We start from the raw sequence: 262,645 nt of genomic DNA, 5'->3' as shown, positions 1-262,645 counted from the left end.
TAAGATTCTCCAAAATAAAATCAAACAAAAGTGAATCTGCCTCTTAACATTTTTAAGTTAAACTCAGTTTAAGGTGTTCTGCCCTTTTGGTATTATGCCCTTCATTAGAGTATAAAAATGAGGTAATATTCCTTTGTCAACCTCCACTGGGAAAAGGCAAAGAATTAGCAAACGAAAAGATACAAATGGTTGCTGACAGGAAATGGTACATAAAAAATAGCACAAAAAACCCATACGCTACCATTCAAAAGTTTGGGGTCACTCATGTTTTTGAAAGAAAAGCTAATTTCTTGTCCATTAAAATAACAAAATTAGTCAGAAATAAAGTGTAGACATTGTATTGTAAATAACTATTGTAGCTGGAAACGGCAGATTTCTTATGGAATATCTACAGAGGTCCATTATCAGCAACAATCACTCCTGTGTTCCAATGACACGTTGTGTTAGCTATTTCTGATCAATTTTACTGTTAACAGTAACCGCAGCTAGGGGCGCAACTTTGGTGGGGGGGGAATCTATTTTATTTTTTTAGTCAGATAAACACTCCAAACAGCCTAACCTAATTGGAGGCATTCACATGGTCCTAAAGCACACCATTGCCTTGTTTTGTGTCACATTCCAATGATAAAACTGGGGGGGATGCATTTTCAGAATGTGGAGCGGATCCCTCCGGTCCCGAGTGAAAGTTGTGCCCCTCACCACAGCTTAAGAGTCAAACAAGTTATTGCAAAAAGGGTCCATGCAGATAGTTAAATAGTTAACCAATAGCTATCCAGACTAACTATTTAGCAGTCTTATGGCTTGTGGGTAGAAGCTGTTCAGGGCAGAGAGAACAGTCTATGACTTGGGTGGCTGAAGTCTTATGTCTCTGCATACAGTATGAAGGAAGTTAGAGGTAGATTCGGGGCGAGACAATTCTAACTAGCGTGGTATCTATTAGCACGAGACGTAAAAATGGTATCCACGAGTTTATCTGACTCTGGGGAAGTAGATAAAGGGCCTCATTGCCAAAATCCTGAAGTATCCCTTTAAAGTCTACGGCATCATAAACAACCAAGTACCAGGACATTTTATCCGGATACCTCTCCCAGGAGGCTGAAACATGGCCGCAAGTGGATCTTCCAGCAAGACAATAACACCAAGCGACCATCAAAATCTACAAAGAAATGCTTAATTGACCACAAAATCAACCTATTGCAATGGCCATCTCAGTCTCTGGACCTGAACTCCATTGAAAACCTGTGGTTTTAATTGAAGAGGTCAGTCCATATGTGCAGGCGGAAGGATATCAAGGATCTGGAAAGATTCTGTATGGAGGAATGGTCTATAATCACTCCCAATGTGTTCTCCAATCTTATAAAACATTTTGGAAAAAGGCTCAGCGCCGTTATCCTCGCAAGGGGAAGGAGTATTGAAAACAGGGGTTCCAATCATTTTTAAACCTAACTTTTAGAGAGAAAAAAATATATATATAATTTGTTAAACAAAATACTTTTCTCTGAGGAATTCTATTAGTTTAAAATAATGTATTATTTTGAGCATATAATATATTTACATTTACATTTAAGTCATTTAGCAGACGCTCTTATCCAGAGCGACTTACAAATTGGTGCGTTCACCTTAAGACATCCAGTGGAACAGCCACTTTACAATAGTGCATCTAAATCTTTTAAGGGGGGAGGGGGTGAGAAGGATTACTTTATCCTATCCTAGGTATTCCTGAAAGAGGTGGGGTTTCAGGTGTCTCCGGAAGGTGGTGATTGACTCCGCTGTCCTGGCGTCGTGAGGGAGTTTGTTCCACCATTGGGGGGCCAGAGCAGCGAACAGTTTTGACTGGGCTGCGCGGGAACTGTACTTCCTCAGTGGTAGGGAGGCGAGCAGGCCAGAGGTGGATGAACGCAGTGCCCTTGTTTGGGTGTAGGGCCTGATCAGAGCCTGGAGGTACTGAGGTGCCGTTCCCCTCACAGCTCCGTAGGCAAGCACCATGGTCTTGTAGCGGATGCGAGCTTCAACTGGAAGCCAGTGGAGAGAGCGGAGGAGCGGGGTGACGTGAGAGAACTTGGGAAGGTTGAACACCAGACGGGCTGCGGCGTTCTGGATGAGTTGTAGGGGTTTAATGGCACAGGCAGGGAGCCCAGCCAACAGCGAGTTGCAGTAATCCAGACGGGAGATGACAAGTGCCTGGATTAGGACCTGCGCTGCTTCCTGTGTGAGGCAGGGTCGTACTCTACGGATGTTGTAGAGCATGAACCTACAAGAACGGGCCACCGCCTTGATGTTAGTTGAGAACGACAGGGTGTTGTCCAGGATCACGCCAAGGTTCTTAGCGCTCTGGGAGGAGGACACAATGGAGTTGTCAACCGTGATGGCGAGATCATGGAACGGGCAGTCCTTCCCCGGGAGGAAGAGCAGCTCTGTCTTGCCGAGGTTCAGCTTGAGGTGGTGAGCCGTCATCCACACTGATATGTCTGCCAGACATGCAGAGATGCGATTCGCCACCTGGTCATCAGAAGGGGGAAAGGAGAAGATTAATTGTGTGTCGTCTGCATAGCAATGATAGGAGAGACCATGTGAGGTTATGACAGAGCCAAGTGACTTGGTGTATAGCGAGAATAGGAGAGGGCCTAGAACAGAGCCCTGGGGGACGCCAGTGGTGAGAGCGCGTGGTGAGGAGACAGATTCTCGCCACGCCACCTGGTAGGAGCGACCTGTCAGGTAGGACGCAATCCAAGCGTGGGCCGCGCCGGAGATGCCCAACTCGGAGAGGGTGGAGAGGAGGATCTGATGGTTCACAGTATCGAAGGCAGCCGATAGGTCTAGAAGGTAGAGAGCAGAGGAGAGAGAGTTAGCTTTAGCAGTGCGGAGGGCCTCCGTGATACAGAGAAGAGCAGTCTCAGTTGAATGACTAGTCTTGAAACCTGACTGATTTGGATCAAGAAGGTCATTCTGAGAGAGATAGCGGGAGAGCTGGCCAAGGACGGCACGTTCAAGAGTTTTGGAGAGAAAAGAAAGAAGGGATACTGGTCTGTAGTTGTTGACATCGGAGGGATCGAGTGTAGGTTTTTTCAGAAGGGGTGCAACTCTCGCTCTCTTGAAGACAGAAGGGACGTAGCCAGCGGTCAGGGATGAGTTGATGAGCGAGGTGAGGTAAGGGAGAAGGTCTCCGGAAATGGTCTGGAGAAGAGAGGAGGGAATAGGGTCAAGCGGGCAGGTTGTTGGGTGGCCGGCCGTCACAAGACGCGAGATTTCATCTGGAGAGAGAGGGGAGAAAGAGGTCAGAGCACAGGGTAGGGCAGTGTGAGCAGAACCAGCGGTGTCGTTTGACTTAGCAAACGAGGATCGGATGTCGTCGACCTTCTTTTCAAAATGGTTGACGAAGTCATCTGCAGAGAGGGAGGAGGATTCAGGAGGGAGGAGAAGGTGGCAAAGAGCTTCCTAGGGTTAGAGGCAGATGCTTGGAACACAACCTGGGATTGAACCCAGGTCTGAACTACAAAGCAGTGTCTTAGACCACTGCACCACTCGGGAGGCCCTAGATATGAGAAACATTTTTAATCTACCATGGTCTGTGTTCACCGTGTTCCTCGTGACACTTGAGTTAAACTTGAAAAAATAACCTGATTATGGAGGGATAGTATCCTCACCAACAATATCCTAATGCCAGTGATTCAGATAACGCATGTTCTCAAACAGACTTGGTGAGTGTGTGCCACTGGCAAACCACACATCCCCGTAGCCGCTGCCCACGATAGCATATGGATATCCCATAAGCCATGGCAAAAAAAACATTCAATTACATGAAATAAGCAAAATTGGAATTAGCTGTAAAACTGCTAAATCTTCTCTCAGCCATATCAACATTTACTCTCTGTTTCATGGCAAAATGTGTAGAATTGCAGGAAATCAGCTATAAAACTGCACATTCTTCTTTTGTCCGCATGGCAAAAAATGTAGAATAGTAGGCAGTTAGCTGTTTTCCCCAAAGAAATATCCCCCCAAGAAATATCTTGTGCATGTTCCAGATTTTTTTAAATCATGTTTTAATTTTTTAAATTTATTTAACCTTTATTTAACCAGATAGTCTAGCTGAGAACAAGTTCTCATTTACAACTGCGACCTGGTCAAGATAAAGCAAAACAGTGCGACAGAAACAACAACACAGAGTTACACATGGAATAAACAAACATACAGTCAATAATACAATAGAAAAAGTCTATATACAGTGTGTGCAAATGAGGTAGGATAAGGGAGGTAAGGCAATAAAGAGGCCATATTGGTGAAATAATTACAATATAGCAATTAAACACTGGAGTGATAGATGTGCAGAAGATGAGTGTACAAGTAGAGATACTGGGGTGCAAAGGAGCAAAATAAATTAAATAAATAACAATATGAGGATGAGGTAGTTGGATGGGCTAATTACAGATGGGCTGTGTACAGGTGCAGTGATCTGTTAGCTGCTCTGACAGCTGGTGCTTAAAGTTAGTGAGGGAGATATGAGTCTCCAGCTTCAGTTATTTTTGCAGTTCGTTCCAGTCATTGGCAGTAGAGAACTGGAAGGAAAGGCGGCCAAATGAGGAATTGGCTTTGGGGGTGACCAGTGAAATATACTGTACCTGCTGGAGCGCATGCTACGAGTGGGTGCTGCTATGGTGACCAGTGATCTGAGATAAGGTGGGGCTTTACCTAGCAAAAACTTATAGATGACCTGGAGCCAGTGAGTTTGGCGACGAATATGAAGCGAGTATGAAGCATACAGGTCGCAGTGGTGGGTAGTATATGGGGCTTTGGTGACAAAACGGATGGCACTGTGATAGGCTGCATCCAATTTGCTGAGTAGAGTGTTGGAGGCTAAATGACATGGCCGAAGTCAAGGATCAGTAGGATAGTCAGTTTTATGAGGGTATGTTTGGCAGCATGAGTGAAGGATGCTTTGTTGCGAAATAGGAAGCCGATTCTAGATGTAATTTTGGAATGGAGATGCTTAATGCGAGTCTGGAAGGAGAGTTTACAGTCTAATCAGACACCTAGGTATTTGTAGTTGTCCACATATTCTAAGTCAGAACCATCCAGAGTAGTGATGCTGGATGGGCGGCAGGTGTGGGCAACGATCGGTTGAAGAGCATGCATTTAGTTTTACTTGCATTTAAGAGCAGTTCGAGGCCACAGAAGGAGAGTTGTATGGCATTGAAGCTCGTCTGGAGGTTAGTTAACACAGTGTCCAAAGAAGGGCCAGAAGTATACAGAATGGTGTCGTCTGCGTAGAGGTGGATCAGAAATATATAATGGGCAGGGTTTTGGTCTTGCACCAAAGTATATCAAGTACACAAGCAACAGCAAAAACAAGTGGATGAATAATGTTCACTTCATGGCTATAGTGTCAGAATTAACATAACTGTATGATATAGGTTACAGTATGAGTTTGAGTAAAAATACTGAGGTCGTTATATTCTAAGATTTCATAGCCATAGCTGGTTCCTTTCCTAAAGTAATCAGGCCTATGACCACAAACAAAAAATTAGTTTAAGCTGCGTCAGAACACTGTGGCTTTACAGCCCCGTCACTAATACAGCCAGGGATCAGTTAAATGCCAATATTTGCCAAGTTGCTGATTGAACCCTTCATGGTTCAGAGGAAGTTCATTAGTATGCTATCAAGAAAATTGTGTTTGAAAACTGAGTAAGCAAAGCTTGAGGCAGTCATATTTTCTAATTGGTATGACCATAAAAAAAATACTCATCATCTGAGGAGACCTACATACTGTTACAGTCCTTTCGGGAAAGTATTGAGACCCCTTGATTATTTCCACATTTTGTTACGTTACAGCCTTATTCTAAAATTTATTAAATCGTTTTTCCCCCTCAATCTACACACAATACCCCACAATGACGAAGCAAAAACAGGTGCTTAGATATTTTTTATAAAAAATAAAACATAACATTTACATAAATATTCAGACTCTTTACTCAGTACTTTCTTGAAGCACCTTTGGCAGTGATTATAGCCTTGAGTCTTCTTGGTTATCACGCTACAAGCCTGGAATTGCTGTATTTGGGGAGTTTCTCTCATTCTTCTCTGCAGATCCTCTCAAGCTCTGTCAGGTTAGACAGGGAGCATTGCTACACAGCTATTTTCAAATCAAATGTATTTATATAGCCCTTCGTACATCAGCTGATACCTCAAAGTGCTGTACAGAAACCCAGCCTAAAACCCCAAACAGCAAGCAATGCAGCTGTAGAAGCACAGTGGCTAGGAAGAAACCAGGCTATGAGGGGTGGCCAGTACTCTTCTGGCTGTGCCGGGTGGAGATTATAACAGAACATGGCCAAGATGTTCAAATGTTCATAAATGACCAGCATGGTCAAATAATAATAATCACAGTAGTTGTCGAGGGTGCAGCAAGTCAGCACCTCAGGAGTAAATGTCAGTTGGCTATTCATAGCCGATCATTAAGAGTATCTCTACCGCTCTTGCTGTCTCTAGAGAGTTGAAAACAGCAGGTCTGGGACAGGTAGCATGTCCGGTGAACAGGTCAAGAATCCATAGCCGCAGTCAGTGCAGTTGAAACTGGAGCAGCAGCATGGCCAGGTGGACTGGGGACAGCAAGGAGTCATCATGCCAGGTAGTCCTGAGGCATGGTCCTAGGGCTCAGGTCCTCCGAGAGAGAGAAAGAAAGAGAGAATTAGAGAGAGCATACTTAAATTCACACAGGACACCAGATAAGACAGGAGAAGTACTCCAGATATAACAAACTGACCCTAGCCCCCCAACACATAAACTTACTGCAGCATAAATACTGGAGGCTGAGACAGGAGGGATATTTTTATTTTACTAGGCAAGTCAGTTAAGAACAAATTCTTATTTTCAATGACGGCCTAGGAACAGTGGGTTAACTGCCTGTTCAGGGGGAGAACAACAGATTTGTACCTTGTCAGCTCGGGGATTTGAACTTGCAACCTTTTGGTTACTAGTCCAACACTCTAACCACTAGGCTACCCTGCCGGGTAGGGAGACACTGTGGCCCCATCAGATGATACCCCCGGACAGGGCCAAACAGGAAGGATATAACCCCACCCACTTTGCCAAAGCACCGCCCCCACACCACTAGAGGGATATCTTCAACCACCAACTTACCATCCTGAGACAAGGCAGAGTATAGCCCACAAAGACCTCTGCCACGGCACAACCCAAGGGGGGGCCAACCCAGACAGGAAGATCACAACAGTGACTCATCCCACTCAAGTGACGCACCCCTCCTAGGGACGGCATGAAAGAGCACCAGTAAGCCAGTGACTCAGCCCCTGTAATAGGGTTAGAGGCAGAGAATCCCAGTGGAAAGAGGGGAACCGGCCAGGCAGAGACAGCCAGGGCGGTTCGTTGCTCCAGAGCCTTTCCGTTCACCTTCACAGTCCTGGGCCAGACTACACTCAATCATATGAAGAGATGAGTCTTCAGTAAAGACTTAAAGGTTGAGACCGAGTCTGCGTCTCTCACATGGGTAGGCAGACCATTCCATAAAAATGGAGCTCTATAGGAGAAAGCCCTGCCTCCAGCTGTTTGCTTAGAAATTCTAGGGACAATTAGGAGGCCTGCGTCTTGTGACCGTAGCGTACGTGTAGGTATGTACGGCAGGACCAAATCAGAGAGATAGGTAGGAGCAAGCCCATGTAATGCTTTGTAGGTTAGCAGTAAAACCTTGAAATTAGCCCTTGCCTTAACAGGAAGCCAGTGTAGGGAGGCTAGCACTGGAGTAATATGATCACATTTTTTGGTTCTAGTCAGGATTCTAGCAGCCGTATTTAGCACTAACTGAAGTAAATTTAGTGCTTTATCCGGGTAGCCGGAAAGTAGAGCATTACAGTAGTCTAACCTAGAAGCATGGATTAATTTTTCTGCATCATTTTTGGACAGAAAGTTTCAGATTTTTGCAATGTTAAGTAGATGGAAAAAAGCTGTCCTTGAAACAGTCTTGATATGTTCGTCAAAAGAGAGATCAGGGTCCAGAGTAAAAGTGGGGCGGGTTGGCGACCCCCCTTGGGTTGTGCTGTGGCGGAGATCTTTGTGGGCTATACTCAGCCAGGAAAACCTCAAAACCACTGGTGCATGAGGGGATTCGATGGGCAGGAACTGCATAGACTCGCTGTGATTACCCGACACTCTCAGTTTAATGGGACATGTAGTGTGGGTAACTCTGCCAATAGAGTGCCATTCCAATGCTCTGACGTTCATGGGAATGGAGAGGGGATGTGTGGGGATTCCCAGCTCTGACACCAGGGTATTGTCCATAAAGCTCTCTTCAGCCTCAGAGTCTATGAGCACCCGGAGAGATTTGGAAATCGGTCACCCCACAACAGGGTAGCATGGAGAGGGCTACGAGAAATAAAAAATGGGAAACTCCCCGTACGGCTCACCAGCGTACAAGTACCTACTTGATGAGCCTGGTTCTTTAATGGGCAGGTAGATAAAAATGGCCATTAGCTCCGCAATACAGAAAACTCTGGGTGTTAAATCTGTGTAAGCGCTCAGCTGGACACAATCTAGCCTTGCGCAGTTGCATGTGCTACGGAGGAGACGACTCGATAGCACTCTGTGACTGCCGACAGTAATCGGGTGACATCAGATTCACTCGGAAATGTGGGCTTTGAGGATTTCCGGGGTTACTCAGAGGCGAGGTGGAAATTGAGGACGAGCGTCGGCGAAAGGGAAAAGAGTCCCTCCTACGTTCAACTTTAATCGCCTCCAATAAATTATTAATTACACTGTGGATGGTGTATCAATACACCCAGTTACTACATAGCTACAGGTCTCCTTCCTAACTCAGTTGCCAGAGAGGAAGGAAACCACTCAGGGATGTCACCATGATGCAAATGGGGACTTTAAAACAGTTACAGAGTTTATTGGCTAAGATAGGAGAAAACAGGATGGATCAACAATATTGTAGTTGCTCCACAACCCTAGCCTAATTGACAGAGTGAAAAGAAGGAATCTCGTAAAGAATAAAAATACACATCCTGTTTGCAGTAAATTAATGCTGCAAGCAATGTGGAAAAAGCAATTCATATTTTGTCCTGAATACATAGTGTTACGTTTGGGGACAAATATCAGGTATGAAGGTAAGATGTCGATAACAATGAATTAAAAATGATTTAATAATCCAACAGGAGCAGGCAATAGTCAGGTCAAGGCAGGCAGGGGTAAGTAAACCAGAGGTGGGGCAATGCTACAGGTCGGCAGGCAGGCTCAGGGTCACGGGCAGGCAGAGAGGTCAGGCAGGCAGGCTCAGTATCCCCTGTCTACAAGCGCCATCTGGCATCCTACCTGGATGTATATCTGGTTGACCAGCGTGCCTGCGGTGGAAGTCGGCATGAGGGCTGGGTCCAGGATGTCTCTAGTGGAGACCCAGCACTTCTCCTCCGGACCATAACTCTCCCAGTCAACCAGGTACTCGAAACCCATGCACCGGGGTCAAACTCTCAGGAGCCGTCTCACCGTGTACACCGGCTGGCCATCGATGACATGGGGAGGAGGGGTGGGCCTGGAAACAGAAGACAAAGGGCTGTGAGACACGGGCTTAATCATAGACACATGGAAAGTAGGGTGAATACAGAGGATACAGAGTCATTAAAGATGAACAGCAGTAGGCTAATGACTCTAAAGATGGGGAACGGGCATGTGAAATGGGGGGGAAAGTTTGTAAGACTCCACCCGGAGGGGCAGGTCTCGGGTGGAGAGCCATACCCTCTGCCTGAGTCGATAGCGTGTAGCAGGGGTTCGGTGGCGATCCACTTGTCACCTATACCTGGAAGTGGTCTTCAACAGAGCGGCCAGGGCTCTCTTTCAGGTACGGTGACAGATTATGATGAACATCTGGGACGGGGGATTACTGACTTCCTCTTGCTCGGGGAAGAGCAGAGGCTGATATCCCAGGAAACACTGGAAGAAGAGAGACCCATGGCAGAGCAAAGGGTATTGCGAGCGTACTCAAACCAAACCAGTTGCTGACTCCAGGTGATAGGGTTGGCGGAGACTAGGCAGCGAAGAGTCATCTCTAAATCCCGGTTTGCTCGCTCCGACTAGACAGTTGGACTGGGGGTAGAATCCGGAGGACAGGCTGTCCAACGAACCAATGAGAGTACAGAACGCCTTCCAGAACTGGGACGAGAACTGCGGACCCCGGTCAGAGACCATGTCCACCGGGATTTGATGGATCCGGAAGACGTGCTGCACCATAAACTAGGCCGTCTCCTTGGCCAAGGGTAGTTTGGAGAGAGGAATGAAGTGGGCGGCTTTGGAAAACTGGTCGACCACAGTCAGGATGGCAGTGTTGCCCTCAGACGGGGAGACCCATGACAAAATCCAGGCATATATAGGACCAGGAACGGTGAGGGACAGGCAGTGGTTTGAGATGACCAGCTAGAGCTTGCAGAGGAGTCTTGTTCTGTGCGAGGACTGTGCAGGCAATGACAAACTCGGCAACATTTGGAACCATAGTAGGCCACCAAAAGCATTGTCGCACGAAGGCCAGTGTCCGACGAGAGCCCGAGTGACTGGCAAGCCTGGAGGAATGGGCCCACTCCAGGACCGTGGACAGCGTCAGTCACAAACATCTGGTTATCCGGGATCCCCCCAGGGGTTTGCTGGGACCGCTGAACCTCCCGTCCCTGTTTCCCTATAACCCAGCTGAGTGCTGTCGCCAGGCACGAGTTGGAAAGGATGGTCTTGGGCTCCAGGGTGGTAACCATGGGGTTATAGCGGCGAGACAGGGTATCCGGCTTGACGATCTTAGACCTTGTTGCGTTCCCCAGTTTCTGTGTTGTGGTTTGTGAGGTGTGTGTTTCAGGATGGCTTCCTGAATTCTCCCCAAGCAGCTAATTGGTCAGCCCCATTGATGATTGGAGAGTTGACCCCACCCCCTCGTCAGGACAAAGCTGTCTTCAATTACCAATTCCTTCTGAAGCTATACAAGTCAGTGTTCTGTTGCTCAGAAGTGAGATCATTACTGAGAGAGGAGGTTGATGGCTGAGGGGCATTATGTTGGTTGTTGCTAACAGAGATGGTTATGTTCTGTGGTTGTTGCTGAGAGAAAGATGATTTGATGTCCTGTCTTGGTTGTGGCTCAGAGACAGGTTTTGTTAAGTATTTTTGTAGCCGCTGATTTGAAGTATGTGTGTGCTAATAGAACTGTGTTTTTGATTCTTGAAATTGTTTAATTACATTTGGATAATTCTGTTTCATTTTTTCCCAGGGGAGAAGGGGAAGGCACCTAGGGAGTGCTTAGGCAAGAGGCCCGCGGGCATACATATACCCGTAGTATATTCACTGTCTAGGCACACTAGATAAGACCTGGGCGGACCACCACCTGTATTTTGGTTAAGTTATGTAAGTAGTGGGTAGGCAGGTAAGGTAGGAGAGGGGGCTTTGATATTTACTTTCTTTGCTTTGGTTCCCTCCAGCCCCTTTTCCCCAAAATTACCGCGTGACAGAATAAATTCATTGTAAACGGTACAATTCTCCGCCTTTTGTCATACTTACTCGCACCTACAGTCCATAACTCTTTCACTTCACGGAGAGTTGAGTTGTAGCAGGGTGTTGCGATCCCTCTTCATAGAGGCGTGCGTAACAGACCCCGGGCCGGCAGGAGAGGGAAAATTTGAACCGGAATAAGAGCAGGGCACCTCTCGCTTGCCTGGAGTTCAGGCGCTTGGTGGTGCGGAGATACTGCGGGTTTTTGTGGTCGGTCCACACAATGAACAAATGTTCCGGGCGTTGGGACAGAACAGCCACCAATCCGACATCCGAAGCATCGGCCTCCACTCCGAACTGGCGGAACAGGTCAAGATAACAGATAAGAGCAGTGGTGAAGCGGTGTTTAACCTCTCTAGGGGGTGTGGGACGCTTCCGTCCCACCTGGCCAACGTCCAGTGAAATTGCAGATCGCCAAATTCAAAAACAGAAATACTCATTATAAAAATTCATAAAACATACAAGTGTTATACATCGGTTTAAAGATTAAGTTCTTGATAATCCAACCACGGTCTCAGATTTCAAAAAGACTTCACGGTGAAAGCATACCATGCAATTATCTGAGAACATCACCCAGCAGACAAATCATTACAAACAGTTACAAAAAATGAATCACTTACCTTTGATCTTCATATGGTTGCAATCACAAGACTCCCATTTACTCAATAAATGTTAGTTTTGTTCGATAAAGTCACTCTTTATATCAAAAAATCTCTGGGACACTCTAGGTCCACTCATTCAAAGTGGTTTTACTCCCTCATTTTTCAGAATACAAGCCTGAAACAATTTCTAAAGACTGTTGACATCTAGTGGAAGCCACAGGGAGTGCAATTTGAGTCCTAAGTCAATGGAATCTGTATAGAAAGTCAATGGAAAACTACAAAAATAAAAATATCCCACTTCCTGGATTGATTTCTTAGGTTTTCGCCTGCCATATCAGTTCTGTTATACATTATTCTAACAGTTTTGTCAACTTTAGAGTGTTTTCTATCCAAATATACCAATTATATGCATATCCTAACTTCTGGGCCTGAGAAACAGGCAGTTTACTTTGGGCACGCTTTTCATCTGGAGGTGAAAATAGTGCCCCCTACCCTAGTGAGGTTAAGGTCCCGGAACGCCCGGTCAGCGGCAGAGGACCATGTGAACGGAACCTTGGTAGAGGTGAGTGCAGACAGGGGGGAGGTCAGGGTGCTGTAACCCCGGATAAAGAGGCGATAAAAGTTGGCGAACCCCAGGAAGCGTTGCAGCTGCACCCTGGATGTAGGCTGAGGCCAATCCACAACCGCTCTCACCTTCTCGGGATCCATCTGGACACTCCCAGCAGAGATGATGTAGCCCAGAAAGGGAATGGTGGAGCGATGGAACTCACACTTTTCTGCCTTAATGAACAACTGGTTCGACAGAAGGCACTGGAGAGCCTGTCGGACGTGGAGCACGTGTTCTCGGGGGGAGCGGGAGAAGACGAGGATGTCATCAATGTAGACAAAGACGAACAGGTTCAGCATGTTGTGGAGAACATCATTCACCAGAGCCTGGAACATGGCAGGGGAGTTGGTGAGGCCAAAGGGCATGACAAGATATTCGTAGTGGCTGCTGGCCATGTTGAAGGCGGTCTTCCATTCATCCCCCCTCGTATCCGCACCAGGTGGTAGGCATTTTGTAGATCCAGCTTGGAGAAAACAGTGGCCCCATGGAGAGAATCGAAGGTAGAGGAAATGAGTGGTAGAGGATAACAGTTCTGTACAGTAATGTCATTGAGGAAGTCAATGCACGGGCGCAGGATCTTGTCCTTTTTCTCCACAAAGAAAAAACATGTGCCAGCAGGAGAGGAAGAGGGACGGATAAATCCTGTAGCTAGGGAGTCCCCAATGTAGGTCTCCATAGTCTTGGTCTCTGGTCCAGACAGAGAGTGCAGAAGTCCCTGGGGCGGAGTGGTGCTAGGGTGAACGTCAATCCTGCAGTCATAGGGGCGGTGCAGGGGAAGGGAAGTGGCCCGGGACTTGCTGAAAACCTCCCGGAGGTCCTGGCACTCCACAAGAATGGCAGAGAGGTCCGGAGCAACTTCTGAGGCCCCAGGAAGATGTCCCATGGCAGGTTGGACCGACTTCAGACAATGGGTGTGGCAGATAGGACTTTAGCACCCATAGACCAGTTGATGATGGGATTGTGTTGCTGGAGCCAGGAGAATCCCAAAACAACAGGAATCTGGGGGGACTTGATGAGCAGGAATTGAATGATCTCGCTGAGATTCCCGGACACACATAGGTTGATGGGATTGGTGTTATGGGTGACCCGACCTATAGAGCGCCCGTCCAGCGCTCTACCATCCATGGGAATGGAGAGGGGCTGTTCAGCTCGGAAGCCAGTGTGGCGTCCAAAAAGCTCTCGTCGGCCCCAGTGTCAATGAGGATCTGGAGAGATTTAGACTGGTTTCCTCACATCAGAATGACATGAAAAGGGGTGCGAGTAACGGAAGCAGAAAAGTTCTCCATATAGCCCACCAGTGTATCCGTTCCTAACGGGGAGCCTGTTCTTTTACCGGGCAAGAAGACTTAAAATGTCTAAAAGTACCGCAAAACTGACAGCTCCTTGTGTTGATCCTGTATTGTCGTTCCGCTGGCAACAGCTCAGCTCTGCCTAGTTGCACAGGCTCAGGACACAGTGCCATGGCTGTCTTCGGTGACTCTTGAGGAAGGTCTGGAAACCTCGGGTGCTCTCAGCAACAGGACCGCCGGGGACTTCCAGGATGACTCGGAGGCAGAGTGGAATCCCTGGAGGTGCGAGCGAAATTGAATTTCCTCTCCATCCGTCGTTCCTGCAATCGCCCATCGATGCAGAAGGTGAAAGCAATGAGGGACTCAAGATCTGTGGGTAACTCCCAAGCAACAAGCTCGTCCTTAACCTCCTTGCATGAACTCGTCAAACAGTGCTTCGTGGTGCCGCGAACTTTCCACTGCCAACATGCGGAAATCCACCGCATAGTCGGGCCACTCTGCAGGCGTCCTGCCGGAGCGTAATTACCTTCCAGGCAGCTTCTCTCCCGGAACACAGGGCATCAAAAAACTTCATCACCTCTCCCACAAACCCTTCCAGACTCACGCACATGACCGGCTGTTGTTCCCATTCGGCGGTAGCCCAGTTGAGAGCCCTCCCAGACATTAGCGTGAATATGTAGGCTTTCTATCTTGGAACGATCCGAGGGGAAGGAGGAGGGCTGAAGCTTGAAAATGAGGGCACACTGAGCTAAAAATGCCTGACAGGTGCTCGCTCTTTAAGCGTTCCGGGGGAGGTAAACGGGGCTCCCGGGAAGGTGGAGTGGCCGGTGGAACGGCACTGCTAACCGCCGAGTTACTGAGGAGAGGTGGGGTTACCACCGTGGCAGACTGCCCCCCAGACAACCCGCGGAAATGCTCCAGTAGCATGTCCAATGCCCGGTCATGGCGCTCAGCCAACATTTGGACCCCCTCCAAAAGACCACGAAACAATTCCTTGTGCCTACCAATGGAGGCTTCTTGGGAGGAGATGGCATTGCGCAGCTGACCCGGGTCTGCTGGGTCAGTCATCGCTAGTTCGTACTATCAGATATGAAGGTAAGACCCACATGCAGACAACGTCGAATTCACAATGGTTTAATAATCCAACGGGGGCAGGCAATAGACAGGTCAAAGCAGGCAGGGGTCAGTAAACCAGAGGGGGGGCAACGAAACCGGACGGCATGCAGGCTCAGGGTAGGCAGAGGTCAATAATGGGGCAAAGTTATAGGTCGGCAGGCATGCTCAGGGTCAGGTCAGGCAAGGGTCAAAACCAGGAGGGTGAGAAAAAGAAAGACAGGAAAAAGCAGGAGCTGAGAAACAAAAACAATGGTTGACTTGACAAACAAGACGAACTGGCAACAGACCAACAGAGAACACAGGTATAAATACACAGGGGATAATGGGGAAAGATGGGCGACACATGGAGGGGGGTGGAGACAATCACAAAGACAGTTGAAACAGATCAGGATGTGACAGGCAAATCAAGGTTAAAATAATAATAATCGCAATCACCTCAAATGCAAATGTCTTGACTGCTGATCATTTTGTTCAGGAAAACATTATTTTAAAATTCCTTCTTATTCATGACACCGACAAAACCTTATTGGACGCTTCCAATGTATGGATGCAAATAGAACTGGTCACTTATCAAGATTGTTTACAAATTAGAGTGATAATATAGTCAAACGTCATTGAACGTCACTGTAGAACCAAAAATAATCTGAGCAACACCAGTTTACTGAAAATATATTCCACAACATATTGTCCTGAATTAAATGTTTAATCTTCATAGGAAAACTACTGTGCTGACAAAATGATTGGCCCATTTACTGGCAAAATGAAAGTCCAATCTCCCAAAACACTCATAGAGAAACAGAAAGTATCAAGTCTATGGGAGGGGTAGTATGAGTGTGTCCTGAATAACCACCAGCATTAGCCTCTAGAGGTCTGCATCCTCCAGCAGCTCAGATGGGTTAGGTGAAACAGTGGCTTTACTGGTGACAGTAGGTTCAGGTGGAATCAAGAAATGCAATGCAGACAAGAGCCCAAAGAGGCTGATATTCTGTATGTAACGCATAGAGAAACAGAAAGCTTTACCCACAAACCTCATAGAGAAACAGAAAGCTTTGCTCAAAACCTCATAGAGAAACAGAAAGACTATGGGTGGAGTAGTATACAGCGTCTTCCAAAAGTATTCACACCTCTTGACTTAAAAACATTTTTGGGTTGTGTTACAGCTTGAATTTAAAATTGATTACATTTAGACATTTCTGTCACTCGCTTACACACAATTCTGCATAATGTCAAAGTGGAATTATCTTTTTCAAAATGTGTATAAAACATATATAAAATGAAAATCTATAATATCTTGAGTCATTAATTATTAACCCAGTTTGTTATGGCAAGCCTAAATTAGTTCAGGAGTAAAAATGTCATGACCAAGTCACATAATAAGTTGCATGGACTCACTCTGTGAGCAACAATAATGTTAATATTATTTTTGACTGACTATCTCATCTCTGTACCCCACACATACAATTATCTGTAAGGTCCCTCAGTCGAGCAGTGAATTTCAAACACAGATTCAACCACAAACACCAAGGAGGTTTTCAAATGCCTCGCAAAGAAGGGGAATCTTATTGGTAGATGGGTAATGGTGCATGGTGAAGTTATTAATTACACTTTGGATGGTGTATCAATACACCCAGTCACTACAAAGCTACAGATGTCCTTGCTATCTCAGTTGCTGGACAGGAAGGAAACAGCTCAAGGATGTCACCATGATGCAAATGGGATACTTTAAAACAGTTACAGAGTTTATTGGCTAAGATAGGAGAATAATGAGGATTGATCAACGATATTGTAGTTACTCCACAATACTAACCTACCTGGTTGACCAGGGTGACGGAGGTGGAAGTCGGCATGAGGGCTGGGTCCAGGATGTCTCTAGCGGGGACCCAGCACTTCTCCTCCGGGCCATAACCCTCTCAGTCAACCAGGTATTGGAAACCCCTTCCCTATGGTAAAACACTCAGGAGCCGTCTCACTGTGTAAGCCGGATGGCCATCGATGACACGGGGAGGAGGGGTGGGCCTGGAAACAGAAGACAAAGGGCTGTGAGACACAGGCTTTTCCTAGACACATGGAAAGTAGGATGAATACGGAAGGCACAGGGTAACAATAGACACACAGCAGTGGAGCTAATGGCTGCAGAGATGGGGATCGGGCCGATGACATGGAGGGAAAGTGAGGGCGACTCCAAACGGAGGGGCAGGTCCTGGGTGGAGAGCCATACCCTCTGCCCGAGTCGATAGCGTGGAGCAGGGTTTCGGTGGCGATCCACTTGTTGCCTATGCCTGGAAGTGATCTTCAACAGAGCGGCCCGGGCTCTCTTCCAGGTACGGCAACAGCTGTGGATGAACATCTGGGATGAGAGATTGCTGACTTCCTCTTGCTTGGGGAAGAGTGGAGGCTTATATCTCAAGGAACACTCAAAGGGTAAGAGACGCATGGCAGAGCAAGGAAGGGTGTTGCGAGCATACTCAACCCATACCAGTTGCTGACTCCAGGTGGTAGGGTTGGCGGAGACTAGGCAGCGAAGAGTCATCTCTAAGTCCCGGTTTGCTCGCTCCGACTAGACAGTTGGACTGGGGGTAGAATCCGGAGGACAGGCTGTCCAACGAACCAATGAGAGTGCAGAACGCCTTCCAGAACTGGGACGAGAACTGCGTACCCCGGTCAGAGACCATGTCCACCGGGATTTGATGGATCCGGAAGACGTGCTGCACCATAAACTGGGCCGTCTCCTTGGCCAAGGGTAGTTTGGAGAGAGGAATGAAGTGGGCGGCTTTGGAAAACTGGTCGACCACAGTCAGGATGGCAGTGTTGCCCTCAGACGAGGAGACCCATGACAAAATCCAGGCATATATGGGACCAGGAACGGTGAGGGACAGGCAGTGGTTTGAGATGACCAGCCAGAGCTTGCAGAGGAGTCTTGTTCTGTGCGTGGACTGTGAAGGCAATGACAAACTCGGCAACATTTGGAACCATAGTAGGCCACCAAAAGCGTTGTCGCACGAAGGCCAGGGTCCGACGAGAGCCCGAGTGACTGGCAAGCCTGGAGGAATGGGCCCACTCCAGGACCGTGGACAGCGTCAGTCACAAACATCTGGTTATCCGGGATCCCCCCCAGGGATTTGCTGGGACCCCTGAATCTCCCGTACCCGTTTCCCTATACCCCAGCTGAGTGCTGTCGCCAGGCACGAGTTGGAAAGGATGGTCTTGGACTCCAGGGTGGTAACCGTGGGGTTATAGTGGCGAGACAGGGTATCCGGCTTGACGATCTGAGACCTTGTTGCGTTCCCCAGTATCTGTGTTGTGGTTTGTGAGGTGTGTGTTTCAAGATGGCTTCCTGAATTCTCCCCAAGCAGCTGATTGGTCGGCCCCATTGATGATTGGAGAGTTGACCCCACCCCCTCGTCAGGACAAAGCTGTCTCCAATTAAAAATTCCTTCTGAAGCTATATAAGTCAGTGTTCTGTTGCTCAGAAGTGAGATCATTGCTGAGAGAGGAGGTTGATGGCTAAGGGGCATTATGTTGGTTGTTGCTAACAGAGATGGTTATGTTCTGTGGTTGTTGCTGAGAGAAAGATGATTTGATGTCCTGTCTTGGTTGTGGCTCAGAGACAGGTTTTGTTAAGTATTTTTGTAGCCGCTGATTTGAAGTATGTGTGTGCTAATAGAACTGTGTTTTTGATTCTTGAAATTGTTTATTTACATTTGGATAATTATGTTTCATTTTTTCCCAGGGGAGAAGGGGAAGGCACCTAGGGAGTGCTTAGGCAAGAGGCCCGCGGGCATACATAGCAAGAGGCCCGCGGGCATACATATACCCGTAGTATATTCACTGTCTAGGCACCTAGGGAGTGCTTAGGTAAGAGGCCTGCAGGGCATACATATACCCGTAGTATATTCACTGTCTAGGCACACTGGTTAGCACACTAGGTGGTGCTAAGTTAGGTAAGTAGTGGGTAGGCAGGTAAGGTAGGAGAGGGGGCTTTGATATTTACTTTCTTTGCTTTGGTTCCATCCAGCCCCTTTTCCCAAAAATTACCGTGTAACGGAATAAATTCATTGTAAACGGTACAATTCTCTGCCTTTTGTCATACTTACTCGCACCTACAGTCCACAACTCTTTCACTTCATGGAGAGTTGAGTTGTAGCAGGGTGTTTCGATCCCTCTTCATCGAGGCGTGCGTAACAGACCCCGGGCCGGTAGGAGAGGGACAATTTGAAATCCTGTGTTTTTGTGGTCGGTCCACTCAGTGAACAGATTTTCCGGATGTTGGGACAGAACAGCCACCAATCCGACATCCGAAGCACTGGCCTCCACGACAAACTGGCGGGACGGGTCAAGATGAACCACTATAAGAGCAGTGGTGAAGTGGTGTTTAACCTCTCTAGGGGGTGTGGGACGCTTCCGTCCCACCTGGCCAACATCCAGTGAAATTGCAGAGCTCCAAATTCAAAAACAGAAATACTCATTATAAAAATTCATAAAACATACAAGTGTTATACATCGATTTAAAGATTAACTTCTTGATAATCCAACCACGGTCTCAGATTTCAAAAAGACTTCACGGTGAAAGCATACCATGCGATTATCTGAGAACAACACCCAGCAGACAAATCATTACAAACAGTTACAAACAATTTCTAAAGACTGTTGACATCTAGTGGAAGCCATAGGAAGTGCAATTTGAGTCCTAAGTCAATGGAATCTGTATAGGAAGTCAATGGAAAACTACAGAAATAAAAATATCCCACATACTGGATAGATTTTTCTCAGGTTTTCGCCTGCTATATCAGTTCTGTTATACTCGGACATTATTCTAACAGTTTTGTCAACTTTAGAGTGTTTTCTATCCAAATCTATCCTAACTTCTGGGCCTGAGAAACAGTCAGTTTACTTTGGGCACGCTTTTCATCTGGAGGTGAAAATAGTGCCCCCTACCCTAGTGAGGTTAAGGTCCCGGAACGCCCGGTCAGCGGCAGAGGACCATGTGAACGGAACCTTGGTAGAGGTGAGTGCAGACAGGGGGAAGGCCAGGGTGCTGTAACCCCGGATAAAGCGGAGATAAAAGTTGGCGAACCCCAAGAAGCGTTGCAGCTGCACCCTGGATGTAGGCTGAGGCCAATCCACAACCGCTCTCACCTTCTCGGGATCCATCTAGACACCCCCAGCAGAGGTGATGTAGCCCAGAAAGGGAATGGTGGAGCGGTGGAACTCACACTTTTCCGCCTTAATGAACAACTGGTTCTCCAGAAGGCGCTCCAGAGCACGTGTTCTTGGGGGGAGCGGGAGAAGACGAGGATGTCATCAATGTAGACAAAGACGAACAGGTTCAGCATGTTGTGGAGAACATCATTCACCAGAGCCTGGAACATGGCAGGGGAGTTGGTGAGGCCAAAGGGCATGACAAGATATCCGTGTTGAAGGCGGTCTTCCACTCGTCCCCCTCTCGTATCCGCACCAGGTGGTAGGCATTTTGTAGATCCAGCTTGGAGAAAACAGTGGCCCCATGGAGAGAATCGAAGGCAGAGGAAATTAGTGGTAGCAGATAACAGTTCTTTACAGTAATGTCATTGAGGAAGTCAATGCACGGGCGCAGGATCTTGTCCTTTTTCTCCACAAAGAAAAAACATGTGCCAGCAGGAGAGGAAGAGGGACGGATAAATCCTGTAGCTAGGGAGTCCCCAATGTAGGTCTCCATAGTCTTGGTCTCTGGTCCCGACAGAGAGGGCAGAAGTCCCCGGGGCGGAGTGGTGCTAGGGAGAACGTCAATCCCGCAGTCATAGGGGCAGTGCAGGGGAAGGGAAGTGGCCCGGGACTTGCTAAAAACCTCCCTGAAGTCCTGGCACTCCACAAGAATGGCAGAGAGGTCCAGAGCAACTTTTGAGGCCCCAGGAAGATGTCCCATGGCAGGTTGGACCGACTTCAGACAATGGGTGTGGCAGATTGGACTCCAGCCCATGATAGCACCCGTAGACCAGTTGATGATGGGATTGTGTCGCTGGAGCCAGGAGAATCCCAAAACAACAGGAATCTAGGGGGACTTGATGAGCAGGAATTGAATGGTCTCGCTGTGATTCCCGGACACACATAGGTTGATGGGATTGGTGTTATGGGTGACCCGACCTATAGAGCGCCCGTCCAGCGCTCTACCATCCATGGGAATGGAGAGGGGCTGTTCAGCTCGGAAGCCAGTGTGGCGTCCAAAAAGCTCTCTTCCGCCCCAGAGTCAATGAGGATCTGGAGAGATTTGGACTGGTTTCCTCACATCAGAATGACATGAAAAGGGGTGCGAGTAAGGGAAGCAGAAAAGTTCTCCATATAGCCTACCAGTGTAGCCGTTCCGAACGGGGAGCCTGTTCTTTTACCGGGCAAGAGGACTTAAAATGTCTAAAAGTACCGCAAAACTGACAGCTCCTTGTGTTGATCCTGTATAGTCGTTCCGCTGGCAACAGCTCAGCTCTGCCTAGTTGCACAGGCTCAGGACACAGTGCCACGGCCGTCTTCGGTGACTCTCGAGGAAGGTCTGGAAACCTGGGGTGCTCTCGGCAACGGGACCGCCGGGGATTTCCAGTATGACTCGGCGGCGAGGTGGAATCCCTGGAGGTGCGAGCGAAATCGAATTTCCTCTCCATCCGTCGTTCCCGCAATCGCCCATCGATGCGGAAGGTGAAAGCAATGAGGGACTCAAGATCTGTGGGTAACTCCCAAGCAACAACCTTGTCCTTAACCTCCTTCGAAACACCTTGCATGAACTCGTCGAACAGTGCTTCGTGGTGCCACGAACTCTCCACTGCCAACATGAGGAAATCCACCGCATAATCGGGCCACTCTGCAGGCGTCCTGCCGGAGCTTGATTACCTTCCAGGAAGCTTCTCTCCCGGAGCACGAGGCATCAAAAAACTTCATCACCTCTCCACAAACCCTTCCAGACTCACGCACATGACCGGCTGTTGTTCCCATTCGGCGGTAGCCCAGTTGAGAGCCCTCCCAGACATTAACATGAATACGTAGGCTTTCTATCTTGGAACGATCCGAGGGGAAGGATGAGGGCTGAAGCTTAAAATGAGGGCACACTGAGCTAAAAATGCCTGACAGGTGCTCGGCTCTCCATTTAAGCGTTCCGGGGGAGGTAAACGGGGCTCCCGGGAAGGTGGAGTGGCTGGTGGGACGGCACTGCTAACCACCGAGTTACTGAGGGGAGGTGGGGTTAACACCGTGGCAGACTGCCCCCAGACAACCCGCGGAAATGCTCCAGCAGCATGTCCAATGCCCGGTCATGGCGCTCAGCCAACATTTGGACCCCCTCCAAAAGACCACGAAACAATTCCTCCTGCCTACCAATGGAGGCTTCTTGGGAAAAGATGGCATTGCGCAGCTGACCCGGGTCTGCTGGGTCAGTCATCGCTAGTTCGTACTATCGGGTATGAAGGTAAGACCCAGATGAAGACAACGTCGAATGGTTTAATAATCCAACGGGGGCAGGTAATAGACAGGTCAAAGCAGGCAGGGGTCAGTAAACCAGAGGGGGGGGGGGGGCAACTAAACCGGACGGCATGCAAGCTCAGGGTAGGCAGAGGTCTATAACGGGGAAAAGTTATAGGTTGGCAGACAGCCTCAGGGTCAGGACAGGCAAGGGTCAAAACCAGGAGGGTGAGAAAAAGAGAGACTGGAAAAAGCAGGAGCTGAGAAACAAAAACAATGGTTGACTTGACAAACAAGACGAACTGGCAACAGACCAACAGAGAACACAGGTATAAATACACAGGGGATAATGGGGAAAGATGGGCGACACATGGAGGGGGGTGGAGACAATCACAAAGACAGTTGAAACAGATCAGGATGTGACAGGCAAATAAAGGTTAAAATAATAATAATCGCAATCACCTCAAATGCAAATGTCTTGACTGCTGAACATTTTGTTCAGGAAAACATTATTTTAAAATTCCTTCTTATTCATAACAGCGACAAAACCTTGCTGGACGCTTCAAATGTATGGATGCAAATAGAACTGGTCACTTATCAAGATTGTTTACAAATTAGAGTGATAATATAGTCAAACGTCATTGAACGTCACTGTAGAACCAAAAATAATCTGAGCAACACCAGTTTACTGAAAATATATTCCACAACATATTGTCCTGAATTAAATGTTTAATCTTCATAGGAAAACTACTGTGCTGACAAAATGATTGGCCCATTTACTGGCAAAATGAAAGTCCAATCTCCCAAAACACTCATAGAGAAACAGAAAGTATCAAGTCTATGGGAGGGGTAGTATGAGTGTGTCCTGAATAACCACCAGCATTAGCCTCTAGAGGTCTGCATCCTCCAGCAGCTCAGATGGGTTAGGTGAAACAGTGGCTTTACTGGTGACAGTAGGTTCAGGTGGAATCAAGAAATGCAATGCAGACAAGAGCCCAAAGAGGCTGATATTCTGTATGTAACTCATAGAGAAACAGAAAGCTTTACCCACAAACCTCATAGAGAAACAGAAAGCTTTGCTCAAAACCTCATAGAGAAACAGAAAGACTATGGGTGGAGTAGTATACAGCGTCTTCCAAAAGTATTCACACCTCTTGACTTAAAAACATTTTTGGGTTGTGTTACAGCTTGAATTTAAAATTGATTACATTTAGACATTTCTGTCACTCGCTTACACACAATTCTGCATAATGTCAAAGTGGAATTATCTTTTTCAAAATGTGTATAAAACATATATAAAATGAAAATCTATAATATCTTGAGTCATTAATTATTAACCCAGTTTGTTATGGCAAGCCTAAATTAGTTCAGGAGTAAAAATGTCCTGAACAAGTCACATGATAAGTCGCATGGACTCACTCTGTGAGAAACAATAATGTTAAACATTATTTTTGAATGATTATCTCATCTCTGTACCCCACACATACAATTATCTGTAAGGTCAATCAAACAGTGAATTTCAAACACAGATTCAACAACAAACACCAGGGAGATTTTCAAATATCTCGCAAAGACGGTAATCTGTTGGTAGTTTAAAAAAGCAGACATTCAATATCCCTTTGAGCATGGTGAGTTATTAATTACACTTTGGATGGTGTATCAATACACCCAGTCACTACAAAGCCACAGGTGTCCTTCCTAACTCAGTTGCCGGAGGGAAAGGAAACCGCTCAGGGATGTCACCATGATGCGAATGGGGACTTTAAAACAGTTACAGAGTTTATTGGCTCAGATAGGAGAATAATAAGGATTGATGAACTATATTGTAGTTACTCCACAATACTAACCTAATTGACAGAGTGAAAAGAAGGAATCTCTTACAGAACAAAAATATGCATCCTGTTTGCAACAAGGCAGTAAAATAATGCTGCAAGTGATGTGGCGAAAGCAATTACCCTTTAGTACTGATTACAAAGTGTTAAGTTTGGGGCAAATAAAGATTAAAATAATCATAATCATCATCACTGCAAATGCAAATGTCTTGACTGCTGATCATTTTTACAGGAAAACATTATCGTAAAATGCCCTCTTTTTCAATGACACTGACAAAATGCAGTATTGAGTTACCAGAAAATACAAACATGTTTGTGATGTTGGCCCTATTATGCACCGCAAAATATGTACTAGTGTTGTGAAAAGAAGCACAAGGTGACAATGGAGGCTGACACATTTATCTGGCCACAAGGTAAACACGAAGAGAAAGCACAATTTTTTTTCACCGTCTTAAGTAAGTGCTTACTGTATCCAACTTTAGTATCCAACTCAACGATGAGATGTTGATTTGCACCCCCTGGTGGATGGAGTTTTTAAATACAGAGGCCAAGGCATTTACAGAATACTGGCACCATCTAGAGGGGATTACAAAACTTGTTTTTTTCTTCAACAAAACATACATCTTTTCCCAAGCTGAAATCAGAAAGTATTGTGTGGTCAAAGTATGTATTTAGTAGCCTATGTAGTGGTGTTGCCATCTGACGGAGGGAGACCAATGACGAAGTCCAGTGATATATGAGACCAGGGGCAGTGAGGGACAGGAAGTGGTTGAAGGAGCACAAACAATGCAGGTGGTGATGAACGCGGAGATGTCCGGAACCATGGTGGGCCACCAAAAACTCTGTTGCACAAAGGCCAGGGTCCGACGGGAGCCAGGGTGGCAGGCATGTCTGGAGGAATGAGCCCATTCCAGGACTGGGGAACGGGCAGCTGGCACTCCCTGGCTGCAGGCACTCTCTGCGGCCAACGTACGTATATCAACCGCATAATCTTCCACACTACGAGAGTCTTGACGAAGCAGGAGTAGCTTCCAGGCTGCCTCTCTCCCAGACAACAGAGAATCGGAAACGTTTTTCACCCCCGCCTCCTCCAGACTGAAGCACACGTTTGAAAAAGAAACAAATTCTTGATGGGATCACTGACAGTGCCGTTGCAGGATGCTACAGGATTGGCATTGAAAACATGACAAAGTGCAAACTATCATGGTCCAAACACACCAAGACAGTCGTGAAGAGGGCACGACAACCCCCCCCATTTTTACGCTGCTGTTACTCTCTGTTTATTACCTATGCATAGTCACTTCATATATTTTATATTACATTTTTTCTACTTCAGTTTATTTAGTAAAAACTTTCTTAAACTGCATTGTTGGTTAAGGGCTTGTAAATAAGCATTTGACTGCAAGGTCACCTGTTGTATTTGGCGCAACCTTTATTTAACTAGGCAATTCAGTTAAGAACAAATTCTTATTTACAATGACAGCCTACCAAAAGGCAAAAGGCCTCCTGCGGGGACGGGGGCTGGGATTAAAAATTCTAATAAAATGTAAAAAATATACTACAAAACACATCACGACAAGAGAGATAACACAACACTACATAAAGAGAGACCTAAGACAACAACATAGCATGGCAGCAACACATGACAATACAGCATAGTAGCTACATAACATGACAACAACATGGTAGCAACACAACATGGTAGCAGCACAACATGGTAGCAGCACAAAACAGGGTACCAACATTATTGGGAACAGACAACAGCACAAAGGGCAAGAAGGTAGAGACAACAATACATCACGCAAAGCAGCCACATCTGTCAGTAAGAGTGTCCATGATTGAGATAAAACTGTCCAGTTTGAGTGTGTGTTGCAGCTCGTTCCATTCGCTAGCTGCAGCGAACTGAAAAGACGAGTGCTTTGTGTGCTTTGGGGACCTTTAACAGAATGTGACTGTCAGAACCGGTGTTGTATGTGGAGGATGAGGGCTGCAGTAAATATCTCGGATAGGGGGGAGTGAGGCCTAAGAGTTAAAAAAATAAATAAGCATCAACCAGTGGGTCTTTGTGACTGGTATACAGAGATGACCAGTTTACAGAGCATTGGTGGCAGATCTGATGGCCGAATGGTAAAGAACATCTAGTCGCTCGAGAGCACCCTTACCTGACAATCTATAAATTATGTCTCCGTAATCTACCACAGGTAGGATAGTAATCTGAATCAGGGTTAGTTTGGCAGATTTGATTTAAAGTGGCTGTAGATCATTAAAAAACATATTTGAATAGAATGACAGTAAAGCAGTTATGCTCTGTGTTCGTTGAGAAGCTAGCTGAAATGTTTATTTTTCACTACTGCTACCATTCAATTCCAGTCATTTTTGCTTGCATTGCTGGTATCATTGTTTACAATTCTTACTCATTCAAGTAAAGAATTATGGGATATTAGAATCCTCTTTTCTTAACCTTTGTTATCTTCAACCTAGCGTTGCTCCTATGGGTACACTCAAAATGGCTGCCAGTCCACCCATTATGCCATCATTGACTTGAATGGGGAGGTCCGTTCTATGGATTATATTTCTATGGTTAGTAGGTCGTCTATGAGGGAGTTCAATTAAGCTTCCCGGGTTGAAACGGGCTATGGCCCTTCACGGGACCAATCGAAGCCCTGCTCAAATCGAATAGTAATCTGCCCCGATCGGTCATATTGTCAACAATGCAGCATGGTGCATCTTTCAGAAACATACAACATCTCTTTTCCGTAAATATACAGTATGTTTGAATTTTCAAAAGAGTTTTCATTGGGATGGCAGGTAAAGTGTTTATCCTACTCAATACTCCACGTGCTTAACCTACTTCACTTTTGTTTTGAGACGACTTTGCTGTCAAAACGGGGCACCTGGCACACGTCCGGGTGGCAGCCAGGTTCCAAATCGAATGCAATCAATGCTAAACCGGTTTACCCGTGGCATTAATCAAATCCCCTCATAATGAGGTCCCTTCATCTGATAATTTTGAGCAATGGTAGAGGGAAGACTAAGAAGCACAAGGGGAGTATAAGAAGCACATGACATGGAGAAAGAATGGCAACAAGTTCACATGGAGTTGAAGAGAGTAGTACACTACATGACCAAAAGTATGTGGACACCTGCTCATCGAACATCTCATTCCAAACGCATGGGCATTAATATGGAGTTGGTCCCCCCTTTGCTGCTAAAACAGCTGCTCCTCTTCTGGGAAGGCTTTCCACTAGATGGTAGAACATTGCTTCAGAGACTTGCTTCCATTCAGCCAATGCTCCAGAGCATTGGCGAGATTGCACACTGATGTTGGGCGATTAGGCCTGGATCGCAGTTGGTGTTTCAATTCATCCCAAAGGTGTTGGATGGGGTTGAAGTCAGGGCTCTGTGCAGGCCAGTCAAGTTCTTCCATACCAATCTCGACAAACCACTTCTGTATGGACCTCGCTCTGTGCATGGGGGTATTGACATGTTGAAACAGGTAAGGGCCTTACCCAAACTGTTGTCAAAAAGTTGGAAGCACAGAATCGCCTAGAATGTCATTGTAGGCCTAACCAAACCTTGAAAAACAGGCACAGACCATTATTCCTCTTCTACCAAGTTTGTGTGTGGCTGCTCGGCCACGAAGCTCCAGACAGAGTTATTGTGCTGAAGTTGCTTCCAGAGGCAGTTTGGAACTGGGTAGTGAGTGTTACAACCAAGGACCAACAATTTTTATGCACTTCGTGCTTCAACAATCAACGGTCCTGTTCTGTGAGTTGTATGGCCTACCACCTCGCGTTGTTGCTCCTAAACGTTTTCACTTCACAATAATAGCACTTACAGTTGACTGTAAGTTGGCCCCATCTCAACAGATGTCTTAACAGATCCCTTACACGAATACAATGCCAAAAAAAGATGCAACACTGTTTCTGGGTGGTCCCCATAATTTCTGTCAAGGGGCATTGTCTTCCGTCAGCGCGTCGACCCAGAGGCGCAATATCGCAAGACTTTGGGGAACGCTTGCAAAGCAGACCATACCAGGCCGGGGTTTGGCGTTGTAGAAGTAAATGAGGGATGTTAAACATTCTTCCTTAGTTGTTAATTTTCTCGAAATCTAAAGGCACAACCTATATTCTAGCCAATGTCTTAAGTAGTTGAATATGTTATTACTCCAAACTCGTGAAAGTGACAAACTGACACGTTTTCACATTGGTCAAAAACAACTTTATGGAGTGTCTTTGATTGTTGACGGTTTTCACATGCGCAGTTCGGCGTGAGACGGCAGTTAGTCTCGATGACGTGTTTCTGCACTTGAGCTCATGCCGCGTTCACGTCCTAGTCGGAACTAGGAACCTCAAAAATGTCCAACTTGCTGATTCATTGAACGCATCAAGTGTATAACTACAACCAGTTAGAGAGTCAGAAATTGCAGAGTTTCCTATTTCCGACCAGCATATAAACGCGGCATTAGCCTAGCTTTAAAAAACAACTATATTTTACCTAGAGCTTATGCCGTGTTCAAAACGAGTGGGAACTCGGAAATCTCCGGCCTCAGTGTGTTCAAGACAACTGAAAACTCTGGATAAACGAGCTCTGACTGGGAAAAATCTTTTGAATGGTCATCCAACTCGGAATTCCAATTTGGGCCTTGTTGGTTCCACTTTTCTGGGCTCCATTATTTACTTAACAAATAAGGACTCCTCAAAATGTGCATTTATAAATCATAACAATTTTAATCAATATACAGCTGTAGACAGAAGTCAGAGATCAAACATCAAACATACAACTGTCTCTCCTGAGATCTGCAAAATAGGAAAAGTCCAAGTTGCTTTTAATATGCTTGCAGTCAACCCCTAGTGATGTAACTGCCTACGTCAATACCTTCTACTCATGAGACCAAGCCCATACATACAGTGCCTTGCGAAAGTATTCGGCCCCCTTGAACTTTGCGACCTTTTGCCACATTTCAGGCTTCAAACATAAAGATATAAAACTGTATTTTTTTGTGAAGAATCAACAACAAGTGGGACACAATCATGAAGTGGAACGACATTTATTGGATATTTCAAACTATTTTAACAAATCAAAAACTGAAAAATGGGCGTGCAAAATTATTCAGCCCCTTTACTTTCAGTGCAGCAAACTCTCTCCAGAAGTTCAGTGGGGATCTCTGAATGATCCAATGTTGACCTAAATTACTAATGATGATAAATACAATCCACCTGTGTGTAATCAAGTCTCCGTATAAATGCACCTGCACTGTGATAGTCTCAGAGGTCCGTTAAAAGCGCAGAGAGCATCATGAAGAACAAGGAACACACCAGGCAGGTCCGAGATACTGTTGTGAAGAAGTTTAAAGCCGGATTTGGATACAAAAAGATTTCCCAAGCTTTCAACATCCCAAGGAGCACTGTGCAAGCGATAATATTGAAATGGAAGGAGTATCAGACCACTGCAAATCTACCAAGACCTGGCCGTCCCTCTAAACTTTCAGCTCATACAAGGAGAAGACTGATCAGAGATGCAGCCAAGAGGCCCATGATCACTCTGGATGAACTGCAGAGATCTACAGCTGAGGTGGGACACTCTGTCCATAGGACAACAATCAGTCGTATATTGCACAAATCTGGCCTTTATGGAAGAGTGGCAAGAAGAAAGCCATTTCTTAAAGATATAAAAAGTGTTGTTTAAAGTTTGCCACAAGCCACCTGGGAGACACACCAAACATGTGGAAGAAGGTGCTCTGGTCAGATGAAACCAAAATGGAACTTTTTGGCAACAATGCAAAATGTTATGTTTGGCGTAAAAGCAACACCCTGAACACACCATCCCCACTGTCAAACATGGTGGTGGCAGCATCATGGTTTGGGCCTGCTTTTCTTCAGCAGGGACAGGGAAGATGGTTAAAATTGATGGGAAGATGGATGGAGCCAAATACAGGACCATTCTGGAAGAAAACCTGATGGAGTCTGCAAAAGACCTGAGACTGGGATGGAGATTTGTCTTCCAACAAGACAATGATCCAAAACATAAAGCAAAATCTACAATGGAATGGTTAAAAAATAAACATATCCTGGTGTTAGAATGGCCAAGTCAAAGTCCAGACCTGAATCCAATCGAGAATCTGTGGAAAGAACTGAAAACTGCTGTTCACAAATGCTCTCCATCCAACCTCACTGAGCTCGAGCTGTTTTGCAAGGAGGAATGGGAAAAAATGTCAGTCTCTCGATGTGCAAAACTGATAGAGACATACCCCAAGCGACTTACAGCTGTAATCGCAGCAAAAGGTGGCGCTACAAAGTATTAATTTAAGGGGGCTGAATAATTTTGCACGCCCAATTTTTCAGTTTTTGATTTGTTAAAAAAGTTTGAAATATCCAATAAATGTCGTTCCCCTTCATGATTGTGTCCCACTTGTTGTTGATTCTTCACAAAACAATACAGTTTTATATCTTTATGTTTGAAGCCTGAAATGTGGCAAAAGGTCGCAAAGTTCAAGGGGGCCGAATACTTTCGCAAGGCACTGTATGCAGTTTTACAAACTTGCAAGAGAGACAATAGTTCCAGTGTTTTCTAAGGGCTCAGCAGTAATTTTCCACTCCCCAAGTTGCTTTATAGTGGTATGTCTGACTAGTCTCTTATCTTTTTCACTCCCCTGCAGGGTTCTGTGTCTATGAGTCTCTTTTAGCCTTGAGGCGCATTCTCACAGACACCCTGTTTTGACTGCAAAAACTCACACATCTCTCAGACCATTTCTTTATAAGAGAGAGAGACTAGAAAATAACTGTGGAACAATATTAAACCTTATAATGCATATATTGTTAATCTGTAGTCTAGGACCCTATAAATGTAGTCGGGGAGGGTTCTTATAGCCCTTCCCCTTCTATTAATACAAGATAAGCATAATCAATAATTACAATACATCAAACATTTGGTGCGGCCCCTATCATGACCCCAAGTTGACCCCATCAGCCTGTTTGTAGAGCTCCGACTTTCCGACCTGAAAATCACTAACATCATGATCTGACCTCGTAATTTTCAGAGTTCCCAGTTGTCTTGAAAGCACCATTAGCTAGCCAACGTCGCCATGACATCGTCTACATGATCTTGGAAGCAGTATATCTTCATACTGTACTGTCTTTTGCCTCGTTCACGTCTTAGTCGGAAGTAGAACTAGGAATCTCTTACATTTCTGACTCGCTAAATGGTTGTAGTTATACACGTGCTGAGTTCAATCAGTTACCAAGTCTGACATTTTTGAATTTCCTAGTTCCAACTACCATATGAACGCAGCATTTGATTGATCGGTTGAGGGATTTACAATCATGATCAATGATGTTTAGTCTCAGGTACAGCCGGATATTGGGAGGTCATTATTTGCAGATGGGGCCTTATGGAAGAGAGGAAGAAATGTGCCATGCAAAGTCTTGAAGGTACAGAAAGCAATTAATGAGGTAGAGCGGTGGGTATTAACCTCTCTGGGATATGTGGGACGTCCCGCCTGGCCAAAAGCCAGTGAAAATGCAGAGCGGCAAATTCAAATAAATTACTATAAAAATCAAACTTTCATGAAATCACACATGTAAGATACCAAATTAAAGCTACACTTTGTCACGCCCTGGTCTAAGTATTTTGTGTTTTTCTTCATGTATTGGGTCAGGCCAGGGTGTGGCATGGAGTTTTTGTATTGTGGTGTGTTTTGTCTTGGGGTTTTGGTGTGTATGTATTTGGGATTGTAGCTAGTGGGGTTATCTAGCAAAGTCTATGGCTGTCTGGAGTGGTTCTCAATCAGAGGCAGGTGCTTATCGTTGTCTCTGATTGGGAACCATATTTAGGCAGCCATATTCTTTGAGTTTGTCGTGGGTGATTGTCCTTAGTGTTCCGATTTCTTTATTTATTTACACAAGTATAGGCTGTTTCGGTTTTCGTTACGTTCTTTGTTTTGTTTTGTAGTGTATTGTATTGATTCGTGTTACGTTTGTTTAATTAAACATGGATCGCAATCTACACACTGCGTTTTGGTCCGACTCTCCTTCACCACACCTAGAAAACCGTTACACACTCGTTGTGAATCCAGCCAACATGTCAGATTTCAAAAAGGCTTTTCGACAAAATCAAACGATGCTATTATCTGAGCACCTCCGTAAACAAAGAGAGAAAAGCATATTTCAACCCCGCAGGCGCGGCACAAAACGTAGAAATAAAAATATAAATCATGCCTTACCTTTGACGAGCTTCTTTTGTTGGCACTCCAATATGTCCCATAAACATCACAAATGGTCCTTTTGTTTGATTAATTCCGTCAATATATATCCAAAATGTCCATTTATTTTGCGTGTTTAATCCAGAAAAACACCGGTTCCAACTTGCGCAATGTGACTACGAAATATCTCAAAAGTTACCTGTAAACTTTGCCAAAACATTTCAAACTACTTTTGTAATGCAACTTTAGGTATTTTTTACCGTAAATAATCGATACAAAAGAAGACAGGATGATCTGTGTTCAATACAGGAAGAAAACAAACTGTAGTTAGCTTTCTGGTCACGGCGCCTCTATCTAAAAGTACACTACAAGTGACCCTCGTTCTGAACAGGGCTATTTCTTCATTACACAAAGGAAAAACCTCAACCAATTTTTAAAGACTGTTGACATCCAGTGGAAGCGTTAGGAACTGCAAGAAGGTCCCTTAGAAATCTGGATTCCCAATGAAACCTCATTGACAAGAGCGTGACCTCAAAACAAGAAATCTGAATGGTTTGTCCTCGGGGTTTCGCCTGCTAAATAAGTTCTGTTATACTCACAGACATGACTCAAACAGTTTTAGAAACTTCAGAGTGTTTTCTATCCAAATATACTAATAATATGCATATCTTCTGGGGATGAGTAGCAGGCAGTTGAATTTGGGCATGCATTTCATCCGGATGTGAAAACACTGCTCCCTGTAACCAAGAAGTTAACGTGGGGATTTAGGTTCTCTGTAGATGTTAAGTAATTTTGTAATCAATGTTCATAGATTCCAATTTATGTTTATCTGTCTGATAGCCAGAGGTTGTAAAGTTCTGGTCTTAAATCAAATTTCCAGCTCACAATTGATCAGATCCAGATTTATTTGCGAGAGCTCTCCAGTTTACACAAATACATTCCTTTTATACCATCCTAACCTACGCACATACATACACACCAACATAGGGATTTTCTCATGAGTCTCACCACAGTTTATAACCACTCAGCTGACAGTTCCAGGCTCCCCCAAATACTAGAGCTCTGGAGGAGCTCTCCCTGTCCCCTCTTATCTCCACAAATTTACATCCAGGTCGGTTCCAACATAGGTTAATGCCCCTCTCCGTTCTCTTTCTACCCCCACATACATTCCTTTCTTCCTAGGTACATGCCATATAACCCCTTCCTAATGAACAAACATTATTTAACACTACAAGAAAGACAGGGTAGAATTCTTGCCAGTTATAGTGCAGCATACCTCATTTAGTCATTATTTATAAAAAATCCCATAACAGTAGAGAACTCAGACAGTGTTCTTTACCAGGAGGAAGGTGGGAGATGAGGTATGCTTGAGGTTATATGGGAGAATATTGGAGAGGGTCGGTGCCTTCAGGTTCCTTGGGGTATACTTTGATACTAGAATGACCTAGGCAGAACACATTGAGAGATTGGTGGGAAAGTGTAAGAAGGTACTAAAGTGATGTGCTGTCTGACAGGGATGGAGTGGGGGGGCTGGGCGTGCCTCATTGAAGACCATAAATGTTGTATTGATCCAATCTGTAATAGTCTATGGAAATATAGTGTATGGTTTGGCTAGATGTCATACAGGGACAAAGACTGGGGCATTTCAGACATCCCCAGTGGCTACACTACAGGTGGTGATGGGGGAAATGCCATTGCAGATTATGAGACAGCAGCTGGCAATGAATTATTTGGGTCAACCTACAGGGACATGGGGTATCTCATCCTGCAAAAGGGATTTTACAGGCATGCTGGGAACATGAGCGAAGACAGAACACAAGCTTTGGGTGGGTAGGTAATACCCAGGCGAAGGAGATGAGAATGTATGGAAGGGAGTTTAGCCTAACGGTAGCTATTCCTGTAAATCCACAATGGCTACTCCCACCTCCAGGAGTAGATCTAGAAGTATTGGAGAGACTACAGAAAGATAGGGAGGGTGTTGATCCATCTGATTTGTTTAAGAGACATCTGGATACTGTGTATCAAGATTTTGTGGCCATGTACACAGATGGTTCAAAATATCCAAGGACAAGACGTACTGGGTCAGCATTGTAGTGCAGGAATGTGGGTGAAAGTCAGGAAACGTATTACAGATCATCTGGCTGTATATTCGACAGTGGTGGTGGCCATGCTGTTGGCCTTGCAGTAGGAGGAGGAAGTTAAGCCAGACAGAGTAGTTATTTGCTCTGATTCATGTGCAGCAGTGTTAAGGAGTCTCCAGTCCTTTATATCACGTAGCAGACAAGACCCACTTTATGAGGTGATACAAACCCATGGCAGGAGTAAACAAATGGGTATACAGATCATATTTACATGGGTCCCAGCTCATGTGGGAGTGGAGAGGAACGAGGCAGTTGATGTACTGGCAAAACAAGCACTAAGTAGTGGGGATGTGGATGTGGTAGTTTCAATGAGCAAGGCAGAGGCAAAAAGCCTGATATGGACAGTGAAGGTGGACAAATGGCAGGAGCAAATGGCAGAGATTTAAAAAAAAATAGATATATATTTTTCACCTTTATTTAACCAGGTAGGCCAGTTGAGAACAAGTTCTCATTTACAACTGCGACCTGGCTAAGATCAGGCAAAGCAGTGCGACAAAAGACAACAACACAGAGTTACACGTGGGATAAACAAAAGTAGTCAATAACACAATAGAAAAATCTATATACAGTGTTTGCAAATGGAGTAAGGAGGTAAGGCAATAAATAGGCCATGGTACCGAGGTAATTACAATTTAGCAAATTAACACTGAAGTGATAGATGTGCAGATGATGTGCAAGTATAAATACTGATGTGCAAAAGAGCAACAAATAAAAGTAAATAAAAACAATATGGGGATGAGGTAGGTAGTTGGATGGGCTATTTACAGATGGGCTGTGTACAGCTGCAGCGATCCGTAAGCTGCTCAGATAGATGATACTTAAAGTTAGTGAGGGCTATATAAGTCTCCAACTTCAACAATTTTTGCAATTTATTCCAATCATTTGCAGCGAAGAACTGTAAAGGAAAGGCGGACAAACTGGTGTTGGCTTTGGGGATGACCAGTGAGATATACCTGCTAGAGCGCGTGCTATGGGTGGGTGTTGTTATGGTGAACCAGTGAACTGAGATAAGGCGGAGCTTTATCTAGCAAAGACTTATAGATGACCTGGAGCCAGTGGGACTGGCGACGAATATGTAGCGAGGGCCAGCCGATGAGAGCATACAGGTCGCAGTGGTGGGTGGTATATGGGGCTTTGGTGACAAAACAGATTGCACTGTGATAGACTGCATCCAGTTTGCTGAGTAGAGTGTTGGAGGCTATTTTGTAAATGACATCGCCGAAGTCAAGGATCGGTATGATAGTCAGTTTTACGAGGGAATGTTTGGCAGCATGAGTGAGGGAGGCTTTGTTGCAAAATAGGAAGCCGATTCTAGATGTAATTTTGGATTAGAGATGATTAATATGAGTCTGGAAGGAAAGTTTACAGTCTAACCAGACACCTAGGTATTTGTAGTTGTCCACATATTCTAAGTCAGAACCGTCCAGAGTAGTGATGCTAGTTGGGCGGCCGTGTGTGGGGAACGATCTGTTGAAGAGCATGAATTTAGTTTTACTAGCGTTTAAGAGCAATTGGAGGCCACGGAAGGAGAGTTGTATGGCACTGAAGCTCGTTTGGAGGTTTGTTAACACAGTGTCCAAAGAAGGGCCAGGTGTATACAAAATGGTGTCGTCTGCGTAGAGGTGGATCAAAGAATCACCCGCAGCAAGAGCGACATCATTGATATATACAGAGAAAAGAGTCGGCCCAAGAATTGAACCCTCTGGTACCCCCATAGAGACTGCCAGAGGACCGGACAACAGGCCCTCCAATTTGACACACTGAACTCTATATGAGAAGTAGTTGGTGAACCAGCCGAGGCAGTCATTTGAGAAACCAAGGCTGTTGAGTCTGCCAATAAGAATGCAGTGATTGACAGAGTCGAAAGCCTTGGCCAGGTGGATGAAGACGGCTGCACAGTACTGTCTTTTATCGATGGCGGTTATGATATCGTTTAGTACCTTGAGCGTGGCTGAGGTGCACCCGTGACCAGCTTGGAAACCGGATTGCACAGAGGAGAAGGTACAGTTAGATATGAAATGGTTACAGATACCACGGGCAGGTATTTATTTCAAGTGCAGAGGAAAGTTGGGGAGGGGAGAACGGCAGGAAGGAACAGAAGAGAGGAGGCTATATTTACAAGATTAAGGGTGGGACACAGACATTTGAATAAGACCTTACATGTAATAGGAAAGCATCCAACAGGAAAATGTAAGTATTGCCAGGAAACCGAGACAGTGGAGCATGTATTGATACAGTGGGGACATTATTGGAGGGAAAGAGAGAGGATGAGATCTAGTATGAGGGAGAAGGGGTTAGGGGAAATTAGTTTAAGGAGTATATTGAGTAGAACGTCATTAGATATAGTCTCAAATATGTTGTTATCTTTTTAAGAGCAACGCGGCTGGCAGGCAGGGTTTAGTTTCTCCCTGTCTCTGTCCCACACTCCAGTACAGTAGGTGGCGGTAATGCACCATAAAGTTGGATGCCAACCACCCATAAACCCCACCAAAGAAGAAGAAGATCGGCTGAGGAACGAGCGTCGCGGAGGAGTGACGTTTATGCTACGTCTCTTAGTAGCTACTTGTTTCCGGGTGAGGGATTTGAGGTGAGTGGTATTGGACGAAACACAATATTTAACTAAAATAGTATGCTATTAAATGACCACTTAAAATATTAGAACAATACGCATTAACAAATGTTGTAATTGTTCATTGTAAACCTACTTAATTTTGCGAACTACATTTCTAATAGAAGTGGATACCTAGTTAATCGGCCTTGTCAGCTAGCTACATTAGCATAGCAAGTTAGCTAGCTAACGTTAGTTGTGAATTCCGGGTTTGTTTTGCCATTCTATTTCTGTAATTTGATTTGTTATTTGTAGTTTGTCAATGTGTACGTTTTTATTAGATTACGTAGTTATTTGTTTGATTATCTGGAAATGTTCTGTGTTTGCAGGTCCACAACGATATAAAATTAACAGTATCGACAATCTTCCATCCGCCAAGATGTGCAGGTATCACGGTACAATCAGACTGTTTGTGCAGGTGCTTTGGGCCCACCTGCTCTGTGGATGGGCGTTTGGCTCTGAGCTTACATTTGAGCTTCCGGATAACGCAAAACAGTGTTTCTATGAAGATATTACCGTTGGTACCAAGTGTACACTTGAGTTCCAGGTAAGTTAATTGAGGCCCTCACATTATGACATGGAGTTATGGGAATTAGTATTGATAATAATTCCACCACTATGGGACCAAGTTTTATATTGAAATGGATAGGCTGTATTTTAAAGAACACATTTTCTGTCCAGGTTGTCACTGGTGGGCATTACGATGTTGACTGTCGCCTGGAGGATGCAGATGGTACTGTTCTTTACAAAGAAATGAAGAAGCAGTACGACAGCTTTACATTCACGGCTGCCAAGAATGGAACATACAAGTTCTGCTTCAGCAATGAGTTTTCCACCTTCACGCACAAGACAGTCTACTTCGATTTCCAAGTTGGAGAGGATCCTCCACTTTTCCCCAATGAGAACAGGGTCACTGCTTTGACCCAGGTAGGTCTGTTAAAATGACTATTGTTGAGAGATGCTCTTTTATGTGATATTGATTATGGCAGTTCAATAACAAACAAAAAAACAATTGGTTAAATCTCTACAACCGTATGAAATGTCATTGGATTTCAGTGGGCCCCATTAGGTGAAGATGTCATGTGGGAATAGTGTGCATTGACAAACTGGTTGGTTATTTGCAGTGCTTGTATGTCAAAACATGCAAGGATCTTGTAAGGATCTTTAAACTCTAAATACCTCTGTTTCAGATGGAGTCTGCCTGCGTGTCCATTCATGAGGCCCTGAAATCGGTCATTGACTATCAGACACATTTCCGTCTGCGGGAGGGTCAGGGACGCAGCCGTGCCGAGGACCTCAACACAAGAGTGGCTTTCTGGTCCATTGGAGAGGCCTTCATTTTGCTGGTGGTCAGCATCAGCCAGGTAGTTTTGCTGAGGAGCTTCTTCAATGACAGGAAGACCACCACGACGCGAGTTGGATCCTAACGTCCCACAGCATCTCATCCCAGTCACCTCCTCCACTACAACAACAACAACGGTTCATGGCAGATTTTTGCTTTTTAGATGCCATTCACGGAATTTGAATTTTTAATATACGTTCAGGTTTGAAGTTACTTTTAACAAACCCAGTGGATTTTCTAAATGAAATCTAGCAAATATTGGAATTGTAACAGCGTATTTATTATGTGGGTGCATATTGTCATTGTTTTTTACAACACTGTTTTCCTGAATGTATGAACATACTGGTGGCCTGTCTTGCAGTTCTAATTTGAGACCTACTTGATACAATTCTGCTTTAAACTATAATTTAATGTATTTGCACACAGTTCTCACTTCCTCCTTAGTAATGGCTCAATTCAAACTTTGTTTTGATATGAATGAAAATAACTGATCAACCGAGTACACAATTGGTAAGCATGTTCTTTGTTTTTAATTTGAGATTCCACTCGTCAGAAGAGGTTGTGTTTTGGGTGGATGAGCTTTGACTTGGTGCATTTTCAGGAGTTCAACCAATCTCTTTATTGTAACTGGTGTTTTGTTCTTGGTGTAAATGGTAAAACAGATACATATGAAGCTGGTTTAAGCACATGATTTAATTTCTTTTATGTTAGGCATTTCTTTAAAGGTGTGGTCTTTTTAAAATGTTGGTTTGTATACTGTTCATGATTATTTCTGAACAGCCATCACTGCTGCCACTCCAAGGAATTGTTTCCTTATTTGAACAGCTGAATAAACCTTTTCTGGTAAACCCATTTTTCTGACCTTCTATAATCAATTGAACATTGGTTTGAACTATTGAAGTACAGCGTCTATATCCAGGACTAGGATGTATATTGCGCTGTAGAATAGTTCACTAACATTTGTCCAGAGAGCTTGAGGGGTGATGGTTGAAAAATTTGTTACGCTTAAAAAGATTTATCTAACTCGGCAAGCCAGTTAAGAATTTCTTATTTACAAAGACGACCTACCCCGGCCAAACACGACACTGGGCCAATTGACACTGCGCCACCCTATGGGACTCCCAATCACAGCCGGTTGTGATGCAGCCTGGAATCTAACCAAGGTCTGCTCTAGCACTGAGGTGCAGTACCTTAGACTGCTGCACCACCCGGGAGCCCTTCCTAGTGTTCTTTTGAAGAACTGCAGAAAGCTTTCAACTATATATGAAATTGATCTTGATTATATTCACTTGGTGCTTGCTGATCTAATATGATCATAGAAAAAACATGATCCTCTGTACTTGGTTCACGAAACCTCCAGGAGGTGGCAGTAGCATAGAATGAAAAAAAGACATGCAATTCAATCTCGCCATTTGGAAGGACATATGTCATTTCGTTTAATACAGTTTTATTCACAGATTACAACATTATTCATACAAACTACAAAATTGAATTGAAATCTTGCTCAACCACCTTTAATAATAAAATGTATGAGGAAGTCTGACCCTTTAACTGGGTCGTCACAAGTTACCACAGTCACAAAGTCGTTATTATGGCTAAATCCCGCCTATTTCTACAATTAATTTTAAAATGATATTTTAAACATAACGTTAACCCCAAACTTAACCGAACTGCTAACTTTATGACTAACCCTAACTTTAAATTAAGATTTTAAAAAAACATTTATTTTTTCGATATATACAATTCTTACTTTGTGGCTGTGGTAACTTCTGACAATCCGTTAACCGCTGTTGCGCAAATACCCACTCTGTGATTGGATGTTTTCCTTGTCAATAAATTGGGTGTTACAAAGAAACGGCATTGTTTTCGATTTGACTTGAAGTGTATTCTGGGTATTGAGTCGTGATAAATTATGTGGTGGGTGGACAAATCTGCCCCCTCAAGAACACCGTAGAAACATGACCATAGTAGATTTTCTTGTGTTATTTGAAATGAAAAACATTTAACGTTCGGGCAAGATTTATGACTACCATCTGGTCAACATCGAAGAAAAAGAAAAGGCATTTCAACCGACTTCGGCTGCTGGACAACGTTGACTAGCTTAGCTTCACATACAGGAAATAAGTGGGGGTGGATGTCGGCGTTCTCTGGGCCTCGCCGTAATTATTAGTATTTTAACTGGATAGCTACAACCTCTACCTATGTCTACTTACACATGGTTCTGTCTGAAAATGACATACATAATTAAGTCTATTCATAAAAAACCGCTTGATGGAATAGAAAAGGACGTCGGACGGCGTAACGTTGGACACTCGGAAGAGTAACTAGCTAGATTGCAGCTGGTATCAATGTTGTTGTTGGTGAGCAGTACAATACAACAGTACAATACAACAGCCAGCCAATTGAGGAAGTGATCTGTCCGTCGCTAACAAGCCCGTGTTAACTTTCAATTGAAGAGGGGAAAGCCGAACAAGCCAATGTTAACAAATACGTTTATCAACTAGCTACCTGATTTCTACCCATTTCGCTCATTTAGCTAGCTAACAAAACATATTACAACATATTCAAAACTAGCTAGCGCCACAAACAAAGGCTTCTGCTCAGCACCTGCCACGGACTTATCTCGTCGACGTTCCTGTCTTTTTAATCAACGGTGTATCCGGTGAAGGAAGCTGAACCAATGGATTTACAAACGGCTGTTTTCAATGCAGCCAGAGATGGCAAGCTACGGTTGCTTCAGAAACTTTTGGAGAACAAAATTGGCCACGAGGTTATCAAATTAATGGCAGAGAAAACCAACGGGGCGACCCCTTTGCTTATGGCTGCCAGATACGGACACCTGGATTTGGTGGAGTATCTAATGGAGTGTTGCTCCGCACCCGTTGAGATTGGGGGGTCGGTGAATTTTGATGGTGAGACTATTGAGGGTGCCCCCCCTTTATGGGCTGCCTCAGCAGCAGGACACCTGAAAGTCGTGCAGTCTTTACTTGGCCACGGTGCTTCTGTGAACAATACAACACTCACAAATTCCACCCCCCTGAGAGCAGCCTGCTTCGATGGACATCTGGACATTGTGAAATACCTGGTGGAGCACAAGGCAGACCTGGAGGTGGCAAACAGACACGGTCATACATGCCTCATGATTTCGTGTTACAAAGGACACAAGGAAATTGCCCAGTACCTCTTGGAGAAAGGTGCTGACGTTAACAGGAAAAGTGTTAAAGGTGAGTACATTCAGGACGTGTTAATTATCCTGTGTTGTATATCCTGGGCCTACATAAACAATGATATTAGGCCTAGTAGCTGGCAGGTGTATTATTCTGTGATTGTCTTCATAAAATCAAGAAGTTGAAACATTAACACTAATTTGTACATCAGATTGGTCTTGATACAATTTCTTGGCGTTTTTCAGACTGTCTCAAGGTAAATCCTTCAAATCATCACATTTGTCATGAATCTTGCCCCGGAGGCAGAACCGCTAGATTGAAATGTCAAAATTGGCTATATCGAGAGAGAAAAAGCAAGGATAGGCATTAGTGTTAACGGTGTGGTTAGACTTAGTTTTAAAATCTGATTTTAATACTTAGTGCAACCTTCTTTTTTTTGCCACTTGTGAATTCGACAAGTAGGACAGATGTTTTTCTACTTGTCCTAAAGCTCAAATCAATTGTCCCCCTGTATTGACAATGGAAGGCTACTGGTCTCTGATCCCATGTCTTATCTCCTGCTGTTGTTGCCTTGAGCAAGGCACTTAAAGTAAAATACTGCACTGATACTGTATAACACATGTGTTTGGTCAACCCTCCATCTGGAGAGCTACTGTGAGGACAGGCGTTTGATCCAACCCTGCTCAAACACACCAGAGTCAGTTTATCAAGGTCCTGTTGAGCAGCTTTATTATTATTATTATTATTGTTATTTATTAACAATGTGTTTGAGCAAGGTAGGAATAAAAGCCTGTATACCCAGGAGCTCTCCAGGGCTCTCCAGGAGGGGAGGGTTGGCCACCCTGCAACATTACAATTACAACCAGATAATTTTTGTAATTCCCTCATTCAATGAACCAGGGATCAAATGGCTAAGCTTGGCGAGTTGGCCAACTAAGATGTTTATCTATTTGTAAAGTTAAATTATTCAGTGTTCAGGGGAGTTCTTGACGGCATAGGAGTTACTTGTCCATTAGGCTATTCTAAGATTTTTTTTTTTTTAATTACTTTGTCACAATTGCATGGCCAGTATTGAATAGACGAGAATCCTAGCAAATTTTGAGCGCTTGAGAGATGGTTTTGCAACTGGAGCATGCAGTATTGGTTTCATCAACTGTGCATCCGTATCAACTGCGTGTCGGCCATTTGCGGTTATACATTAGTGCCGATGGAAAGTTATTTTAGGACATCGGACATGACGATGACATTAATGTAGGCTAGTATTTCACTAGCGAGAACCAGCCAAAATACAATCTGTTTTGAATTGTCTATGTAGTTAGTCTGTGTGTAATTTATTTGACCGTTTGCCCTAATGTCTCTGATCCAATTTTCATCTGAATAGCCTGCCCAATTGTTTGATATTGTGATTCTTTTAAAATTTAAAATTCATTTTACTTGTCCATTCAGACAACTGAGATCTATATTCTGCTTGTCCAACAATTGTATTTACTTGCGAAGAGAAAGTGGACAAATGACCGCCATGGAGTTTTGCCTCCAGGGCAAGATTCAGGACAAATGCTAACCTGCTAAATCCTCACATTTGGACATCTAATCAGGTCACCTAACAAGCTGGTTTAATTTGTATTTAAACCAATTAGGGGAAGGGAATCCACCCAAGCTTTTGCTAAATGTAAGCCTTGCAATCGCCCACTCACAAGATCTGTTCGGGTCCATGAGATTTGCACCCCCTTGGCGTAACGCTTAGATTGGCACATCGAGTTCATCACTCAGAGGTTTCTCCTAGTGAGATAAGGCTACAGGCAAGCATGTGACAAACCCATTTAGTTGAAATGTAGAGAATTTAACATTTTGATCAACCTTTTGTCTCTTCACTTCATCTTCTTTTCAAATAACTTGCATATATATTGCTCTTTATTACTAGAATGTCTGCCAAAAATGACTTCCATTTTGCGGAACACATGAATTTGTTTTTCTTTCTCCACAGGTAACACGGCATTACATGACTGTGCTGAATCCGGCAGCTTGGAGATAATGAAGATGCTGCTAAAATATGGTGCCACAATGGAGAGGGATGGTTATGGAATGACCCCACTACTGTCCGCTAGTGTGACGGGCCACACCAACATTGTTAACTATTTGACTCAACACCAGCAAACACGTCAATTGGAGAGAATAAACGCTTTGGAACTACTTGGTGCCACTTTTGTGGATAAAAAGCGTGATCTTCTTGGGGCATTAAAGTACTGGAAGAGGGCCATGGACCTGAGATACAGGGACGGCAACAATGTTCTCCACAAAGCACACCCAAAGCAGTTGATCATGGCCTATGACCATGCCAGGGAGGTAAGTAATGAGGAGGAGCTAGACAGCTTGATCTCTGAACCAGATGAGATGAGGATGCAGGCCTTGCTCATTAGAGAGCGCATCCTAGGCCCCTCCCACCCCGACACCTCTTACTACATCCGCTACAGGGGTGCTGTATATGCCGACTCTGGGAACTTTGAGCGCTGTATCAATCTGTGGAAGTACGCCTTGGACATGCAGCAGAGCAACCTGGACCCCCTCAGCCCCATGACAGCCAGCAGCCTGCTGTCCTTCGCTGAGCTCTTCTCCTTCATGCTCCAGGACCGCGCCAAAGGCCTGCTGGGCACCTCAGTCTCCTTCGATGACCTCATGGGCATCCTCAGTAAGAGCGTGCTGGAGATTGAGCGGGCGGTGAAACAGAACCTGCCTGACCCGGCTCAGCTCAGCAAGGCCCTCTCCATCATCCTGCATCTCATCTGCCTGCTGGAGAAGGTCCCCTGCACCGTGGAGCAGGACCACTTGAAGAAGGAGACCATCTACAGGTTCCTCAAGCTGCAGCCCTGCGGGAAGAATGGCTACAGCCCGCTCCACCTGGCCGTGGACAGGAACACCACCTGCGTGGGCCGCTATCCTGTCTGTAAGTTCCCCTCTTTCTACGTCACCTCTATCCTACTGGAGTGTGGGGCGGACGTCAACTTCCGCGACGAGGACAACAACAGCCCCCTGCATGTGGCCGCCTCCAACAACCACCCGGACATCATGAATCTGCTGATTGCCTGCGGCACGCACTTTGACAGCACCAACTCCCTGAAGCAGATGGCCTGTGACCTGCTGGACGAGAAGGAGATGGCCAAGAACCTGATCCAACCCATCAATCACACCACCCTGCAGTGTCTGTCTGCGCGGGCCATCGTCAAACACAGCCTTTCCTACAGAGGCAACATCCCAGAGAAGCTGGAGGCCTTTGTGCTTCTCCACAGATAATGACTATTAAAGACGTGTGAGTGGAGTGCGATCCTGCTCTTTTGATCATATTGAAGTCGAGGATGAATGTCATGTGAACAACTTCGCTTTCCCCCCCCTACAACGCCAGAGTTAAAGCTCTGTGGAAAATCAATGGGGATTTTTGTAATATGGGCATGCACAATATTTTGAACCGAGCTAGTGTTTTGCTTTCTAATTCCATGCTATTTATTAAGATATCATTGAGAGATTTCTCTTTGTGTGTTTCTCTATTTGCAAAGATGCAGGAATATGTTGAGTCATTTTTACATCACCATGGTTCCAATTTGAACCTTTTTCTTTAACTAATTGGTCTTTTGATCAATCAGATCAGCTCTGAAAAAGATCTGATGCGATTGATCAAAAGATCAATTAGTGGACAAAAATGTCAGAATTGGGCTGCCTGTGTAAATGCAGCCAATGTTGCCAATATATCGACCCTCTACATTTCATTGTATGTTCTTTATGCTCTCATTCAATGGTAATGTTTTCAAGGTTTTGGGTCTGTGGAGTTGAGTAATGGACTAATTTCTCGATCAAAACCATAAAGATGCTTCATGAAGTGGTCATGTTTGAAAATACCATAAGTGCTTTATTCCTTCTATGCACAGGCTATGATATGCGACTGTTCTGTGCGGTTTCTTGCATTTTGTTGTGGTAACTCCCCTGTTCCTTCATCTTTCCCTAATTTGTTACACTAAGCAGAGGGATGTGATGTGACAATTGCTGAATGCTGTTAGTGGTGGGGTTGGGTGATTTCATGTGCTAACTGTTAAAGGTTATTAAGTGCTGAAGTTGAGTAGGAGTGTATGCAACCCTCATGCTTGATATCATTGACATTTGAACCTGATTCTTCTATGGTGATCTGAGCACTAAAGCAACATGGTTAGTTGGAAACTAATATGTCTGTGCATGTAGTTAGAATTCAAAGGAAACCCCTCGACATCTGCATTTTGACTGGCATATCATTAAATTATTGCATAAACGCTTTAGAACTCTGACAAACCCAAACGTATAACCTTATTCATCCAATTACATTATAATTGGAAAGTAGGAAGGCCTTGTACAGTGTGTCTGTCTGAGCTTTGTGAAGTAACCTTGCACATTAGCTTCATTCATCTGGTTTAAAAAAGGGCTTAACTTAATATGTTAAGGAATAGATTTAGCTAAATACAGAACCATACAAAGGAACCATACCAGGGAACTTGCTTTAATTCTGCACTTTATTACAGACTAAGATTCCAATGATCAATTTCATGTCTTAAGAACTAATTTGACAATAAACCCATGTTGCACTTGCCCTCTTTTTCCCAGTGTTTTCATTCAGTCCCAAGTAGCTATGCAGCAGGATTACATTTGTCTCTGTAGTGACTCTCCTGCACACACCTATTTCCCACCCCTTTAACATGTGGCAGTGTTACTGGATGTTCTTTTCTTGATGAGTCATGGGCCGAGGAATGCCTGTAGCCAGTAGGGTGGATCCTCTTGATAGATCACAGTAGGCCTGTCTAGTTGGCCATGGTGCTTGAACAAAGACTTGTTGGTTATGCTATTGTTGTTTCTCTATTGTAGAAAAACATGGTCAAGACCAACTTTTTTTTTAGATTCTTTGTCGTAATATCTTTTCTCAACTCATTAGCCTACCTCTTGGCTGGAATGTTCACGTCATTAAACTAAAATGAGGGTACAGTATGGTTGAGCATGTTCAGACTTGCTTCTAGTCTGTCAAGCATGAGTAAATTGTTTTTTTCTTCTGAGAATTAGCCTAGTTTTATTGCCACTCAATAGGTCACACATTTTAGAGTATTTTCATTGCAATATTGTGTTTTTCTCCCCTAAAAGGACTTTGCACCCCCATTGAACCCAACCCTTTTTAAACTATTTCCTTTACTGGGCTACACACATTACTGTCATTTATCATTTCGGTCCTTTTTGGCAATTGACGCTCAGCCTACTTCTGTCGTGTCTTAAAATAACCCAGAATAATGCCCCACTGAAAACGTGGCCTAAATAAGGGCTCGCTCCAATGTCTCCCTGCAGGTGTTTCAGTCAGTACAACGCCCATAAACCCAGCTGAAAGATGGCACTCCCTAAATGCATCTCAGAAAAGGTTCTAGAAATCATGTTAACCTGTTTTTAAGACTACTCCCAGCTCAGAGTAGGTTTTAGGGTAATGTGAAGACACAGCCCAGACGAACTCTGAGCCTGGAGTAAAATCAATTCATGAAAGTTTCAGCTGGTAATCGAAACAGTTTTGAGGTACCGCAAAGATGGTGATGACGCTCCTTGACTTTGTTGCAAATAATGGGGAAAGACCAATGAGGCATCGCCAGCTGTGCACGGTTCAGACAACCACGGTGAATGTGATTGTCAAATGTTCAATACTTTTCGCCTGACAGTCAGTTTGCCTTCTAATAAATCTTTGCTAGTATGTTGGCACGCATTACATTTTAGGGTTTTTACAAATTCTGTTGGTTACAAGCAGAATTTTTTTATATTATTACCATTACCAACACTTGTCACACCCATTTAATTACTCAAAGTTACATCAAATCTCTTGCCGATAATGTTGCATAAAACATTTTGGAAGGTCTATCATTTTCATGGAAGTTAACATAGGCCCTAGATGCCTTTAATTGCCCAATTTAGGCTTTTTTTTACGTTGAGTTTCAAAGGGATAACTTGCAGTAGTCTGGACAGGAGATGACAGGTTCCATTAGGCCCAGCGCCGCTTCCTGTGTGTGGAAGGGTGGTACTCTAATGAAAGTCCCTTTACCTCTCATATGGGAGCTCTTGTCTGGTAAAGTGTTGGAATTTCTCATTAGTATCGGCCAATGTGAAAAAGGAGACTCCATTGAAACATTTGGCACATGTTCCCACGAAAAAAAAGACTTATAGAATACTATATTACCTAGTATATAATACTGCAGAATACTATACTACACTGTAGTATCCCTTGATTGTGTAGTGCTTACTATATAATTGTAGTATACTGTAGAATACAATACTCCACACTGTAGTATCCTTTGGTCATGTAGTGCTTACTATATAATTTTGTAGTATACTGTAGAATACAATAATCCACAATGTAGTATCCCTTGATTGTGTAGTGCTTACTATATAATTCTGTAGTATACTGTAGAATACAATACTCCACACTGTAGTATCCTTTGGTCATGTAGTGCTTACTTTAGAATGTTGTAGTATACTGTAGAATTCTATACTACACACTAGTATCCCTTGAATGTCTAGTGCTTACGATAGAATTGTGTAGCATACTGTAGAATACTATATTAAATACTACAGTATTATCTGCAAAAACATAGTAATTACAATACTATATTTCTAAGTAATAGTTTTTACTATAGTAATACTACAGTATTTGTACTGTAGTAAATTATACTGCAGTGTATAGTCCTGTCCACAAAAACACTACATTAAATACTACAGTATACTTCCGCAAATACACTACAGCGAATACTATATACAGTGCCTTGCGAAAGTATTCGCCCCCCTTGAACTTTGCGACCTTTTGCCACATTTCAGGCTTCAAACATAAAGATATAAAACTGTATTTTTTTGTGAAGAATCAACAAGTGGGACACAATCATGAAGTGGAATGACATTTATTGGATATTTCAAACTTTTTTAACAAATCAAAAACTGAAGAATTGGGCGTGCAAAATTATTCAGCCCCCTTAAGTTAATACTTTGTAGCGCCACCTTTTGCTGCGATTACAGGTGTAAGTCGCTTGGGGTATGTCTCTATCAGTTTTGCACATCGAGAGACTGACATTTTTTCCCATTCCTCCTTGCAAAACAGCTCGAGCTCAGTGAGGTTGGATGGAGAGCATTTGTGAACAGCAGTTTTCAGTTCTTTCCACAGATTCTCAATTGGATTCAGGTCTGGACTTTGACTTGGCCATTCTAACACCTGGATATGTTTATTTTTGAACCATTCCATTGTAGATTTTGCTTTATGTTTTGGATCATTGTCTTGTTGGAAGACAAATCGCCGTCCCAGTCTCAGGTCTTTTGCAGACTCCAGCAGGTTTTCTTCCAGAATGGTCCTGTATTTGGCTCCATCCATCTTCCCATCAATTTTAACCATCTTCCCTATCCCTGCTGAAGAAAAGCAGGCCCAAACCATGATGCTGCCACCACCATGTTTGACAGTATCTTTAAGAAATGGCTTTCTTCTTGCCACTCTTCCATAAAGGCCAGATTTGTGCAATATACAACTGATTGTTGTCCTATGGACAGAGTCTCCCACCTCAGCTGTAGATCTCTGCAGTTCATCCAGAGTGATCATGGGCCTCTTGGCTGCATCTCTGATCAGTCTTCTCCTTGTATGAGCTGAAAGTTTAGAGGGACGGCCAGGTCTTGGTAGATTTGCAGTGGTCTGATACTCCTTCCATTTCAATATTATCGCTTGCACAGTGCTCCTTGGGATGTTTAAAGCTTGGGAAATCTTTTTGTATCCAAATCCGGCTTTAAACTTCTTCACAACAGTATCTCGGACCTGCCTGGTGTGTTCCTTGTTCTTCATGATGCTCTCTGCGCTTTTAACGGACCTCTGAGACTATCACAGTGCAGGTACATTTATACGGAGACTTGATTACACACAGGTGGATTGTATTTATCATCATTAGTAATTTAGGTCAACATTGGATCATTCAGAGATCTTCACTGAACTTCTGGAGAGAGTTTGCTGCACTGAAAGTAAAGGGGCTGAATCATTTTACACGCCCAATTTTTCAGTTTTTGATTTGTTAAAAAAGTTTGAAATATCCAATAAATGTCGTTCCACTTCATGATTGTGTCCCACTTGTTGTTGATTCTTCACAAAAAAATACAGTTTTATATCTTTATGTTTGAAGCCTGAAATGTGGCAAAAGTTCGCAAAGTTCAAGGGGGCCGAATACTTTCGCAAGGCACTGTACTAATATTACAGTATTTAGAGCATAGTATACTCTAATATTTTTTCATATGGGTGCAGGTGCTATGACAGCCGCATAACAGAGAAAATATTATAGTGCTTCATCTGTGAATAGTAATGACAATAGTGAACTTCCACTGTATTTATCTCTGAACATACTTATTTTCTGAGACTAGCTTTTAAAGATTCAATTAAGTTGAGTTATCAATAATGAGAGACAAAACCATTAGACAAAGAAAGCATGACCTGTTTAAGATCCCCTCCCCCAGAGCTTAAAATAGAGAGCGTAATAACATGGGGAACTCTGGGTACGAGGGTCACATGTGGAACAGAATGTCAACAGGCCATTAAAACAGGACCTCAGCTAAGCTTTCACTGGGAAATCGACGTGCGGGGGACACTTGAGCAGGCAGGCACCAATCTTCCTAACTACCACTGTGCAACGGCTCACCCCACTGAGTCAACTGTGAAAACAACAGGGCATATTTATAGGAAGAGGTGGCATGGTTACACCAATGCCATTTCAGAGCTATTCTAGTCTCCCAGTCTTCCTCTGGGCAGCAAGGTCAGTGCCCTTGCCAGTTCTTTTATGGTGTTAGTTGGAGATTATTTGTCCCTGTGGTGAGCCACACTATTAAACAGATGTATCATCACACAAAACTGATACTGACACCATTACACCCTGCTATCAGCTTCCAGTGTAAAATGACTGATTTACATGTCCTATTAAACTCCACAAAGGTTTCATTCACGCTCATTTTGCACATTCCCTCACACTTAACATCCATTTATGCTGGTTAGCTGACACAGAGGGACAAGCCTGTTATTTAAACCTCCGTCATAAAATGAAAGTTTCTGATCCAAGGGTTGTCTGGATGGTCTGTCACGTTTACATACATCTCTACGTCCTAGTTTGTCTTTTACAGGACTGTCTGTGATTCATATGTTTTGGTCCAGTGAGAATCCAGAACAAGAGAGGGGAGTGTATATTAGGTAAAGCTAGTGACTGTGCTGTGAATAGTTGTATTTCCCTCTCACTGATCTGAGAGATGGGTCTACAGTGACATGGGCGAGCAGCTGTTAGCTTAGCATGGGGAGGGGGGGGGGGGGGGCTGTTTGCTATCTCTGTTTAGGCCCAGTTCACTTTCCTGGCATGGACGCTCGAGCCCCTGGATTTATGTGGTGGTATGCATTACCCTTGATTCCTCTCTACATTGCAGCTGATGTACCCAACGGACTGCCTCCAGGCCTCAGGTTTCTATAACCACCACCATCTGCCTTTTTCAACAGGGCCTTTTTAGGCTGTCCCGTATGAACAAATAATATAGCTCTAAACACTAGTATTGCTATATTTATATACCATAGTATTCACTGTATTGTTTTTGCCGACATGACTGTAGTATACTGTAGTATTTACGAGAGTGTTTTTTGTTGTATTATCTGTCAGATGAGGGCAGTGGGAAGGTAGGCCCCTAAATGGAAGGTAATCCGACAAAGAAAACGAGTAGGCGGACAGTACATTGCGAAAAACATTAGCAGCTCAGCATTGTACATGAGGACGCACAACTTCACACGTTTTGACTACTAGAGTCTTCCTAAGGAAGCGTTAAGCTACTACTAGAATCTTCCTCAGGCAGCGTTAAGCTACTACTAGTCTTCCTCAGGCAGCGTTAAGCTACTACTAGAGTCTCCCTAAGGCATCGTTAAGCTACTACTAGAGTCTTCCTCAGGCAGCGTTAAGCTACTACTAGTCTTCCTCAGGCAGCGTTAAGCTACTACTAGAATCTTCCTCAGGCAGTGTTAAGCTACTACTAGAGTCTTCCTCAGGCAGCGTTAAGCTACTACTAGAGTTTTCCTCAGGCAGCGTTAGGCTACTACTAGAATCTTCCTCAGGCAGCGTTAAGCTACTACTAGAGTCTTCCTCAGGCAGCGTTAAGCTACTACTAGAGTCTTCCTCAGGCAGCGTTAGGCTACTACTAGAATCTTCCTCAGGCAGCGTTAAGCTACTACTAGAGTCTTCCTAAGGAAGCGTTAAGCTACTACTAGAATCTTCCTCAGGCAGCGTTAAGCTACTACTAGTCTTCCTCAGGCAGCGTTAAGCTACTACTAGAGTCTTCCTCAGGCAGCGTTAAGCTACTACTAGAGTCTTCCTCAGGCAGCGTTAAGCTACTACTAGAGTCTTCCTCAGGCAGCGTTAAGCTACTACTAGAGTCTTCCTCAGGCAGTGTTAAGCTACTACTAGAATCTTCCTCAGGCAGCGTTAAGCTACTACTAGAGTCTTCCTCAGGCAGCGTTAAGCTGCTACTAGAGTCTTCCTCAGGCAGCGTTAAGCTACTACTAGAGTCTCTTTCAGGCAGCGTTAAGCTACTACTAGAGTCTCCTTCAGGCAGCGTTAAGCTACTACTAGAGTCTCCATCAGGCAGCGTTAAGCTACTACTAGAGTCTCCTTCAGGCAGCGTTAAGCTACTACCAGAGTCTCCTTCAGGCAGCGTTAAGCTACTATTAGAGTCTCCTTCAGGAAGCGTTAAGCTACTATTAGAGTCTCCTTCAGGCAGCGTTAAGCTACTACTAGAATCTTCCTCAGGCAGCGTTAAGCTACTACTAGAGTCTTCCTCAGGCAGCGTTAAGCTACTACTAGTCTTCCTCAGGCAGCGTTAAGTTCCTACTAGAATCTTCCTCAGGCAGCGTTAAGCTACTACTAGAATCTTCCTAAGGAAGCGTTAAGTTCCTACTAGAATCTTCCTCAGGCAGCGTTAAGCTACTACTAGAGTCTTCCCCAGGCAGCGTTAAGCTACTACTAGAGTCTTCCTCAGGCAGCGTTAAGCTACTACTAGTCTTCCTCAGGCAGCGTTAAGCTGCTACTAGAGTCTTCCTCAGGCAGCGTTAAGCTACTACTAGTCTTCCTCAGGCAGCGTTAAGTTCCTACTAGAATCTTCCTCAGGCAGCGTTAAGCTACTACTAGAATCTTCCTAAGGAAGCGTTAAGTTCCTACTAGAATCTTCCTCAGGCAGCGTTAAGCTACTACTAGAGTCTTCCTCAGGCAGCGTTAAGCTACTACTAGAGTCTTCCTCAGGCAGCGTTAAGCTACTACTAGTCTTCCTCAGGCAGCGTTAAGCTGCTACTAGAGTCTTCCTCAGGCAGCGTTAAGCTACTACTAGAGTCTCCTTCAGGCAGCGTTAAGCTACTACTAGAGTCTCCTTCAGGCAGCGTTAAGCTACTACTAGTCTTCCTCAGGCAGCGTTAAGCTGCTACTAGAGTCTTCCTCAGGCAGCGTTAAGCTGCTACTAGAGTCTTCCTCAGGCAGCGTTAAGCTACTACCAGAGTCTCCTTCAGGCAGCGTTAAGCTACTATTAGAGTCTCCTTCAGGAAGCGTTAAGCTACTACTAGAATCTTCCTCAGGCAGCGTTAAGCTACTACTAGAATCTTCCTCAGGCAGCGTTAAGCTACTACTAGAGTCTTCCTCAGGCAGCGTTAAGCTACTACTAGAGTCTTCCTCAGGCAGCGTTAAGCTACTACTAGTCTTCCTCAGGCAGCGTTAAGCTGCTACTAGAGTCTTCCTCAGGCAGCGTTAAGCTACTACTAGAGTCTCCTTCAGGCAGCGTTAAGCTACTACTAGAGTCTCCTTCAGGCAGCGTTAAGCTACTACTAGTCTTCCTCAGGCAGCGTTAAGCTACTACTAGAGTCTTCCTCAGGCAGCGTTAAGCTACTACTAGAGTCTCCTTCAGGCAGCGTTAAGCTACTACTAGAGTCTCCTTCAAGCAGCGTTAACCTACTACTAGAGTCTCCTTCAGGCAGCGTTAAGCTACTACTAGAGTCTCCTTCAGGCAGTGTTAAGCTACTACCAGAGTCTCCTTCAGGCAGCGTTAAGCTACTATTAGAGTCTCCTTCAGGAAGCGTTAAGCTACTACTAGAATCTTCCTCAGGCAGCGTTAAGCTACTACTAGAGTCTTCCTCAGGCAGCGTTAAGCTACTACTAGAGTCTTCCTCAGGCAGCGTTAAGCTACTACTAGAATCTTCCTCAGGCAGCGTTAAGCTACTACTAGAGTCTTCCTCAGGCAGCGTTAAGCTACTACTAGAGTCTTCCTCAGGCAGCGTTAAGCTACTACTAGAGTCTTGCTAAGACAGTGTTAAGATACTACTAGAGTCTCCCTAAGGCATCGTTAAGCTACTACTAGAGTCTTCCTCAGGCAGCGTTAAGCTACTACTAGTCTTCCTCAGGCAGCGTTAAGCTACTACTAGAATCTTCCTCAGGCAGTGTTAAGCTACTACTAGAGTTTTCCTCAGGCAGCGTTAAGCTACTACTAGAGTCTTCCTCAGGCAGCGTTAAGCTACTACTAGAGTCTTCCTCAGGCAGCGTTAGGCTACTACTAGAATCTTCCTCAGGCAGCGTTAAGCTACTACTAGAGTCTTCCTCAGGCAGCATTAAGCTGCTACTAGAGTCTTCCTCAGGCAGCGTTAAGCTACTACTAGAGTCTCCTTCAGGCAGTGTTAAGCTACTACTAGAGTCTTGCTAAGACAGCGTTAAGATACTACTAGAGTCTCCCTAAGGCATCGTTAAGCTACTCCTATTTGTATTCCTGTGTAAATATTTTGTTGACATAGAAGTGGGGGCTTTCTCCTTGAAGACACCTACTAGGGAAATACAAAGAGCACATTTTCCATAACCTGAAGGTAGGTCAATTTATTTGGTTGTTCCAAAATTCGTTACAATTTCAAATCAATTTGGTTACAATTCTAAAACAAACAATTCAAACAATAAGTCATCAATCCAAATGAATCTAATCAAATCAAAAGAAAAACCAACAAGAAAAAATATATAAAAACGAATGAATGCATTAAATTAAGACAACCTGAGAAGCAAGTAGAGACACCAGGGAGACATAGACCCAGAGGTCAATGGTGGTACTTCCCTGTGGCCTGCTTACTCCAGGTGAAGGTCTGGTGTTTGGTCCCACCTCCGCGCCATATCCGGTGTGATGATGAATGGTTCTGGTTCTGTGAGAGGCTTAGTGTAGAAGGGGGAAGAGATGGAGAGGGAATTTGGTGGTGGAGGGTATGTCCATCGGCCTGTGCTGGTGTTGGAGGAGGATCGATGTGATGGCAAGGCTGGAGGCTGGAAGACAGAGGGAGCAAACAGGGCCCAGACCCTCCTGGCTATGGAGCACTCACAAACAGTTGGTGGGTGTGTTCAGTGCGAGTGCCACCGGTGGGGGAAGTTTTCTGTAGGTATCTTGTGCCGTTATAGATGGATTCCCTGGTGAAGAGGCAAACATGAACAGCCAGCCATCTGAGGAAAGTCCTGTTTCAAGTTTGATCATTTCGTTGCAGGGGTGGATGAGGGAGGTGGATGAGCACATCTAGTGGGTTGTTTGTGTTATTGGGTGGTTCTTGGCTGTTCAAAGGTCTTGACGTGCCACACCACTGACTGCCTGGTACTCCCCTGTACTGACTTGATGGTGGACTGGAGGTGCGAAGGGTCTGGACTGAGGCTGTAGGTATGTCGGTAGGTAGGACAGGGGTCTGAACGTATATTTCAGAGCATCTGCTCTTCACTATAACCTGTAGGGAACACAATATATGGTCTATACTCACTTATGGGTGGCACAAATTGGGATATGGGAATGGGTAGTATTTACTAAAGTGTTTTTTTAATGTATTATCTTTGGTGGAAATGGGAGCTTTCTCCTCGAGGAAAACTCATGGGGAAATACTATGAGCAAATGTTCCATATTCTGTAGAACTGGCATCTGAACAGATAGTTCAGTGCCTCTGCTCTTTTCTATAACCTGTAGGGAACACAATGTATGGTTCATACTTCACATGTAGGTTTCTCATGATTGGCATAAATTGGGATATGGGGGATGGTAATGGGTGGAGTATATGCAAATTAAATAATGTAGTAATACTATAGTTTAAAAAACATAGTGTTTTGCATATAATACTGTAGTGTTTAATATAGTATTCACCAGTGTACTACAAAATTCTATCGTAAGCACTACATTATCAAAGAATACTACAGTGTGGAGTATAGTATTCTACAATATACTACCAAATGATGTAGTAAGTACTACACCTGACCGAGGGATACTACAGAGTGTAGTTTAGTATTTTACAGTATACAAATCAAACTTTATTGGTTGTATAAACATATTCAGCAGATGTTATTGCGGTGTAGTGAAAAGCTTGTCAGGAGCCATGAACAGGGTGACCATGTCTATTGGTGCCATACTACAGTTTACTACAGTTTACTTCAGTTTACTACAGTTTACTTCAGTTTACTATAGTTTACTTCAGAATACTATACAATTCTATAGTAAGTACCATGGTATTCTATAGCAAACTGTAGTATTTTTTATGTGGGGTCAACCTCTCTTTTCACACGTTCAACATGTCTCAATTTATTCAGTGGAATGGACGGATTGCCTGGTCCCAGATCTGTTTGTGCTCTTGTCTACTCTATTGTCATTGTCAAGCCAAACATCATTATTTGTATGTGCTGTGAATCGCAATTCAGCTTTTTGCTGCCAAGTACGGCCTACATGTAGTAATAATAATAATAAACTACCACTAACTAAAATGTCATTCATTTCTAATTAGAAGTTAGCAAGAGAGCAGTAAGAGACTTGCAAGCAGGCCACTGGACTGATGCATCACAAACACATACCATGAGTCATTCTGCTTCCATGCTAATAACAAAAGGACTCATACATCACACAAGACAACAGAAACTTGATAAGGGTGTGAACAGGATACCGATGCCATCCAGCAAGGTGTTTCACTCAGAACTATTTCCCGTGAGAAATTTGAGGAGTGCTATTTATAACTTTAGTGTACTGTAGTAGTACTGCATTAAAGAGGAAGAGGATCATTTATTTGAATGTTAGAAATAATCTAATCATCAAGAGGTGTGCAGAGAGGAAATATTTTGTTTACAATTAGTCCTTCCACATATGTCAGCTAATACATGTGGCACTAATACTTGACCTACTTTATGCATGTGTTTGTGCTATCACTTGCCATTTAAATGGGTATCATTTTCCTTGGAGGGATGTTGTTGTTGTAGGCTGCAAGGTTACTGACCTATGAAGAAACCAAAATGTGTGCTATCAGTAACAATTGAATTTAGCGGATACGTGCTTAACAAAGGTTATCCGTTGATGTCATATGACAAGTCTGGCTGCAAAATTGAATAGAGTCTGGACAAACACTTTTTTTTTAATGAACAAAAGGTTGAATTCTAGTCAAATATCCAGTGTAGCCAAAGTCCGTGGACTAGTTTTATGTAACTCTCTATGTCCCCATTGATTTGTCAATCACTTGTTTGACATGTTAATGAGACAACCAGAAAGGAGGGCATAATATAGTATGTTGGCCTCATAAAAGTTAACAGAAATGTCAATAACATAGCTGAGGTAGGGAGGTCAGGTCATGGTGTAAATGTTTAGTCAGCATTTGTAGTGCCAAACAAGTGAAGCCACATGGCAAGTGGCAACAACCCTGTGCTTGAGTGGCATGCCTACAATGAGCGAATTTCACCACTCACACAGGTAGATATGTAATACTATCACTCCTACAGAGCAGACCTCACACTCTCCAACAAACAAGGGTAGAGTTGACTGAAGCCATGCTTGTGTTGCATTCTAGGGCATAAATATCCTTCTGAGAAAAACAGCCCATGTGATAAAAAAAACGAAGTGTATTTCTTCATCTTTTTATTCTGTCAACAACACCCATGACACATTCTGTACATGTATTCATTCTCCAGTCATCATAAAAAGCATTATGGAGGGAAGACACTGTCAGAGGTGGAAAGTAACGAATTATAACTTTTACTTGAGTAGTTTTTTTCACCAGTAGTTTTACTAGTTTTACTTCTTTAATTTCATTAAAGTAACAGTACTTCTACTTGTGTAGGATATTTCAGTACTCTTTCCACCCCTGGACACTGTATTTGCTTATAATTTACTGTATGTGTAGTGCTTGACTTGAACAGGAACACACCAGTTTGTTTTCTACTGCTAGAGTTCCGGTCCCTCTTATAGAATATTGGCTATTTTATGGCACCTAAATATATACAGTACTGTGTGGTACCCAGAAGAGTACCAGCACCTATTTCAGTCCACTTCAAGCACTTTGTATGTGTACATAGCAGTGATATCTTGTGGTGACAGATACCTGCATAGGACCCTGTTTCACCAAGGAGGTAGACAGAAGAAGTAAACACTGTCCAAACCAATGTGAGATGATAAAATGCAAATTCCTGTTGATATAGCTCTGCTTTCACCTAGTCATCCCAGCTTGTGCTATGTGTTTCTATACTGAGCTCAGTTAACAACAAACAACAAATACATTGCTACATGTGTCAAATGCATACCTTTCAATAGTTGCGAATGAAAACCCTTGTACCATCCCGTATCCCATATCAATTCACTAAACAGACCTTAATTTTGATCCATAACTGAAAACAAAGCTTCAGCTAATTGACACAATGTTGCGATTGTGACCTCAATATTGTTTCCTGATACCAGTGATTCTAAAGTTAAATTGCAGTAAAGTCACAGACTGTAAATCTGAGCCAGAGATTACTTTCTATCCATGACATGAGGTATTTGTAATTATGGTGAACTATCCCTTTAAAAAGATTACAGGGACCCAATTGTCTGTCTAAAACGACCCACTTCCTATCTATTATTAAAAAGATGATCCTCGGGGTATTTACTTTAATCTTGGCATTGTCTTGTGCTGGATCTGTTTTTCTACTTTATTGTTGGACAAAGTTAGATTGACCTCTCATCAGATTATATTTTGTATTACCATTTGACATTTTAAGATTGTTAATCATCATACTAGCACACTAAAATCCCTGAAATCAAGTCAAGACTAGGAGAGGTGGGGGAAGGTAAGTAAGCATGTGTTCTCACACAGCAGAGAATAAGGGGAGGAGTCACACGATGGGCTCCCGGGTGGCGCAGCGGTCTAAGGCACAGCATCTCAGTGCAAGAGTCATCACTACAGACTCTGGTTTGATTCCAGGCTGTATCACAACCGGACGTGATTGGGAGTCACATAGGGCGGCGCACAATTGGCCCAGCATCGTCTGGTTTAGGGTTTGGCTGGGGTAGGTCGTCATTGTAAATAAGAATTTGTTCTTAACTGACTTGCCTAGTTAAATTTTTAAAAACACAAACAAAAAACACTAGGTTACTGGGCATGTGAGGTTAGTGAACCACATAGCAGGAGAGATAGAGGGTACCTAAGCACAGAGGGAAAGACACTTGGAGCGATCACTTTCCCACTTGTCCCAGGTTCACCCAAAGCTCAAACCCTTACACCCTCACAGAGGTCGCTGGCTGGAGTTACAAACATGACCAAGCTCAAGACAGTCAGCTCAGCTTTCTCTCATGGGACTCCAGCAGCAGTGGTCAGCTGTCAGAAGGTTTTACTATGCCTGCTGTGTGTGTGTTTGTAACCAATCTGTTATCCACCAGAAGGCAGTTGAAAACAAGCTGCACCCAGAAGAGTCAATTACACGGATACACACAGACCAGTCATCGGTAAATATATCACTTCTGAAGAAGGGAGACATGCTGCGCATCTTGCTAGTATGTGAGTAAGAATATCTTACAATAAAACTATGCAAATTATTTTTCACTATGTCATCTGTCTATGAGAATTACTATTGTGAAATGACATTCCAATTGCTGACATCTATTGCATACATTCTGTCCAAAATACACATGGCTAGCCTAGCTTTCCCCATGTGTCCAATTTGTTATTTCAATTAGTATAATGCTATGGTCTTTACATCTCTTTTATCAATTTAAATTTCTCTCTGAGCTGGTGACAAAAATAGGAAATTTGAACGTGTGCTTTTCTTGGATCGTTTGCTATTTATGCCTTTACACCCACGGAATGGCGATCATCCTTAATATCCTCCTTCAATAATGGATTTCAGTTTCTATTCATATTCACTTACTCCAGAGAATTGTCAAGCCATCTAGCACAGAAATTGTGGCTGCTGGCCATCATTTAAAAGGTGTCTTAAAATAACCTAATCATCAACAGACAGCAGATTATTTGAGTGTGTATGTATGTATGTATGTTGAGGTGATATCCATATTTTGGACTGTTGGATTTGTATTTTATTTTATTTAACCTTTATTTAACTAGGCAAGTCAGTTAAGAACAAGTTCTTATTTACAATGACGTCCTACCCCGGCCAAACCCTAACCCAGACGACACTGGGCCAATTGTGCTCTGCCCTATGGGACTCCCAATCACGGACGGTTGTGATACAGCCTGGAATCGAACCAGGGTCTGTAGTGACACCTCTAGCACTGAAATGCAGTGCCTTAAACCGTTGCGTCACTCGGGATGACCTTTCTTTTTTTCTTTCTGCCTGCCTGCCTGCCTGCCTGTCTGTCTGTCTGTCTGTCTGTCTGTCTGTCTGTCTGACGAGCTGATGACCAGTAAATGAGCTACAAAGATCGAAATGATCAGCTGCGCCCTCTGCTGGTGTAGCCAAATCAGTAAAGAGGATGGTTACACTTGTAGACGACTTCATGGTGACGTTTTTTAAATTAAATTAAATTTTTACATTTTGTTTTATTTTTTTAATTTAAGAAAAATCAGTATACATATAAGAAGTATACAAACAGACAATGATAACATATGCTAGGGGGTATACAAAGACCTTAAAAGATGCACACACATTGATTGTTTTAACAGCTTTCTTATTAGAAGAATGTATAATGGTCTTAATGTACTGCTCGAATTCCTTATAGAAAACACAGAAGCGTGGTTGAATTTACATTTATGAATATGAAATTTTGCCATTAGCACAATTAGATCTATAAGGTAAAATAGTTTTTCTTTATCTTTATTATGGTTAAGGAAACCGAGCAGCACATTCTCCCATAAAAAAAAAAAAAAAGTCATCAAGAATATTAACAATTATAAAACTGTGAATATCTTTCCATAATTGTTTTACATGTAGACAATGTCAAAATAAATGTGAAACGGTTTCTGGATGCTCAACACAAAAAGTACAATCAATGTTAATGTCTTTTTTAAGTTTCTTCAGGTAATGATTCGCAGGGTAATACTTATGGATCATTCTGAAAGATACCTCTTTGACCTTGTTAACAAGCAAGTATGTGTGTGGTAATAACCATATTTTTTCCCAACAGATATTAGTGACCAATGTATTCCATCCAGTAACTTGTGACATAAGGAATGGATACAATATCCCTTTGAAATAAAGCATTTATAGACCTATTGTTCTGAGGGAGCAAGGAGAAATAGATTTTCCTTATTGGAGAGTCAACTGGATTAAGCGAGGGTAGGTCAAGAAGGTGAGGTCTGGCGACACCTCTAAATAACATGACAGTTCCAGATGGAATAGCATCAAAGACGTCATGGCGACGTTGGCTGGCTAAACTCAGTAGAAAACCTTCATCGGGTCTAACGGTCGTCTCGCGCCAAACTGCGCATGTGCAGGCCATCAAATCAAAGGCACTCATATATTTATTTTTTTGACGAAAATGAAAACGTGTCAGTTTGTCACTTTCACGAGGTTGGAGTACTAACATGTTCAACTACTTAAGACATTGGCTAAAATCTAGGTTTTGTCTTTAAAATTTGAGAAAATTAACAACCAATAACAAATGTTTCACTTGTCTCATTGACTTCACGAACTCCAAACCCCGGCCTGGTCTATTTGGTCTGTTTCACAAGCCTTCCCGGAAGTCTTGCGATGTTGTGCCTCTGAGTTTTGAAACTCTGTGGGACGGTTCGGCTCAACAGACGTGGTCTCATTAAAGTTTTAAAATTCAATATGAAAATGGCTTCCATAACGACCAAAGAGCTTTTTGATGCACAACTCCTGGTAATAACGTTTTATTGTCCTCTATATGTATTTAAATTATTGGAAGTTGCCAGCAAACGATACTCTACACAATATTATTTTAACGTTGAGTAAAATCTTATAAGCTTCTTCGCTAAGAACAAAGGAAACCAAAATAGCTAACCAGCCAGCCACGTTGCCAACAACAAACACAGTAATTATATTTTGTGTGTATGCTATGCTAGCTAACCTTGCTTTCTAACGTGCTTCACTTTAAACATACACGTTTTTTTCTTCTGTTTGCGTTGCTGTCTGACAACTCTTTTGGGATATTTCTGCCAACTTCTAGAGACAGTAAATAATGACCACCGTAGGAGGAGTTGTCAGACAGCACAAACAGATCTGAGCCCAGGCTAGAATATTAGGTATTGCATTATCTAATGACAGAAAACGTATTGGCTGACTGTTAGACCTGGCTCATACTAGCTTTTGTTTTCTCATAAGGAAGGTGACTTCATCACAGCTACTCACCACAATGCACAACGTTTGGAAGATAGAGTTTTCCAACAAAAGACAGAGTTTCTCAGAAATGCAGAGAAACTTAGAAAACAGTAAGTTCCTCGTATTAATATGCAGGGGAATTGAGATTATACATGCACATCTATTGTATTGAGACTCATTTTCTATTGTTCTTAAAACAGGATTGAGAAACTTGAGAAAGAGAAGATGTTGAATACACAAAACAGGAAGAATGGTCTTTCAGATGGATTTAGAGTATTGGAAGAGTTTGATAAAGGTCTTCAGGATGATCGAAATACTGAGCGTGTGTATTTTTGTGGTTTTAGTACTCTTTGTATGTCACTTCAATATTTTACTGACTAAAACGTCATTTGAACATCTTTAATAATAATGTTGCTCATGTTCTTTGTCCCTCAGAAATGAACGTGCAAAAGCATCTGATGAAAATCCATAATGGTGTAAATAAATTTCAGATGCAGCTGACTGACGTGAAGCCTACCCCTGAGTGTAAGTTATATGCTGGTTGATGGTTAAACATGTGCATGGAAACAGTACAGATTGGGGAGTCATGACATTCATGTTTTTATGAAGCCAGTTCAATTTGATACCCACTTCACCTCCCTTTATACAGGCTGTTATACTTTAACTACTTAGAAATGCTGTTGATGGTTTTTTAGTAATTGAGAAACTGAAAGAAATAATGACAGAAGTTGAAAATTCAATCAACACTTTCAAGGGGGATCAACGTCAAAGGTATGAGATGTTCAATATTTTAACAGCTGTCAGCTGTCATGTAATGCATGTTTCAAAATGACTTGATTATAGTTTAGACTGAGATTAAATGCTTCTTTCTTATTCTTTTTAGTTTTGAGGATCTATTGAAAGAGGAAAGAACATGCAGCCAGGAGATATGTGCTTTTGAAAAGAAGATTGAGACTTGGTCTTTGGCTGTAAAAGCAGACCCAAAGTTGCCCACTGCTCCCCCAGGCAAGGTGTGTCTGGCCAAAGCCCTAGAGGAGGACCTCCCACCAGAGGTGACCGCACTAGAGAGGTTCCTACAGCAAACTGGCGGGAAGCAGGGGGCCTGGGACCAGTATGACCATCAGAGCTTTCTGAAAGTGTGGACCAAGCACAATGGCAAACCAGCCTATAGGAAAGAGGCTTTGCTCTACCTGCCAGGCAAAACCCCAGGAGATGTTGAACAGCATGAAGATTGGTATCTTGAGCTCCTGTACCTCCAGGAGAAGAAGAAAGAGGTAAACTGGGCATCACTTTGTAGGCAATGTAATGAGTTTCCAGTCACTTTCAACTGTAGATGGCTAGAACAGTACTGCCATTTATGAGCTCTGAAATGTCAGTCAGCTATTTGTTTTGAACTGTTAAATTGCATGAATATACTTGTAATATTCGTTTTGTCTTAATTTTGCTAATTTGCACTATCCATGCACCAGGCCATTTACCGGTGGAAGGCTGAGAGACAGCAGGAGAGGGCTGCAAGGCTGCAACACCAGGATGAGCTGGAGAGCATTGCCAGGAGGGAGAGGGAGGCGCAGGCTGAGACCCAGCAGCGTAGGGCTGAGGAGGAGAGGAGGGAGGCGGTGGCTCGCCTGGAGGGGTGGAAAAGGCAGCGCAGGCTGCGCCAAGAGCAGGAGGAGGAGCAGAGGCTCACTGAAGAGATCCTGCAGCGGAGACAAGCCAAGGAGGAGCGCAGGAGACAGCTGGAGGTGAAGCTGGTTCTGGAGGCCCACATTCGGCAGAAGAAGGAGGAGGAAGAACTTCTGACCATGCAGAAAGAGGAACAGGAACAGGCTGACATGGAGGAGAAGAAGAGACTGGCAGGCTACGGCATCAAACGCTTTCAGGAAAGGGTATGTGAAGGATCAGTATTTACAATGGTACTACTCAAGGTATTTTGTATATACAGTGCATTCGGGAAGTATTCAGACCCCTTGACTTTTTCCACATTTTGTTATAGCCTTACTCTAAAATGGATTAAATAAAACATTTTCCTCATCAATCGACACACAATACCCCATAATGACATGGCAAAAACAAGTTTTTAGAAATGTTTGCAAATGTATTAAAAATAAAAAGCAGATACCTAATTTATATAAGTATTCAGACCCTTTGCTATGAGACTCGACATTGAGCTCAGGTGCATCCTGTTTCCATTGATCATCCTTGAGCTGTTTCTACAGCTCGATTGGAGTCCACCTGTGGTAAATTAATTTGATTGGACATGATTTCAAATCAAATCAAAACTCTACCTACGTGTATATATTACACAAATTACCTCGACTAACCAGTGCCCGCGCACAATGACTCTGTACCGGTACCCCCTGTATATAGCCTCCACATTGACTCTGTACTGGTACCCCCTGTATATAGTCTCCACATTGACTCTGTACCGGTACCCCCTGTATATAGCCTCCACATTGACTCTGTACCGGTACCCCCTGTATATAGTCTCCACATTGACTCTGTACCGGTACCCCCTGTATATAGCCTCCACATTGACTCTGTACCGGTACCCCCTGTATATAGCCTCACTTGTTATTTTACTGCTGCTGTGTAATTATTTGTTACTTTTATTTTCTATTTTTTACTTAACACTTATTTGAATGAATGTTTCTTCATTTCTTAAAGCATTGTTGGTTAAGGGCTTGTAAGTAAGCATTTCACTGTATGTTCTACACCTGTTGTATTCGGTGCATGTGACAAATACAATTGGATTTAAATCAAATCCAATTGACAGGCACACACCTGTCTATATAAGGTCCCACAGTTGACAGTGCATGTCAGAGAAACCAAGCCATGAGGTCGAAGAAATTGTCCGTAGAGCTCCGAGACAGGATTGTGTCGAGGTACAGATCTGGGGAAGGGTACCAAAACATTTCTGTAGCTTTGAAGGTTCCCAAGAACACAGTGGCCTCCATCGTTCTTAAATGGAGTTTGGAACCACCAAGACTCTTCCGAGAGCTGGCCGCCTGGCCAAACTGAGCAATCGTGGGGAGAAGGGCCTTGATCAGGGAGGTGACCAGGAACCTGATGGTCACTCTGACAGAGCTCCAGAGTTCCTCTGTGGAGATGGGAGAAACTTCCAGAAGGTCAACCATCTTTGCAGCACTCCACCAATAAGGCCTTTTTGGTAGAGTGACAGACGGAAGCCACTCCTCAGTAAAACAAGATTCTCTGGTCTGATGAAACCAAGATTGAACTCTTTGGCCTGAATGCCAACCGTCAGGAGGAAACATAGCACCATCCCTATGGTGAAGTATGGTGGTGGCAGCATCATGCTATGGGAATTTTTTTCATCAGCAGGGACTGGGAGACTAGTCAGGATCAAGGGAAAGATGAACAGAGCAAAGTATAGAGAGATCCTCAATGAAAACCTGCTGAGGACCTCAGACCCCTTCACCTTCCAACAGGACAACAACCCTAAGCACACAGCCGAGACAACACAGGAGTGGCTTCGGGACAAGTCTCCGAATGTCCTTGAATAGCCTAGCCAGAGCCCGGACTTGAACCCGATCAAATGTCTTGGAGAGACCTGAAAATAGCTGTGCAGCGACGCTCGCCATCCAACCTGACAGAGCTTGAGAGGATCTGCAGAGAAGACTGGGAGAAACTCCCAAATACAGGTGTGCGAAGTTTGTAGTCATACCCAAGAAGACTTGAGGCTGTAATCGCTGCCAAAGGTGCTTCAACAAAGTACTGAGTACTATTTCAGGTTGCGCAAGTAGTACTTTTCACAGTTATGTCTACTGGAGACTAGGGTGTAGGAAAGACTGGGGTGTAGGAAAGACTGGGGTGTAGGAAAGACTGGGGTGTCGGAAAGACTGGGGTGTCGGAAAGACTGGGGTGTCGGAAAGACTGGGGTGTCGGAAAGACCGGGGTGTCGGAAAGACCGGGGTGTCGGAAAGACCGGGGTGTCGGAAAGACCGGGGTGTCGGAAAGTCAAAGTATAATGGTTAACTGACTTATCTGCAGGACTTCCAGAAGTTGGAGACAAAAGTACAGGAGAGACAGGAGAAGGAAAAGCAGGAGCTGGATAGACAAAAGAGACTGGCTAAGCTGAAGGAGAAGGTAAGACCTTACACAGCAGCAGGCACTGATTCCATTGTACACAATGTATGCCATCCAGTTATTTTCTGCTATTCATTTGATCTCATTAGGCAGAGGCTCATATCAGCAGAGACCCTTCCAGGCTCTGCAAACCCACCAAAGGATGGGAGGAACGCACCAAAGAGATTGGACCCTCTGGGGGCGGACCTGTATTACAGATGTTTCATAGGTGAATTAGCCCAAAACTTTTTCATCAGACACTTTTTCACTATCTTCTTTCTCTGTAACTAATCTATGCTCATCACCATCTTACAGGGCTGTCCCAAGCTGGAGACAAGACTTATGAGGATGTCTGACTGGAACCAATATTTTCTTTGCTAATTTGTTTTTTATTTAATCATGCAAAATTCAATCCTCAGTGTGGTTATTTGTCATTTCAACACACTTGTATCTGTGCTTTGTGTCATTTCCACTTTTATACTATACATTATCACATTTCTTATCTGAATTAAAACATGAATAACTGCTGGCCTACACCTGTTATTGTCTTGCTACTTATTCTGAAATTAATATTATTATAGAAGTAGATTTGACGGTAAACATTTTACATTCTTCAAATATATTTAGCCTCCAGTGTACCAAAACAAAAAAAACATTTCAAACGTTGCAATGCAAAAGAAAGGGAAACTGAGCAGAGTTGGGTTGGAAAACAGAAGGTTGAGCTCTGCTGAAGTCCCCATTTATCTTGTGTGATTTATTGAGGATGACCACCTGAATGAAACTTAAGAAACACGTTTCGGATATGAAGAGGTGGTGGGTGAAGTAAAGGCTGTGAGGATCACGGGAAGTGGGCTTGGATCGCCTCTCAGGGAGAGGGACAAGAGGGCGGTTACGCCCGAATGGTTGCTGGATGTGGAGATGTCGTCAGAGGAACCCATAGAGGTCGTTAAGAAAGCGGGCAGGGGGAAAAGGAAGAAAGTGGAACATATTAAATGAGATTGAGGGTGAATTAACTGCGGTCGCAGGTGCAGTCGTCCTGTCCGTGATTGAAGATGATTTTGGCCCAATTGGAGTGAGATTTTTGGACATAATGGATCATTGCCTTCTGGTTGATTCATTATGTGGTGTCAGGTTGTGTGGAGAAGAGGTTGGGTCAGTGAAAGTGGCTCGAAGTGGAATTGTGTTTTTCTGCCGTCCAGAGGGAGCGTGCGCTCCACACCATGCGACTGGGGTCAAGAACTGTGACTTGCTATGTTATTCGGAGCAGGGTGCCATTGAAAGGAGTGATAACTGGTGTGGCGTTAAGTGTTGAGGAGGATTAACTGAAATGGAAGATTCTCAATATCTGATGCTCGCTGTGTCGTGCGACGCAGACTCTGTAGAGAGCGTTGCGAAACAGAGAAGACACTGTATTACTGAGTTGGGATGCAGAATCTTTAAAAGATAAAGTCAAGTTAAGGTCTGCAAGTTATCCCGTGAGAGCTTTTGTCCTGAACTAATTAACGTGTTTGAGGTGTCAAGCTTATGGTCATGTGGCAGCAGTGTAGGAGGGAGATTCCTAGATGTGGGAAGTGTACAGGAGGACATGAGACAAAGGAATGTGTAGTATTGGTGGAAAAATGTGTGTTTTTGTGAAAACTGTAGGGGTACCCATGGTGCTGGAGATGAGAGGTGTCCTGTGAGAGAAAGGCAGGTTGAGGTTGCCAGGATCAGAGCAGTACAGAAGGTGTCATATGCTGAGGCAGTGAAGAGAGCAGTACAGGAAGATTGGTCCAGAGTGAGGGATCATGAAAGGGTCCCTGTGAGTAGGCTGAGGTCAATAGGGAGTGATAGGATGTGCTTCAGTAAGGTAGTTTTTTTAGTGGTCATGGTTGTCCCCTGTACCGCAGGAATGGAACGTAAATCACAGAGGATAGATGTTGTGGTTGCAGAGATGTACTTGGGTGTCACAGGAGGTTGGTGACACCTTAATTGGGGAGGATGGGCTTGTGGTAATGGCTGGAGCGGAATAGGTGGAATGGTAGAAAATGCATCAAACACATGGTTTGATGCCATTCCATTTGTGCCGTTGCAGACATTATTATAATCCGTCCTCCCCTCAGCAGCCTCCACTGTTGGGTGCATAAGATTTTATTACAGAAGAGTTACAAGGTGTTTTGAGTAATAGTATCCCATCCTCCCAGGCGGCTGGCCTGGCTTAGGATCAGATAGGGCCAAAGTAGTGGAATAGTGGTGAGACTTTTAATGGGTGTAGGGTTTGTTGGTCTGGCAAATCTTTCACAAAGTGTAATGATACTACACAAACGTAGGCCTGATACACAGCCAATACAGTAGGTAGTGGAATGCACCTATAACATTTGTTTGCGGACCGCTATAATACTGAAGTAGAAGTGGAAAAGAAGGTGTGGTGAGTCTCACCCATTTCCAGAACTATGATGTGTCATGCGTTGCTCTTCAGAGCAGGGTATTTGTAAAGGGGATAATATCTGGTGTCTTGAGGGACGTTGATGTTGGACAAATGAAGAATATCCCAGGAGTGGTTGATGCACATTGGATGAATCGTGTGGTAAATGGAGTGAATGTAACGAGTCTGTCTTTTTTTCAGTTTTTTTTAATACGGAGTCCCTCCCTGCCCAGGTGAAGTTGTGGTATGTGAATCATCATGTCGAAGCGTTCGACCCAAGACTGATACAGTGTAATTATCACTGTATGGCTTTCGGACATGCCAAGTGTCTGTAGAAGAGAAAAGCTGAGATCAACACTATTATCCCAGAAACCCTAGATCCACTCCAATTTGCATACCGCCCAAACAGATCCATAGATGATGCAATCTCTATTGCACTCCACACTGCCCTTTCCCTCCTGGACAAAAGGAACACCTACGTGTGAATGCTATTCACTGACTACAGCTCAGCGTTCAACACCATAGTACCCTCAAAGCTCATCACTAAGCTAAGGATCCTGGGACTAAACACCTCCCTGCAACTGGATCCTGGACTTCCTGACGGGCCTCCCCCAGGTGGTGAGGGTAGGTAGCAACACATCTGGCACGCTGATCCTCAACACTGGAGCCCCTCAGGGGTGCGTGCTCAGTCCCCTCCTGTACTCCCTGTTCACCCACGACTGCATGGCCAGGCATAACTCCAACACCATCATTAAGTTTGCAGATGACACAACAGTGGTAGGCCTGATCATCTACAAGACAGCCTATAGTGAGGTCAGAGACCTGGCCGGGTGGTGCCAGAATAACAACCTATCTCTAAACGTAAACAAGACTAAGGAGATGATTGTGGACCACAGGAAAAGAAGGACCGAGCATGCCCCCATCCCCATCCACGGGGCTGTAGTGGAGCAGGTTGAGAGCTTCAAGTTCCTTGGTGTCCACATCAACAACAAACTAGAATAGTCCAAACACACCAAGACAGTCGTGAAGAGGGCACGTCAAAGCCTATTCCGCCTCAGAAAACTAAAAAGATGTGGCATGGGTCCTCAGATCCTCAAAGGGTTCTACAGCTGCAACATCGAGAGCATCCTGACTGGTTGCATCACTGCCTGGTACGGCAATTGCTCGGCCTCTGACCGCAAGGCACTCGAGAGTGTAGTCCGCATGGCCCAGAACATCACTGGGGCTAAGCTGCCTGCCATCCAGGAGCTCTACACCAGGCAGTTTCAGAGGAAGGCCCTAAAAATTGTCAAAGACCTCAGCCACCCCAGTCATAGCCTGTCTCTCTACTACTGCATGGCAAGCGGTACCAGACTGCCAAATCTTGAACAAAAAGGCTTCTCAACAGTTTTTATCCCCAAACCATAAGACTCCTGAATAGGTAACCAAATAGCTACCCGGACTATTTACATTGTGTGCTCCCCCCAACCACTCTTTTACGCTGCTGCTACGCTCTGTTTATCAAATATGCATAGTTACTTTAACTATACATTCATGTACATACTACCTCAATTGGCCCGACCAACCAGTGCTCCCGCACATTGGCTAACCGGAATATCTGCATTGTGTCCCGCCACCCGCCAACCCCTCTTTTACACTACTGCTACTCTCTGTTTATCATATATGCATAGTCACTTTAACCATCTCTACATGTACATACTACCTCAATCAGCCTGACTAACCGGTGCCTGTATATAGCCTTGCTACTGTTATAGCCTCGCTACTGTATATAGCCTCTCTCCTGTATATAGCCTCTCTACTGTATATAGCCTCTCTACTGTATATAGCCTCTCTACTGTATATAGCCTCTCTACTGTATATAGCCTATCTACTGTATATAGCCTATCTACTGTATATAGCCTTGCTACTGTTATAGCCTCGCTACTGTATATAGCCTCTCTACTGTATATAGCCTCTCTACTGTATATAGCCTCTCTACTGTATATAGCCTATCTACTGTATATAGCCTATCTACTGTATATAGCCTCTCTACTGGATATAGCCTCTCTACTGGATATAGCCTCTCTACTGTTATAGCCTCTCTACTGTATATAGCCTATCTACTGTATATAGCCTTGCTACTGTTATAGCCTCGCTACTGTTATAGCCTCTCTACTGTATATAGCCTCTCTACTGTATATAGCCTCTCTACTGTATATAGCCTCTCTACTGTATATAGCCTATCTACTGTATATAGCCTATCTACTGTATATAGCCTCTCTACTGTTATAGCCTCTCTACTGGATATAGCCTCTCTACTGTTTATAGCCTCTCTACTGTTATTTTCCACTGTCTTTTTACTGTTGTTTTTATTTCTTTACTTACCTATTGTTCACCTAATTACTTTTTTGCACTGTTGGTTAGAATCTGTATGTAAGCATTTCACTGTAAGGTCTACTACACCTGTTGTATTCAGTGCACGTGACAAATAAACTTAGATTTGATTTGATTTGTGGAAAAGTAGATTGTTGTGTGGATTGTTACAATTGTGGTGGGAACCATGAAGCTACATCTTTGAAATGCCCGAAGAAGGCGAAAGAGAATGAGTGTGCCAGAGGCAGGGCTGTCTAGAGCATTTCATATCAAATTCAATTTTATTTGTCACATACACGTGTTTAGCAGATGTTATTGCAGGTGTAGCAAAATGCTTGTGTTTCTAGCTCCAGCAGTGAAGTAATATCTAACAAGTAATATCTAACAATACACACAATCTAAAGTAATGAAATTTACTTAATAATATATCAATATTTCGATGAGCAATGTCAGAGCAGTATAGACTAATGTACAGTAGAATAGGACAAAATACAGTATATGCAAATGAGATGACTAATGCAAAATATGTAAACATTATTAAAGTGACTAGTGTTCCAATTATTAAAGTGGCCAGTGATTTCAAGTCTATGTATAGGGCAGCAGCCATTAATGTGCTAGTGATGGCTATTTAACAGTCTGATGGCCTTGAGATAGAAGCTGTCAATGTAGAAGCTGTCAAAAGAGTTGAGGGAACGAATTGTCTGGAGACTCCACGGTGTTGGATAGGCCTTCACTGCAGCCTGCAGAGTTTGCCTCTTATCAGCAGGATCCAGATACTGTATGTTACATATTCATTTTTAAGTAGGTGGGTTTTTGGAAATGGTGATTAATAGCGGTGCCGGAGTGGAGAAGAAGTCCAGTAAGATTGCTGTCATTTTGTCTGCGGCAATGAGCTATAACAAGAATGCGATCTGCGCTAGAACGGTTCCTGGGATTGAAAGATCTTTCAGTGGTGGAGTTATATGGAGTGCCACCCTCTCATTCCCCACAGCCTGAAAAGGGAGATATGGAATTTTGTTTATTAAGAAGTGGGACTTATTTTTTATTTGTTACGTTTCAGTTTGTGTGGAATAAGGTCCCAACTCCCCATTTTTGCCTGTACGGTTTCCTTTTTTCGCGCCAGGCCAGTTGGTGGCGGTAATGCACCATAAACGTTGGATGCCAACCGCCGTTAAACCGCAAAAAAGAAGGTTGCAAAAGCCTGTTTACGCGGAAGTTGTTTCACACTCAAAGATGGCGGAAGAAGAGAACCCGCTTGCCGAATTTGAACAAATTGACTTTTTAAAAGATCGACATGTACGATTCTTTCAAAGATGTCTTCAAGTTTTACCAGAGAGATATTCATCATTAGAAACAAGCAGGTACATATGTTGACATGAATAATTATCTCTTATTTTCATTTGACAACGTCTTCGCTAGCCAGAATGCTAATGAGTGACAGACGAGCCTGCCAGTGCCGCTGTCATCAGGCCAAAAGTGTTTTTTGTTCATTAACGTTAGCTAGCTATAGCATTTTCAGACAACATACTCAATATAAAAATGGCAACTAAACATTGGTGCTTTTTGCAATGCAACCAACTGAATTAGCTTGCTACCGTTAGGTACCTAACGTTAGGTACGTTTTATGAACATCCTATTATCTCGAGATAGTTAGTCTGTCAGGCTAAAATCTAACTATCACATAGTTGGCCAACTTTAGATTTGATTAAGTTATGGTCACTACTATCCGTGATCCTTGGGACATCCCTGGCTTAAACCCTAACCTCTACCCTCCGTTCTCTTATATCGAGACGGATATAAATACATAGGTTTTTAATAAACGTAAATCAAATACGACCGACTGTTTCCTTGTTGAGATAACATTTATATTCAATTTTGGAGCAACAGCAATGAGCAAACAGTAGGTTGTATTTGATTAACGTATAATGACTCAAGACGGAGCCAGATATAAAAAAAATAGTCTAACCAGAAGGAAAAAAACCATCCTCCTACTACTGCTGGCCGTTGCAGATTCTGCCATTACAATCCCAAAGTTGCAGGCTACACCAGGGTCGGCAACCTTTTCCATTTGGAGTGTCAATTTATCATACAATTTCTACGGATCTGCTGCCAGTTACGATTTTCATGTTAATACAAATCTAAAAGTAATTTATATTTCCATTGCCAATAATGTAAAAGTAGCCTACAATAAAGCCAACAAATAAAAACATTGCAGCCTGCAGGTAGAAAATATCCTAATACAAATAAATCACATTGGCTACACATGGCCTGTCTGCAAGGAACTTCAAACATTCTATCAACTTGGTCCAACCTGAAGCTTGCTCTAACAAACTTGCAACATTCTATAAAATATCCTGGACCCTCTGAGTTTCCTGCGTCCTGAGCTCCGGACAGACATGGCTGTAGGCTATTTGTGCAAGGGTTGAGAAGTCATCAGGTAGGCCTATTTTATCAAGTTTCCACCAGATCAGAAAATGACCTTTTTTCCCCTCTTTCAAATGGAGTTGTTATCAAAAGGGAGATAACTGGAAAGGTTTTTCAAATAGGCTACATTGAGGAACTATTGTCACTCTCAATGGATGCAAAAACAGACTTTGTTTACTTGCTGTTTGAGTAGAAAAAAAAGTACTTTGAGAAGCTCCACAGTTCATTAGTGGCGGTGAGTTAAGACTGTCAGATCCCCCAATGGGCACATTTATAGGCAGGCCAGGTAGCCTAGGCCTAGTTCTATATGTAATCAGGTGCATGTACTTACTCACGATTGACAGGAGCGCTCCAAACCAAACACAATTAATAAATTGACAAAACTTAAATGGAATGAAATGAACCAAAACTTGTTTCTCACAAGTGTAGCCTAGGTTGTGTGCTCTGCAAACAAAGTGTCCACTCTGACAATGAGAACAGTAAAAGACTGTAATAATGATATTTTGAATGTATTAACAGAAATTAGGGTAACCAAACAAACAAGAAATGATGAGAATTAACGGTAAATGTACTGGTGATGCTGGTGTGCCCTCACTGCGGCCTCCACAATGGGTTATTCCACTGAAACGAGCATCAATCAAGATGTGCCACAACAATTGTAATTTTTTTTGCAACTGCTCTACAAAAAAAGTTATTGCTCGATCAACAGCCTATTGACCAAACAGTTGACCAGTCGACTAAATGGGGTCAGCCCTAAATTCTACACTTTTTAATGAAATATGTTAATATTGTATCTGAGTGAGAATGTGGGGCACCCTGGAGGTCAGGGACCCTGGGCACGTGCCAGGTCAGTATTCGGCCATGATTACTACAAGTTTAGATAGCTGGATAGACTTAATACCTATATAAAAATGTTAGCTGACATGGCTAATTGAGTGACTGTCAGTGACTGACATAAACTGTTGATACACAACCACATTATGAAATTGCACCTGGTGTATTTTACTGTTCTTACACTCAATAGTAAGTTGTTTTTCTTTGGGTCGGGCCCCCCTAAGCGACCACTTATGTCATTTATGTCACTTATGCCTGAAACCGTCCCTGTGTTTAAGGTAGGGATGTCCAAAGGAATCTAGATAGCACAGACCCGATGGTGACTCTGTTGTTGGTAGAAAATCCTGCGACCAGTTATTAAAACTCTGCCTCAATATGAGAACTGAATTGAGCATTCCACAGCTACCCTAACCTTTTACCCTTACCTTAACCATTGTAAACGTCAACTTCAGTGGGGTAGGGACGTCCCAGTGATACATGTTAGCACTGACCATTCAGATATAGCTTGCTAGTTGGTGGCCATAGCTGCCATAGCTTGGTGGCTGTAGCTGCCATAGCTTGGTGGCTGTAGCTGGAGTTCTGCTATCATGCCAACTCCCTGTCACTCATTCTGTCATTGTCATGCCAACAACACAAACAGGTCTGGACTGGGACCAGGCTTAGTTGATCATTTAAAAGCATAGATACATAATACAGCACACATTCTTTGTTGATTTAGTGGTTTTCAAAAACAAACTAGCTATCTAAGTGTTGCACTTGGATTGTTTGGAGTCCTCTAGCTATCCAACTAACACATGGTGTTGGCTATCCAGCTGTCATCATGTAAAGTAACCACTCATATGATTTAGTTTTCAGTTCTTACCTCAAATATGCTGTGGCTAATTCTAATAGTATAATATTACCTGGTGAATAAATGTTTGTTTACCTTTGTCCCTCCCTGTCTAGGTTGACCATTGTGTTCTTTGCGCTCTCTGGTCTTGATGTCCTGGATTCTCTTAATGTAATAGACAAGCCCAGCTTGATTGAATGGGTCTACTCACTACAAGTCATTCCTACAGAAGACCGTAAGTGCTGCGTTGTAGATTATATTGTTTTTGGGCATTCATGTTTCAACGGCCTTCAGGAGGCTTCCAAGCACGCACACGTAATTCACTTAATTTTGGTGGAACAGAAGAAGGGCGAATTTAACAGTCAGCTAAAACCGAGTTCTTTTGTATCCCTTGGTAAACTGTTGGCTACTAAAAAGCAACCATTTAGCCTAGTCTTCTCTGGTTTAGGGGTTATTTGCTCTCTACTCTTAGATTATGTGCATAATACACTGTGCCAAGTTCAGTCGATCAGTGTGAATTCTAGGGAATTCTAGGGTCATTTAGCTATAACAGTGGACAGTATATTAAAGGTTTAGTTCATCCATATATCACACGTGTAAATCATGCAGTACAACAATGCTACACATTACTCTCTGGATTTTGTGTTAAATGCTCTACAACAAAGCTTTCTCTACCCGTAACCTTGTTCTGAACACCTCCAAAACAAAGGTCACGTGGTTTGGTAAGAAAAATAACCTCCTCCCACAGGTGTTATTACTACATCTGAGGGTTTCGTTTTTGGGAGTATACTTGAGAGTATGGCTAGATGGTGCACTGTCCTTCTCTAGTACATATCATAGCTGTAGGCTAAAGTTAAATCTAGACTTGGTTTCCTCTACCGTAACTCTATCGTAAAGCCAAACTAACCCTGATTCAGATGACCATCCTACCCATACTAGATTCCAGAGACATCATTTATAGATCGGCAGGGAAGGGTGCTCTCGAGCGGCTAGATGTTCTTTACCATTCGGCCATCAGATTTTCCACCAATACTCCTTATAGGACACATCACTGCACTCTATACTCCTCTGTGAACTGGTCATCTCTGTGAACCTGACGCAAGACCCACTGGTTAATGCTTCTTTATAAAACCCCTCTTAGGCCTCACTCCCCCCAATCTGGGATATCTTCTGCAGTCCTCATCCTCCACATAAACACCCGTCACATTCTGTTAAAGGTCCCCAAAGCGCGCACATCCCTGGGTCGCTCCTCTTTTCAGTTTGCTGCAGCTAGCGAATGGAATGAGCTGCAACAAACACTCAAACTGGACAGTTTTATCTCCATCTCTTCATTCAAAGACTTAATCATGGTGACTGTTACTGACAGTTGTGGCTGCTTTGTGTGATGTATTGTTGTCTCTACCTTCTTGACCTTTGTGCTGTTGACTTTGCCTAATAATGTTTGTAGCATGTTTTTGTGCTACTAGTGCTACCATGTTGTGTTGCTACCATGCTGTTGGTACCATGCACCATGTTTTGCTGTCTTAGGTCTCTCTTTATGTATTGTTGTGTCTCTCTTGTTGTGATGTGTGTTTTGTCCTATATTTATATTGTATTTATTTATTTTTTAATCCCCAGGCCTCTGTCCCCGCAGGAGGCCTTTTGGTAGGCCGACATTGTAAATAAGAATTTGTTCTTAACTGACTTGCCTAGTTAAATAAAATAAAAATGTGTCAGACATTGATACAGGTTGTAGAAGCGCTCATATGTACTAGAGTTTGCGAGGCATGTATTTGGCCAGCAGCCATACTTTTTCACTTGCCCCACCCAACATCCTGTAGTTTGCATTTTTTAAAGAGCTCACTCCTCTGGATGATGGGCCAACTCTGACCATCTGCTCAGTGCTCACTTTTTAAATTATTCAGGCGCTGAACGCAAATCAAATCTTATTGGTCACATACACATATTTAGCAGATGTTATTGCGGGTGTAGCGAAATGCTTGTGTTTCTAGCTCCAACAGTGCAGTAGTATCTAACAATACACACACGTCTAAAAGTAAAATAATGTAATTAATAAATAAATAAATATTACAACAAGCAATGTCGGAGGGGCATTGACTAAAATAGAGTAGAATAGAATACAGTATATACATATGAGATGAGTAAAGCACTATGTAAACATTTATTTAAGTGACTAGGGTTCCATTATTAAGAACTTATTTGTCCATTGGACACAGAAAGCTACAAACATATGTTACTTGTCTGGCCTGCTAATTCAGAGAATGACATCTCTCCTTTATAAAGCTGACCTTATAGCTAGCTACCCGCTAGATGGCAGCATTGCGCCTAGTTGAGTTTCCCTGCAGCAACAGACAATGACTTGTGTTTATGGAGTGTTATAAAATAGTATCAGAGTAGGAGTGCTGATCTAGGATCGCTTTATGAATATGGGATCTGATTTTAGAACAGTACACACAGAAAACCTATTTATGTATTAATTTCCTTAAATTTAATTTATTATTATTAAAGATTTTTATTTTTTTTAGGTGGTAGATCAGCTTTAATATTGCAGATACAGTGGGGTAAAAAAGTATTGTCAGCCACCAATTGTGCAAGTTCTCCCACTTAAAAGATGAGAGGCCTGTAATTTTCATCATAGGTACACTTCAACTATGACAGACAAAATTAAGAAAAAAAATCCAGAAAATCACATTGTAGGATTTTTAATGAATTTATTTGCAAATTATGGTGGAAAATAAGTATTTGGTCAAAAAACAAAAGTTTATCTCAATACTTTGTTATATACCCTTTGTTGGCAATGACAGAGGTCAAACGTTTTCTGTAAGTTTTCACACACTGTTGCTGGTATTTTGGCCCATTCCTCCATGCAGATCTCCTCTAGAGCAGTGATGTTTTGGGCAACACGGACTTTCAACTCCTTCCAAAGATTTTCTATGGGGTTGAGATCTGGAGACTGGCTAAGCCACTCCAGGACCTTGAAATGCTTCTTACGAAGCCACTCCTTCGTTGCCCGGGCGGTGTGTTTGGGATCATTGTCATGCTGAAAGACCCAGCCACGTTTCATCTTCAATGCCCTTGCTGATGGAAGGAGGTTTTCACTCAAAATCTCACGATACATGGCCCATTCTTTCCTTTACACGGATTAGTCATCCTGGTCCCTTTGCAGAAAAACAGCCCCAAAAGCATGATGTTTCCACCCCCATGCTTCACAGTAGGTATGGTGTTCTTTGGCTGCAACTCAGCATTCTTTGTCCTCCAAACACGACGAGTTGAGTTTTTGCCAAAAAGTTCTATTTTGGTTTCATCTGACCATATGACATTCTCCCAATCTTCTTCTGGATCATCCAAATGCTCTCTAGCAAACTTCAGACGGGCCTGGACATGTACTGGCTTAAGCAGGGGGACACGTCTGGCACTGCAGGATTTGAGTCCCTGGCGGCGTAGTGTGTTACTGATGGTAGGCTTTGTTACTTTGGTCCCAGCTCTCTGCAGGTCATTCACTGGTGTGGTTCTGGGATTATTGTGGTTCTGGAATAATTGCTCCCACGGTTGATTTCTTCAAACCAAGCTGCTTACCTATTGCAGATTCAGTCTTCCCAGCCTGGTGCAGGTCTACAATGTTGTTTCTGGTGTCCTTTGACAGCTCTTTGGTCTTGGCCATAGTGGAGTTTGGAGTGTGACTGTTTGAGGTTGTGGACAGGTGTCTTTTATACTTATAACAAGTTCAAACAGGTGCCATTAATACAGGTAACGAGTAGAGGACAGAGGAGCCTCTTAAAGAATTAGTTACAGGTCTGTGAAAGCCAGAAATCTTGCTTGTTTGTAGGTGACCAAATACTTATTTTCCACCATATTTTGCAAATAAATTCATTAAAAATCCTACAATGTGATTTTCTGGATTTTTTTCTTTTCATTTTTTCTGTCATAGTTGAAGTGTACCTATGATGAAAATTACAGGCCTCTCTCATATTTTTAAGTGGGAGAACTTGCACAATTGGTGGCTGACTAGATACTTTTTTGCCCCACTGTAGATTGTGGCTTCCATAAATGCAATTGTCTGCATAATTTCCAATCCCCTCCCCCCCATAAAATTTTTGTGTGTGTGTACACACACAGTACCAGTCAAATGTCGACACACCTACTCATTTCAGGTTTGTCTTTGTTTTTATTCTTTTCTACATTGTAGAATAATAGTGGAGACATCAAAACTATGAAATAACACATCGAAGCATGTAGTAACCAAAAAAGTGACAAATCAAAATATATTTTATATTTGCCTTTATGACATCTTTGTACACTCTTGGCATTCTCTCAACCTGCTTCATGAGGAATGCTTTTCCAACGGTCTTGAAGGAGTTCCCACATATGCCGAGCACTTTTTGGCTGCTTTTCCTTCACTCTACATTCCAACTCATCCCAAACTATCTCAATTGAGTTGAGGTCGGGTGATTGTGGAGACCAGGTCATCTGATGCAGCACTCCATCACTCTCCTTCTTGATCAAATAGTCCTTACACAGACTGGAGGTGTGTTGGGTCATTGTCCTGTTGAAAACAAATTATAGTCCCACTGGAATTCTAAATAAATCACTGACCGTGTCACCAGCAAAGCACCACCACACCTCCTCCATTCTTCATGGTGGGAATCACATATGCGGAGATCATCCATTCACCTACTCTGGCTCTAACAAAGACACGACAGTTGGAAGCAAAAATCTAAAATTTGGACTCATCAGACCAAAGGACATATTTCCACCGGTCTAATGTCCATTGCTCGTGTTTCTTGGCCCAAGCAAGTCTCTTCTTATTATTGGTGTCTTTTAGTAGTGGTTTCTTTGCAGCAATTTGATCATGAAGGCCTGATTCACACAGTCTCCTCTCAACAGTTGATGTTGAGATGTGTCTGTTATTTGAACTCTGTGAAGCATTTCTTTTGGCTGCAATCTGAGGTGCAGTTTATTCTAATGAACTTATTCTCTGTAGAAGAGTTCTGGTCATTCTGGGTCTTCCTTTCCTGTGGCTTTCCTCATGAGAGCTAGTTTCATCCCTTGATGGTTTTTACGACTGCTCTTGAAGAAACTTTCAATGTTCTTGAAATGTTCCGTATTGACTGACCTTCATGTCTTAAAGGAATGATGGACTGTCGTTTCTCTTTGCTTATTTGAGCTGTTCTTGCCATAATATGGACTTGATCTTTTACCAAGTAGGGCTATCTTCTGTATACCTCCCCTACCTTGTCACTACACAACTGATTGGCTCAATAAGAAGGAAATAAATTCCACAAATGAACTTTTAACAAGGAACACCTGCTAATTGAAATTTATTCAAGGTGACTACTCATGAAGCTAGTTGAGAGACTGCCAAGAGTGTGCAAAGCTGTCATCAAGGCAAAGGGTGGCTCCTTTAAAGAATATAACATATATTTTGATTTGTTTAACACTTTTTTGGTTACTACATGATTCCATATGTGTTATTTCATAGTTTTGATGTCTTCACTATTATTCTACAATGTAGAATATTGTAAAGAAATAGAATATTGACAGTATTTTTTACAATAATAATCTTTTTGTTTGTTTTTGAGGTCCCATCCTTCAGCTAAACCCCTCCCATCTATCTCTGAATATTTGCCATATCTTTTTCAACTGTGCTGTGATGTTTCACAAAAGTTCTGAACATGTCTATTCTCATAGTTTCAACAGATACACATTTTTGCCAAAAGTGTTATTATATTATTGATCAATATGATTGTTTAAATCCCCCAGCAGTGCTATTTCCAGAGTTAGCTCCAGGTAAATGTTGCAATTCTTCAGCCATTTCTGAACCTGCATCCAAAAACAAGCTGCATATGGACAGTACCAAAACAAATGATCTAATGATTCTGTCTCTTCGCAGCAAAACCTGCAGATCTGGGATGGTTGTATCCCCCCCATATATATAACATTCTATTGGTTGCAAGAATTTTGCATAATAATTTTTAATTGGAGAAACTCAAAAGTTTTGAATCGAGCATCGTTTTGTTTATCAGTTAAAACAAATGTGCCATGGAATCGGTACATCAAATCTTTTCCCAGCTATTTTTCAGTCTATATGGTCCTTAAATGAAACTGGTATACTTTTTTATTTATCCCAATTTGCTTTAACCAATTTGGTCTTTAATGCAGAGCTGACAGACAAGTTCCTTACTTTCTCCCCCTTCCACTTGCCTCCATTATTGTGGTAATGCTGCAATTAGTTGGTTGTAATTTTGAGTAGAGCAGACATTTCCATATATTTTTCATTAGCTGCATGTATGACAACTTCACCAGTCCTATTTATTATATAATTTACATAGATTATACCATTTAAAATATAAATAAATACGAATATAGTTTTTTTTATGATCAATTAGTATATTTGAGTTTAACCATACTATTTGTTGGTACTTGTTCTCTTTTTTGGTGGATTAAACTGAAATTGCAACCAACTTTCTATGGCTTGTTTTAAAAATAACGATATTCTGGAGATTTCATTTTAAAATAACTGAAAGTGATAGGTTGTAATCTGAATAAAGGGAAAAAAGCTCATCTTGAACATGGGGTGAGACTTTCTTACTATTATTTGGATTAAAGTATACGCCTTTAGTGAGAATTCTAATGCTTTAATATTTAATCATTTCTGCCCTCAATTCATATTCATTATATAAATAGGCCTGTTTAATTTTGTCTGACTTGTCTTATCATATACAATAATATTTTTTGCTCATATAATTTAAAAAGCAAGATGCTAGGTGTAAGCAGGGCCATAGTTAAACTGCAGTATGATTAAGGAGTTAATCGGGGTGATCTTTCCATTTTTATGTCGTCTGGCATTACCAATGTTTCTCATACAACAAAATCCAATTTAAATATTTTGTGTGCCCCCCCAGAATCCAATTTAGGACGTTGTGGGTTTCGAGGGTCATCACACATTGGAGTTCCATACAGCACCTCCAAGGTATTGATCTTGAAACACATCCTTGTTCAACGTATTGATTAAGTGGTTGCCATTAAAGGGATAGTTTGAAATGTTTTGCAATATAGCCCTTTATCTACTTCCCTAGAGTCAGATGAATTTGTGGATACCATTTATGCGTACAGGAGGAAGGAAGTTAGAGGTAGTTTCATGAGGCAATTCTAACTAGTGTTAGTGCAATGACTGGAAGTCTTCGGGATCAGCTAGCATGCTTCCCTTTAAATGTCTTTGGCTGTGTTGACACAGGCACCCCAATCTGGTATTTTGCCCAATGATTGACATTAGTGCTGATCTGATTGGTCCAAAAACAGAAAACAATTCTGAATTGGGCTGTCTGTGTAACACAGCCTATATAAGCTAGCTGATTCAATCAATTTGCCTCCCCAGGGCCCAGGAGTATCCCACCCGTATGACAGTGGCCATGTGGCCATGACGTACACTGGCCTGGCCTGCCTGGTCCTACTGGGGGACGACCTGAGTCGTGTCAATAAGGAGGCCTGTCTGATGGGCCTGAAAGCCCTGCAGCTGGAGGACGGAAGGTGAACACCCAATCACTCTCCTCTGTCTTTACCATATCTACTAACAATGAGTTAGTGTTTTTCTTTCTTCCTGGTAGTGCATTTGAGCAAGTCACTTAACATACACAATTGCTCCAGGGGCACTGTGCCTGATCCAATGCTTCCAACCCAATGAGGGGTGGGTGTTCGGTTGTGAGCATAATGACACATTTCTATTGTTCTTGGACAGATATTCTTCTGTGAGTTTTTGGTACTTTATAGGTCTTTGTGCTTTATCTGAAAGGAGACCCTGTTTAACCATGTCAAATTGGGCGACCACTGTGTCAGACAGATCACGCTTGTTTGAAAGTATTGTTCTGAGAGGATTTAACCAGTAAAACACTTTGACACATCACACCTCATCCTTACTAGTAGAAAAAAAAAGCAATTTAACATCTGCCGCGATGTCTGATTCCAGTTTCTATGCGGTCCCAGAGGGAAGTGAAAATGACATGAGGTTTGTGTACTGCGCAGCATGCATCTGCTACATGCTGGATGACTGGTCAGGCATGGACATCAAGAAGGCCATCGACTACATCAGGGGAAGTATGGTAAGTCAGCTGTTTCACTTAGTCTCTGTCATCAAGCGTCCTGCGGCCCTGAGCCTTGTCAGTATTCTCTAGAAGGTTTCAATCCTCAACCGCTGACCTCTTCCTACTAAATGTACTCTCAAATACTCTAATCTACTTGCTAGATTGTAAAACTGTGTTTTAAACCGACATTGGTTTAACACAGTGTTTATTTCTCGTATGATAGACAACATGTCAGAGAGGTAGGTCTAGGTCAAACAGCTCATCTTGAAGGTGCATTGGAATCAAAGGGCCCTCACCTGTTAACAGCCTGACTTTAACAACCCTCTCTATAGTCCACGACTTCAGAGAGAAACAGTTCACACAGAATTCACCCCAACACAAAATGTCTGAGGGTTTTGTTACCATCCTGTCTTCATTCTCCCCTCTGCAAGTCACAGGGGGCTGGCCAGACGGGGGTTAGGAGAGCAGGCACTACTGGATCCTGCTGGGTCTAATGATAGTGATGGTCTCCCCTGTGACCTCCCCTGTGATTCCCCCCCTTCGTTCCTTTGTAATCCAACAGAAGATGATATAATCCAGTCCACAGGGCAGGCAGCGGTATTCTTGTTTAGGTGGCTGTAGTGGATAACACTGAGCTGTGGTGTGTGTGTGTTTGGACCATGCTGTTGGCTGGTTTTTAAGAGCACTCAGAGGTTATTCTCAGATGCCTATAAATAGAGGATATGATCCCATGGGAGGAAAGGCCTTTACCGCACTCTAATCCTCTTACTCATTCAAATTTGGTTTGATTTTTTCTCCTGGGGCATGGAGCTCCAGTAAACCTCACTACCTTCAAAATTGTTACTTCCTCATTGTTATTGTCCCCAAAGCTGGTCTGTCTCATCAAGTGTGTGTATGAAGTGTGGTTTTGTACGGTATGCAAGCAGCACTGTTGACATGGATTGCTCCACGTGGTTAATTGAGCAGCTTGTTTCCTGATCTCTCCTTACATCAAAGATCACATCTGTCACACCACACTTGATCTGAAAGTTATTACATGGTTTCAGTGATGGCTATCCATCCCTCACATGGTCTTTGGTGCTATGTTTGTCTAATAGAATGTTGTTTTTGCTTCCTTAGTCGTATGACAATGGCATTGGCCAGGGGGCTGGATTGGAATCTCATGGTGAGTATGACGTGCAGCACTTGAGATTGATGGATATTATGGTTCTAGAAAGGGATTAGTCCAAAACCATATTAGAACAAATGTCCTTTTTAAAAACATTTTTTTATCGCTTTGCTACTATTTTTCCCAAGTATGTGGTACATTTTCACAACTCTTAGTACAAAACTCCAAAACTGGTCACACAACTTGTAACACAGCCAGTCTTTCATTCAAAAACCACACAACCATTGATTCAAAATGTTAGTTGATTGTGAAATGTAATGAGAACATTGTTTTAATCACCAAAATACATATATATACATATATACAAAAGTCTGTGAACAACCCTTTCAATTTGTGGATTTGGCTATTTCGGCCACACCCGTTGCTGACAGGTGTATTACATCGAGCACACAGCCATGCAATCTCCACAAACAAACATTGGCAGTCGAATGGCCTTACTGAAGAGATCAGACTTTCAACATGGCACCGTCATAGGATGCCACCTTTCCAACAGGTCAGGTGGTCAAATTTCTGTCCTGCTACAGATGCCCTGGTCAACTGTGTGCTGTTATTGTGAACTGGAAATGTCTAGGAGCAACAACGGCTTAGCCACAAAGTGGTAGGCCACACAAGCTTTGTGGCAACAGTTTGGGGAAGGCCCTTTCCTGTTTCAGCATGACAATGCCCCCGTGCACAAAGTGAGGTCCATACTGAAATGGTTTGTCGAGATCGGTGTTGAAGAACTTGACTAGCCTGCACAGAGCCCTGTCTCAATACCATCAAACACCTTTGGGAAGAATTAGAACGCTGTCTGCGAGCCAGGCCTAATCGCCCAACATCAGTGCCCGATCTCACTAATGCTCTTGTGGCTGAATGGAAAGAAGTGTTTCAACATCTAATGGAAAGCCTTCCCAGAAGAGTGGAGGCTGTTATAGCAGCAAAGGCGGGACCAGCTTCGTATTAATGCCCGTGATTTTGGAATGAGATGTTCGACGAGCACATACTTTTGATCATGTAGTGTATCTTTTCGATGTAGTCGTTTTAACTACTAGTTAATCCGGTAGCAAACAATTTAAGATACGTGTTTTTAAATGGCCCTTAGAAGTGCTGAAGTTAGGCTTCCCGAGTGGCGCAGCAGTCTAAAGCACTGCCTCGTAGTGTTGTGTCATAACCGGCCGTGACCGGGAGTCCCATAGAGCACAATTGGCCCAGCATCGTCTGAGTTAGGGGAGGGTTTGGCTGGGGGGGATTTTCTTGGCTCATCGCGCTCTTGCGACTCCTTGTGGTGGTGCGGCTGTCTTCCGGGTTAAACAAACTGGTGTTAAAAAGCGTGGCTTGGCAGGTCATTTTTCGGAGGAAGCATGACTCAACCTTCGCCTCACCCGACCCCGTTGGGGAGTTGCAGCGATGACACAAGATCGTAATCCCGAAATTGGGGAGAAAAAGCGGGTAAAAATAAACAAAAAAGTGCTAAAATGAATATGCTACAGTACTGTGCTACAGTAATATGCTACAGTACTGTAAATTACAGTAGATTACAGTTTTCACATGAGGCAATACACTTACATTATTGACTGAAAATATAGGGTCATGGATGGGCCTGAAACCATGCCTGAACCTCACCTCTGCTGGCTGGAACCTGACATTGTCCCACACGATGACATCCTACCACATAATGTCCTACCACACCATCTTCTGAGCTGCGCTCATGGAGATGTTTCCCCCACGTTGTCCAGGCACTTGGACGGTCGCCCGTTGGTCGATGATGTTCCGACCCACGAAGCCGTTATTTGGCCAGGTTGAATCCCGCTTCATCAACAAAGATATACTTGTGATTCATGATTCACAGCAGCATTAAGCACGATCACCCTCCTAAAAATACATTTTGGTTAGTTAATTTTACAGTATAGTTCCAGAATGATATTGTGAAGTAGCATGTGCATTAATAGTAACAGTAATACAGTATACAGAGCTGTACCTGAACATACTCGGCCCACAGCTGTTTCACCCGGTCGTTGTTTCTCTCAAAAGGCACCAAGTAAATGTCTTTCATAGATACCTGGTACCTCTTCAAAAGGCGGCCGATTGTTGGTAGGCTGATGGATGCCACATTGGCAAAGGTGTCCTCGTTCTCCTCAAAGACGTGTTTTATTTCAGACCGCCGTATGTCATTTCTGGCCCTCACCATTTCCACCACTGCCCACTCCTGCTGGTTGGTCAGCACATGGCCACGCCATTGTGAACATCGCATTGTGAAAGGCAGTTACTTAATATGAAAGGTATTTCTGTATGAAACACTTGATTAGGTTTGATGAAAAAATGACTGTGATTTTGTGTGTTGTACTTAGTCAATTGAAAATGTGCTTAAAAAGTTTTTTGGGGGGGGGTACATTTTTTTTTTTTTTAATGATATGTTTGTACTAAGAGTTTTGACATTTTACCACATGCTTGTGAAAATAATACCAAAATGAATTCCTGACAATGAAACCCTATTATTCCAGGGAAACCCTCAGGCTTAGCTAAGCTACTGCTGGGAGAGATTTGCGTAATGAAACCATGGCACGTTACACAAAGCATTTCTATCAGTTCAACTCAAGTAATAAAAAGAAAAAAAGAAAAAATTATAGCATTTTATTCAACCCTGGATGCAAACTGTACAATTTCTTTGGAGGAAATGGCTTGATTATTCGTATTATCTCAAATAGGTAGGTACACGCATTCCTCTTAACTATCTGCAGAGTGCAAGGTCCTCCCTCATTGTTAATGGCCTCCACACAGAGCTGTTCCCCGGGCCTCTGCATCTCCCCCACAATTACAGCTCTGCAGTTGGGAAGTGATAAGAAGGTTCTGATGCTGATGTTGTGACAGTTGAAAAGGGAAACGGGTGATGGATAGTGGCGCTGTGCCGGTGGCTTATAAACCCTGTCATTAAGCATTCTGTCTGCCAGGTGGGTCCACGTTCTGTGCTGTCGCAGCCCTGAGTCTGATGGGAAAATTAGAGGAGATGTTCAGCCAGCGCGAGCTGAACAGGATACGCCGTTGGTGCATGATGAGACAGCAGAACGGCTTCCAAGGCCGCCCCAACAAGCCCGTCGACACGTGCTACTCCTTCTGGGTGGGCGCCACACTGGAGGTAACAGGAACTATGCTGGAACCTCCGCAGACATACCAGCGTACCCTTACAGTCCATTAAGGTTGCTTTATTATCGAAGCGTCCAGTCAATGAATAAAATATGTTGGTAGTATGCTGTGATGTACATGTAGCAGCTCATACTCCCCTTATGTTAAAAACCTTTTTAGAGTGATGCAGTTCAATGTGTGCCAGTGCTGTTACGGATGGTTCGCCCCCCAATAACGGTGTTGTTCATAATGTCATAAATAACAAGAAAGGTGCATGCCATGCATCCAATGGGACTGGGTGGCATTAGCATACGGTCTGGGAGCTCTCACTAAAGTGTCAGTAATCGAGACAGTGATGGCGTATTTAGCCAACTGTCACTGCAATGTTTATGGAACAGTGGAACAGGAGACGGTCAGGAATAGACCTGAGTCTTGAGAAATGGGCTCTGGATACATACAGTGAGTGTACAAAACATTGAGTTGCACCCCTCCCCCCACCATCAGAACAGACTCAATTTGTCGGCGCATTGATTCTACAAGGTGTCAAGCGTTCCATGGGGATGCTGGCCCATATGGACTCCAATGCTTCCCACAGTGGTCAAGTTGGCTGAATGTCCTTTGGGTGGTTGACAATTCTTGATACACACAGGAAACTGTTTAGCGTGATAAACCCAGCAGAATTGCAGTCCTTCACACACTTTGTTGTGTCTACACTTGACCCTTATAATCCTAAATCTAACCTATCCCATTCTCAGCTCCTAGACGTCTTTCAGTATACTAATTTCGAGAAGAACCGGAACTACATCTTGTCCACTCAGGACCGTTTGGTGGGCGGCTTCGCTAAGTGGCCAGACAGTCACCCAGGTAAGGTTACAGGTGTGGAGAGGGTGGGAGGGAGTATTGGCCTTGTTAGTGGAAACCTCTCCGTAAACCAACACGCAGGTGTGGAGAGGGTGGGAGGGAGTGTTGGCCTTGTTAGTGGAAACCTACACGCAGGTGGCTGGGATGTCTAATTGATGAGGTGATTGTCCAGAACGAGCCCTCAGGACACAGCAGAGGAACAGGCCTCACAAAACAGGAACTGTTTGCTTCTCAGGCCATGGAGAAGGAGAATGTAGAGAACAATAAGACAAAACTGTTACGCAAAATGATTGTGAGTGCATACAGTGTAGTCTAATAGTTGTTTTAAAATAATTTTGTCCCACCAGTGTGTATGTAGTATTTCATAGTTTGTATGTGGATTGTCTTTAAAGTGCCAAATGCAGTTAAAAGATATTGTACACAGAAGCACTAAAAATAAATTATTTGTCATCATTGAAGTACACATGAATTATTTTAAAAACATTTCCACAGGACCTTGAGTCATAATTCATGTTGAAATGGCTCTTTTAATTGATTTGGATGTCTGCTTCCAAGCTGTTGTCTTTTCATTATAATTCAATAATGGTATATTTTACAATGCCTGGAAGGCTTTTAGTAGGGTCCCACGGGAGATGGATCATGGTGCATTATTTATGCTCCCTTAAAGGGCCAGTCCAACAACAATGCATCCATTGACTGTTGTAGTTGTTGTTATTACTCACAAAGACTGCAATTTAGGTCGTAAGTATCATGTACCTGGTTGTATGTACTGTTCTTCTCTCAGGTAATGTGTACCAACCTATTCATAGGTTCCTAAGAAAAGAGAAATCTTGATAAATGTAGGATTACTATTTAAAATCACATTAGAAGTTCTATAGAGTAGAAGACTTATCAAAAGACAATGTATGGAAAAGTGTTGATGTTTGACTCAAGACATATACTAAACAAAAATATAAACGAAACATGCAACAATTTCATTGATTTTACTGAGTTACAGTTCGTATGAGGAAATCAGTTAATTGAAATAAAGTAATTAGGCCCTAATCTATGGATTTCACATGAATGTAAATGTAAATGACTGGAAATACAGATATGCATCTGTTGGTCACACAATGGGCATCTGGATCTCGTCACAGTATTTTGGTACATTTAAATTGCCATCTATAAAATGCGTTTGTGTTTTGTCTGTGGCTTATGCCTGCCCATACCATAACTCCACCGCCAACATGGGGCAATCTGTTCACAACGTTGACATCAGCAAATCACTCGCCCACACAATGCCATACACGTAGTCTGCAGTTGTGAGGCCGGTTGGACGTATTGCCAGATTCTCTAAAACGATGTTGGAGGCGGCTTATGGTGTAGAAATTTAATGTTCAATTCTCTGGCAACAGCTCTGGTGGACATTCTTGCCGTTAGTATCCCAACTTGAGAATTCTGAGGCATTGTGTTGTGTGACGAAACTGCACATTTTAGAGTGGCCATTTATTGTCCCCAGCAATCAGCTTCTTGATATGCCACACCTGTCAGGTGGATGGATTATATTGGCAAAGGAGAAATGTTAATTAACAGGGATGTAAACAAATTTCTGCACAAAATGTGAGCAAAATATACATTTTGTGCATATGGAAAATTTCTGGGATCTTATATTTCAGCGCATGAAACATGGGAGCAACACTACATGCTGCGTTAATTTTTTTGGTCAGTGTAATTGGGAACAGACAGCCAGATGTATTGGCAACCTGCTAATTATCATGTCAAGATCTGTTTTATTTATAAGCGTGTAGTCAGTCCATCGTGACGGGTTGAGGTATGCCGTTTTAACCTGTTTTGGTAGCATGTTATATGATCTCTATTATTTACTTCATGGTATTTTATGTACAGCAAATGTAAGGTTGTTAAAGGTGCTGTGTGGAACTGGTTTTCTATGTGATTTAAAAGCCCATGGCCACGTTCCAGGCTGACTACATTGCAGACACCTGCCATATGTCACAATGCCTGGATAGGTGTTTAACATATCTTGCTAACCACATAATTTGGGCTCCCGAATGGCGCAGATTGTCTAAGGCACTGCAGACACCCTTGTTCGAATCCAGGCTGTATCACAACTGGCTGTGATTGGGGGTCCCATAGGGCTGCGCACAATTGGCCCAGCGTCGTCTGGGTTTGGCCGGTGTAGGCTGTCATTGTAAATAAGAATTTGTTATTAACTGACTTGCCTAGTTAAATACATGTTTTAAAAATCATATGATATAGCAATCTGATGTCCAACTGTGCAGTCGGTGATGTGGAACGACATGAAATGGACCTGGAACGCGACCAAAGCCACAGTGCCTTTTAAAGTGGCAGGTGCTGAGGCGTGTCACTTGGCTGACCTACTTTCCTCCTCTCTCCCGTCTGTTCCAGACCCACTGCACGCCTACTTCGGGATCTGTGGCCTGTCTCTGATAGGAGAGGCCAACCTGCGGCGAGTTCACCCCGCCCTAAACGTGAGCCAGAGGGCCTTTGAGTATCTGCAGCATCTGCACCGGACGTGGAGAGGCACCTGCACCTGACGGCCAAACCCCTGTGCCCTGCCCCTGCCTCCAAGCACTACCACAGCCCCTAAGCCATGCACAGCACCCCCCCAACTTACCTTAGCAATAGAAACGATAGTGGGTACACAAAGGACACAGTCCCAATGAAATGGTTGGGAGAGGTGAATAAATAAATGATCGGGTCCATCAATTATTGAGAGCAAACTGGCGGAGTAGACGCTCAGGCCGGGAGAGAGCTCATTCTGCTTAGTGTCACATGAGCCAGATTCAGTGTTATCTGTTTTTGCTTGATGTGTTGACTTCCCTTCCTCTGAGACATGTTCTTTAGAAGACTGAACTTCTAGCTGCTAGATCAGGGATGGGCAACTGGGGATGTGCACCCTTGTTTGTAAGCCCACGGATCAATTTCCCAAAATATTATTTTTAAGTAAAAAACGGTGGAACTCAGTTGGGGTTTTAACTTAATGTTGAGGGTTAGAATAGTAGAATACACAAGGGCAAATTTCTACATTTGGTTGTGCATCAGAAGTTTTTCCTCTTCTGTCAGTCACTGACGGTCACTGAATTAGCCCATGCCAGCTAACATTTGTAAGATTGGTAAATTAGCTGGCTAGACTATCTAACCTGGCCAAATTACAGACCGTGGGGCCCCTGTTGATTTTCTTAGTCGTTCTCAATCCGATATCATATTCAAAACTGCTAATATTTCTCTCTACTCTATGGCAAATGAGTAGAATTGCAAGAAATGTGTTAGAAAATTGCTAAGTCTTATCTCTGCCCCATGGCAAAATGTGTAGAATTGAGTAAAATGTAACTCTAAAACAAATTATCTCCGCTGTCAATACGGGGGCCTCTAAGATGTTTTGCTTGAAACAACATTTCACTTAGGGCCCCCAAATGGTTAGGGCCAGCTCTGACTACATGTTGAGGTATGGAAGTATGTATGCAGACCCGCGAGCCACTGCAGCCCTTCATGATAAGTTCAGATTATTTGTGGAACCCCCCCTACCCCCATCAAAGTTGCCCATCCCTGAGCTTGATTCACTAGGTTTGTATTCTCAAAAGATCTCAGAACATTTGAATTCATTTGACTGATTTTTTGCCTCTAATTGAGTGTTCTTTGGTCAAAATGTTCTTGTCGAAAACCAACATGGTCGCTACACCAATCAAGCCTCTTGTATTTATCCAGGATCAGTGTGTTTTTAGCATCTGTATTTTGTTAACCGGTGTAGGTGGCTCCAGATATATTAACCGGTGTAGGTGGCTCCAGATATATTAACCTGTGTAGGTGGCTCCAGATATATTAACCGGTGTAGGTGGCTCCAGACATATTTTCGGGTTATGGCAGTGTGCTGTGCTCCTCAAGGCTGCCAAGTTCCTCAGACTTAATTCCCTTCTCTGAAATGTGCCTCACACAGCAGACTCTGGGCTCTCTAACCTGGGAGGGTCCTTAATAACTGTATGGACTTGCCTGTCACTGCAGATGAGTGTTATTGAGTCAAAATACACATGAATGTTTGCCTCGACATGAACAACTATATAGAAATAAGTGAAATTGAATTTATTTTTTCTATACTTTATAGAAATATTGAGTGTAGATAATATATAAATATCAATGTCATCTCTATCATGCAAGTGCTAATCGTTGCTATTTCAGTGAGATAGGAGGATTTGATATGCAATGTTGATATGTGAAATAAATAATAGCATATTGTCTTTATCATGTCAAATCAACTAAACATGTGCTAAAACTGGCTTGGCAGTGCATATTTATGTGAAATGAATAAAAATGCCTAACTTTTCTTTGGTTCAGTGTGAGTTAGTAGCCTGTTAATGTTTATGTGAAAATGAACAGTTAAATGTCATTATTGTCAGAGTTATGTCTAAAATCTAATATATTGACCTTTCTCTGCTATAAAATGTATACAGCTTCCGACCTTTCATGTGACATCACATAAATGTAATAAATCATATCACTAGCCCTAGGAGTACTTTACTTAGGTTACATAATAGCATCTGTTTTCCCCGTGAAATCTAGTAGTTAAAGATAAATGACAGTTGTTTTCCTATTCTTTGCTCATTCCAGTGGCATGCAGGGTCCATAATGTGGCCTTGTTGTGCACGGTTACTTCCAGAATGGACAACACTGTTTGCTGGTGGTATTGGGTGTATGACATGGGCCTTCAAAGACCCACCCATTTATGTTTTTCTACCATGTGTCCAACGAGGTGAAATCCGCGTGAAGCTGCCATCTGGTGACAACAACGCCATGCATGGAACAAGTGGCATCGCCAGCAATTACGCACAACTTAATCCTCTCAACCACCGACCTATCCAATAGAATTCACATATTTATCATAAAACAGTTGTCTTAATAGGTGGTATTCGTTACAGAACGAAATAATGTTGGATTTTAAGGGATATGCTGGGAAGACCAGAATAAACTAGCCTATAATGTATATTGTTGCAAAAACGGTTAAATAAATAACAGAATAACGTATAAACTATCAGGCAGAAAGGCATGTTTTCAGATCGTCTAGAAACATATGTAGGCTGAACTAGTATATTTATAGGCATAGCATGCATACATGAACGCACTGTTTCATTCGACTCCAATGAATTCCATAGTTTTATTTCGTAATCAATTCTATTCCCAAACATCATAAGAGATTATTTTCTGTCATTTAAAAATAGCCATACTCTATTCATTGCTGTGTGAGTGGGCTTGGGTTATATCTGAAGAAATACAAAGGGCTCAGTTGGAGACATCGCCGATGATGCTGCAGATGCCTAATCTGCGCGGGCAAGCGCACGTCTGAGATGTACAGTGAGGGCGGGGTTAAGCATCAAAGATGATTTCTAGCTAATTCAAATGTTCTCAAGCAGCTGGGGCATGAATGAAGTGTATGCTATATAGGATGCTCGAATTATATAGGATGAGGACGAAGAAGCAACCATATTTCTCTGACTGTGACATTCACAATTTGGGAAGCCATTCGATTTTTACAGTGTTTCTTATGCTATTTATTTCTTATTGACCCATTGTTTATCATATTCCCACCATTGTCTTGTCGACATTATCTGCCATTATGTCGGATACCGCGGATACCGAAGATAATCAGGATATGTTACCGAGTTTGGTCCAGCAGATAGTCCAGCGGATAACAGCGGGAGAGGTAAGTGAACGTCAGATATGATTTATGTTAATGCCAGATCTGTAGCCTGTTGGAGCAAAGCTGGCGTCTTCAGTATTGCTTCGGTTAGATCTAGGTGTGTAGTCTAGGTAGAGGAAGGATGCTTAAGGTTTTGTGCCGTCCTTGGAACAGGATTAGGGATGTAAAGATAAAATGTGCATGAAATATGAGGATTTGTAGATGGCTGTTGTAATTCATTTGATTCTATATCTATCCATCTTATCTGTTTGCTATCTGAAAGTGTGACGTAAGCAGTTCATGTGGGGTGCAAGACTCACAAAGGTTTTTTCTTCTCCATATAATCTCCATGAAGTCCTTTATTTTCCTTGATCCTTTTATAGGCTGCAAATAAATACCATTATCTTATGTCAAGGTTGTCAATCATCATAAATCGAAATATTGAATTTAAATATACTAATACGCCTTTGCAGGATACCAAGGGGTTACATACATAAATATACTACAAAAGCAGTCCTACGAAATATTCTAGGCTTTTGACCTATTAGCATACATTATTAAAGACATGCTCCGGAACTTTGGTGACTACTAAGTATTTTTTAAACATTCCACTTTGGGCTGGATATGCAATTCATACATGCATAATCTATGAGCAGAATTAATGTTTTACCGCAATTAGCCACGAAATCCATAGTTTTAAAGTGACCGGTTTTTTGGAGGCTGCGCTGCACCATTTTCCTACATTTTCCTCCAAGTTGGCCAGCCCCCTAGAAATTCGAGTTCAACCTTTGAGCTTCAGCCCCTCTCCATAGCGCGAGCGAGAGGCACGTCATGCAACTACAGCAGAGTGAGCGACAGCAATGGCGTGGTCCACAAATCTGCACATATGCGAGATTGTAGCAGTTTTTCCGGGACCAGTTTTGGCTTTTGAAGGCTACGGTCAGAACTACTGTACACAAAAGTACCATATAATCTCTTTAATGCCCATCATTTGTGTAACTAGGACCCATGTAATATTTACATTTGGCGTGAATACATTTCAAGCCATTCATAATTAAAATGGGACTCCATGTACTATAATATAGCCTATTCCTAATGTCCTTCCCTAAAAATAATCTTCAATGCTATGAGTGCATGTTCTCTGCAAATGATAGGCCAAGCTGTTGCTATTTTGGTAAAGCAACAATGTAGCATCTCTCAATTTTTAAACATTGTTGCAAACCTCAGGTTTTGGTCGAGTGCCCTCATACTCAACTGGCGGACCGCAGTCCGGATCTGGACCCAGAATGGGGTCAATACGGACCCCAGGTAACCGACCCCCGGCCTCATATAAACACACATAAGACATGGAACAATTTGTAGAATTGCAGGAATTGTTCTTTAAAAAAGCAAAAACATATTAGACCCATGCAAAATGTGTAGAATTGAGGGAAATTAGCTTTAAAACGGAACAATTTTCTGTCTGCCAATAAGAGGGGTGTGAACAGTGTGAGCTGGGGGTTTGTTACTGTAATGACAATATCCATACGGACCTTAGCCACCTAGGAAATGTGTGTGACATGACCTTCTCAAATGTTCTAGGTGGCAAAGCATTTATCGGCCAGTGAAAGCCGATCCTTTTGCCCTCCCTCTCTTTTAACCCAATGAGTCCTAACGTATCACCGGCACGTTTTGGACTTCCAACCCTTTTTAAACATTGTGCGTTCGAGCTACACTTCGGTGTTGTACGATTGGATTCGTCTATTTCTTCTGCATCCACCGTAGATACCAACCCTTAGTCTGTGTGATTAATGTGGGCTGAGCTAGAGCTGTGTTTGTGAGACAAGGATGGATCCCGAAGTTGCCCGGAGCAGGATCTTTTATAGAGTCCGAATGGCTTGAGCTACAAACTATTAAAAGCTATCTTCCGTACTCGCAATGGGAGTTATTTTATGTGGTTCCTTTTGATTTCCGTCTTCGCAATGGGCTGTCTAGCTTCCGCCCATCCTTTCTTTAGATTGGCGGATACACCTCCATAAATAAAATAACTCCTTGCTCGGTGGGCAAATTATGAAAAACGCCACCTGCTGGAGGGAGAGCGATTTTCCGTCGAGTTGGGCCTCGCCTTTCTCTTCCTCTTTGATGATGCTCACAAGCTACACAAGGGTCGTTAATAACACATGTCAAAGTCGTTACACGGAGGTGCCAAGTGTCTTCGGGGTTTCACTCCTCCCTTGTACCTGATTCATGAATTAAGGTCACTAATTAGTAAGGAACTCACCTGGTTGTCCAGGTCTTAATTGAAAGGAAAAAAAACAAAACCCCGCAGATACTAGGCCCTCCATGTTATGAGTTTGACACTCCTTTTCTACATAGAAGATCATTGGAAATCCTAGGACAAGGTGTCTATAATACTGTAGGAAGCTCACATAGTTGTTGTCACAAACTCCAAACAGTTGTCACTGACTAGTTGGATATTAATTACCCAGTGAGCAAACTATTTATGTAGCCCACTAGCAGCATTCATAAACATACATTTTTCTCAGGTTTTTGCTATGGCTAACTTTTATATTTATTGAAATGTTTCAATAAAACTCATAAATGGTACTGCTTAGGTCCAGTTGTTTTGTGTTGTACTTGTAGCCCTCAATTGTCCTGAAAAGGAAATGGTAAACACTTAAATGTGAGGCTAAATATAGTCTGGAAATGCAGATAAATTAGTCAGATTTTTTTTACTGGGATCTCGGGACTGATAGGGTTAAATACTCAGGGCTGCAGCATTGTTACTATGGTGATTTCAGTGTCTCCAACCCGCCCCACACAGCTTGTCATTGCTTCAACTGCACCGGCGCTGTTGCTGATTCACGGCTCGCTGGTTCATCCAGAGCGTCTAGTCACGGTATTTAATTCATTGTCGACTCAACAGCGCTCGTGAGTGCAGTAGTCGTAATCTTTAACAAACGCTGGAGAACTTTTAATAAGCTAAACGCCTCGAGAACAAAAAATATATTCATCATGTCTGCAGTGTCGCGACGTAACTCAATTGTATCGGTAAGTGGAAATTGTACAGGTCATACTGGTTTTATATGACAAACTATATATACTAAGTTAGTAACACCCTCGTGGAACGATACTGATGAATCATTGTTAGAAGTTAGCAGACTCCATGGTTTACCTTGCTTTTATTATTTCAAATTGCGAGGTCGAAATTAGGGTATTTCTATAGCAAGAACTCCTCATATGGTCATGAGAATCTGTGGTTCCTTTTTTCCGAGGAATTGTTAGCTTTGCTGTAACCATTTTGTGCTTCCTCAGCTAACCAACAAGCTGATGCATGAACTTCCTTAACTACGTGCATAGCCTACCAGTGTAGACGCTACACTTTTTTAAAGTTTTGTTTAGGAAAAATCAAATGTATTGATTAGTGTCAGGTGAGTTTGTTTTTGTTTGACTGTTTCAAAGTATTTGAAGTGGGCAAGCCTAATACAGTGAAGAATGTGATTTATTTTAGACGTATGCCTAGTCTAATAAATCTGGCTTACTTTTTAAACATTTAATTTGAAAAGGAACGATAATATCGGTTCATACTATGTATATTACTGTAGGCCAGCGTTTCCCAAACTCGGTCCTGGTTATCTCAAGGTATATATATTACCTTAACAGTACACAGCTAATTCAAATAATCATAGCTTGATGTTGATTTGAATCATATGTGTAATGTAAGGGCAAAAAAACAACAATGTGCCCCCCTTGGGGACCTTAGGACCGAGTTGCTGCAGGCTTAGTCGTGTCCACCTGCCTGATCTCTCTTGTATGTGGGAGCAGTTCGCCTGAGACTACTGTAGACATAATAGTGCTGTCTGTGTCCACACCAGGTCCCTATCAAGAATATTGAGCGGGAGCTCATTTGTCCGATTTGTAAGGAGCTGTTTACGCACCCCCTCATCTTGCCCTGTCAGCACAGTGTTTGTCACAAGTGTGTGCGAGAGCTGCTGCTGTTGAACCATGAGGATTCCTTCGATGCTGGGTCTGAATGTTCCCTCCCTGGGAGCCCAGGACCCCGATCCAGAGTGCCCTCACCAAGCATGGAGAGGCTGGATAGGCTTGCAAGATCAGGTGCGTTTGGGTTTGGCCAGTCCTCATGCCCATATTGTGATTCTGACATCATCACATGCAATTTGCAGTAAAGTTCTATGGACATTTCATACCCAGGTTCATCTTTCACATGTATTTTCTGGAAGTCATTCTCTGGGTTGTAGAATGAAATGTACACCACCCCCGATCTCATCCAGTTTAAAATCATCATGTTAGATGTTCATACATTCCCCCTAATCTTGTCCACTTTGAGATTGGTCTTAAGTTTCTTTAACAGAATGAAGTAACACGACTAGCGTTTAAGCCATCACTTTTGTTTTGTCTAGACTCTAGTTCCATGTCCGTAAGGCATTCACTTCAAAAATCCTTTAAATTACAGTTCTATTGTGTGGATATTAGTAATACAAAGCAATTTCTTAACACAACATGCCTATCATTTTCAGCACCTTGATAGAATGAGGCTTGAGTTATGTACAGATGGTGGAACGAAGCATGACTGTTATCCCACTGAAGCATTTGAAATGCTGGGGGGGGGCAATATTATTATTTGCTTTGCAACAAAAAAAAACTGAGGTCAATGTCTAAGTCCAAGGCGCTAGCAGCATGGAGTGAGACAAGGCAGTCTTTCACTTAACCATAAGCTGGTCCCTGCCACTCAAACACCAACCAATTCACATTTGCCCAACCTGAATGTGCCCTTCATGTCCAGGTCTGCATCTATTAAAACAGTGGATACATTCAATGCTGTTTAGAAAAACAGGGTTATAGAGCTGGTAAAAAGATAATACTTTCTTGGTCATTTTAAGAATCATTAACTAAATTACAATCACTGTGGGGTTAGTAACCATTGCACTCATGCAGATTTAGTAAAACAAAATCTGATAATTACGTTGACTATCTTAAAGGACATTATTTAAGGAATATTTTGGCAATGGGGTCCTTGATCTACTTCCCCAGAGTCCGATGTACTCGTGGATACCATTTTTATGTTTGTCCAGTATGAAGGAAGTTGGAGGTAGTTTTGCAAGCCAGTGCTAACTAGCGCAACGACTGGAAATCTACGAGTAACGCCATCTGCTAACTCCAACTTCCTTCATATTGGACACTGAGGCATAAAATGGTATCTTACATGTTTATCTGACTCTGGGGAAGTAGATCAAGGACCCCATTGCCAAAATCCTTAAGTATCCCTTTAACGTACCTTTCAGTAAAAGTCTTAAATCTCTGACATCATTACAGTAGCAGTGGTGGTCATGGTGACAAAACCAGCCTGCGTGGAATGAAATGAACTGAAGCCAGGACTCCACTATATTTATCAGACAACTGCTTTCAAAGCTAACAATGATTTGTTACTGCAACCTCTGTTTTCTTCACCTTGTTTTATTAGGATTCAGACCAGACTTTTTTTGTTTTAGAGTGTGTTAAACTCAATGTACCTATAGATGTTTTGAAATATGTGATTTCACATGTTTTGACCTAAAACTTTTTAAAGAGGGCAGTTTCTTTTAGGCACTGTTGTGTTGGCACTTGTCCACTGTTATTGGAAGAACGTCAGGTGTGACTCCACTTCTGTTCACATACTGTATATGTTAATCTCACTTCACTTCTTTGTCCATTGCTTGCAGCCACACTGCAGAGAAGGTCGTTTGGGAGGAGAGGTAGACGCGGGTTCCATTTTTTGAATAGCTGTAGTAGTGAGTACAGTGTTACTAGATCCCCCCAACCCCCCCTGTGAACCCCAACTTACTGTTACTCTACTGTACGTAACACACAGCTGACCATAGACCACCTGTTTTTGGTAGACAAGGCATTCTGGCTTTTTAAAAAGTCTACTGAGCAAAGGCATAAATGTAAATTATGTCCTACCAATTTGTCTACATTTGGTGTTCTGTTTTTTGTTGTTGGCCTGGTGCTTTCAGGGTTTAGTGCTCCCCTTTCAACACATGCATGTCTTAATAAGTAGGTTGGAGAATGAGCGAGCTACAGCTCTGGATGGGAATCTCCGAGGTGAGAGAAATGGGTATGGACGTAAAGGAATTGGTTTAAAGTGGAATTTCTTAATGCCTGTGCAGCTGTAGAGGGGTTTCCCCTCCCTGTAGCCTATGATGCATTCAGTACCTTGTGGAGGAGGCCAGTAGATTCACTTTTAGAAGCAGCAGGGGTTCTAGTTCTATGTAACACAACACAGGGGCTTAGTTTTAGATATGCCAAGATTCTCTAGAGCAATTGTGTCAAACTCATTCCATGGAGGGCAGAGTGTGTGCAGGTTTCTTTTTTTCTCCTTTCAATTAATACCTAGACAACCAGGTGAGGGAAGTTCCTTACTAATTAGACCTTGATTCATCAATCAAGTAAAAGGGTGGAGTGAAAACCCGCAGACACTCGGCTCTCCATGGAATGAGTTTGACATGTGCTCTAGATTATACCACTGCAACCTTCAATCATATGCCGGCTGACAGGCTTGCCCCAAGGAGGCTTTTTTAGCACTATGGTTTAGCTGTAATTGAAAATGATAATGTTTTAGACTCATGTGTTTGTAGAGATTGCTCTTAGCCAGAAGCCAATGTTCTAACCAACTCATTTGTTCTATTTGATGTGACACGCCCCATAAAGCACACACATTTGTGACATGCCCCTAGAGCACAATGCCAAACAAAACAATGGTCTTACTGAAACTTCAGCTGACATTTTTCTTTCAGTTTTTACTTATTTTTTTTATGTTGTAGTGCTCAGTAGATGTTTTAAAAAGGCTATGCCGCAATTGTCCTAATGCTAGTGAAAGATTCCCTCCATTATAAACACTTCACAACATCTCTCCTAACAAGTGCATCTGACACAAGTATCAAGAATGGCACCAGAATGAGTTTTACTTGATGCAGGATACCAACCAGTTTTCCCTTTCATAGAGATCAAGTATTAAAGGCAACCAACAGCTTTGTCTGAAATCCGTTCATCTTGACAGTTTATTTTTCAAGTAGAGTTAAAAAGAAAAGTGTAGGGAGGATGTATTTCTCCCAGCGTGTACAGTATTTGGTTTAGTCACATACTCTTGGCAAGATTGCCTGCATCCCTTTTGTAATGCAGTCCTGGTTATGGTGATGAGGCTCTGTCGCATTATGATGACTCGGACCATGTTGTTAATGATGTGGTTCTGTAGGTAACCCACCCCTTTGCCCTGCTATAATGGCCTTGCAATGACTCGTCAGTTTTTGCCCTGAGCTCTTTCTCTGCTCTAGCAATCACCCTCTGAATCCCACTGTGGCAGTTGGCAGTGTGTCTCAGCCTGCTACTGTACTCCTTGCTGTAGGCACATGCTGCAGCAACCTCCTCCCTCCCTGACCAGAACACCCACTCAGCCTAAGTATCTGTCCTTTTAATATCGCCTTCAGGACACGTGGCCCCCACCTCATCGATTTCCATCCCAATCCCCGCCCTGACCTGCTGCTTCATCCAAAACATCAAGCCTGCTCACCCACTACTCCATCCTCCTCAGTCTGCCATTATTATACAGTCTCACACACATTCCAAATGCAAACGCCATGATTGACCCGCATGCTTGCTTTGCGCCCACCACTCGTCTGTTGGTGCTCTGCAAAATGTTTTTTTTTTTCTTTTCTTTGCTTGCCATTTTCCTAAATGCGTTTCATGCTCAGTGACCAGGTCCTGCTGTTTGCATCTGTCATGTGTCATGAATGCCTTTGTCCTCATATTTTCTAATAATATGCTACAGTTTTGTAGTCTTTCTAGATGATGCTTTACAAGGCATCTGGTTGTGATGCATTGAACTGGACAAATGGTTTCAAAATGAATTTCCTCTGCAGGTAGTGGAAATCAATTACTCTTACCCTTTGGTTGATCTGTTCTGTCATTGCTTTTTCAGTTAGTTTTGTCAGTGGGTTTCCCACCTTTTACTTTCCACCTGATTTTGTAATTTATTTAAAATCATTTGGATTTATGTCCAGGTCATTGTAAACACATGCTCATCCTATCTCTTGTGTGATCCATTGTTGAGGGGTCACCCTGTAGCGAGAGCTGCCGGAGAAGGAAGGACCCGTGTTTGTTCTGTCGGACACTGACCCTTCCAGTCTGTCTGCCTGTCTCTGTGCAGGCCCACCCTTCGATTAGTACTCTAATGGCTGTTCTGTCCTAGCAGGCTCCATCTCCTCACCAGGATGGAGACGTGGCTCTGTGACCCCCCGCGTTACCACTTTCCCGTGCCCAGGCTGCCAACACGATGTGGACCTGGGTGAGCGGGGCATGAGCATGCTCTTCCGGAACTTCACCCTGGAGAGCATCGTGGAGCGCTACCGGCAGGCAGCCCGCGCCGCCGTGGCCATCATGTGCAACATGTGCAAGCCGCCCCAGCAGGAGGCCACCAAGAGCTGCATGGACTGCAAGGCCAGCTACTGCAACGAGTGCTTCAAGTTCCACCATCCATGGGGCACCCCCAAAGCCCAGCACGAGTATGTGGGGCCCACCATGAACTTTAGGCCCAAGGTAGATGCCATTGTCCGCCTCGGCGGGGTTTTCATTGTTTATCGCAAGCAGGTTTTTCTGGTGTTGATTTTAGAATAGTGACCTGCTCATGTCAATGATGGTGGATGACTCATTGAGTTGATCGGGTACATGGTGCAGCCATCATATGTTGACAGGACTGGTCCTTAACCAGCTCACTAGCATTCATTGTTGCGATAAGTTTTAATTTGGGCTGACAATACAAGTCTTTTCTCTGCCTGTCTTTTGTTGTGCAGTTGCCCGTTCAGAGCTAATGAATTCTGGGCATTAAACATTTCCTCCAGTACTTCTGTTTTGCATTTTGAGATGTGACGTGTTTGCGGCATTGAAAATGTCAGCTAGTTCAATGAGTTTCTCACGTCCATCAGGTGCTGATGTGTCCGGAGCACGAGATGGAGAAGGTCAACATGTACTGCGAGGTGTGCCGCCGTCCAGTCTGTCACCTGTGCAAGCTGGGAGGCTCCCACGCCAACCACAAAGTCACATCAATGAGCAGCGCCTACAAGATCCTTAAGGTACCGTATAATGAACTGTTGTTCAGGAAAGGGCCTTCCACAAACTTGGAAGCACAGAATGATCAAGAACAGCTTTTCCTAAATTCGGTCCTTGGGACACCAAGGAGTTCACATTTTGGGTTTTGCTGTAACACTACACAGCTGATTCAAATAATCAAAGCTTGATGGGGCGGCAGGGTAGCCTAGTGGTTAGAGCATTGGACTAGTAACCGAAAGGTTGTAAGTTCAAATCCCCGAGCTGACAAGGTACAAAATCTGTCGTTCTGCCCCTGAACAGGCAGTTAACCCACTGTTCCTAGGCCGTCATTGAAAATAAGAATTTGTTCTTAACTGACTTGCCTGGTTAAATAAAGGTAAAAAAAATATATTAGTTCATTATTTTAATCAGCTGTGTAGTGCTTAGGCCAAAACTAAAACGTGCACTCTGAGGTCCTGAGGACTGAGTTTGGGAAACCCTGGTCTAGATTGTCATTCACTGGAACTAAGGGGCCTAACCCAAACCATGAAAAACAGCCCCTGACCATTATTCCTCCTCCACCAAACTTCACAGTTGGCACTTTACATTCGGGCAGGTAGCGTTCTCCTGGCATCCGACAAACCCAGATTAGTCCGTCGGCCTGCCAGATGGTGAAGCCTGATTCATCACTCTAGAGAAAGTGTTTCCACTGCTCCAGAGTCCAATGGCGGCGAGCCTTACACCACTCCAGCCGATGCTTTGCATTGGAATTCGGTAGTGAGTGTTGCAACCGAGGACCGACTACTTTTTAAAAACTAATATTAGCACTCGGTCGTCCCGTTGTGAGCTTGTGTGGCCTACCACTTCTCAGCTGAGCTGTTGTTGCTCCTAGATGTTTCCACTTCTGAAAGGCTAATTGACATAATTTGAGCCAATTGGAGGTGTACATGTGGCTGTATTTCAAGGCCTACCTTCAAACTCAGTGCCTCTTTGCTTGAAATCATGGGAAAATCAAAAGAAATCAGGCAAGACATCAGGAAAAAAAATTGTAGACCAAGTCTGGTTCATCCTTGGGAGCAATTTCCAAATGCCTGACGGTACCACGTTCATCTGTACAAACAATAGTACGCAAACAAGTGTAAACACCATGGGACCATGCAGCTGTCATACCGCTCAGGAAGGAGCCGCCTTCTGTCTCCTAAAGATGAACATACTTTGGTGTGAAAAGTGCAAATCAATCCCAGAACAACAGCACAGGACCTTGTGAAGATGCTGGAGGAAACGGGTACAAAAGTATCTATATCTACAGCAAAACGAGTCTAATATCGACAACCCGAAAGGCCACTCAGCAAGGGAGAGGCCACGGCTCCAAAACCGCCTTAAAAAATCTACGGACTACGGTTTGCAACTGCACATGGGGACAAAGATCGATCTTTTTGGAGAAATGTCCTCTGGTCTGATGAAACAAAAATGGAACATCATGTTTTGGGGGTGCTTTGATGCAGGAGGGACTGGTGCACTTCACGAAATAGATGGCATCTTGAGGCAGGATAATTATGTGGATATATTGAAGCAACATCTCAAGACATCAGTCAGCAAGTTAAAGCTTGGTCGCAAATGGGTCTTTCAAATGGACAATGACCCCAGGCATACTTCCAAAGCTGTGGAAAATGGCTTAACCTCTCTAGGGTACGTGGGACGCTACCGTCCCACCTGACCAACATCCAGTGAAAGTGCAGGGCGCCAAATTCAAATGACAAATCTCATAATTAAAATTCCTCAAACATACAAGTATTATACACCATTTTAAAGAAACTTCTTGTTAATCCAACCACAGTTTCCGATTTTCAAAAAGGCTTTACGGTGAAAGCATACCATGTGATTATGGTAAGTCGGCGCCTAGTCACAAACAGCCATTTTCCAGCCAAAGAGAGGAGTCACAAAAAGCAGAAATAGAGAAAATGATCATATGGCACTCATAGGACTTCATGTTACACAATAAATGTATGTTTGATAAAGTTCATATTTCTATCCAAAAATCTGTTTACATTGGCACGTTATGTTCAATAATGTTTTGCCTCCAAAACATCTGGTGATTTTTGAGCCACATCAATTTACAGGAATACTCATCATAAACATTTAAACATACAGGTGTTAGTCATAGGATTAAAGAAACTTCTCTTTAATGCAACCGATATGTCAGATTTCAAAAAAGCTTTACGGCAAAAGCACACCTTGCAATGTTGTGGAGTCAACAAAAGTCAGAAATAGCGTTATAAATATTCACTTACCTTTTGATCTTCATCGGAATGCACTCCCAGGAATTCCAGTTCCACAAATGTTTGTATTGTTCTAAAAATGTATCTTTATGTCCAAATACCTCCTTTTTCTTTGAGTTTAGGTCACTAATCCAAATGCACAATGCGTGGGCACTAAGTCCAGACAAAGTCAAAGTTTAATTACAGTTCGTATAAACATGTCAAACGATTGATTATATACATCTTTAGGAATTCAAATCATCAATCTTCAATTATATTCCAACCGGACAATTCCTTTGTCATTATAAAGGGAACAGAGCTTGTGCGCGATCAACAACTCTGCTTTCAGCCAGACCACTGGTTGAAACAGCTCTTATTTGCTCCCCTTTCACTGTAGAAGCCTGAAACAACATTCTAAAGACTGTTGACATCTAGTGTAAGCCTTAGGAAGTGCAATCTGACTCTATTTACACTGTATATTGGATAGGCAAAAACTACAAACCTCAGATTTCCCACTTCCTGGTTGGATTTTTCTCAGGTTTTTGCCTGCCATATGAGTTCTGCTATACTCAGACATCATTCAAACAGTTTTAGAAACTTCAGAATGTTTCCTATCCAAATGTACTAATAATATGCATATCCTAGCTTCTGGGCCTGAATAGCAGGCAATTTACTCTGGGCACGCTTTTCACACCTGGATGTGAAAATACTGCCCCCTACTCAAAAAGTTAAGGACAACAAAGTCCAGGTATTGGAGTGGCGGTCACAAAGCCCTGACCTCAATCCTATAGAACATTTGTGGGCAGAACTGAAAAGGTGTGTGCGAGCAAGGAGGCCTACAAACCTGACTCAGTTACCCCAGCTCTGTCAGGAGGAATGGGCCAAATTTCACCCAACGTATTGTGGGAAGCTACCATAAACGTTTGACCCAAGTTAAATCATTTAAAGGCAATGCTACCAAATACTAATTGAGTGTATGTAAACTTCTGACCCACTGGGAATATGATGAAAGAAATAAAAGCTGAAATAAATAAATAAACTTATTCTGACATTTCACATTCTTAAAATAAAGTGGTGATCCTAACTGACCTACTACAGGGAATTTTTACTAGGATCAAATGTCAGGAATTGTGAAACTTAGTATAAATGTATTTGGCTAAGGTGCATGTAAACTTCCGACTTCAACTGTATATACTGTTGTGGGGCGGCAGGTAGCCTAGTGGTTAGAGCGTTGGACTAGTAACCGAAAGGTTGCAAGATCGAATCCCCGAGCTGATAAGGTAAAAATCTGTCATTCTGCCCCTGAACAAGGGGTCGTCATTGAAAACAAGAATTTGTTCTTAACTGACTTGCCTAGTTAAATAAAGGTAAATAATAATGTTTTCTAGGCTTATTCTATATTACTACTTAGTATGTGAATAGGTATACATGTCTGCCCACCATTCACATGTGTGTTTATCTTCCTGTCTCTGGTCCGAAAGCTTATTTCCCATGGAGTTTTTGCAGTGTGTGTTTAGACATTGTTTTCTCAACACAGCTCATTCCAGTAGCTGTACGTAGGATTCTTAGTATACAGTATCTTGTGTAAATCTTTGTATAGATTGGATTTGTTCTGACGTTTTTATTTGCCTACTTAATTGACATCATTGTAAAGGTGCTAGTAACTTAAGCGTTTTGCTGCACCTGCTATAACATCTGCTGAACTATGTACACAACCAATAAATGATTTGATTTTGAGTCCCCTAATGAAATATTTATCAGTCATTTGTATCTGCTGAGTGGCACACGTCCACAGGATCAGTTTACCTTTGAGCAGTGTAATCCACATGTGCGGTCATCAACAACAAGCATCCCCCCCCTCCTCCAGACTAGAGGTCAGTCAGCCACTGAAAGCAGAGGGACAGAGGACTCTGTGTCCTTTGACTGTAATCTTAGAGGCCTATGGACACAGGCACCGGGCCTGACTCATTCATATTTAATATAATCATTTGTATCTTATGCTTATCTATCAATTGAACATCTGACGATCTCTCTGCTGGCAGTACTGTATGCAGAGGCATATTGGGTATTTTGTTCTGATGAACAACCGGAACATTCCTGGATGAGGTAGGATTTCAATCGGTTTTCTGAATGCTCTCAAATGTTCTTTGTTGTGATACCAACAGGAGAAGCTATCAAAGAGTATCCATTACTTAATCAGCAAAGAGGACCAAGTGAGGACTCAGATTTCCCACCTGGAGGTGTTGATCAATGAAACTGAGGCAAGTAGTTGTTGATGGAATAAAACTAGTCCTGTGTCTGACTGTTTGTCTTTATATTAAATAACAAAGGGACATTGTCTGTACTGAGAAGGAAGGTCACATATTCAAATGCATGTAAATACATAATAATTTGCATGAATTCCACTGCAGAAGGGTTTGCTTAGTCTGTACTGTATTATGACAGCTTTCTCTCGTTTGACATTTTGTAATATTACTACTATGCTAGCCTGGTCCCAGATTTGGTTGTGCCATCATTCCTGCTTTGTCATGCCAAAATCCTTGTGGTAAGGAGGCATGATGGCACAAACAGATTTCTATGCAGTATTATGGCACCATGATGCGTTGACACCGTTCCCTACCTCTACAGGAGAATGGCCAGGTGGCGGAGTGTGGGGCCTATGAGCATTTTGAGCGGCTGTTCCAGACCCTCCAGGAGAGGAAGTCTGAGATGCTGAACTCCATCGAGCAGTCGAGGACGCGGCGTCTGGAGCAGCTCAGGGGCCAGGTGGAGGAGTACCAGGGCATGTTGGAGAATAGTGGCCTCGTGGGCTACGCCCAGGAGGTCCTCAAGGAGACAGACCAATCCTGCTTCGTTCAGACGGCCAAGCAGCTGCACACCAGGTCAGCCTCCGCTCCAGGGACAAATTTCCCCTAGGTGCCGATCTAGGTTCAGCTTCCCCTCCAATCATAACCTAAACCAGTAGTGGGGAATTGCTAATCTGAGGGAAGATCATCTTCTAGGGCAATTTCACCCAACACTGTCAGCCTCCAGCCCTGACTGCCACTCCCAACACATTAGTATACGAAGGCACAGTAGAGACTGGCTCTCGACGGTTACCATCAGTGGCGATAAATGCTAATGGTTATTTAATATCACCATTGTTTAATAAAGTTGGGTAATTTAAAGGACCCTGTTTCAAACTATTACAGGCCAGAATGCCATTTCCCTGTGGCTGCTCTTGTTATCTAGGTTTCCTAATGGGGATTTGGGCCCTGTGACTCCTCCAGTACTAAAATAAACCTGCTTACGGGTAGGTTGAGGGTGTCGAAGATCCATGACACCAAGTATCAGGGACACTGGGACAGATTGGAATGGTGAAGTGCTGTTTACATTCCCCATGTCCTGCTCGAGCTCTAATCCTGCTAATTGATCTAAATGTGTACAACAAAAAAGCAGCTTTGGGACTTCATTCACCTAACACTGTTACCGTCACCCGCCCACACACGTCTCCCATGCTCATTTAGCTTGCTCGGGAAATCCATCTCTGATAGTGGTCTCTTTGCTAGCATGTATTTATTTTGAATCCCCATTAGCTCCTGCCAAGGCAGCAGCTACTCTTCCTGGGGTCCAGCAAAATTAATGCAGTTATACATTTGAAAAACATTACAATACATTCGTAACAGATTTCACAACATTGTGTCCTCAGGCCTCTACTAACACATCTATAACACAACATCCATTGTGTATAGTGCATATGTTATGTGTTTGTATGCATGTCTGTTTGTTGCTTCAGTCCCTGCTGTTCCATAAGGTGTATTATCAGATTTAAAAAAAATGTACTGCTGGAATGAGTTACTTGATGTGGAATAGAGTTCCATGTAGTTATAGCTTTATGTAGTACAGCGTGCCTCCCATAGTCTGTTCTGGACTGTGAAGAGACCTCTGGTGGCATGTAGGGTATGCATGGGTGTCCTAGTTGTGTGCCAGTAGTTCAAACAGACTGGTGCATTCAACATATCAATACCGCTCATAAATACAATTAGTGATGAAGTCAATCTCTCCTCCACTTTGAGCCATGTGATTGACATGGATATTATTGTTAGCTCTCTGTACATCCAAGGGACAGCTGCCCTGTTCTGAGCCAATTGCAATTCCCTCTTTGAGGCACATGACTGAACAGTAGTCCAGGTGCGACAACTAGGGCCTGTAGGACCTGCCTTGTTGATAGTGCTGTTAAGGCAGACCAGCGCTATTATGGACAGACTTCTCCCGATCTTCGCTACTGTTGTATAAATTTTTTGACCATGACAGTTTATAATCCAGGGTTCCTCCAAGCAGTTTAGTCACTTCAATTTCCACATGATTTATTACAAGATTTAGTTGCGGTTTAGTGAATCACTTGTCCTAAATACAATTATTTTAGTTTTTGAAATATTTAGGACTAAATTATTCCTTGCCACCGTTCTGAAACTAACTGCAGCTCTTGAAGTGGTGCAGTCATTTCAGTAGCTTTAGTAGCTGACGTGTATAGTGTTGAGTCATCCGCATACAGACACACTGGCTTTACTTACTCTACGTTTTTTTTTTTCAGCAACAGACTATGATCGATAATGTCAGAAGCTGCACTGAAGTCTAACAAAACAGCCCCCGCATTCTTTTTATCATCAGTTTCTCTCAGCCAATCAGTCATTTGTGTAAGTGAAGTTCTTGTTGAATGTCCTTCCCTATAAGAGTGCTGAAAATCTGTCCATTTGATTACTGTAAAATAGCATTGTATCTGGTCAAACTATTTTTTTCCTGAAATTAACTAAGGGTTGGTAACAAGCTGATTGGTTGGCTGTTTGAGCCAATTAAGGGGTCTTTACTATTCTTAGGGAAGGGAATAATTTTTTCTTTCCTCCAAGCGTGAGGGCACACACTTTCTAGTAGGCTTAAATAGGAATGACGACAATATTGTCCGCTATTGTCCTGTAGTAATTTTCTATCCAAGTTGTCAGACCCAGGTGGCTTGTCTAGCAACAATGACAAGCCACAACTATTTTTTTCACCTCTTCAACACTTGCTTTACCGAATTCAAAATGATAATGCTTGTCTTTGATAATTTGGTTGGATATACTTGGATCTGTAGTGTCAGTGTTTGTTGCCTTCATTTCATGCCTTCTTTTGATTATCTTGCCAATGAAAACAGCATGAAATTAGGTGTCATATCAGTGAGTTTTGTGATGTATGAGCCATCTGATTCAATGAATGATGGAGCTCTGTTTGCTTTTCTGACAAACATGTCATTTAAGGTGCTTCAAAGTTTTTTTTTTTTTACTGTCTTTGTCATTTCTTTGTTTCATTGTGTAGTTTATTTTTGTTTTGCCAATCGGTTGTACAGCCAGACCAATTCGCCATCTCTTTTGCCTCATCCCTCTCAACCATACAATTAAAAAAAAAAAAAGTTACAAAAAAAATCCTCCTCAATCCATGGGGATTTAAGTCATGTTCTTAATGGGTGCATTGCTTATCCCAGTTAGTAACTGGGATAAGCAATTTCATGAATGTGTCAAGTGCAGCGTCTGGTTGCTCAAAATGGACCAACAAATATTATTCACATCAACAACCTCACTACAAAACCTATTATATATATATTGTCATTAAACTAGAGTAGAGAAACGAACAGCTCCAACCCAGCACCAGGATCACGCCAGGGTCGTATTATACACTATTAGGCCCAGCCTTTGGAACTTTGGTTTTCCTAGATATGACTACTATATTGTGATCAGTACATCCGATGAAAGTAGTATCCAAATGAATTTCTGCATCATTAGGTAAGATATGATCAACACATGTTGATTTCATTCCTGTAATGTTTGTAACTACCCTGGTAGGTTGATAACCTAAACCAGGTTGCAGGCACTAGTTTGAAGCTTAAATTGAACCTTTATTTAACTAGGCAAGTCAATTAAGAACATGTTCTTATTTACAATGACGGCCTACCGGGGAACAGTGGGTTAACTCACTTGTTCAGGGGCAGAATGACAGATTACCATGTAAACTCTGGGAATCTATCCAGCGATCTTTTGGTTACTGGCCCAACGCTCTAACCACTAGGCTACCTGCCGCCTAATGAGTGGGCAGCCTGATGAAAGCCAGTCGATATTTAAATCACCCAGAAAATATACCTCTGTTGATATCACATACATTATCAAGCATTTCACACATTTTCCAGATACTGACTGTTAGCACTTGGTCTATAGCAGCTTCCCACCAGAATTGGCTTTAAGTGAGGCAGATGAACCTGTAGCCAAATTAGCCAACAGTATTTAACATGAGATCCTCTCTAAGCTTTACAGGAATGTGGTTCTGAATATAAAGATAAGCACCATATTTTCTGTAATGTTATAACCATGTATTGCTACCACTATCATCAAAGGTGTTCTGTGTGAGTTTGAGGCATAAAATCAATATAATCTGTTTTTTTGTGAACCTACATATGTTAGCGTGGGCTTTTTTAACACTTCTGGGATGCTTGATCATTTTTCTTGCTTTACTGGGAAGCCTAGCAGAGCTGCAATAGTCTCGTAGCCAGTTATGGAGGGCAGCCATTCACTTTGTTCACTACAAAGCGAATATCTGCCATTTTCTTTCCAGAATTGCGAAATCCACCGAGTCTCTGAGGACGTTCCACCCCGCGGCTGACCCCTCCTTTGATGAGTTTGTGCTGGAAACTTCCAGAGAGGAGACTATGCTGAAGGAGCTATGTTTTGGGGGAGGTGAGTACCCCACACTCCTAATATGTAAAAATGTATGCAGACATTGCAATGCAAGCCCAAAGTTTAACCTTAATTTGGTGACACTCCTCATTGGTTCCCCTTTAACTCACCTCCGCCTCAACCTGTCAGTCACTTTCACCTCCTGGGCTCTGCTCTGTTAAGACACTGGTAACCAGAAGCGCTTTTAATTAAATAAGCCGGTTACACTCCTGATATACACACAGGGATTTTGGCACAAAGAGCATTGCAGGGCTTTTTGCTGGTCCACTGCTTTGCATATAGACTCGATTTAGAGAAAAGGGAACTGTGCAGCGGGCTGGATATAATTATGTTCCTGTGAATAGGAACTGATTTGACATGCGCATATTAAGTAGGGGCAACGCTACCCTGGACGTAAACAGGAGGCTTCTTATAGGCTCCCATCTAACTGTGGCTGTCCTCGGAATGAGTTCCAACCCTGTTCCCTCTGTCCCACAGGTATTACTGTGTGTATTGAATGGGCTTTTGGGCTCGTCGCGCTATAAAGATTACTGACCGCAAAGGGGCCCTGCTTTGTCTCCCCGTAGAGAGACGAGGGGTCATCTGTGTTCGTTAGCGACAGTTGGTTGGCAGAGTGGGGGCCAGGCTGTCCTTGAGGACAGGGTTCAGACCTGTAGAAGTGGGCTACATGGAGCAGCGCTGCATGGATTTCTCATTAAACTAGACCAGACAGAGTAAAGGAACGAACAGCTCCAACCCAGCACCAGGATCACGCCAGGGTTGTCTTCACAAGGCAACAAATGGAAGGAAACAGTATGGGTGGGGGTCTGGGGAGGGTGACGGTGACCTCCCAGATACTGTATATCACCCAAAGAGGTGATGTGTAATTTCAACCCCAGTACTCAGGCAGATCTCATTACGGTGTTGTGGAGTCTTCTATGCTCTCACTGGCTCTATATTTGAATCTATCCCCCACTAGTTGAACCATAAAGGCGTTGTGTTGTGCGTTCTCCCCCTTCCTAATCCAGCCCCTCCAGAGGCTGCAGTCTGGTCTCACAGCCAGTGAGAAACGAGGAGAAGCCTCTGTTTGGTGTAATGCCTGTCCTGTCCTGTCCCGGCCGTAGCCTGATCAATAGGTTGTTTCTCTGAGAATAGCGGCGCTCTCAGGCTGGTAGCCCGCTGGGTTGGCCGGCCGCCCAGTCCCCCTCCCCCCCCACCCTCCAGTCCTGATCAAACCTGCTGGACCTGGCTGTGGCTGACAGGAAGCTATGTCTGCAGTGAGGGGGGGGGTGAAGGATTTGCAAAGTGCTTTTCCTGGCAATATTTTTTTAGCTTCTCAATCTTCCTGTTCATAGTCTGTCTGCACTGAGTTCAGTCACATTTCGTAAGGACTCCATGCACTTACATAAACCAATGTGTCAAACTAAAAATAAAAAGATGATTTCCAGATGACCAATATCATTTTAAAATAAGGTCTAGCATGTTTTGTATGGACCGTTATGTCTCTGTCAAGGCTTACTTGTCCAAGGCTTGCTTATGTTAGTTTGTCAATTTAGATATTTGTATTTTTTGGTAGACTTGGACTTTAACCCGACCACCTCACTCTGCCATTTCCTTTTCTCTGCTCTCTCAGTCCCCGAGCCTCCCATCATTGATCTGTCCCGTAGTCACGTCTACAACGAGGGCTTGTTGTGCTGGCAGCTGGCTGAGGATACCCTGGCCACAGACCACCAGGTGCTGGAGTACAGGAGGCTGGGCGCAGAGCAGGACGGCGACAGCCGCTGGCGCCTCACAGACAGGGTGTATGGCCCTAGCACAGTGGTGTGTGATCTGGAGGCCGACAGCCTCTACTCGTTCCGAGTCCGCAGCTGCCGCAACTCCCTCTACAGCCCCTACAGCCCAGAGGTTACCTTCCACACACCACCTGCCCCAGGTAGGCTCCAGGCACTGATGTCTCACAAATGCACTGAGGATGATGTTGTATTCATGTGTAGGGGTGGAACTCGTGATGGGCAGGGAGAGAGGTGGGCCTGGGCCATATTCTGAAACACGGCACTACTGGAATAGCAACTCGTAACAAAACAAAAATGCTTGGCAATCATGTAACAATGCTTTAACGCCATTTCTGTGTTGCAGGAACTGGGGAAAAACAAGTATACTGGGCTCCATAGCCGGCGTATATCTACTAGGCTGTGAAAGTAGATTACAAATAGACAGATGCTCCACTGTTCAAAGTGAACTGTGGGATAAAATACAGGGGACAGTTCTGAAATTGCTGTGTGACTTCTGCAACCCATCTCCTTTAAAGGATTGCAGAAATCACAGCCTTTTGAATGCTTTGTTTCTTTTAGACTGACTGAAGTGCAGCAGAGTCCCAGAGTAACAGTATATCTGCTTACGACTTTCAGTGTTTTTCATCCTCTGATGGTTAAGTGCTCTGATTTTAACTTTCATATACCGTCTCTAAAGCACTAGATCTCCTTAATTCCTCAAGTCTATTGAATTGGACAGTCCCCACTAGAGGTTGACTGATTTCCAGTTTTCATAACAATCGGAAAGCGTTATTTTTGGGCTCAGATTATTATTTTTTTATACCTTTTTTATTTAACTAGGCAAGTCAGTTAAGAACACATTTTCAATGACTGCCTAGGAACTGTGGGCGAACTGCCTTGTTCAGGGGCAGAACGAGAGATTTTCACCTTGTCAGCTCAGGGGTTTCAATCTTGCAACCGCACAGTTAACTAGTCCAACGCTCTAACCATTGCACTCCACAAGTAGCCTGCCTGTTACGCGAATGCAATAGAAGCCAAGATAAATGGCTAGCTAGCAATAAACTTATAAAAAACAGTCAATCATAATCACTAGTTATAATTACTAATCTAGTTTAGCAGGCAATGTTAACCAGGTGAAATTGTCATTTCTCTTGCGTTCATTGCACGCAGAGTCAGGGTATATGCAACAGTTTGGGCTGCCTGGCTCATTGCGAACTAATTTGCCAGAATTTTATGTAATTTATGACATACATTGAAGGTTGTGCAATGTAATAAAAATATTTAGACTTAGGGATGCCACCCGTTAGATAAAATACCGAACGGTTCCGTATTTCACTGAAATAATAAACGTTTTGTTTTCGAAATGATAGTTTCCGGATTTGATCATATTAATGACCAAAGGCTCGTATTTCTGTGTGTTATAATTAAGTCTGATTTGATAGAGAAGTCTGACTGAGCAGCAGCAGGCCCGTAGTCATTCATTCAAACAGCACTTTCGTGCGTTTTGCCAGCAGCTCTTCGCAAGCACAGCGTTGTTTATGACTTCAAGCCTATCAGCCTAATGACTGGTGTAACCAATGTGAAATGGCTAGCTAGTTAGCTGGGTGTGCGCTAATACTGTTTCAAACGTCACTCGCTTTTAGATTTGGAGTAGTTATTCCCCTTGCGCTGAAAGGGCTGCGGCTTTTGTGGAGTGATGGGTAACGATGCTTCGAGTGTGGCTGTTGTCGATGTGTTCCTGGTTCGAGCCCAGGTAGGGGCGAGGAGGGGGACGGAAGCTTTACTGTTACACTGGCAATACTATAATGCCTATAAGAACATCCAATAGTCAAAGGTATATGAAATACAAATGGTATAGAGAGAAATAGTCCTATAAATACTATATTAACTACAACCTAAAACCTCTTACCTTGGAATATTGAAGTCTCATGTTAAAAGGAACCACCAACTTTCATATGTTCTCATGTTCTGAGCAAGGAACTTAAACGTTAGCTTTTTTACATGGTACACGTTACTTTCTTCTCCAACACTTTGTTTTTGCATTATTTAAACCAAATTGAACAAGTTTTATTTATTTGAGGCTAAATTGATTTTATTGATGTTTTATATTAAGTTGAAATAAGTGTTAATTCAGTATTGTTGTAATTGTCATTATTACAAATAAAAAATTGGCCGATCGACTTGGTATCGGCTTTTTTGGTCCTCCAATAATCGGTATCGGCATTGAAAAACCATAATCGGTCGACCTCTAGTCCGAACTTCCATGTGTGTGTACAATTGCTGATCCATTCGGGTTTTGTTTATCCTCCGTTGCCTTATTAGTCTGCAGTAAACTATGGCTGAGAGCTGGGTCCACTGTGGATTGAAGCCCAGTGATAGGACTGGGAACCCACATTCCTGTGTCCTGACTGGGGATTTTTCGCAGTGGGGTGCGCAGTGTGTTAGTAATGAGGTGGAATTCTGGGTCAATGCAGGCTTCAGACAGACCAGACATAACAGTAGCTGCAACACGCCTCACAAGTCAGTGTAGGCATACTGCATACTTATCATTATTGTACGACAATACATTTGTCTTATTTTTTTAATGAATGTTATCTTTAAGATCACTCAAGTTTGTGTCGTTCATGCAACAAGTGGTAAACGGCTAGTATTTTTGTGAATAAATATAGATTAAATGCTTTACCATGGCGACAGAATGCAATGGCTCATTGCACAGGCATAACTATTTTAGTTGGTAAGTGAATAGTAATTATGGCCTTTGGCGTTGTAACTATTTTGAGACTTGAGCAGATGTGGCTAAGAAAATCATTTAAAATAACCTTACATGAGAAATAAAGCATGGTTTGTCTTGTAAATGGATACATTTGTAAATTCTGTCAATTCCTTCACTTTTTTAAAAGATCTTTACAATGGCGCCCTCATGTGACACTTTATGAAAGCCCACCTTCTCGCTGGCATCCTGAGACGATGATCAAACAGGACATTCTATCTGCGTCTGACTGTTTCTTTTGTTGCTCTTTTCCCATAGCATTTGGCTTCCTATTCAACGACAATTGCGGCTTCAGCTCGGAGCGGCTGGCGTTGAGCAGGCGCCGTGACTCTGTGGAGAGCATGGCCGGCATGGCCTTCCTGCTGGCTGCTGAGCGTGTGCAGACAGGCAGCTATATGGGCCTGGACTACATCATTGGTGACACGGGCATCTCTCAGGGCAGACACTACTGGGCCTTCCGCGTGGAGCCCCACTCCTACCTGGTGAAGGTGGGCGTGGCCTCTGATTCCAAACTGTTGGAGTGGTTCCACAACCCCCGAGACACTAGTAGCCCCAGGTAAACTCTGCCGCCTCAGACGAACTCTATCACTCACTAAGGATTAGGACTGAGTCACAAAGAAGCCTGCGACGTAAGAAGCATTAACTTGTAAACCAGGGGTGTCACTCTTTCCATGGAGGGCCTAGTGTCTGCTGGTTTTACTTTTCAGATAGCCCTAGACAGCCAAGTGAGGAGTAGCTTACTAATTAGTAACCTTAATTCATCAATCAAGTACAAGGGAGGAGCGAAACCCTACAGACACTCAGCCCTCCATGGAATGAGTCGACACGTGCTGTGTCGGGTGAATTCACAGAAAAGGCCTTAGTTTTTCAACAATTCTTTCAAATATGTTTCTGCTATTACCTACTGTGGTTTTACTGTTATGTATATTTGAACAGGCTTCCAGGTAACAATGAGGAAACAATCAGTGTGACAGTTATTGAATGGGCTGTAGTAGGCTGACTGTTGCCTGTCTCCCACCTCCAGGTACGACCATGACAGTGGGCACGACAGTGGCAGCGAGGACGCGTGCTATGATCTGTCCCAGCCCTTCACTCTGCTCACTGTGGGCATGGGCAAAATGTTCCTCCCCAAAGCTTCCATCTCTGCCGGCAGCGACCACGGCGACCACAGCAACCGGGTGCTGCCTATGCCACAGCGTATCGGCGTGTGCCTAGACTACGATGCGGGCCGGGTCTACTTCTATGATGCAGACACCATGAGGTGCCTTTACGAGCGGCAGGTGGACTGCTCCGGTACCATGTACCCTGCCTTTGGCCTCATGGGTAGTAGCAAGGTTCATCTAGAGGAGTTCATCACAGAAAAGCGTCTGTCGTATATGTGAGATGCTGGGCCTTCCACACACACAGGTCTCTCCCGCTCAACACTTGCCTTTGCGTTCATGTTGGTCTCTGCTTTCAGTCAGGTATGATTGTAATGATTTTGTTTTTGTCTGCAGTATTTCAGCTGACTATTATTAATCCAGGTCTTTGTTTTTTTTTAATGAACACGTATTTATGTATCACTACTAAGTCCAGTAAAACGTAGCCAAGAGAAACCTGAAGAGCCTTGCAGCTACATCTATGCCTCTGTGCCTTTCACAATAAATAGATAATCTAACAAATGATATGATTTGTTTAACTGTGCACAACAGCAAGGCTAGTTATCACTTACAAGGGTGAGTGTGTGTGTAGGTCACAAGGACCCCTCGGTTGAGAAACATCCCTACCAAAAATGTGTAATACAAATCATACCTAATCAATGTCCTTAGTCAAGAGTCTGTCAACACCAGTTTGTTACACTGCATTTGATTTGGACACATGCTCAAAAAATTTGCACTTTTTATTTTTAAAGATTAGCACACTTTCTTGCACTTAATGTCACTACCTAACCACTCTGAACACTATTTCAATGCAGAACACATTTATCTGAATCGTAACACTAAACATCCACGTTCAGGGTGTAATTCTAACGAGGTCTGTGTGTGCTACTCGGACGTAAATCGTGCTTTGCTGTCAGTGGGAGACTTTTTTTTGTCACGTGCGGATCTCGACTTAAAATTACACTCACGGAGATTAGTTGTTGATCACTAAATTATCACGTTAATGAATTTACCTTGCACTACTGCCTCGGATGCAGTTGTTCAATAGCAGTGAATGTTTTCTGTTTAGCACTGGGTTTTCTGTTTAGCACTGGGAATTCTGTTTAGCACTGGGAATTCTGTTTAGCACTGGGAATTCTGTTTAGCACTGGGAATTCTGTTTAGCACTGGGAATTCTGTTTAGCACTGGGAATTCTGTTTAGCACTGGGAATTCTGTTTAGCACTGGGAATGTGAAACTTCAGACACTACAGGTTCTCACTACACAAACTGTCCCACGGAACTCTACTACGATGCGACTTCTTCCTGACACATGTCATGTTAGTGTACAGAACTTAGACATTTGTTACGCACGTTGACGATTGGCTCTTCAGTATCAGCTAGGACAACAAGGTTTTAGGGCATACCATGGGTCTGTTCAGCAGTGTGCAGCGTTTCAGAACCTTCAGATTTGGAAATATATTGTGTAAACTGATCAGATGCTTTGTCCTCTAGAAAAGGGAGTAATTTTGTCTCTATACATTTTCTATTTCTGAATGGTTACCCCTGCTGAACAGTGCCCCGGTCCCCTCTGGCTTCCTTACATGGGTTTTTGGACAATATCTGTACATATGTTTTGTTTTCTTGAGGGTAAGGATAATCTGTTTTTCTCAGGTTTGTGGCCTATCAGCCCTGGAAAACTATACCTTTCTCCTCAACAGAATTGTACTTTTCTTTGCGGCTTCCATAAATACATGAGTAATTTACTGTACCCTAATCTCAGCCTTTTAAGATTGTTCATATATCCAATAATAAACTGAAATTAACTATTTTAAATGTTTACATCAATATACATATCTTAGTGGCATTATTTTTGTTGGGGGTAAAATAAGTCATAGATCTGCAATTTTGTTTTCTTTGAGTTTGTATGTGCTGTGAAGTTTCTCAGCTTAATCAAACTTGAGCAATTTGGGAAATTGGTGGAAAATTGTAGTTGGAATTAGATCATGTCTGACTGAATTTGTCAAGGGAGCATTTTAAATCTGGATGCCTCCTTTTCTGTGTTGTGATGTTTTAGGTCCATTTGAGTGTTGCGTATCCTAGAATTTGCTGCGTTAATTGTTTTGCTTCTCTGAATCATGTACATTTATTTTGAGGAACAACAATCTGTAGTCTTAATTTTAAATCCTAGCTGCTTCAGAATTGGTGCGCATAATTCTCTACCATTCCTTTTAGAACACAACACTTCTACCTGTTCCTTTTTTAAATGACTGTTGAAACACCTTTTAAAAAGTCTATGCACTTAATTAACAGGTTCGGGATTGTGTTTATCACAGAATGTATTATTTACAGAACAAATTGAATGTCTCGTAGGTGCGTTTTTTTTGTTAATTTGCTTATCTTGGGTCAAGTCACTAGTGGCCACAGGAGTTGTCTTTCACAGTAGATATTTGCTATAGTGCTCATCTTATTCTAGCTACTGTACATATCCACTGCTGATTGTAGAAAAAGGGAATCATATGGTTTTCAGTAGTAAGTTAAACCAAATGTTCTGCAGACACTCAGTCTAATGGTTCAAGCTAGCACTTTAAACTGTAGCATGTATGCCTCGGCTGTGCAGGTCTGTGTGAATTGTTGTGCAATATTACGTACACTGCAGGGAATAGACCTGTTGTATTCTCCTATTGTAAGTAATGTGATGTTCGCTTTCTGTGAGTGATGCTTTGATGTACATTAAGCGTTCTGTCATCATTCTTAACGTAGTATTTTATTTGCTGTTTGGGAATTTGTATGAAATAAACAAGTGTTTTAAACCAATTGTGTGTGGCTAATTTTGAGTAAGGTTTTATAAACGGTATGTGTATCATCCGTCACCCTCCTGGGAAATTTGTTCTCTAGGTATAGAGCATTCTGAGAGTGAAGTGCAAGGAAAATGTATGAAATGCACACATACTGACCTTTCTCTCACTCAGACCCTGATCCACCGATCCTCTTTAGAAAGCATGTGATGCTACTTCCTCTGCAGATAAAGTAAGCTTATCTACCCTTACAAAAGTTATACAGGTCATCTACACAATTACTTCTGAGGTAGGATTTATGAAATCCTGAAGGGGAAAGTTGACTTGGACTCATGCAGGAATCGGTTGTATCGTGCAGGAATTTTCAAAGATCCTCCACCAGGTAAAAAATAAATATATTCCTACAGGGTCAGCTAAAATTCTTGCAGGAGTCCAGTAGGGGCAGAACCTGTAGGATTTGTTACTCATGCAGAACATGCTATTTCTACAGGAAAGTGACAATGAATACTGGGGATTTTCTTACAGGAGCAAATATCCTACATGATTCCTGCAGGAAAAAATTGATATTTGTGACTGTATGAAATCTAAAGGTCCTGCAAGATTTTTCCTGTACAAATGTTCCTGTAGAATTTTTTTTGTTTTTTGTGCTATTGTGCAAATTGATCCTTTACATATTTAACAGTGTTTTGACGACTGTTGTAGTTGGAAACTAATTGGTACCAGAAGACTACAGCAGCAGACCCATTTCCTCAGACGGGAGGACCGACGGTTTTAACCCTTCATCTCTGTAAGGCTGGGTTGCCTTGGTGAGGGGGCCTGATGTTGAAAGACCCAAAACCGCCAATGACCCCAGGTTACATCACTGTCCAGGAGCGTTGTGAGACGTATTTAGCCAATCAATGAGGATTTAGATATTATTGGTAGCAACAAATCAATACAGAAAAAAATTATGCAATCATACTGTGTGTGTTATATAAAGATGCTTTTATCATTTGGTTTCCTGACTGGACTACAGGGTGACTGAAATACGGCTCACCTGTAATTAAGATACTAATTAAGAAAAGATGGTATAAAATAGTGAAAAAATTGATTATGGACACTAATTTCTCCAAAGAAATCACTGTTCAACTGTTTTATTCTTGCATGTTTATATTTTCAAAGGGCGAATTCACTATTACAAAGTAATGCTTTCATTTTTTAAATTTTTTTAAACAATTATATTTTTGTTAGTGGCCATACTGTTGCTTGACAATTAAGCTCAGCATTATCCATAACTCAATGGCATCCTCAGGCCAGCAATTGAATCAGAAGCACCACCAGCTTCATGAAGATGCGGCTCACTCTTCAGGGAAGGTGTGAGGTGTACGTCACCCACGCTCGTGGTCTGTGTAATACGGAAGAGAGGATGAGAGACATTCCACGTCATTGAGGTGCACTTGTGCGATATATATATATATATATATATTAATAGTTTAGCTATTTCCGTAAGATTTTCATGCGTTTGCACACCATGGTTAAGTTAATATTGAATCATTAGAGATTTAATTATATTCAGACCAGCTTCGTCTTTCACTGAAAGGAGCGGCCTGGACATTGGAATTCAGCTGAAGGTAAAACATTAGCTAGTTTAGCTTGTTAAGTTAGCCGCATCTTTTTCGCCGGGTCTCGAGGGCTCACATGCACCTTGCTTGTCAACTAAAAACAGCTCGGTGATAACTAGATTTGAGTCGTCGTCTGCAACTTTGGTATCATGGCTGTATTTGGTTTGAATTACTTGCCTGGTCCATGGCTTTCCAGTTGAATGTGTCCTCACCAAGAATAACATTGAGATTATGTTTGGGCACGTACAGCTTCAAAATTGTTGACGTTTGACAGATCGACCTGCTATCCTGCGTGCAGAGATAACGTTAGCTAGCGACAATAGGCGACATTTTAATAGCTGAAGTTAATCAAGATTTACATCTAGTTAGGTATCAATATACCCATATTAACATTTTAATAGCAATCTAACAGCACCCAACGTTAGCTAGTTCGTTTCCGGCATTATATACACCAGTGCAACAACTGTCAAGTGTTTTCAACAGGGGATTAGCTAGCTAACTAGTTGTCATAGCTACTAACGTTACAGTACTGCTCCGTGTCCTTTATGGAAGGGGTTTTGTGTGGCGTGATTTATTACATTATAGTTACCTAGTTACTGCATTGCATTCAACTGAAGACCTAACTAGTCTTGTTAGGATAGGATGAGATTAAGTGTTATGTGCCTTGTATATGCCTTGAATTGAAATAGGTAAAAATGTCTCGTCTTTGGAGTCAAAAAGCCGCTAATGGTCATTGTTTAGTGAGATGATGCATAGCTAGGTAATTCATTACACGAAGACAATAGCAGTTGCAGTACAGTATCTGGTTGAGTTTGTTGTTGTTACATGTAAGCTGTTGTCATTCAGGAAACACCCATCAGTCACATTCTATTATACACCTTGTTTCTGCCATTAATGTTAAAAGAGGGGAGAAATATGTAGGTGTAGGTCTATGAATAATGAGCTGTGGGAAGACCTTAAATAACTTGACTAGTTGGGACATGGGCAATACACCATAGCAGCATATCAAGCCATCACAAACCGCATCATCTTATCTTAAAAAGGGCACATTGTCTGGATACAGACTTGGTCTGAATGGAATGACTATGGCTTCTGAAAAAACATAGTGCACTATAAAGGGAATAGTGCCATTTGGGATGCAAGTCTATGGCGTGTTTGTGCTGGTTGCATTTTCAGAACAGCAATTCCAATTTTCAAGACCTCTTTGTCAACATCAATCATGAGAAAAGCAAACAACAGGTAGTGGATACTTGGCCATTCACCAGCAATGTCAAGCATATGTATGACCAGTGTATTAAGTGCTTGATTTATTAACATTGTTTGCCACTCAGTGAATTACACGAGGTCTTATGATTGAAGGCTTATATTTAGCCTAGGTATAATTTGACGATCCCTGAATTAATCATATTATTCCTTACTGTTTTAAATGCAGTGTTTTGACCTTTAAATTGTGCAACAAAGCTTATTTGGAGAAAAAGTTTAATATATATATATATTTTTTTAAGATATCGTAAATCGGCCATAAATTTGAAACATTTTTTAGATGATTTGTAGGCTATATTGCCCAGCCCTACCTACAGCTGCAAATATTGAGGGAGTTTATTATAATTCTTACCCTTAAATGCTATAATAATGTACTAAATCACAAATTTGGCACATCATTACACATGTTAGACTACACATTATGAAATACACTGAGTGCTCTTTCCATGACTGACTGACAAGGTGAAAGCTATGATCCCTTATTGATGTCACCTGTTAAATCCACTTCAATCAGTGTAGGCTAGATGAAGGGGAGGAGACATGTTAAATAAGGATTTTTAAGCATTGAGACAATTGAGACATGGATTGTGTACGTGTTCCAGAGAGTGAATGGGCAAGACAAAATGTTGAAGTGCCTTTGAACAGGGTATGGTAGTAGGTGCCAGGCGCACCTGTTTGAGTGTGTCAAGAACTGCAACACTGCTGGGTTTTTCACACTTAACAGTTTCCCGTGTGTATCAAGAATGGTCTACCACCCAAAGGACATCCAGCCAACTTTACACAACTGTGGGAAGCATTAGAGTCAACATGGGCCAGCATCCCTGTGGAATGCTTTCGACACCTTGTAGAGTCCATGCACTGATGAATTGAGGCTGTTCTGAGGGGAAGGGTGGGGTGCAACTCAATATTAGGAAGGTGTTCCTAATGTTTTGTACACTGAGGGTATATTGAGACAAATACACACAGTAGCCTACAAGTAGAAAAATAGTACTCAATTGATTGAACATGAAATGTATTTCAATATGATTGAAATAGGCCTATAGCCTACTGTCGATATTTTAATGCAGCCATTTCACTTGATGAATCTTTTTAAAGCGCTGGGGACACCAGTAGTGAGAGTACGTGGTGCAGACACAGATCCTGTCCACATCACATGGTAGGAGCAGTCTGCCAGGTAGGATGCAATCCAAGAGTGGAGGGGACTCAGGCCATTTTAAAGTCAGAGGGGATGCAGCCAGTGGTCAGGGATGAGTTGATGAGGGAAGTGAGGAATGGGAGAAGGTCTCCAGAGATGGTCGGGAGGAGGGGATGGGGTTGAGCAGGCAGGTTGTCAGGTGACCGGACCTCACTAGTTGCAGGATTTCATTTGGAGAGAGAGGGGAGAAAGAGGTCAAGGCTTAGGGTAGTTCTGTGTGAGTAGGACCAGTAGACTCAATAGGCTAAGTGAATGAGGCGCAAAGTACAAAGTAATGAGGAGCATCAGTGCCTTCGCAAAGTATTCAGACCCGTTGACTTTTTTTCACATTTTGTTGCATTACAGTCTTATTATAAAATTGATTACATAGTTTTTTCCCTCAATCTACACACAATACCACATAATGACAAAGCAAAAACAGGTTTTTATTAATTTTTGCTAACTTATGAAAAAAGAAAATATATATCACATTTACATAAGTATTCAGACCCTTTACTCATTACTTTGTTGAAGCACCTTTGGTAGCGATTACAACAATGAGCATTCTTGGGAATGACGCTACAAGCTTGCCACACCTGTATTTGGATAGTTTCTCCCTTCTCTGCAGATCCTCTCAAGCTCTGTCAGGTTGGATGGGGAGCGTTGTTGCACAGCTATTTTCCGGTCTCCAGAGATGTTGGATCGGGTTCAAGTCCGGGCTCTTGCTGGGCCACTCAAGGACATTCAGAGACTTGTCCGAAGCCATTCCTGCATTGTCTTGACTGTATGCTTAGGGTCGTTGTCCTGTTGGAAGGTGAACTTTCGCCCAAATCTGAGGTGCTGAGCGCTCTGGAGCAGGTTTTCATCAAGGATTTCTCTGTACTTTTCTCCATTCATCTTTGTCTCGATCCTGACTAGTCTCCCAGTCCCTGCCGCTGAAAAACATCCCCACGGCATGATGCTGCCACCACCGTGCTTCACCGTAAGGATGGTGCCATGTTTCCTCCAGACATGATACTTGGCATTCAGGCCAAGGAGTTCAACCTTGGTTTCATCAGACCAGAGAATCTTGTTTCTCATGGTCAGAGAGTCTTGGTGGATTGGTGGAGTGCTGCAGAGATGGTTGTCCTTCTGGAAATTTCTCCCATCTCCATAGAGGAACTCTATAGGTCTGGCTGAGTGACCATTGGGTTCTTGGTCACCCCCACTGACCAAGGCCCTTCTCCTCCGATTGCACAGTTTTCCCGGGAGGCCAGCTCTAGTAAGAGTCTTGGTGGTTCAAAACTTCTTCCATTTAAGAATGATGGAGGCCACTGTGTTCTTGGGTACCTTCGATGCTGCAGAAATGGTCTGGTACCCATCCCCAGATCTGTGCCTGGATACAATCCTGTCTCGGAGCTCTACGGACAATTCCTTCCACCTCATGGCTTAGTTTTTGCTCTGACATGCACTGTCAACTGTGGGACCTTATATAGAGAGATGTGTGCCTTTCCAAATCATGTCCAATCAATTTAATTTTCCACAGGTGGACTCCAATCAAGTTGTAGAAACATCTCAAGGATGATCAATGGAAACAGGATGCACCTGAGCTCAATTTCAAGTCTCATAGCAAATGGTCTGAATACGTATGTAAATAAGGTATCCGTTTTTATTTTTAATACATTTGCAAAAAAATTCTAAACCTGTTTTCGCTTTGTCATTATGGAGTATTGTGTGTAGATTGCTGAGGATCTTTTTTGATTTAAGCAATTTTAGAATAAGGCTGTAACGTAACTGTTACGCACGCCTCTATGAAGAGGGAACGCAACACCCTGCTACAACTAAACTCTCCGTGAAGAGAAAAAGGTATGGACTGTAGGTGCGAGTAAGAATGACAATAAGCAGAATGTGGTACCGTTTACAAGGACTTTATTCCTTTACACGGTAATATGGGGAAAAGGGTCTGGACGGAACCAAAGCAAAGAAAGTAAATCTCAAAGCCCCCTCTCCTATCTTACCTGCCTAACCAACTACTTACCTAATTTAGCACCACCTGGTGCCCTAATCAAAATACAGGGGGTGGTCCGCCCAGGTCTTACCTAGTGTGCCTAGACAGCGAATATGCTACGGGTATATGTATGCCCGCGGGCCTCTTGCCTAAGCACTCCCAAGGTGCCTTCCCCTTCCCCCCTGGGAACAAATGAAACAGAATATTAAACAATTTCACAAACAAACTAAGAAACAAAGGACATCAAATAAGCTCTATCTGAGCAACAAACTCACAAAACATACCAACTCTCAGCAATGAACTCCCAGCAAAATCCACCTCTATCAAAATCTCTCTGCAATGACCTCCCAGAAAATCTCTCTACAAAAAGATCTCTGCAATGACCTCCCAGAAAATCTCTTTCTCCTGAACAGAACACTGGCTTTTATATAGCTTCAGATTGAATGGGTAATTGGAGACAGCCGGGTCTTGACGAGGGGGCGGGGTCAGCTCTCCAATTAGCCATGGAGTCGACCAATCAGCTGCTTGGGGGATTTCAGGAAGCCATTTCCTGAAATAAACACATGCAAATATACAAACTACAATACATAAACTGGGGAACGTAACAGTAACAAAAATGCAGAAAAAGTGAAGGGGTCAGAATACTTTCCGAATGCACTGTAGACTAACTCTTTGACAACTGCTCTTGAATCGGCATGTGCCACTTTGATGTCATAATGTTTTGCAATGATAAGCAGATTCGCCTTCGTACATTTATCTAGCATCTCCCATATAGTGTTTTCCACAAATGCTTCCAACTTAAAGTCCATGGTTTTAAAAAAATTAGATATTAAAAAATTAATTGCAATTTTTAAAGGAACCTGTTGACTAGGTCTTTTTAATTTCTAAATTTGCACTAAGAGTGGCATAATCAAGTTAACAGTGGTCATGGGTCCTTTTACATAGAAATGCCACACTAGTCTAACTGTGTGAAAACAGACCAGAGTACAGTATCTCTGGTTTAGGCTATTATCTCTGTGGGACTTTGAGGTAGATTTAGTTACAGATAAGGAAGTTTGCTGGAATGTAAAACTTTGATAATAAAGTTTGATAATACCCTCCTAGGACATTTCTAACCTGGATATGCAACACATTCTATTTGAACAGGCCTAGACATTAAAGGGAGTTATTATTTATGTATTAAGTAGCCTATAGGGTAATTGATTTATGTTGTGTGAACCATGTCTATGATTTAGGGTATTGTCTTCACAAAACTGCCTACTGGTCGAACTGGATTTTTCTCTGTCCTATTGATTGAAAGATATGTTAAAGTGAATGGAAACATTCCTTACTTGAAGGCCCATGGGTAAAACAACTTATTACCGCATAGGCTTAGTCCAGCCTATAGCCTAACCTATAACCGAGCTTATTCCAATTCATTTATAGCCTACTTGAAATGATAGGTTCACAGAACATTTTTGTTTTTGATGGGACCTTTTTAAAAAAAATCAACCTGAAGCCCTTTCACTGTGTCTCACTCTCTGACTGTGATGGGATGTCTGTTTTGCAGAGTGACTGACTGCTGCTTAACCTTGATGGGCGAATCAGGGTCGTGCCGCTCCACGCTCGTCTCCAGGCTGCCCATCTTCAGGAGGAGCTTGAGTAAGAGGCAGGACTCGTTGCCCTCCTCCCCGTCCTCAGGCGGCGTGGGCAATGGCGTCCACACCTCGTCCCCCTCCAGCACCAACTCTAGCAACAGCAGCACGGGCAAACGTCGCAGCCTGTTCCGCACGCCCTCCATCCGCTTCAGCAGCAAGAGGAACAGCGAACCACCACGCATCCAGACCCCTCCGCTAGATCCAGCCCAGGACTCTAACGGCAGCCAGGCCAACCCTCAGATGGGCTTTCACGATGGCGCTGGGCCTCCACGGGCCAAGACGCGGCACTCATTTGGCTTCGGTGGCCACCGGCAGAAGAAGATCACCCGCTCGCAGACAGAGGACTTTGAAAAGGTGTCTTCCAATAGGAATGTGTTCATCAAATGCATCAGCTCAGCTACCAATGAGGGAGACGACTCTGGGTTTCTGGAAGACTACAGCGGCGGCAGCAAACGCTCATCCAGGCAGAAGAAACAGCTGCTGCCCAAGTCATTCTCTGCACACCACCGCTTCTCCAAGAACTCTGAGCAGTGCAAGACCCCAGAGGTGAACATAGAGCCCCCAGCGTCCGGGGGTACCCTGGGCTCGTGGCCAGGCGAGCTGCTGGGGGAGAGCTCCCTGCAGTCGCCCATGCTGTCTGAGGACCACACCACAGCCCGCACACCCTCTGAGTTTAATGTCCCCATCACAGAGGACACTGTGTCCGAGGTGGATGCGCTACCCGCACCCAGCCCAGCCGACCCACCAGACAGCAACTTCAGCCATGTCGTCTCTACATCCCAAGTGTTCTTCACGCCTGCCCAAGCTGCCACAGACAAGCCCCCCCTGCTAGACACCAGCACAGCCAACACCACGGAGTGTGAGACTGCAATTCCTGTCACAGGGCCAGCAACAGCTGCAACAACACCAATGCCACCGCAACAACAACAATCACAGGAATATAAGGAAGAGGGGGAAGAGGAGAAGGAGGATATGCCGGTGGTGGAGGAAGAGGTGAGACCAGAGCAGACGGAGACTAGTGAGAGCGAGGCAGGCCCAGTGCGTAGTAAAGGCTACCATTCCAATCCAGAGCAGTCTGAGAGGAGGTCCAGGAACTCTGTACTCATCCAGGAACCAGGGAAGGGAGCGTGCTGCGATAGACATGAACTCAGATCATGCCACTTGAGGAAACCCCACACAGGTAAGAACTAAAGACGTTTATGTATCCACATGTGCAGTACTGATCTACCTCTATGTGATTGTCATTGATAATGCAGAGAGGAGGGGCATTGCTCTATGTAAATCCTTGACCAAGTATATTTGGCCAAAATGTTTGCACGCTTGCGTTTCGATCGCCAACATTTTCTATTCAAACTTCACACTGATTACACATGTAGAAGGCAGACGAATAGACCTAGTCTGAAAGGAAGGCTATGCTTTATGTACTCTTGGTTGGATGATGCAGAAATCAGGAAGTACCAGAGTCAGATTTACATGGCTGATTGGGCAGCACTATTTTAGTTCCATGTACAGTGGGAACTATTTCCTCATAAAGGTATTAACCAATGGACAGCGGTTTCCTTAGACAATGTAGGCTCTATTCATTGAGATCCCCACATTGTATCGCTCCCTTTATGGCATCTGTGAGCACACAGAAGTTGTCAATTTTGTTCTACTACTACTTCTATGAGTTGGTAAACAAACTGAAAGAGTGCACACTGCCACCTGGATGGTATTGTCTAAACAGGAATGAAGCCAAGGTTGCCTATTTACTGCCACCTGGATGGTATTGTCTGAACAGGAATGAAGCCAAGGTTGCCTATTTACTGCCACCTGGAGGGTATTGTCTGAACAGGAATGAAGCCAAGGTTGCCTATTTACTGCCACCTGGAGGATATTGTCTGAACAGGAATGAAGCCAAGGTTGCCTATTTACTGCCACCTGGATGGTATTGTCTGAACAGGCACAGTGTAGTCACAGTGATGCCGAAACGTTGGTGTTTTACCCTATAAATGTGCGACTCTCTTTATTTTTAATGAACAGGTATAAAGCCAAGGTTGGGGATTTACTACCAGCTGCAGTTATGGAATGTTTGCAAAACAGTCCTGTTCCTGGAGAGCTACCCTCCTGTAGGTTTTTGCTCCAACCCCGATTCAGCTTATCAACCAGCTAATCATTAGAATCAGGTTTGCTAGATTAGGGTTGGAGTGAAAACCTACAGGACTGTAGCTCTGTAGAAGCAGGTTTGAAGAGCCCTGCTCTAGTCACACGTGGATAACAGCTACTGGGATAATTGCTAGACTTTGGCTATGTTTTTCTGAAACAGCCCACTAAACTTGAGTTCCCCTGCCAAACTTGAACAGTGCTTTGAATATGATTATGTCTGAATAGTCTGAATAGTGGGCGGTGTTAGGCAATCCATAATGATAACACATCCCTTTTGTTGTTCATTTTTTATGTTTCCAACTAAGCTGCACTCAGCTGCTGTGCAGAAGAAATATCACCCTGCTCAGAGAAGCACTTCACTTTTCCTCTTTAGTTAACACTATCAACGTTCTAGAGTTTTCCCCTTTAGATAACACTATCAATGTTCTAGAGTTTTCCCCTTTAGTTAACACTATCAACGTCCTAGAGTTTTCCCCTTTAGTTAACACTATCAACGTTCTAGAGTTTTCCCCTTTAGATAACACTATCAATGTTCTAGAGTTTTCCCCTTTAGTTAACACTATCAACATTCTAGAGTTTTCCCCTTTAGTTAACACTATCAACTTTCTAGAGTTTTCCCCTTTAGTTAACACTATCAACATTCTAGAGTTTTCCCCTTTAGTTAACACTATCAACATTCTAGAGTTTTCCTCTTTAGTTAACACTATCAACGTTCTAGAGTTTTCCCCTTTAGTTAACACTATCAACGTTCTAGAGTTTTCCCCTTTAGTTAACACTATCAACGTTCTAGAGTTTTCCCCTTTAGTTAACACTATCAACGTTCTAGAGTTTTCCCCTTTAGTTAACACTATCAACGTTCTAGAGTTTTCCCCTTTAGTTAACACTATCAACGTTCGAGAGTTTTCCCCTTTAGTTAACACTATCAACGTTCTAGGGTTTTCCCCGTTAGTTAACACTATCAACGTTCTAGAGTTTTCACCGTTAGTTAACACTATCAACGTTCTAGAGTTTTCCCCTTTAGTTAACACTATCAACGTCCTAGAGTTTTCCCCTTTAGTTAACACTATCAACGTCCTAGAGTTTTCCCCTTTAGTTAACACTATCAACGTTCTAGAATTTTCCCCGTTAGTTAACACTATCAACGTTCTAGAGTTTTCCCCTTTAGTTAACACTATCAACGTCCTAGAGTTTTCCCCTTTAGTTAACACTATCAACGTTCTAAAGTTTTCCTCTTTAGTTAACACTATCAACGTTCTAGAGTTTTCCTCTTTGGTTAACACTATCGATGTTCTAGAGTTTTCCCCTTTAGTTAACACTATCGACGTTCTAGAGTTTTCAACCTTTAGTTAACACTATCAACGTTTCCCTATACTGTGGGAATTGTGATCGAATCAACAGAATATTCAACCTTTTCAGTGCAACATACTGAAATTAAACAAACAATATTTTCTTGTAGGCAGAGTTCATTGAAGTATGATCATATTCCACTGACAGGCACGACTCAGGCCCATACTCTACACAGAACGGTGTGCCATAACCAGAGTTATGGGAGCCCTATATGCAAATAGACCATTTTCATATATGGATCTGTGCCGTTCACTTTGAACTGAACTGTGTTTACAGCATGAGTGGTCGTGAGTAGATGCGCTTGTTTTGAGATCAAAGCAAGAGCTGCATGTAGCCACGTGTGTACATTTGTTCATATTCTTTGCCAGTAAGTGAGTTATTAGCCCAGTTATAGCTAATTTCTATTCAGCAATGGGGGAGTGGTTGTTTTGTACAAGAGCACAAAACGTGCATTTCTAGCCCTCTTTGAAAAGCAAGTCAGGTAAAGAGCTTTTTTTCTGTCTTAAAAGGGGCAGTGTTGTATTTTGAGACAGGCTTGAATAAGCTAAGTAGCCAATAGACCCCTTTCTGTATTTGCAAATATTGCCGCACGAGGGCGATGCACCCAAACTGGTGGTAGAACATGGGGGATTTCTTATAGAACGGCAGCAAAAAAAAGCCTTTATTTACATGTTGCGTTTGAGTGCATTTCATACTACTTTTGGATTATAATTGGATTTTAAGGCTTGTATGAATGTCCTGCTTAATATGTCTGTCATCAACGCAAATCAACTGCATTATACTTAAAAAAAATAAAAACACTTCAACCTGTAAAATAGCTCTTTGGCTAGCTTTTGCTACATGTAACGTAGATGCAGGGAGTCAGGAAGCAAGTGCAGTTAGTGAGTTTAATGCCGAAGAATGATACAAAACAAGAAAAGTGTCTGAACATGGAAACAGAAACAATATTGCCTGGTGGGTTATAACAACAGAGTGCCCTATGAAGGGGAAGTAATCAAGGAGGTGATGAAGTCCAGGGGTGCGTAATGAAGGTTACCAAGTGGGCGTGAGGATGGGTTGACAGGACCGGTGGTTAGGAGACTGGCCACATTGAGCACTGGAGAGGGGGAGCGAGACACTACAGCCTATGTCAATGAGCATTAGCATTCTAGCTAACAACTGCTGCACCCAAAATAGTTATTTTGCAAAGATCACAACCAATATAATCTTAGCGACTATTCAAGCATAAGTTAAAAAAAAAATGTATGCGTATGAGAACTCAGAAACAGTTATTTTATCCAGGCTGTATCACATCCGGCTGTGATTGGTAGTCCCATAGGGCGGCGCACAATTGGCCCAGTGTTGTGCGGGTTTGGCCGGGGTAGGCCGTCATTGTAAAAAACTTTTTAAAAAGTGTATTCATTATTATTTTCTCCCCAATTCTGTGGTATTTAATTGGTAGTTGTCCCAATCGCTGCAACTCCTTACGGACTCGGGAGAGGCAAAGGTCAAGAGCTGCGCGTCCTCTGAAACACGAACCAGCCAAGCTGCACTGCTTCTTGACACAATGCCCGCTTAACCCGGAAGCCAGCCGCACCAATGTGTCAGAGGAAACACTGTGCACCTGGCAACCGTGTCAGCGTGCATGAGCCCGCCCACCACAGGTGTCACTAGAGCGCGATGGGACAAGGACATCCCTGCCGGCCAAACCCTCCCCTAACCCGGACGACGCTGGGCCAATTGTGCGCAAATAGCAATTCCTTCACTACATTGAAAAAAATACCTTTACGTTAGTGTAAAGATGACCCAAAATCATCTGGCTCCTTGAAATCAGTGAAGCTGTTGTTGCAAAACACTGGATCATTCCAGGCTTGCAATAGCCAATCGATTGTTTTCTTGTTTTTAAGTTTTTCCCCAATGTGTAGGATGGTCTTTGTTTTTGTGTTTGTCTGTCGAATTAGGACAGTCTGTTCACTTGTCTTATTGCCTCTGTTTTGCCTTGGTCTCCACATCAGTCTCTTCTGTTTTTTTGTCTTGTGCGCTGCCTCTCCAGTGTCCATGTGCAGCAGCGGCGCCAGTCCCTACCATGAAGTGATACGCATGGAGCGCCGGCTCCGCTCCTCCTCGGAAGGGGCTGGGGTGCCGCGGCGGCTCCACCTCAACCTCAAAGAGCCCCACAGCGCCACCGAGGGTAACGTCCTGCTCAGAAAGAGGAACAACTCATCCTCCTCCAAGCTGGGCAGCCTGGTAGGTGTTTACGTCACTACAGTACAGTTACAGTCCAGTACATTAGGGTTACAATTAGGGTTGCAAAACTACCAGTAATATTCCAAAGTAAGCAGAATCTTCTATGGCAATCTATGGTAACTTTGGTTATTTATACTTCAATAACATAATGTTAAAATCAAATTGTATTAGTCACATGCACCGAATGGTGTAGACCTTACAGTGAAATGCATACTTATGAGCCTCTAACCAACAATGAGGTTTAAAAATAAATAAAAGATTAATAATAAGAAATAAAAGTAACAAGTAATTAAAGAACAGCAGTAAAATAACAATATCAAGACTATATACAGGGGGGGACCAGTAAAGAGTACATTTTTATCTTCCTCTGACACCGCCTGGTATAGAGGTCCTGGATGGCAGGAAGCTTGGCCCCAGTGACGTACTGGGCCGGACACACTACCCTCTGTAGTGCCTTGCGGTCGGAGGCCGAGCAGTTCCCATACCAGGCAGTGATGCAACCAGATGCTCTCAATGGTGCAGCTGTAGAACCCTTTGAGGATCTGAGGACCCATGCCAAATCTTTTTGGTCTCCTGAGGGGGAATATGTTTTGTCGTGCCCTCTTCACGACTGTCTTGGTGTGCTTGGACCAATCTAGTTTGTTGGTGATGTGAACACCAAGGTACTGGAAGCTCTCAATCTGCTCCACTACAGCCTCGTCGATGAGAATGGGGGCATGCTCGGGCCTCTTTTCCTGTAGTCCACAATCATCTCCTTTGTCTTGATCACGTTGAGAGAGGGGTTATTGTCCTGGCACCACACGGCCAGGTCTCTGACCCCCTCCCTATAGGCTGTCTCGTCATTGTCAGTGATCAGGCCTACCACTTTAGTGTCATTGGCACACTTAGTGATGGTGTTGGAGTCGTGCCTGGCCGTGCAGTCATGAGTGAACAGGGAGTACAGGAGGGGACTGAGCACACACCCCTGAGGGGCCACTGTGGGCACAGGGACTATGGTGGTCTGCTTAAAACATGTTGGTCTTACAGACTTGGACAGGGAGGTATTGAAAATGTCAGTGAAGACACTTGCCAGTTGGTCAGCACATGCTCTCAGTATATGTCCTGGTAATCTGTCTGGCCCTGCGGTCATGTGAATGTTGACCTGTTTAAAGGTCTTACTCACAACGGCTGTGGAGAGCGTGATCACACAGTCTTCCGGAAAAGCTGGTGCTCTCATGCATGCCTCAGTGTTATTTGCCTCGAAGCATAGAAGTAGTTTAGCTCGTCTGGTAGGCTCGTGTCACCGGGCAGCTCTCGGCTGTGCTTCCCTTTGTATTCTGTGATAGTTTGCAAGCCCTGCCACAACCGACGAGTGTCAGAGCCGGTGTAGTATGATTCGATCTTAGTCCTGTATTGACACTTTGCCTGTTTGATGGTTCGTCAGAGGGCATAGCGGAATTTCTCATAAGCTTCTGAGTTAGTCCCGCTCCTTGAAAGCGGCAACTCTAGCCTTTAGCTCAGTGCGGATGTTGCCTGTAATCCATGGCTTCTGATTGGGGTATGTTCGTACAGTCACTTTTGATTACGTCATCGATGCACTTGTTGCTGAAGCCAATGACTGATGTGGTATACTCCTCAATGCCATCGGAGGAATCCCGGAACATATTCCAGCCTGTGCTAGCAAAACAGTCCTGTAGCTTAGCATCTGCTTCATCTGACCACTTATTTATTGATCAAGTCACTGGTGCTTCCTGCTTTAATTTTTGCTTGTAAGCAGGAATCAGGAGGATAGAATTGTGGTCAGATTTGCCAAATGGAGGGCGAGGGAGAGCTTTGTATGCATCTTTGTGTGTGGAGTAAAGGTGGTCCAGAGTTTTTTCTTCTCTGGTTGCACATTTAACATGCTGATGGAAATTTGGTTAGACGGATTTAAGTTTCCCTGCAATCACGTCCCCGGCAAGTCGGGGCGCCGCCTCTGGGTGAGTGTTTTCCTGTTTGCTTATGGTGGAATACAGCTCATTGAGTGCAGTCTTAGTGCCAGCATCAGTCTGTGGTGGTATGTAGACAGCTATGAAAAATACAGATGAAAACTCTATAGGTTGATAGTGTGGTCTACAGCTTATCATAAGATACTCTACCTCAGGTAAGCAATAGCTCGAGACTACCTTAGATATCGTACACCAGCTGTTATTTGCAAAAATACATAGTCCGCCGCCCCTTGTCTTACCAGACGCCACTGTTCTGACCTGCCGGTACGTATAGCCAGCTCTATGTTGGTAATGTTGTCGTTCAGCCACGACTCCGTGAAGCACAAGATTGTACAGTTTTGAATGTCCCGTTGGTAGTTTAATCTTCCTTGTAGGTGATCGATTTTATTTCCCAAAGATTGTACGTTTGCTAGCAGAAGTCAGCCCGCCCTCTGGCCCCTTTTTCTCTGCCTTCTCTTCACGTAAATGACGGGGATCTTGTTTGACAGCTTTGTCATTCATTTGTCATAAAGAAAAATATATATATATTATTGTATTAGATTATTTTACATGTTATGTGGCCACAGAGATAATTAGATACCTGTGATAATCTGAAGTAACAAAAAAGGTCACGAAATGTAATTTTATAAAATTAAAATAAAAAAGTTTAAAGTTACTAAAATGTTGGTAGTTTATTTGTAAAAAAAAAAGTTAACAGTAATATCCCCTCTTTGTAACCCTAGTTACCATAAAATATAGGACAGGACAGACAGCCTGGTAGGTGCTTCCACTACACTCCTGTACAGTAGGGCTACAGGACAGTGGTTGGTGCTAGCAACGTCAGGGTCGTGGCTTTGATTCCTGCTAGGGCCAGCCAAATGAAAATGTATGTAAGTCGCTCTGGATAATAGCGTCTGCTAAATCGCATATATACAGTACCAGTCAAAAGATTGGACACCTACTCATTCATTGTTTTCTACATTGTAGAATAATAGTCAAGGCATCAAAACTATGAACTAACACATATAGAATTATGTAGTAACCAAAAAAGTGTTAAACAAATCAAAATATATTTTATGTTTCACCTGGAATGCTTTTCCAACAGTCTTGAAGGAGTTCCCACACATGCTGAGCACTTGTTGGATGCTTTTCCTTCACTCTGCGGTCCAATTCATCCCAAACCATCTCAATTGGGTTGTGGTTGGGGTGATTGTGGAGGCCAGGTCATCTGATGCAGCACTCCATCACTCTCCTTCTTGGTCAAATAGCCCTTAAACAGCCTGGAGGTGTTTTGGGTCATTGTCCTGTTGAAAAACAAATGATAGTCCCACTAAGAGCAAACCAGATGGGATGGTGTATCGCTGCAGAATGGTGTGGTAGCCATGCTGGTTAAGTGTGCCTGGAATTCTAAATAAATCACAGACAGTGTCACCAGCAAAGCACCATCACACCCCCTCCATGCTTCACGGTGGGAACCACACATGCGGCGATCATCCGTTCACCTACTCTGTGTCTCACAAAAACACGACGGTTGGAACCAAAAATCTAAAATGTGGACTCCTCAGACCAAAGGACAGACTTCCACCGGTCTAATGTCAATTGCTCGTGTTTCTTGGCCCAAGCAGATCTCTTCTTCTTATTGGTGTCCTTTATTAGTGGTTTCTTTACAGCAATTCGACCATGAAAGCCTGATTCACACAGTCTCCTCTGAACAGTTGATGTTGAGATGTGTCTGTTACTTGACCTCTGTGAAGCATTTATTTGGGCTGCAATCTGAGTTGCAGTTAATTCTAATGAACTTATCCTCTGCAGCAGAGGTAACTCTGGGTCTTCCTTTCCTTTGGCGGTCATCATAAGAGCCAGTTTCATCATAGTACTTGATGGTTTTTGCGACTGCACTTGAAAAAAAATTCAAAGTAGTGATGCACTGATATTACATTTTGGCCGATACCGATATCTGAACACCAGTCTCAACGTCAACAGCGAAGAGGCGACTCTGAGATGCTGGCCTTCTAGGCAGAGTTCCCCTGTCCAGTATCTGTGTTCTTTTGCTCATCTTAATCTTTTCTTTTTATTGGCCAGTCTGAGATATGGCTTTTTCTTTGCAACTCTGCCTAGAAAGCCAGCATCCCGTGGTCGCCTCTTCACTGTTGACGTTGAGACGTGTGTTTTGCGTGTACTATTTAGTGAAGCTGTCAGTTTAGGACTTGTGAGGTGTCTGTTTCTCAAACTAGACACTCTAATGTACTAGTCCTCTTGCTCAGTTGTGTGCCGGGGCCTCCCACTCCTCTTTCTATTCTGGTTAGGGCCAGTTTGCGCTGTTCTGTGAAGAGAGTAGTACACAGCATTGTACGAGATCTTCAGTTTCTTGGCAATTTCTCACATGGAATTGCCTTCATTTCTCAGAACAAGAATAGACTGACGAGTTTCAGAAGAAAGTCTTTGTTTTTGGTCATTTTGAGCCTGTAATCGAACCAACATATGCTGATGCTCCAGATACTCAACTTGTCTAAAGAAGGTTAGTTTTATTGCTTCTATAAACTTTTTCAGGATTGGTGTGTCCCCTGCGGGACGGTTGAGTTAATGTAGGCTAATGCGATTAGTATGAGGTTGTAAGTAACAAGAACATTTCCCAGGACATAGACATATCTGATATTGTCAGAAAGCTTAAATTCTTGTTTATCTAACAGCACTGTCCAATTTACAATAGCTATTACAGTGAAAGAATACCATTGCTATTGTTTGAGAGTGCACCGTTTTGAACATGAAAAGTTATTAATCAGTACAACAGTTTTCAGCTGTGCTAACATATTTGCAAAAGTGTTTTCTAATGATCAATTAGCCCTTTAAAATGATAAACTTGGATTAGCTAACACAACGTGTCATTGGAACACAGGAGTGATGGTTGCTGATAATGGACCTCTGTACGCCTATGTAGATATTCCATAAAAATCTGCCGTTTCCAGCTACAATCGTCATTTACAACATTTAACAATGTCTATACTGTATTTCGGATCAATTTGATGTTATTTTAATAGGCAAAAAATGTGATTTTCTTTCAAAAACAAGGACATTTCTAAGTGACACCAAACTTTTGAACGGTAGTGTATGTGTATTGAACACTATTCCCGAGGTTAAAACAATACTGCGTGGATGTTTTGGAGTCTGATAACTCTGAGGAGGACGTTGGAAAAAATATCTTGGGTATTGAGTAAACTGATACCCCATTTTATTGATCCCCAATCCTTAGGTAAAGCTGTACAGTGCAAAATGAATGTCAATACACACAATAGGCTGACTGGGGAGGTGATTTCACACAGTCACAGTGCCGCGATAAGAGCTACAACGCTAATATTTGCCTAAACTCTTCAGTTGTGTTCTGTGGGTGTCACCGAGTAGACTGATACCCCATTTCATTGCTTCACATTCCAACCATGTTTAACATGATCTAGTCTAAATATGGCATGATTCCACCAATTGTAACCTTCTGCATCAAGTTCTGGCCAACTTCACAACACATAACCCGGTCAGGTTGAGCCTCACTAGCCAGATGAAGCTAGCTGGCTGCTTATAATGTTAGTTTTGGGCAACAGGGTTAAGTGGCTGGCTAGCTGTTTTATTTTCATGAACTGAAGTTAAATTTCAATAGGCGAAGTGTCTACCTGGCTAATACTTACAAGGATTCCTAAATCATTGCTAAGAATAATGAAAATGACTGCAGTTTCTACTGGTCGTTGTTTTCAGGCTGGTTGTATTGGTGCTAGCTAGGTACCAAGCTAATGCTAGCTTGCTACCCATCCCAGAAGTTGCGGTCGAACAAGTAATGCTTTATTACCAACGCGATATTGTAAACACATCGTTCGTGGCCGGTATTTGCCTGTTTGCAGAATTTTTGTACAGCTTTGACAGTGCTACTGATAGTAGTGGTGGCGCTTGGTTTACACGTGCAAATTCAGAACACACAACATTCTTTAATAGAACTGTGTTATTTGACGTGTCAAATTAAAAGCTTATTTAACACGTCAAATAGTGTTATTGACTTGAATCTTTTTTGACACGCAAAGACCCAAATGGCGTTCCATAATATGTTGTGAAGCTAATAGCAGTGATGTCATTACTGTGTAACTCCGGTAGGGCAACATCTGAAAAATAGCGCACTTGTGGACCGGTGCTCGACCAGTCGCAAAATCCAACATCACCCACGACGGAGAACGGTTGATTGTCAAGGGCAATGAATTCCATTATCTTGGCATTAATGGACTCACACCTGCCTGCTGCCATTCCTGAGCAAGCTCTGTACTGGTGGTGCCCCGATCCCGCAGCTGAATCAACTTTAGGAGACGGTCCTGGCGCTCGCTGGACTTTCTTGGGCGCCCTGATGCCTTCTTCACAACAATTGAACCGCTGTCCTTGAAGTACTTGAAGATCCGATAAATGGTTTATTTAGGTACAATCTTACTGGCAGCAATATCCTTGCCTGTGAAGCCCTTTTTGTGCAAATCAATGATGACGGCACGTGTTCCCTTGCAGGTAACCATGGTTGACAGAGGAAGAACAATGATTCCAAGCACCACCCTCCCTTTGAAGCCTCCAGTCTGTTATTCAAACTTAATCAGCAGGACAGAGTGATCTCCAGCCTTGTCCTCGTCAACACTCACACCTGTGTTAACGAGAGAATCACTGACACGATGTCAGCTGGTCCTTTTGTGCCAGGGCTGAAATACAGTGGAAATGGTTTTGGGGGATTCAGTTCATTTGCATGGCAAAGAGGGACTTTGCAATTTATTGTAATTTATCTGATCACTCTTCATAACATTCTGGAGTATATGCAAATTGCCATCATACAAACTGAGGCAGCAGAATTTGTGAAAATTAACATTTGTGTCATTCTCAAAACTTTTGGCAACGACTGTAGATGTGTCCAAACTTTTGACTGGTACTGTGTATATATACACAGTATATACATTATACTATATTACAGTACATGAAAGGACAGCACATTAGTGGTGCTTAGTAGGTGTTTACAGCACAGGACAGCAGGACAGGACTGCAGGGGAGATGGTAGCGGTGCTAGCACCATTAGTGTTGCGGACTAAATAGCTTAGTCAATGGCCACATCCTCTTCTGGATTACACTCTCACATAGGGATAACAGCACCTCCCTGAATCAAACAGACTAATCCTTTAACTAACTGCTTTGCAGATCAGTGCAACAGGCAGCCCCTACCAAGGCGACAGCAATTTGTCACTCAAGGGATTGCTCACACCTCCTTCCCTGTCTGGCCACTCCATTCCACATCCCTGCATGAACAGTAAACACTTGTGCTTATTTTGTAGTGCATCATACTAAGATGTATTTAGTTTTGGGAGTGGCACAAACACCCCTCATCTTCCATACTCAGAAGGGAAAGCACATGTGCAATACTTGCATGTGTGGCTAAATCTGCGGTTGATGAAATGTAAGTGGCGGCAGTCTCTCCAATCTTGGTTTGAAGTTTCCCCCCAAGCTCTCCCGTGGGGAATCGGAGAGCGTGGCCGTAGGAGTGTATTACCAATTTATTCTCCTTTTTTTGCCATCCTCTTTTTAAATTTGTGTGAATAACAGAAGGCACTCCAGTGTGACGAGCAAAGCTTCACTGAGATGCTGAAGTGTTTTCCATCGTCTGTTGAGTAGGCTCGTGGTTTCATGAGCAGTCAAGGGCAATGCAGAGGCGGGCTAAAGTCTGTTTGCTGGACAAGTACAAGGGAACACTGGGGAAATACTCCCCCCCTTCTCTGTGTCATAATTAGAATACACTCAACAGCCAACAGGATATGGTTGCTCCCTCTTCTACTGTGGGTTCAGGATACACAATCAAGTGCAGAAACTTGTTAATGCCATTTCCACATAAATAAAATGATGTATAGTAGATGATGAATCCACTTCATAAGCCATGCTAGGAGTAGCGTGTGGCTGTTGAAGGAACAAGTAAAAAGACGTTATCGTTCAACATGGAGTCGTTAACCAACCCTTATTACAAAATAATTGGGAATTGTAATAGGGTTGGGTGATATTTGGGAATTGTAATAGGGTTGGGTGATATTTGGGAAATGTAATAGGGTTGGGTGATATTTGGGAATTGTAATAGGGTTGGGTGATATTTGGGAATTGTAATAGGGTTGGGTGATATTTGGGAATTGTAATAGGGTTGGGTGATATTTGGGCAGACCTTTTCTACGATATGCTGTTCCTGATATCACGATTTCCGATATAACTGTTTTGTGACGTTAATGACTAGATAATTAAAATGTTTGTTTTTATTTACATATTATAGTCACATCCTCATTAAAGGTGCACAATGATCGCGCCACCAGTTCCTGGTTTCAAAAATTTGAATCGTTTGCCTAATTTCAGTGTATGTGACAAAACAAGCAAGGATAGTGTAGATAATCAGTGTACCATTTAAACTGCTGTGAAATATATTTTCCAAAAACCAAAATATTGTATTTTCAGTTGTTTGAAGCTGGTGTACAAAACCAAAAGTAAATGACGCAAAAACGAAACTTAAGAACGGGATGCATAGAAATAGCGCACATAGAACGGATGTACCATCTCCTAGACTTGCTTTCAATGAGAATGACAGATCTATAACTCACATTTCTATATGAATTTGGTTGGGTCGCCCAAAAAGTGACATATTGCAGCTTTAAATAATCTTAGTATGACTATAAAATAAGACAGTTCATTCATTTAGACTTTATTTTCAACATGTTCATATAACTGATAAAACTGCACAGAGTATAGTCAGAAGATAGTCTTAACCATCACGATATATCATCAATGTCAAATATCACAATATTCGATTTAATCATATATGGTCCCAACCCTAAATTGTAATCTGCCCTGGCCTGTAGTAGACTGGTAATGAAACATTTGAGTACTTATTTGAGTGAATTGTACCTTTAACACTAATCTCTCTATGAATATCCCCTCCTTAACTCTTGTGAAAGTTTTATATCTGGGTATTCACCAAGAACCAAACTGAAGCAAACGGATTTGTCCAATAAGAAACTCTTGTTTGAATTTTTCCGTTGCAAAATGTTCTGCTATTGTGCAAAACGATTTGCTACGGTATGCATTAATGAATACACCCCTGGTTTCTGGACCCTCTGCAACTGCAAATCTTTCCTGTATTGATCGTCTTGAATTTATGCCACAGGTGCAGAATGAATGTAATATCTACTGACCCAAAGTCTTTCTAGGTGAAAAATAAGAGACCTACTAAGTTGGCAGTGAAGAAATGGATCCTTGTTTTAACAAGCCACCATTTCAAATCAAATACATTTGTATTTGTCACATGCGCCGAATACAACAGGTGTAGGTAGACCTTACAGTGAAATGCTGAATACAACAGGTGTAGGTAGACCTTACAGTGAAATGCTGAATACAACAGGTGTAGTAGACCTTACAGTGAAATGCTGAATACAACAGGTGTGGGTAGACCTTACAGTGAAATGCTGAAAACAACAGGTGTAGGTAGACCTTACAGTGAAATGCTGAAAACAACAGGTGTAGGTAGACCTTACAGTGAAATGCTGAAAACAACAGGTGTAGGTAGACCTTACAGTGAAATGCTGAAAACAACAGGTGTAGGTAGACCTTACAGTGAAATGCTGAAAACAACAGGTGTAGGTAGACCTTACAGTGAAATGCTGAATACAACAGGTGTAGGTAGACCTTACAGTGAAATGCTGAATACAACAGGTGTGGGTAGACCTTACAGTGAAATGCTGAATACAACAGGTGTGGGTAGACCTTACAGTGAAATGCTGAATACAACAGGTGTAGGTAGACCTTACAGTGAAATGCTGAAAACAACAGGTGTGGGTAGACCTTACAGTGAAATGCTGAATACAACAGGTGTAGTAGACCTTACAGTGAAATGCTGAATACAACAGGTGTGGGTAGACCTTACAGTGAAATGCTGAATACAACAGGTGTAGGTAGACCTTACAGTGAAATGCTGAATACAACAGGTGTGGGTAGACCTTACAGTGAAATGCTGAATACAACAGGTGTAGGTAGACCTTACAGTGAAATGCTGAAAACAACAGGTGTAGGTAGACCTTACAGTGAAATGCTGAATACAACAGGTGTAGGTAGACCTTACAGTGAAATGCTGAATACAACAGGTGTGGGTAGACCTTACAGTGAAATGCTGAAAACAACAGGTGTAGGTAGACCTTACAGTGAAATGCTGAATACAACAGGTGTGGGTAGACCTTACAGTGAAATGCTGAAAACAACAGGTGTAGGTAGACCTTACAGTGAAATGCTGAAAACAACAGGTGTAGGTAGACCTTACAGTGAAATGCTGAAAACAACAGGTGTAGGTAGACCTTACAGTGAAATGCTGAAAACAACAGGTGTAGGTAGACCTTACAGTGAAATGCTGAAAACAACAGGTGTAGGTAGACCTTACAGTGAAATGCTGAATACAACAGGTGTAGGTAGACCTTACAGTGAAATTCTGAATACAACAGGTGTGGGTAGACCTTACAGTGAAATGCTGAATACAACAGGTGTGGGTAGACCTTACAGTGAAATGCTGAATACAACAGGTGTAGGTAGACCTTACAGTGAAATGCTGAAAACAACAGGTGTGGGTAGACCTTACAGTGAAATGCTGAATACAACAGGTGTAGTAGACCTTACAGTGAAATGCTGAATACAACAGGTGTGGGTAGACCTTACAGTGAAATGCTGAATACAACAGGTGTAGGTAGACCTTACAGTGAAATGCTGAATACAACAGGTGTGGGTAGACCTTACAGTGAAATGCTGAATACAACAGGTGTAGGTAGACCTTACAGTGAAATGCTGAAAACAACAGGTGTAGGTAGACCTTACAGTGAAATGCTGAATACAACAGGTGTAGGTAGACCTTACAGTGAAATGCTGAATACAACAGGTGTGGGTAGACCTTACAGTGAAATGCTGAAAACAACAGGTGTAGGTAGACCTTACAGTGAAATGCTGAATACAACAGGTGTGGGTAGACCTTACAGTGAAATGCTGAAAACAACAGGTGTAGGTAGACCTTACAGTGAAATGCTGAAAACAACAGGTGTAGGTAGACCTTACAGTGAAATGCTGAATACAACAGGTGTAGGTAGACCTTACAGTGAAATGCTGAATACAACAGGTGTGGGTAGACCTTACAGTGAAATGCTGAATACAACAGGTGTAGGTAGACCTTACAGTGAAATGCTGAAAACAACAGGTGTAGGTAGACCTTACAGTGAAATGCTGAATACAACAGGTGTGGGTAGACCTTACAGTGAAATGCTGAATACAACAGGTGTAGGTAGACCTTACAGTGAAATGCTGAATACAACAGGTGTAGGTAGACCTTACAGTGAAATGCTGAATACAACAGGTGTAGGTAGACCTTACAGTGAAATGCTGAATACAACAGGTGTAGGTAGACCTTACAGTGAAATGCTGAATACAACAGGTGTAGGTAGACCTTACAGTGAAATGCTGAATACAACAGGTGTAGGTAGACCTTACAGTGAAATGCTGAATACAACAGGTGTGGGTAGACCTTACAGTGAAATGCTGAATACAACAGGTGTGGGTAGACCTTACAGTGAAATGCTGAATACAACAGGTGTAGGTAGACCTTACAGTGAAATGCTGAATACAACAGGTGTGGGTAGACCTTACAGTGAAATGGTTACTTACAAGCCCTTAACCAACAATGCAGTTTTAGGAAAATCAGTGTTAAAGTATTTACTAAATAAACTGAAGTAAAAGATTCCGGTTAGTCGAGGTAATATGCACATGTAGGTAGAGGTAAAGGTACTATGCATATATAATAAACAGTGTGTCCATTTAGCATTAAAGTGACAATCAGAAGTTGAAACAATGACAAAGTTGGATCCTCGCCCCTGTTTTGGTAAAAAGTTGAGGGATGGGCCTGGGGAAATTTAACCACCCTCAAAATCATAGACAGAGCTATGGATGCAAGGACTGACCATCCATGACATCAAAATTATAGTTGTAACCATGTTTTGAGGCTATACAGTATTTGTTTACATTTACTTTGTTTACAAACAGTGGAGTAAAACAAGCTTATATTTTGTGTTCTGATGAGGTACAATAGTTGGAACTAAGCTCATAAGGGATTTCTAAGTTATATTCTTCAAGAATCAATGTCATTCATGTCATTAATTTATAAGTCCAAAAATGAATGTAGCAACTGCAGATTGCCTCTTTTAAGATTCTCACTCAAACATCATTGCGGGGTAAAAAGGTCAGAGCTTGCACAGTGAAGCAGTATTAATACACATCTATCTATTGCTGGGGGGGTGACATATACAGATTAGTTTAGCTCCAAATGATGTATATCTCATCTGCCATTTATACAGAAATGGTTGAGTACCGACAGCTGACGACATGAACATTTCTGCCATTTCACACGCTTGACTTGAAGCTTGACATTTAGGGGCAGTTTCCCAGACACATTAAGCCTAGTCCTTGGACTAAAAATGTATTTCAATATAGATTATCTGTTGAGCAGGCCTAGTTTTAATCTGTCCCCCTTAAAGTTGATCAATGTGAGCAGAACCAGTTGGTGACATTGTTATGTTCAAATGGAGTTCATGTAGTCCAGAATGTCATATTTTTTTCTACGCAATTACATCGTAAACATACTTTGTTGTAAATTTGGCACACTGCACTGACATTTTGGCTAGTTGGTAGTCAACATTAATCTTACATGACTCGTATGATTCACCACTGATAACGGCATCACATTTATTTCTCAATGTTCTCCAAAATATATGAACACATACATTTTTTTTGACCATACTTTTTTACCTTGTCCATCAGAAACCCTTAGAGAAGATGAATTATCTCCAAGACATCTCTAGTGTCACATCTTCTGCATTTCTATCTTTTTTTCACCTGGAGACCCACCTGGGGAATTGTTTTTCTGGGTGTCACCACAAGATGGTAGCATATCCCTTTGAAACACAAGGGAAAGGGGTCAGCATGAACATGAATCCACAACCACTCCTCAGAATATGGATGCCTTTGAACATTTCATTGTTTACTGGGCCAATGGCTTCCCATTCTCAATGGATTAGATAATTGGTTCTTAGATAAAGATATTGGATTTCATAACCTTTGCCTTGGTGACCCCCTTATGTTTCCAGCACAGCCATGAATGAACCCTAACAAAACATACAGAATGTCAATGCAAACAGAGTGACCTTGTATGTCTGTTTGTCTCATATCTGTAGTGCCAGGTTTTCTCACCTCCTAATTTTACAAGGAAAAACTCTGGGCCCTAGTTATAGCCCATAACTCCTGACGCTACTCCCAAAGTCAAGTGCCATGCATCAAGCTAGTTGTTCAATTTGTCCAACGCTCTGAGTCACACATACATGTACGTTTCCTGTATTGTGTCCTCAGGACCTACTGAACAACCTGGGTTCCTCTGAGCTGGATGAGGATGACCTGATGTTGGACCTGGAGCTCTCTGATGACCAACGCCAGCGTCACGGTATAAACACTCCCCATTCATTCATCAGCAAAGCCACCGGTTTCATTCTGAATGGCACCCTATTCCCTACATAGTACACTACTTTTGACCAGGGCCAATCGGACTCTGGTCAAAAGTAGTGCACTATATAGGGAATAGTAGTGAGAGCCAGCCTTTCTGCTCCTCTGTCAGCCACCCACCCAGGGAAACTTTGGCCCTCAAATTTTGAGCATGACCTCTACATGTATATCCAGGGACACACCCCACAACACAACTGATTGGCTCAAACACATTAAGAAGGAAAGACATTCCACAAATTAACTTCTAACAAGGAACACCTGTTAATTGAAATGCATTCCAGGTGACAACCTCATGAAGCTGGTTGAGAGAATGCCAAGAGTGTGCAAAGCTGTCCTCAAGGCAAAGGGTGGCTACTTTGAAGAATCTCAAATATAAAATTGATTTGTTTAGCACTTTTTAAAAATTTCATATGTGTTATTTCATTGCTTTGATGTCTTCACTATTATTATACAATGTAGAAAATAGTCAAAATAAAGAAAAACCCTTGAATGAGTAGGTGTGTCCATACTTTTAACTGGTACTATATGTGTAGATAGTATATTGAAAACCTAAACATAAAATGTATCACAAACTGTTTCTTCATAATGGTTATTGATTTGCACCCGTTAAAACGGTTTTGACATTGGGCTAAAATCACCAAAACAGGTTTGCCCTGCCTACTTATGCTTTCAGTACAAGATTAATTCCCTGATCCTTTAAGGGAATGTACAAAATGATAGTTCATACTGCAAGAGCGCTGATTGGTTCGAGGACGTCCTCCTTACTGTGTAAGTCTATGGAAGGAGGTGAGAACCATGAGCCTCCTAGGTTTTGTATTGAAGTCAATGTACTCAGAGGACGGAAAATGGCTGCCCTCTGGCTACACCATGGTGCTACTATAGAGGGTGCTGTTGAGGCTACTGTAGACCTTCATTGCTTATCTAACGGGAGGTCTGAGTCAGTTTCACAAGACTTCCATATCTCTAGGCATGCAACATCTATGGAGACTTCGAGAATTACCTTCAATCTTAATTCTCTTAACGTCCCCACTATGTTTGGAGAGGTTGCATCAGAACACGCTGAAGTACACATAAACACGTAGTGAGGGCAAAGCCTTTAGTCAGAGAGCCTCCCCAGGGTGTCATCATTAATACATGCCCAAACATTTTTTTGCATGCTAGGTACTTTTTTTTATATACTAAGTGGTTCACAGACTGGCATGAAATCCCTGCAAAGATTTGATAAATCGCACACTTAAAGCGAAGTGATGAGGTGGTTTACTGAGGAAGAGAAGGAAGTGGGAAGCCTCACCCCACCTCAAATGAAGACGCGCGCACGCACGCACACACACACATGCCTGAGTACAGACACACGAACACACAGATGCTCCTATTTTATCTCTCTCAGGTGGCTCCTTGGCATTTTTATTAAAAACCAGGCAGTTTCACAGCAATTTATGGGCTGCAGGGCAGAGACACACTCAGTTTTACCTTGAAACTGAGCCTTCCACATCCTTCTCAAAGATCTGGTTATTTCTGGTTGTCAAACCATTTTTCTTAGTAGTTTTAGTCTGCGTTAATGAGACTTTAACGGAGATGCCATTGTGCATTTGACTCTGAGCAGCATACAGTGAATAGAATGGAACGATTAGAAGTGCACTGTTCAATAATGACACTTGTTATAGTATATTATCCAGGGTTGGCTACTCTAAACATGTTGTCAACTCTGTAAAACCAAACTTATTGTCTAACGTAACGTTGACTGAATGTAATGTTGACTGAATGTAATGTTGACTGAATGCTACTGCTTTTCTGTGTGTGTGTAGTATTCCGAGAGGACTCCAGTCAGTCCCTGTCCTCCTGCCTGAGCCTGCTGCACTCCCGCTTTGAGCCCTCTGGAGACGGGATTCCTGGCAGGGAGCCCTTTGGAGACGGGATTCCTGGCAGGGAGCCCTCTGATAACAGGATCCTTGGCAGGGAGCCCTCTGGAGACGGGATCCTTGGCAGGGAGCCCTCTGGAAACAGGATCCTCGGCAGGGAGCCCTCTGGAGACGGGATTCCTGGCAGGGAGCCCTCTGGAAACAGGATACTCGACAGGGAGCCCTCTGGAAACAGGACCCTCGGCAGGGAGCCCTCTGGAGACGGGATCCCTAGCAGGGAGCCCAGAGGCGCCACCGCCCACAGGTGAGAGAGCCCAGCTGTCACTACATCTATACCACTCACAACAGCTGTCACTACATCTATACCACTCACTACATCTATACCTCTCACTACAGCTCTCACTACATCTATACCACTCACTACAGCTCTCACTACATCTATACCTCTCACTACAGCTGTCACAACATCTATACCACTCACTACAGCTGTCACTACATCTATACCTCTCACTACAGCTCTCACTACATCTATACCTCTCACTACAGCTGTCACTACATCTATACCACTCACTACAGCTGTCACTACATCTATACCTCTCACTACATCTATACCACTCACTACAGCTCTCACTACATCTATACCACTCACTACAGCTCTCACTACATCTATACCTCTCACTACAGCTGTCACAACATCTATACCACTCACTACAGCTGTCACTACATCTATACCTCTCACTACAGCTGTCACTACATCTATACCTCTCACTACAGCTCTCACTACATCTATACCACTCACTACAGCTCTCACTACATCTATACCTCTCACTACAGCTGTCACAACATCTATACCTCTCACTACAGCTGTCACAACATCTATACCTCTCACTACAGCTGTCACTACATATATACCACTCACAACATCTATACCTCTCACTACAGCTGTCACTACATATATACCACTCACTACATCTATACCACTCACTACAGCTGTCACTACATCTATACCACTCACTACAGCTCTCACTACAGCTCTCACTACATCTATACCTCTCACTACAGCTGTCACAACATCTATACCTCTCACTACAGCTGTCACTACATCTATACCTCTCACTACATCTATACCACTCACAACAGCTGTCACTACATCTATACCACTCACTACAGCTGTCACTACATCTATACCTCTCACTACAGCTGTCACTACATCTATACCTCTCACTACAGCTGTCACTACATCTATACCTCTCACAACAGCTCTCACTACATCTATACCACTCACTACAGCTGTCACTACATCTATACCACTCACTACATCTATACCACTCACTACAGCTGTCACTACATCTATACCTCTCACAACAGCTGTCACTACATCTATACCTCTCACTACATCTATACCACTCACTACATCTATACCTCTCACTACATCTATACCTCTCACTACATCTATACCTCTCACTACATCTATACCTCTCACTACATCTATACCTCTCACTACAGCTCTCACTACAGCTGTCACTACATCTATACCTCTCACTACATCTATACCTCTCACTACATCTATACCTCTCACTACAGCTCTCACTACAGCTGTCACTACATCTATACCTCTCACTACAGCTGTCACTACATCTATACCTCTCACTACAGCTGTCACTACATCTATACTTCTCACTACATCTATACCTCTCACTACATCTATACCTCTCATTACATCTATACCTCTCACTACAGCTCTCACTACAGCTGTCACTACATCTATACCACTCACTACAGCTGTCACTACATCTATACCACTCACTACAGCTGTCACTACATCTATACCACTCACTACAGCTGTCACTACATCTATACCACTCACTACAGCTGTCACTACATATATACCACTCACTACAGCTGTCACTACATATATACCTCTCACTACAGCTCTCACTACATCTATACCTCTCACTACAGCTGTCACTACATCTATACAACTCACTACAGCTCTCACTACATCTATACCTCTCACTACAGCTGTCACTACATCTATACCACTCACTACAGCTGTCACTACATCTATACCTCTCACTACAGCTGTCACTACATCTATACCACTCACTACAGCTGTCACTACATCTATACCACTCACTACAGCTGTCACTACATCTATACCTCTCACTACAGCTGTCACTACATCTATACCACTCACTACATCTATACCACTCACAACAGCTGTCACTACATCTATACCACTCACTACAGCTGTCACTACATCTATACCACTCACTACAGCTGTCACAACATCTATACCACTCACTACATCTATACCACTCACTACAGCTCTCACTACATCTATACCACTCACTACAGCTGTCACTACATCTATACCACTCACTACAGCTGTCACTACATCTATACCTCTCACTACAGCTCTCACTACATCTATACCACTCACTACATCTATACCACTCACTACATCTATACCTCTCACTACATCTATACCACTCACTACATCTATACCACTCACTACATCTATACCACTCACTACAGCTCTCACTACATCTATACCACTCACTACAGCTGTCACTACATCTATACCACTCACTACAGCTGTCACTACATCTATACCACTCACTACAGCTGTCACTACATCTATACCACTCACTACAGCTGTCACTACATATATACCACTCACTACAGCTGTCACTACATATATACCTCTCACTACAGCTCTCACTACATCTATACCTCTCACTACAGCTGTCACTACATCTATACAACTCACTACAGCTCTCACTACATCTATACCTCTCACTACAGCTGTCACTACATCTATACCACTCACTACAGCTGTCACTACATCTATACCTCTCACTACAGCTGTCACTACATCTATACCACTCACTACAGCTGTCACTACATCTATACCACTCACTACAGCTGTCACTACATCTATACCTCTCACTACAGCTGTCACTACATCTATACCACTCACTACATCTATACCACTCACAACAGCTGTCACTACATCTATACCACTCACTACAGCTGTCACTACATCTATACCACTCACTACAGCTGTCACAACATCTATACCACTCACTACATCTATACCACTCACTACAGCTCTCACTACATCTATACCACTCACTACAGCTGTCACTACATCTATACCTCTCACTACAGCTCTCACTACATCTATACCACTCACTACATCTATACCACTCACTACATCTATACCTCTCACTACATCTATACCACTCACTACATCTATACCACTCACTACAGCTCTCACTACATCTATACCACTCACTACAGCTGTCACTACATCTATACCACTCACTACAGCTGTCACTACATCTATACCACTCACTACAGCTGTCACTACATCTATACCACTCACTACATCTATACCACTCACTACATCTATACCTCTCACTACATCTATACCACTCACTACATCTATACCACTCACTACATCTATACCTCTCACTACATCTATACCACTCACTACATCTATACCACTCACTACATCTATACCACTCACTACAGCTCTCACTACATCTATACCACTCACTACAGCTGTCACTACATCTATACCACTCACTACAGCTGTCACTACATCTATACCACTCACTACAGCTGTCACTACATCTATACCTCTCACTACAGCTGTCACTACATCTATACCTCTCACTACAGCTGTCACTACATCTATACCACTCACTACAGCTGTCACTACATCTATACCACTCACTACATCTATACCTCTCACTACAGCTGTCACTACATCTATACCACTCACTACAGCTGTCACTACATCTATACCACTCACTACAGCTGTCACTACATCTATACCACTCACTACAGCTGTCACAACATCTATACCACTCACTACATCTATACCACTCACTACAGCTCTCACTACATCTATACCACTCACTACAGCTGTCACTACATCTATACCTCTCACTACAGCTCTCACTACATCTATACCACTCACTACATCTATACCACTCACTACATCTATACCTCTCACTACATCTATACCACTCACTACAGCTGTCACTACATCTATACCACTCACTACATCTATACCACTCACTACAGCTCTCACTACATCTATACCTCTCACTACATCTATACCTCTCACTACAGCTCTCACTACAGCTGTCACTACATCTATACCACTCACTATACCTCTCACTACAGCTGTCACTACATCTATACCTCTCACTACAGCTCTCACTACATCTATACCACTCACTACAGCTGTCACTACATCTATACCTCTCACTACATCTATACCTCTCACTACAGCTCTCACTACATCTATACCTCTCACTACAGCTCTCACTACATCTATACCTCTCACTACAGGTGTCACTACATCTATACCACTCACTACAGCTCTCACTACATCTATACCTCTCACTACAGCTGTCACTACATATATACCTCTCACTACAGCTCTCACTACATCTATACCTCTCACTACAGCTGTCACTACATCTATACAACTCACTACAGCTCTCACTACATCTATACCACTCACTACAGCTGTCACTACATCTATACCACTCACTACAGCTCTCACTACATCTATACCACTCACTGCAGCTGTCACTACATCTATACCACTCACTACATCTCTCACTACATCTATACCACTCACTACAGCTCTCACTACATCTATACCACTCACTACAGCTCTCACTACATCTATCCCTCTCACTACATCTATACCACTCACTACAGCTTGTGAGATTATTGGTGATTGTACTGTAGCCCTTTACACTCATTACACCGATTTGGACACTGATAAACACTTCAGTTGGAATGCAGTGTCTGGCAGGTAACATGGTATACCTGACGTCGGAGCTCAGGTTCTCCGCTTCACAGCACCTTATGGGTTTTGACTGACAGCCGTTATATACTTGAGCACTGTGCACCAGAAGAACATGCCCCCATTCCTCCTGCTAATTGGGCTGCTTTTGCGAATTTGTTGTTGTCTGAGTGAGGTAAATGCTGTAAATCGAGAGGAGTCGATGTGTTCTGAAAGATGAGACGTTGAATATTATAATAAATTGCGCTTTGATGTCATACAAGTAAACTTCACATTTTCATATTTGAAAACTCAAGTAATTTACAGTATCAACGATTATGATCGCTGTGTATGATCCACAGTTACAAGAATGACATGAGTTATACCCTGGGTTGTCCTGAACAGCTGCAGAACTCCCACTTGAATGCACTCATCACTCCATTCTATGCGCAGCAAAATTGTAACCTGTATGTCTGAAGTGCCTTTGGAAAGCCTAACTCTAAGATCAGATTTTATAACTTTCAAATGCCCACCTGACCCAGGTCTGCTATTTTCATAATGGAACGTTTTTGTTATTGGGTAAACAGCAGTAATTGTGTGACGGTTGGAACTCGGGGCTGTGTTCCAAACTAAAAATGACAAGCGTGCATGCTCCAGTTCCTTCATTTGTTGACTTCTGTAACCATAAAAGCCTTGGTTTCATTCATGTTAACATCAGAAGCCTCCTCCCTAAGTTTGTTTTATTCACTGCTTTAGCACACTCCACCAACCCTGATGTCCTAGCCGTGTCTGAATCCTGGCTTAGGAAGGCCACCAAAAATTCTGAAATTTCCGTCCCCAACTATAACATTTTCCACCAAGATAAAACTGCCAAAGGGGGTAGAGTGGCAATCTACTGTAGAGATAGCCTGCAGAGTTTTTTACAAGACCATGGTGCTTGCCTACGGAGCTGTGAGGGGAACGGCACCTCAGTACCTCCAGGCTCTGATCAGGCCCTACACCCAAACAAGGGCACTGCGTTCATCCACCTCTGGCCTGCTCGCCTCCCTACCACTGAGGAAGTACAGTTCCCGCTCAGCCCAGTCAAAACTGTTCGCTGCTCTGGCCCCCCAATGGTGGAACAAACTCCCTCACGACGCCAGGACAGCGGAGTCAATCACCACCTTCCGGAGACACCTGAAACCCCACCTCTTTAAGGAATACCTAGGATAGGATAAAGTCATCCTTCTCACCCCCCCCCTTAAAAGATTTAGATGCACTATTGTAAAGTGGCTGTTCCACTGGATGTCATAAGGTGAACGCACCAATTTGTAAGTCGCTCTGGATAAGAGCGTCTGCTAAATTACTTAAATGTAAATGTTAAATGTCTATCCAGGTCTGTACCCAAACAATTTGAACTTCTACTTTTAAAAATCCACCTTTCCAGATATACGTCTCTAACTGTTTCCACTTGTTATAAACCCCCCTCAGCCTCCAGCTTTGCCCTGGACACCATATGTAAATTAATTGCCCCCCCATTTATCTTCAGAGTTTGTACTATTAGGTGACCTAAACTGGGATATGCTTAAGACCCCGGCCGTCCTACAATCTAAGATAGATGCTCTCAATCTCACACAAATTATCATGGAAAACTACCAGGTACAACCCTAAATCTGTAAACACGGGCACCCTCATAGATATCATCCTGGCCAACCTGCCCTCTAAATAAACCTCTGCTGTCTTCAACCAGGATCTCAGCGATCACTGCCTCATTGCCTGCGTCCGTAATGGGTCCGCGGTCAAACGACCATCCCTCATCACTGTCAAACGCTCCCTAAAACACTTCAGCGAGCAGGCCTTTCTAATCGACCTGGCCCGGGTATCCTGGAAGAATATTGACTAGATTCCGTCAGTAGAGGATGCCTGGTTATTCTTTAAAAGTGCTTTCCTCACCATCTTAAATAAGCATGCCCCATTCAAAAAATTAGAACTAAGAATAGATATAGCCCTTGGTTCACTCCAGACCTGACTGCCCTTGACCAGCACAAAAACATCCTGTGGCATAATGCATTAGCATCGAATAGCCCCCGCGATATGCAACTTTTCAGGGAAGTTAGGAACCAATATACACAGGCAGCTAGGAAAGCAAAGGCCAGCTTTTTCAAACAGAAATTTGCATCCTGTAGCTCAAACTCCAAAAGGTTCTGTGACACTGTAAAGTCCATGGAGAATAAGAGCACCTCCTCCCAGCTGCCCACTGCACTGAAGCTAGGAAACACTGTCACCATCGATAAATCTACGATATTCGAGAATTTCAATAAGCATTTTTCTACGGCTGGCCATGTTTTCCACCTGGCCACCCCAACAACGGTCAACAGCTCTGAACCCCCCACAGCAACTTGCCTCCCCCATTTCACCTTCACCTAAATCCAGATAGCTGATGTTCCCAAAGAGCTGCAAAATCTGGACCCCTACAAATCAGTTGGGCTAGACAATCTGTTGTAACCCCTATTACTAGCCTGTTCAACCTCTCTTTCGTATCGTCTGAGATCCCTAGACTGGAAAGCTGCCACGGTCATCCCCCTCTTCAATGGGGGAGACACTCTAGACCTAAATTGTTACAGACCTATATATATCCTACCCTGCCTTTCTAAAGTCTTTGAAAACCAAGTTAGCAAACAGATCACCAACCATTTCGAATCCCACTGTACCTTCTCCGCTATGCAATCTGGTTTCCGAGCTGGTCATGGGTGCACCGTCATCGATAAGAGACAATACTGTGCAGCTGTCTTCATCAACCTGACCAAGGCTTTCGAATTCTGTCAATCACCGCATTATTATCGGCAGACTCAACAGCCTTGGTTGCTCAAATGACTGCCTCGCCTGGTTCACCAACTACTTCTCAGACAGCGTTCAGTGTGTCAAAATGGAGGGCCTGTTGTCTGGACCTCTGGCAGTCTCTATGGGGGTGCCACAGGGTTCAATTCTCGGGCCAACTTTTTTCTCTGTATACATCAATGATGTCGCTCTTGCTGCTGGTGATTCTCTGATCCACCTTTACGCAGACGACACCATTCTGTATACTTCTGGCCCTTCTTTGGACACTGTGTTAACAAACCTCCAGATGACCTTCAATGTCATACAACACTCCTTCCGTGGCCTCTAACTGCTCTTAAATGCAAGTAAAACTAAATGCATGCTCTTCAATCGATCGCTGCCCGCACCCGCCCGTCTAGCATCACTACTCTGAATGGTTCTGACTTAGAATATGTGGACAACTACAAATACCTAGGTGTCTGGTTAGACTGTAAACTCTTCCTCCAGACAAACATTAAGCATCTCCTATCCAAAATGAAATATAGCAATCGGCTTCCTATTTTGCAACAAAGCATCCTTCACTCATGCTTCCAAACATACCCTCGTAAAACTGGCTATCCCGCCGATCCTTGACTTCGTCAATGTCATTTACAAAATAACCTCCAACACTCTACTCAGCAGATTGGATGTATTCTATCACAGTGCCATCTGTTTTGTCACCAATGCCCCTACACACAACTGCGACCTGTATGCTCTCGTTGGCTGGTCCTCGCTTCATATCTGTCGCCAAACCCACTGGCTCCAGGTCATCGATAAGTTTTTGCTAGGTTAAGTCCCGCCTTATCTCAACTCACTGGTCTCCATAGCAGCACCCACCCGTAGCATGCGCTCCAGGTATATTTAACTGGTTATCCCCAAAGCCAACTCCCCCTTTGGCTGCCTTCCCTTCCAGTTCTCTGCTACCAATGACTGGAACGAATTGCAAAAATCACTGAAGCTGGAGACTCATATCTCCCTCACTAACTTTAAACATCAGCTGTCAGAACAGCTTACCAATCATTGCACCTGTACATAGCCCTTCTATAAATAGCGCACCCAACTACCTCATTTCCATATTGTTATTTATTTTTTGCTCCTTTGCACCCCAGTATCTCTACTTGCACATTCATCTTCTGCACATCTATCACTCCAGTGTTTAATTGCTAAATTAGAATTATTTCACCACTATGGCCTATTTATTGCCTTACCTCCCTAATCATACTACATTTGCACACACTGAATATAGACTTTTCTATTGTGTTATTGACTGTACGTTTGTTTATCCCATATGTAACTTTGTGTTGTTTGTGAGGCGCTGCGTTGCTTTATCTTGGCCAGGTCGCAGTTGTAAATAGGAACTTGTTCTCAACTGGCCTTCCTGGTTAAATAAAGGTGAAATAAAAAAATAATAATGAGAAAGCTAGGAGAGCTCAGAAAAACATATCGTACAAGGCTCTTTTCCTTGAGTCATAAATGTATAAGGGCACAAGGCGAGACCCAAATGCAGACACAGGAGGCAGATGGTAGAGCTCTGATATTTATTATAACATGGGCTTAATCCTATACACATGGAAAGTAGGGTGAATACGGAGGGTACGGGGTAACAAGAGATGGACAGCAGTGGATCTAAGGACTCTAGAGATGGGAAAAGGACCAATGAAACGGGGGGACAGTTTGCGGGACTCTTCTCGAAGGGGCAGGTCGCGTGTGGACAGCCATACCCTCTTCCCAATGCGGTAGCGGGGAGCTGGAGTCCAGCGGTGGTCCGCTTGTTGACGATACCTGGAGTTGGTCTTGAGAAGTGCTACCCGAGCTCGTCTCCAGGTACATCGACAGTGGCGGACGAACATCTGGGCCATGGGTACGTTGACTTCCGGTTCTTGTTCTGGGAAGAGTAGAGGCTGGTATCCCATGGAGCACTCAAAAAGGGAACAGGGAAGAGTGTTCCGGTGCATGCTCCACCCAGTTAGTGGGGTTGGTTGAGATCAGGCATCTTAGGGTGGTCTCCAGGTCCTGGTTAGCTCGATATGACTGGCCGTTTGATTGGGGATGGAATCCAGAGGATAGGCTGGCCGACGCCCCAATAAATGTGCAGAACGCCTTCCAGAACTGAGACGAGAACTGAGGACCCCGGTCGGAAACCGTATCTACCGGGAGTCCATGGATCCGGAAGACGTGCTGCACCATGAGCTGGGCCGTTTCCTTGGCAGAGGGAATTTGGGGGAGAGGGATGAAATGAGCGGCCTTTGAGAACTGATCTACCACCGTCAGAATGACGATGTTGCCATCAGATGGTGGAAGCCCAGTGACAATGTCCAGAGAGATATGGGACCAGGGACGATGTGGGACCGGTAGTGGCTGCAGAAGGAGCTTGCCGTGGAGTCTTGTTCTGAGCACACACCGCGCACGCGGCGATGAAGGCAGAGATGTCAGGAACTATTATGGGCCACCAGAAACGTTGTCGGAGGAATTCTAGGGTACGGCGGGAACCTGGATGACAGGTCAGCCTGGAGGAATGAGCCCATTCCAGGACCTGGGACCAGACTGAGTTAGGGAGAAACAGCTGGTTAGTCAGTCCCCTTCAGGTTCAGGCTGGGAACTGTGTGCTTTGCGAACCAGGTTCTCAATCCCCAACCCACTGAGGCTGCAAGGCATGAGGTAGGGAGAATGGTTTCGGAGACCGAGGGTTGGCAGAGGAACTGTATAGACAGAAGAGGGCGTCAGGCGTCACATTTTGCGGACCCTGAGCTGTAGAAAATGGTGAAGTTGAATCTTGTAAACAAGGGAGCCCACCGGGCCTGCCTGGAGTTAAGGCGCTTGGCTCTACGGAGATATTCCACAATTTTATGGTCGGACCAGACCAAGAATGGCTGTTCTGCTCCTTCAAGCCAGTCCCTCCACTCTTCCAACGCCATCTCAAACGCCAGGAGTTCTCGGTTGCCTATGTCGTAGTTCCTCTCTGCAGGATTGAGACGATGGGACAGGAAGGCACAGGGATGAAGCTTTTGGTCCTGGGCATATCGCTGGGACATGATGGCCCCCACTCCAATGTCAGAAGCATCAACCTCTACAACAAATTGAAAAAATTCCGGATGGGTGCTGTGGTGATCTGATGCTTCAGGTCCACAAAGGCTCTGTCGACAGCTGGAGACAATGTGAACGGTACTTTGGGAGAGGTGAGTGCAGAGAAGGGGGCCGCCAGGGTACTGTAGCCCCGAATGAAACAGCAGTAGAAGTTAGCGAAACCCACGTTGTAACTGCACCCTGGATGTAGGATGAGGCCAGTCTACCACTGCTTTCACTTTTCCAATATCCATTTGGACATTTCCCTCAGCGGTGACATATCCCAGAAAGCAGATTGTCGAGTGGTGGAATTCGCACTTCTCGGCTTTTACGAACAATTGGTTCTCCAGGAGGCGCTGAAGGACCTGTCTGACATGAAGAACATGTTCTTGGGCAGATCGGGGAAAAAAACTGGAAGCCGTCATGGCAGACGAACACAAAATGGTTTAGCATGTCCCGGAGAACATCGTTTACCAGAGTCTGAAAGACAGCGGGGGAGTCCAAACGGCATGACATGGTACTTATAATGATTGCTGGCTGTGTTGATTGCTGTCTTCCACTAATCTCCTTCGCCTATCCGAACCAGGTGGTATGAATTCCGAAGGTCCAGCTTGGAAAAAATGGTGGCCTCCTGGAGAGGTTCAAAAGCCGAGGAGAGGAGTGGTAGGGGGTAACGATTCTTAATCGTAATGTCATTAAGACCCCGGTAGTCAATGCTCTGACACAGGGTCTTGTCATTCTTCTCCACAAAGAAAAACCCTGTGCCGGCAGGAGATGCAGACGGACGGACGGCCCAGTAGCCAGAGACTCCTCTATGTACTCCTCCAGTAGACTTGGTCTCCGGCCCGGATAGAGAATATAGCTGACCAGGAGGTGGTGTGGTGCCTGGAAGGAGATCAATGGCACAATCATAAGGATGATGCGGGGGAAGAGAAGTAGCACGTGCCTTACTGAAAACTTTCAGGAGGTCATGGTATTCAGTGGGAATGGCAGAGACATCCAAAGCCTTGCTAACGCCCAGAAGAGGACGTCTCGGGGACGGCTGTGCTGCGTTAAGACAGTGGGAACGGCAAAATGGGCTCCAACCCAGGATGGAGCTCGTGGTCCAGTCAATAACAGGGTTGTGTTTTTGGAGCCAGGAAAATCACAAGACAACAGGAACATGGGGAGATGCAATGAGGAGGAGCTGTATGGTCTCACTGTGGTTTCCTGAAACTCGTAAATGAACGGGCACTGTACTATGGGTGACTCTTCCAATTGAGCAGACGTCCAGTGCCCTTGCAACCATGGGGACAGAGAGGGGTTGAGTGGGAATACCAAGTTCAGAAACAATAATAGCATCCATAAAACGTTCATCAGCCCCAGAGTCAATGAGCACTCGGAGAGACTTAGATTGTTCTCCCCACAGCAAAAGCATAAAAAAAGGAGTGAGGGTGATGGGAATTAGGGAACTCCCAGTCTGGCTCACCAGAGTACTTGTACCTACCTGAGACAAGGGTTTCCTAACAGGTTAGGTAGCTATATAATCTCCTGCCCCTCCACAGTACACTCAGCCTACGTGAGCTTTCCCCAACCCATAACCTAGCTCTTCCCAATTGCTCAGGAGTATCCAACTCACCGTCGTTGATGATTCTCGGGGAACCTCGGGTGTTTTCGGCTCTCCTCGGAAATATACACTTCGGGGATTTCCGGATTCCTTAGGACGAGTGCCATCATCAGACGAACGAGTGTTCCCGAGCCCCGACCTCCTCTCACACCGACGTTCTCCTAGGCGGCCATCAATCCTAATCGAATGGGCGATAAGGGAATCGAGGTCCAGTGGTATTTCCTGAGCTGCGAGCTCGTCCTTTAACCCCTCCAACAGTCCATCGAGGAAGATGTTGAACAGAGCCTCCGGATTCCAGGAACTCTCGGCGGCCAATGTGCGAAAATCTACTGCGTGGTCTGCCACACTACAGGAGTTCTGATGTACCTGCAGTAGTTTTTGAGCCGCCCTATCTCCCGGGCACCAGAGAATTGAAAACCTTCTGCCATACATTTCTCCAAGCTCTGGCACACAGCGGAATGCTGCTCCCACACAGCTGTTGCCCAGGAGAGTGCCCTTACAGACATTAGCGTGATTAAATAAGCTATCTTCGATCGGTCCGACAGGAATGAAGAAGCCTAGAGTTCGAAGATGAGAGCACTGGGAAAGGAACGCCCGGCAAGTACCAGGGGAGCTGGGGTAGGTTGAACCAATCCAACTCTAGTAGGAAGATTACTAGGTGGTTGGGAGGTCTCAGATGTGGCATGCTGCTTATGAGCTAATTCACTGATTTTCTCCATTATCGCCTTGAATCCTTGGTCGTGACATTCCTTCAGGGAACGCGAACCCTTCCAAAAGGTCCCGAAGTAGCTCCTCATGCCTCCCAATGGTGGCTCCCTGCAGGGACACAACGTGACAGAGCTGGTCCAAGTCTGCTGGGTCTGTCATGGCCAGTTCGTACTATAAGGGCACAAGGCGAAACCCAAATACAGTCACAGGAGGCAGATGGTAGAGCTCCGATATTTATTATAACAAAGGGAGTAGGCAAAGGCAGGTCAGAGACAGGCAGGGGTCAGAAACCAGATCAGAGTACAAAACAGTACAAGGGGATAGTCAGGCTGGTAGTCAGAACAGGCAGAGTGGTCAGGCAGGTGGGTTCGAAGCCAGGACAGGCAAGGGTCGAAACCAGGAGGACTAGAAACAAACAGAGACTGGGAAAAATAGGAGCAAGGAAAAATGCTGGTTGACTTGACAAACAAGACGAACTGGCACAGAGAGACAGGAAACACAGGGATATATACACTGGGGATAATGAGCGACACCTGGAGGGGGTGGAGACAATCACAGGGACAGGTGAACCAGATCAGGGTGTTACAAAATGTTTATTGAAATAACTGAGGACCTGTGCAGTTTGAGGAGGAATGAGGCCACTTGGAGACACATTCAGTAATAGTTTTTTTCTAATCTTTCTCCTACTCCAAAATTGTATTGAATATTCTTATTATTATGTAACTGAATGTATCCAGACTATTTTCAGATTTTGTTATTGACAAAATTCTGTGAAAAGTACAGTAAATGTAAAATGCACATAAATTCAACAGTGCAATGTTTGGATTCAGTCTTGTGTCAGGTGAACTGTTGTGTTCTCAACTTTGGCCTAATCATTTCCCCATGATCTCCAATGTGTTCTTTCAATTGCTACCATGGTAATGCATGTGCTTTTTTAGTGCATAAACCCACTTGGAGAGCTCTGTGCAGATGGGAGAACCTTCCAGAAGGACAACCATCTCCACCAATCAGGCCTATATGGTAGTGGCCAGATAGAAGCCACTCCTCAGTAAAAGGCACATGACATCCCACTTGGAATTTGCCAAAGACTCTGAGACCATGAGAAACAAGATTCTTTGGTCTGATGAAACCAAGATCGAACTCTTTGGCCTGAATGCCAAGCGTCATGTCAGGAGGAAACCTGGCACCATCCCTAAGGTGAAGCACGTGGTGGCAGCATCATGCTGTGGGGATTTTGTTCAGCAGCAGGGACAGGGATACTAGTCAGAATCGAGGGAAAGATGAACGGAGCAAAGTACAGCGAGATCCTTGATGAAAACCTACTCCAGATTGGGGTGAAGGTTCACCTTCCAACATGACAATGACCCTAAGCACACAGCCAAGACATCACAGGAGTGGCTTCGGGACAAGTCTCTGAATGTCCTTGAGAGGCCCAGCCAGCGTCCGAACTTGAACCCGATCTAACATTTCTTGTGAGACCTAAATATTTGCTGTGCAGCGACGCTCCCCATCCAACTTGACAGAGCTTGCAGGATCTGCTGAGAAGAATGGGAGAAAACTCCCCAAATACAGGTGTGCCAAGCTTGTAGGGTCGTACCTAAGAAGACTCGAGGCTGTAATTGCCAAAGGTGCTTCAAGAAAGTACTGAGTAAAGGGTCTGATTACTTATGTAAATGTGATATTTCAGAAATTTTGAGAACAGTTCTAAAAAACAGTTTTTGCTTTGTCATTATGGGGTATTGTCTGTAGATTGATGAGAAAAAAAATAAGGCTGTAACGAATTGTGGTAAAAGTGAAGGAGTCTGAATACTTTCCGAAGGTACTGTATCCCTGGCACATCCCAACTGTGAGCAGTCACTGCTCTTTCATGCAGGAAGGAAGGAAAGCTCATATTAAAGCTCGTGAACAGAATGGACATAAAGTCCCATTGCTCATTATATGAAGCCATTAGCACCAAATGCTTCCTTCCAGGGTTGGAACTGATTAGGTAAAACAATGAGAGATACGAACAGGCTTCGATAAAAGTCTTATTGCAACAAAATCATTGCTATCTTAATCATTTTTATTAGAGAAGCCTTTTGACGTGGCCTAGCCTAACATGCTGATGCAGAGTATTACCTTAATGTGTAACATGTCTTGTGTGTGCACCCTACAGATATGAACCATCACAACAGGGAAATATTGATTTAATACATTTGTGTGTGCAATAAAGGTTTGCTGTGTAGTTTGATATTCCCTTCAGTTTCATTGTTTGTGCCAGACAAGTCTTGGATGTAGATTATTACTTTGTCTCGCCATGCTCTCCTGTGGCCGACGTTTATTTTTTTCTTCACTTCTGGAGAATTCAGACACAGAATTTCTCAGAATGTTTTTTTCTTCCTGATGCTGCGTTTCATCGTTGTTTCTGTGTTGGAGGTGGTGCGGTGCGTTAGTTAGAACTATCTTAAAACCTTTCCCACAAAACTAGGAAGTGCTATCTGAAATTCTCGACTTCGTTTTTGGGTTCCTAAACATTTTGAAACGTGTGTGCCCCAATGAATGCCACCCTGGAGACTACCTGGAAAGAAATCAACATTTTCTCTTCCAATCAGAGCTTGGAATTATTTTGCACAGTGTACTGTCAGAGACAGGGCCAACCTCAGTCCAAGGTCTTACAGCTCCAGAACTGGAGGGCCCCAGAAGCAGCGAAGTAAAGTTTTCCCCTCTGTTCAGTCACATGACATTTGTTTCAACCTCCTTAGAATTTCACCCTCAGGATATTTGCTGATTTATTGATGTCTCTCTGATAAACTATGGCTGCGTCTGTTATTCTGTTTTCCTATCATCCTTTGCATGTAAGTAAACAATAATGAATCAGTCAACAGAGGAGGGTCTAGTAGGAAATTACAGTATGAGACAGAATCATATGAGGATTCTAATTTTGACACTTTCAGTGTTTGCTTGTTGCCATGAGAACTGTCTCGGGCCTTTCACGGTGCCTCATCACTATTCAGAAGACATATTGGCCAAGCGAAGGGCACGCACACACTAGATGGGGTCCAGATCAATTTATAGGGTCAAACCAGTGACTGTTTGACAGCAGCCATTGGTTAATTAAGGCCGTAGAGAGTCTTCTGAATCTCTCCTGCCACTACCTGCCAGGCATCAGCCAACGTCTTTGTTTTTGTTGCTCAACAAAATAAAAAACAGAGTAATTGCTTTCTTTCTCTCATTTGACTTCTCTCACACGCTTTCTCTCTCATTTGAGATAATTGCACTGAACTAAGACGGGCATATGTGGCAATGATGTAGCGTTTGAAAGATTATGCCGGCGGTGGAATCGCAGGTGTACCTTGACGACAAACTCCTCATCTTGATGCCCAGTGACAGGAGAGAGCGGCGCCACACATACGGGAGCACACACATGTTGGCACCGCGCTCTTGTGTGTACAGATCATTACTGTTGGAGGAAGTCCTGAAACCTGGCCCAGATATGAGACTCATCATCCTCTGTCCTCTCAGCACCGACCAACCCGTGATTTACAAAGGTGGTGCATTTGTTGGGATGACCTTGGTCATTTCTAAACAGCATTTATGTCTTCCATCATCTTGGTTTTTTGTCGTTTTAATGCACACATTGCATTGTGACGGAGGCACGGAGAGTCGAGCATTGCAAGTTTTTTTGCATGACTTTACAGTCTGTGTATGTCATGACTAGTAGGCTAATGCCCTCGCTGATTTTAAGAGGCTTTAGGGCTTGTAAATGGTAAACAGGCCCCAACATCTTAGAGTAAACAAATCAACAGAAATGGCTTGGAGCAGAAACACATCAGGCCCTACTAAGACACAGAGTTTGACAGTTTTGCTGGTCATCCCGTGCCAAGAGCTGTCCTACACACGTAGACACACAGACAGACAGACAGACAGACAGACATACACACAGACAGACAGACAGACAGACAGACAGACAGACAGACAGACACACAGACAGACAGGCAGGCAGGCAGGCAGACAGACAGACAGACAGACAGACAGACAGGCAGGCAGGCAGGCAGGCAGGCAGACAGGCAGACAGACCCTAGTCAAAGATTTAAAAGAAAGGATCCAATAAAAGGGAGGATACACACAACTACAATTACCACAAGACTGTGACTTTGGCACAATCCTGGCTAGATGGAGGGTAATAAAGGACACTTTCCCTTATACCATCTAACTGGGGGCAACAACACGCATTTTGGGGAAAATAGCTACTTCCCGGAAAGCACGACAACACCTCATTTTCCAGATGGTTTACCCATCAACCTGGGGAGAATTGAAGTATGTGGCCTGCTGTGTTTTTCTGCCTGGGAGTGTCAAATAGAGACCTTGATGTAGTCGTAAGGGCAGAAATGTTGCAGGAGGCAGGATCAGGTGCACAAGCTGTTATTTTATTTACAAGTGATGATGGTAGTCCACAGGTGCAATTAGTAATATACAGTACCACACACAAATGTTTTACTATTTTCTACAGTGTAGAATAATAGTTAAGACATTAAAACTATGAAATAACACATATGGAATCATGTAGTAACCAAAAAAGTGTTAAACAAATCAAAAATATATTTTAAATTCTTCAAAGTAGCCACCCTTTGCCTTGATGACAGGTCTAAGGTCCATTGCTCATGTTTCTTGCCCCAAGCAAGTCTGTTCTGCCCAGATTTTGATGCCAACAAAGTTGCTACAGTACCATTTGTTTTCATTGCTGCCATGTTTGTATGCCGCGGTACGCAAAATGTGTTCGGAGCAGCGTTAGATTAGCTACCATTACAGGCCTACAGAGTACAGCACAGACACCCAGAACCAGATCAAAGGACACTTACTATTATCCCTAATCCACAGCCTTGACAAATTAATAAGATTGATCATCCATTGGCGAGAAATCTCCACCCCCCCACCCTCCTGTAGAGAATTCATCTTCTGCTGAGGAGACTGTCTGTAGCCGTGTCCGTGTGTCTACCCTGTAACTCACTGAGACTGTCTGCAGCCGTGTGCGTGTGTCTACCCTGTAACTCACTGAGACTGTCTGTAGCCGTGTCCGTGTGTCTACCCTGTAACTCACTGAGACTGTCTGCAGCCGTGTGCGTATGTCTACCCTGTAACTCACTGAGACTGTCTGCAGCCGTGTGCGTGTGTCTACCCTGTAACTCACTGAGACTGTCTGCAGCCGTGTGTGTGTGTATACCCTGTAACTCACTGAGACTGTCTGCAGCCGTGTGTGTGTGTATACCCTGTAACTCACTGAGACTGTCTGCAGCCGTGTGCGTGTGTCTACCCTGTAACTCACTGAGACTCTCTGCAGCCGTGTGTGTGTGTATACCCTGTAACTCACTGAGATTGTCTGCAGCCGTGTGTGTGTGTATACCCTGTAACTCACTGAGACTGTCTGCAGCCGTGTGCGTGTGTCTACCCTGTAACTCACTGAGACTGTCTGCAGCCGTGTGTGTGTCTACCCTGTAACTCACTGAGACTGTCTGCAGCCGTGTGTGTGTCTACCCTGTAACTCACTGAGACTGTCTGCAGCCGTGTGTGTGTGTCTACCCTGTAACTCACTGAGATGTGAGGCCTCCTTGGCTCCAACACACACGGAACACAATAAAACAACACAGAACACAACAGAACCAACCTCTGCAACTCCCTCACATCCCCTTGAGCAAATTATGCTTAATGTTCTGTTTTTTTTTTATTTTTTTATTTCACCTTTATTTAACCAGGTAGGCTAGTTGAGAACAAGTTCTCATTTGCAACTGCGACCTGGCCAAGATAAAGCATAGCAGTGTGAACAGACAACACAGAGTTACACATGGAGTAAACAATTAACAAGTCAATAACACAGTAGAAAAAAAAATTAAAAAAAAAAAAAAAAAAAATGGGCAGTCTATATACAATGTGTGCAAAAGGCATGAGGAGGTAGGCGAATAATACAATTTTGCAGATTAACACTGGGGTGATAAATGATCAGATGGTCATGTACAGGTAGAGATATTGGTGTGCAAAAGAGCAGAAAAGTAAATAAATAAATAAATAAAAACAGTATAAAAACAGTATGGGAATGAGGTAGGTGAAAATGGGTGGGCTATTTACCAATAGACTATGTACAGCTGCAGCGATCGGTTAGCTGCTCGGATAGCTGATGTTTGAAGTTGGTGAGGGAGATAAAAGTCTCCAACTTCAGCGATTTTTGCAGTTCGTTCCAGTCACAGGCAGCAGAGTACTGGAACGAAAGTAAACATGTTTTTTTTCTCTAGACGTTTTTGACTCCTCTGCCTTTCTGAAATCTATAGTTTGTGCGTTTGTATTTGGAGAGAGAAACTCAGGAGGGGGAGACCCTCTCCATCTGGCCTGCGTGATTGGTCGACAGACAGGAAGTCAGAGGAGGCCTGTGTGATGGATCGTGTCATCAGTCAGGAGCTCTGTTCAAGTCTCCGGTCTTTAAAACCCAACTGTAATTTCCATGGGTTTGGGAGGGCTTCTTTTTGCTAGCCCAACTGTCCTACCTACGTCAATGCCTTATATTCTCAGGCATTTATTTGCTATTAGTTTGCCCAACAAAACGCTTGTCTTGATGATTTCATCAAGCCGATGTTCATTTTGTAGTTTTATAGGTGCCATTACTGCATTAGTGAATGCATCTTTATTTCAGTGCTGAAACTCGCCTGGTTTAAGTGTTATGGATACTGTTTATAATGAGGCTTCCTTCCTGGTGTTTGCATGCAGCCCGCTAGCTCTCTTTCTGTTGTCTGTATCTGAAATCGCTTTGGTGTTTTTGTACTCACCTTTTGAAAATGTCTTCAAGCGTTTGAGCAGTCGCACTGCACAGTAGTATCAAAAATGTCAACAGCTAGTTAGCAGATATGAACATGTCAACAGCTAGCTAGCAGATATGAACATGTCAACAGCTAGCTAGCAGATATGAACATGTCAACAGCTAGCTAGCAGATATGAACATGTCAACAGCTAGCTAGCAGATATGAACATGTCAACAGCTAGCTAGCAGATATGAACATGTCAACAGCTAGCCAGCAGATATGAACATGTCAACAGCTAGCCAGCAGATATGAACATGTCAACAGCTAGCTAGCAGATATGAACATGTCAACAGCTAGCTAGCAGATATGAACATGTCAACAGCTAGCTAGCAGATATGAACATGTCAACAGCTAGCTAGCAGATATGAACATGTCAGTGTAGAACTGGAGTTGTTTATTCTACAACTTCACATGAATTGGACAATGTTTTGTTGTTGTTGATGATGGAAAACAGAACTTACTCTAAATACACAAGCAGGGACACTTGCTTAGCTTTCAACGACTGTCTTATGTATCTCGCAGATATCCAATTTACACATGGTCTTCTTCACCACAATGGCCTCGATTGTCTGCGAAGGAAGAAATCCTCTCCAATTAATACAATTGGAGGGGATTTGGGGTTGCAGTCAGTTTCATTAGCAAGCAAAACATTTAAATCCCCTTGGTTACTTCTCCATTTTGCACAAGAGGATAAGAAAGTGAAATAAAGGAGGATAAGGAACTAAAATGGAGGCTTCATCTGTGGATAAGGTTATCTGGACACATTCATCTCTCATTGCTCTGGTCAGGTGGAAGTCTCTGAAGCAATATCACTAATTACCACAGTCGATCTTGTTTGACGAGGAACGCTCAACAAGAGATTCCTTTCATACCTGTGTAGACAAAGGATATCTGCGATGGCAATTGCTGATAGGAAGTAATGAATCACGGCTCCTGTCCTGTCGGAATGAAGTACCATCTCACACGAGGAAGTAGATCCACTTGATATTGGCAGACGTGGTTAATTTTCTCGGCTGCGTTGTGTGGAGCAGCTCTGAAGTGACACCTGGACCTCCTTGGCTGCATGATGAGGGGTTTTATCATCAGACAGAGTTCACACAGACCATTGGAGAAAATCTAGACTCAACTAAACTATTCAGATTCTCTGCTGTGAACAGATTCCATGGTTCTAAAATCTGAACACAACTGACAATCTGAACCAGTCCAGTTGAGAGTCTAGTTTCTGTGTGAGTCTAGTTTCTGTTTTGAATTGTAGAAGTATTTGTTATTGGTCTTTAACATATTTCTTTCTTTATATTTCTGTCTGCGCTTGCAACTCCAGGATAGTGGGTTCAATTCCCGAGACCACATAAAATGTATGCAAGCATGATTGTATTTTTTATTTAACCTTTATTGAACTAAGCAAGTCAGTTAATAACAAATTCTTATTTACAATGACGGCCTACCGCCTGCCAAACCCTAACCCGGACAACGCTGGGCCAATTGTGCGCCGCCCTATGGGACTCCAAATCACAGTCGGTTGTGATACAGCCTGGAATCGAATCAGGGTCTGTAGTAACGCCCCTAGCACCGAGATGCAGTGCCTTAGACTGCTGCGCCACTCGGGAGTCCTGCATGTCGCTCTGGATAAAATAATTTGCTAAATGGCTTAATCTTATTTTAACTTAAGATGTACTGTATCTTTGAATATGGCCCGCTTTTAAGTAAATAAGCGTGTGTGTGTGTGTGTGTGTGTGTGTGCTTGCGCACAGGTGTGACAGTGGTTCTGTGCTTGTGTTCCAGGGAGCCGAACCGGCCCACTACCCTGCTGCCTGCTGACTGGTGCCTGGGCCGGGAGGACGAGGCCCCGGGGCTAGAGGCACTGCCCCTTAGGCTGATGCAGCAAGACTGCACCTCCGTCAAGACCCTGTTGCTGCGCCTCCGGAGGACCCTGCAGGAGGTAGGCTACAGTAGGACCACCTGTCTCACGGTACACCAGTTTTGGAGGGAGGGAGGGTGGTGAGGAGAAGGGGAGAGGGTGGAATGGGGGGGGGTGGAGGAGGATGATGGGAGGAAGCGAGGGGGAGGGAGCGTGGAGGGAAGGAGTGTAGATGGAGGGGGTGGAGGGAGGGAGGGGGTGGAGGGAGCATGGAGGGAGGGGTGACATGACCCATGAATGCATCATCAATTTCAAGGGTTTTCCCTGCAAGTATAATTGATGACCACATAGCCATTGATAGAAACTTAACCATGAGCATAACAAAGACCTTAGTCAATGGCATTAATCACCCAATTGAGAGCAACATGTGATGTAGCCTACATCAGAATGGTAGATGCCCCAGCAGCAGACCAGCCAGCCTTCATCTACCGGTATTCTCCTCTATCAAAGGCCTGAACATGGTATTTTTAAACCTCAACAACAAGTACCTCAAAAACAAGTACTTACATTTGTTTATTTGAATAGGTATGAGCTTTTGGCGTTGTCACTCAGGGAAGCTGGGAGCTTGTTAAATCCTCACCCGACGCCGTGCCCTCCACAGCTTTTCAAACGCCTTTGTTTATTTAATGAGGGTTTTGATTCTGGGAATGGATAGTATCTGGAGTGGCTAAAGAAACGCAATCAAATTACATCCAACTATTATAAAGTGATTAGCTATTTGTGTAATGGCTGATTAGACGAGAAATCACACATTGCTATCGTCCCAGCAGATTCCACGGTGTTTGGTTAACATTTAATTTCTTGCAATCCATTCTACAATGGCCATGGACAAGACCCAGTCCTACAGTACCAAGCGGCTGCTCTGGCAAAAAGACCGTAACAGTCTGAATATATTATTTGGTGACAAGACAGCTGTAATTCACATCTCCCTGTGTTGTTATTGGATGACACCTCCCTCTAGTAGCATCTGCCTGCTGTTGTGTTTAAACTGAGATCCAAACGAACGCAAACAGATCACAAGCCGATTCGAGCGAGACATTTTCTTATTCTCTGTTATATGCTTTTCTCCTCCTCTTGTGTTGTTTCATCCTTTACACATACAGAATAAAACAGTCTAATATTGGATGAAACACAGAGGCTCTGGGCCTTTCTGCTCAGGCAAAAAAAAAACGTTATTGCACCGGATGCTTTTCACAGAGCCTCTGAATACCCTTTTGAATGCCAAGTTTAAAGGAGGTAAAATGCCTTTAGTTATTTTAAGCATTTCAATTCTTGATTTCTGATTTCAGTATGATTAAAGTGTATCAAAGTGGGCTGGGGGCTACATTATTAATTTATCATCTCTGGTCACTGAGCTCTGGCACCTCAAATAAAACATTCTTCAAATGAATGCTTTCAGGCAGCGCCATGCCCAAATTGAAAGGGTTTTAACTGAACCTTATCTAATTGTCTGGACATTTCTACAACAGCCTGTAGGATAAATGTGACCTTAAACATGCATGTGGGGATACACATTGATCAAAGTTCAAACATTCTGTGTCAGACTAGTCTGTCTGACTATATATACTGCACCTGTAAGTGCCCAATACCCACTGCTTCACTTTAAGGGCACCCAATCACATAATATCTGAAGATGATTACCCTGTTAGAGTTAGGATATTCTATATATTGAAGCATGATAATAGATGTATAACTGAACCTGGATGTGATGAGATGCTGTACGATAGTCTCGATGTCACTATAAATGAGGCAAGAATGCATCAAATGACATGAATAGTCAGTGTTGTAACAGTCTTTCTCCTGTCTGTACTGTACTGTGTGTTATTTTCAACTTCCCGTTACAGTATATTTATCATATTCCTATTGACATGTTGTCCTCTCACCTCAAAATAATATATTTTATTTAAATAATAAATTAAGAATGTAATGTGTGCATGTTATTGCAAATATAACAATAACATTTCTGAATGTCACCTCTCTCCCTCAGAGCACTGACACAAGCCCTGCAAGCATCCTTCATTCTCTCCCCATCAGCCCTTGTAGTGAGAAGTCACTGCCCCTCAAGGTAATGGTTTTTTCACAGCTAACAGATCACCTCCGCAAGGCTCAACCACAAGGGGTATCTATAGTGGGGAGAACAAGTATTTGATACACTGCCGATTTTGCAGGTTTTCCCCACTTACAAAGCATGTAGAGGTCTGTAATTTGTATCATAGGTACACTTCAACTGTGAGAGACGGAATCTAAAACAAAAATCCAGGAAATCACATTGTATGATTTTTAAGTAATTAATTTGCATTTTATTGCATGACATAAGTATTTGATACATCAGAAAAGCAGAACTTAATATTTGGTACAGAAACCTTTGTTTGCAATTACAGACATCATATGTTTCCTGTAGTTCTTGACCAGGTTTGCACACACTGCAGCAGGGATTTTGGCCCACTCCTCCATACAGATCTTCTCCAGATCCTTCAGGTTTCGGGGCTGTCGCTGGGCAATACGGACTTTCAGCTCCCTCCAAAGATTTTCTTTTGGGTTCAGGTCTGGAGACTGGCTAGTCCACTCCAGGACCTTGAGATGCTTCTTACGGAGCCACTCGTTAGTTGCCCTGGCTGTGTGTTTCGGGTCGCTGTCATGCTGGAAGACCCAGCCACGACCCATCTTCAATGCTCTTACTGAGGGAAGGAGGTTGTTGGCCAAGATCTCGCGATACATGGTCCCATCCATCCTCCCCTCAATACGGTGCAGTCGTCCTGTCCACTTTGCAGAAAAGCATCCCCAAAGAATGATGTTTCCACCTCCATGCTTCACAGTTGGGATGGTGTTCTTGGGGTTGTACTCATCCTTCTTCTTCCTCCTAACACGGCGAGTGGAGTTTAGACCAAAAAGCTCTATTTTTGTCTCATCAGACCACATGACCTTCTCCCATTCCTCCTCTGGATCATCCAGATGGTCATTGGCAAATTTCAGACGGGCCTGGACGCGCTGGCTTGAACAGGGGGACCTTGCGTGCGCTGCAGGATTTTAATCCATGACGGCGTAGTGTGTTACTAATGGTTTTCTTTGAGACTGTGGTCCCAGCTCTCTTTAGGTCATTGACCAGGTCCTGCCGTGTAGTTCTGGGCTGATCCCTCACCTTCTTCATGATCATTGATGCCCCACAAGGTGAGATCTTGCATGGAGCCCCAGACCAAGGGTGATTGACCGTCATCTTGAACCTCTTCCATTGTCTAATAATTGCGCCAACAGTTGTTTCCTTCTCACCAAGCTGCTTGCCTATTGTCCTGTAGCCCATCCCAGCCTTGTGCAGGTCTACAATGTTATCCCTGATGTCCTTACACAGCTCTCTGGTCTTGGCCATTGTGGAGAGGTTGGAGTCTGATTGAGTGTGTGGACAGGTGTCTTTTATACAGGTAATGAGTTCAAACAGGTGCAGTTAATACAAGTAATGAGTGGAGAACAGGAGGGCTTCTTAAAGAAAAACTAACAGGTCTGTGAGAGCTGGAATTCTTACTGGTTGGTAGGTGATCAAATACTTATGTCATGCAAATTAATTACTTAACAATCATACCATGTGATGTTCTGGATTTTTGTTTTAGATTCCGTCTCTCACAGTTGAAATGACAGACCTCTACATTTTTTGTAAGTAGGAAAACCTGCAAAATCGGCAGTGTATCAAATACTTGTTCTCCCCACTGTATCTCGACCGTGCTGTATAATAAACCTCTAAAGCTTTCTCCAGTCTGGACACATTTAGAAGTGTTTTCTACCACCTGCAGTTCTTTAAAAGATCAAAAACCTGTTCCAGTCCGTCTGCACCTTAAAGTGCCACAGCAACCTGAGCCTTTCTCCCTCATTACATCAGTGGAATTTGATCTAGATGAGATGATCTCATTAATGAATCCCTTTGGGGAAGTCTCGGGTGGCAGTGGAGGATTTATCAAATGGGCTTTTGTCAGGGTTTTCTAAGAGAAAGGTGATTTAGTTTGGTGGTTGGCAGCAGAGTTTTTGTGGCGCTTGTGGAGTAAAGAGCGCATGAGTGGAAATTAGGTTTTTGTGTATGGGTGTGGGTGTGTGTGTGTGTGTGTGTTTGTGTTTGTGACCTCTTTACTGACCTACATGGAGCAGCCGCACCAGCAGGAGCAGGAACACTATGCAGAAGGAGCGCCATGTGACGCTCTGGTCCATCTCCTCCTCCTCCGAGAGAGAGAGAGAGAGAGAGAGAGAGAGCCCATGCATCTGACATTGTTGGATGAAAGGGGAGAGTGGTGGGACTCGTCCTGCCGTTCCAGAAAAATCTGAGTTTAAAAATAAAGCCCTGGAACCCACCTGAGACGAAACCATGTCACTCCTTGTCCTACTTTGAGCAAAACTTCCTTTAGCGAACATTTGCTATCCCTGCCTTTTTATAATTAGCGCCCTTGGAAAGCGGCTCCCGTGGAGAGCACAGCGCCGGCGTACGGCTGGGGAATGGGAGCAGGCAGCGGCATGGCGGGCGCTCTCTCATCACTCCTCCTTGGATGGAGTGATCGCAGCGGAATGCCAGGCTCATCCATCGCCTGACGTGTTCCGCGTAACCTTTTCCCCAAACACTTTTGTGTTGTCTCTGTACAAAGAAGTGGCAGGAAAGGCCAACACTTTCTGACATCCTGTCCAGAGGCCGGGTGAGGCTGCAGATAAACCTGAACTCTTAGAGACCTTCCGCAGCCTGGCTGTCTCCTTGAGGTGCTGTTAAGGTGTGTGTGTGTGTGTGTGCGTGCCTACTGCTGTTTTTGCCCAGGGCCCGGCCACATTTGCTGTAAACATTCTACCCTCACTGCGAATTAGGCTGACCAATAGGGTCACTATACAAACATTCAGCCCAACTTTGTTAACCTTGGGTGGTCAGGCTCATTGTGGGGAGGGAGAGAGGCTGCCTACGTGTTGTTCTGTTGTATATTCATAGGGGTGGCGAGGGTGGGTTGTCTCGCTCTGTCTGTCTCTCTCTCCGTCCTCTATGGTAATGTGCAGATAAAGTGCCTGTCCGTGAACATCTCTAATGAAGACAGATTTAAGGATTCCCCTCAGGCGGCGGGTTTAGAGGATGTTACAGTTTCCTGTTTACTCTGTGTGACCTCCTCAGGACGCGACCCCACCACGGAAGACAAAAACACAGGCTTCCATGGCATTAACGGACTAATATGACAAGGTCTGTTTCAGAAAGAGACAAACTTTCCGCCCACGCATGGATGGGGGGGGGGGGGGGGGGGGTTTGAGAGTAACAGAGGGTCAGAAAACAATGGCCGACGGGGATTTGATGTTGTGTTCGGAAAAACCCAAAGAAATCAACAGGAATAAAGCAGCGGAAGGCACTAAGCCGATTCAGATTTGCAACATTGGGTCACGTAGACCGCAGAGTTCTATTGTTGTTTATTTATTAACTGGGTATTTAAAACCCTGAATGCTGATTGGCTGACAGCCATGGTATATCAGACTGAATACCACGGGTATGACAAAACATTTCTTTTTTTACTGCTCTAATATTATATATTATATTGTTGTTAACCAGTTTATAATCAGGGCGTTGTGGTTAGAGCGTTGGCCATATATGGTTGCTAGGGCCTGCCTCCCCTTACTGGCTGCTGACTAGACAAGGTCATGGAGAAAGACCTGCTGTATTTGCTGTGATGCAGCCATAGTTCAAGTTTACCAGAGGGAGAGCACATACTGTACACACACTTGTACACACACTCTTCACCCTGCTCTCCCCCCTCTCTTTCTGTCCTGTTCCCCACTTCCCCTGTTCCACAATATAGTGGCCTGTGTTCTGACTCCACAATACAGTGGCCTGTGTTCTGACTCCACAATACAGTGGCCTGTGTTCTGACTCCACAATATAGTGGCCTGTGTTCTGACTCCACAATACAGTGGCCTGTGTTCTGACTCCACAATACAGTGGCCTGTGTTCTGACTCCACAATACAGTGGCCTGTGTTCTGACTCCACAATATAGTGGCCTGTGTTCTGACTCCACAATACAGTGGCCTGTGTTCTGACTCCACAATACAGTGGCCTGTGTTCTGACTCCACAATACAGTGGCCCGTGTTCTGACTCCACAATACAGTGGCCTGTGTTCTGACTCCACAATACAGTGGCCTGTGTTCTGACTCCACAATACAGTGGCCTGTGTTCTGACTCCACAATACAGTGGCCTGTGTTCTGACTCCACAATACAGTGGCCTGTGTTCTGACTCCACAATACAGTGGCCTGTGTTCTTACTCCACAATACAGTGGCCTGTGTTCTGACTCCACAATACAGTGGCCTGTGTTCTGACTCCACAATACAGTGGCCTGTGTTCTGACTCCACAATACAGTGGCCTGTGTTCTGACTCCACAATACAGTGGCCTGTGTTCTGACTCCACAATACAGTGGCCTGTGTTCTGACTCCACAATACAATGGCCTGTGTTCTGACTCCACATTCTAGACATTACCTTCTCTTCTATGGTAGTGATGTGGTTGGCTCCCGAGTATGGTGGTTCCCAAGCGGCGCGGCGGTCTAAGGCACTGCATCTCAGTGCTAGATGCGTCACTTCAGATCCTGGTTTGATTCCAGGCTGTGTCACAACCGGCCGTGATTGTGGGTCCCATAGGGCGGCGTACAATTGGCCCAGCGTCGTCCAGGTTAGGGTTTAGCCGGGGTAGGCCGTCATTGTAAATAGACATTTGTTCTTAACTTGACTTGCCTAGTTAAATAAAGGTAAAATAAAACATGTGGTGGCTCTATGCTCAGTGTTCACCTTCCCCTGTGTATCCTCCTGAAGTAGTGTTTGACTTTCTCTGCTCTTCATTCCAGGAGCCGGGGAGGGAAGAGGCTCTGGTGCTGCAGCTGAGGGAGAAGGACGAGCTGATCCTCCAACTGCAGGCTGAACTGGTGAGAGGCACACTGTAGCACTGTGTGAGAAGAATGTCTGAGCATTGAATGTAATGTATGTGGGTTCTTCCATTAGAAATTCAGTTCACTTCTGATATATAGTACAATTCGATACAGAATGGGATACGGGAGGTGCACTAGTGACTTCTCAGGATGCACATGTGCTGTCTTTTAATAGTTGCAGAAACAACTGGGTCCGCAGACAGCACCTCAGCATGGTACACTCAGACAGCACCTCAGCATGGTGCACTCAGACAGCACCTCAGCATGGTACACGCAGACAGCACCTCAGCATGGTACACGCAGACAGCACCTCAGCATGGTGCACGCAGACAGCACCTCAGCATCGTGCACTCAGACAGCACCTCAGCACAGGGCACACAGACAGCACCTCAGCACAGGGCACACAGACAGCACCTCAGCATGGTGCACTCAGACAGCACCTTAGCACAGGGCACACAGACAGCACCTCAGCACAGGGCACACAGACAGCACCTCAGCATGGTGCACTCAGACAGCACCTTAGCACAGAGCACACAGACAGCACCTCAGCATGGTGCACTCAGACAGCACCTTAGCACAGAGCACACAGACAGCACCTCAGCATGGTGCACTCAGACAGCACCTTAGCACAGAGCACACAGACAGCACCTCAGCATGGTGCACACAGACAGCACCTCAGCATGGTGCACGCAGACAGCACCTCAGCATGGTGCACGCAGACAGCACCTCAGCATGGTGCACGCAGACAGCACCTCGGCATGGTGCACGCAGACAGCACCTCGGCATGGTGCACGCAGACAGCACCTCAGCATGGTGCACGCAGACAGCACCTCGGCATGGTGCACGCAGACAGCACTTCAGCATGGTGCACACAGACAGCACCTCGGCATGGTGTACGCAGACAGCACCTCAGCATGGTGCACACAGACAGCACCTCGGCATGGTGTATGCAGACAGCACCTCAGCATGGTGCACACAGACAGCATCTCAGCCTCTAGCCGTTCCTTTGACAACAGTAGAGGGCACTTAGGAGACTTATATCTCTCTCTAACTCTCCCCCTCTCCATTTCTTTCCTTGTTTAGGACTTTCTCTCCAGCTTATCACACTCAGCACTGCTCTCCTCTCCCCTTCATAATATAGATTAAAGAGAAATATGAAGATTGACTAACAAAGGGAAAAGTAGTGTTGTTGAATGTTTATTTTAATTGGCTTTGATCGCATTTGATCAAATTTAGAAAGCAAAATTATTATAATTTTTTTTTTTACCTAGCTTTGTATTTGATTTGAAAACCGAAACAAGTAATTTTGTTTGTTGTTGTTTTTAATGGAGAATTTATGTTCCCAAAATAAACCAAATGCAAGTCGGGAATGTAAAGTGTTTTTCTGGGTTTGTAGAGCTGTTGGTATTGTACTGAGAAACATGTATAATTTGACATATTGCTTCCGAGGCTTCATTTGTCATGTTTTATATATAACATGTCATAATGTCTATCACTGCCAGTATGCCCCGCAGAGTCAGTTCCCGTTTGACATCTGTGTGTTTGCACATTCTGGTTCTAGGTACCGATTGCTCCTCTCTCCTTCTCTTCAGACTACCATATGGTCCATAAGAAAACACACTAAGCAATGTGGTGTTGGCCCAGCTTAGATAAGAATGGCCCAATCAATCAGAATCCTCATGAAACAAGGATCTTAGCCAAAGACGAGTGATGTTGGGAGACCTCCGTACTGTTTGAAGCCTGGCGCTGGTGGTGTGACGATCCTCTCCGGCAGATTGCATGCGGCATTCACCAGCCATGGTTGCTGCCACAGCATAACCCACTTTAATTCAGGACATATGCCTCAGATTGCAAACCAGAATTGAAACACTGATTGATAGAATTGATATTAACAGAACGTAATGCTCACCAGCATCATTTGCAGGGGAATCGTCGGCAGCCGCCCCCCCACCCCCCTCCAAAAAAGGGCGGTATTTTCAAGGAAAGGGCAGCTCTTAGCCAATCTCCCCTCCAGCCTGCTGCTAAATCTGCCAGCTGAGAAGTATTCATTATGCCAGAGTGAGGCCTCGCAGCGCATTGGCCAGCACTACCTGTCTGTTTTTATTAGCCTTTTGTTTTCTCTGGTGCACTTTGCAAGGTACCATGGTCCAAGGTTTGGTTGCGAAATCCTCCCGGCGTGTCTTTCAAAAAACGTTCATGACCCAGTGGTTTTAGGGTTTGTGGCCATGGATGGAGTTGAATATTTTATACATTATTCTTTTTGCATGTGGTGTTTCTTAAATCGTGTTCGATAATAACTCTTAGTAGTAAGACCAATGATGTACTGTATACAGTAAGACCAGGGCCTGGGATTTATCATTGTCAGGCCACTTGATCAAGCCAAATCTTCTGGTCCTAACTATGATATACGGGGTCAGGAGTTGTTCCTGACCTGGGAAAACTCCTGGCCCCTAGTATGGGTGAAATTCCTGATGTTGGTCTGTGTGTTCTGTGTACAGGAGAGTGCCAAAGCTGCCCTGAAATCCATCTGCCAAAAAGCTGACAGAACCACGCAGACAGACCGCCCTGGATCAGAGGTGAGTACACATCTCCATTTGGAACTGCGGAGGCTCCCAGGCGGTTTAGCATCTGTCGTCTTTACAATTGAATATGGTCTCACATATACCTTTCCTTTTGGAGATGTCCCAGATACACCGTAGCTTCAGTGGTATCTCATTGCCATTATAAAGTGACGTCTATTCCCTGAGAGCTCTGTGTTCAGTTTAGCCTGCAGCAGATGACATGGCCTGCCTGGCTTAGGGAGTTGGAACAGTCTGGGAACATGGGGGCCGTAACAGATGACTGCCTAAAAAAGGCTTTCCTGCAATAGCAACAACATCAAAAAAAGCATACTGAGTTTGCTTCTTCCTAGTTGTCTCTGGAAACTTTCCCCACTGTGCACACAATTTACAATGGATATCGTTTTTAAAGTTGCAATATGTAAATGTTTGGGGCAACGTGACCAAATCCACATAGAAATGTGAGTTATAGATATGTCATTCTACTTGAAAGTAAGTCTAAGAAGTGGTAGATCTGTTCTATGTACGCTATTTCTATGCTTCCCGTTCTTAAGTTTCATCTTTGCGTCTTTTACTTTCGGTTTTGTACACCAGCTTCAAACAGCTGAAAATACAATATTTTTGGTGATGGAAAAAATAATTTCATGGCGGTTTAGATGGTACAATGATTCTCTACACTACACTAGCTTAGTTTGTCACATAAACTGAAATGAGGAGTTTTAGCAACCAGGAAATGGCATCGTAATTTCCGCACAGTGCACCTTTAACTAGGCTAAGTAGTCCTTTACACACACACACAGCACACATCAACATGTTTCTCATGATGACCGCATGACTAGATTTAAGATACAGTTCTGAAAATGACACGATGTGACTGACAACAAAACGTGCGTGTCAGCTATGTGTGCTCTTTTATTAACTCTAGGAGTTTCTTGTACGAAAGGTTTGTCTGTACAATGTGGCGAAGCACATATAGACCAAAATGGTCACTTAATCACTTTGTTAAACCTGGGAATGGTGGTTGTCTTGGAGGAGGGTTGCTGTTAGTCCTCATTTATATTGCTGCCGTCACACGCTGTTTGCCTACAGCTAAGCAGAGGAGAAAGCACTGAAAGCAGGGTTCATCATCGCCATCATTTATCTTCTATCACTCCGAGATGGCTTTTAGTGGCCGCAGCATTTCCGTGCCCATAGAAAGATAAGCTTGTGTGTCCTTTTTCTTCTCCTCGTTAAATGTCTCTAGTCTTTGTTTGCTATTCTTACTAATGTGTTTCCATAATGCACATTCAAATGGCCCCCTGTAATTGCCTCTCTGTCGGTTCGGGGCCTCTAATGCAACACAAATGTGTGTCAGCACCCCATTATACTTGGCCTTGAGTGTCATCACTGAAAAGAACACGGTGCGAAGTGGAGATTGTGCCGGTGACAAGAACCTGCATATATTATGCTATTGCGTTCCGTAAGTCTTAGGGGCTGTTGTTCTTCTCAAGCGTCCCTCTTCTTTTTAGAGAAGTGGTGTTAAGAAAAGTGTTGTGTGAAGATGTGTGTCCCCTCTCACACACTTTGGATATATCAGCTGTTTAATGTACTGAAACATGCATTCCACATGACCACATTCTAAACCGTACATGATCATGGCACCAGCTGGCGACCCGTTGCCTAGTTTTACAGGTTACTTTACTCAGCAGCAGCAGATGAGTTGCCCATTTTTAGTCTCCCGTGTGTAGATACTGCAAACCTATATAGGTTACTGCATCGAGGACAGGCAGATATAGAAAGTGTGTCTACAAGTGGGTCAGCTATTTCGAAAGGCTGGTGCGATTTCAGGAGGTCGTCTTGTTATTTTTCTTTTTTTCTGGAGCACTCTCTTTCTCTCTCCCCTTTCTCTCTTTCTCTCCCTCCCTCTTTCTCTTTCTCCCTCCCTCTCTCTCTATCTCTCTCCATCAGAGCTAATTAGCTTACAGGCAGAGCTAGCGCTGTCCTCTCTCCTTCCAGGCCCCCCAACACCACCAGGGACTGGCCTGCCCTGTTTCCCCGCCACCGGACACTGTTTTTGGCATCAGTCCTGTCCACCCTGCTCCCAAAGGCTCTGGAGCAAAGACTTCTCAAAGTCCTGGGAAGTTATGAAGCCACGCAGCCGGAAGGGCATGTTCCTCCTACATAGGTGGAGCAATGAAGGGAGGAACAATTGGGTTTGAAAGTAATAACTGAAGTGACAACTGGGGAGCAAGGCATTCGAATGACTCGACAAACTGAATAGATGTGAATCCTCTCGCTTCTTCAGACTGTATTTAAGGATTAGAGAGAGAGAGAGAGAGAGAGAGAGAGAGATTTATGTCCTCCAGAGACATTTAAGAGCTCGAGGTACAGGCTATTTGAAAGTTTTTCAGGGGCTTAAATCAATTGAGATTGCTTTCTTTATCCAAGCCAATTTTCATTGGCTTTCTTAAGAGGGGACGTTTTATAGGGAATCAAAAAAGTACTTGATGTGCAACACTTTGTCCCTCTTTCTTTTCTTCCCCTCTGTCTAGTCTTCTAGTAGTCACTTTTGTCGCTACTTTAGTGCTTTTTCAGCTCGTTTCGGTTCGATTACTTTAAAAAATAAAGATTTCGGTTTAGATATTATTATTTTAAAGATTAAATGCACTATGAATTAAGTTGGTTGAGTGCTGTAACTGCTTATCACTTATTAACAATAATATATTCACATGACTTGTTTCAGTTGTTGTGTATATTACATTTATTTTATTTGATGACTTTATTATTTCATTCCAAGTCATCATCTCATCACTATAGAGCTGCTGCCTATGCTGTCTGACAAAATCACTATTTTAGTAGTTCTTCAAAGTAAATAAGGCATACTTTTATGACTGCTGAATACCAACTATCAATTACTTAGATCATGTATTTTCAGATAGAGATACCTCACGAAGCAACTGCTCTCTATCCCTCTCAATCGCACATTCTGCTGTCTCTTCCTCTCCCTATCTCCGCGCCCCACACAGACCGGACAAGTGGACACGCAATGGATTATTGTTATTGTAGTTAATTACCACGTTTTCTGTGCTAAACTATGTAGAATATAGGCCTGTTGGAAACTACAGCTCACTACTACATCAGATCTGATTTCTTTCTAGAGAAACCAAACTAAATGGAATTCAAATAATTGAACCAATATCGGTCAATTAGTTGTTTAAAAAACAGAAAATAACAGAAATGTTGCTTAATCGCTCAGCTTTACGCTATTTAAATGGATGAAGGGGATCGCTAGAAGGCCCGGAATGTATAGTGTGCCTGTAAACTGTTGGAGACTTTAAAATGGGGAAAAAACACTTAAGAGATCATTTCCTATAAGGGAGATATGATGTTAAATTAAAGATCGCTCTCACAGGCATTAATCTGCTTTTAGCAATGACAGACTTATTATAGAGGCTCCATGAACATGGAGCAGACGGCTATCCCCGTGCCATGTGCCCACTGTGCCAGTCAGGTCCCAGCAGGGGTCTCTGTGCTGAGAGCAAGCCGCCAGGCCCTGGCAGTGCCACCCTCTCTGTTCTCCCCTCCACTGTTCTGTAGACACCTGTCTAAAGATGCATGGCGACCATTTCAAGTCCCAGCCTCAAACTGCTCAAAGCCATTCTGAACTTTTTCTGTCACCGACGAACCCTTCACCCCTCCCTTTAAAATCCCTGTGATGTTGTGTCCGGACAAAACTGTGTTTAAGGATGCCTCTCCCCCCAGCCTAACACCCCCTGTTGGGAGTCCTCTGGTGATTCCTACATCTCTCACGTCTCTCCTCGGCCCTGAACTCCGTTCGCAATGCTTTTAGAATTCCGAGAGGCACCTTCAGAGCTTTCCACTCTTTCCTAATCTCTGATCCCAGCTGGAGAGATGGGAGCGCACCAGGGTGTAAGAAGAGTCTTCCACTGCAACGCACTTCCCACAACAAAACTACCCCGTTTAGTTTCTCTGTTTTGATTGTGTTGTTTTTATCTGTTGTCGGTTTATTCTCGGTGCAATCATGGTGTGTCTATGAACGAGGAGCCAGGCTTGAGGACATGAGCTTCAGAGGGAGCTGTGAGTGAGAGTTAGGAACGGAAAATAATGTACTATTGACAGCTATATGGGCCAGGATTTGAGATTGAAACTGTGGAAGAGTAGGACGGAGATGTCTGTGTGAATTGTGAAGGTACAATGTTTTTGATAAAAACCAGACTGGGAGAATATACAAACCCTACCCTATCCCGGACGACGCTGGGCCAATTGTGTGCCGCCCTAGGGGACTCTCGATCACGGACGGTTGTGATACAGCCTGGGATCGAACCCGGGTCTGTAGTGACGCCTCTAGCACTGCGATGCAGTGCCTTAGACTGTTGCGCCACTCGGGAGGCTGGGGAAGTGTTTTTTTAAGGAACAGTTTGACGGTCGCAAAGGTTTGAATGGGTTGAATATAATAGAATGAATCAATATCACAGTAGTTTCAATATATTTTAAAGTTTTAATGTCACATGCAAAAGTACAGTGAAATGCCATTCTTGCCAGCTCTAAACCCAACAATGCAATAGTCAATAACAATCTAATACTAGAAAAAAAACACAAGAAATTAGAATAGGAAAAAATGAAGTAAGTTAGCATACTATATAAACTCAAAAAAAGAAACATCCCTTTTTCAGGACCCTGTCTTTCAAAGATAATTCCTAAAAATCCAAATAACTTCACAGATCTTCATTGTAAAGGGTTTAAACACTGTTTCCCATGCTTGTTGAATGAACCATAAACAATTATTGAACATGCACCTTTAATTTTCAACAGAACAAAAGACAAATTTCCTTTATAAAATACTAGCAGCTATTCAGACGGACTATATTTTCTATTTTAGGCAATTAAGGTCACAGTTATGAAAACTAAAGGACACTGTAAAGAGGATTTCTGAACTGTAAAAACTCTGAAAAACACTTGTTTGAAAAGATGCCCAAGTTTCCTGCTCATCTGCGTGGAGGTGTTCAGCGTGCCTTAGGCATGAAAACTGCAAGGAGGCATGAGGACTGCAGATGCATTGGCCAGGGCAACTAAATTGCAATGTCAGTGCATCATTGTGAGTCAATCGCCATTTGGAAGACAGTGCAGCAAAGATAGACAGAACTTTTTTGGAGTCAGCTGATCGCATACCTATTTTATCGCAGTGGCAGACCACTGGTAGAGAGCTTCTCTTTAACTGGGAAAGTGGCTCACCTGCACAGGATTGGTTTTAAATGCCTTCATCTGTACATACATCACACATGCTGGAACAGGTACAGGATGGCAACAAAACTGCCTGAGCTTCCAAGAACAGACAAACCAGGAAACATCGCACCTTTCCTTCCATCAGTGCTCAGACTGTCCGTCAGAAATGCCTTGAACTGGCTGATTCAAACCTTTGGCTCTGAGTTAAGGCTGGACTGAGGGCTTACAGGCCTGTTGTAAGCTGTCAGCTCAGGTTTTCCTCACCAGACATCACCTGTGTCCAACAAAGTCGGTTGTCAAACCCATGGGCACAAACTCCATCTCATTTACACATCTGAACCAGACAGGTCACGCTTAGGTTGGAGTCCACTGCGGATGAAAATTGACAACTGGGCAATGTCAGAAATGTCGGTGCTCTCATCAACACAAGGAATGGCAAAAAGTGCTCTTCACTGACAAGTCGCGGTTTTGTCTCACCAGTGGTGATGGACAACTGGTCTACTCTTGCAATGGTGTTTCTGCTCAGAAGGAATTTGAGCGCCTTTTTTTCTGGGCAAACGAGGCCTTTAATCTCTGGATCCCCTCCGTAAATGGGGATCGATTTGGAGATTCTTTCATGGACTGGGCAGCCGGTGTGATTTCACAGCATCATCGGACTGAGCTTGCCTTTTGTCTTTGTAGGTCCAATCTTGTTTTTGTCAACGCTGTCAGATTATACAGGGAAGACAGACATCCTTCTCCCTCATGTGGTACCCTTCCTGCAGGCTCATCCTGACATGACCCTCCAGCATGACAATGCCACCAGCCATACTGAGCATTCTGTGTGTGATTTCCTGCAAGACAGGAATGTCAGTGTTCTGCCATGGTCAGTTCAATACCATACTATATACAGGGTCAGTCCAATACCATACTATATACAGGGTCAGTTCCAATAGCGTATTTACAATGTGCCGGGATACTGAAGTGATAGAGGTAGATATGTATAAGGGTAAGATGACTAGGCAACAGGATATAAGATAAACAGAGTAGCAGCAGCTTGAATGTGGATAAGAAGGTCAATGAGGATACAAGGTTAACTCAGGAAGAGGATACAAGGTTAACTCAGGTTAACTCAGGAAGAGGATACAAGGTTAACTCAGGAAGAGGATACAAGGTTAACTCAGGTTAACTCAGGAAGAGGATACAAGGTTAACTCAGGAAGAGGATACAAGGTTAACTCAGGAAGAGGATACAAGGTTAACTCAGGAAGAGGATACAAGGTTAACTCGGAAAGAGGATACAAGGTTAACTCAGGTTAACTCAGAATGAGGATACAAGGTTAACTCTGAAAGAGGATACAAGGTTAACTCAGGTTAACTCAGAATGAGGATACAAGGTTAACTCAGAAAGAGGATACAAGGTTAACTCAGGAAGAGGATACAAGGTTAACTCAGGAAGAGGATACAAGGTTAACTCAGGAAGAGGATACAAGGTTAACTCAGGAAAAGGATACAAGGTTAACTCAGGAAGAGGATACAAGGTTAACTCAGAATGAGGATACAAGGTTAACTCAGAAAGAGGATACAAGGTTAACTCAGGTTAACTCAGAATGAGGATACAAGGTTAACTCAGAAAGAGGATACAAGGTTAACTCAGGAAGAGGATACAAGGTTAACTCAGGAAGAGGATACAAGGTTAACTCAGGAAGAGGATACAAGGTTAACTCAGGAAGAGGATACAAGGTTAACTCAGGAAAGAGGATACAAGGTTAACTCAGGAAGAGGATACAAGGTTAACTCAGAATGAGGATACAAGGTTAACTCAGAAAGAGGATACAAGGTTAACTCAGGTTAACTCAGAATGAGGATACAAGGTTAACTCTGAAAGAGGATACAAGGTTAACTCAGGTTAACTCAGAAAGTCAGCGTTGCTCTTTTGTTAGCTGTTTATCAGTCCTATTGCTTGGGGATAGAAGCTGTTCAAGAGCCTGTTGGTGCCAGATTTCATGCAACGGTACCACGTGCCGTGCAGAAGTAGAGAGTATAGTCTTTGGCTTGGGTGGTTGGAGTCTTTAAGGATTTTCCGGGCCTTCCTATCACACTGCCTGATATAATGTCCTGGATGGCAGGGAGCTCTCCCCGAGTGATGTACTGGGCTGTAGCACCACCCTCTGCCATGAGCTGTCGTCAATGAACAGCATTCTCACATAGGTGTTCATCTTATTCAGGTGGATAGGGGCAGTGTGGAGAGCAATTGAGATTGTGTTATCTATGGATCTGTTGGGGCGGTATGCAAATTGGAATGGGTCTGGGATGATGGAGTTAATGTGTGCCATAACCAGATTATCAAAGCACTTCATGATTACAGATGTGAGATCACCCAATCCTCTGGGTCAGTGACGGCCCTCATAACCGCCTTGATGTTTTTGTTTTCAATGCGTGCATTGAGTTTGTCTGGTAGAGAGGCATCGTTGGGCAGGCCTTCCTTTGTAATCTTTAATGGACTGTAGCCCCTACCACATGCCGTGGGCGTCAGACCCTGTGTAGTATGACTCCACCTTATTCCTATATTGTCCCTTTTCTCGTTTGATGACTGGAGGTCATAGTGGGACTTCTTGTACTTATTCCTGTCCTAGTCTTTTTTATACCTGAAGTTTGGTTGAGAGACGCAAAGTGTTGAGATTTTTAGTATTGCAATTCAAGAGTGAAATCTCCGTAAATGTTTACTCTAAATATTCACGACATAAGCTTCTTCAGCAGACATTGTCACTGGTCTCCACTGGTACTTATTTAAGCTAAGATTGTTCTTCTCCTGTCCGTATCCTTAACCAGCTCATTTAGGTCTCCGTCTCGTCCCCAGTTCTGGATCAACCTCTGCCTCTCCCGACTAATGGTACAGCATGGCAGAAAGTCTTCTTCTTCCCCTCCATGCACATTCTCCCTCTACTCCCTCCTCTTTCTGCCGTCCCTCCATCTGTATCCCCATCTTTATGTTACTGGCTCTGTCCTCCTCCCAGGCCACATATCAGTGCATGCTAAGGTGATTGAATGAGTTCTCGCCTGTGTCCAGAGCACAGCTCTTAACCATAACTCTTCTCGGGCTCCTGACACTGAGTCTAGCAAGGGGGGAAGGGATGAGGAGCAGACGCACCATTAAGCCTGATGTAATGCCAGGGGAGTGTGGGGCGGGCCCTGGAGGTGTGGTCTGGGCGGAGGCAGGGTTATTAGGGCCCTGAACAGAAGAGGGTTTTTACAGTGGTTTTACGGTGACCATCAATTTTTACTGGCAGAGGTCCCTCCATCTGCCTGCTGTACAGCTGCAGCAGCTCCCCCCACCTCCCAGACGCAGCCAGGGTCTTATAAACACAGGAGGCCGGTAAGTGAGGCAGGTGCAACCCAGGGGGAGACGTAAAGGCATGCAGTCAGGGCTTTGGCACTGATCCATACTGGATCAGAGGAAGGTTATGTGAAGGAAGACAGATGTTTCTTCCTGACCTTGTGAACTGACCAGGAGACCATTGTGTACAGGACTAACTCCTGGTCCTACGTCAACAGGACTAACTCCTGGTCCTACGTCAACAGGACTAACTCCTGGTCCTACGTCAACAGGACTAACTCCGGGTCCTACGTCAACAGGACTAACTCCTGGTCCTACGTCAACAGGACTAACTCCTGGTCCTACGTCAACAGGACTAACTCCTGGTCCTACGTCAACAGGACTAACTCCTGGTCCTACGTCAACAGGACTAACTCCTGGTCCTACGTCAACAGGACTAACTCCGGGTCCTACGTCAACAGGACTAACTCCTGGTCCTACGTCAACAGGACTAACTCCTGGTCCTAACGTCAACAGGACTAAACTCCAGGACTAACTCCTGGTACGTCAACAGGACTAACTCAACAGGACTAACTCCTGGTCCTACGTCAACAGGACTAACTCCTCCCTGGTCCTACGTCAACAGGACTAACTCCTGGGTCAGGACTAACGTCAACAGGACTAACTCCGGGTCCTACGTCAACAGGACTAACTCCTGGTCCTACGTCAACAGGACTAACTCCTGGTCCTACGTCAACAGGACTAACTCCGGGTCCTACGTCAACAGGACTAACTCCGGGTCCTACGTCAACAGGACTAACTCCTGGTCCTACGTCAACAGGACTAACCCTGGTCCTACGTCAACAGGACTAACTCCTGGTCCTACGTCAACAGGACTAACTCCTGGTCCTACGTCAACAGGACTAACTCCTGGTCCTACGTCAACAGGACTAAACTCCTGGACTAACTCCTGGTACGTCAACAGGACTAACTCCTGGTCCTACGTCAACAGGACTAAGTCCCTCAACAGGACTAAGTCCTGGTCCTACGTCAACAGGACTAACTCCTGGTCCTACGTCAACAGGACTAACTCCTGGTCCTACGTCAACAGGACTAACTCCTGGCCCTACGTCAACAGGACTAACTCCTGGTCCTGTTGTGTCCTGTCCTGTGTTGTCGTGTTTCCTGCATTGTGGACTACTGGAGAATGATCCCTGCACCGTACTGCACTGTAGACCAGCTAGGCCCTGGCACTGTAGACCAGCTAGGCCCTGGCACTGTAGACCAGCTTGGCCCTGGCACTGTAGACCAGCTAGGCCCTGGCACTGTAGACCAGCTAGGCCCTGGCATCTCTCAGTTAAGGTACTGCTAGACCTTCACCCACCCAACCTTCTTCTCAGTCTGACCCTCGACCCCCAATCATTCCACCCCCGTAAGCCTTGTTTTCCTGTCAGCCTTCTTCCTCCCACCTCATAGTCCTGTGTCGGCTGAGCGGAGGTCACTGCCTCATGCCCTGGCTCACCTCTGGCTGACCTCTCCAGTCTGTGATCCAGGTGCAGTACGGTCTAACCCAGCCACATACCTCCTCTCTGCTAGTTTGGTTTCATTAGGATTTCATCACTGGTTTCATTAGGATTTCTACTGTGTAGTATGAATCAATCACTTTCCCTTTGGTTCATATTGTGGTCCTGTTGCATGATGGGTATACCCGGGTTCTGCCCTTGTTTCTATTCATTTCAGTTCTATGACTGTGGTTTGTTATTAAACAGTCCCCTTCCACCCACTAACAGAGCTGTTGCTTTGGCACGGAGAAGGGTGTGTGTGTTGGTACCAGGTGGACTGGAGGTGTGAGAGGATAGAACAGACAGTGGGCTGCCTTGCCTTCTACCTACAGGGCGGTATAGCAGTTAGGGCGGTAAGCAGGGAGGGCGGTATAGCAGGGAGGGCTGTATAGCAGGGAGGCGGTATAGCAGGGAGGGCGGTAAAGCAGGGAGGGCGGTATAGCAGGGAGGGCGGTATAGCAGGGAGGGCGGTAAGCAGGGAGGGCGGTATAGCAGGGAGGGCTGTATAGCAGGGAGGGCGGTATAGCAGGGAGGGCGGTATAGCAGGAAAGGCGGTATAGCAGGGAGGGCGGTATAGCAGGGAGGGCTGTATAGCAGGGAGGGCTGTATAGCAGGGAGGGCGGTATAGCAGGGAGGGCGGTATAGCAGGGAGGCGGGCAGGGAGGGCTGTATAGCAGGGAGGGCTGTATAGCAGGGAGGGCGGTATAGCAGGGAGGGCTGTATAGCAGGGAGGGCTGTATAGCAGGGAGGGCGGTATAGCAGGGAGGGCTGTATAGCAGGGAGGGCGGTATAGCAGGGAGGGCTGTATAGCAGGGAGGGCGGTATAGCAGGGAGGGCGGTATAGCAGGGAGGGCGGTATAGCAGTTAGGGCGGTATAGCAGGGAGGGCGGTATAGCAGGGAGGGCGGTATAGCAGGGAGGGCGGTATAGCAGTTAGGGCGGTATAGCAGGGAGGGCGGTATAGCAGGGAGGGCGGTATAGCAGTTAGGGCGGTATAGCAGTTAGGGCGGTATAGCAGGGAGGGCGGTATAGCAGGGAGGGCGGTATAGCAGGGAGGGCGGTATAGCAGGGAGGGCGGTATAGCAGTTAGGGCGGTATAGCAGTTAGGGCGGTATAGCAGGGAGGGCGGTATAGCAGGGATGAAAGCTCCTGAGTAGTGTACAAAGGTGGAGCTGCTTGCAGCAGGGGGTTTGTGTGTTTGTCGGGGGTGTGTGTGTTTCTGTGTCTGTCGGGGGTGTGTGTGTTTCTGTGTTTGTCGGGGGTGTGTGTGTTTCTGTGTTTGTCGGGGGTGTGTGTGTTTCTGTGTCTGTCGGGGGTGTGTGTGTTTCTGTGTCTGTCGGGGTGTGTGTGTTTCTGTGTTTTTCGGGGTGTGTGTGTTCCTGTGTTTGTCGGGGGTGTGTGTGTTTCTGTGTCTGTCGGGGTGTGTGTGTTTCTGTGTTTGTCGGGGGTGTGTGTGTTTCTGTGTTTGTCGGGGGTGTGTGTGTTTCTGTGTTTGTCGGGGGTGTGTTTGTTTCTGTGTCTGTCGGGGGTGTGTGTGTTTCTGTGTTTGTCGGGGTGTGTGTGTTTCTGTGGCTGTCGGGGGTGTGTGTTTCTGTGTCTGTCGGGGGTGTGTGTGTTTCTGTGTTTGTCGGGGTGTGTGTTTCTGTGTCTGTCGGGGTGTGTGTTTCTGTGTCTGTCGGGGTGTGCGTTTCTGTGTCTGTCGGGGGTGTGTGTGTTTCTGTGTTTGTCGGGGGTGTGTGTTTCTGTGTCTGTCGGGGGTGTGTGTTTCTGTGTCTGTCGGGGGTGTGTGTTTCTGTGTCTGTCGGGGGTTGTGTGTGTTTCTGTGTCTGTCGGGGGTGTGTGTGTTTCTGTGTCTGTCGGGGGTGTGTGTATTTCTGTGTCTATCATCCCTTTGATCCTTTTTGGGTTTCCCACCGAGGTTCGTCTTGTTGCCTGGTTCAGACATGCAACCATACACAGACGAGTATAGTGATACAAACAACCTGTGAAATACCGCCGGACTGTGGAGTCCGACCACTTCTGAAGGTTGGGGTTGGTAAATGATTTCATCATCTGAGAACATTGCTTGTCATATTCTCTAGGTTGTATTATGTGTATACCAACTCGCATCACAAAGTCACTAGTTTCAAAGCCAGGAGGAAGGTGCATGTTCCTTTTTTCTTTGGGGATCTGTGCTGTTTGAGTTTGTCTGGCTGCTGTGCGTGATGCCCGTGATCGTTTGTGCGTGCGTGCGCTTGTGTTGTGTTTAGTGGAGAGTGTGTCTGCCGATAATTTAAGAGTTGCTCTCTGCTGAATCATTATACAGGATTAAATTGAGATAAGTGCGCTGGCTCCTGGCCAGGCGAGCGTGGGCCAATCTGAACAACTACCATGTTCACAATAATGAGATGTCGTCCCAGAGGAGAAGGGCTACACGCCTCCTAGCACCTCTCTGCTCTGCTGCTATAGCCACTTCCTGTAGTGCCCTTCCAGCCCCTCCCCCTCCTTTATTTGTCACATGCTACACAGACTTTACAGTGAAATGCTTATTTACAAACCCTTAACCAACAATGCAGTTTGAAGAAAATAGAGTTAGGAAAATATTTACTAAATAAACAAAACAAAATAAAGTAACACAATAAAATAACAATAATGGGGCTATATACAGGGGGTACCGAGTCAATGTGCAGGGGGGACAGGTTAGTTGAGGTCATTTGTACATGTAAGTAGGAGTGGAGTGACTTCGGGGTAGAAGCTTTTAAGGAGCCTTTTGGATTGAGATTTGGCTCTCCGGTACCACTTGCCGTGCGGTAGCAAAGAGAACAGTCTATAACTTGGGTGACTGGAGTCTTTGACAATTTTTTTGGGCCTTCCTCTGACACCGCCTAGTATATAGGTCCTGGATGGCAGGAAGCTTGGCCCCAGTGATGTATTGGGCTGTACGTACTACCCTCTGTAGTGCATTACGGTCGAATGCTGAGAAGTTGTTATACCAGGCGGTGATGCAGCCAGTCAAGATTCTCTCGATGGTGCAGCTGTAGAACTTTTGGAGGATCTGGGGACCAAAGCTTTAGTCTTTTGATATTGACAAATCTTTTCCGTCCCCTGAGGGGGAAAAGGCGTTGTCGTGCCATCTTCACGACTTTCTTGGTGTGTTCGGACCATGACAGTTTGTTGGTGAAATGGACACCCAGGAACTTGAAACTCTCAATGCGCTCCACTACAGCCCCGCCGATGTGAATGGGGGCGTGTTCGGCCCTCCTTTTCCTGTTGTCCACGATTATCTCCTTTATCTTGCTCACGTTGAGGGAGAGGTTGTTAAAAAAAGCCAGACTACGGTTTGCAACTGCACATGGGGACAAAGATCATACTTTTTGGAGAATTGTCTGATGGTCGGATGAAACAAAAATAGAACTGTTTGGCCAAATTGACCATCGATATGTTTCGAAGGAAAAGGGGGAGGCTTGCAAGCCGAAGAACACCATCCCAACCGTGCAGCATCATGTTGTGGGGGTGCTTTGCTGCAGGAGGGACTGGTGCACTTCACAAAATAGATGGCATCATGAGGGTGGAAATTATGTGGATATATTGAAGCAACATCTCAAGACATCAGTCAGGAAGTTAAAGCTTGGTTTCAAATGGGTCTTCCAAAGTTGTGGAAAAATGGCTTAAGGACAACCAAACAAAGGTATTGGAGTGGCATTCACAAAGCCCTGACCTCAATCCTATAGAACATTTGTGGGCAGAACTGAAAAAGCGTGTGCGAGCGAGGCCTCCAAACCTGACAGTTCCACCAGCTCTGTCAGGAGGAATGGGCCAAAATTCACCCAACTTATTGTGGGACGCTTGTGGAAGGCTACCCGAAACATTTGACCCAAGTTAAACAATTTAAAGGCAATGCTACCAAATACTATTTGAGTGTATGTAAACTTCTGACCCACTGGGAATGTGATGAAAGAAATAAAATCTGAAATAAATAATTATCTCAGCTAATATTCTGACATTTCACATTCTTAAAATAAAGTGGTGATCCTAACTGACCTAAGACAGGGACTTTTTACTAGGATTAAATATCAGGAATTGTGAAAAACTGAGTTTAAATGTATTTGGCTAAGGTGTATGTAAACTTCCGACTTCAACTGTATATATGCGTAGTCACGTGCATATTACCTCAAATACCTCAACTAACCTGTGTCCCCACACATTGACTTTGTACCGGTACTCCCTGTATATAGTCTTGTTACTGTTATTTTATTGTTGCTCTTTAACCATTGGTAATTTAATCTTTTTTTTAAAGATTTTTGTAAATACCTCTTGAAACTACCCCTCCCGGATCCGGGAGAATTGTCATCAACTACACTAATTAGCATAACGCAACGGACAAAAAAATCTTACTAGAAAATATTCATATTCATGAAATCACAAGTGAGAGCTTAACCTTTTGTTAATCACCCTGTCATCTCAGATTTTGAAATGATGCTTTACAGCCAAAGCAAGACAAGCATTTGTGTAAGTTTATCGATAGCCTAGCATAGCATTATGTCCAACTAGCAGCAGGAAGCTTGGTCACGAAAATCAGAAAAGCAATCAAATTAAATTGTTTACCTTTGATGAGCTTCGGATGCTTTCACTCACGAGACTCCCAGTAAGACAGCAAATGTTCCTTTTGTTCCATAAAGATTGTTTTTATAGCCGAAATACCTCCGTTTCTTGTCCACGTTTTGTTGAGAAATCCACCGGAAATTGCGATCACGACAACGCCGGAAAAACCCCTCCAAATTAGATCCATAATATCGACAGAAACATGGCAAACGTTTTTTATAATCAATCCTCAAGGTGTTTTTCAAATATCTATTCGATAATATATCAACCGGGACAATTGGCTTTTCAGTCGGAGCGAGAGGAACAATGCCCGCCTTTGTCTATTACGCACAAATCACTCTGAGAGCCACCACCTGACCACTGACGCAATGTTGTCGTTCACGCTCATTTTTCAAAATTAAAAGCCTGAAGCTATGTCTAGTGGCTGTAGACACATTAGGGAAGCCATAGAAAAAGGAAAAAATCTGGTTTATATCCCTTTCAATGGGCAATGTGGATGCAGAGGAACACAGGGGTTTCAAAATAAGAGTCACTTCCTGATTGGATTTTTCTCAGGCTTTCGTCTGTAATATAGGTTATGTTATACTCAGACAATATTTTTACAGTTTTGGAAACTTGAGTGTTTTCTATCCTAAGCTGTCAATTATATGCATATTCTAGCATCTAGTCCTGAGAAATAGCCTGTTTACTTTGGGAACGTTATTTTTCAAAAAATGAAAATAGTGCCCCCTAGCCTTAAGAGGTTTTTAACACTTATTTTGATTAAATAAATGTTTGGTTAAGGGCTTGTAAGTAAGCATTTCACTGTAAGGTCTGCACCTGTTCTATTCGGCGCATGTGACAAACAAGATTTGATTTTGATTTGATTTAATTGGAGGCCTATGTAACCCAATTACCAACAGATTGGAAGCCTGTGTGACCCAATTACCAACAGATTGGAGGCCTGTGTGACCCAATTACCAACAGATTGGAGGCCTGTGTGACCCAATTACCAACAGATTGGAAGCCTGTGTGACCCAATTACCAACAGATTGGAGGCCCGTGTAACCCAATTACCAACAGATTGGAGGCCCGTGTAACCCAATTACCAACAGATTGGAGGCCCGTGTAACCCAATTACCAACAGATTGGAGGCCCGTGTGACCCAATTACCAACAGATTGGAGGCCTGTGTAACCAACAAGTGTCATTGTTGCAGCTTTCTATTAGTCATGCCTTTGCACCAGTGAGCAGGGTGAACTTGGTGTCCGTGATAAGTTTGTCAAGGTAACGAACGATGGTCTAAAGTGCTGACAGAAGGCGTGGTGCCCGGTGGGCCAGTGCCCGGTGGGCCGGTGGGTGACTGTCAGCAGAAGGTGAGGCGTGCTCCAGCAGTCCCCCTTCTCCCCCGCGGGCAGGGGGAACAGAACGGGGAGGCAGCACCTCGCTGGGGACAGATGGCCCGACAGACAGGAACAGCTAGGCACAATGAACAAGTTAATAAATAATAATCTCAACAATGACACTGACTACAGGAGGAGGAAGAGGATGGGACAGGGGAGGACAGGCAGCCTAGTTACTGTACACACAGGCAGAGAGATACTGGAGGAGGATGAAGAGGAGGAGGAATAGGACAGGGAGGCCAGATACTGTTCACACAGGCAGGGAGATACTGGAGGAGGAAGAGGAGGATGGGACAGGACATGCAGGCAGCCTAGATACTGTACACACAGGCAGGGAGATACTAGAGGAGGAGGAACAGGACAGGGAGGCCAGATACTGTTCACACAGGCAGGGAGATACAAGAGGAGGACAGGACAGGACATGCAGGCAGCCTAGATACTGTTCACACAGGCAGGGAGATACTAGAGGAGGAAGAGGAGGACAGGACAGGACATGCAGGCAGCCTAGATACTGTAGACACAGGCAGAGAGATACTGGAGGAGGAAGAAGAGGAGGAACAGGACAGGGAGGCCAGATACTGTTCACACAGGCAGGGAGATACTAGAGGAGGAAGAGGAGGACAGGACATGCAGGCAGCCTAGACACGGTAGACACAGGCAAGGAGATACTGGAGGAGAGGGGGGGAGGAGGAGGAGGACGGACTGGACAAGCAGCCTAAATGCACACGGGCAGGCCAGGGAGATGCTGGAGGTGGGAGAAGAGACAGGCAGGCAACCTAAATGGAGGAGGATAAAATAGTTAATTTTCCAGGATACTCCCACTTTGAGCCTATAGTCCGTTTGGTAATATGCACTGTATCATTGTTATATTATGGTGCCATGACACTGACCGGCAGGCAGAGCACATGGTCCTCGATGGGCTGTTTGCTGTGAAATGGAGATGTCCAGTGATTCTGGAACTATTGTTCCAGAACTGGCCTATCGAGAGCATCCTGACCGGTTGCATCACCGCCTGGTATGGCAACTGCAGAGGGTAGTGTGTACGGCCCAGTACATCACTGGGGTCAAGATTCCTGCCATCCAGGAACTACACACTAGGCGGTGTCAGATGAAGGCCCCAAAAATTGTCAAGGACTCCAGTCACCCAAGTCATAGACTGTTCTCTCTGCTACCGGACCAAAAGGCTCCTTAACAGCTTCTACCCCCAAGCCGTAAGACTGATGACTTATTTGTTTTTACATTGCTGCTACTCACTGTTTATTATCTATGCATAGTCACTTTACCCCTACCTACATGTACTAACCAGTACCCTGCACATTGACTTGTTATTGTTACTGCTACTCACTGTTTATTATCTATGCATAGTCACTTTACCCCTACCTACATGTACTAACCAGTACCCTGCACATTGACTTGTTATTGTTACTGCTACTCACTGTTTATTATCTATGCATAGTCACTTTACCCTACCTGTTTATTACATGTACTAACCAGTACCCTGCACATTGACTTGTTATTGTTACTGCTACTCACTGTTTATTATCTATGCATAGTCACTTTACCCCTACCTACATGTACTAACCAGTACCCTGCACATTGACTTGTTATTGTTACTGCTACTCACTGTTTATTATCTATGTATAGTCACTTTACCCCTACCTACATGTACTAACCAGTACCCTGCACATTAACTTGTTACCGGTATCCCCTGTATATAGCCACGTTCTTGTTATTTTATTTTTTACTTTAGTTGATTTGGTAAATATTTTCTTAACTTCTTGACGCTACCCATCCCGTTAGCGGGATCATTTTCGTCAGCAACCGCTGAATAGCATAGCGCAACAGTCAAATAATATTACTAAAAAATATTCATATTCATGAAATCACAAGTGCAATATTGTAAAACGCAGCTTAGCCTTTTGTTAATCCACCTGTCGTCTCAGATTTTGAAATGATGCTTTACAGCGAAAGCAATCCAAGCGTTTGTGTAAGTTTATCAATAGCATAGCATAACATTATGCACACTAAGCATTAAGTAGCTAGGTCACGAAAATCAGAAAAGCAATCAAATTAATCGTTTACCTTTGATCTTCGGATGTTTTCACTCACGAGACTCCCAGTTACACAACAAATGTTCCTTTTGTTCCATTAAGATTATTTTTATACCCAAAATACCTCTGTTTGTTTGTCGTGTTATGTTCAGAAATTCACAGGAAAGAGTGGTCACGACAACGCAGACGTATATTCCAAATAATATCCATCCATGTCCACAGAAACATAATCAATCCTCAGGTTGTTTTTAAAATATATATTCGATAATACACTGCTCAAAAAAATAAAGGGAACACTTAAACAACACAATGTAACTCCAAGTCAATCACACTTCTGTGAAATCAAACTGTCCACTTAGGAAGCAACACTGATCGACAATAAACTTCACATGCTGTTGTGCAAATGGAATAGACAACAGGTGGAAATTATAGGCAATTAGCAAGACACCCCCAATAAAGGAGTGGTTCTGCAGGTGGTGACCACAGACCACTTCTCAGTTCCTATGCTTCCTGGCTGATGTTTTGGTCACTTTTGAATGCTGGCGGTGCTTTCACTCTAGTGGTAGCATGAGACTGAGTCTACAACCCACACAAGTGGCTCAGTTAGTGCAGCTCATCCAGGATGGAACATCAATGCGAGCTGTGGCAAGGTTTGCTGTGTCTGTCAGTGTAGTGTCCAGAGCATGGAGGCGCTACCAGGAGACAGGCCAGTACATCAGGAGACGTGGAGGAGGCCCTGGGAGGGCAACAACCCAGCAGCAGGACCGCTACCTCCGCCTTTGTGCAAAGAGGAGCAGGAGGAGCACTGCCAGAGCCTTGCAAAATTACCTCCAGCAGGCCATAAATGTGCATGTGTCTGCTCAAACGGTCAGAAACAGACTCCATGAGGGTGGTATGAGGGTCCGACGTCCACAGGTGGGGGTTGTGCTTACAGCCCAACACCGTGCAGGACGTTTGGAATTTGCCAGAGAACACCAAGATTGGCAAATTCGCCACTGGGGCCCTGTGCTCTTCACAGATGAAAGCAGGTTCACACTGAGCACATGTGACAGACGTGACAGAGTCTGGAGACGCCGTGGAGAACATTCTGCTGCCTGCAACATCCTCCAGCATGACCGGTTTGGAGGTGGGTCAGTCACGGTGTGTGGTGGCATTTCTTTGGGGGGCCGCACAGCCCTCCATGTGCTCGCCAGAGGTAGCCTGACTGCCATTAGGTACCGAGATGAGATCCTCAGACCCCTTGTGAGACCATATGCTGGTGCGGTTGGCCCTGGGTTCCTCCTAATGCAAGACAATGCTAGACCTCATGTGGCTGGAGTGTGTCAGCAGTTCCTGCAAGAGGAAGGCATTGATGCTATGGACTGGCCCGCCCGTTCCCCAGACCTGAATTCAATTGAGCACATCTGGGACATCATGTCTCGCTCCATCCACCAACGCCACGTTGCACCACAGACTGTCCAGGAGTTGGCGGATGCTTTTGTCCAGGTCTGGGAGGAGATCCCTCAGGAGACCATCCGCCACCTCATCAGGAGCATGCCCAGGCGTTGTAGGGAGGTCATACAGGCACGTGGAGGCCACACACACTACTGAGCCTCATTTTGACTTGTTTTAAGGACATTACATCAAAGTTGGATCAGGCTGTAGTGTGGTTTTCCACTTTAATTTTGAGTATGACTCCAAATCCAGACCTCAATGGGTTGATAAATTTGATTTCCATTGATAATTTTTCGCGGGATTTTGTTGTCAGCACATTCAACTATGTAAGGAAAAAAGTATTTAATAAGAATATTTCATTCATTCAGATCTAGGATGTGTCATTTTAGTGTTCCCTTTATTTTTTTGAGCCGTGTATATCAAACGGATGTGTAGGTTTTTCAATAACACTGGGAGAAACAATGGCCGCTTTACTCTGTAGCGCAAAACTCACTCTGAGAGCCCCCACCTATCCACTTACGCAATGTGATCTTTCACGCTCATTTTTTCAAACTAAAAGCCTGAAACTATGTCTAAAAACTGTTGACACCTTAGGGAAGCCATTGAAAAAGGAATCTGGTTGATATCCCTTTAAATGGAGGATAGGCATGCATAGGAACAGAGGTTTCAAAACAAGAGGCACTTCCTGATAGGAAAATCCAAAGGTTTTTGCCTGCAATATCAGTTCTGTTATATTCACAGACAATATTTTTACAGTTTTGGAAACTTTAGTGTTTTCTATCCTAATATGACAGTTATATGCATATTCTAGTTTCTGGGGCTGAGAAATAGGCAGTTTCAAATGGGTACGTTTTTTTTACCAAAAACGAAAATACTGCCCCCTACACGCAAAATGTTAAGTCTTTCTTGAACTGCATTGTTGGTTAAGGGCTTGTAAGTAAGCATTTCATGGTAAGGTTTGTATTGTATTTGGCTCATGTGACAAATAAAGTTTGATTTGGTTTCATTGCTGTTCTTATCAGTAGGATGTTCTTCCATCTGCCCCCACTGACTCACTGCAAATGGTGATTGGTGCAAATAATAATTGACTGTATGAGCGGGTTAATATAATTACTATCATACCACTGGATGTCAGTAGGGATGACAGGGCGCTAAATGATTCATAGTCTGTCTCTCTCTCACCCCCTCAGCCTTTTGTTAAAGGTTAAGCCAGATTACCATTTTAACAGAGTTGTCTACTCTCAAGTTCCCTTGTTACTTGTCTATTCTATTCTACTTCGCTGCCTTCTGTTGTCTGGCACCAGTGATGTTTCATCCTTCCCCAGAACACACTGTTATTGTATCCTCTTTGTATCCTTTTGTTCTCTTCTCTAACTGTCACTCCACCATCACTCATCATTACTCATTGATTCTATGTCCCCTCTCTGTTCTCATCTCCTTTCTTACATCCCTATTCCTGTGTCCCTCTTTCTCTGCCCCCTCCTCTCCTCCATGTTCATCCCCCCTTTTTCCATCTCCTTGTCTCCTTTTTAGATTCCCCTTATTGCTCGCTTTTCTTTTGCTCCCTCATATTCCTTCTATTGATCCCATTCTTCTCTGTCCTCCGATGTCTCCTTCTCTGGCTTCACTACCCTGTGTTGCACGTAGTCCCGTTAGAATGCTAATTCCAACCATGGTTAACTTCTCTTCGTTCTCCACATTTCTGATGTATGCCATCTGTCCCTTTATGTCCTCTCTTCATGTTGCCACCCAATAAGCATCCAAATGTCCAGTCCTTTTTCTTTAACAAGTTCCCCCGAGAACAATATTGTCAGAATTAGGGGACTTTATGGTGTTTAAATTTATTTGTGACAATTCACAGATTATTGCTCATGTAGGAAGGGATGTTTGAGCTATCCACAATATAATTGAATTCATGTAAACAATTCATGTTGTATGTATTCATCGTGTTTGTCTCTAACATACTCATCTCTCCATATTGTTGTTTTCCCATATCCACTCCTTGGCTTCGCAGTGACCAGCATCATGTGATGTGGCTGAGGCACCATGCAGGTAGGAGATCTCTCTCTGTGTGATGCAGCCAGTCTGCCTGTCTATCTGTCTGCCTGTCTGTAATCAAGGCATGGTGGCACTCCCATCCCTCCCTCTAATCACCAAACACAGAAAACATCCTAATAATGTCATCCTAAATGAATAAATCCCAATGACCCAATCCGGGAAAATACCACTGAAGGTGTTCAAAACAATCACATTTGATTTGCTTGCATCTCCGCCATCACATTAAACGACTGTCCATGTAGGTGTGCTGTCTTTTCATTTTGATCGCTGTCTCTTGGTGAGCAGTCTCCCATGGTTCCATCCTATGGCAGATTGGAATGGATTTTCATACAGTAAAGGTCAGAGTATGACATGTCTATAGAGTCCAATAAAACCAAACATTTACAATGAACAAAAGCAGAGAGAATGCCAAGAGTGTGCAACGCCGTCATCAAGGCAAAGGGTGGCTACTTTTAAGAATCTCAAATATAAAATATATTTGGATTTGTTTGTTTGTTTTTTGATTACTACATGATTCCATATGTGTTATTTCATAGTTTTGATGTCTTCACTATTATTCTACAATGTAGAAAATAGTACAAATAAAGAAACCCTAGAATGAGCAGGTGTGTCCAAACATTTGACTGGTACTGTAAGTATTCAGACCCTTTAGTCAGTACCAAATGCACTGTGAATTTGGTTAGTGTCACCTTTAGCTAACACCGTAACGTTGGCTAATCTTCCTGGGGTCCAACACCAATTAATAAGACATTACAAACAATTTTAAGTGAAGACTTTACAAACATTTAACAAGTAGACTATACAGACAGGTATTTTAATTGACAGGAAACACATTTAACATTAAATTGATGCTTTCTATTTCCCTTCCAGTCATATGGTCTATCGCATTAGATGTTTTTATATTTTTTTCTAGAAGGTGGATTTACTTTTTGCCTGAGAAATATGGATTAGGTAAAGAGTTCCATTCAGCTATGGCTCTAGGTAAAACTGTTGATTTATGTAGAATTTGTCCTTTGCTTGGGTTGTCTTTATATGCCCTTAATTTACTATCGGAAGACTGGAAAATCATTTGTTTTCAACATGAAGCCATGAGAGATTCTGATGCATTTGGATAATATTCATATAGATAGAGCAATGAAGAGATGATCTGGCAGCCCTGTTTAGAGCAATGAAGAGATGATCTGGCAGCCCTGTTTAGAGCAATGAAGAGATGATCTGGCAGCCCTGTTTAGAGCAATGAAGAGATGATCTGGCAGCCCTGTTTAGAGCAATGAAGAGATGATCTGGCAGCCCTGTTTAGAGCAATGAAGAGATGATCTGGCAGCCCTGTTTAGAGCAATGAAGAAATGATCTGGCAGCCCTGTTTAGAGCAATGAAGAGATGATCTGGCAGCCCTGTTTAGAGCAATGAAGAGATGATCTGGCAGCCCTGTTTAGAGCAATGAAGAGATGATCTGGCAGCCCTGTTTAGAGCAATGAAGAGATGATCTGGCAGCCCTGTTTAGAGCAATGAAGAGATGATCTGGCAGCCCTGTTTAGAGCAATGAAGAGATGATCTGGCAGCCCTGTTTAGAGCAATGAAGAGATGATCTGGCAGCCCTGTTTAGAGCAATGAAGAGATGATCTGGCAGCCCTGTTTAGAGCAATGAAGAGATGATCTGGCAGCCCTGTTTAGAGCAATGAAGAGATGATCTGGCAGCCCTGTTTAGAGCAATGAAGAGATGATCTGGCAGCCCTGTTTTGAGCAATGAAGAGATGATCTGGCAGCCCTGTTTAGTGCAATGAAGAGATGATCTGGCAGCCCTGTTTAGAGCAATGAAGAGATGATCTGGCAGCCCTGTTTAGAGCAATGAAGAGATGATCTGGCAGCCCTGTTTAGAGCAATGAAGAGATGATCTGGCAGCCCTGTTTTGAGCCATTTGGAGCTTTTTCATATCTTTCTTTGCTGTAGATGACTGGATAGTGTGATAGGACCAGGGATTTAATCACCTGATTCAGAGTGCAAGACGTTACATACTCTGAACATTTTCTTGTAACAGAAATTCCCTTACCCATAACAATATTATCTGACGCCTAGTAGTTTTCTTTCTTCACTCGCTCTACATGCGTTCTATTCATTGACAAATTCAATTGGGGATCATCAGCAAACATATATCTCGAAACAAATACAATACATTTAGCTTTAGAAATGTTCAACACCACAATTTGTTCATATCAACCCACCATTCTTAGTTTACTACTCAGTACATCTGTTAGCTCATTACATTCTGATGCTGCGCTATACATTGTAGAGTCATCATCATACATTGCCAGTCTTGGTTTGTTCATTACAGAAGGTGAAGACTATATACAGACACCTGTTAGTCAAGCTTATTGAGGTAGTATGTACATGTAGGTACATGTAGGTATCGTTAAAGTGACTATGCATATACAGTGGGGCAAAAAAGTATTTAGTCAGCCACCAATTGTGCAAGTTCTCCCACTTAAAAAGATGAGAGAGGCCTGTAATTTTCATCATAGGTACACGTCAACTATGACAGACAAAATGAGAAAAAACATCCAGAAAATGACATTGTAGGATTTTTCATGAATTTATTTGCAAATTATGGTGGAAAATAAGTATTTGGTCAATAACAAAAGTTTCTCAATACTTTGTTATATACCCTTTGTTGGCAATGACAGAGGTCAAACGTTTTCTGTAAGTCTTCACAAGGTTTTCACACACTGTTGCTGGTATTTTGGCCCATTCCTCCATGCAGATCTCCTCTAGAGCAGTGATGTTTTGGGGCTGTTGCTGGGCAACACAGACTTTCAACTCCCTCCAAAGATTTTCTATGGGGTTGAGATCTGGAGACTGGCTAGGCCACTCCAGGACCTTGAAATGCCACTCCTTCGTTGCCCAGGTGGTGTGTTTGGGATCATTGTCATGCGGAAAGACCCAGCCACATTTCATCTTCAATGCCCTTGCTGATGGAAGGAAGTTTTCACTCAAAATCTCACGATACATGGCCCCATTCATTCTTTCCTTTACACGGATCAGTCGTCCTGGTCCCTTTGCAGAAAAACAGCCCCAAAGCATGATGTTTCCACCCCCATGCTTCACAGTAGATATGGTGTTCTTTGGATGCAACTCAGCATTCTTTGTCCTCCAAACACGACGAGTTGAGTTTTTACCAAAAAGTTCTATTTTGGTTTCATCTGACCATATGACATTCTCCCAATCTTCTTCTGGATCATCCAAATGCTCTCTAGCAAACTTCAGACGGGCCTGGACATGTACTGGCTTAAGCAGGGGGACACGTCTGGCACTGCAGGATTTGAGTCCTTGGTGGCGTAGTGTGTTACTGATGGTAGGCTTTGTTACTTTGGTCCCAACTCTCTGCAGGTCATTCACTAGGTCCCCCCGTGTGGTTCTGGGATTTTTGCTCACCGTTCTTGTGATCCCACGGGGTGAGATCTTGCGTGGAGCCCCAGATCGAGGGAGATTATCAGTGGTCTTGTATGTCTTACATTTCCTAATAATTGCTCCCACAGTTGATTTCTTCAAACCAAGCTGCTTACCTATTGCAGATTCAGTCTTCCCAGCCTGGTGCAGGTCTACAATTTTGTTTCTGGTGTCCTTTGACAGCTCTTTTGTCTTGGCCATAGTGGAGTTTGGAGTGTGACTGTTTGAGGTTGTGGACAGGTGTTTTTATACTGATAACAAGTTCAAACAGGTGCCATTAATACAGGCAACGAGTGGAGGACAGAGGAGCCTCTTAAAGAAGAAGTTACAGGTCTGTGAGAGCCAGAAATCTTGCTTATTTGTAGGTGACCAAATACTTATTTTCCACCATAATTTGCAAATAAATTCATAAAAAATCCTACAATGTGATTTTCTGGATTTTTCCCCCCTCATTTTGTCTGTCATAGTTGAAGTGTACCTATGATGAAAATTACAGGTTTCAGCTTTTTTTGGTCCTCCAATAATCGGTATTGGTCGTTGAAATATCGACCTCTATATTGGAGTGGCCATCACAAAGCCCTGACCTCAATCCTATAGAACATTTGTGGGCAGAACTGAAAAAGCGCATATGAGAAAGGAGTCATACAATCCTGACTCAGTTACACCAGCTCTGTCAGGAGGAATGGGCCAAAATTCACCCAACTTATTGTGGGAAGCTTGTGGAAGGCTACCCGAAACATTTGACCCAAGTTAAACAATTTAAAGGCAATGCTACCAAATACTAATTGAGTGTATGCAAACTTCTGACCCACTGGGAATGTGATGAAAGAAATAAAATCTGAAATAAATCAGTCTCTCTACTAAAATAAAGTGGTTTTCCTAACTGACCCAAGACAGGGAATTTTTACTAGGATTAAATGTCAGGAATTGTGAATAACTGAGTTTAAATGTATTTGGCTAAGGTGTATGTAAACTTCCGACTTCAGCTGTATATGACATGGAGCCATACGTTGGAATCATAGCATTCCTCAACTTGTCCACTTTGCCTGTAAAATATTAATTAAAGTAGTTTGCAATGTCATGTGGTTTTGTAATAAATATTCCCTCTGATTTAACAAAAGAGGCGTACATATTCGAATTCCTTCCCATAATAGCTTTCAACGTTCTCCAGTTTTCCCATCACCCTTCACTTCATTAATGTTGTGCTGATAGAATCCCTTCCTCTTTGCTTTGTTTAGCTTGGTCACAAGATTTCTTCATTCACAATAACTTTTCTTATCAAACAGAGTGCCAGATTTATCTGCTGAGTTTTTTTTTTGGCATCATAACATTGAATCATGAAATTTCTCAGCTCATCATCAATCCATGGGGCACCGTTTGACCTGACAGTGCATTTTCTCAAAGGGGCGTGTTTATCAGCTACACTCATAAATCATTTCTTAAAGGGGCGTGCTTATCAGCTACACTCATAAATCATTTCTTAAAGGGGCGTGCTTATCAGCTATACTCATAAATCATTTCTTAAAGGGGTGTGCTTATCAGCTATACTCATAAATCATTTCTTAAAGGGGCGTGTTTATCAGCTATACTCAAATCATTTCTTAAAGGGGCGTGCTTATCAGCTACACTCATAAATCATTTCTTAAAGGGGCGTGCTTATCAGCTATACTCATAAATCATTTCTTAAAGGGGCGTGCTTATCAGCTATACTCATAAATAATTTCTTAAAGGGGCGTGCTTATCAGCTACACTCAGCTATACTCATCCTTATTACACACTTCTAACCATTGCCCATTCTTAATCTCACCCACAAATGAGTCCTGATTGAACCCTCTGTAGGACCTTGGGTAGATTACAAATGCCTTTGGTATTTTAGTTTTCCTAGTGAGTGTAACCAAGTTACGATCACAACAACCTAGTGCCACTGATACAGCTTTAGAACAATGTTCAGCCATTTTAGTAAAAATGTGATCGTTACAAGTTGATGTGATACCGGACCTATTATGTTCTGGTTGGTAATGTCATAACATGGGTCAGGTTACATACATTGGCAACAGAAATACATTTCTTTTTCATTGGACAGTTGGTGTTAAAAAAAATCTCTTTACCTCCCCCTATTTCCCTATTTTTATCAGATACCTTATCCAACATTTAGCAAATTACATCAAGATATTTCACATGAAATCTATAGCAGCAACCAACTAGTATAGGTCCTTCCGTTGTTTTGCTGGAATATGATTCTAGATGTAAACTGCAGCTCCACCCCCATATCTATTTCTGAACAAATTGTATCCATGTATAGAGATCTCAGCATCCTCAAAAGAAGAGTCCAAGTGAGTCTCTAATATTGCCAATACATTAATATTGTTTGACTGCACTAGACAGCATATTTCATGATTCTTGTTTCTTAAACTGCATATATTCAAGTCTTAAACTGCATATATTCAAGTGAGCAATTTAACAGACCTTTCTTTGGTAGATTTACAGTATTTGGAATCTGAGAGAGAGAGATACTCAGTCAGTGTGTGCGTGCGTGCGTGCGCGTCAACTGTATGAACTAAGAGCTTTAAGGAAACTTGCATGAACATTTAATGTACAGTTGCTCAGTGGGAGCATTAAACGTGTGATCAGTATCGCTACACTGACTGTGTGATAAAAGTTAAGTGCATTCCTACCCAGTGTGTTGACACTCAGTGAAATATGGAGCCTATAAGAACGTTCAGCACCTTCCCTTTACTCACTGTAGTGCACAGTAATTACATGGCTAGCGAGTCTCTGCCGTGTGTGTGTGCGTGCGTGCGTCAGAGCTGGAGTGGCTAATTTAGTGCATGTAAGGCTGTTCTCTTTCTTCCTCTCTTTCCCACTCTCTTTATTTCTCTCTCTTTCCCTCACTCTCTCTCTCTCTCTCTCTCCCCGCCTGTCTCTTTTCATTTTTCTGACTCCAGACCTGGACTTATTAATGAAGGGACATCTGTTTCATGAATGCGGAAAGAGGCCCCAGAGTCCGGTGGACAGGCCTCTCGCAAAAGTTTTCCAAATTTCACCTTCCATTGATCCAGTGGAAGTGTCCCTTCCGTGCAGGTCCAGCCAGCAGCACAAAACCCAGCCCGGGGAATCAGTAATGCCCAACGTCCCCTCTGATCCTGTGAAACGCAGACGCTGCGCTGAAGGGCATATATAATGGAATTTCATTAATCATAGCCCAGGCAGGGGCTTTGGTCTGTTGTGTTATAATAATGCAGACCTGGCAGGCACTGTGGACTAAAAAGCACGATGGGAAAAGAACCCATCCTCGCTAACAAACAGTGAGTTTCTTTGCGTGTGTGTGTGACTTCGCGGCTCCACTTGACAGTCTGTCCTGTGGTCTTGGGTAAACAAGTAACTAATTGATGTGGCCATTGTAAACAGGGTTAGAGTGGAGTGTGGGTTGAGATCTACTGCCTGTCGATGTGCTGTGTCAAGAGAACTGTGTGGCAGTGACTCAGTCACAGCACTCTGGTGGATCATAGTCAAGGTCAGGTGCTGCATGGAGGGATCACGATTCCATTGAGGGTCAGGCTAAATGCGACCCATCTAATTACACTAATTAGCTGAACAATGTCCTCATCAGAATGGAATGTGAACGCACAATTAAAGACACAGGGGGCACAGACCTGATTGAGGTTTCTCAGAGTGTTATCGTTATGGTAACCGTCCCACTTTAAAACGGAGACGGTGAATAGTGTTTTATTTCGTGTTTTTGTGTAAAGAGAGCATTGTTTTGCTGATTTCTGCCAATTTATCTTTTTGTAGTTTGGAATAAGTAGTCAAATGTAACCTGTAACTTAAACTCACGAGCAGTGGTGGGGTGGCGACTGTGGTGGTAAGTGACAGGCTGAGGGATGTGTTAAGACTGCTGCAGGGCACTGTCTATTCCTGGGGCCTTTAGCTCAAGCTTGTAACACTCCTGAATGCTGAAAAAATACTTCATTTTGTTCTTATTAATATTATTGTTTTTTTTTGTACCAGAGCAGGACATGAAAGTGGAAGGATTTAATGATTCAACAGACACCCATACAAGTCATTGATTTGATGTTGAATTGGTTTGAACTAACTCCTCCACAATCCGCTGAGAACTGTTTGAAAAAGTCAAGCCTGCTTCCTGTCATGACTCCTCGCATGAAATTAATCTGCTCTTTTTGTGAGCTTTTGGTCTCGGTTCCCCTGAGGCATTCAGTGATGGCAAGGCTAAGGCTAAACAGTTTTTATCAAAGCCCTTCTGTCAACATCACCAGATATATGAGGTATCGTTCCACAGCGGCTGACATTCAGCCATGATACTCATGCTCTCTACAAGTGCTGTTAATGGGCTAATTACCCATAAGTATGAGCCAAGTCATCGAGGCTATTGTGAAAGGATTTTTCTAGTATTAAATTAGCGTTACTTTTCATTAGCGCAACTGCCGCTATTTGTTTTAATGGTTGTATTAAAGAGCTCTGATTTAATCAAGTGCTACCCATCAGAACGAGAGAAATTAGCCAAGCGAGACATTGACAAGCTAAGTTACATTGGGTTTCTCTTCCCTAATAAAGTACTGAACATGCTTAGTATTGCATGTTGCTCTGTTTTATCCATATAGTGCTTAGGGAGTCATGTGCTAGGAGCACCTGGACTGATGCACCATTGACTCTCATGCAGACTTTGTGTTATGTTCTATGTTCTAATCTCTTTCTATGTCAGGCCCATGGGCTTAGTTTGGTTGGGGTGTGTGTAATGAGCACAAGCTGTGCTGACTACCTGTGTCCGTATGAGTCCCAGGAAAGACCATACCGAGCCATCTGTAGCTTCACTGCATTGGCCAGTGGCAAAATCTCTCGTCTAAGGCTCCTTTCCTGTTTGGCTAATTCAATGGCTGGTTCATTAAAATACCTGAAATAGTATTTGATCCCAGGTCTGGTCTAGATTGTGAATACCTGAGTGAGGAGATACAATGGTTTCTGTTCTTCGTACTGTAAAAACATATCTAAAGCAGAGGTAAGCTAGCCAATAGCTAGCCCAGTTTATTCAACAGGAAATATCAATAGCTTCACCTGCCAATATCTCTACAGTGAGTGCTCTTAATACCTCCGGCATGTGATTGGCCTGTTCAAACATTACTCTGAATATTTAGTTGTGTTCACTTGTACATTCTGGACCAGAGAAATAGTTCTGGTTAGTAGGTTGGGGATTGTGATGCTTCCACAAGGCTCTCTCTGGTGGCCGAGAAAAGACAACTCACTAGATGTTGTTGGTAAGTTGATCTGAAAGGTTATTTCTGGCTACTCCAGATCTCCATAGCCAGATAAGCCTATTCTACAGATGGATTTACATGTTTTAATGACTTTCGGTGTTCAATAATAAAGCCTTAAAGATGAAAAAAAAGTTGAGATTCCCTGCGGTTATATTCTCATTGCCAAAAAAAGGGAAGGTGTTTTTTATGTGCTATTGCCACATCATATTCCCCTTTTAATTACTACAAAGTTCAAAGAAACACTCTGAAAAATTCCCTTTAATAGTTTCACATCATTAAAGATAACACAATTAAAAACGTTTTCAGATTGGGTTTTGCGCTAACCTTTCAATTGAACTCATCTATTTTAAGCAATGAAAGAGAACTCGTTTACAATCCGCACACAGGAAAATAATATATATATATATATATATATATATATATATATATATATATACATACATACATACATACATACATACATACATACACACATACACACACACACACACACACACACACACAACAGTTGATCATCAGTTCTTCTTACATTGCTGACCCGGGATACAATTAATTGGAGGGTTTAGAGCATCCTACTAGGAAACCAGTTTAATCAGCATATGTTTCAAAAGGGAGAATTATGATTGTATTTCATAAGAATGGAATGGATTCTGAAATGAATTAGCTTCTTCTAATTCTCTGGACAGATGACTGTACAGTGTGAGTGGGACAAGGGGGACAGCAGCAGAGCAGGAACCCACGTGAGCATGTGGGAGAGAGAGACTGGGAGAAACAGTTGCTATGGCCGCTCAGACAGATATGACATGGGACTCATTCTTAGTGTAAGCTTTCTTGTTGCACTTATCCTCCATGCCCTGAGAGAATACCGAGCTGTAGAATGATTTATTTTTTTAAATGAGATTGCGGACAGTGAGAGTGGCCTTGGTGAAAAGGCAGTCTTTTTTTGCCTCTCCAAGGCTTAAGGAATACAGCAGCCACATAGGCAAGGTATTTTTTATTTTCAGAGAATGCAGGAATATTCTGTCTTTGACAACCCTTTACCACTGAAACTGTGTGTGTGTGTGTGTGTGTGTGTGTGTGTGTGTGTGTGTGTGTGTGTGTGTTCGTGTGTGTGCACAGTTTGACATATGCTTCTTAGTAGCCTGCTATTTTGGTCTGTTCAAGGCAACCAGCCCCCATGCTTGTCTTACTGTATGTGGGCCAGTCAATCATGGTGGTTCGAGGACATGGAGAGACCGACATGGTTACAGAGCAGCAAATGGAGAAGGGCGCCATGGTGACAGAGCAGCAAATAGTGAAGGGCGCCATGGTGACAGAGCAGCAAATAGTGAAGGGCGCCATGGTGACAGAGCAGCAAATAGTGAAGGGCGCCATGGTGACAGAGCAGCAAATAGTGAAGGGCGCCATGGTGACAGAGCAGAAAATAGTGAAGGGCGCCATGGTGACAGAGCAGCAAATAGTGAAGGGCGCCATGGTGACAGAGCAGCAAATAGTGAAGGGCGCCATGGTGACAGAGAAGCAAATAGTGAAGGGCGCCATGGTGACAGAGCAGCAAATAGTGAAGGGCGCCATGGTGACAGAGCAGCAAATAGTGAAGGGCGCCATGGTGACAGAGCAGCAAATAGTGAAGGGCGCCATGGTGACAGAGCAGCAAATAGTGAAGGGCGCCATGGTGACAGAGCAGCAAATAGTGAAGGGCGCCATGGTGACAGAGCAGCAAATAGTGAAGGGCGCCATGGTGACAGAGAAGCAAATAGTGAAGGGCGCCATGGTGACAGAGCAGCAAATAGTGAAGGGCGCCATGGTGACAGAGCAGCAAACAGTGAAGGGCGCCATGGTGACAGAGCAGCAAACAGTGAAGGGCGCCATGGTGCAGCAAATAGTGAAGGGCGCCATGGTGACAGAGCAGCAAATAGTGAAGGGCGCCATGGTGACAGAGCAGCAAATAGTGAAGGGCGCCATGGTGATAGAGCAGCAAATGGAGAAGGGCGCCATGGTGACAGAGCAGCAAATGGAGAAGGGCGCCATGGTGATAGAGCAGCAAATGGAGAAGGGCGCCATGGTGACAGAGCAGAAAATGGAGAAGGGCGCCATGGTGACAGAGAAGCAAATGGAGAAGGGTGCCATGGTGACACAGATTTAAAAGCACATCATAAAGTGATTGGGCGAGAAGTTGGACTGACTCCCCAGACAGCCTCTCTTAGGAAAGTGGAGTGTGTTGGAGAGAGAGGGAATAAGAGTTGCAGAGAATCTGTCTACATTTTGGTCTGTGCCTCCCGTCACCTCCCGTTTGGACTGAGAAGGGAGAGGTTATTTTTTACAACTCCCTGAACTTGTCTGAACATATACTGGCTTTGACTGTCTGTACCAAGAGAACACGGTCCCTGAGGAAGATTGGATTCATTTGTCACTGTGTATGTCTATGCCCCGATTTAGATCACTTGGCTCACTGAGCGCATGAATTCAAAGTCCTTACACAGTAATTAGACTACAGTAATGTCTTTGTACGTTTGTCTTATGCTAATATAAAGAATTCCTCTCATGTGTAACGGGTAATCCTCATACATGATAATTACTAGCCAGACATTACAGATGGGGAAAAAAGAGAGAAATTACACTTCAAAGCCAAACCTGTACAGGCATGGTGTTGGGCAGTACTTAAAACTAATGTCAAATATCCCAAAAAACACAAAAGCAGCATTACCTTGATTGAAAACAGTCATTTAAAACGAACCTCCAAGACAGTATTAGTGGTAATAACAGCAGCAGTTATGCAACAACTAACACGGATATAATTCAGGAACGCAACGTTACATTTGCTAGACTGCGATCGCAACAATTAAGAGAGCAATTAAAATTGCCTTATGTTTGAAACAAACCCCAGATCAGTGGAGGAATATCACACAGGGCTGAGAGAAACAAGGACAGGAGGAGGTAGCAGCAGAGTAAAGTGTTTAAAGAGATGAAACATTCAACCAAAGCCTCATTTAGTTGTACTCTTTGTGTGAGTGCAGGGATGGGGCCAGTGAGAGTAGAATAAATACATAGGGTAGACTGGATGTACATGAAGAATTACAACACAGAAAAATAGCTGGTCGTGACTTTTCTTCAGAAAGCTCTGGATCCTTAGTCAGTTTTGTCCATTTGGTCAATACCTTTTTTCAGAAGACTCTAGATACTTAATCAGGCTTGCAGCTGATCAATACCTTTCTTCAGAAGGCTCTGGATCCTTAATCAGGCAGGTAGCTGGTCAATACCTTTCTTCAGAAGGCTCTGGATCCTTAATCAGGCAGGTAGCTGGTCAATACCTTTCTTCAGAAGGCTCTGGATCCTTAATCAGGCAGGTAGCTGGTCAATACCTTTCTTCAGAAGGCTCTGGATCCTTAATCAGGCAGGTAGCTGGTCAATACCTTTCTTCAGAAGGCTCTGGATCCTTAATCAGGCAGGTAGCTGGTCAATACCTTTCTTCAGAAGGCTCTGGATCCTTAATCAGGCAGGTAGCTGATCAATACCTTTCTTCAGAAGGCTCTGGATCCTTAATCAGGCTTGCAGCTGATCAATACCTTTCTTCAGAAGGCTCTGGATCCTTAATCAGGCTTGCAGCTGATCAATACCTTTCTTCAGAAGGCTCTGGATCCTTAATCAGGCTTGCAGCTGATCAATACCTTTCTTCAGAAGGCTCTGGATCCTTAATCAGGCTTGCAGCTGATCAATACCTTTCTTCAGAAGGCTCTGGATCCTTAATCAGGCAGGTAGCTGGTCAATACCTTTTCCTTTCCCCCTCCTTCAGGGAGCATGTTTAACCCACACTATAAGGGTTCTGGTCTAAAGTTGTGCACTATATAGGGAATATGGTACCATTTAGGACACGTTCCAACACAAATTCTGGGTTTTGGTGTTTTAACCTTTTTTTTGTACATAATGTTTCTGCCACTGTCTCTTATGGAGCTTCTGGACACCAGAACAGCGATTACTCACCTCGTACTGGACGAAGATTTCTTCTTTAACAATTCGGAGGGAAAGATATACGGCTCGTCCCAGACCAGGTCCAAATCCCAGTCATTTGCTTAAAGAGGAGACACCGATACAGGGGGGGGGAGGCGTAGATACGGGTGCTTGGTGAAAATTTGTCGGTGAGTGGATAATGCGCCTTTACCATCCATATGTCCATATGTTTCACGGACTGAGCGACGACATGGATAATATACAGTTGGCTAGGTTTTCCGTGCATCGGCAAGACAGAACAGCAACCTCCAGTCTGTATCTATTTGTCAACAACAGCTGGTGCGCTGTTGCGCTATCTCTAATATTAAGGAAGTCTTTAGGTTTTGCTTGCCTGAGGTAGAGTATCTCATGATAAGCTGTAGACCACACTATTTTCCAAGAGTGTTTTCATCAACGTTTTTCGTAGCTGTCTATTTACCACCACAAACTGATGCTGGCACTAAGATGGCACTGAACGAGCTGACCACACCTCTCGTGTTACATGCGCGGCCATTGCAAAATCATTTAATCCAAACTGTTTGCGCGCCGTCAACGACCGTCTGCATTGCCAGGTGCTAAAATAGAACTTGGCCCTTTTTTATGCTTGATGCGTTACAAGCCCCGCTTCTCCCATCTCCTCATTGGTTTTTAGGAGCATATACCCACGTGGGTGATTGAAAGATGAACTGGGGCCCACACTCCAGTCTAGTTGGTGGTGGTAATGCACCTTAAAGTTGGTTGCCACATATAAAATCCACAGAAGAAGAAGAAGGTGGAGGCAGAGGAGGATAGATTACTAGAAACTAACTAGGTGTCCCTTTTGTCTATGGATTTTCTGTAGGAGTAAAGAACACATGATTTTGTGTGACTCAAAATTGGTCAAAATTCTACAAAGATCCATAAAAAAGGACCTTGTGCATTTCAGGTAAAATAACATCCCTTTGTTTATATCCCAGGACAAATTAGATGGGAACAGCAAGCAAGCTAGCTAAATGGCTATGAATGTTTCATGTGTTTAGACCTGTCCCCAAATTAATATAGTTGGTTCAGAGTTTGTTTTGATATTTCAACCTGCGTAGCCTGATCTAGTCTGGTGTGGATGGACAAAATCAACAAGTGTACAATGCTGGACGGTCTAGTCAGCATATAAGGCCATAAGCAAACAAGAGAATGCTCAACTAGAAGCGGCAGGATTTTAATGCAGGACAATTTAAATTAATTTTACCTCATTTCTACCAGCATGTCACATGTGCAACCAGAGGAAATCAAACTTTGGACCAACTTTACTCCACATACAGAGACATACAAAGCTCCCCCTCTCCCTCCATTTGGCAAATCAGATTCATGTTTACAAGCAAAAACTCAAGCAGGAAGTACCAGTGACTCGCTCAATACGGAAGTGGTCTGATGATGCGGATGCTAAGTTACAGGACTGTTTTGCTAGCACAGACTGGAATATGTTCTGGGATTCATCCGATGGCATTAAGGAGTATATCACCTCAGTCACCGGCTTCATCAATAAGTGCAATGAAGACGACGTCCCCACAGTGACCGTACGTACGTACATATCCCAACCAGAAGCCATGGATTACGGGCCTCCCAAGTGGCGCAGCGGTGGCACTACACACTGAGCTAAAGGCTAGAACTGCCGCATTCAACGAGAGGGACTCTAATCCGGACACTTATAAGAAATCCCGCTATACCCTCTGACAAACAGGCAAAGAGTCTTCTATGCATTCTATGCTTGCTTCAAGGCAAGCAACACTATGAGTAAGACCTTTTAAACAGGTCAACATTCACAAGGTCGCAGTGCCAGACGGATTACCAGGATTTGTACTCCTAGCATGTGCTAACCAACTGGCAAGTGTCTTCACTGACATTTTCAACCTCTCCCTGACCGAGTCTGTAATACCTACATGTTTCAAGCAGAGCACCATAGTCCCTGTGCCCAAGAACGCCAAGGTAACCTGCCTAAATGACTATCAACCCGTAGCACTCACGTCTATAGCCAGGAAGTGCTTTGAAAGGCTGGTCATGGCAAACATCAACACCATCTTCCCAGAAAGCCTAGACCCATTACAATTTGCATAGCGCCCCAACAGATCCACAGATGACGCAATCTCCATTGCACTGGACACACTGGCATTTCCCACCTGGACAAAAGGAACACCTACGTGAGAATGCTGTTCGTTAACTACAGCTCAGCATTCAACAGTGCCCTCAAAACTCAGCACTAAGCTAAGGATCCGGGGACTAAACACCTCCCTCTGCAACTGGATCCTGGACAGGCCGCACCCAGGTGATGAGGGTAGGCAACAACACATCTGCAACACTGATCCTCAACACGGGGACCCTCAAGGGGTGCGTGCTTAGTCCCCTCCTGTACTTTCTGTTCTCCCACGACTGTGTGGACACGCACGAATCCAACACCATCATTAAGTTTGCCGATGAGACAATGGTGGTAGGCCTGATCACTGACAACAATGAGACATCCTACAGGGAGGAGGTCAGAGAACTGGCGTGGTGTGCCAGGACAACAACCTCTCCCTCAATGTGAGCAAGACAAAAGAGCTGAACGTGGATTACAGTAGAAGGGAGGCCGAGCACGCCCCCATTCACATCACTAACAAACTGTCATGGTTCAAACACACCAAGACAGTTGTGAAGAGGGCACCACAACACATATTCACCCTCAGAAGGCCGCTTTGTATGGCAACTGCTTGGCATACGAACACAAGGCGCTACAGAAGATACGGCCATGTACATCACTGGGGCCAAGCTTCCTGCCATCCAGGACCTCTATTCCAGGCGGTGTCAGAGGAAGGCCCTAAAAATTGTCAGACTCCAGAAGGGTTTCACATTTTGGGGAATATTCAAAGGTGGAAACTTTCCATGGGAATTAATGGAATGTATGCAAATTAATATTAATACCATTAAATGTAGATGTTTTTTGCATTAGATATATTTACCATATCATATGGAGACAGAAACATAAACCTTTTACCTCATCATAAGTAGACATAATTGCAAATGATTAAATCCTTCCAATAGAAAATAAAAAACTATTTAGTTACGAATTAAACTTTAATTAAATTAGTTGACTCTTCACATGGGGTTATTTCACTGAACAACAAAAGAAAGGGAATATTGAATTATCCCCAATGATCCCTCATCTCCCAAAAACATTTCAACATACATCTGTAAAATGATAGTCTAGAAACTAAAGCTTTGGTTGTCTTTCTCTCAGGCTTCCATGTCTTCTCCCTGGACCTCCTCAATGTCCACCTCTTGAACATCAGACTCCGTAGTCCTCATCTTCACTGTCACTTTCCAACTTTGTTGAGGATGGCTCGTTGTCAGGCTCAAAAACCCTTGTATTGGTCAGCCTGTTGCATGCTTTGGTGTTTGTGTGAAAAACCATTCAGAAATCTCTACCAATACACATTGCCTGTGAGCATCAGAGGTGAACCAGTTGCATACACAGCTCGAGCAAGACATTCACCAGCATTTCTCTGATTTACATTCCTCCATCCTTCTACATTAGCTGCAGTGAAATGTCTCTACACATCAGATAGTGCCCATGGCATTTTCCTGTAAAGATTTTTTAATTTTTTAAATTTTAAACAACAAATACAATTCCATGTACAGATAAAAAGTTAAGCAGTTAGATTAAACAACTCCTTTGTAAGATATGCATTTTTTAAATGAAACATGCATGGAAACAGGTGAATTAACACTCCTCAGTTAGCAGGCTCAAGCAAGCTAAAACCCACATGGTAGCAAAAACTAACTAGCAGAAATTGTGAACAAGTTAGAAATGATTTAAACACACTTTGCTGTAGGCTACTATTTACTAGTTAATAAAAATCATGTATGTCATATCAAATATATTCACCTCACCCAGTATTGTAATCAAAACAAGTCCTTGGCTCAGACAGTGTAGGAGTTTGGACTCAATAGCATCTCATTAGTGTGCAAGATCCTGAGAATCAGCTGTACATGTGATGGAAGCAGAGGGTTGCAATTCCATTGAATGGTGGGATAGTTTAACCAAAATATGCCACAAGACCTAGAATTGCCTTGTGTGTCCCAAGCTAACTTTTTTTTAAATGAATTTAAGCAAAAATCACCAAATTCCCGGGAATTAACTTCCCATGTAAAATTTCAATAAAGTTTCCAACCTTTTGCAACCCTAGACTCCAGCCACCCTAGACATAGACTGTTCTCTCTGCTACCACACGGCAAGCGCTTCTGGAGAGCCACGTCCAGGTCCAAGAGGCTCCTTAACAGCTTCTTCCCCCAAGCCATAAGACTGCTAAACAGTTTATCAAATGGCTACCCGGACTATTAGCAGTGACCCCCTTTTTTTTACACTGCTGCTACTCGCTGTTGATTTATCTATGCATAGTCACTTTACCCCTACCTAAATGTACATGATACCTCCATTACCTCAACTTACCTGTACCCCCGCACAACATTGAATCGGTACCGGTGCCCCCTGTATATAGCCTCCACATTGACTCGGTACCGGTACCCCCTGTATATAGCCTCCACATTGACTCGGTACCGGTACCTCCTGAATAGAGCCTCCACATTGACTCGTTACCGCTACCCCCTGTATATAGCCTCCACATTGACTCGGTACCGGTACCCCCTGTATATAGCCTCCACATTGACTCGGTACCGCTACCCCCTGTATATAGCCTCCACATTGACTCTGTACCGCTACCCCCTGTATATAGCCTCCACATTGACTCTGTACCGGTACCCCCTGTATATAGCCTCCACATTGACTCTGTACCAGTACCCCCTGTATATAGCCTCCACATTGACTCGGTACCGGTACCCCCTGTATATAGCCTCCACATTGACTCGGTACCGGTACCCCCTGTATATAGCCTCCACATTGACTCTGTACCGGTACCCCCTGTATATAGCCTCCACATTGACTCTGTACCGGTACCCCCTGTATATAGCCTCCACATTGACTCGGTACCGGTACCCCCTGTATATAGCCTCCACATTGACTCTGTACCGGTACCCCCTGTATATAGCCTCCACATTGACTCTGTACCGGTACCCCCTGTATATAGCCTCCACATTGACTCGTACCGGTACCCCCTGTATATAGCCTCCACATTGACTCTGTACCGGTACCCCCTGTATATAGCCTCCACATTGACTCTGTACCGGTACCCCCTGTATATAGCCTCCACATTGACTCGGTACCGGTACCCCCTGTATATAGCCTCCACATTGAATTGGTACCGGTACCCCCGGTATATAGCCTCCACATTGACTCGGTACCGGTACCCCCTGTATATAGCCTCCACATTGACTCGGTACCGGTACCCCCTGTATATAGCCTCCACATTGACTCTGTACCGGTACCCCCTGTATATAGCCTCCACATTGACTCTGTACCGGTACCCCCTGTATATAGCCTCCACATTGACTCGGTACCGGTACCCCCTGTATATAGCCTCCACATTGAATTGGTACCGGTACCCCCTGTATATAGCCTCCACATTGACTCGGTACCGGTACCCCCTGTATATAGCCTCCACACTGAATCGGTATCGGTACCCCCTGTATATAGCCTCCACATTGACTCGGTACCGGTACCCCCTGTATATAGCCTCCACATTGACTCTGTACCGGTACCCCCTGTATATAGCCTCCACATTGACTCGGTACCGGTACCCCCTGTATATAGCCTCCACATTGACTCGGTACCAGTACCCCCTGTATATAGCCTCCACATTGACTCGGTACCGGTACCCCCTGTGTATAGCCTCTACATTGACTCGGTACCGGTACCCCCTGTACATAGCCTCCACATTGACTCGGTACCAGTACCCCCTATATATAGCCTCCACATTGACTCTTGACTCGGTACCGGTACCCCCTGTATATAGCCTCCACACTGAATCGGTACCGGTACCCCCTGTATATAGCCTCCACATTGACTCGGTACCGGTACCCCCTGTATATAGCCTCCACATTGACTCGGTACCGGTACCCCCTATATATAGCCTCCACATTCAATCGGTACCAGTACCCCCTGTATATAGCCTCCACATTGACTCTGTACCGGTACCCCCTGTATATAGCCTCCACATTGACTCGGTACCGGTACCCCCTGTATATAGCCTCCACATTGACTCGGTACCGGTACCCCCTGTATATGTGTGTGTGATTTTGTGTTACTTTTTTTGGCAAATATTTTCTTACTTAACCAACAACACAGATTTATTTTTATTTTTTTAGGGTTACGTAATTAAGTAAGTAAGCATTTCACAGTAAGTTCTACACCTGTTGTATTTGGCGCTCGTGACAAATACTATTTTATTTGAAATGGTAGGAGGGACATACCAGCTTCAAGTGGTGTCAGATTTCACGTCCTACGTCACACAGGCGGAAGAGAACCATGGATATTGCTCAATGCAAGCCATTTCATAATATGGTGTCCACAGATCGATACATAAGCAAAAATGTTGTCCGGAACCGGTACCAGAACCACGCACGTTCCCCTCTGCTCCTCTCCCCTCTGCTCCTCTCCCCTCCCCTCTGCTCCTCTCCCCTTCTCTCTGCTCCTCTCCCCTCTGCTCCTCTCCCCTTCCCTCTGCTCCTCTCCCCTCTGCTCCTCCCTCCCCTCTGCTCCCCTCCCCTCTGCTCCTCTCCCCTTCCCTCTGCTCCTCTCCTCTCCCTTCTGCTCCTCTCCCTCTGCTCCTCTCCCCTCTGCTCCTCTCCCCTTCCCTCTGCTCCTCTCCCCTCCCCTCTGCTCCTCTCCTCTCCCTTCTGCTCCTCTCCCCTCTGCTCCTCTCCCCTCTGCTCTGCTCCTCTCCGCTCCTCTCCCTTCTGCTCCTCTCCCTCTGCTCCACTTCCCTCTGCTCTGCTCCTCTCCCCTCTGCTCTGCTCCTCTCCCTTCTGCTCCTCTCCCTTCTGCTCCTCTCCTCCCCTCTGCTCCTTTCCCCTCCCCTCTGCTCCTCTCCCCTCTGCTCCCCTCTACTCCGCTCCCCTCTGCTCCACTCCTCTCCCCTCTGCTCCTCTCCCCTCCCCTCTGCTCCTCTCCCCTCTGCTCCACTCCTCTCCCCTCTGCTCCTCTCCCCTCCCCTCTGCTCCTCTCCCTTCTGCTCCTCTCCCCTCTGCTCCACTCCTCTCCCCTCTGCTCCACTCCTCTCCCCTCTGCTCCTCTCCCCTCCCCTCTGCTCCTCTCCCTTCTGCTCCTCTCCCCTCTGCTCCACTCCTCTCCCCTCTGCTCCTCTCCCCTCCCCTCTGCTCCTCTCCCTTCTGCTCCTCTCCCCTCTGCTCCACTCCTCTCCCCTCTGCTCCTCTCCCCTCCCCTCTGCTCCTCTCCCTTCTGCTCCTCTCCCCTCTGCTCCTCTCCCCTCTGCTCCTCTCCTCTCTGCTCCGCTCCCCTCTGCTCCGCTCCTGTTCTTCTCTTCTCCCTGCTCCTCTCCTCTCCTATGCCTGCTGTTCACTCTACTCCAGTTGGACTGAGGAGAGCAATAGCAGATTTGCCACATGCCCGTCTGGTTTAATATTTCAGTTTGTGGATGCAGAGACGGCGCCCTGAAACAATTTACTGCAACATTAATGAAAGCAGAGAAACATGCATATTGATGAGGGTATTCTTTTGGAATCTGCACATTCCGGATAGCCTTGAGGCACATAGTAAGAATATTCTGTTGACAAATATGGCAGATGAATATTCAGTGATAACATCAAATCTGATAAGCATAAATTGGCTGTGTTCTTTCTTCATGTGGTCCTCTGAGCGAGGCAGCCCACACACACACACACACACACGTGTTTCTGTTGTGTTGAGAGAACGCTGTGTGTGTGTGTGTGTTGTGCCAGACTCAAAGCAAAGTTACCTGAGGTTATGTCTCCAAACAGGACTTTTTGTGTGACATTTTGCTTCATCTGCCCTTAAATGGCCATGTACTATAATAATCTCCACCTGGCACAGCCAGAAGATGACTGGCCACCCCTCAGAGCCTGGTTCCTCTCTAGGTTCCTGCCTTTCTAGGGGGTTTTCCTAGCCACTGTGCTTCTACATCTGCATTGCTTGCTGTTTGGGGTTTTAGGCTGGGTTTCTGTACAGCACTTTGAGACATCAGCTGATGTAGAAAGGGCTTTATAAGTACATTTGATTGATTTGATTCATGTCCTTAGAGGCCGGATAAGTACGGGACTGACCCAGTTTGAAGTTTTGTACTCTTGATGTTTTCAGAAACGGGTGTTTTTTTATTCGTAGAATAGTAGGAGGAAGCCTGGGTACCAATCTGTTGTGCCATCATGCCACTCTTTCCCATTTCTCGTCATGCCAAACATGATGGCACAACAGACTGGTACCCAGGCTAGTATGAGGTTGAAGAAGCACACAAACCGGGAGGACCATTGGTTGGCTTTCAGAATGACATTTTTACATTTAGCAGACAGTCTTATCCAGAGCTACTTACAGGAGCAATTAGGGTTAAGTGCCTTGCACATCAACAGATCTTTTCACCTAATCGGCTCGCGGATTCAAACCAGCAACCTTTTGTTTACTGGCCCAATGCCTTAACCGCTAGTCTTGCCCAATAGAATGTTAGGATCTGTTAAACGTGAGGGTATTTTCTGCTTGTGTCCGGATGCCCTCCACTCCATGTCCAAACATCACCTGTGTTGTCTCTGCTATGATTACAATTTATCAGCTTTTGCCCTCTCAATATCAGTCTCCAGAATGCCCTTGGAGATGGCCGTCAAAGCTGTGTGTCCACGTGTGGTGTGTGTGTGCAGGTGCTTGTACCCCGAGACGGGACTTTGGAACTGCTGTTCGATGCGGGATGCGAGCCCTATCCCTCAGCAGACTGTCAGAGGATACAATGGGGATAATTAATGAGGGCCTCAGTACAACCCTCCTCCCTCTTCAGGCTGTTCAATGGGACTGATACTTGACGGGCGGCGCTGGCCCTTGCTGTCAGGGCCCCCAAGGTGAGGGAGATATGAGACAGGCAGCTGTCCGTCCGTCCATCGGGGCAGCAGTCTCCCACTAGCCTGGCCAGGAATGACATGTGACAGGTTCACTCCGGAGGCCCATGAAGGACATGGTCGCTCTCTTCTCTTTCTCTCTCTCTACTCTCTTTCTTTCTCCTCTCTTTCTCTCTCTCCTCTCTTTCTCTCTGCTCTCTTTCTCCCCTCTCCTCTCTTTCTCTCTGCTCTCTTTCTCCCCTCTCCTCTCTTTCTCTCTCCTCTCTTTCTCTCTGCTCTCTTTCTCCCCTCCTCTCTTTCTCTCTCCTCTCCTCTCTGCTCCCTTTCTCCCCTCTCCTCTCTTTCTCTCTCCTTTCTCTCTGCTCTCTTGCTCCCCTCTTTCTCTTTCTTTCCTCTCTTTCTCCCCTCTCCTCTCTTTCTCTCTCTCTCCTCTCTTTCTCCCCTGTCCTCTCTTTCTCCCCTGTCCTCTCTTTCTCCCCTCCTCTCTTTCTCTTTCTTTCCTCTCTTTCTCCCCTCTCCTCTCTTTCCCTCTCTCCTCTCTTTCTCTTTCTTTCCTCTCTTTCTCCCCTCTCCTCTCTTTCTCTCTCTCTCCTCTCTTTCTCCCCTGTCCTCTCTTTCTCCCCTCCTCTCTTTCTCTTTCTTTCCTCTCTTTCTCCCCTCTCCTCTCTTTCCCTCTCTCCTCTCTTTCTCTTTCTTTCCTCTTTCTCCCTTCTCCTCTCTTTCTCCCCTGTCCTCTCTTTCTCCCCTGTCCTCTCTTTCTCCCCTGTCCTCTCTCTTCTCTTTCTCCCCTGTCCTCTCTTTCTCCCCTCCTCTCTTTCTCTTTCTTTCCTCTTTCTCCCCTGTCCTCTCTTTCTCCCCTGTCCTCTCTTTCTCCCCTGTCCTCTCTTTCTCCCCTGTCCTCTCTTTCTCCCCTCTCCTCTCTTTCTCCTCTCTTTCTTTTCTTTCCTCTTTTTCTCCCCTCTCCTCTCTTTCTCCCCTGTCCTCTCTTTCTCCCCTCTCCTCTCTTTCTCCTCTCTTTCTCTTTCTTTCCTCTCTTTCTCCCCTCTCCTCTCTTTCTCTCTCTCTGCTCTCTTTCTCTCTCTCTGCCCTCTTTCTCCCCTCTCCTCTCTTTCTCCCCTGTCCTCTTTCTCTCTCCTCTCTTTCTCTCTCTCGCTTTCTCTCCTCACTTTCTCTCTCTCCTCTCTTTCTCTCTCTCTTTTTGAGCACATATGGTAGATCAGGGATCATGAACTAGATTCAGCTGCGGGACAATATTTTTCTTGAGCGGATGGTCGAGGGCCAGAACTTAATTTACAAATAATTTGTGGGACTTCAAATTCACCGCAAGAAGGTATAAGGTTTGGTCCACGGGGCACCAGTTGGGGAACCCTGCGGTAGACCATCATCAGATACTTCATTACCCTAAACCTGGTACAAAGTCTTTCTGCCCTTGTAGGAGTGAGTACTAGCAGTAGTAGTAGAAAACTAGGTTTTTAGACATTTTATTATTACCTCGCATACATTACTGTCAGTGATGATACGGTGTTACTGCTACTGCTGTACTCTGTTACGGCTACCCTGTGATGGTCATAACCACAGCAACAGGGATACAACGTGTGTGTGTGTGTGCGTAGCAGTTCTACTGTGTCCATCTACAAAAGACAGAGAGAATCTGGTTATGTTCTAGTCTGTCTGTGCTGAATCTCACAAGATAAAAATGGGGCATTCAGAGAGAATGCAAGACATTATGCTGTACAATGTAGGTTGGTGATGTCTAACTTGGGCTTTTTTTTTGTACAAAATATTAAATTATTCAGATTGAAAATACATCATTAAAACATAATTAGAGAAATAACTTTTGCAAACTAATTTTCCTGAAACCTCATTATGGAAAGCCTCTGGTTTAAGGGCTATATCTGAATTAGCAATGAGATTCTGGAGCTGTATTTCAACCCTGGTACTTTCTACCATGTACACAGGTACAAGAACAGCGTTGAGCCTGTCTGTACACAAAGATGCCACCGGTGTGATGAGGTTCGGAGTGTTTCACTCTACAATCCTCCAACACATGTACTTCTAATGTCAACTCTTCCATGTTGTGGAGCTTTGGTGCCTTTGTGGACTTGAACAACCCTTCCTGCTAATATCAGGGTGTAGGGTGAAGTTGCATTTTCCTCACTAATGGTTAAGGTTAGAATTGGGGAAGGAGAAACTGATCTTAGATCTGTACCAAGTGTACAACTTCACCCCAGAGTCCAATGTCAGTCTGGATGATGTGATCACTGTGATGACTGAGGAGTTTGTCGTTGTGTTTCAGGTTCACATCTGCCAGAAGAACAGAGCGCTAGTGGTTTGCCTAGTAGGTCATTGCACTGATCAGCATGACGCCCTAAGTCCCAGGCAGTGCCATGTCATGTTTGGGGAAGGACAGTTTGAATGACAGTTTGCCTCAACATGTTTAAAGAGACATGAGCAGGAGAGCTACTGTTCTCATAGCTCTGGTCCAGGGCGTTTAGTGTGTTCATCTACAAACTTCTTCTAGTAGAGGATGGAGCTACTGTATAGTGCCCTGGACCAGAGCTACTGCTCTCACAATCCATCCCTGTGGCCTTTTACAACATGGTCTTTTATTATCGTTTGTGTTTATTCAGCTTATTTCTGTCTTCAGTCTAAATCATAATATATAGGCTTACTGTTGCATGGTCTAGTACTCTATTGTGTGTGCGTGCGCGTGCATGCTTGTGTATACATGTCGTGTGTGTGTGTGAGAGACAGAGACTGTGTGTGTGTGAGAGACAGAGATGCGTGCGTGCGCAGTACAATGTGTTCTGTTGGAACTCTTGTCGACACACTGTGGTGTGCATTGTACTTCCAGTCCAGTCTTTGTTGACACCTGATTGGCAAGCTAGCTAGCTGCACTCCATCTCTCCTCTCTCTGGCTGTTTTTGAGCAGGAATAGAGTGCAGTCAAGCATGGCAGCTGCTTTCAGGATGTGACACGCTGGTAGCTACAACATTATCAGCCTCTATAGACATCTGAGATACTATCTGATGCAAACTCAATTTATCAGCTGCTTCTCTTCTCCTCGCCTCCTTTTCCCCCTCTTGATATATATTTTCCTTATTGTTTATCCAGGTCTTGTGCTGTCAGGGAGAACAAGACGGGCCCAGTAAAGCATCTTATCTGCTGCAGAGCTGACAGTTGCGTGAGGGGGGCTGCAGTAGCAGTAGGCGCCGGGTAGCTTTGATGTGCATGGAGCTCTGCCTCCCATCAACTCCGCGCTCCATCAGCCCTCATCATTGTGTTACCAGCCTTGTGTACTCCAACTTCCAGCCAATTCTCTCTCTCTCTACGTTTTTCCCCTCTGTACCTCTTCACAGCCTCTCTTTGTTGTGATCTCCCATTTTGATTTCGGATTTCTGTGTACTGGGCCATTTGTACTGGGCCATTTGTACTGGGCTGTGTGCAGGGCTTTGTACTGGGCCATTTGTACTGGGCAATTTGTACTGGGTTGTGTGCAGGGCTTTGTACTGGGCTGTGTGCAGGGCTTTGTACTGGGCTGTGTGCAGGGCTTTGTACTGGGCTGTGTACTGGGCAATTTGTACTGGGCTGTGTGCAGGGCTTTGTACTGGGCCATTTGTACTGGGCAATTTGTACTGGGCTGTGTGCAGGGCTTGGTACTGGGCTGTGTGCAGGGCTTTGTACTGGGCTGTGTGCAGGGCTTTGTACTGGGCTGTGTACTGGGCAATTTGTACTGGGCTGTGTACTGGGCAATTTGTACTGGGCTGTGTGCAGGGCTTTGTACTGGGCTGTGTGCAGGGCTTTGTACTGGGCTGTGTGCAGGGCTTTGTACTGGGCTGTGTGCAGGGCTTTGTACTGGGCTGTGTGCAGGGCTTTGTACTGGGCTGTGTACTGGGCAATTTGTACTGGGCTGTGTACTGGGCAATTTGTACTGGGCTGTGTGCAGGGCTTTGTACTGGGCTGTGTGCAGGGCTTTGTACTGGGCTGTGTGCCGGGCTTTGTACTGGGCTGTGTGCAGGGCTTTGTACTGGGCTGTGTGCAGGGCTTTGTACTGGGCTGTGTGCAGGGCTTTGTACTGGGCTGTGTGCAGGGGAATGGAGTGGGTGGTTGGCACATGGTGGTGATGTGCTGCCAGACTAGTTTGCCTAAAGCTCATTAAGTAGCCTGGCTAGGGGAGGTCTGAGGGCTGGGTCTTGGGGCTGGGTCTGAGGGCTGGGGCTATATCGAATTAATTTTATTAATTCAAATGTGTTTTTTTCGTGATATTCCAAGTGCCGGTATCGCAAGAATCAAGCTTTATGTTCGCTTGTTCTCATGTTGTATTTATGGTCTCGTCTCCTTCCCTCCTTTGTGCTGTGTGCACCTTCCCATTTACACCAGAGATGTGTATATAATGAAGAGATGCTCACGTCTCCTCCCTAACAATGGGAGTTGCTGTTCCAAAGACGGGAAAGCAGGCGACAAGCTTCGGTTCAAAACAAGCCTATAGAAACGCATCGGCCTTATTTTGGACTGATTTTTAGCAAGAGTTAAACCTATCGCTTTGCCTCTTCCTCTATGGTTTACACACCAAGCCCCTCCTCCTGCCTCTCACGCCAGAGGAAGATCACGTCTTCCTCTCTGACGAGCGGTTTCAACTCGCTATTTGCATTTGAGGTTTGGTCCAACAGAATTGGTCATATGGACACCGAAACACGTTGAGCCATTTATTTGACTGTAATAAAGGAGAAGTTCACTTTTCTAACAAGACCTTTTTTATGTCTCAACGACTCAAATTGGGTGCAGAAAAGACACTACTAAAACCAGAGTGAACATTGCTTCCGGAACACAAATGCCCAGTTTGTCACGCGCAGCATTGGGGTACTACGTACCACTAGCAGCATTTCAGCCAAAGACTGTTATACTAGCTGTCTAGTCTGTGTTTTATATATATATATATATATATATATATATGCATAAAACACCATTTTATATAAGGAATTGGCAACTTGTTCTCATTCTGAGAAATAATGTAGGCCACTTGATTTCAACATCTGAACAAAGTGGAAAGGCTAACATGCTGTTCAAACAAGACAAGACAGACAGAAGGGTGTGTGCAGAAGTATTCAACTGTTCAACCTTGTCAGCTACTGTAGCAAATAGATCCAAGTTGGCTACACTAGAAATATAAAGATTAGCTGGCTAATGGCTAGCACGTGGGCTTGAGAGATGGTTGATGAGACCAGAGTTATTTCCTATGGCCCAATGCCTGCTACAATAAGTCAGTCATTTATTACTGAATGTACATTATACATGGTTCTGGTTCAATTTGTAACAAAAAAATTGCATTTTCAATAGAAAGCAGGTGAAACTATTTTGATAAAATTAATTATGACACAACTCTGTGTTGCTGTCTGTTCACACTGCTATGCTTTATCTTGGCCAGGTCGCAGTTGTAAATGAGAACCTGTTCTCAACTAGCCTACCTGGTTAAATAAAGGTGAAATTACATTTTTTTAAATTGTGGGTCTTATTGTTGTGGAAGGCTTATATTTAACCGAAGTATAACTTCACAAGCCCTGAATGAATTTGATTGTTGCTGACTGTTTGAAATGCGGTGTATTTGACCTTTAACTGAACACCGCTTATTTAGAGAATTTTTTTAAATTATTTTTTCAGATCCCTAAACTTTTTCCATATTTTGTTACATTGAGCCTTTTTCTGGAGTGAATTTAATTGATTTTTCTCATAAATCTTCACACAATTCCCCGCTACGATAAAGCGAAAACAGGTTATTAGAAATGTTGGCAAATGTATTAAAAATAAAAACCGAAATGCCTTATTTACCACGGTACATAAGTATTCAGACCCTTTGCTATGAAACTCGACATTGAGCTCAGGTGCATCCTGTTTCCGTTGATCATCCTTGAGATGTTTCTACAACTTGAATGGAGTCCACCTGTGGTACATTCAATTGATTGGACACGATTTGAAAAGGCAGTCATCTGTCTATACAAGGTCCCACAGTTGACTGTGCATGTCAGAGAAAAAACCAAGCCATGAGGTTGAAGGAATTGTCCGTAGAGTTCAGAGACAGGATTGTGTTGAGGCACAGATCTTGGGAAGAGTACTTGGGAAGAGTACCAAACCATTTCTGCAGCATTGAAGGTCCCCAAGAAAACAGTGGCCTCCATCATTCTTAAATTGAAGAAGTTTTGAACCACCAAGACTCTCAGCCAAACTGAGAAATCAGGGGAGAAGAGCCTTGGTCAGTTAGGTAACCAAGAACTCGATGGTCACTCTGACACAGCTCCAGTTCCTCTGTGGAGGTAGGATAACCTTCCAGAAGGACAACCATCTCTGCAGCACTCCACCAATCAGACCTTTATGGTAGAGTGGCCAGACGGAAGTCACGAATCAGGAAAAGGCACATGACAGCCCGCTTGGAGTTTGCCAAAAGGCACCTAAAGACTCCGACCATGGTAAAAAATATTCTCTGGTCTGATGAAACCAAGATTGAACTCTTTGGCCTGAATGCCAAGCATCACATCTGGAGGAAACCAGGCACCGCTCATCACCTGGCCAATACCATCCCTATGGTGAAGCATGGTGGTGGCAGGGACTGGGAAACTAGTCAGGATCAAGGGAAAGATGAACAGAGCAAAGTACAGAGTGATCCTTGATGAAAACGTGCTCCAGAGTGCTCAGGACCTCAGACTGGGGCAATGGTTCACCTTCTAACAGGACAACAACCCTAAGCACACAGCCAAGACAATGCAGGAGTGGCTTGGGGACAAGTCTCTGAATGTCCTTGAGTGGCCCAGCCAGAGCCCAAACTTGAACCCGATTGAACATCTCTGGAGAGACCTGGAAATAGCTGAAAATGTCGAAGGGTTTGAATACTTTCCGAATGCACTGTATATCATGAATCGCCATTAAGTTTGAAAAAAAATTGAGGTATGATTTGATCTGATCTGATTGCGTAATCACCACTAGAGGACTCTGATTGCGTAATCACCACGAGAGGACTCTGATTGCGTAATCACCACTAGAGGACTCTGATTGCGTAATCACCACGAGAGGACTCTGATTGCGTAATCACCACGAGAGGACTCTGATTGTACCTCAGCTGGCTCTGCGAGGAATCATACAATACCGAGAGGCAGGCACGACAAAAAGCCCAAGCCCTCAATGACAGTCTTTTCATACAATGTTTAGAGCTTGTTTTTCTGCTTCATTGTGTTGATTTGACAAACTGCATTTAGTTGTGGGTGGAGAAGGGCTGTTCACGTCCTTCCATTTTGTTTTTAGAGAGAGAGAGAGCGCGAGAGACAGAGAGCATGTTTTTGCTCCTTGTCGCAGACATTTGTGACTCATATGGAGTTTCCCAATGCACTAGCAGTCTGTCTTCAGATGGCAAATTTTAGCAACCCATGAATGAATGACTGCTGTGCTCAGCTGGACTGTAGCATTTGAATCAGACTGTACGGTCTCTACTGACTCACTGTGTTCAGTATGAATCAGACTGTACGGTCTCTACTGACTCACTGTGTTCAGTGTGAATCAGACTGTACGGTCTCTACTGACTCACTGTGTTCAGTGTGAATCAGACTGTACGGTCTCTACTGACTCGCTGGGTTCAGTGTGAATCAGACTGTACGGTCTCTACTGACTCACTGGGTTCAGTGTGAATCAGACTGTACGGTCTCTACTGACTCACTGGGTTCAGTGTGAATCAGACTGTACGGTCTCTACTGACTCACTGGGTTCAGTGTGAATCAGACTGTACGGTCTCTACTGACTCACTGGGTTCTCTACTGGGTTCTCACTGGGTCTCTACTGACTCACTCAGTGTGAATCAGACTGTACGGTCTCTACTGACTCACTGGGTTCAGTGTGAATCAGACTGTACGGTCTCTACTGACTCACTGGGTTCAGTGTGAATCAGACTGTACGGTCTCTACTGACTCACTGGGTTCAGTGTGAATCAGACTGTACGGTCTCTACTGACTCACTGGGTTCAGTGTGAATCAGACTGTACGGTCTCTACTGACTCACTGGGTTCAGTGTGAATCACTGGGTTCAGTGTGAATCAGACTGTACGGTCTCTACTGACTCACTGGGTTCCGTGTGAATCAGACTGTACGGTCTCTACTGACTCACTGGGTTCAGTGTGAATCAGACTGTACGGTCTCTACTGACTCACTGGGTTCAGTGTGAATCAGACTGTACGGTCTCTACTGACTCACTGGGTTCAGTGTGAATCAGACTGTACGGTCTCTACTGACTCACTGTGTTCACTGTGAATAAGACTGTACGGTCTCTACTGACTCACTGGGTTCAGTGTGAATCAGACTGTACGGTCTCTACTGACTCACTGGGTTCAGTGTGAATCAGACTGTACGGTCTCTACTGACTCACTGGGTTCAGTGTGAATCAGACTGTACGGTCTCTACTGACTCACTGGGTTCAGTGTGAATCAGACTGTACGGTCTCTACTGACTCACTGGGTTCAGTGTGAATCAGACTGTACGGTCTCTACTCACTCACTGGGTTCAGTGTGAATCAGACTGTACGGTCTCTACTGACTCACTGTGTTCACTGTGAATAAGACTGTACGGTCTCTACTGACTCACTGGGTTCAGTGTGAATCAGACTGTACAGTCTCTACTGACTCACTGGGTTCAGTGTGAATCAGACTGTACGGTCTCTACTGACTCACTGGGTTCAGTGTGAATCACTGGGTTCAGTGTGAATCAGACTGTACGGTCTCTACTGACTCACTGGGTTCCGTGTGAATCAGACTGTACGGTCTCTACTGACTCACTGGGTTCAGTGTGAATCAGACTGTACGGTCTCTACTGACTCACTGGGTTCAGTGTGAATCAGACTGAATCAGACGGTCTCTACTGACTCACTGGGTTCAGTGTGAATCAGACTGTACGGTCTCTACTGACTCACTGTGTTCACTGTGAATAAGACTGTACGGTCTCTACTGACTCACTGGGTTCAGTGTGAATCAGACTGTACGGTCTCTACTGACTCACTGGGTTCAGTGTGAATCAGACTGTACGGTCTCTACTGACTCACTGGGTTCAGTGTGAATCAGACTGTACGGTCTCTACTGACTCACTGGGTTCAGTGTGAATCAGACTGTACGGTCTCTACTGACTCACTGGGTTCAGTGTGAATCAGACTGTACGGTCTCTACTCACTCACTGGGTTCAGTGTGAATCAGACTGTACGGTCTCTACTGACTCACTGTGTTGTGTTCAGACTGTGACTCACTGGGTTCATGAAGACTGTACGGTCTCTACTGACTCACTGGGTTCAGTGTGAATCAGACTGTACGGTCTCTACTGACTCACTGGGTTCAGTGTGAATCAGACTGTACGGTCTCTACTGACTCACTGGGTTCAGTGTGAATCAGACTGTACGGTCTCTACTGACTCACTGGGTTCAGTGTGAATCAGACTGTACAGTCTCTACTGACTCACTGGGTTCAGTGTGCATCAGACTGTACGGTCTCTACTGACTCACTGGGTTCAGTGTGAATCAGACTGTACGGTCTCTACTGACTCACTGGGTTCAGTGTGAATGACTCAGACTGTACGGTCTCTACTGACTCACTGGGTTCAGTGTGAATCAGACTGTACGGTCTCTACTGACTCACTGGGTTCAGTGTGAATCAGACTGTACGGTCTCTACTGACTCACTGGGTTCACTGGGTTCACTCACTGGGTTCAGTGTGAATCAGACTGTACGGTCTCTACTGACTCGCTGGGTTCAGTGTGAATCAGACTGTACGGTCTCTACTGACTCGCTGGGTTCAGTGTGAATCAGACTGTACGGTCCTACTGACTCACTGGGTTCAGTGTGAATCAGACTGTACGGTCTCTACTGACTCACTGGGTTCAGTGTGAATCAGACTGTACGGTCTCTACTGACTCACTGGGTTCAGTGTGAATCAGACTGTACGGTCTCTACTGACTCACTGGGTTCAGTGTGAATCAGACTGTACGGTCTCTACTGACTCACTGGGTTCAGTGTGAATCAGACTGTACGGTATCTACTCTCACTGGGTTCAGTGTGACTCACTGGGTTCAGTGTGAATCAGACTGTACGGTCTCTACTGACTCACTGGGTTCAGTGTGCATCAGACTGTACGGTCTCTACTGACTCACTGGGTTCAGTGTGCATCAGACTGTACGGTCTCTACTGACTCACTGGGTTCAGTGTGAATCAGACTGTACGGTCTCTACTGACTCACTGGGTTCAGTGTGAATCAGACTGTACAGTCTCTACTGACTCACTGGGTTCAGTGTGAATCAGACTGTACGGTCTCTACTGACTCACTGGGTTCAGTGTGCAACTGGATAGAGAACAAAGCAGCTTCGCTGTGGCTTTCTCCTCGAGGGGGAAAAAAAGTGATGAAATGGTGTTGCGTCTCCACTTGTGCATATAATCAGCTGGAAGGCTTTTAACAAAACTCTGCCATTAGCAACTTGCTGTGTTTCTTCACAGCCCAATAAAGACTGGGACTGCAGAGGCTTTCCTTTTAAATCACTCTGTTTTACTATTGTGTGTGTTTTGCCGACCGAGGCAGGCCAGTTGCCACAGAGTGTATACTTGAGAGGACACCAGAGTTTGTAAATCAACCCCCCTTGTCCTTGGCTACACCAGAGCTCCTCCCATCTCTCTAGCAGCCCTGTTCCATCAACACGGCTGGAGAACTCTCAGCACACGCAGACACACACACACACTGCTTTTTACTCAACAGAATTTATCCTTCCAATGTCAGTTCACAGGTCTCGGGATATCTGAAGGAATTATATATATATATACAAGTGATTATTTTGAAAAGCTCAGTGTTCTTCTGGTTTTTATTACTGTGTCCATTTAATGTGTTGATGGAATGATAGTAATGTAATGATGGAACTCTATTCCCCATCAAGTAACTAATGCAAGCAGGTAAAACTACAACTTATTGAACAACGCAGACTGTGAAATGGCAGACAGGAACACACACACGTACATTATAATATTGGTGTTCGGTGGTGTTATAGCTGTTGTATTGTAGATATGTAGTGGAGTAATAATGTTCTATGATGGATTGTTTTATATAGATTTGTTGGTGTGATGTGTTTGGACCCCAGGAAGAGTAGCTAATGGGGATCCCTAATAAATACACATGCTAAATGGGATCAGACATGACGCGTTAGCACTCTGTTCCTCCGTCCCAATAGGCCCTTTCTGTCTCCATCTGTTTTCCTCTGTGATGGAATAACACGGTGATATTACATTCAATTCCCATTTACACCTCGAAAGTTATTGCATATGCTTTGCTCCTTGTAATTAGATTCCCCTGCTCAGAGTAGATTTGTATCAAACACGGTAAGGAAATTGCTTTACTTTTTGGGCTGTCGACTCGGTTAATTTCCTATGTAACCTCCCGTCTACTCAGATTGTGTTTAGTTAGTCAAACATTTGACGTAGAATCTGAAGAGCAGCTCCGTCTTGTCGAGGTTCAGCTTGAGGTGGTGGGCCGACATCCAAGCTGAGGTATCTGCCAGGCTGGGTGTCAGAAGGGGGAATGATGGTTCAGGGTGTCCAAGGCAGCAGATCCATCTAGGAGAATGAAAACAGGAGAGAGAGTCAGCTTTGGCAGTGCAGACAGCATCCGTGACACCGAGAAGAGCATTCTTCGTTGAGTGAGCCACCTTGAAGCGTGACTGGTTAGGGTCAAGAAGATTGTTCTGAGAGAGAGTTAGTCAGAGACCTCACACTCAAGTGTTTTTGAAAGAAAAGAAAGAAGGGATACTGGTCTGTAGTTTTTGACATACGAGGGTCAAGTGTTGGTTTCTTGAGGAGGGGAGCGACTAGGGCCATTTTGAAGTCAGATGGGATGCAGCCAGTGGTCAGGGATGAGTTGATGAGGGAAGTGATGAATGGGAGAAGGTCTCCAGAGGTGGTCTGGAGAAGGGAGGAGGGGATGCAGCCAGTGGTCAGCAGGATTTCATCTGGAGAGAGAGAGAGGGGAGAAAGAGGTCCTGTAAGTCACTTTGGATAAAAGTATTTGCTAAACATGGCCATGTTGCATAAGAGAGGCAGTGTTGTGTGACCAGGAACAGGTGGCTGTCTCTCCTTGGTGCCATTGCTCTGTGTACCACCTCCCCACTGTGTGCTGTAGAGACTGAGGCTGCTTCCTGTTCTGGTTAAAGTCTCCAGTTGGACTGAGGCTGCTTCCTGTTCTGGTTAAAGTCTCCAGTTGGACTGAGGCTGCTTCCTGTTCTGGTTAAAGTCACCAGTTGGACTGAGGCTGCTTCCTGTTCTGGTTCTTACAGAGCAAGGTTCCAGTTGGTCGGGAAATAATTAGACAAAGCTCCAGGAACTTACGATGCCTCGTCAAAATGTCCCTGCAGTTAACCAGCTACATTGGTGTCATATTTTTACAGTTTTTTGTCTTTCTCTCTCCCTCTTTCTCTCGGTTCGCAGACCATCCATCCCAGCCGGGCAACAAGCCAAAACAGTACCAGCACAAGAGACAGAAGGCCGGCACGGTCTCTCATCGAGGACCAATACAGCCGTACGACGGCAGAACACTCCACTTCCAGCGATGAGAGCCACTGCCCAGCCCTGTCGTCCAGTGGCCCCGGGGGAGGCAGGGACCATGCAGGACCCCCGAGGAGACCAGAAGGGGCTCTGACCTCATCAGAGGTAGGGGCTCTCAGGAGAATCGACTACCCAGCCAGCCAGATCCCCCGGGCGGTGGGGGTGGGGACTGCGGTATGGGGCAGCAGCTCCAGCCTCCAGAGCCGAGGCAGTCCCTGCCGCAGCAGCCTCTCCTCAGACAGCGAGAGAGCCCCGGTACCTATCCCTTGCCAGCCTTCTCTCTCCACCTCATCTTCCTCTTCCTCCTTCACGGGCCGCCTGGGTCAGCCTCCCAGAGGCCCCCTTTCCCTGCACATGTACAGCCGCAAGAACGTCTTCCTGCAGCACTCACTTTACACTGCCGAACTGCAGGCCCTGGCCCAACACGACGGCTAAGGCACTGGGGTCGTGCGCACACACACACGCGCACGCACACAACCACTCAGACTTACACACACACATACACACACCTTTCACTTTCCCCATATCCCCTAAAACATATAATATAATGGACACATCACCATCTGAATCATGGAAGTGAAAGTCATCTCCGGAATTCACCTAACAACCAGTGTCCTCAACCATCAACTTCCAATCAACTTGACTTTAGCTCAAATCCTACCCATTTCTTACATTTCATTCATCTCAACCCTAGCTGTCAGTCTTTCCCATCCCTGAGCAGAGTATGCTGTAACAGACACTATCCTGTACCCACCATCTAGATCACAGTTACACGATCATCCAAGCATACCTCTAGACTCACAGAACCTCGGAAGGTACATGTCTGTGTGGTACTGTGCATTTGACCACTTTGACATATTAAAAGGTTGATAGATGTGCTCACTTGAACACACACACCAGTCTGCCCGCCAGCCAGTCTGCCAGTCAGTCAGCCAGCCAGTCTGCCAGTCAGTCAGCCAGTGTTCACATGGCACTCGTCAGTCTAAACACCTTAGATCAGCACTAAATGATGAGCGTTGGCTGACAGCTGCTTATGCCCACACACACACACTGCTATTACACCCTAACATGGAGACACTCCACTCCCCTCTCAGCTCTAACACTACAGGGAATGAACTCATGTGAACGTTACACTTTTGTCAGCATAGCTGAACATGGCCAATCCATGCTGCTCATTGCACTGACAATGTGACTGACATCCTTCTCATATTTGCCAAATCCTGTCAAAGATCCCAACTCTGATTTCTGACACAGACAGTCAGTCCAATTTAAGGGAGTTTCATTCATTAACCTTTTAATAATTGCATGCTTTTTAAGATTATATACACATTTAAATGGGGGGCTTTTGTACAGTGAAAGTGGGTGTCTTTAATAAGAACAGATGTCTGTCTACACCTGACACTGTATTATATGTTGATATCATAAACTGGGACGATTCACCAGGGAAGGTACTCATAAAGCATCTGAGTGCTGATCTAAGATCAGTCTTTGTCTTTTAGATAAATAATGAATTAGATGGTGTTTTATAGGAGCTACCTGATCCTAGATCAGCACTCCTGCTCTTATAGGCTGTATAATGTCTCGTGTGAGAATAGAACCCTATCCTTGTACTGTCACTTATTTAAGGCAATAGGTCTTGTTCAAGGCATAGCGTTTCATATTCGGAGAACACCCATTGTGATAATAATGTTGATGGTACATGAGAATGCACGTCTTTGAACTGTAAGATGGGTTTACAAAAAAAATGGTCATGAGCTGTAATGATAATTAGACACGCAATGATTTTTGTAACAATGTACATGAAACTGCCATGCAACTGGACTCAACGCTACAGTACATAGTGGTGTACAGTATAGAGGCTGCTGGGAGACTGTGTCTGGTGTCTGTTCTCTTTGGAAACAGCAGAAAGTGGTCTAGTTGGAGTCCAGTCTAGTTGGAGCAGAAGCAAGGACTCATCGAGGTGAAGGACATCTTGAAGAAATGCAGCTTTACTTACTCTCCCCCGGTCCATCTCCTCTCCCTCAGGATTACTGCTCCACTTTCTCTCTCCCTCTACCTCTCTCTCTCTCCTCTTTCTCTCTCCCTCTACCTCTCTCTCCTCTTTCTCTCTCCTCTCTCCTCTTTCTCTCTCTCTCTCCTCTTTCTCTCTCCCTCTACCTCTCTCTCCTCTTTCTCTCTCCCTCTACCTCTCTCTCCTCTTTCTCTCTCCCTCTACCTCTCTCTCTCTCCTCTTTCTCTCTCCCTCTACCTCTCTCTCCTCTTTCTCTCTCCCTCTACCTCTCTCTCCTCTTTCTCTCTCCCTCTACCTCTCTCTCCACTTTCTCTCTCCCTCTACCTCTCTCTCCTCTTCTCTCTCTCCTCTCTCCTCTTTCTCTCTCTCTCCTCTTTCTCTCTCCCTCTACCTCTCTCTCCTCTTTCTCTCTCCCTCTACCTCACTCTCCTCTTTCTCTCTCCCTCTACCTCTCTCTCCTCTCTCCTCTTTCTCTCTCCTCTCTCCTCTTTCTCTCTCCCTCTACCTCTCTCCTCTTTCTCTCTCCCTCTCCCTCTCTCTCCTCTTTCTCTCTCCCTCTACCTCTCTCTCCTCTTTCCTCTTTCTCTCTCCCTCTACCTCGCTCTCCTCTCTCCTCTTTCTCTCTACCTCGCTCTCCTCTCCTCTTTCTCTCTCCCTCTACCTCTCTCTCTAACTCTCTCTCCTCTTTCTCTCTCCCTCTCAGCCTACTTACACTAGCCCAGCATTGTCACACCTAGAGAGAGTGAAAGAGAGAGCGGCTTGGAGGAGGGAATGTCTTCAGTGCTCTCTCTATCCTATGTTTAGCGGGGCTCTCTGTATCCCATGACGACAATGATGGGCGAGTACAACAGGTGTCAAACTCATTCCACAGAGGGCCGTGTGTCAGCGAGTTTTCACTCCACCCTTGTACTTGATTGATGAATTAAGGTCACTAATTAGAAGGAACTCCCCTCAGCTGGATGTCTACGGCTTAATTGAAAAGAAAAAACAAAAACCTGCAGACACTCTTCCCTCATGGAATGAGTTTGACACCCCTGGGCTAGTGGAAGCAGCCAGCTGCATTTACCCACAATAACTTTCTGCCAAACACAGACAGCCCACCAGCCGGTATTCCCCCAGCCAGCCCTCCAGCCGGTATTCCCCCAGCCAGCCCACCAGCCGGTATTCCCCCAGCCAGCCCACCAGCCGGTATCCCCCGCAGCCAGCCCACCAGCCTGTATTCCCCCAGCCAGCCCACCAGCCGGTATTCCCCCAGCCAGCCCACCAGCCGGTATTCGCCCAGCCAGCCCACCAGCCGGTATTCCCCCAGCCAGCCCACCAGCCGGTATTCCCCCAGCCAGCCCACCAGCCTGTATTCCCCAGTCCAGCCCACCAGCCAGCCTGATCCCCACAACCCCCAGCCAGCTCCACAGCCAGCTTGTATCCCCAGCCAGCCAGCCACCCAGCCAGCTCCAACCTGTATCCCCAGAGCCAACCCCCAAGCCTCCCAGTCTGCCTCCCAGTCCCTCCAGCCAGCCCACCTGCCTGTATCCCCACAACCAGCCCCCCAGTTGGTATCCCCGCAGCCAGCCACCCAACCTAGATCTCCACAGCCAACCCCCAAGCCTCCCAGTCTGTATCCCCCCAGCCTGTATCCCCTCAGCCTGTATCCTGTCAGCCTGTATCCTGTCAGCCTGTATCCTGTCAGCCTGTATCCCCTCAGCCTGTATCCTGTCAGCCTGTATCCCCTCAGCCTGTATCCTGTCAGCCTGTATCCCCCCAGCCTGTATCCCCTCAGCCTGTATCCCCTCAGCCTGTATCCTGTCAGCCTGTATCCTGTCAGCCTGTATCCCCCCAGCCTGTATCCCCTCAGCCTGTATCCTGTCAGCCTGTATCCCCTCAGCCTGTATCCTGTCAACCTGTATCCTGTCAGCCTGTATCCCTCCAGCCAGCCCATCAGCCTGTATCCCCCCAGCCAGCCCGTCAGCCTGTATCCCCCCAGCCAGCCCGCCAGCCTGTATCTCCACAGCCAGCCCATCAGCCTGTTTCTCCACAGCCAGCCCATCAGCCTGTTTCTCCACAGCCAGCCCATCAGCCTGTATCTCCACAGCCAACCCATCAGCCTGTTTCTCCACAGCCAGCCCATCAGCCTGTTTCTCCACAGCCAGCCCATCAGCCTGTATCTCCACAGCCAACCCATCAGCCTGTATCCCACCAGCCTGTATCCCCCCAGCTAGACCACCAGCCTGTATCTCCACAGCCAACCCCCAGGCCTCCCAGTCTGTATCCCTCCAGCCAGCCCATCAGCCTGTATCCCTCCAGCCAGCCCATCAGCCAGCCCATCAGCCTGTATCCCCACAGCCAGCCAGACCATCAGCCTGTATCCCCCCAGCCGGCCAGACCATCAGCCTGTATCTCCACAGCCAACCCCCAAGCCCATCAGCCTGTATCCCCACAGCCAGCCAGCCCATCAGCCTGTATCCCCACAGCCAGCCAGCCCATCAGCCTGTATCCCCACAGCCAGCCATCCCATCAGCCTGTATCCCTCCAGCCAGACCATCAGCCTGTATCCCCACAGCCAGCCAGCCAGCCAGCCCATCAGCCTGTATCCCCACAGCCAGCCAGCCCATCAGCCTGTATCCCCACAGCCAGCCAGCCCATCAGCCTGTATCCCTCCAGCCAGCCCATCAGCCAGCCCATCAGCCTGTATCCCCACAGCCAGCCAGACCATCAGCCTGTATCCCCCCAGCCGGCCAGACCATCAGCCTGTATCTCCACAGCCAACCCCAAGTCTCCCAGTCTGTATCCCCCCAGCCAGCCCATCAGCCTGTATCCCTCCAGCCAGACCATCAGCCTGTATCCCCACAGCCAGCCAGCCCATCAGCCTGTATCCCCACAGCCAGCCAGCCCATCAGCCTGTATCCCCACAGCCAGCCAGCCCATCAGCCTGTATCCCCACAGCCAGCCAGACCATCAGCCTGTATCCCCCCAGCCGGCCAGACCATCAGCCTGTATCTCCACAGCCAACCCCCAAGTCTCCCAGTCTGTATCCCCCCCAGCCAGCCCATCAGCCTGTATCCCTCCAGCCAGACCATCAGCCTGTATCCCCACAGCCAGCCAGCCCATCAGCCTGTATCCCCACAGCCAGCCAGCCCATCAGCCTGTATCCCCACAGCCAGCCAGCCCATCAGCCTGTATCCCTCCAGCCAGACCATCAGCCTGTATCCCCACAGCCAGCCAGCCCATCAGCCTGTATCCCCACAGCCAGCCAGCCCATCAGCCTGTATCCCCACAGCCAGCCAGACCATCAGCCTGTATCCCCACAGCCAGCCAGCCCATCAGCCTGTATCCCCACAGCCAGCCAGACCATCAGCCCCCACAGCCAGCCAGCCCATCAGCCTGTATCCCCACAGCCAGCCAGCCCATCAGCCTGTATCCCCACAGCCAGCCAGACCATCAGCCTGTATCCCCACAGCCAGCCAGCCCATCAGCCTGTATCCCCACAGCCAGCCAGCCCATCAGCCTGTATCCCCACAGCCAGCCAGCCCATCAGCCTGTATCCCCACAGCCAGCCAGCCCATCAGCCTGTATCCCCACAGCCAGCCAGCCCATCAGCCTGTATCCCACAGCCAGCCAGCCCATCAGCCTGTATCCCCACAGCCAGCCAGCCCATCAGCCTGTATCCCCACAGCCAGCCATCCCATCAGCCTGTATCCCTCCAGCCAGACCATCAGCCTGTATCCCCACAGCCAGCCAGCCAGCCCATCAGCCTGTATCCCTCCAGCCAGCCCATCAGCCAGCCCATCAGCCTGTATCCCCACAGCCCCCATCCCCCCAGCCAGTCTCCCAGTCTGTATCCCCCAGCCAGCCCATCAGCCTGTATCCCCCAGACCATCAGCCGTATCCCCACAGCCAGCCAGCCCATCAGCCTGTATCAGCCAGCCCATCAGCCTGTATCCCACAGCCAGCCAGCCCCAGTCTGTATCCCTCCAGCCAGACCATCAGCCTGTATCCCCACAGCCAGCCAGCCCATCAGCCTGTATCCCCACAGCCAGCCAGCCCATCAGCCTGTATCCCCACAGCCAGCCAGCCCATCAGCCTGTATCCCTCCAGCCAGCCCATCAGCCAGCCCATCAGCCTGTATCCCCACAGCCAGCCAGACCATCAGCCTGTATCCCCCAGCCAGACCATCAGCCTGTATCTCCACAGCCAACCCCCAAGTCTCCCAGCCTGTATCCCCAGCCAGCCCATCAGCCTGTATCCCTCCAGCCAGACCATCAGCCTGTATCCCCACAGCCAGCCAGCCCATCAGCCTGTATCCCCCAGCCAGCCAGCCCATCAGCCAGCCCAGCCAGCCTGCCCATCAGCCCCCTCCAGCCAGACCATCAGCCTGTATCCCCACAGCCAGCCAGCCCATCAGCCTGTATCCCCACAGCCAGCCAGCCCATCAGCCTGTATCCCCACAGCCAGCCAGCCCATCAGCCTGTATCCCCACAGCCAGCCAGCCCATCAGCCTGTATCCCCACAGCCAGCCAGCCCATCAGCCTGTATCCCCACAGCCAGCCAGCCCATCAGCCTGTATCCCCACAGCCAGCCAGCCCATCAGCCTGTATCCCCACAGCCAGCCAGCCCATCAGCCTGTATCCCCACAGCCAGCCAGCCCATCAGCCTGTATCCCCACAGCCAGCCAGCCCATCAGCCTGTATCCCCACAGCCAGCCAGCCCATCAGCCTGTATCCCCACAGCCAGCCAGCCCATCAGCCTGTATCCCCCAGCCAGCCAGCCCATCAGCCTGTATCCCCACAGCCAGCCAGCCCATCAGCCTGTATCCCCACAGCCAGCCAGCCCATCAGCCTGTATCCCCACAGCCAGCCAGCCTAGGTCTCTACAGTGTTTGCGCCTGATTCCACTATGTGTTTAATACGAACTGTAATAATTCTGGAACATTTCCTGTGTGGTTTACAAGTTGGGGGGGTTCAGCTTTAATTATTGCAACTTTGGGATAGATCAACATACTGTTCTCAGGACAAGGATTGGGAATACAAAGGGGAGCTCAAGGTTTAAGGACAAAGTTGAGGTTTTGAGTTCTAAACAAATGTGTACACAACTGATTTACAATGATCGTTTCTCATGTAGTGGACAGAGCATCACAAGAGTCTCAGTAATGTATGTTTCTTAACTGACCACAAAGTCCAGGACACTTCGTTGACTGTTAGCTCTCATATTGGATAACAAGGACTTATTATTTAGAGTGTTTGATGAAGAACATGACTGTATTTACACACTGGTGACATGATGTTATATCCTGTATATTGTACATAGATAAGCCCTGTTAATATTCATGTAAGTCGATTTTAAGGTTATTTTTTAAAAACATTTACAGGGTTCACAATGTGGAGAAATGAGAGAACCAAAACAAACAAAAAATACTATGTCAAGTGGTCTCTCCACCACAATAGTTGTTTTAATAAATTATTTTCACTCTGTATTATTTACTGATGAGAAGAGATGCTCGGCGTGCTGTTGACTTTGGTGACATTGAACCAATCTACTAGAGTTTCTTTCGTTTGGGTGTTGGGTTATCGCTAATTATGTTTGGATGGCTTTATCCCGCAGGGTTGGCTGCTCTCCCCTATTCATTAGAGCTGCAGACACCCTCCATTAGCTCTCGAGATAGCTACTGGCGTTGAGAGTGAAGTGGAGGAGGAGACCCTCATTAAACGACTCAACCAGTGAATGCACTGTTGATACAACGTGTTGATACAGTGAAGCATACCACCAACGAGCAACAAGTCACGCTGCTGCCTCGAGGGCTACGTTCAGTGGACAAGCTTTGTTCAATGTTGCAGATAATAATGAATATAACCAATGTGATTCCTGTCGGAGGCATGTTTTTCTTCACATACTATATTTCTATCTGCAAAGCTTGACAACGTTTTACGACTGAACGTGGCCTAGGTTTGTCTGCAATATATCAACATTTACATTCATATTGTCAACATGCACTGAGTGTACAAAGCATAAAGAACACCTGCTCTCAGAACATTTTCGTATTATTCTGTGCATAAATCCGAGACACTCCCATTTAGTATATGTATTAGTTTGTGGATGTCCATTACCCATTTTGTTTGATATGTTACGGTTTACAATTTGTAATTTATCCGTTATTTTACCAGGTAAGTTGACTGAGAACACATTCTCATGAGCCAATTGTAAACTGGGGATTATTAGGTGACCGTGATGGTTTGAGGGCCAGATTGGGAATTTAGCCAGGACACCAGGGTTAACACCACTACTCTTACAATATATGCCATGGGATCTTTAATGACCTCAGAGAGTCAGGACACCCTTTTTACGTCCCAAATCACTGCCCTGGGGCATTTTTTAGACCAAAGGAAAGAGTGCCTCTTACTGGCCCTCCAACACCACTTCCAGCAGCATCTGGTCTCCCATCCAGGGACTGACCAGGACCAACCCTGCTTAGCTTCAGAAGCAAGACAGCAGTGGTATGCAGGGTGGTATGCTGCCAGCAGTGGTATGCAGGGTGGTATGGTGCCAGCAGTGCTATGATATGTTACCAATTTGAGCTCGTTAGCTAGGCTAAAGGTTAAGATTAGGAGTTAGGTTAAAGGGTTAAGGTTGGGGGAAGGGTTAGCTAACATGTTAAGTAGCAAGTGGTTGAAAAGTTGATAAAATTGTCAGTGATGAGATTTGAACTCACAACCTTTTGTGTTGCTAAACCTCATTATACACCCACCCATCTACCCTGATCAACTACCCTACTTTCACTTTTGCCTGAAGTAACCATCTCTCTTATGTCTCTCTTATACCAAACGTAACATATACTAATTAGAGTGTCCCATATTTACTTTTACCATGTTATGTCTAGACTATGAGACGAAGCTGGCTCTTTCATGACAGACTGACCAGGTGGAAGCTATGATCCCTTATTGATGTCACCTGTTAAATCCACTTCAATCCGAGTAGATGAAGGGGAGGAGACAGGTTAAAGAAGGATTTGTAAGCCTTGATTGTGTGTGTGCCATCGAGGGTGACTAAAGGTTGAAAGTGCCTTTTGAACCCTCCAATGGACATCCTGCCAACTTGACACAACTGTGGGAAACATTGGAGTCAACATGGGCCAGTAATCCTGTGGAAAGCTTTCGACACCTTGTAGAGTCAACATGGGCCAGTAATCCTGTGGAAAGCTTTCGACACCTTGTAGAGTCAACATGGGCCAGTAATCCTGTGGAAAGCTTTCGACACCTTGTAGAGTCAACATGGGCCAGTAATCCTGTGGAAAGCTTTCGACACCTTGTAGAGTCAACATGGGCCAGTAATCCTGTGGAAAGCTTTCGACACCTTGTAGAGTCAACATGGGCCAGTAATCCTGTGGAAAGCTTTCGACACCTTGTAGAGTCCATGCCCCAACGTATTAACGCTGTTCTGAGGGCAACAACAAAAAATATATATATATTGGCAAGGTGTTCGTAATGTTTTGTATTCTCAGTGTATATGAAACTGGACTCAACCCGCCTGGTAAAAGCACTCCGTGACATCACTGACACTCTGTGACATCATTCCAACCAACCAATCCCAGCTGCGTGAGTATTTCAGAGTGTTTCCAATTGCAACATGAGCCTGTTCTGTTTGTGTGAGGAAGTGTGTGTCTCTCTCTCCAAGTATGTCATTAAATACATGAGTGTACAAAACATTAAGAACACCTTCCTAATACTGTGTTGCACTCCAGTGTGCCCTCAGAACAGCCTCAATTTGTCGGGGCATGGACTCTACAAAATGTTGAAAGGCCCATGTTGACTCCAGTAGTTCCTACAGTTGTGTCAAGTTGGCTGGATGTTCTTTGGGTGGTGGACCATTCTTGATACACACGGGAAATTGTTGAGCAAGAAAAAACCCAACAGCGTTGCAGTTCTTGACACAAACCGGTGTGCCTGGCACCTACTACCATGCACCGTTCAAAGGCACTTACATCTTTTGTCTTCCCCTCTGAGTGACACATACAATCCATGTCTCAATTGTCTCAAGGCTTAAAAATCCTTCTTTAACCTCTCTCCTCCCCTTCATCTACTCGGATTGAAGTGAATTTAACAAGTCACATCAATAAGGGATCATAGCTTTCACCTGGATTCACCTGGTCAGTCTGTGTCGTGAAAGAGTAAGTCTCTTAAATGTTTTGTGCACTCAGTGGAGATAGGGAGAACAGTGGGGTTTTTGAGCTCCCTATTTCAGTGTTGTGTCAGTGAACCGCAGGTTTTGTCTGCTCCTAGCCTGCTATCTATAGGACAGGCTCTCCCTGGCTTATACACCCATTGATGATTGGTGTCACTAACATCTTTTGACGCCCAGCCTCTGAATATCTCTTGTCACGCTGTCGTTTGTCACAATAAGAGTGGACATGGATCCATACTGTGCTGGTGCTCTCTCTCTGTGCTCTGTCGTGCCTGTCACCCCTCGTAAATGTCCTCCGTAAATCTTCTTATTGCATTGCCCTCGTTTATTACACCAGACCTCACAGCTCAGAGGCCTGTAGTGAACCACAGTGACATCCCCACTCCGTAGCCCCTCGATGGCAATCTCTCTTTCTCTCTCTCTCTCTCTCTTCTGCTTTTCACTCCTCTCGTGTCCTCTGCATCCTTAACTACTTTTTGGCCTAAAAAGAGGCCAGGGTTGAACCTAGAAAGGCCTCTGGCGTCACAGGGAATAAAGAGTTTGGTGTGAACTATGGTGAATAAAGACAGCAGAGGCATTGCAGAGATAAATGGGGATGTTTACTTTTGAGGGAGGCGGCCATTGAAATGCACAAACCTTTAATGCTCATCTCTGCCTCTGTGAAATTGCATTTGTTACGTGTGACACTTTGGTATATATCTCACCGACGCACTGAAGACTGAGTGTTGGGCTGTGCTGTTGCTGGGAGGATGATTCTCCATGGTTCGCTCTGTCAGAGAGGAGCTTTTTGATTGTATTTAAACATTCCAGAAAGGCACACACATCTGAGCTATCTTGTTGCAGGTGCATGGAAACAATGAGATCATTTGAAATAAAACAGAAACCCACACACTGCCCTTGCTAGTATCAGTAAATCACTGATTTGTAATTTCACAAAGCCCCCTCATAGAATCTGTCATCCTTTTCAAATCTTATTGGAAAAAGAACAGCATAATTAAATCAAACTTGGTCTCATCCCAAAGTTCTCTCTAAGGAAATATAAACCACAGCTATTGTTTAATGGCACAATATTCTATTATTCAATAATAATAATAATGATGATCTGGTTGTTCATCCTACAAATCAACATAAAGGTTCTATTCTCCTGCTCAGTAGATCCCTTAACACAGTGTACAATACCGTTTCCAAATGACGTGAAATCCAAAGCATTGTCATTACTGTGTGAGCAGTTTCTAGAACACAATCATCAGTGGAGAAGCTGCAGTCTTCAGAAGCCAATTAGACCGATCCAGATACATGTTGTGGTTCTCTGTGGCTCAGTTGGTAGAGAAAGCCAATTAGACCTATCCAGATACATGTCGTGGTTCTCTGTGGCTCAGTTGGTAGAGAAAGCCAATTAGTTCTCGATCCAGATACATGTCGTGGTTCTCTGTGGCTCAGTTGGTAGAGAAAGCCAATTAGACCGATCCAGATACATGTCGTGGTTCTCTGTGGCTCAGTTGGTAGAGAAAGCCAATTAGACCGATCCAGATACATGTCGTGGTTCTCTGTGGCTCAGTTGGTAGAGAAAGCCAATTAGACCTATCCAGATACATGTCGTGGTTCTCTGTGGCTCAGTTGGTAGAGAAAGCCAATTAGACCGATCCAGATACATGTTGTGGTTCTCTGTGGCTCAGTTGGTAGAGAAAGCCAATTAGACCGATCCAGATACATGTTGTGGTTCTCTGTGGCTCAGTTGGTAGAGAAAGCCAATTAGACCTATCCAGATACATGTCGTGGTTCTCTGTGGCTCAGTTGGTAGAGAAAGCCAATTAGACCGATCCAGATACATGTCGTGGTTCTCTGTGGCTCAGTTGGTAGAGAAAGCCAATTAGACCGATCCAGATACATGTCGTGGTTCTCTGTGGCTCAGTTGGTAGAGAAAGCCAATTAGACCTATCCAGATACATGTCGTGGTTCTCTGTGGCTCAGTTGGTAGAGAAAGCCAATTAGACCGATCCAGATACATGTCGTGGTTCTCTGTGGCTCAGTTGGTAGAGAATGGCTCTTGCAACGCTGAGGCCACCCCATACAAAAAATGTATGCACACATGACTGTAAGTCATTTTGGATAGAACCGTCTGCTAAATTGCATATATTTAAGGGCCTGAAGCTGGCCACACCGGTGGGCACGGTTCCTGGGCAGTGCGATTACAACTTGGACCTGCTTCCAAGGCACCAGTGATTATGGTGTCAGGCTGTGCCAACGCCCCTCAAACACAGGGAAGGTCAGTGTGTGCCCAGTAACCATGCCCCCCCCCCCCCCCCACACAGCGGCCCAACAGCGATGCCCTCTACAGTAACCCCCAGAGAGACATGCTGGCACAAGGAGATAGCAGTGCCTGCCAAGGGGAGAGAGACGTGCACATACTTCATGCAAACCTACTGTGAAAGGATATAGGAAGAGGTTAATAGGCAAACAATGGGATAGGCGATGTCTGCAGTTTACAGCCGTGTTTACAAACAATCAGCCGTGTCTGGGTTTATACCACTGGTGTTTACAACAATCAGCCATGTCTGGGTTTATACCACTGGTGTTTACAACAATCAGCCATGTCTGGGTTTATACCACTGGTGTTTACAACAATCAGCCATGTCTGGGTTTATACCACTGGTGTTTACAACAATCAGCCATGTCTGGGTTTATACCACTGGTGTTTACAAACAATCAGCCATGTCTGGGTTTATACCACTGGTGTTTACAAACAGCCGTGTCTGGGTTTATACCACTGGTGTTTACAACAATCAGCTGGGTTTATGTCTGGTTTATACCACTGGTGTTTACAACAATCAGCCATGTCTGGGTTTATACCACTGGTGTTTACAATCAGCCATGTCTGGGTTTATACCACTGGTGTTTACAAACAATCAGCCATGTCTGGGTTTATACCACTGGTGTTTACAAACAATCAGCCATGTCTGGGTTTATACCACTGGTGTTTACAATCAGCCATGTCTGGGTTTATACCACTGGTGTTTACAACAATCAGCCATGTCTGGGTTTATACCACTGGTGTTTACAAACAATCAGCCATGTCTGGGTTTATACCACTGGTGTTTACAATCAGCCATGTCTGAGTTTATACCACTGGTGTTTACAACAATCAGCCGTGTCTGGGTTTATACCACTGGTGTTTACAATCAGCCGTGTCTGGGTTTATACCACTGGTGTTTACAATCAGCCATGTCTGGGTTTATACCACTGGTGTTTACAATCAGCCATGTCTGGGTTTATACCACTGGTGTTTACAATCAGCCATGTCTGGGTTTATACCACTGGTGTTTACAATCAGCCATGTCTGGGTTTATACCACTGGTGTTTACAATCAGCCATGTCTGGGTTTATACCACTGGTGTTTACAATCAGCCATGTCTGGGTTTATACCACTGGTGTTTACAATCAGCCATGTCTGGGTTTATACCACTGGTGTTTACAATCAGCCATGTCTGGGTTTATACCACTGGTGTTTACAATCAGCCGTGTCTGGGTTTATACCACTGGTGTTTACAAACAATCAGCCATGTCTGAGTTTATACCACTGGTGTTTACAATCAGCCATGTCTGGGTTTATACCACTGGTGTTTACAATCAGCCGTGTCTGGGTTTATACCACTGGTGTTTACAAACAATCAGCCATGTCTGGGTTTATACCACTGGTGTTTACAACAATCAGCCATGTCTGGGTTTATACCACTGGTGTTTACAATCAGCCATGTCTGGGTTTATACCACTGGTGTTTACAATCAGCCATGTCTGAGTTTATACCACTGGTGTTTACAACAATCAGCCATGTCTGGGTTTATACCACTGGTGTTTACAATCAGCCATGTCTGGGTTTATACCACTGGTGTTTACAATCAGCCATGTCTGGGTTTATACCACTGGTGTTTACAATCAGCCATGTCTGGGTTTATACCACTGGTGTTTACAATCAGCCATGTCTGGGTTTATACTACTGGTGTTTACAATCAGCCATGTCTGGGTTTATACCACTGGTGTTTACAATCAGCCATGTCTGGGTTTATACTACTGGTGTTTACAAACAATCAGCCATGTCTGGGTTTATACCACTGGTGTTTACAATCAGCAATGTCTGGGTTTATACCACTGGTGTTTACAAACAATCAGCCATGTCTGAGTTTATACCACTGGTGTTTACAACAATCAGCCGTGTCTGGGTTTATACCACTGGTGTTTACAATCAGCCGTGTCTGGGTTTATACCACTGGTGTTTACAATCAGCCATGTCTGGGTTTATACCACTGGTGTTTACAATCAGCCATGTCTGTGTTTATACCACTGGTGTTCACAATCAGCCATGTCTGGGTTTATACCACTGGTGTTTACAATCAGCCATGTCTGGGTTTATACCACTGGTGTTTACAATCAGCCATGTCTGGGTTTATACCACTGGTGTTTACAATCAGCCATGTCTGGGTTTATACTACTGGTGTTTACAAACAATCAGCCATGTCTGGGTTTATACCACTGGTGTTTACAATCAGCCATGTCTGGGTTTATACCACTGGTGTTTACAATCAGCCGTGTCTGGGTTTATACCACTGGTGTTTACAAACAATCAGCCATGTCTGAGTTTATACCACTGGTGTTTACAATCAGCCATGTCTGGGTTTATACCACTGGTGTTTACAATCAGCCATGTCTGGGTTTATACCACTGGTGTTTACAAACAATCAGCCATGTCTGGGTTTATACCACTGGTGTTTACAACAATCAGCCATGTCTGGGTTTATACCACTGGTGTTTACAATCAGCCATGTCTGGGTTTATACCACTGGTGTTTACAATCAGCCATGTCTGAGTTTATACCACTGGTGTTTACAATCAGCCATGTCTGGGTTTATACCACTGGTGTTTACAATCAGCCATGTCTGGGTTTATACCACTGGTGTTTACAATCAGCCATGTCTGGGTTTATACCACTGGTGTTTACAATCAGCCATGTCTGGGTTTATACTACTGGTGTTTACAAACAATCAGCCATGTCTGGGTTTATACCACTGGTGTTTACAATCAGCAATGTCTGGGTTTATACCACTGGTGTTTACAAACAATCAGCCATGTCTGGGTTTATACCACTGGTGTTTACAAACAGCCATGTCTGGGTTTATACCACTGGTGTTTACAATCAGCCATGTCTGGGTTTATACCACTGGTGTTTACAAACAATCAGCCATGTCTGGGTTTATACCACTGGTGTTTACAATCAGCCATGTCTGGGTTTATACCACTGGTGTTTACAATCAGCCATGTCTGAGTTTATACCACTGGTGTTTACAACAATCAGCCATGTCTGGGTTTATACCACTGGTGTTTACAAACAGCCGTGTCTGGGTTTATACCACTGGTGTTTACAACAATCAGCCATGTCTGGGTTTATACCACTGGTGTTTACAAACAATCAGCCATGTACCACTGGTGTTTACAATCACTGGTGTTTACAATCAATCAGCCATGTCTGGGTTTATACCACTGGTGTTTACAAACAATCAGCCGTGTCTGGGTTTATACCACTGGTGTTTTGTCTGGGTTTATACCACTGGTGTTTACAATCAGCCATGTCTGGGTTTATACCACTGGTGTTTACAAACAATCAGCCATGTCTGGGTTTATACCACTGGTGTTTACAAACAATCAGCCATGTCTGGGTTTATACCACTGGTGTTTACAAACAATCAGCCATGTCTGGGTTTATACCACTGGTGTTTACAATCAGCCATGTCTGGGTTTATACCACTGGTGTTTACAATCAGCCATGTCTGGGTTTATACCACTGGTGTTTACAATCAGCCATGTCTGGGTTTATACCACTGGTGTTTACAATCAGCCATGTCTGGGTTTATACCACTGGTGTTTACAACAATCAGCCATGTCTGGGTTTATACCACTGGTGTTTACAAACAGCCGTGTCTGGGTTTATACCACTGGTGTTTACAACAATCAGCCATGTCTGGGTTTATACCACTGGTGTTTACAAACAATCAGCCATGTCTGGGTTTATACCACTGGTGTTTACAATCAGCCATGTCTGAGTTTATACCACTGGTGTTTACAACAATCAGCCGTGTCTGGGTTTATATACAATCAGCCATGTCTGGGTTTACAATTGTCTGGGTTTATACCACTGGTGTTTACAATCAGCCATGTCTGGGTTTATACCACTGGTGTTTACAATCAGCCATGTCTGGGTTTATACCACTGGTGTTTACAATCAGCCATGTCTGGGTTTATACCACTGGTGTTTACAATCAGCCATGTCTGGGTTTATACCACTGGTGTTTACAATCAGCCATGTCTGGTTTATACCACTGGTGTTTACAATCAGCCATGTCTGGGTTTATACCACTGGTGTTTACAATCAGCCATGTCTGGGTTTATACCACTGGTGTTTACAATCAGCCATGTCTGGGTTTATACCACTGGTGTTTACAATCAGCCATGTCTGGGTTTATACCACTGGTGTTTACAAACAATCAGCCATGTCTGAGTTTATACCACTGGTGTTTACAATCAGCCATGTCTGGGTTTATACCACTGGTGTTTACAATCAGCCATGTCTGGGTTTATACCACTGGTGTTTACAAACAATCAGCCATGTCTGGGTTTATACCACTGGTGTTTACAACAATCAGCCATGTCTGGGTTTATACCACTGGTGTTTACAATCAGCCATGTCTGGGTTTATACCACTGGTGTTTACAATCAGCCATGTCTGAGTTTATACCACTGGTGTTTACAACAATCAGCCATGTCTGGGTTTATACCACTGGTGTTTACAAACAATCAGCCATGTCTGGGTTTATACCACTGGTGTTTACAATCAGCCATGTCTGGGTTTATACCACTGGTGTTTACAATCAGCCATGTCTGGGTTTATACCACTGGTGTTTACAATCAGCCATGTCTGGGTTTATACCACTGGTGTTTACAATCAGCCATGTCTGGGTTTATACCACTGGTGTTTACAATCAGCCATGTCTGGGTTTATACCACTGGTGTTTACAAACAATCAGCCATGTCTGGGTTTATACCACTGGTGTTTACAAACAATCAGCCATGTCTGGGTTTATACCACTGGTGTTTACAAACAATCAGCCATGTCTGGGTTTATACCACTGGTGTTTACAAACAATCAGCCATGTCTGGGTTTATACCACTGGTGTTTACAATCAGCCGTGTCTGGGTTTATACCACTGGTGTTTACAATCAGCCGTGTCTGGGTTTATACCACTGGTGTTTACAATCAGCCATGTCTGGGTTTATACCACTGGTGTTTACAATCAGCCATGTCTGTGTTTATACCACTGGTGTTTACAATCAGCCATGTCTGGGTTTATACCACTGGTGTTTACAATCAGCCATGTCTGGGTTTATACCACTGGTGTTTACAATCAGCCATGTCTGGGTTTATACCACTGGTGTTTACAATCAGCCATGTCTGGGTTTATACAATCACTGGTGTTTACAAACAATCAGCCATGTCTGGGTTTATACCACTGGTGTTTACAATCAGCCATGTCTGTGTTTATACCGCTGGTGTTTACAATCAGCCATGTCTGGGTTTATACCACTGGTGTTTACAAACAATCAGCCATGTCTGAGTTTATACCACTGGTGTTTACAATCAGCCATGTCTGGGTTTATACCACTGGTGTTTACAATCAGCCGTGTCTGGGTTTATACCACTGGTGTTTACAAACAATCAGCCATGTCTGGGTTTATACCACTGGTGTTTACAACAATCAGCCATGTCTGGGTTTATACCACTGGTGTTTACAATCAGCCATGTCTGGGTTTATACCACTGGTGTTTACAATCAGCCATGTCTGAGTTTATACCACTGGTGTTTACAATCAGCCATGTCTGGGTTTATACCACTGGTGTTTACAATCAGCCATGTCTGGGTTTATACCACTGGTGTTTTACAATCAGCCATGTCTGGGTTTATACCACTGGTGTTTACAATCAGCCATGTCTGGGTTTATACCACTGGTGTTTACAATCAGCCATGTCTGTTTATACCACTGGTGTTTACAATATGTCTGGGTTTATACCACTGGTGTTTACAAACAATCAGCCATGTCTGGGTTTATACCACTGGTGTTTACAATCAGCCATGTCTGGGTTTATACCACTGGTGTTTACAATCAGCCATGTCTGGGTTTATACCACTGGTGTTTACAAACAATCAGCCATGTCTGGGTTTATACCACTGGTGTTTACAATCAGCCATGTCTGGGTTTATACCACTGGTGTTTACAATCAGCCATGTCTGAGTTTATACCACTGGTGTTTACAACAATCAGCCATGTCTGGGTTTATACCACTGGTGTTTACAAACAGCCGTGTCTGGGTTTATACCACTGGTGTTTGGGTTTAACAATCAGCCATGTCTGGGTTTATACCACTGGTGTTTACAAACAATCAGCCATGTCTGGGTTTATACCACTGGTGTTTACAATCAGCCATGTCTGAGTTTATACCACTGGTGTTTACAACAATCAGCCGTGTCTGGGTTTATACCACTGGTGTTTACAATCAGCCGTGTCTGGGTTTATACCACTGGTGTTTACAATCAGCCGTGTCTGGGTTTATACCACTGGTGTTTACAAACAATCAGCCATGTCTGGGTTTATACCACTGGTGTTTACAACAATCAGCCATGTCTGGGTTTATACCACTGGTGTTTACAATCAGCCATGTCTGGGTTTATACCACTGGTGTTTACAAACAATCAGCCATGTCTGGGTTTATACCACTGGTGTTTACAATCAGCCATGTTTATACCACTGGTGTTTACAATCAGCCACTGGTGTTTACAATCAGCCATGTCACTGGTGTTTACAATCAGCCATGTCTGGGTTTATACCACTGGTGTTTACAATCAGCCATGTCTGGGTTTATACCACTGGTGTTTACAATCAGCCATGTCTGGGTTTATACCACTGGTGTTTACAATCAGCCATGTCTGGGTTTATACCACTGGTGTTTACAATCAGCCATGTCTGGGTTTATACCACTGGTGTTTACAATCACAATCAGCCATGTCTGGGTTTATACCACTGGTGTTTACAAACAATCAGCCATGTCTGGGTTTATACCACTGGTGTTTACAATCAGCCATGTCTGGGTTTATACCACTGGTGTTTACAATCAGCCATGTCTGGGTTTATACCACTGGTGTTTACAAACAATCAGCCATGTCTGGGTTTATACCACTGGTGTTTACAAACAATCAGCCATGTCTGGGTTTATACCACTGGTGTTTACAATCAGCCATGTCTGGGTTTATACCACTGGTGTTTACAATCAGCCATGTCTGGTTTATACCACTGGTGTTTACAAACAATCAGCCATGTCTGGGTTTATACCACTGGTGTTTACAACAATCAGCCATGTCTGGGTTTATACCACTGGTGTTTACAATCAGCCATGTCTGGGTTTATACCACTGGTGTTTACAATCAGCCATGTCTGGGTTTATACCACTGGTGTTTACAAACAATCAGCCATGTCTGGGTTTATACCACTGGTGTTTACAATCAGCCATGTCTGGGTTTATACCACTGGTGTTTACAATCAGCCATGTCTGGGTTTATACCACTGGTGTTTACAAACAATCAGCCATGTCTGGGTTTATACCACTGGTGTTTACAACAATCAGCCATGTCTGGGTTTATACCACTGGTGTTTACAATCAGCCATGTCTGGGTTTATACCACTGGTGTTTACAATCAGCCATGTCTGAGTTTATACCACTGGTGTTTACAACAATCAGCCATGTCTGGGTTTATACCACTGGGTTTATACCACTGGTGTTTACAATCAGCCATGTCTGGGTTTATACCACTGGTGTTTACAATCAGCCATGTCTGGGTTTATACCACTGGTGTTTACAATCAGCCATGTCTGGGTTTATACCACTGGTGTTTACAATCAGCCATGTCTGGGTTTATACCACTGGTGTTTACAATCAGCCATGTCTGGGTTTATACCACTGGTGTTTACAATCAGCCATGTCTGGGTTTATACTACTGGTGTTTACAAACAATCAGCCATGTCTGGGTTTATACCACTGGTGTTTACAATCAGCAATGTCTGGGTTTATACCACTGGTGTTTACAAACAATCAGCCATGTCTGAGTTTATACCACTGGTGTTTACAACAATCAGCCATGTCTGGGTTTATACCACTGGTGTTTACAATCAGCCATGTCTGGGTTTATACCACTGGTGTTTACAATCAGCCATGTCTGGGTTTATACCACTGGTGTTTACAATCAGCCATGTCTGTGTTTATACCACTGGTGTTCACAATCAGCCATGTCTGGGTTTATACCACTGGTGTTTACAATCAGCCATGTCTGGGTTTATACCACTGGTGTTTACAATCAGCCATGTCTGGGTTTATACCACTGGTGTTTACAATCAGCCATGTCTGGGTTTATACTACTGGTGTTTACAAACAATCAGCCATGTCTGGGTTTATACCACTGGTGTTTACAATCAGCCATGTCTGGGTTTATACCACTGGTGTTTACAATCAGCCGTGTCTGGGTTTATACCACTGGTGTTTACAAACAATCAGCCATGTCTGAGTTTATACCACTGGTGTTTACAATCAGCCATGTCTGGGTTTATACCACTGGTGTTTACAATCAGCCGTGTCTGGGTTTATACCACTGGTGTTTACAAACAATCAGCCATGTCTGGGTTTATACCACTGGTGTTTACAACAATCAGCCATGTCTGGGTTTATACCACTGGTGTTTACAATCAGCCATGTCTGGGTTTATACCACTGGTGTTTACAATCAGCCATGTCTGAGTTTATACCACTGGTGTTTACAATCAGCCATGTCTGGGTTTATACCACTGGTGTTTACAATCAGCCATGTCTGGGTTTATACCACTGGTGTTTACAATCAGCCATGTCTGGGTTTATACCACTGGTGTTTACAATCAGCCATGTCTGGGTTTATACTACTGGTGTTTACAAACAATCAGCCATGTCTGGGTTTATACCACTGGTGTTTACAATCAGCCATGTCTGTTTATACCACTGGTGTTTACAAACAATCAGCCATGTCTGGGTTTATACCACTGGTGTTTACAAACAATCAGCCATGTCTGGGTTTATACCACTGGTGTTTACAATCAGCCATGTCTGGGTTTATACCACTGGTGTTTACAATCAGCCATGTACCACTGGGTTTATACCACTGGTGTTTACAAACAATCAGCCATGTCTGGGTTTATACCACTGGTGTTTACAATCAGCCATGTCTGGGTTTATACCACTGGTGTTTACAATCAGCCATGTCTGGGTTTATACCACTGTTTACAAACAATGTTTGGGTTTATACCACAATCAGCCATGTCTGGGTTTATACCACTGGTGTTTACAATCAGCCATGTCTGGGTTTATACCACTGGTGTTTACAAACAATCAGCCATGTCTGGGTTTATACCACTGGTGTTTACAAACAATCAGCCATGTCTGGGTTTATACCACTGGTGTTTACAAACAATCAGCCATGTCTGGGTTTATACCACTGGTGTTTACAAACAATCAGCCATGTCTGAGTTTATACCACTGGTGTTTACAACAATCAGCCGTGTCTGGGTTTATACCACTGGTGTTTACAATCAGCCATGTCTGGGTTTATACCACTGGTGTTTACAAACAATCAGCCATGTCTGGGTTTATACCACTGGTGTTTACAACAATCAGCCATGTCTGGGTTTATACCACTGGTGTTTACAATCAGCCATGTCTGGGTTTATACCACTGGTGTTTACAATCAGCCATGTCTGGGTTTATACCACTGGTGTTTACAATCAGCCATGTCTGGTGTTTACAATCAGCCATGTTTATACCACTGGTGTTTACAATCAGCCATGTCTGGGTTTATACCACTGGTGTTTACAATCAGCCATGTCTGGGTTTATACCACTGGTGTTTACAATCAGCCATGTCTGGGTTTATACCACTGGTGTTTACAATCAGCCATGTCTGGGTTTATACCACTGGTGTTTACAATCAGCCATGTCTGGGTTTATACCACTGGTGTTTACAATCAGCCATGTCTGGGTTTATACCACTGGTGTTTACAATCAGCCATGTCTGGGTTTATACCACTGGTGTTTACAAACAATCAGCCATGTCTGGGTTTATACCACTGGTGTTTACAATCAGCCATGTCTGGGTTTATACCACTGGTGTTTACAATCAGCCATGTCTGGGTTTATACCACTGGTGTTTACAAACAATCAGCCATGTCTGGGTTTATACCACTGGTGTTTACAAACAATCAGCCATGTCTGGGTTTATACCACTGGTGTTTACAATCAGCCATGTCTGGGTTTATACCTGGTGTTTACCACTGGTGTTTACAATCAGCCAGGGTTTATGTCTGGGTTTATACCACTGCCATGTGTTTACAATCAGCCATGTCTGGGTTTATACCACTGGTGTTTACAAACAATCAGCCATGTCTGGGTTTATACCACTGGTGTTTACAATCAGCCATGTCTGGGTTTATACCACTGGTGTTTACAATCAGCCATGTCTGGGTTTATACCACTGGTGTTTACAAACAATCAGCCATGTCTGGGTTTATACCACTGGTGTTTACAATCAGCCATGTCTGGGTTTATACCACTGGTGTTTACAATCAGCCATGTCTGGGTTTATACCACTGGTGTTTACAAACAATCAGCCATGTCTGGGTTTATACCACTGGTGTTTACAATCAGCCATGTCTGGGTTTATACCACTGGTGTTTACAATCAGCCATGTCTGGGTTTATACCACTGGTGTTTACAAACAATCAGCCATGTCTGGGTTTATACCACTGGTGTTTACAATCAGCCATGTCAGGTTTATACCACTGGTGTTTACAAACAATCAGCCATGTCTGGGTTTATACCACTGGTGTTTACAAACAATCAGCCATGTCTGGGTTTATACCACTGGTGTTTACAATCAGCCATGTCTGGGTTTATACCACTGGTGTTTACCAACAATCAGCCATGTCTGGGTTTATACCACTGGTGTTTACAATCATGTCTGGGTTTATACCACTGGTGTCTGGGTTTATACCACTGGTGTTTACAATCAGCCGTGTCTGGGTTTATACCACTGGTGTTTACAAACAATCAGCCATGTCTGGGTTTATACCACTGGTGTTTACAATCAATCAGCCATGTTTACAATCAGCCATGTCTGGGTTTATACCACTGGTGTTTACAATCAGCCATGTCTGGGTTTATACCACTGGTGTTTACAATCAGCCATGTCTGGGTTTATACCACTGGTGTTTACAATCAGCCATGTCTGGGTTTATACCACTGGTGTTTACAATCAGCCATGTCTGGGTTTATACCACTGGTGTTTACAATCAGCCATGTCTGGGTTTATACCACTGGTGTTTACAATCAGCCATGTCTGGGTTTATACCACTGGTGTTTACAATCAGCCATGTCTGTTTATACCACTGGGTTTATACCACTGGTGTTTACAATCAGCCATGTCTGGGTTTATACCACTGGTGTTTACAATCAGCCATGTCTGGGTTTATACCACTGGTGTTTACAATCAGCCATGTCTGGGTTTATACCACTGGTGTTTACAAACAATCAGCCATGTCTGGGTTTATACCACTGGTGTTTACAATCAGCCATGTCTGGGTTTATACCACTGGTGTTTACAATCAGCCATGTCTGGGTTTATACCACTGGTGTTTACAAACAATCAGCCATGTCTGGGTTTATACCACTGGTGTTTACAACAATCAGCCATGTCTGGGTTTATACCACTGGTGTTTACAATCAGCCATGTCTGGGTTTATACCACTGGTGTTTACAATCAGCCATGTCTGGGTTTATACCACTGGTGTTTACAACAATCAGCCATGTCTGGGTTTATACCACTGGTGTTTACAATCAGCCATGTCTGGGTTTATACCACTGGTGTTTACAATCAGCCATGTCTGGGTTTATACCACTGGTGTTTACAATCAGCCATGTCTGGGTTTATACCACTGGTGTTTACAATCAGCCATGTCTGGGTTTATACCACTGGTGTTTACAATCAGCCATGTCTGGGTTTATACCACTGGTGTTTACAATCAGCCATGTCTGGGTTTATACCACTGGTGTTTACAAACAATCAGCCATGTCTGGGTTTATACCACTGGTGTTTACAAACAATCAGCCATGTCTGGGTTTATACCACTGGTGTTTACAATCAGCCATGTCTGGGTTTATACCACTGGTGTTTACAAACAATCAGCCATGTCTGGGTTTATACCACTGGTGTTTACAAACAATCAGCCATGTCTGGGTTTATACCACTGGTGTTTACAATCAGCCATGTCTGAGTTTATACCACTGGTGTTTACAATCAGCCATGTCTGGGTTTATACCACTGGTGTTTACAATCAGCCATGTCAGGGGCCTGTTGCACAAAAGTAGAATTAAGACATCCGGGATAAATGACTCAGCTGAGCTCAATGAAGCCAAAACATGTGCGTCCAGGCTTAATTGGTTGCACAAAGACCAAGCCAGGATGAGCAGACACGTTTATACCATTCATTAAGCCAGGTGAAACCAATCCTGGATAGGTGCGCGCTCACGGCTCACTCAAATAGACCCCGCCACAGATCACAGATTAACTGATTTACCATGGCAACTAGAGCCGCGTACCACTTTTCCCCGTCGTTACAATCAGCCAGCACAAATCCTCATGGAGGCATACGAGGAGGTAAAAGATATAATTAAGAAGAAAGGCAACACCGCCACAGTGATAAAGCAAAGAGAAAAAGCGTGGCAAAGTATTGCAGACCGCCTGAATGCGTAAGTAGTGCACAATTACACACTCAGCCATGTCTCCGCTGAAACATCACAATTACAATCAAATATTTAATTCACATCTCCAAAAATGCAGTTGTACTGTAATTATGAAACTGGGTTAAATTTTAATTGAAATGCACTGCAGATATGAGTGAAATTGTGTAAAGTAACTCCATCACACTGTATAAAGCTATGATAAATTTTTTGATATTTTTACTGAAAACAAGACAAAAATACCAAGTAATTTTTGCAGTGTGACTCCATTAAATGTGTGTGTGTGTGTGTGTGTGTACCACTGGTGTTTGTGTGTTTATACCACTGGTGTACAATCAGCCATGTGTGTGTGTGTGTGTGTGTGTGTGTGTGTGTGTAGATTAAACATGAACGGGCCAAAACAGACATGGCAGCAGGTCAAAATCAAATACAAGAACATTCTGCAGAATGGTATGGTCCCTGACTAATATTTAACAAAGCACAAGCATATATTGTACCCAGAAGGTGCCTGCTCACACATTGTCTGTACTGTTTTAGCAGTGTTTAAAAGAATACCCACAGACAAGGCACGGGTGGTGGGTCACCAAAGGCTGACCTTACCCCAGCAGAGGACATGGCCTTGGAGCTAAATAAAGGCAGGCCCGTCTTAGAGGGGATCCCTGGGGGAAATCAGCCATGTCGACTGGTGCATAGGTTCCTCCCAAGATGCCAGCCCGCTTCATTCAAGGTATGTCCTTCCATCTCTACATGGGATACAACCACATTCATATTGAATCAATTTGGACTGTCTGACTTTGGTTTACCTATTGCCTTGCAGTGCCTGGCAGCACTGTGTTCCTGTTAGAGCCACCAGCACAAGCACCAGACGATGCTGATCCAGTGAGTACTCCATCAAAGGCATACTGTAGGCCTGG

The 262,645-nt window shown here is 44.2% G+C and overlaps 6 protein-coding genes across 14 annotated transcripts; all 6 read left to right on the top strand.

Annotated features, from left to right (window-relative positions):
• Positions 1–37,232: 37,232 nt before the first annotated feature.
• Positions 37,233–39,531, top strand: LOC115111267 (transmembrane emp24 domain-containing protein 7-like). Its single transcript, XM_029637145.2, has 4 exons — positions 37,233–37,316; positions 37,667–37,884; positions 38,019–38,264; positions 38,528–39,531. The coding sequence occupies exons 2-4, from the start codon at positions 37,717–37,719 to the stop codon at positions 38,762–38,764; spliced, it is 651 nt and encodes a 216-aa protein (XP_029493005.1). The 5' UTR covers positions 37,233–37,316; positions 37,667–37,716; the 3' UTR covers positions 38,765–39,531.
• A 1,021-nt stretch (positions 39,532–40,552) lies between these two features.
• On the top strand, positions 40,553–46,452 carry LOC115111266 (protein fem-1 homolog C). Its single transcript, XM_029637144.2, has 2 exons — positions 40,553–41,903; positions 43,831–46,452. Exons 1-2 carry the CDS (start codon positions 41,360–41,362, stop codon positions 45,132–45,134), a joined length of 1,848 nt encoding a protein of 615 aa, XP_029493004.1. The 5' UTR covers positions 40,553–41,359; the 3' UTR covers positions 45,135–46,452.
• Positions 46,453–61,848: 15,396 nt separating this feature from the next.
• LOC115111265 (coiled-coil domain-containing protein 112) lies at positions 61,849–67,056 on the top strand. Of its 5 annotated transcripts, none has more exons than XM_029637140.2 (10): positions 61,849–61,978; positions 62,441–62,547; positions 62,638–62,759; positions 62,873–62,962; positions 63,133–63,208; positions 63,321–63,711; positions 63,907–64,323; positions 66,446–66,541; positions 66,631–66,749; positions 66,836–67,056. In XM_029637140.2, the coding sequence occupies exons 1-10, from the start codon at positions 61,928–61,930 to the stop codon at positions 66,864–66,866; spliced, it is 1,500 nt and encodes a 499-aa protein (XP_029493000.1). In that variant the 5' UTR covers positions 61,849–61,927; the 3' UTR covers positions 66,867–67,056. The 5 variants fall into 5 exon arrangements, with proteins under 5 accessions (XP_029493000.1, XP_064867471.1, XP_064867472.1 ...); XM_029637142.2 differs by lacking the exon at positions 61,849–61,978 and adding an exon at positions 61,994–62,150; XM_065011399.1 differs by lacking the exon at positions 62,638–62,759 and having other exon boundaries at positions 61,853–61,978; positions 62,445–62,547.
• A 5,434-nt stretch (positions 67,057–72,490) lies between these two features.
• Positions 72,491–91,194, top strand: pggt1b (protein geranylgeranyltransferase type I, beta subunit). The gene is made up of 9 exons (XM_029637139.2): positions 72,491–72,637; positions 75,480–75,598; positions 82,266–82,333; positions 82,739–82,890; positions 83,327–83,459; positions 84,561–84,606; positions 87,537–87,721; positions 88,464–88,572; positions 90,976–91,194. Exons 1-9 carry the CDS (start codon positions 72,510–72,512, stop codon positions 91,122–91,124), a joined length of 1,089 nt encoding a protein of 362 aa, XP_029492999.1. The 5' UTR covers positions 72,491–72,509; the 3' UTR covers positions 91,125–91,194.
• A 2,783-nt stretch (positions 91,195–93,977) lies between these two features.
• On the top strand, positions 93,978–120,771 carry LOC115111263 (E3 ubiquitin-protein ligase TRIM36-like). Of its 4 annotated transcripts, none has more exons than XM_029637135.2 (11): positions 93,978–94,282; positions 98,113–98,353; positions 99,958–100,026; positions 102,486–102,829; positions 103,216–103,362; positions 107,742–107,837; positions 108,205–108,458; positions 112,195–112,316; positions 113,929–114,228; positions 117,096–117,393; positions 117,862–120,771. In XM_029637135.2, exons 1-11 carry the CDS (start codon positions 94,196–94,198, stop codon positions 118,217–118,219), a joined length of 2,316 nt encoding a protein of 771 aa, XP_029492995.1. In that variant the 5' UTR covers positions 93,978–94,195; the 3' UTR covers positions 118,220–120,771. The 4 variants fall into 4 exon arrangements, with proteins under 4 accessions (XP_029492995.1, XP_029492997.1, XP_029492996.1 ...); XM_029637136.2 differs by lacking the exon at positions 93,978–94,282 and adding an exon at positions 97,017–97,288; XM_029637137.2 differs by lacking the exon at positions 99,958–100,026 and having other exon boundaries at positions 93,980–94,282.
• Positions 120,772–122,153: 1,382 nt separating this feature from the next.
• On the top strand, positions 122,154–237,979 carry LOC115111262 (serine-rich coiled-coil domain-containing protein 1-like). 2 transcript variants are annotated; one of them, XM_029637134.2, is made up of 11 exons: positions 122,154–122,362; positions 128,327–129,594; positions 133,939–134,132; positions 147,539–147,629; positions 149,494–149,851; positions 171,179–171,335; positions 173,302–173,379; positions 178,154–178,231; positions 180,733–180,810; positions 202,332–202,369; positions 236,527–236,576. In XM_029637134.2, exons 2-10 carry the CDS (start codon positions 128,352–128,354, stop codon positions 202,332–202,334), a joined length of 2,280 nt encoding a protein of 759 aa, XP_029492994.2. In that variant the 5' UTR covers positions 122,154–122,362; positions 128,327–128,351; the 3' UTR covers positions 202,335–202,369; positions 236,527–236,576. The 2 variants fall into 2 exon arrangements, with proteins under 2 accessions (XP_029492994.2, XP_029492993.2); XM_029637133.2 differs by lacking the exon at positions 202,332–202,369 and having other exon boundaries at positions 236,527–237,979.
• Positions 237,980–262,645: the final 24,666 nt, after the last annotated feature.

Source organism: Oncorhynchus nerka, linkage group LG27 (assembly GCF_034236695.1).
Source record: "Oncorhynchus nerka isolate Pitt River linkage group LG27, Oner_Uvic_2.0, whole genome shotgun sequence".
NCBI lineage: Eukaryota > Metazoa > Chordata > Actinopteri > Salmoniformes > Salmonidae > Oncorhynchus > Oncorhynchus nerka.
Note: the sequence above shows the minus strand (reverse complement) of the source record. Positions and strands in the feature narration are given on the sequence as shown.

Bases quoted from the DNA above. Each gene is read 5' to 3' on its own strand.
- LOC115111263 (XM_029637135.2), top strand. From the start codon at position 94,196: ATGTCGGATACCGCGGATACCGAAGATAATCAGGATATGTTACCGAGT. The intron at 94,283-98,112 runs GTAAGTGAACGT...TGTCCACACCAG, and splicing joins AGCGGATAACAGCGGGAGAG to GTCCCTATCAAGAATATTGA. The intron at 112,317-113,928 runs GTGAGTACCCCA...CTGCTCTCTCAG, and splicing joins GGAGCTATGTTTTGGGGGAG to TCCCCGAGCCTCCCATCATT.
- LOC115111267 (XM_029637145.2), top strand. From the start codon at position 37,717: ATGTGCAGGTATCACGGTACAATCAGACTGTTTGTGCAGGTGCTTTGG. The intron at 37,885-38,018 runs GTAAGTTAATTG...TTTTCTGTCCAG, and splicing joins AGTGTACACTTGAGTTCCAG to GTTGTCACTGGTGGGCATTA. The intron at 38,265-38,527 runs GTAGGTCTGTTA...CCTCTGTTTCAG, and splicing joins GGGTCACTGCTTTGACCCAG to ATGGAGTCTGCCTGCGTGTC.
- LOC115111265 (XM_029637140.2), top strand. From the start codon at position 61,928: ATGAAAATGGCTTCCATAACGACCAAAGAGCTTTTTGATGCACAACTC. The intron at 64,324-66,445 runs GTATGTGAAGGA...ACTTATCTGCAG, and splicing joins TCAAACGCTTTCAGGAAAGG to GACTTCCAGAAGTTGGAGAC. The intron at 66,750-66,835 runs GTGAATTAGCCC...ACCATCTTACAG, and splicing joins GTATTACAGATGTTTCATAG to GGCTGTCCCAAGCTGGAGAC.
- pggt1b (XM_029637139.2), top strand. From the start codon at position 72,510: ATGGCGGAAGAAGAGAACCCGCTTGCCGAATTTGAACAAATTGACTTT. The intron at 82,334-82,738 runs GTATTGATCTTG...TTGCCTCCCCAG, and splicing joins TTCCATACAGCACCTCCAAG to GGCCCAGGAGTATCCCACCC. The intron at 84,607-87,536 runs GTGAGTATGACG...TCTGTCTGCCAG, and splicing joins GGCTGGATTGGAATCTCATG to GTGGGTCCACGTTCTGTGCT.
- LOC115111266 (XM_029637144.2), top strand. From the start codon at position 41,360: ATGGATTTACAAACGGCTGTTTTCAATGCAGCCAGAGATGGCAAGCTA. The intron at 41,904-43,830 runs GTGAGTACATTC...CTTTCTCCACAG, and splicing joins TAACAGGAAAAGTGTTAAAG to GTAACACGGCATTACATGAC.
- LOC115111262 (XM_029637133.2), top strand. From the start codon at position 128,352: ATGGGCGAATCAGGGTCGTGCCGCTCCACGCTCGTCTCCAGGCTGCCC. The intron at 129,595-133,938 runs GTAAGAACTAAA...CTGCCTCTCCAG, and splicing joins CTTGAGGAAACCCCACACAG to TGTCCATGTGCAGCAGCGGC. The intron at 149,852-171,178 runs GTGAGAGAGCCC...CTTGTGTTCCAG, and splicing joins AGAGGCGCCACCGCCCACAG to GGAGCCGAACCGGCCCACTA.